At 44.5% G+C, this 232,085-nt stretch overlaps 1 protein-coding gene and 2 long non-coding RNA genes across 11 annotated transcripts; 2 read left to right on the top strand and 1 right to left on the bottom strand.

Moving 5' to 3' along the window:
* Positions 1-5,415: 5,415 nt before the first annotated feature.
* On the top strand, positions 5,416-12,452 carry LOC135312135 (uncharacterized). The gene is made up of 3 exons (XR_010371808.1): positions 5,416-5,659; positions 10,063-10,282; positions 10,393-12,452. It is a non-coding gene; the product is annotated as an uncharacterized LOC135312135 (long non-coding RNA).
* A 47,240-nt stretch (positions 12,453-59,692) lies between these two features.
* Positions 59,693-133,656, bottom strand: LOC135312134 (uncharacterized). 4 transcript variants are annotated; one of them, XR_010371807.1, is made up of 8 exons: positions 132,917-133,109; positions 131,213-131,317; positions 130,608-130,672; positions 112,104-112,323; positions 103,768-103,893; positions 90,770-90,924; positions 89,401-89,495; positions 59,693-60,193 (listed from the first exon to the last, which is right to left on the bottom strand). It is a non-coding gene; the product is annotated as an uncharacterized LOC135312134 (long non-coding RNA). The 4 variants fall into 4 exon arrangements; XR_010371805.1 differs by lacking the exons at positions 59,693-60,193; positions 89,401-89,495; positions 90,770-90,924; positions 132,917-133,109 and adding exons at positions 97,492-101,941; positions 133,357-133,656; XR_010371803.1 differs by lacking the exons at positions 59,693-60,193; positions 89,401-89,495; positions 90,770-90,924 and adding an exon at positions 97,492-101,941.
* A 332-nt stretch (positions 133,657-133,988) lies between these two features.
* Positions 133,989-218,933, top strand: CTDSPL (CTD small phosphatase like). Of its 6 annotated transcripts, none has more exons than XM_064445127.1 (9): positions 133,989-134,517; positions 181,710-181,864; positions 189,104-189,136; positions 192,608-192,661; positions 195,948-196,049; positions 201,217-201,273; positions 208,554-208,646; positions 210,276-210,461; positions 212,401-218,933. In XM_064445127.1, exons 1-9 carry the CDS (start codon positions 134,442-134,444, stop codon positions 212,524-212,526), a joined length of 882 nt encoding a protein of 293 aa, XP_064301197.1. In that variant the 5' UTR covers positions 133,989-134,441; the 3' UTR covers positions 212,527-218,933. The 6 variants fall into 6 exon arrangements, with proteins under 6 accessions (XP_064301197.1, XP_064301199.1, XP_064301201.1 ...); XM_064445126.1 differs by lacking the exon at positions 133,989-134,517 and adding an exon at positions 162,176-162,285; XM_064445129.1 differs by lacking the exon at positions 192,608-192,661 and having other exon boundaries at positions 133,992-134,517.
* Positions 218,934-232,085: the final 13,152 nt, after the last annotated feature.

Below are 232,085 nucleotides of genomic sequence, written 5' to 3'. Positions count from 1 at the left end.
CTGATTTATTTAGGGAGAAAGAAAAGCTTTTGTTTTCTGTTATTTTACAGGATGCCATTCTGACACAACCCTGATTCTTCTGGGATCTGTGCTACGTAAGCAGATCCTTGTTGTTCCAAAGGACATACCCCAGTCTCCCATTTTTAAGACACATTCCATTCTCCTGCCTTTAAGACAAGGTAGTAATTTTTTCCTGACCCACCAGAACAGAGAGGAAAACTTAATAAATGTTTGTGTCCATGTACAGCTAGAGCATCTGAATAGCCTGGCAGAATAAGGAAACCAGATCTCACCTGCTCTTTTCTCTTCAAGCTAGTGATAGACCATGTCAGGGCATCTTCTTTGATTTTCCATCTCTCAGCCTCCAACAGCACCTGTCAGCAGCCCATCTGCTGGAGCGAAACCCCATTTGGCTCTGCTTTGTAGTTACTTAAGGAAAGGGACCGCTAATGCTTACATCATTCAGGAGCCTGAGTCCCACGGGAAACCATCAGGTTTTAATTCGTAACTCACATCACAGACAAGTAAGTCACTGAGAACAAACCTGAGCATTACCTGGTGGTAATATGTTCCCATGGTCCCATGGCCATGCTTTTTTGCCAAATCCATGGAGTGTTCATGGCGACTGGCAGTCTGTCCATCTTACCGGCCATCGCAGCCAGCCCTGCCGCGTTCCCAGCACGCCGGGACAAGTGGGTGCTTCTGCATGGTGGAGAGGTTTGTGGAGGCAGTGCTTTGAGGACAGGGTGATGTTTCTAAGCAACTGCCTTAGCAAAAGCCTTGGAAAAAGCAATGACACAGGATGCCATTGCATTGCCAGGCATGGCACGGTCCCATTTTCACAGCTCCACTTCCCAGATGCCATCTTCAGCAGTGCCATATAGGAACAGTGACCCTAGAAGTGGCCTTTCCCCAGAAGACAGGGTGGTAGAGATAAACATTGAGTCTTTGTGCTGGGTATGGCTATCATGAACGGCAGATGGTGCAAGAGGAAGCAGAGCCGGCAGGATCAGCCAGCGTTTTTCCTAGACGATGATGAATCAAAGCCAGCAAGCTGCTGGCTCCTGCCTTGCATGGTGTCCAGTCCAGGAGACCAGAGGACTGGTGGCAAAGGGTTGGGCTGTGAATGTGGGAAGGTCTTTGGAGGAGGGAGAGCCTTGAAAGCAGGAAAGTGAAGCTCGGGGAGACATGCTGAACTCACTCTAGACTGGGTGGGGCAGAAGACCAAAACATGAATCAGCTACTAAGCACTGAAATGAGTCTAGCCTTGGTCATTTGGAGTTGGCTGCCACTGACTTGCCTCATTGCTAGTCAGTTCAACGCAAGCTGGACAGGATACGCCTGGCAAAGAGCCTGCTGAAGTTGATTAAATCACCATGCTGTTGCTGCCTGAAGCCCTTCCTATACCCCTTTCTGGTGTGGCTCATGAAGCAGTACATACACTAGCACCCTTAAGCTTCTCCCAGACGTCTTCACGTTCCTCCTGGGTAGCTGCAGGACAGCAATGGAGTGTGCACTTGGTTAGTGTAAAGGAAGATGGACCATTATATTTATTGTTGCTTCTGTACTGTGACCTTTTCTGTTTTGCCCTGCAGGATGTAAGAGCAAGAAGGACTGGAGGAATGAACTGTAGCTGAGGAGAACCAAAACCACCAAGGGCTTCTGTGGCTTCCTCACTGCTACATAAGAACCAGGAAGGATGAATCATGAGGCATGACAATCTGCTTGCTCATGGGTCTGTGGGATACCTGATACCTCTAAATAAAGCAATGTTCTAGGGAATCCCTGGCCATACTCTGGAGCAATACATCTAACCTAACATAGCGTTCAATAGACCTCTCTGTGGTAAGGACAGGGCACCCTACTGGTGCCAGCGTATCTCCCAGTGTCCTTGGCCTTCAGACAGATCAGTCATGACTATATGCTTCTCCAAGTCTCTAGGTCTGTCCTGGAGGACATGGGTAGAGGTGGAGCAGCAGCCTCTTGATCTTGCCTGCACCGGTGACCAGTGGAGAGGTGCCCAGGAGGGACAGCCAGCTATATCCACGCAAGCCAGGTAGCTCTGCCTGGCTCCTAAAGGGAACCTGGGGAACATCAAGGAACAAGATCTCCCTGCAAGTCCTGTCCTCCTGCTCCACAGGGGCTGGGCCAGGCCTCTTGCTCAGACTTACCAGCTCTGCCTCGTTTTCCTTTGTGTAGGGGAGTTGAGTTGCTCGAGAGTCCAAGTGTGTGGGATACTCTTCCAGTGAGTTTCATGGGAAGGAGCACAGGCAAGGGCAGTCCCGTCCAAATATGAGCAGAGACCTTTATCATGGCTGGTGGTTACAAAAAGTGGGGGAAATAAGTCAAGGGCAGAAAAGGGCAAACCCAAGCCAGTTTGCAGGGAATGACAGTTATCCAGAGACTTGGAGTATAGAGAGCAGAAAGATAGATGGAGGGCTTGGGGGAGATGAGTCTGGCTAGCTGCAGCATGTCCCAGCAGGGAGGTTAGGACAGCAGCAGAGAGACCTTGGGGTTGCAGGTGTTTCAAACGACTGAAAATCTTTCCAAACAAGAGAGCAGAGTCACTTTATACTGGGTTAAAGAACTGGTTCTTGTGGCCCTGGTGTGTAGACCTGGCCCTAAAACTCAGATTACTGCACTGCCTGATGACGATGGCTTTAGGTGCTTTGAAAATCTCATGTATATTCTACAGCATTATTGGTCTAAAGTATATTTTCCTTGTTCTTCTGGTGCCAGTGTCAGAGTCAGACCTCCTAGGTTTTGTAACCTGCTTGTTTACACTGCTTCAAGCGAGATCAGAGTCAGGACCCTGGATGTGGTGGTGCCTTTCACCACATCCTTCCTTTAGTCTTTTTTTCTGTCTTTTCCACCCCATCTCTGAGAGGGGAAGCACTGCTCTTTCCGTGCTCCTTGTTTCTGTTTGAAGCAGTCATAGGAAAAGTGACAATTAGGAAATAAAGAACCTACGGTATCTGCTTTGGCAGAGACAGCACACCCCACTGCTGAGCAGCACCGAGTCAAACCAGCGACTGCCTGCCTGGGTCAGAAAGAGGTATTGCTACCTTATATTCTTGGATCTGCCCAAGATAGTATGGTGCACTGCCACGCTGCAGAACAAGTAATAACCCATCATTAAAGTCGAGCGATACGCATTTACAGTAGTCCTGCAAGGAGCAGGGAGTTGGACTCAATGATCCTCATGGGTCCCTTCCAACTTGAGATATTCTATGATTCTATGATTTCAGGACACGCAATTGCAATTTGGAAAATAATGCTGATTAGAAGCAAATGGCAAGGCCAGATAACTTATTATTTGGGAGATCAAGTAACCATCTGGGGGAGGGTAACAGGTCTAAACTTTGGCCTTCACAGATTATTTTTCTCTGCCAAAAGGATTAAAGGTTGCTAAGCAGTGTCAGTGTATTTTCCCCAAATTGAAGGAGCATAACAAAAGTGAATGAGTACAGTGCAGTTGAACTGAACTTATATCAAGCCTAAAGATATATAATCATTGCTAATGATGATTTCTGTTCCTCAAAGCATGCCAGGCACCTGAAGGATTCTTTGTGTCATTTACAGTGTAGAAGTCTTCTGGATCAGCCCAGGTGGACCTGCAAACCCCTCTCCAGGTCTTGCCTGGCGGTTGTAATGCCCTGGTTCATTGTCCAGGGCTGTTGCTAAATGCTGCCTCAAGCTCCCTTTTCCTTCCCCGCCAAATTCAGGGGAAATGAAACCCAATCTCAGATAGTCCTGTGAGTTCGCTCCTCCACCCCAAAGGATAAAACAGAAAATCTTATCAAAGCACAACTTTATAAAAGGGAAGGCAGACAAAGAGAGTGGGAAGAAAGAGAAGATAACACGCTAAACCATGAAAAAAAACCCATTTTCCCAAGGATCCCACGTGATAACCTCTTTCTCCTTGTTTTTATGAGCCAGCAACCAGCCCTTTCCTGTCAGCCAATCACCTTCATGTTTTGGTGGCACCTCACCCCCTTTCCCTTTCCCAGGGGTGCTGGGTCTGAAGGTCCCCTGGGAGCTCCTGCTCTCTGCTAGTCCCTCCTGTCCCTGCTGGTCACCTCTCTCACCTCCACAAGACACTCCCTGGTGCCTCCAAATGATCACAAGCCTAGAGAGAACCCAAAAACCAGGATTTGCCTCGAAAGGAGGAATTTCTCAAAGAAGGTCTTGGGACTCTGGTAGAGTGACCAAAGGAGTCTGGGACTGCACATGGAGGTGACACGGCAAAACAGGGTTGTATTAGATGGCGGAGGGCTCAGGATAGTAGACATGGACCTGAAATTGTCTTGTCACCACTGGCAGGGTATGAAAAGGAGTCTGAGATGCACAGCAGAAAACTACCAGCGGCACAGGGACCATCAGCACTTGCTGGAGGTTCACCTGCCCCCTCCGGGTGAGGACCAGCCGGCAGTGGAGACGTTGAGTAACACGGGGCTGGTGCACAGTCCTCCGCTGCAGCCAGCTCCGTGCAGCTCATCTCTCCAGATTTCCTAGTATTTGTTCTCTTGTTCTGGGAAGAGAAGAGAGCTGCAAGAGGCCCATCTCTCAGGGATGTTTAGAGAAAGGAAAGTCCATTGTGTGAAAGAATTTGGTATTTCAGGGTTTGTTTTCCTTCTGACACAGAGCAAAACACCACCATGTCAAAACCCTCCATAAGGCAAAACAGAACAAAAAAAAAAACCCAACAAACTGTGGTGTTCAGTTTGGACATGTTCTGTGGAACCATTTCTCTTTGCTTTTTGGCTTTCGATCTCAGGATACCTACTACTGCAGCTATATCAGGAAAGACAAAAAAAAGGGGGTGTGTGTGGACAAAATCCAAAATCCAAAATCCATGCCAGAGCAGAGAAGGGGAGCCTTTCCCTGTGCCAGGGTCCAACCCCACCTCAGCAGGTTTTCTGTGTGGTGGCACCAGGATCAAAGTGGCTCCCGTCTTCCTGCCCCGGGTGCGAAGCAAAGCTGCAAAGGAGCCTCCAAGTCTTAAGTAGGAAAACCAGGGAACGGCCAGCGCAGAGACTCCGCAAGACATCAACAGAGTTATTTTGCACCAGCTTTCCTGAGCAGAAGGACTCCTGCAAAGCAGTCAAGAAATTTTAGAAAGGTTGGACATAAGGGTTGGCTCCCAGCAATGAAACTGGGGGGAAGCCACTGGTCTGTGCAGTGCTTTGGGTCAGACCCTGTGCATATTCTTCCCAGAGCTTTCCTAGCTTTTCCAGACTCCCTGATGGCCCTGGATGGGCTCGAGCCTCTCCTCATGCTTTCGGCCCCTGGGATGGTGATATTTTGTGGTTATTGGTGCTTGCATGAGTTTCCCCTATGGGACAATCCAGGGTGCTGGTGCCTTCAGCGGCAGCAGAGAGCAGCTCGCCACCACCTCTCTCCGTGAGTGTTTTCTGAGCGCTTGGCACGGCGCCCAGCCGCCTTTCACTGCTGCCTTTTCATTTGCATTAATTCACTGCGTTTCCTTTCTTGCTCCTTGCGAGGAACAGAGGGAGAGCTTGTTCCAGCAGACGGGCCCCATCCGTTCCACCCGGCTCTGCTGGAGCGAGGGCTGGAAAAGAGGGATGGAAGCGAAGGGGTATCTCCCACCCCTCCGGGGCCCCGCGTGCCGCCTGCGTGCTGCTTCCCAGCAAATACGGTAAGCGTTCAGCCTAAAAATGTAAGTCTGATCTCATGACACAGGGTGGCCCTGCATTCCTCACCTCTGACATAACCCGCTGGGAGTGTGCTCCGCAGAAAAACACAAACAAGATGTACTCGCGGGCTGGCGGCGGGGGCCAGGCGGCTGGCAGATGTGCTCCCGAGCCCCCACACAGCCCCCCGGGTGCCACAGCCCTGTTCCAGCACAGCCTGTCCCCTCCCAGGGAGCGCAAAACCGTGGCCCTTGCTGCAAGGACAGAGCCATCCATTGCCTTTTGCACCAGGCGATCCATGGGTGCGTGCCCCAGCCTCCCCCTCAAGCCCCACACCCAAAGAAGGGGGGCGGTGGGAAGGTAACTTGCTGTGGTTCAGCATTACCCAGGGACGCAGCTGAGCTCCCCTGGGATTTTGCTTGGCGAATGCCTGAGGGCGGTTTTAAGGACCTGTGGTACTTTTGCGGTTGGTTGGTGGTTGTTATTTTCTGCCTTGTTTTTGTTTCTTTCTGCACTGAGTCTCTCTGGGACAGGATCTGCTCTGGGTCTGCCACGGCCGTGCCTGGTACAACTGCTCTGGCACCAGCCTCCCGTCCCCATTAGCCTCCCACTCTTACCAGCAGCTCCGTAGTGATACCAGCAGCCCCATTTGCTCTGGGTGCATCATGCCCAGGTGCAAGCTGTGCCCCACAGAGCTTGGCACCAATGCCTTGGGTGTCACGGGGCGGTGATTCCTCCTTGTACCCAGACAGGGCACTGGTATTAAATGGTTTGCCAGGGATCACACGGAGAATCGGGGTAGGGTAACGATCCGAGTCCCACTGCCATAAACATGAGGCTGATTTTCCTCCCAGCCAAACCCTCCTGCAAGTACAGCCTTGTCCTGAGCAGGGGACAGATCCTGCTCGGTGCAGAGCTGACCTCCCATCTCACCCAACCACACAGCACCACTTGTTTACTTTCTTTTGCAAATGCCCTAAACCTTGACAACGACCTATTTTCCCTTCTGTTGCGCAAAGCTTCTTTCCTAGAAAGAGGCTTTGTAACGCACAGCCCAACCAGCCCAGCTCTCCGTGTATGTAAAAGCAAACTTTAAATGACTGGCAGGCTTAGCTTAGCTCAAACACACCCAAAACCCACATGCGGATGAGTTGAGAGACTTGGTCAAATGCTACCTGAAACTGTCCTGTGAGACTGCCAGTCCGGTTTGCATAGGGATCAGATAAGCAATAAGTCAGCTTTCAAGCCCACTCCTCAGACTTACTTTTTCTTATTAGTGCTTTTCATCCATCTGCCCCTGCCTCAGCATTCAACAAAGCTAGGAGAAAGCTTTTCTTTTCTCCAGACATTTTTCCCCTGTTTCTGTCCTCAGCTTGCACTGGCAGTGAAAACATCTGATTTTTTTTTTGTAATGTCACATTTCTAAAAAGGGATTTTTTTAAAAGATGTTTCTCCTCTTTTCTCCACAATACTTCCAAGTTTTCAGGACTGCTACTCCCCTGGCAGAGGATGGTTTGCAAGAGAAAACAAGAGAAACAATGGTACCAAGAAACAATGGTAACAAGAAACAATGGTAATAAGAGAAACAATGGTTTAAATTTGCTTCTTCAGATCACACAACGTTCAATCCCAGAGCAGAAGGAGAGCACCCTTGCTCATGGGTCCAAGTCTCTTTTCTGCCACCCCTTCACCTTCGGGCTTTCCATCCTTTCCTTTTTCTCCGGGAGGTGGCCTGGCCATGCCGAAACTGTCAGTTGCATGGGGTTGTCTTCTGCTCCTCACACTGGTGATCACATACAGCTCCTTCTGTGATTTCTTTTCATCTCTACTCTACAGCCCAGCTTTTTAAGTTAACCCAAAGTCAGTGCTGGTTTATTTTCATGTTCCAGGCTGTAACCTGAAGCTAGAGAAATAAATTCAGCCTAACAACTTCCCCTTGGCCAGCTAAGAGCACAGGTTAGAGATTAATCCAACAGCAGCAGATAGTCTCAGTTGAACGTTTGCTGCTTGTCCACGGCTCCTTCCCATCCCCTCAGTACCTGCAGCTGGGCTTGGCATCTAACCGTGCTCTCGCCTGGATGGATGAGCTGCTGTCTGCAAAAAAAAAATGCACAGCTTGAAGCTTGATGTGCTGGGGACAGGTTGTGGTTGTGAAACAGCTCATGCACCCATGGACGCCTAGATATGTGCACACACGTGTTTTCCAACAGTTGAAGTCACCAGACTTCAAATCGCTGCCAGTAACTCCTAGCATCAAAGTTATCTTGTCCTTGCAGGACAAGGATGCTGGTGAGGACCTGGTTTAATCCAGAGAGGCTCTTCAACCTAGACTCATAGAATCATAGAATGGTTTGGGTTGGAAGGAACCTTTAAAAGTCATCTAGTCCAACCCCCCTGCAGTGAGCAGGGACATTTTCGACTAGATCAGGTCGCTCAGAGCCCCGTCCAGCCTGACCTAAAATGTTTCCAGGGATGGGGCATCGACCACCTCTCTGGGCAGCCTGGGCCAGGGTTTCACCACCCTCACTGTAAAAAATTTCTTCTTTATATCTAGTCTGAATCTACCCTTACAGTTGATAACCATCACCCCTAGTCCTATTGCAATAGGCCCTACTAAAAAGTTTGTCCCCATCTTTCTTATAAGCCCCCTTTAAGCACTGGAAGGCCACAACAAGGTCTCCCCAGAGCCTTCTCTTCTCCAGGCTGAACAACCCCAACTGTCTCAGCCTGGCCTCACAGGAGAGGTGCTCCATCCATCTGATCATTTTTGTGGCCTCCTCGGGACCTGCTCCAACAGTTCCATGTCTGCCCTGTGCTGAGGGCTCCAGAGCTGGATGCAGTATGCTAGGTGGGATCTCAGCAGAGTGGAGTAAAGGGGCACAATCACCTCCCCTGACCTGCTGTCCATGCTGCTTTTGATGCATGGCCAGCTCTTGACTGTCTCTGTGATCAAGAAGATGCAATAGGCTCCTTGAATTTTTATGTAAAGACCCAGGGGAAAATGCCAGCATTCTGTCTGGGTCCTAGTGGCAGGACTCAAAGCTGCTTTCAGTGTCCACCAGTTTTGCTCTCTGAAACTCTTTCCTGAAAAAATAACATGATCCCTATGTTAAATAAATAAGCCGTGCCTGGAAAACCCAAGGAATAAAGGGTTCTCAACTGCAGCTATTCTTTGAGCTTCAGTAGCCCTGTGAATAACTTTCCCAGGTTTCCAGGCAAGTTTTGAACATGGCATTAGGCCGAGGTGATAGGAAACACAAGTGGTCTTCAAGAGAGTGTTATCCAGTCATGGTATTTTATTTTTTGCCTGCTTCTAAATGCACATTGAATGCAAACAAGTAAGGAACTGGCTGGTGGGCTGATGTCTGTGCTTGCTTATACAGGCGTTATTGGGCACATGGGATTTTCAGTGGCACAACACTGACAGGGATAACAGACGGCGACCGTCTTTGAGAATCTTGGCTGTGAGCAGAATCAAGCCCCTGAGCCCCTGGCAATGAACTGCTTCAGTGTCCCCATCACATGCTGAAACAAAACATCTCTACAGCCAGTCAGCTGTACTGCAGCAGTATCTATTTTTTGAGTCAATGTGCTGTATATGGTACTTTTGCCTATAACGATGAGCAGTCAGTCCCAGCAGTCCATCCTCAGAGACAGAAGCTAAAATCCAGGTGTTATCAACAGGCTGGGGCTGGGATGTCAGCAGGTACCTTTACCTCTGAGACAGCACTAATGTATTTCCAGTTTCATTAGTTTTCTCCATTTTAAAGCTTAAAATCTTGGAGTTAGCAAGTAGGGATCGCCAATGTTAGAAAAACCTTCTTTTGAGCATCCAAAAGGCACGGCAACCAGAGGGGGATAAACCCTGTCCCAGGGTTATTACTCTGCTGCAATTCCGTGCACAGCTACAGGATAAATAGCCTGTTCCTGGAAGTGCTCTTTCCATGGTTGCATCTGTGGGCTTAGATTTAAGGTCAGATTACCTGGTTTAACAAATTGAGGAGTATCAGCTGATCCACAGTAACTAACCAAGTTTATGCAGGAGTAATGCCGTGCCTCCTAACCTTCTGCCTCAGTTTCTGAAATCATCTCCCTTAAACCAGTAATTCTTCAACCCCAAAACCCCAATGCCTGGGCTTGTGATAAGGTGGTATAAGGAGCATCCTCAAAGACAGCCCCCAGAATATTCAGGCATAAGCTAAAATCCTACGCTTGGTCTCCATACAAAGCTTGACATTTCCTTTCACATTCACTTCAAGGGTGTGAGAGAGAAAACACAGCCCTGTCTACAGTTGCTGCTGGACTGAAAAGTCCCATTACTGCCTCCTCTATCAGGCAGGAAGGACCTTCAGATTGACACTGGAAGGTCACATATTTCATTGCTATTTTGTTTTCCGTGAAAGTGCAGCCCGCTGCTTCCCAAGGATGAGGACCCAGACCCTCTGGGCTCATGCAGGAGATGCCATGGACTGGCTGCCATCCACAGGCTTCTCTCATGAGGAGATGTCAACTGGCAAGCTGCTGGTCCTCGTACCGCTCCGGTTTTTTGAAATCTATTCAGCTTTACTAGAGAGCAGGAAACCAGTACAGCATTAGGTGCCCAGGACGAGAATAGTAGCACTGCAAAGGTCTGGCATTTTAAAATTTTCTCTCTGATTTCCTCTTTCTAAACCCAAAAGTGAAAATGATTGGGGTTTTTTCTGTTTTTTTCTGGTTTTTTCTCCCATCTTTTTTTCAGAGCAGTAGGCATGCAGCAGCATGTACAGGAATCAATGATGTTTGTGCTGTTAGTTGATCCAGGAAAGGACTGATGTTGATAGCAAGAAAATTTTCAAGATCTGCGAGGAGAATTGCATGGCCAGTATCATTGTATTCAAATAGTAATTTGGTTTCTAAGCCTCCTATAGAGTGCTAAAATACCACCCCGGCCATCAGAGAACCTGGGATGTATGGCACAGAGACCTGGAGCCAGCAATCCTGACACACCTTCAGCTCGGTTGTGCCAGATGCGATGTAGGAGGCTGGAAAACCTCAGGTAATTGCTTGGACCACATTCAAACCACTTCCTATGGGGTCTGATAAAGCCTTAAACATCAGCGGCACTGGGGGATGGGTGTGAGCGGTATCATCCAGAACAGCGACAGACCCAGCGCGCTCTGCAGCCCGTGAGGAGCTGCAGGACCCCGTTCAAACAACCCTTAGATGGTGCTTTTGTTTATTCCCGCTGATGGAGTACAGAACTAGGGGTCTGGCAGCCCTGGAAATGCAAAGTCCTGAAGTAACCGTGGTTTTCATGATAACAGTAGGTACCCAAGTCTGGAACAAGCTCCACAGCTGGCAGTTTGAGAAGAGCTCGTGGTTTTACAGTGCTGTATGTGGTGGGAAAATTTCTCCCAGCCCTACACCGTGACCAGTTCTCCCTGATGTTTCCAGCTGGAAAACCGCAGAGAAAAAAGCCTCATGGTGCAACATCCTAAGCCATTTGCTACAAAATAAAGCAATTAAGGACCGGAAACACTCCCAAACAAAGCGCTACAGAGACCTGACGCTGTTGTTCGTTTCGTCTGGACCTGAGCCAGGGCCTGTGACTAGACCTGTCGTATACCCACACCTTCAAAGCCAGAGCCTGGGCTGTGCTTATGTTCTCCTATCACAGAGTGAGAGCTTTCCTGGAGCCGCCGAAAGAGCCTGAACACTTTCTTCTGTAATCTGTCATGACTGTCAGAATGCCAAGAGACATGCCAGACCTAGACCCTGGGCCAAAATAACTATGTAGACATGCCCAGAAAGGAGAGCTGGCACAAGGTATTGTATAAAGTGAGATATGTGAAGCCGCAGGCGAATAGTTTGGTAATCACACGGGTAGGTTAGGCTTGGCAGAGGGCAAAGCACGTCTGCTCATCAAGAAAAGAAGAGGCAAAACTTTATCAGCTTGCAATAAGGTTGGAGTCCTTCTTAGTGAGAGCTCAGGAGAGCTTCAAGGGGTTAAACAAGAATAGTTACCCCGGAAAGGTTGAGGTGAAGGACTCCATGATATCCCAGTGAGGCCACAAACATCTTTCCAGAAGAGGTTATGTAGGGAAAAAAGATCACACTCCCCTTAATGAATCCCATTTCATGATAAGGTTCAGGAGTGACTGGAGGAAGGAGCATGCACCTTGCTCAGTGTTTGTGCAGGGGGATCCTTCATCTGTGTCTTCACCTCAGTATTGACGTGGAAAGTTAAACCTCAAAGGATGGGAGAGGGCAGTTCAGCTGTGGGTTACAATGGCACAGCAAGTCAGCGAGGCAGACCACAGACACACTGCTCAAAAGCATTGCACCTAATCAGCTCGGAGAAGATGGTGATATATTCCTGAAGAGGTTGTTACCGGTGCTCATGGCCATCCAGTCCCCTGCTGAACAGTTTTGATCAAAGTCTTTCCAAGCTGATCTATTTTCAGCCCAACCCACTCAATACCTTGATTGCTACACAGCTCTTTTAGCTGCTCTTAGGTAAACATGCTGTCGCTCCTTGGCATTTTGCCTCGCTAAGCCCAAAAATACAAGTGGCACAGAAAATAAGAGAAGCTGTTCTCCTTCGCCAGGAAAAATGATGCTATTTCTGAAATAAACTGTTTTTAATACACCTCACCGGCCATGCACGTATACATGTATTTATAAATATACTTGAACTGGAGATCCAGCTGTTGGCATCGTGTATGCCTATATGGAGACAGAAACAGAAAGGGAATTATGTGTGTACAAACCTGGACACACCTTCAGTCCAGCCTGTGTCTGAATGCAGAGTCTTGGTTATGCTGAGATATCAAAGTCTGACTCCCATTAAAAGAGGTTCACACGTGCTAGGCCGTGGTGAAGCCGGTGGGTTGTGTTCTGTTCTGGAGAGCTGCTTCTGCTGTGGCTGTCCTTTAGGGAGGTTGGCCACCATGATGTCCATGCTGGGATGTGCTTTGCACCCCACGGCAGAGTGGGGGCTACAGAACAGGTACTCTGAGGGCCCCTCTGAGCTAAACTAAAGGTCTATAACTTCACTGCTTGTGGTTGTGCATGCTAGATCAGCGTTGCCCATTCCTGGCACGCACCCTTGGTTCTCCATGGGCTGAGGTGGCTCCACGCGAGATGAAGAACTGCACAGGAAGCATTTCACGTGCCCTCCCTCAGTCAGCATCCCTGGGGCTGACCCAGAGCAGGCCTGAGCCAATCAAAATCAGAGCTCAATCCACAGCAGACTTTATTTTTGAGGAATGACAGTGACACTGGCCAGATCTTGAAGTCACGTTTTCAGTTTTCCCCTTAGTGAGTAAACACAGGGAAGTCAACAACAGATGGAGCATCACATGGAGTTATGCAGGTCAGCACAGACTTCAGAGACCCTGTGAGCCTGAAGAAGAAATAATTTGGAGGGGGGAGCAGCTGGGAGATTATTCTGAGAGGTTAAGAAAGCAAAACATACTGGCGTGAGCTACCTCCTCTGCGATACGCAGCTGAAAGTTTCAGTTTCGCAGAAGAAGACAAAGATGGGCAGATGATAACAAAGCAAGCCGACAGCTCCTGGGTAGGGAAGATTTTTGTTTTTTTTCTTTGGCTGGAGACTAGAGAATGCAAGCAAAAAGGTGTTAAACTGGTAACAAAATGGGCAGGAGTAAAGCAGGCAAATGCAAAACAAAACCAGATTTTGTGTGACAAGAGCAGATTGAAGCAATGCGACAGAGAAGAAGAGGAGCTTTTTCAGTGGTTTATATAGTACTGTGGGGAGGCTGGGGTGACAAATGAGGGATTCAGGCGAGTGGAGTGCTGCAGTAATGGGCTGTTACATGTGGAGGAAGACGGAAGGGAGGAAAGGGAGCAGAGGACACCTATTAATAAAAAAAACACATTCCATTTAAGATTTATTGATAGCTCAGAGCCAGAGAGTCTTTCATGCCTTTGCATCTTTAAGCTAACATTACCCAAGAGTGGGTAGTGGCAGGGATCCGTTATAAGCCATTGAATTGAAGTGGAGAAGAGCTCCAGCCTTTAATATGCAGAAATGAAAAGACTTCAGTTAATAGAGATTTCAGTCTGAGAAACCTGTGCTGTAATAGCAGAATAGCATTAGTGTTTCTAAAAACACAGCTGGTCATTTCTGAACACGCAATATCATGCATCAAAAATGAAATCGCTCACTTGAGGACCTCAGTATGGTGGCCATGGATGAATTCAACACTGGATAAAAAATTGCTGGTTGCCTTGGGGCTCGTGTTCACTAGCTAAAGACATTCAAAGAAAGCTCAGTCCCATCTGGCCATAGGGAGAGCAGTGAGGATGCAAAAAGAGAAAGTGATCACCGTGGACAGAGAGCAGGCCATGAACTCACCCCAAAGGAGGGTCAGAAAGGTTTCATCGTGGAGGTGGAGGGCTCAGTCAATATGAGAGGGATGCAGAGGTAAGCTTGCTTCTACGCAGGGTGTTAATGAAACAGGTACTGCGAGGTTCCCACTAAAAACAATGCTGGGAATTTGGGGGTGATGAGTCACCAAAATAATCTGAGCTGGAGGTAGTTATCACAGGGAGAGGGTTAACAAACACAACTAAAACTGGGAGTGGACTTGATTACATCTGAGGATTACCTCCAAGGGAGAGGATACAGGATACGGGGCTGCCTAATCTAGGGGAGAAAAATGTGACAATAGCGGAGAGCTGTAAAGCTGAGGTCCAGGTGAATTTGCATTAGAAAGGAGGCAGTATTTTTTTTAACAGGGATGGTGACAAATGATTAGGGCACACTTAAGGGGCAGCAGTATATGTTCTCCCACACCAAACCTTGTGTGCAGCTAGCAGATACCTTGGCAGGCCATGGAGAGAAGGAGGCAAAAGAGGCAGCTTGGAGGTACCATAACTCATCTGGTCCATTTTGGATTTCTGCTGGAAGATGAGACAAGTGTATCCTGGCCTCCATCAATTGCTCCATCAGGATTTCAAGAGATTTAGGTAGATAAATTTTGTACCTGATACTTTTCAATCAACACTGCTTACATGACAAATTGAGCCTTAAGAGAGAAGACAGGTCCCCCAGAGGGGTAACTGGGATCTTAGCCTATGAACCGTCAGAAGTTGGGATTTTCCTGGCTCCAGCCCATGCATCCCCACTCATGCTGTGTGAAACATGCTGGAGGTGATGCCAGGCAATTTACCTATTGACAGCTCTTTGTGCTGAGCAAATATTTGTCTTATCATGGTTTTAATGTGCCCATCTCAGTGATAGCTAAATGCCAACCACAAAATAAAGCAGCGCTGCCTGGGAAAGACCATGCTCTCTCCCACGTGTTGCTTGTGTAACTTGAGGTTTTATCAGTATGTCAGGTGCAAAGTCTGATAGTGAAGCAACATGAAAAAACCCTCTATTTCCAAAGGTGGTGTCTGAGGGGAATTTGGGGTGTTTGGGCTCATTGAGGCTGCTGTTGCAGCCCATGGAGGGTTAGTGTTGGGTATGCTGATAGATAATGATTACTGAGACCAAGCTCCCAGCTTTGCACCCCCTCTCCCTCTTGCTCCCGGTGGTTCTGTTGTTTCTGATGTGCTCTCTGGTGTTTGAAGCCAAGTTTCTCATCTGGTGATGGAGTGTCCCCCGGTCCGGAAGGGGCTGCTGCGGGGAGCCGCGGCTCCACGGTGACATTTGGAGTGACCGGGAGGTCGCTCAGCCGGAAGAAAACAAAGGCAGCGACCGTCCTGCAGTGCACGGCAGCCACAGAGCTGCCCCTGCAGAGGGGAAAACACAAGCGGTACATTTAAGACCTGCGTTTTGCTTCACACCACATTCCTTCTACTTTCTATAAGATTTTTTTTTTAATCTCTGGCAAATCTTTCCTTTTTCCTTTCCTTTTTCCTTTCCTTTTTCCTTTCCTTTTTCCTCTCCTCTCCTCTCCTCCTCTGTCCTTTCCTTTTCTTTCCTTGTCTCCTCTCCAGTCCTCTCCTTTCCTCTTTCTCTCTCCCAGATGAAAAATAAGGACTTTGAGGACGCTGCCTCCTGGACCCGGGTGTGTGCTGTGGTGGAGGGGCCGGGGCAGCAGCAGGGGGAAGCAGCTGCCAGCTCAGTTTGAAGGCAGTCAGTGTTTGTGTTACAGCAAGGCAGGGGCAGAGGCAGTTCTGGGAGAGGGCTGGGGAGGGGTGGGCAGTGAAGGAAGACAAAATGGCAAAGAGCTTGAGAGGAGTGCAACAGGGCTGAGATCCCTTGTGCATCTGCCTCTCTCTCAACTGGGGGTAAAGTCCCCATTTCTCAAGCCAGTTGTAACTCTCTGGGGAGAGGAGGGAAGGAGAATTCATGGAGACGATCTGGAACGTTCCCAAAATGAAGCCAAATTCTGCTGGGACTGTCTGTAAAAACCCAGCACTGTGAGGGGGACTGAGGCCCTGCTGTAGGATCCTTGGGGCTGTATTAAATATCTGTAGAAAGATATTCACCATGGACTGAATTAATTCCAACCTTTCCTTGCCACATCCTCTTCATCATCCTTACCGCGATACGTACAAGGACCGTGGTGAGCACATTGACATAGGTTCAGAGAATAAATCAAGTTGGAAGGGGGAGCTCAGGAGGTCACCTAGCCAAATCTTCTGCCCAGAGCAGGAAATCACCAGACACTTACTGTTAAGTAGGTTTCCTCCTCTCAGTTGGCAAGAACTGCTGTATGGGTGTTCATTTTGTTAACCGTTTGTATCTGCTGTTTCAGGCGTTACCGAGAGCTGTACAGACAGGCTCTGGCCCTGACACCTTGCGAGCTGCTGTAGCATTCTGCGCCCTTGGGTGACTCCAAGACAGGACTATATCATGACCCAGTTTTGTACTAGAGACTTGCCATATCCAGTGCCAGCCTGCTGAATTTGGTGGCTCTCCTGACCTCACTGCCTTTGCTTCTGCCTCCTTCCATGCTGTCCTGAAGCCCCCTCTCAGGGCTGATGTTCATTCACTCTCCCTGGACTCCTAACTCAAACTGCACATCTTTCCCCTCTGCCCTGGCCTACCTTCTCCTCAGCTTCTGGTTTGGTTTAAAAATGGTTTAAAAATATTTCCAATGTGTTTGCAACATCCCTTGAGTCAGAATATTGTTTGTTGTTGCAACCTCTCTCTACATGTTACCTTCCTCTTCCTTTGCCTCTTCTTACGCTTTCTCCCCGTGACATACTTTACCTTGGAAAGGGCTCTTCTTTGCAAGTACTCAAAATAAGGAGAGGGAAAAAAAGCTTTGGTAGGTTTTACTGCTGTTTTTTTTTTTTTCTCCAAAGTATTTGGAAAGGTTTGTGGTAGTTGTTGCCTTTTAAAACTTCAATGGCAAATTTCAATACTGGAGCTTTCCGTCCTGGTAATGGGGTTTTTGCCAGAAAAAGAAGGGGAACGGAAGCCTGAAGGAGCAGTGAAATTTTGTTTTCCAACTTCATTGCATAAAGAAACCCAGACAGCTTTTACCGACTTTTTCACTTGCAGAAAGACAATTTGTTAGTGATTTGTGGGGTCTGTTTTTACTTTAGATGAAGACGAATAAAAGTAAAGTCTTTTCTGCAGCACAATGTGCTTATATTTTCCACTAAAGGCCAGAGGACACAATCCAGCCCAGAGGAGAAGGAGCCACATGCAGACCTGCTTCTTAGCAGTGGAGCAAGGCATTGCTTTAACACCAACAGTACTCTGAATTCAGGTCTGTACTCCACATCTTCCTTCACTGGGTCTAGAGAAGGCTACAGGCTTCCAGGAAGGAAGAAAACAGAGTTCAGGTCTTCTAGCTCCAAACTTGTCAACCCAGAACCTCAGTCCTGGTTCTTGGGCTCGTGTGAGGATGCTCCTCCCATGTCTGATATATCCCTGTGATGTACATCAAAAGACTTCCACCACTCTCAGCAGACTCTGGATTAGCTCCATAGCACACTACCAGAAATACCCAGAGAGATGTGCTGCAGCTGGCACTGAAACCCTGCCAGCGGCTGCTGGGTGATTATGGACATTGCCGTGAGGGACACCAAGTTGACCATGGCTCCAGCTTTTGAAATCCTAACTGTGCTCTCGCTGGGAGGTTACTTAGACCGTGGTTTCACAGACATCTCGTGGAATCACAGAAAATGGTGCCTAAAGTGATACCAGTTATCTGTGAGAGGCAGTTGAACCTTACCACTGGCTGTGGGGTGGTAAAGCACTGGAGTCACCACAGGGAAGATCATGGATCTCCATCACCAGAGGTTTCTAAGGATAAGGAGAAGAAATGTCCATCAGGAGTGACACAGGCTGAGTCAATCTTGCACGAGGACAGAAACTGAGTCCTGCCCCTGCAGAGTCCAAAGGGCTGTACCTAAGCTCAGGGTCTGCCTTCCTATGATAGTCATGGGGAACCTTGGCAAGATTCGGGGGCTCATGCATAGGCATTGAGGTCTGTTGGAGGTGCCATCAGGAATCCTGCCATGACTCTAAACTGTACCCTTGTGGCCTCAGGGACACTTATCTCAGCCAGACAGGGTGACTATGCCAGTCAGCCCTTGGCTGTCAGGAGCTGTGGAGGAGCTTCCTGACCTGTGGCTCTTGGAGAGATAATCTGGACAAGATAACACACACCAACAGCAACCCAGTTGCTCCTGTCCAGAGGGAGATGGGAAACAGGAGGTGGCATAGGAAGAGCCCACGATAAAAGCCCACCCAAGAACGACAGGCGAGGGCACCCATAATAAACAGGGGAGTAGTTGGAGAAGCAGCACCCTTGGCTGTGGCAGTGCAGCTGTGGGTAATATCAAACCGCATCGTACAAGCCATGCGTGGCCTGACCCAAAGCCCTTTGGAGCAAATAAGGAAGAGCGCTGATTCCAGGAACAACCTGAATGGGGTGCAATCAGGGAGAAGGGCAAGAAAAGTTTTGTAACCATCTGCCAAACATTTGTCTGGGAGAAAATAAATGCCATGCGATGCTTGTTTCCACCCCTGTTCCCATCCCCTTCTCCAGGGAGACTGGCTCCAAAGGAAAAATCTGATAGTTTTGGACTGGGCCTTCTGGATGGAGGCTGGACTTTGTGGCAAGGCAGCCAGCCCTCTGCATGATGCCCGTGCTGGGGACACAGCACATAGCTAGGTTCAATTAAAATGTTTCACAGCAGTGAGACCGATGGGGATCAGAGACACAAGAAGCAGGCTGACCTATTCACAGACATATTAGTCTTATAAATAAAATTAATGTGTGCAGGACAAACAGTGAGCCTGTCAACTGAGCAAGCCATGTTGGAGCACTGGGAAATATTTTATTGGGAAATACAGTCTTAAATGCCATTCTCCATGCATGGATGGGGGCTGTGTGGCTTTTCATCAGCGAGCGCTTGCCTGCCCGCCCTCCCCGCTGCCTGCTCCTGCATATTGATTCATGGCTGAATGGGAACCTTCAATTCCCTTTGGTGGCTTTGGAGAGCATGATTGACACCCACAGGACAGGGTCTGACTTCAGCTCCTCCGACACCCAGAAACACCGAGAGCAGAGCTCAGGGCCATGGGGTCATCACCGACAGGAGTCATGTCCTTGCCAGGCCAGGCTGCAAGAGCCTTGGTGCTTCCTGTACCTTCATCACACCATCTTCTCACCACTAATGCCGTTAGCATGGGGTCAGAGGGGACAAACCCTTCCTAGACATGCTTTTCTCAGGACCATCCTCAGATCCTTCCCTCCTTGGCCAGAATCAGAAAAAAAAAAGCTGAGTTCCCATCTTTTTCCCATTGAGTTGATTCATCCTGCAACGGGCTCAGCCCCTCTCACCCTTTCAGAGGATGTGGGGACTTGGGGTGACCCTCAGGGTCAGCCCCAACCTCCTGAAACCCCAACATAGGCCAGATGGGTGTAAAAAATCTCTGCTAACGCCTCCAACCCCAGTAGACATTTAATGGTGCTTGTGCCAGTGCTAATTACATCTTAACGTTTTCCCTCTGTATTTTGGTATTTATTTTGGAAAAGCTCCTCCCTGGAGTAATTTTCTTCCTCAGCTTTAAAACAACAACAATAACACCACCGTGCTTGTTTTCCCTTGGCTGTTTCCCTCATTATTATAACTCTTCCATTCTGCTCCTGTACAGTCAGCAGAGGAGTTCAATCAGGCTGATGAGTAAAAGTGCATAATTTTATGGCTGCATATCAACTGCCTGTTATTAAACTAATCAATCAGCTTCAGTGCAGCTACCAGTACAGCACAGGAGAGGACAAGGCAGAGGAATTGCTATGCTGTTATTTTTCCAAAAGGACAAAAAAAAAATATTAAAAAATCCATTCTGGCCAACTAAATTCTTCAGCTTGCCCTTCTTTGCAGGAAGAAGTGTCTCCAGTGAGTTATGGAGTAGGTGACCTCCGGCAAGGTAGCAAGGGAGTTTGCACTGGCGTTTGCACTGCCTTTCTGCTTACCTACAGGGCTAAGCCATAACGCTCAGTAACTGCCGTGCTCCAAAGCCCAGGAAAGTCAGCAGGTGCTCTCTTATCACACCTCGCAGTGATCCACTATAGATGCCTCAGACTCCCTCTAGTAAAGCATTTAGGCATATGTTAAGTTAATCCCACTGAAGCCAGTAAGGTCATCACTTGTGCCTATTTTTGCTGCACAGCGCTCAGTTTTGGCCTTAGGGTCAGCAGCCATGGAAGCAGTAAGGGAGCTGATTTCCAGTGGCCTTACTCCCAGTAGTCATCTCCCCTGATGGCCCTAGTGAGGCTTACGGGTGACAGAAGGAAAAGATAGATGAAGCTCATTCCAGAAAGAAAGTAGATTCTTTCATGTATTCACTACCTGAAAATACAAAGTTGACTTCACCATCCCATTTGGGGCACAGCACAGGGGCCAAGGTCTGCTTCTGAAAGGCTGCTGAGGGGACCAAGGGACAGTCTGTTCTCCGTGTCCCTGAAGGGCAGGACAAGTAAGGGACATTGCACCAGGGCATTGCATCTAGGCTATGCATGAGGCAAAGCTTCCTGCTGGCGTGGGGTGAGCAATCACCAGGACACATTGCCAGGGGGTTGTGGAAGTCTCCTAGAGGAAGCACTAGATGTTGCTGCTTCTATAGCAACATCTGTTAGGGCTGATCCTGACAAGGTTCTGCTTGGAGGTGGATATGATGATCATGGAGGTCCCTTGCAGCTCTGAGTCTGTGGGACAGAACAATCCATTTTTCCTTGCCTTCCAAGAGGAGGAGGAGAAGATGTAACAGGGCTTTGAACCTCAGAGCCAGTCAGTGGGATCTTCTGTGCTAATAAACATGAGCAGTGGAAGGGAGGAAGGAAGGAAGGAAGGAAGGAAAGGAAGGAAGGAAGGAAGGAAGGAAGGAAGGAAGGAAGGAAGGAAGGAAGGAAGGAAGGAAGGAAGGAAGGAAGGAAGGAAGGAAGGAAGGAAGGAAGGAAGGAAGGAAGGAAGGAAGGAAGGAAGGAAGGAAGGAAGGAAGGAAGGAAGGAAGGAAGGAAGGAAGGAAGGAAGGAAGGACAAGGACAAACAGATCACTTGCCACTTTGTCCCTTTCCCACTGCAGCTGGCACACCTTGTGCTTCCCTCTCTCACCCATGCTCCCCTCATCTCCCACAGATAAACTGAAGAAGTCAAGTGGAGCAAAATGGAGCGGGCAAGGCTCTCTGCTGTATTCTCTAAATGCTGCAAGGATCTAGCCCAGGCGTGCATCCTCAGACCCACAGAGAAAAAGAAGGACGTCCTCAGCCAGCTGACCATCCAGGTACTCTATTCACTTATACAGATTAAATTGCACTGGCTCCTTCTTGGCTTATTATTTATCACTTGTTTTACTGTCACATCCACATGTGCAGACTGTTCTGTGCCGGACGCTGTGAAAGCATACAAATAAATATGGTCCCTGCGTTGGAGGTCGCAGGACTGGCTGACCGAGAGTAACTCCGTGTGGACCCAACCCAAAGGCTCTTCCTGGGCAGGGAAGGCAGCCCTGCAAGCCCCCATGCTGTCCCGCCGGCCGGGGCTTGGCAGCGGGGGCTGCGGGCTGACAGCTGACGTCCTCCCGAGCTCAGTTCCTCCGGCTGCTGCCAAGCCATTCGCAGAGCACTTCTCAAAATGAATTTTCTGGAAAACAAATTAAAGGAGGGGTTACATCACGCAGCAGACAGCCCAACCGGCGCTCGGCTGCACTGACAAATCCTGCCTGTATTTTGGGCTGCGCCACACACACCACATCGCTCGCAGCTGCTGCTGCTGCACTGGAATTTGCAGCTCGCCATCTAAATATACTGTAACAATAAACTGATCAAAGCAGCTAAATATTATTGTCTGCTCTCTGATGGGCGGCGCAGAGTATGGTCTCCCAGAAACCTCGGGTTACTTCATTTTTTCCCTGTGTAAAACCACAGACAAACAAAATCGGGGGGGAGTGGGGAGAGGGAACCAAAGGAGATTTCAGTGGGTGTTAAGGCAGCACAGTCAAGGTCTCAGGAGTCAGGAAATTCCAATCCCTGCAGGCTGCTGCTCGGAGCACATGGAAGGAAGGCGGCCGTGGGCAGGAGGGGACAGGACAAGCTGCCTGCTGGGAAAGGGTTTGGCATTAGGCTGGGACCTCGGTGATCTGGGCTCCTTCCCCAGCACTGCTACATCCTTCTCGTGCAGCCTTGGGCATATTTCATCAGGTTGTTTTGGTAGGAATCATTACCCCCTATCAGGACATGGAGCTGTTGGAGCGGGTCCCGAGGAGGCCACAAAAATGCTCCGAGGGCTGGAGCACCTCTGCTGTGAGGAAAGGCTGAGAGAGCTGGGGTTGTGCAGCCTGGAGAAGAGAAGGCTCTGGGGAGACCTTATTGCGGCCTCCCAGTGCTTAAAGGGGGGCTGTAGGAAGGGTGGGGGCAACCTCTTTAGCAAGGCCTATTGTGACAGGCCAAGGGGTGATGGGTTTTAAACTAAAGGAGGGTAGATTCAGACTGGATATAAGGAAAAATTTTTTTACAATGACAGTGGTGAAACCCTGGCCCAGGTTGCCCAGAGAGGTGGGAGATGCCCCATCCCTGGAAACATTCAAGGCCAGGTTGGACGGGGCTCTGAGCAACCTGATGTGGTTGCAGATGTCCCTGCTCACTGCAGGAGGGTTGGGCTGGATGGCCTCTAACGGTCCCTTCCAACCAACCATTCTATGATCAGGTGTGCCCATCCATCAAGAGCTTCCTTAGGAAACCCAGTTTACCCCCCAAACCCTTCTCCTCTGTGGCTACAAGTAAATAAAGCAAGCAAGGATGAATTCACTGTGCCAGCCAGCGCAGCACAGCCATGTGAAGGCATGGCAGGGTCAGGACTGGCACTGGGATGGGGATGGGGTCTCTGGTCAAGCAGGGTGCACCCAGTGCCCAATGCAAAGGGACCGTGCCAGCCTACACCTTTGCTTGTGCAAAAACTTCAGCCCTCCATTCTCCCCATTAAATCTTTATTCAGGTGAGCTCATCGGTGCTGCCATGGAAAACAAGCACTGCTGCAAATGAGTAGTCATGAATAATCATGCTGGCTATTTTGAAAAGCTTTTTACTCTTTGCTTAAGAGATACAGAGAAGTGCTGGTTTTAAACAGAAGACTACTCGTTTCAAATGTTTGGTTTGGTCTCCGATCACGAGACGATCTATAGCATCTCACCCCGGTGACAGCCGAGTCCTCTGCCGTGCACTGCTGCGGGGTCAGTCGGGGAAGAGGGAGGATGGTGCAGCAGTTGCAGCACCAACTTTTCATCACGCATCTCCCTGCCATCGGCTGTCTGTGCGATGTTGGGCTTAACCTACCCTGTCTCCGCTCTCCAGCTGTAATTGGGAAAAAGAGCAATGTGCATAGGTGTTATGATTTTATCCCCATTAAAAGATTATGAACTTCTCTGGTGCCATGCAGAAGCAGCTCTATAAATGGCTGAAACTGAGGAATAAAAATAACTTTTTTCATGAAGAAGACCCTAAACCCCAACCTCTACTTGTAGGTTTAACAAGGATCTGCTGAGAGGCTTCTTGTTACCTGTTTCCATTCAAGCTGGGTACACCCTGCCTATTATTTATATAGAGAATTTATTTTTTCCCCCTAGTTCCTCCTCTCACTGCCCAATAAACCCCAACCAGGAATTAAGGATACAAATACAAAACTTTCCCTTCGTCTTTAATTTCCTTCTTATGAGCACTCACTCCAGCTCTCAAACCTGCCTTTGAGTCAAACCTGGGGAAACCCCCCAAAAAAGGCCGGCTAGCTGAGAAAAGGAGAAAAAACAAAAATGAGAGAGTCCTCACCTTGCTGTAGTTAAGCCTGGTACACCAGGGAAAGCGTTATCAAAACAGTTACTGGACCATGGGAAAACTTTTTTGCGGAGAATAAGGGATTTTTGGAGAGCTACCTCCAATAGCTTTATGTACTTCTTCTGTTTAGAGGAATATTTTAATATTCTCATTTTCAATGCAGGAAAACCATCTCATTGGACCATGTGGTGCATGTCTGGCCTCTGCAGAGCAGAGACGTGCAGGGCATGTTCTCAGTGTGATCCTCTTTCATTATACCTCCCCTCGAACCCAAACATCTGCCGTCGTGTCCAGTGATTTGAGTCAAAGGAGCCACCTTTAGAAAATAAAATCAGACCCAACTGATGTTAGCGAAGAGGAGTAAAAGCACGGGTGGTGAAATGTAAGCTGAGAGAAAGTGGGAGGAAGAAAAATGCGACGAGCAAATAGCTGGAGAATGATCCAGTAACCACAAAGCAGCAGCCCCTCATTTGCGAATGGCAACAAAAAAAAAATAAATCCAGTGAGCTTGTAAAATTTGCAGACAGTGTGAAAATGAGCTTGGAGGTAAGCGGTAATGGGCACAGGCTGGTTGTGCAGGCAGGTGCTGATGGCTGAAGAGGAAACCACTGAACAACTTGTGTCAGTGTGGCCATGGGAGAAGTCAGATATTTTGGAGTAAGGTATGTGGGTCACACCTAGGAGATGGGGGCATAAGTCCTGGAAAGTGGTGACTCAGAACCGAACTGAATGGTGCTGGTAGACAATTGCTCGTCTATGAACTCCCAGCAACGCCTTGGCCAAGAAGGTTGGAGTAATCCTTGGCTGCGCAGCCGGCAAATATGAAGTGGGAGTGCTGAAGCGATGTTATCTCTGTAAACAGCGTTAGTGAGACCATTTCTGAAAAGTTATGTCTAGTCCTGATGTTCACATATCCAAAAAAAGATCTTAAGGAAACAGAAGAGATTTGGAGAAATTCTGCCAGAATGATTTTAGGCCTTGACAACCTGCTTTAGAGTGAAAAAAAAAAACAAACCATATCGAAGAAAAAAATGAAGAAGTGACTTTACTCCAGGTTACTAACACCTGTCCAGGCATAAATGCTGGAAATGACATCAAGAAAAGTTGTAATGAGATGGAGTCTGAGAAACTCAGATTATATCCAGGTGAGGAATCTTAACCAGTCATGCTGAGGTCAGGTTTCCCCCACCAGTCAAGATGACCACCCATCATCCCACATGGCTAAAGGTTGTCAGTTTTTTGATGCCAGCTGCTCCTCAAGGTGGCTAAGACCAAGTCTGATTGCCTTTGACTCCATAGTTTGCTGACCCTGTCTTTAGAGGAGTAAATAGGACTGGCTTTTGGTGCAAAAGCTTGAGGCTATGCTATTGGTATGATCCAGAGGTGTGGATGGACCTACTGCTAATGCTATAGGTCATTGTTTTTGGGAGATGTGGTGGAACTGGGTGAATCACAGCGCACAAAGTCACTTTGTGCGTTGAACAGAAGGCTGACTGAGGGAGACTTTTCTTGGATTACTCAGCCAAAAAGGTAGCAACCAAGGTAATTGGACACGAAAGCTCTTTTTGTGCTAACTGTTAAAAAACATGGAGTAAAACAGATGGATCAAAAGCTTGTTGACATTGATGGGGATCTTTCCAAGCGACTTCAGTGGGGTTTTGGCTTAGGTACATACGCTTTTAGATATCAGTAGGCTGATCTCAACAGCAAATGAAATGGCCCCTGGATGTCACTGCTGTGCTACAGTAGAGCAGCAGAAGAGTCTTATTCTATGGGATGTAAAGAAGATGGAGTTAAGACCCAGAGAAAAGGCCTGGATAACTTGAAGCATTGGCTCAGGCCTTTGGTCTGCCTCCAGCACAGATTGCAAATGACTGCAAGTTATCATCTGACAGATGCTCCGTCATGGCTCCAGTCCATTTCCTACTGCACAAGTCTATACATCACAACCTGCGCTGTCGTCAAGCCTGCATGGTCAAACAGGCCTTGGCTGCTGATTTTTTTGCAGTTTCTCCTCTTTCCTTTTTCAAACCCCTCCCTTCTCCAGGGAAAAAAAAACAAAACAAAACAAAACAAAAAACAACAAAATAATCCACTCTCCACCACAAATTTAATTTATTTCAGTATAAACTCTGAGCCTTATGGTCACATGGAAGATATAGGAAACCAATTCATTGATGTCTCCTTCAGTTCACAAATGTTAGCGTGAGTGATGCTGCTGTTCTTAGCAGGTAGATAACAATTAAACCTAATGATGACATTTAAACACATTATTTCTATCAACAGTTTTCCTGGGGTTCAATGTGATGACATTTAAACATGTCATTTTATCAACAATTTGCCTGGGGTTCAATTTGTTGGAAAACCTTCAGGTAAGTTGTTTGCTCCTGGGAAGGCACAGGACTTGATTGTTTGGGGTGGAGGAGAGATAAGAACCCAAATTCCTCCATTACCCCTACAGTAATTCTCATAAGGGAGATATGTGTAGTCAGCACAAGAACTTGTGGGAAGCACAAACTGTCAGGGTGGAATACAACAGTTTGGATTTAATCTCAGAATAAGCAAGACGAGGAAGAGTGGGCCGATTGCATCACTCATTTTCCTGTTGGCTGCACTAAAAACCTTTAATTTAGCTTAGAAATTTCTGCTGAATTCTTGTCCGCTGCACTAAAGTAAAACAGCCTTGCTTCAAAATTGACTTTGACTTTGCAAACAAGTCTGCAGGAATTTCTACCCAGCTGACCACTGTCATTTATTTAAGCAGCTCCGTACAGGATTAAGTAGCCCTGGAGCCTGGAACAGCCTTTTATTGTTAACAGTGACTGTTCCAGGTAAGAAACAGAGATGAAGCAGCGGGAGATGTGGGATTTCTCTCACCTGACTTCATATATCCACAATGCAGACATTTCCAGCAGAGCCAGTCACCCCAGGCTCTCTTTGTAGTCAGCAGAAACAGGCACTTTTAGGGCATGATTCATCTGCCCTATTTTCAACATCTGTGCCGGGTTGTGATAAACGCAACCAGGACTCCAGAGCCTGCACAATTAAAGGCCTCATCCAACTGTCCCCAAATATGCTGTACTTGGAGATGTCCTGGGTCCCCCCATCCTCCAGCTTCTGCTCCGAGGTGGCTCCTCCCCAGGCCCACCATCATCCCCACTGGGGGAACATCTCTGGTTCCTCAAGTGGTCTGAGAGGGCAGAAGATGCCTGCGAACCTGCATGGCTTATCATTTTTGCCTTATTAAAGTCATGACCCCTAAAGTCTCTGAGCTTTATCACCTAATACTGGTTATGAATTCTCTAAGGCAGTCAAGATTCAGCTCACGATTAATAGAGTGGGGTATTCAGCTGCTTGTCCCCACTATGTCTTAACTGTGTCCCTTTAGGTCAAGGGGAGGCTGTTGCTTAAGAGCCTTAGTGCTTTATCCTGCATTGAGACACCAGAAAAAGTTTAGGAATATGTGGGACGCTTTCAGGTTGACACTCGAATCAGGTCATTTGGAAGAAGGAGAGGAAGATGCATCACTCTGTGGGAGAATCTACAACATGATTAGTTTTTCTAAATGGAGCCAAATTCATCCAGGGAAAGTTCTGTGGGAATTAATAATTGCAAATCTACCCCAGTCTATTCTGTGGGCTTTGCTCAGCCAGCAGGTATCATCTTTTCTCAGGCTCAAGTACCTACTCCCTAATGAATCTGAAGCATACCCTGGCCCATCTCTGATGGGTTTTCAGTCACCTCCTCATATGTAGTCTCTGAGTGACCTGATCTAGCTGAAGATGTCTCTGTTCATTGCAGGAGGGTTGGACTGGATGACCTTTAAATGTCCCTTCCAACCCAAACCATTCTATGATTGTATGATATTCCTGTGGCTTTCCAGCCACATTGGAACTCAAACAAAAAAGAGAAACCACACACAACCACACATACTGTTTCTGAGCCTTTCTGCCCTAAATGTGGACTGCCTTCTTCATGGTGCTCCCTTAGCCTTTAGCACTGGCAGGAACAGTTGGCCTGTGGTCTACCCTACACTGGGCCACCTTCATCTACTCATTTTTCCAACCCTCTCCTGGGGGATCTCCCATGGCTCAGGTGTTCTCCTCCAGCAGTGGGTTCATGGGTGCTTCCAGCATCCTGTTGACTGATGCAGGGTTTTGGTACAGCTCGGGTGCTTCTGAGAACCCCATCATGCATCTTACACCCTGAGGTGGGTTTGTCCATCTGCTTGCTGCTGCCACATTTCACCTTCCCCTGCTCCGCCATCTGGGGATGGGGTATGCACACCAGAGAAGAAACAGAGGTAGGACAGGAGCTTTCTAAATGGCAAGCTTCCTCTGCGACAGAGCTGTAATTAGAGTGTAGTTATATTGCAGTTGCTATGCAAACAGCCGCTCATTTTGCTTTTCAATATGTAATTATCACTAAATCATCAAGGTGGAGGTTTAACTACCTAATTCGTTTACTTTCTTTGCCCCTTGGCGCTCTCGCTACATCAGCTGTTGGGACCCAACCGTCCAGAGGAGGCTGTATGCACAGTGCCACCGTGTGAGGGGTACCCCAGGTCTGCGAATAACCAGGTGTCAGAGGAGACAGCTACAATCAAATGACATTAATTGTGCTAACTTACAACTACCATGGCTCAAAATTAAAAATGCTGTTGCTTAAAAGCCCAGCCTACGTTTTCCCATTGCAAAAGCAATCAGTAACAGAGCTGGTGCACGCCCCAGCCCTCAGTCCTGCTAACAAAGCACGAAGGCAGCTTTTCATCTTAAGAAGAGGCTAAGGAGCGGTCAATGATCCACAGCAGTGGATGGACGGACAATAGAAGGTCAGATTCCCCCGGGGCTGCATTAGTTGTAAGAAAATGCTTCTCCAGAGGAGACAGGGTCATCCATCACCTGCATGTAGCTGCGCCCATCTGGGCTCTCTGTGGGGTTTGGACCTGCAACCCCCACACGCCTCTGCTCTGCATGTGTCCTGGTTTCAGCTGGGATAGAGTTAGTTTTCTTCCTAGTAGCTGGTACAGTGCTGTGTTTCAGATTGAGTATGAGAATAATGTTGATAACACTCTGATGTTTTAGTTGTTGCTAAGTAGGGCTTATACTAAATGAAGGACTTCTGAGCTTCCCATGCTCTGCCAGGTGGACAAGAATCTGAGAGGGAGCGTAGCCAGGACAGCTGACCCAAACTGGACAAAGAGGTATTCCATACCATATGACATCGCGCTCAGTATATAAACTGGGGGGAGTTGGCTGAGGGGTGGTGATTGCTGCTCGGGGACTGGCTGGATGTTGTTTGGCAAATGGTGAGCAGTTACATCACTTGTTTTTCCTGGGTTTTGTTCCACTCTCTCTTTTTTGTCATTTTCCTTTTCACTACAATAATAATTATATATATCTCTATTATATTGCAATTATTAAATCGTTCTTATCTCAACCCATGAGTTTTCTTACTTTTGCCCTTCCAATTCTCTCCCCCATCCCACCGGAGGCGGGGAGGGTGAGTGAGCAGCTGTGTGGTGCTTCATTGCTGGCTGGGGTTAAACCATGACAGCACATTAATAACAATGTCCCCTACCCTGGGGGTAAGACAGAGGAGCTAAATAATTAACTTCTGCAGTAAGCTGGATAGTGGACAATGACAAAGATCCCCTTAACCAAAGCCTTTTAGCCTGCATCTTCTCACTCTGGAAAGGCTTCAGGTTTGTCTGCATATAAACCCATTAACAAGGACATCCAAGCATCCACAGCAGTGTTCCTCAGCTACATGGGGCTGAGAAACCATCACCTCGTGCCCCGCACATGTCCTCTGGCAGCGCTTTAGCGTGGCGTCTACCATGGCAATTATTTCTGTGACACAGACACGTGTTGAGCTGGCACCAAACCACCAACTCGGAGCTGAATGAGCTCCAGAGCCATTAACAACCTCTGGAGTCACGCAGCCCCCCCGCTGGCTGCCTTTTACGATCCCTTAAATTGTCAGCTAATAAGATGGTGGGGATAACGTCAGTTTAATGATGCTCTCATCATTAGCAAGACCCAATTAGCAGGGAAGCCTAATGAATCCTCACATGCAAGCTTGCTAATTTAAATACAGATAATTCATGGCACCAGTTGAGTGCTTAAACAAAGATTTCAAAGGCCTTTCTTTGTGTCAATAATATGACACAAGCCTGATGGATCTTCATGAATGACAATGGATTGGACTCTTCAGCGTGTTTGTGAGAAATGTCACACAAATTTGTCTGCAGCAGCAAATCCTTCAATAAAGCTCCAGTTAAGAAACAGTCAAACTTTCACAACCATTTATCAGATTATCATGCAAGAGGAAGGAGAAAAAAAAAAAACAGAGAGAGGGAGAGGGACCTAAGAACAGCTGTAAAATTTATTATCTTTTTTACCCTGAAACAGTATTTCTTCTTCCTATTATGCATGTGACTAGGCTATTTTACCAACCAATTCCTGCATCTCAGAAGCACTCAGTATCACAAGGCAATGGGACTTGGATTCCAGGCTGTCAGCTGAACTCGGGAAGTTAATGGGCCAAGCAGCATGCGTTGGCGGGAAACATTCCTGGAGAAAACATCTTGATAAAAGAAAAAACATCCAAAGAGTGACAAATGGCCATATGAGGCCAGAGAGGGAGCAAAAACAAGACAGTGGAAAGAAAATAGCACTGGGAGGAAAAGAAAGGCACATAAAAGATAGGTATTTATATATACATATATTTGTCTAATAGAAAGCACGCAATAAAAACAGGCACCCAGGCATGAGGGATGCAGAAGCAGCTGTGGTCTTAGACAGATTTATCACAAAGTGGGGTTGGGCAGTTTGAAATTTGCAGGAGAAAAAAGAGAGAAGAAGAAGTTGATTTGATGAAATAATTATGAGCAGGAGAATGTGATGGAGAAGGAAAGAGAAGGCTTTACAGCTGGCAGGCAAATTAAAAGGCTGAGCAGATCCTCTTGAAAAGGATGGAGATTTTAGCTCCCTTTTTTCAGCTCTTCACATCTCTCATGGTCTGAGTGCTGCAGGGGGCTTTGCCTGCTCAGATTGGCATGCACGTCCCATCAAAGTGCTCCATACCTTAGGAGGACAGCAGCTGTATCAGACGTGCACATCCACTGGCTATTTTGGGTAAATTGGAGCTCTTTTGTCTCCGTGGTTAGCCCCGTCTGCTTTCCAGCACTGCCCTGGATGCCACACTCCGTCCCCCCTCAAACTGCCTTCCTGGCACCCATTGGAGGTTGCGCATGTGCTGAGGACATCCCCAAGCCCCTCCTGGAGAGCACAGGAGCATGAGGGTGCAGCTCATGAATTATGAGATGTGAGCACTTGGGATGAAGTGGCTGTTATCCACAGGAGACAGTCGACATTCAGCTCACAGAGCCCTGTCAGGGGCACTGCTGAGCTCTTGGTTTCCCTTCTCACATCTGACTGTCAAGGAAAGCCAGGCATGTCCTTCATTGCTCACATCCAGTGAATTATTGATCAAAGAGGCAAGATCTAGAGATTCCTTAGCTGTTCATACTCAGTCCTGAGAGGCTGGATGGGCATAGCAAGACACAGAATAGAGGATTGCCCCTACTAGCTGCAGGCAGAACGTCAAGAACAGGTTGACCCTGACATGGGAGTATGATTCAAGGCCTAAACACAAGCAGTCAATGTCTTTGAGAAGCTCTAGAGCATTCAGAACAGGGGGCTGACAAGTCTGGCATAGGGCCTGCAGAAGACCCATGACGTTCTGGCCCAGTTGGCAGCCAGATGGGACACCCTGAGCCACCTCAAATGGCACCAGACACCTTAGGGTGGGTTGCGACCCTATCTCAGATACAGGCATTTATATCATAGGCATACAGCTAGATGACAAGTGAACCAGCTGAACGCCACCTCACATCTCCTGACTATTAAAGCACTCCACAGAGAGCTTGAAAATTAACTTCCCTCAGCAGTTTTGCTGACCTTGAACAGACAAAAATCAAGGGCAAGTCCTCAGTCCCGTTCCGCCTCCTTCAGTAAAAAAAGGCTGAGATATTAAATTAGCAATTGCAACTTCTTATTAGCATCTATGCTTGCATATCCAGAAGTCACACTTAGAGCCTTTTAGCTGAAAATGGAAAGCTGTGATTCTCACATCCTCACAGGACTCCTATGGCTGGAGATTTGTAAAAACATTCAAGTAAAAAATGTGACCTTCATGAAAGTCAAAGGCAGAATCCCCCTTGCCTTCCAGGGGCCATCATTGACTTGCCACCACCACAGTAACATGAGGCTCCAGACAAAATAAGGAGAAATGGAAGAGCCAAGCTGCAACATCTTATCTAGCCTTGCCCCAGAACTCAGTTGAAAAAAGCTCTCTCTGAAGAGCCTTGGGGATCAAGAAAATTCCATATTTTCTCCTTCCAGAGAAAGGCACATTCACTTAGTTTTCACTGACTTTGTTGGTACTTTGTTGGTCCTGTTGGCAGGTGAAGCTTAGGGGTGTCTGAGTTGGATTTATTCTCTGCAGTAGCACAGGTCTGTAAAAAGGGTTTTCAGACTTTTGGGTGATCAGTTGAGCTGTTCCCACATGTGAAGGTCTCTCGTTTTCTCTAGAGACGTGCATTCTTACCCATTTGGAAAGCTTTTACTTGGTCAGAGGAGTAGGAAATAAGGTTTTACTAACACCACCAGTCCTGTGAGCAGTGATGTATTTTTACCACAAGACCATAATTTCTCAATGAAATAAGCTACTATTTTGTAAAGAAATGCTTCAGAGGGTGACCATTCGCAGCTGATACCAAGCCATGGGTAACCTCTTTGGAAAGGCTGGTTAAATGACAGAGCTGAACAGCATATTAATTAGCAATATCTTTATATGTACCTAATTTTAAAAACACTTGATAATCTAATTAAAATTAAACTCTGCTTTTGAGTAGCTGTACAGTCTTGGTCTGAAAGCAGAAAGCTGATGCTGAAATTTAGTATCCTGGCATGTGATTTATTGGTAGAGGTGCTCAAATATGGAAACTGGGACTTTGATCTTTTCATGAGAAATAGTTTTCCCATCTGTAATCCAGGGGCATTTCTATCAGCTACTTTATAACTATGTAATAGCTGTAAAATATGAAATGAGTCTGAATAACTATTAAGGAGGTGGGATTTTTCTCTAATCAATTAAGTTTTGAAAGCCTTCATCCTCCAGCAGCTCTTTTAGCGCCAGTCCACAAATGGGATTGCTCACGCAAAAAAAAAAAAAGTTAACACACAGGGTTTTTTCCACAAGCTTTGATATTGTGATTTTTAATTAATTTGAAAGAAACCATGTATTTATGTGTATGTGTTTGGCATCACCAGGACTAAGGACATTCCATCATTTTTTTCCTCTCGTGAGCTATGTTTAATAACATCAAGATAAATCTGCTTTTAGGGCAAACTGCTTGATGCAAGTGAAAGCAAAGCCTTTGATCCATGAACCTTCTGCCCCACAAGAATAGCTCCCCAAGCTTGCTTAGTCTACCAAAATGGGAGCTGAGATGGGATGCAGCTGCTGTCTGCACATTCATCTCAGGGGTAAACATGAAAGATCAAGCAGAGCAAAATTAAGGGCAAATGAACTGAAAGTGAGTCAATGAAACCTAGCAGTTACAAGAGAGTTTCTTACTACCAGAGCAGTGATGTTATGGGACAGCCTCTTGGGAAAGGAGAAGGCGCCAAGAAACCTTTGCTGATTTAATACAGAGCCTGGATGTCTCTGCAAGTCTTTTCCAGCTCCCCAGCCCTTTGTTCTTCCCTTGCTGGCTCATCCGGAGGATGGTAAATTAAGTGCAGCATCACTGTCCCCCCCTTGGGAGGACCTTGGGCCCTTGCAGAGGGAGCCATCTCCCTTGGCTGGCACCTGGGAGCAGATTTGTTTCTGCGGGTGTCTGAGCACTGAGCAGTTCGGTGCACAGGGAGCAGGAGGAGGCTTTCTTGCCAGCAGTTTATCTTGCCAGTTGGCCCTGTCTTCTCCTCTCCCATCCTTACTGCTTTCTGCACTGAGCAACGGCCTTGGCCACTGAATAATGGAAGAGGGAGGAAACCTCAGAGGAATCGAAGAGAGCAGACTGAAGAGATTAAAAGGGACAGCACAAATCATTGAGAGCCTTAGCATCCCCTAAGGGGGCAGGGGGTTGCAGGGCTGGCTGGCCGGCTGGCTGGCTGGGGCAGGGCTGGCTGTCACAGCACAGCTGGACAAGGAAGAACCTACTCGGGTGCAACAACCCAAAATACCGTGAGAGTCCCCCAGCAGCAGCAGTACACTTTCCCATTGGCACCCCACAGCTCTACACTTCTCCCCTCCCAACAGCCTCAGCACTTCTCTCCCCGAGTCCAGCATTGCCCCTCTATTCGGAGGGTGGTCCTGCAGCTTTCAGAGGCAAAGCTCCTCACGTCAGCAGCATCGCCTCGAAAGCTGAACCTGCCTGTGAAAGTGATCAGAGATGCTCTTTGAAGAATAGGCAGAATTTTTTCATTGCAGATTCCCAGCTGCATTTTCCTGCTAACCTTGCATTCCTGAGGATGCAAAGTGAGACGGGAATGTATGTATGGAGAATGTGTAACCCACCACACCGGCTACTCCCACAGCCAGGAAAATATTTCCTGTGAGTTTCCTCCTTTAAGAAGGCCAAAAATCAAACCAGTTTTTCCCCCTGATTTTTCCAAACACTCTCTGGGCTGTTCCTGACTGTGTAGAAAGCTCACATTTCATCCTACAGCTCACAAAGGGTCCAGCATGAATATATATCACAATAACATTGCCATCATCATCTCTACTGCAGTTACCATTATTTAATTCTTATTTATAGGACTTAACTCAGCAGGAACAGCTGGCATTAGCACACACACAGAGGAACTGTAAATGACTGGTGGTAACCAGCAAGTTAAAAGTCCCTGGCAAGAATCAGCACTCCTGTATTTGGGGGAAGAAACCAGCACCTTTTTATGTTCTTGCAGTGCCCAACACAAGGGGGACAGCAATGGATAAGGGTGGTTTTCCAGCTTTCGTTGTCAAGTTTCTCTAACCTCTACAGGGGGGAGCACAGAAGGTGTGTGTTTGGGCACGGTGAGGTTTGGGACAGAGGGAACCAGGCCCAAGCAGCGTAACAGGAGAAAGTGCAGGAGCCCTGGAAGACACCCCCTCTACTCCCCGTTGCCCCTAAGCTGTGATAATACATCCATGCTGTGCCCAAACCAGAAGCCCTCACCGGTCCACAGTCCTTGAAGGACCTCAGTGATGCCAACGTGACGAAGGCAGAGAAAGGCTGGATGCAGCGTCGGGAAGGTTTGCCTGGGAGGGTCCCCCAACCCACCTCGGGGACAGCCAGGACCGATCAGCTCCTGCGACTGTCCCCAGAGCATATTCCTAATCACAGTGGTGTCAGCGCTATTACTGCCTCTCAAAGTACAATCCATTGTTAATTATTGTTCATTAGCAATAATATTATCATTACTATTATTGTATGATCATATATATTAATTATTCACTTTCTTAATTAAATACTTAATTATACTAACGGTTTAAATCAGACCATTGATTCACAAGCACTTATAGCTAGCGTAAACTTCTACCACCACTGAAAGCAGTCCTCATCGCCACCAAAGCCTGTCCGTTTGCTTCTGATCCTACCTCGTGACTTGCGCCAGCCCAGGCATTTACGTAGCCACACCAGGAACAGAGTCACAGAAATTATTTGGGTTAAAACCAGTGTGCTTAGAGTCACCGCAACATCATCTCATCACTGAGGCCTCCGTCTGATGTGTGAACTCTCATGAACTGAAAAAAAAGGTGAGCTTGACAAATGTGTTGTGGGACACATGTTTACGGTGCACAGCTGGAGCTACTGCAGCATCTCCCGGCCTGCGCGCATCCGATGGGGAGTGAGCACACTCAGGCTCCCGCACAGCGCTGCTTCCCAAGGACACAGTTGACAGAGGAATTCACTCCATCGTCAAACCGACCGCCTGGCATGTAACGTGCACGTTTTTGCCCCACACCTGGGTAAGCCAGGACACGCTGTGTTAATAAGTTAGGCAGCAGATCCAAAGCAACCAGCAGTCACCAAAGTGGAGAGAAGACCCAAATCCTGCTCACTTCATCTGCTGCTCCCGTGCTAATCCTCTCGCCAGATTTAGGGACTTGTTTCTCCTGCTTAAGCATAGGGGGTGCAGTTGAGATGCCAGCAGGGATCTGCACCATCCATGTCAGCGCGATGCAAGAGCTACAGGACATCTCCAGCATCCTGGACTTGTGGTGGGAGGTCAGGAGAGATACGCCAGGGCATCACAGCAACAAGAGAGATATGTGTGTCCCATGCATGATCTCCAAATCTGGAGCTGAAACCTGACTTGAACATACTGTAATATGCAAAAGGGGCTAGAAGCAGGTGGGGATGTACCTGGCCATTTTGTCACTGTTTTCTTCAACCTCTCTGCACATTGCACAGGAGCTTGGTTCACTCGGGACAGAAGTCAATCATCCAGCACCTGCAGTTGAGAACTGACTCCGCAACGCATCTTTGTACCTCTTCAGCACTGGATTTCCATGCTGCCAGCATAAATCTGGGGATCACACCATCTATACTCTTGAGTGTTTGTGGTGTCTCCTGAGTCCCTGTCTTCCCGAGCTGCTCAGTATTGGTTTCTGTACTGACTGATTTCTGTAGCAATTTCTGTTCTGTGTATTACAAAACACCATGCCAAGCCATGGTGGCTGATAGGGCAAACGTGGCTAAAAACTGTGGGCTTTTTAAAAACAGTGGCATGAAAGGGAATGACCTGCTTGCTACCCTGTGCTGACAGATTTAACTCTCCAGCCTGCGCAGACCTCAGCACAGGGCTGAGGCTCACACAGCCGCACATGCAATAAAATGCCTTAATATCTCTGCATCTGCAACTTGTCTGCCTCTGTCAGATGGCACTGCTTTTTTATCATGGAGTGAATGGAGAAAGTTTACACGAGTTGACAACAGTGCTCAGCTAATTCATGGGAGATAAATCCCTGAAGGGCTATTAAATGCAGGAATAGTACTTCTGGAAGTCTGAGAGCCCAAAAGGAGACTAGGGACTAGTGTTCAAGGCAATACCACTGTATGTTTGCCCTGCTTTCATACTCTTCTCTGAGCTCTGATCCTTTGATCTTGATCCCCTGACTCCTGACCTCTTGACTCTTGGTCCCTCGGTGGAGACAGGACCTGAGCTAGATGGACCACGAGACCAATGTGTGTGGATGTTCTTTACCCTCCATTGATTTCAGTAAGTGTCCTTTCATGAAGTATCTTGGCTTGCACCAAACCATCTGATTCCTTTGAAGTCAATGTGACTTCAGGGTGCAAGAAGCAGCCTCAAGGTATGACTGATCTCCTCTTTCATGTATCGGTGCTATCTGGACTGTGCAAACCATGGTGTGGTGGAGACTGGGAAATGCACAGAGACAGAAAGTGCCATTGTATATGGGTTGGTGTCAATTAACTCTAAGATCATTCTGAATAAATTAAATTATGCTGCTATCTGAAGCAAAACTGATTCTTAATTAAAAGATAAGATATTTTTTAATCCTCAGATGATTTAAAGAAAAGAATAATAAAGTATGGGAATCTCAGTCACCCTCCTCAGTGGCTGAGCAGTTTCACGGTTAAGGTCCTGAACAGTGCGGTGTAACTTCAGAGTTGTCCACTGCTACAGTCCTGGTTTGAGCAGGGTTGGATAAGGTGACCTCCAGAGATCTCCAACCCAAATCGTTACATGAGTTTATGATACAGCTATATTACTCCTCGTATTGTGAACCCAGCTTTTGGATGTTGAAAGATAAGGATCTGGTTTGGAGACCTCAGTGATGAACAAGAGCAACAGTCAAGTGTGAAGAAGCAGGGTGTAATGTGTCAATAAAAAACGCTGAATATTTCCTTTTTTATTGGTAATGTTCATTCTGGAGAACAGTGTGTAGCACAGTCTAGTACCTGGAGAATGGCTTCCATGTACAGAGGAGTCCTGGTTCCCAGGACCAGGAGTTTCCACTCCTGTTTCCAGCTGAGCATGAGGACTTGGAACCCTGCATCCTACCAGCCCGCAATAAATTCCAGGAAATAAGGAGAAAACCTTTATTCCAGTCACTACAGACAAAAAAAATATATTTTCTACATCTCTCGAGTTCCTGATTTGTCTCATCACTTACCAGGGGATGCATCCTGCCTGGAGATCATGTAGCACAAAGGTGTAACTTATGGCTAAATAATGCACTGAGGTAAACATAAATCACTACAGAAAGCCGAGAAGGAAAGCCTTATACAGGCACAATCTAGCCCGTGGGAAGCAGTGTTTTTTGAGGCTGGGAGAAATGAAATCTCAGGCCTGATACTTTCTTACAATGAATTAGTCCCACTATCACCTCATTCACTTCACCTGAGCAACTCCCCCTTTTTGTCAGTTACGTGAGTGAAGAATAAGGCTGAATAGAGTCATTTTCCCTTGACAGCCCCAATACAGCCTGTCTTTTTGTTGACTCAAACTCAGATCTTTTTTCCCCATTATTAAAATGACTCTTTTCAGTCAAGGCCTTTTATAGGATGTTCTGCTGCAGTACAATAAAGCACATATTTTAAAACATTCCCACAAAGCCTAAAGCACCGCCACAGTTTTGGCTGGATCTGATCCTTTGCTCCTATGCACTGTGTGGAGGAAGCCCTAGCATCCTGGACATCAACAGGACTGCTCCTTATTTACGCTGGTGCAAATAAGAAAAGAAGCATGCCTGGAGCTTTGTGGGTCATCATCTTGAGCACCTCCAGGTTTTGTTGCTTCAACATGAGAATTAAGGCTTCTGCGGGACGTTGGCTCGGACTCTTGCCTTGGCTAAGGTCCTAAAAAAGGCTGTCTCCATAAATATGCTATAACAAACTGCCCCATCGTGTTTCACATATTTCTCTTTGCTGGAAGCTGCTGCGTCTCCTCCTGCAATGAACTACATTGTATTTCACAGGACTGAGTAACCCATCTCTGAAAAACCGGGGATAATAATTTTAAGACAACTTCCCTTGTAAATGGCAAGCTTTTATGTATTTCGTAATGGCTGTCCTATTATATCTTAAAACCATAATTATTTTTCAAAATTTTTTTCCTCTCAAGTCCATAATCTGTTGCGATAAACAAAATCCAGTGATTGAAGAGGCTGTATTCTTTCCTTCACTAAAAATTTTTTTCAGCTTTTTTATTTAAAGGCCTATCTTTCCCCAGCTGTAAGGATTTTATGGGTGTATTCATAGAGAGAATCAGGAAAGAATTAAAAGTTAAAGCTTTATCAGCTTACAAGAAAGTTTTTATTTTCAAGCTTCTACTCTGGAAATTGAAAGTCATACCATCTTCTCGCAGATACGGTTAAAAATTTCCTTTTCCTTTCAGTGTGTCAGAAATTCCAAAAGGAAAATTACAAAGCTGGCCCAAAAAGTCATAAGGAACGTATTTTATATACAGCTCTTTTACTTAGAATGCTGTAGATTTAGGGTAATTGCTTGTTCTTGCAGCTTTGTGGGTTAAAAAACCTGACTGCAGTAGTTTGTTTGCCTAATGGCCTAATGTTAAGGTCTTTGCATATTTGATTTTAACTGGAGTTTGGCCTGAGAAAAGGCTGAAGGATTAAGAGTTTAGCATCACTTAATCTCTTCAAATTATTTTAACAGGAGACTGTGTGGTTTGCAGACACTTTTTTTTTTTCTTTTGTGGTTTAAGCCTGGGGCTGGGAGCTGGAGCTGGGAGCCCAAATGCTGATCTTGTATCGCCACTTATTTCCTGGGTGGTCTTGGAGAAAAGAGTCTTGAATTTCTTGTCATGACGATTGTGTCCATCCCTCTGCTCGCAGACCTTCCCGCCCTGTGGGGCACTGAGCAGAGCAGCTAGCATTGGTAGTGTGGGAGCAGCCTGGGGGGCTCGGGGGGGCTCAGAGGGCTCAGGCTCTCGTAGCTTGACCAGGGCTGGAGTTACTATGAAATGACTCAGATGCACGGTATGGGTTAATTGGGAGGGTAAAGCTGGCACCTCCAAGCTCAAGAGGAGTTTATTACCAACTAACAATGGGTTGGATGATGCAGAAAAAGACATCCACCAAAGAGATGAATGGGTTGAAGGGTGCAGAAAAAGACACCCTCCAAAGAGATGGCAGGGTGGCTTGTGTATCACAGCTGTCTTTGGTGAGGCAGGCTGCTACACGGTGGGCTGGAGGTATGGTAGGTAGGAGCCTTGCAATGCACCTTAGCTGGCAAAGACTTCAGGATGATCACCAATGGGTGCTAATGGCAGGATTCATTTAACTTAATTTTACCTGCCTAAAAAACATGCTGGTGGGTCATTTAGGAGACACTCTATGAGTACCACGTATGCTAAGGGCTATTTTCTTACCTTTTTTTTTCACTCTATTTCCAGAAATGACAGCGTGGCTCTTGCCCTTACACCCAACCCACTGGATACACTCAATCACCCGCGTTTGGGATGTTCCTGCCCATGCTGGGCCCTGAGCCATGCCCAGGGTCTGTCTGGGAGATGCCAGTGATGCAGACCAGAGCCTCACCAGGGTCACGACTAAGACTATGGCTGACTGAATGTAGCTCCCAGGAACATTTCCTGGCACCATGTGCATGGCCTGGCTGACTGCCTGTGCTCCCCACTGCGGGTCAGCCGTGTCCTCTCTCCTTTGCTTGCAGCCACAACCTGGGAGTTATGCTTATTAATACATGCCCATAATGAGCAATTTGCAAGCATATGCTGATGTGCAAAGCCCACCAAGCTATCAAAGTGCCATTTTATTACTATTCAATTTGTCAATGGGCAATGTCTGCCCTTTGCTAGTTGTGGTGCTACCAAAATAATGTCCATTGCTGACCCACTCCAATTGCTTTTAAGGTGCAAAACCCCCTCTGAGCACAGTTCGCCTCACTTGGGTACGCCCCAAGGGTGACCTTGCCAGTTGTTTGTAGCTGTCCCATGTTATGGAGGATGGTGTCCCTGGCAATGACAACACTGTTCCTGGCGAATGCTGGGACTATGACCACAAGAGACAGGGGACCACGACAGCCTGGGAGAGCCTTGCAAGCTGATCACGGTGCCTTCCCTTCCCCCTCGCCTCCCCAAGCATTTTATATCCCTCAAGCCCTTCCTCTTCTAAGATAATTAAGGGCACAGGAGAAATTAAGCTAATTCTGTTGGGGCTGTTATGTCTCTCTTATCATCAGTTCTTACTCCCCTGCTTACTACACGTGTGTAATTAAATCAGGTTTGTCTGCAATAAGATGAAGCGCCTTGTTCTTCAAGATCAGTTTCGGTTACGGTGGTGCTTGGCCTGAGCTTTTGGTGCCTCTCGCTTACCCGCAGGAAACTCCTCCGAACCTCAGCCAAAATGCTCGACTTCCCTGTGGATGCAGGCAGCCATGAATCCCCCTCCCTGGTCACCCCCCATGACGTTCCTGCTGTAAAGGGCTGCCAACCTGTAACCGGTCGTGCCAGGTCACTGACTGACCTTCCCTGCAATCCCTACCCAGCTGGCATTAAATGACGGCCTGTGCCATTTTTAAATGCTGCCATCACAGTCACCGTGGCAACCTTAAAACAGACCCCGATGCCAAGCCGTATAGCTGCTACCGCCACGCTGAGCCCCGGAGACAGATTTAGTAGAAGCATAAAGCAAAACAGCACCAAAGGGCGCAAGGACAGCACAAGGCCTTTCCTTCCTCTGCAAGAGAGGGATGAGCCTTGTCAGATCCCCAGCACCTTTGTGCAAGAGCCTGATATGATAGGAAAAGGGAAAGGAGGGGGAGGGAAAGCCCTCTGCCTCCTCTGCCTGCAGGTAGCCTGAAAACAAGAGGCAGGTCTGTCAGGGAGCACAGAAATGCGCTGGCCACGGCCAAACAGTTACCATTACAAGTGCTCCAGGGAGCCAAAATGTTGGGTCACCGTGTTGAAGACCAGGAGGGACTTCATCTGGCTGAAGGTTTGCTGCAGGTCTTAGAAATGCACTTGCAAACTCCTCAACCAGCCCCTGCCATCTGGAAGGGCATCGACCATTGATGTACACCCTGCAAGTGACAGTAATCCATCCAAGAGCTGTGATTACCTGCTACACACCTTCTTGCCTTTCAGGGCTCTGCTTTCTTGCTGCATTTATGAGACTCCAAACAGGCAGTGCTTTATCAAACTTGGGCTTGGAACAGTGCCACTCTCCCTTCTATTTTACCCTGCCATCTCAGGTTCAAGGATACAATTATCACAGTGTGAAGAGTTACTCAGTACTAGCTAAGCCATTGTTACTATCTTTGTTAGTTCTAGGTGTTCCTCACAAATGCAAGGTAACATAGTCACTTGATTTTTTTTTCATTACAGCTACACTTGCCCATGCTTTTTATCTTTTACGCCCATATAAGCTTAAGGATGAAGACCAAAGTTAAGGGTCATGTGAAAGGTGGTTTCTCATCCTAATAGATGCGGTCACTAGTGCCTGTAGAAATAAAAGTTGCAACAATTGCATTGATACTAAATCCCAAACCTGTCCTAAAACCAGGATCACCCAAGTGCCCTATAAGTCAGCAGTTTGGAAAAAAGAAAACGTGTTCTCCTAAGTGGGTTTTTATTATTTGAAAATTCAGGTTCATCAGGAGTGCGTGCCTCTCCCAAAGATACTGTGTCAGGTTAGGCCAGGTCTGAATTTGTTCCTGCAGCTGACTTCCGTGACCACGCTCCCATAAATATGAGATGAGTAACAATTGCGGGGAATATTGTGGTTGCCTCTGCCAGCACCTTGGGGCCTTACTGCAAGTGGTTATTGATCCCAGTAGATAACAACCTTAGGAACATCCTTTAAAAACCAATAGTATCTCCCACAGTTTATTAGGCTGTAAGTGAATGATGATTATTTTCATAACTTTGGAGTTGGCTCTAGTTTATTGTCTTCTTTTCCTTTTTTTTTTAAGGAGAGAAATAATTATGGTTTATTTTCATCAGAGTGTTCTTAAGGCATTTCAGGGCTGAATTCAGAGTGAATTTCAGGGCTCATTTAAATGATGCATATCCTCAGGGTCTTTGCTGAACCAAAGCTTACTGCTCTCCCATCATGGGCTTTTTTTTCTTCCTCCCCCTGCCCCCCTTAAGTTTTAGTTACAAGGTCCTGAGGGCAGAGATTGCTTGATACAAGTTTTGGCTGTGAGGCTGGGGGTGTTGTGGTGCCAACAGGATACAGCCTTGTGATAAGGCACAGCCTATGTGATGCGATATGTGCTACCGGTGTTTGATGCATTTGATTCCGAACCATGCAAAACAAGAGGAACATTGCATTCCTTTTCCTTCTATTCACGTATTTCACCACAAGGGCTGTTATGGGGCCATTCGGCAGTAGGCGTGAAAGATTAACAACTACAGTAGCAGAGCCAAACCCTGACTGGAGATAATTATGTAGAAGGTATCTCATCATCTCTGGGGTCACTCTTCTACCAAGGGCTTTTACTCAACCTGCTGGTTTTGGGGGGAGATAAACTAGTTTGAACATGCCTGCCGAGTTGCAGAGCTGTTAATATTGAGTAGAACTGGCTGCTCATTTGCTCTTCTACCTGCTATCTGTTGTGCTTTTGACAATGAGCAGAAATACAAGCTTCATCCTTCTAAAACTGGAGCAAGGATGTGCCCATTGACTCATAACCTGAAAGCACAAGAGTGAAGAGAATCTCTGCCATTAAAGCATCGTTTGGAAAGTGAAGAGATGCGAAGTCCAGTCTCTGCTGTCTCCAGTATTTGTCAGTTGACTAGGACATCAAGGGAGTGATGATAAAGCCTAATGGCCTCTTCTTCAGGCTTGCCCCCTTCACACGGTCCATAGAGGGACCTAAAGTACATATTCAGATCCCTCCAAAAAAGGGTTGAGATTCATCTCACCTAATATTTTCACAGTAGTTATCTACAGCTATGCCCCAGGCTCCTGTTAGAGGCAGTGGTGAGAAAACAACAGTCCCCGAGGGGGATTCATCTGACTTATTTTAAACATCAGTTTTAGGATTAAATGACTCATGTTCCAGCAGTTCCTATTGCTCTCCACTGTTATAAGCAGAGTCCTGAACATCGCAGAGGCAGCAGCCCACCACCAGAGCCTACTCTGGGTGTTGTGGTCCCCTCTCAGTGAGATGCAGGCTGTGCTCATGGGTAGGCTTCTGGCATGTGAGGTGCAACAGGTGATGGGACTAGGCTGGGCAAAAGTAAGGATAATTTCTGTTCCCTTCACTGTTACTGAAGAACAAGGGAGGCAGCTAAGATCATCTGTTCTTCTGAGGATTTTTAGCTTTGTCTTTTAACTGCTTTATTAATTGATCAAACAAAGCAGCAGAAGTAGTCTTGGGTTGGGTGACTCTGCTGTCCCAGCTGGTGAGCTGGGCAGACCCAAAGCAGAACACAGGTCCTTCTCCTGCAAAGGACCTCCCTCAGACTGCCTAAAGCTGCGTTGATCAACTGTTTTGCATTAAGATTGGGCACAGTTTGCTCTGTTGCCTCTTTTACAGAGATGAGCAGCCTTCCTCCACAGTCTAGGCTGAAAAATCTGCTTTTTCTAGAAGTGGGCAGTAAAACAGAACATGGAAGTAGAAACCCAACCATTTTATTATTTCTTTTTAAATAGCAGATGAAAGACATATCATGCAACTTTCAGGAACTTGCTCAAACCTTGACATGCTCCAGTCACCAGAGGTGAAAATGGAAATGTAGAAACTGTGGTGTGAAATATTAGGACCCTGTTTGTTCTGCAGCCCGTGCCTGAAAAGTGCCTTAGCATATATCTGAAGTGCAGATTTGGCATAGCATCCTAGGAGAGCGCATTTCAGTTACTGCATTTCATTCATTTTTATGCCTTTCTAATGCAGATGCAGCTGAACTATACCATTGATTCATGTACACACCTCTTTTCCATATAGATGATGACTGCATCAAAGAAGCCAGTGCTCTGAAATAGCACACAGTGAAATACCACAGCAATTCTCATTTGAAGTCTATAGTGGGAGAGCAATTTCCAAAAATGAAGGGCAAAGTTCCTAATCCATAGCAGCTTTTTGCCAGAGAGATGTGGGAGAAAAGAAACAGGATGCATCCTGCATGAATCATCACTGTAACCACCCTGGATTTATTAACTGAAATTATGAGGAACACCAAAAATGATTAAAACCTCAAAATGCTTGGTGGAAGGCGTTGCCTCAAGGACTGGCTATTGTGAGATAGTGCCATAGTCTTCCTGCTGATTTTAAAGAATCGAGGGCTAAAAGCGTCAAGTTTTCAAGACCAAATAATTCATTTTTAAAAGTTATGTGACAGCCATTGTCACCACCCATCACAGAAAAGGGTAAAGGCATCCCCAGGGCTTGGGAACTTCCCTCCCTCCCCAAAACCAGGTGTCTTCAGCCCCTCTGCCTTTATCCTCACCCAGCTCATTGGTATTTGCACGACTGCTGCCTCCCAGTCCTATGCTAGAGATCCCAAATCCACCCCTCATTGCTATTGCCAACCTCTTTGGATTTGCCCTCACCAAGAAGTTGAACTGCATCCTTTTTATGACATGGAGAACGTATAGGCTTGGTGCCCAGGCTTCAGCAACAGCTGTAACAATATCTCCTTGGAGTTCTTCCTCCACATTTGCTTTATGACCCCAACCTAGTCTGCCTGGCTGGAGGGAGAGGGGCACAAGCCACCGCCATGCTGGAAGTGGCTCTGCTGTGCCCCACACCGAGCCCAGTCCTGCACACAGTGATCTGCCTAGCTGGTGCCTTTGGCCTTCTCCAAAAACAGCCCCTGTGATCCCAGTAGCTGGGAACACTGCGGGCTGGGAGGGTGTGAGGGACCCAAGTTTTTGTAGGGTGATTCAGTAGGCAGGAGCAGGACTTGTCCTTTAAGGCATATCACTTCCAGTGTCCTTGCTCCATATTTTACAAGCTTATTCTTACATTCAAATTCAGCTTAGTTGTGTCCTGGTTGTCCCGGACCCCAAATCAAAAAACCTGCTCTACCCAAAGGCCAGTCCTGGTTCTGTGGGGCTGTCCTTGGCAGCTGGCTCCTGCAGGCTCCTGGAGGGAAGCAATCTCCTAGGCTGCTGCTTTCTGTTGCTAATTATCTGTGAATATGTGCTGCAGACCCCACTTTTCTCCGTTTCTGTGCTGAGGCTCCTCTTTTCCCTGCCCTTGGACATCTTTGTCCATGGACCTGAGTGTTCCTCCTGCAGTGGTTCAGCCCCATGAGCTCCCTTTGGGGTCATGGTGTGCAGTCATTGTGTTGCCCTCCATTTACCACGTCACGGGCTTGGCTTCTGCCCACTCTCAGACCTGTCCAAATCTTCTGCGAGGGAGAGATTTGAGTTAAACAGTTCTCAACAGAGCTAGCGGCACCATGGTGACACTGGGTGAGAAATTCTGGGTAGTGGGAGCCCAGACCATCTCTTCAGTGCAGGAAACTGCCCTGGAACAAGCTGGAGGAAAACCTTCACTCGGTATCACATCAAGGACTCAACATGAAAGGTGAGGCATAAGTACAGTATATAGCCCTTGCCTCTGTCTGTGCTCGCTTAAGAGCTGTGTCTTCTCCCACACCATTTATTTTTTTTTGCCAGCTCTCCTCACCAGAAGAGCCAAGTGAGGAGAGAAGCAGAGATGAAAATGTGTCTCCCAGAGAGGTCTGTTTCTTCTTGGGCAGCCACTGGTATCTGGAGATACCAATAGGTTTCCCCCGCATTTTAGAGGCCGAGAGAGGCTCAGGCAGCAAAGCTCAAAACTAAATTACCAGCCAGGTTATATCCACTCCAAGCTGTCAGAGCTCAAGCAGAGGGAGGAGAAGGACCGTTTGTTGGTTTTTCCTTCCCAGCTCAACAGGCGCACTGACACTGCAGCAGCCTGGAAAACACATCAGATGCAGGTCACTATCCAGGAGCAAAACATCCTAAACCATAGCACTCTAAAGATAAGGGGTTGCAAAATCTGGAAGTGATGGGCATGAATTTACCAGGGAGAAAAAAACAGGATGAGGAGGCCCTAGAAACAAAGACTGGAAAGGATGTTGAGAGACCAGCTAGTCTCTCCACCTCCTGTGTAGTTCAGTCTGGGCTCTGCTCCGTTGCAGGCTCTCCCCATGTTCAGGGGTGATCATCTGGGGCAGCTGGATACCCACTCCTCACTATTTTAAAAGATGAATGTTAATAAGTTTAATTGCCAGTACTCTAGGAGCAGAGCCAGGGCTAAAAAGTATCTACTAAGAAACTGCCAAAAAACACTGTTAAACAGGATCTAGGAAAAAAGCCAGGCACAAAAATTCATGATCTTTATCTCTGCAATAATAACTTCACGGTGGTCAACTGAGGAGCAGAACAAAGGTCATCGGTTTCATATCAGCTGGAGTTTGTGAAATCCTTTGTTTCCTTTAGTATGAGCTTGCTCTGCAGGACTCATGCAGAAGACCCTACAAATGAATGCAAAAAACCTGGCAGGCCAAACTGACCCACTTGCCCCCGTTCTTTGCTCAGGACCAAAGAACCGTGCAATTCCACATCAGAAACCTCCCTAGCACTGGTCAAAGCCCAACCCAGATCCTCATCCAGGGAAGAAGCAGAAGTTTCACCTTGTTTAATAAATGATTTTTCCATAGAAATGGCCGGGTGAACTTCTGTGTTACTAAAACCACTTTGATTAACATCAACAGTCATGAGAGGCTACCTAAGAATTTTGTGTTTGCACAAATGCAAGAGCCAAGCTCATCTTCAGTTTCCTCCCCTCCAGCAGTATGGAGGACAAGAAAGGGACCCATGAAGACCTCAATAAATAAATTAAACGAGAAGAAGCTCTTTTTTATTGTTATTTCCTGGTTGTATAGTAGAAACAATTCTAGGAAAAATATACACAGTTTGCTTCTTGACACTGCTGCCAAAATTCCCAACTTTACAGCGAGGATCAGGTTTCAGAATATTTCCAAACCAGCCCCCACAAAATTAATTGACTATCCAAGAATCTTGGCTTTGGATGTTATTTATTTTTAAGGTAAAGTTCTGGTCCCAATAACTGCAGAGAAAAACCTTGAAAACATGATCTCTGTGAGCCCTAGTGACTCAGAGGGTGGGATTCAGTTGCCTACGCACAGGAGCCTGGTGCCATCTGAGATGCCCTTGTGTATCTGAGACATCCCACGGTGTTGGCAAAGTGACACGGAGCTGAGGGAAGACGAGCACTCCTCAGAAGCAAGAGCTGGAGTCTGGGGCTGGATACCCTATAGCATCTAACTTGGCTCTAGGAAGCTATGTTTAGACAGCTGAATCAAGCCCTGAAGCACACATATAAAATATATATAATCAAATCAATCAGCTGCTCAATCAATCACAGGAGATATTTCCAAATCTTCAGATTTCATGTCAGTTCTGGAGGCAATTTAAGCAGTATTTCAACGCTCGGGACTGTGTTAGAAACACACTATTTGCTTCACTGACACTTCCAAGCATACTGAAGCCTTCCTCTGGCCGGGGCTCTCTGCTCTCCACCCTTTCTGCTAACATCCTCTTCTTCTCCATCCTCTGTCCCTTCTGCAGCTCTACCGCAGCCATGGGAGACGTAGCTCCCTGCCTGATCCCCCGGCTGCAAGATAAACAGCAGAGGCTTTTTTTTCCTAAGGATAGGTATGCAAAATACAGGAGGCAAAGACTTTCCACCAGGTGAAGGGGAAAGAGCCATGACATGGTTTATGGAGCCCTGGGGGGTTGTAGAAGGGGCTGGCACATGAACCATCAGCAACTCTGGGGCAGCATTACCTCAGAAAGTCAGCACCTTCATGGAAAAGCAGGATATTTTTAGTTTACCCAGTGTATTTAAATTGTCTTGGAGTACATTAAAATTATAGTAATTATCCCACCTTCTCATGTGGGATTCTGGGAGGTGATGGATTGGTGGATCGTGTGCTGGTGGAGTCATCTTCAGCGAGGTCCTTCTGCAAAACAGAACTATTTTGTTTCCACATATTACAGCTGCAGCATTCCTGTCCCATTAATACTTGACAGTTGAATACTGGATCTGTTCACATCACACCCTGCTCTCTCCAGCAGCCGCCTCTCGCAGCACCCCAGAGCTGAGACAACGGCTGTGACACAAGCTCCTTCAACACAAAAACGCATTTACACACTCCTGGAGTTGTGAGCTTACACATGCGGGTGAGCCTGATGTTTTCTTCCCAGCAGTATTTAACCTCTGAATCGTTTCTGCTTTCCCCTGTACAGCTGCACCGTGGGGTAATGCAGGGAAACCCGCTGCCTCCCAGCTCCTGCTCTTGTCTCGCTGCCCCACCACTGCAGGCATGAGGAGGGGATTTATTCCACTGCAATAGCACCGTTGAAACAGAGCTGTTAAAAAAATACAACTTTTTACACAAAAAAAAGGCACATTGTATTTCAGATCAGAAGCATCATGTTCTGCTTAGAAAAAAAAAGGGGGGGGGGGGGAGCCTGAGCAGAGCAGTCTTTTTTTCTTAATGAAGAAGCCATTTCCCTTATAAATTAAGTCATCACCAAATTCTGTGTTATCTCTGTTTTTAACCTCACTTTTGAAAGACGGTGCTTCTGATCTCAAGATAAGGTCTCAGTCTCTTCCCCTGTCTTTGTTTCTTTTCATCAAAGTATTTTATCAACATCTGAAAAAAATCGTTCCCGGCTGTAGTTGATGCATCAAAGTCAGGGAGAAGTCCCCAGAATCCCTCCTGGTGAAGTGACACGTTTCTGACAAGCCTTGAACTATCCCCCAGCCCGGTGTCCCCTTGGAGGAGCCAAACAGCCATGACATCAGGTTCTTCGAAGCCCTGTGCGGTGCGATTCCTCCGCAGCGAGCCCAGGCAATCCAAACACTTGTGAAGAGAAATTAACAGGGATCCTTTGATGGAGGCAAGCAATTCCCATCCTGGCTGCCCACCCTTGGAGCATCAGCAAACCACTGGGAGGGAATCCAGGCTATTGCCTTGTCCCAAGACGGGATCCACGTGCAGACAGGCTGCAAACCTCCCCGCCCGCCTTCCAGGTCAGATGGAGAAGTCCCCATCAGCCCCCTCTGCATGTGGGAAACCTTGCCAGCATCTGGCCATTCCCCTGCCTCACACCCATGTTCTCTGGCCCCTTCCCAGCCCCTTCCAGCAGCATGTTCCTGATTATTTACTCTCTTTAAATGCTGCAGAAATAATGCTGCTTTTCCTGAATACTAAGTAAGGAAGAAAAAACAAAAGCACATTCCCTTCCTGGACTGTGTTTGTTCTCTGGTTTGAAGATCTCAGTTCCCACTGAAAGCTTTTGTGACCCTTAGAGATATTCAGTCCAGGTGACTTCTGATGTTTGGGGCACCAACAATCCCACACCAAGTTTGTTCTTGCACAGATCTTATATATTTATCCATCCATTTATCAATACATATAACCATCTTCCTCTTTCTCTCTCTCATTCCACTCCTATCTGATCAGTTCTTGGCTTTCCTTACACTTCTTTCATCGATTTAATATCTTTCCCCCAAGGATGTTTTCTCCCTCTCCCAGATTTTCGCTTTTTATACCCTGTCACTTCCCTTTCCATCTTGCCTTCCCCAGACCCACTCCCCTTCTTTCCAAGCTGCCAATTTACAGTTGCATTATGTATTCAGCATAACATATATATTTAAATGGGATGATTTCCACTAATGTAAACAGTCTGGCCCATTAATTTCAATAGTGGAGCTGACAGCTCAGGCCTGGAGTCTCATTGCCTGGTGACACATGAGTACAGCTGCTTGAACTTGACGGGTAACTGTTTCCAGCGCCTAGCTGCACATCTGCAGGAGGAAGGAAATACTTTCTGTAATACTGGAAAAAATAAAGCCGCCCAGATTTCCCTCCCCCACCCCACCCCCAGATGATAATATTCATCATTCAACTGTTTCAGCTGAGTGGGTGTTTAATTCAAAGTTTGGAGGGGGACATTTATGGTGTTTCTAGCTTTGCTGTTGATCCTTTGTTCCAACTGCTGCGGTGTTGTTTTTACTAAGGACTTCTCCTAAACCACTCAGAGGGCTGCCACATATCCAGCAACACTGGGTACCGTGATATCTTCAGAACCAGTTGCTGAATTAAAACCGAGAATGATGTCTCTCCTCAGCGAAAGAGGATTATAGCAGAGGCGAATGCACAGCGGGATTTCTTTGAGATGGGTCTAGCACAACCTTGAACAGACCATGCCGAGTATGGGCCAAGTCCTGACCTGAGACACCAACTTTGCTGATGGGACCCAGAAGACAAAGTTAATAAAGCTTCAGGAATTGACTCAAACTTTTCAGGGTTTCACTTCCAGTTGCTCCAGGAAGATGTGTGATTAACACCATAAACCCGTCCAGCTTTGCTTCCTCAAGGTAACTCGAGTATTCTCGCCCACCACATCATTAGCAACTACCCAGAAAGACTGAGATACCTGTAGGAAATGTTTTGTGCTGCGGTCGGTTGGCAAGCTGTCACCCTGCGTATGATCTCCGCTTGGTGGCTGGAGGGACCGAAGGGGCCATGAGTGCTACGCGTGGGGCACAGGCATGGTGGATAATCGCTAGCTCAAATCCGAGTGAGTGTGGAAGAAAAGGAAGAGTCGTGGAAGCAGGGCTGTTATATTCGGCAGGACAGCAAGACAAACCAAGTCTGCTGGACTACATGCTACTGTCCACCTGAGTATAAACCACAGCTTCCAATCTCTAATGCTGTTTTTTTCTCTTTCTGAGGAAAAAATCAGGTGCTGGGCATATCAATCTGTTGCTACTTATAGAATTCTTGCTGCAGCATGCACCAGCTTTGCCTGGAAATGGAGAATGAATACAGTCCTAAACATCTCAAAAACTGTCCTCCTGCCTCCATGACAATCTCCCAGCAGCCCTGTCCTTTGAGTGCTGGAATTTGTTCTTTGAAAACTTTTTCATTATCCTCTTGCAACTCACTGGGCATTGTGGTCCTTTCTGTATTAACTCCTAGAAACTTAAGGTGAGATACAGCGAGCTTTGGGCTGGTTTTGGAGGGTAATCAGCTACTTTAACATGGAGAAAAAGGAAATAGCTCCCACTGAAGTCTAAGTTATGGGGTTGGACCTCAGATGATACCTAGAGCACTAGTAAGGAAATCTATAGGGAAAATCCACCCAGTCTGCAGTACTGCCAAGATCTCCCTAGCAAAGGGCTTGGAAAGCGCAATTTTTACACAGTTCCTGCTAAAGGAGAGCAGACTCACTCACAGACCTTATTTCTGAACACAGGCTGAAGAAGTGTAAAGATATGAGCAACTGTTGAAGTTGGCCCTGCTTTGAGCAGGGGGGTGGATTGGATTATCTCCAGAGGTCCTTTCCAACCAATTTTTTTCTAAGGTTCTGTGGTTCTATGATATCATTTGCTGTATCTAGGTGGAAGCTGAATTTTGGAGCTGCTAAAATCGGAGATTTGACCTTTAGGTCTGAGATCCTGTGAGATACCTCATCAATCCATTATCCTGCCAGGCTCTGGTTCCCTCTCCTCAAAGGGCCTGATGAAGCTGGGATTCCATACAAAACAGGTTTGGCAGTACCATGTATCATAGGCTCTATGGGCTTTTTTCCCTAAAAAGAGACAAATCTGGTCTGGATTAGAAAAAACAAGACCTTCTTTCTGAAGTCTGTTGAAAAGGCAACAGCAACCAACATCGTTCTGTAACTGATTAACCAGCCTCAAAGAGCCATTCAACTGATCCAGAGTACATATTAGCATTCAATAATACGGTCATTTATTGCACCTTGTGACCTACTGAAACATGAAGAAGGCTTTTTCCTTCCCTGTATTTCACTGAGTTTCCTTTCAACACAATAGTCATCTCCAGGCCCAGAAGTTTGTCCTCATGACCCTGGATTTTCCTGAGGAAATTCCCTACCTATTTTGTGGCTTTCATTCTGTACCTTTTCCAGAGAAGTAAATTTCTTAGTCCAGGTGGTAAGTCAGAGGTGGGAGGGAAGGGGCTTTCTTCTCCTTAATATAGATAAGAAAATCTTAGGTTTTGTAAACATTGAAGCTGAGACGCCCTGGGGAGGTGATGGTCAATTTTACGTTAATATCAAGGCTGAGCCAAACTCTGCATTAACAGCTTTAAGGGTGTAGGTCCAAGCATTCCTTCCTTCTTGATTTGGTTCAGAGTAGGATATTAGAGGTTTTTTGTATGTGATCATGTTTCACGATTGGTTTGAGGCTGAAATGATGCAATACCAGCTGGTAGTGGTGATGAACCAAACCCACATTGGGAACCCTGTTGACTAATCTAGAGATCACAACATGTAGCTGACTGAATCCCAGGCCTAACCCCAGGAGGAGGAGACCAAGTGATGTAACAAAATTCTGCTCAGCCATGTTTTCAGGTTGCATATCCATTCCCACAACCTTTAAAAGCATCTTTAAAGATCTTTTTTTCTCGTTGGCTTCTTGCACCAGCTGGGTGTGCTGAAATATAATGCCTTTAAATCTGCAGTCTGCAGGGGTCCAATTCTGTGATCTGGTAACAAGCAGAAGCCTGTCCTCTACCCTGAGCCTCTTAGTCTCAGCCCACAAGTGCTTCCAGTCCATTTCCCTGCCTCAGCACTTCTCCCAGAAGATAGGGGATGATGCTTATCTGACTGTCTAAAATAGTTTAGACAAGATCAGATGACTCACGCTATAGAAATGACCCATCCTCTCCATAAAGGGAGCCTTCTGTGATCACTCCTTTAAGAGACACCCATGATGCGGACATCTAAAGGCTGGTGAGATGAACCCTAGTCCAAAAAATACAGAGAGACTACTCCTAGGATCTAGGAGATAAGAATGGCCACATTTTTTCCCATCTTCACTTTCAACTAATTTGAGCTTCTTTTCTTTTTGCAAAGCAATAAAATAAATGTATAGCTGCTCCCTTGCTTGTCTCTGACTTAGAATAGGGCTCTGAAAGACATAGCAGGAAAGGATTTGGGCTGCCTTAAAGCATGGACCACATGATAAAGTATTTATTTGCCTGTTTATATCCTGTAATAAAATATACACAAACAAAACCTTCATTCTTTCCCTATTAAAACGCTCAATTTATGTGCGTAGATAGTTCACACAATCTCCAGTTTGGTTTGTTTAGATCATACACAGTGTCTGAATAATTTGCAAGCACTCGGAGATCTTCAGTGGCACGGACAAGTACTGGTGCCCCTGTTACTTCAGAGAGGGAACTGAGGCATGTTAGGACCCAACCACTTGCCAAGGTCACAGCCAGAGCAGGTTTTCAGGTTCAGAGAAGTAAACTGGGGAAGATCTTCAGAGGATTTGAACTTTGGAGGGCCAAAGTCTAGGGGCCATGTCCTGCCTTGCATGTTGCTTGTTCCTCCATCTGATATACCCTCCTTTTGTCCAGACAGAGTCCTTGGGTCAGGAGAAGTTTCTCCTTACAAATTAGCACCCAGCACAGGATAATGGCCTCCTTCTCTTGAGTAATAGTCATCTTCACAGCTCCCTTCCTAACCTAAATGCTATGTCTGAGGGGAAGAAAAGGCAGCCATAGGTTTCCTGCACTTTGGCAGTCATTGTGAACTGAGATGCCCCAGTGAATGATAGTGACGTGTAGGGTGAGCTAAACTCCACCAGGCCAGAGTGGGTACTGAAAATGGGAATTGCCCATGAGTCTCCCAGGGCAGAATTTGCCTCAGAGTTAATATAGCTTGCAGACAGCATCTTGATCTAGAAAAGCAGGCTGGAAATTTTACTGGCAGAGGGATCCATGCATCAGATTTGTCTGCGCCATGAAGAACTGTTGCAACACAGCTTCTCTTTTAATCCCCTAATGAGAGCTATCAGGGTATCCAGCTGAGACTGAGAGCAGAGCTTCACGTGAGGAAGGACTGGAGTCAGCTTTCCAAGCTGAAAGGAGGATAAACCAATGTTTTCATGAGAGACCATATTAAAAAGCCGGTCGAAGACAGTCAGTCTGTTCATAGTCAACCTACTCATCTTGCTCAGAGTGCTTTCCAGAGCACCTGACAGTAGATGATGAGTTTGTCCTCACAACTGCCTATGGGGGTGTCTAAGGCAAGGAGCCAAGGCACAGTGACTGTCTTCCTCAGGTCTGCCCTCACCCATATTTCCCCAGCTCAAACCTGGCCCTTTCTTCCCCTTAAGTCAGCCATCTCTATACGCCTGCTGATTGCTGGGGGGACAGGATGCTGATTTGGGCAGTGCTGGTCCAGAATTACTAACTCCACCATTAAAATGATGATTCAAATCCCATGCACCCTCAAGAAATCTAGATGTTTACATTGATAAAAACCTTCTAAATCTTCAATGTTGACCATTTTCTTCATCATCATAGGAGCTTCAAACATACTTTCCTCCCAAAAAGTGAAAACTGAAAGGGCCTGGTAATTGCCTGACTCCAGGGAAATGCAAGAAGAGCAACAAACCTCATGGCTTTACTAAGGACAGCTGGGTGGTGTGTTTTCTTTTGTCTCTGATCAATGGTACCTAAAATGCCACATCCACTAGAGACATCTAATTCTTGATGAAATCTGAAGCAGAACTGACCTGAAGGTTGAATGTGCTGACCTTTACTTAGTCTGTTTAACTGTGCTTTCTTCCTGAGTAAAAAGAACTTTCTAATGATTTTCAGCGATGCACTTCTGCTTTCCATTTTCTTCTCATATAAAGGCTATTGTATGTTGACTTTAGTCACTATATATACAAGAAAATGAATACTACCTTGATATATCCATACTGATGCATTACAGCATTTCCAAGCAAGTCTCTGGAGAAATTGGGAAGGGTTGCTCAAGCTTGTTTCAAAACCTTACTGAATATAGAAAGTACTCTTAGCTTCCAGTAAGACCAGAAAGCAAACAGTGTAGCCTGTATTTACATATGACCTTCCAGTGCTGTGTTTTTGATAAACTAGCTAGCTCGATGGAGCTAAGTGCTCAGAAAACCTCAAAATGATGAGCTCTGGTTGACTGGGAACTAAGGACCTCAGTCTTCCACCAAGACCATTCCTGGAGTAACTAACTTCTTTCCATGAATGCCTATGAAGTTCAATCTCAACTTTAGGAGCCACCTCAGTGAAAAACCAGGCTTAAAGTTACCCAAAAAGCTTCAGTCGGTACCTGGCTCCTTCACACTGCAGAATTGTGCAACTGATCTTTCCAATTATTTGAGCTGTTTGTGTCCTTGCTCTGCATTGATGTCCAGTGCAATGGGCTTCAGCTCTTAGACAATGAGTCATTTAAAACTATGTTAACATTAAAAGCCATAGTAGTGTTAACGTCTGCTGTTAAAACTTTGCCAAGCTATAAAAACAAGAATGACAAAAAATTCAGGTCTGACGTGGTTGTCTGAAATTTTCTCTAAGGCCACCACAACCCTGCCAGACATTGCCACTTCTGTGCTTTGCTCCTTGGCTGCTGTTCATTCAACATGTCGTTGCAGGAGGGAGACGTTAGTGGACAGACTAACAGGAAAGCACAAGTAACCAGTGTGGTTACACCCGGGAGCAGAGCGCACGCCTTTGCTATGGGACAACGCAGTTATTACAAAACACCGTCACCAGGCTGAGAGGAGCAACCAAGAGCAGGGCGGCACTTTCTTTCTGAGCAGTATGGTGGCTTTGCCCAAGTGTGGTGGGGACCTGGGCTGAATTCAGCCTGTGAACTCCCAGTGTCACAAGGGAGCAATTTGCTTGCCTAAATATAGATGGCTTGTGCCATTTGAGATGTCCCAGAGTATCCAGGTCATCCATACGCACCTGGCAGACACCAGACCCAGATGGCACTAGGTTTACAGGTGACCTGTGCCTATCTGGAGCTGTAGCAAGAGGCCAAGTGTGACATCTTGTGACATCAAAAATGCCATCGTCTTTTATGTTAGGCAACTGAATCACACTTTAATGGCTGGTCGTCTGCATCACACCTAACCACTGCAAACTATCAACGTCATCTCCATTGACTGTCGTAGCTGCTGAGACAACTTGCTCACGTGGAGCAACCCACATGCAGAGACCTAAATTCAAGTGTTTAATTTGGTCATTGCATTGCAATCATGTCGTTATTTCTCAGTCTGCAAAGGGGGTGACTGTACCCAGGGAAGTGTGAGGCTCGTCATTAATATTTTTCATGGGAATCTCTGCTAAGAAGAGTCAAATCCTCTGGTCCAAAGTAGACCTTGCCGGTCTCATTACAGGAAACATTTTCACATGCCTGTGCTAGGAAGCATCTCATTTGGTTTATCTCCCTTGTAAGTGTCTACATCTAAGCTTGTCAGCCTGGGTGGTTTTTTTTTTCAATTCAGATCTATCTAAACAGTCTGGGCAGTAGAGACTAGCACGTAATTCATCCTAGAGTTGGCATCTAAAACCGAGCAGATGAATCATTCTTAAAAGTGCCTGTTTCTGTCCACTGACTGAAAGAGGAATCTGTGACAATGAGTTCAGAGACAGTCATTCGCGCTGGAGCCATCTAAAGCTAGGTGAGCTGGATGCCATCTCTGATTTCTGAACCATCCCCACTCTCAAGCATGCAAATGAATAAGACGGGGTTGCAAGCACAGCTTAAGAGGGATCTTCTCTACATTCACGCTGACAGGCACTGAAGCCCAGAAGACTACCGTGGGTGGGAGCGAGCCCATCTGAACAGCTTGCTGCCACCTGGAAGCCAGGCTGAGAACAAGAACCAGATGGTAAGATGTGAAACCTTGACTAATAAGAATATGAATGCCTGCTCTGTACAGCAGTCCTCTCATCAGCAGATCTCAGTGTGCCTTATGTGGCCATCGGTGTCTGAGAAGTTACCTGTGATCAATTCACAGCCGAACAAGTCTCCGGAGTCCCAAGTCCAAATTGGCAGCACATGTGTCTCCTGAGTATCCCAGAGTGCAATCAGCCTTCAAATGCATAATTTTGGAGTCAGATCTGGAAGTTGTCCGGATGCAAATTGAAAATCAGGTCTGGGATCAGACTGGGACATGACCGTTCACACAGGGATAGCCTGAAGCACAAGAGAGACACCAGGGGCTGCTTCATGCAGGGTTTCTCTCCCATGCCAAACTCCTGGACTTCGCCCTGCCTTCAGTGGCAGGACCTGTCCTGCCATTTCTCTGCCTGCTCTCCACCCTCCTTTCACTGCAATGCTGCCTGCAACGTTCGTTGCATGACTGGGGACTCAGGTTGGAGAGATGACATGTCTTCTTGGGGAACAGGCTCTCCTTGGGTTGGTCTGCTGTTTCTGAACTTCACCTTCTCACAGCAAGAGACATATAATTTTAGCACATCAGATGAAAAGACTCATTTAAAAACATTATGACCTGGGGGCCTCCACATATCCAAAGCAGCTCGAGAGCAGCTCTAGCCCAGCCTACCTTGTCACACGTGTTTCCCCTGTAGCCCAGTGTTTCAGACACGTTTCCAACAAGCACGCATCCGTGACTGCAACAGCAGATCTAAAGCGCTCTGCACAATTGCTGCAGCTGCACAGGCTGCCATGGCCAAGCACGCGTGCAAAGGTCCTGTTGCACACCCAGCGTGCAGCCGTGGAAGGCGCCCAGCAGCTCAGCTACGCAGCCAAGTGAGCCGTCCAAGCCTGCTGAAAACCTGGCACCGTGGATGCAATACAGCAAAATGCTTTTCTTCATCTGCTCCCTCATGCTTATCGATTGGAATATTAATAAAAACTTGTTCAAAGCTCCCTCGGCTTCCGAGATTACTTGGGAATACTCCAATGCTCCAGCCCCAGCCATGCTTGTAATGAGGGGACTGGGGGATCAAAAGCATTTTAAAATGGTCTTGCTAATCAGTCATCAACAATTGGGTAAATTAAGCCCTGCAGTCTTTCCTTTTGCGAGCGAGGGATCTGCCGGACGTGTCTTTAATGAGCAGATTCCTATCCCTTTAATATTCCTTAATACCTTTCTAGAGGAAATGAACCACAGGGAGACTTTGTTGGTGGAATGAGAGGAATGCAGATAACTGCTGGCCTCTGCTTTCTCACACGTAGGGCTGAGAAACCCCGTCCGGACAAGGGATGCTGGGTTTCACGGCAGGGCAATTTCCTTCCAAAGATCCTGATAACACTCCTGATAACTCCTTTCACCAGTGCCATTGCCAAAAGCAGGCATTTGTTTTCCTCCTTATTGCCAGACTAAGCCCTGTCCTTATTCATCTCCTCTGAGGATCATGTCTATCTATGCCTCTAAAGATCATGTCCATCTGTGGCGAAGGCTTGTTTTCTAAAGCCCATCAGGAAGATGTGCATGCTGCTCCCAAGGTAATGGCCCCAGAAGCAGATTCCTGTTAATTATTAACGTGCAAGAGGCAATGCAGATATCGCAGGAAGGCAAAGAAGCTTGGCTCATCCTGGGACTTTACTGGGACCGCGAAAGCTTTGTTACCTTCTTCCATAGTATGAGGCATGGCTCATTTTCTAGGTCCCTCTGTGATGCCTTTAATGAATCCCCTGAGGACTTGGGACATGGCCTCTGTGTGTCTTCCTCTCTTCCTGTGGCACGTTGTACTCATGGTCTTTTATTGTAGCTCTTAAGTGTGTTAGAAGGTCTTAGGAAGAGTTTTGTGGCCCGTAGTAAGACTTGGCTATGGCATAACAGGTTCTGCAGACCTTTTGTGCCCAGAGACATCTGTCACACCATTGTCTCCCACCCTAGAAATCAAGACACCAGCACTTCTTGGCAGGTTTCAGAATATGAGGAGCTTCTAAGCATGGAAATCGTACCAGTTTACAGGCGGTACCCATCTACAAAGGGGCAGGGCTTACGAGGAGACATACACGGCAGCTCTGCTGAATTCAGGTGGCTGAAGAAGTGAATCATTTGGATGCTTTGGGCACTCACTAGAAGATTTGCAAATCACATGATGGAAAACTATGTTGTTCCTACGTATTAGGCTTACACTGGTCTAAACACAGTGAAAAGAGAATCAGACCCAGCGATACGTTATGGAGATGCTGTCCAGCCGGATGGTGCACAGAGTAGGCAGAGGATTTCAGGGAGGTTTAATTTCTCCAAAGGGAGCCCAGCTTGACAGTGTTTTACCTCTGAAGTGCGATTGCACAGCAATTAGCACATCCAGCATTTAGCACCCTGCTTTCCCCTTGGGAGCGGGGGCGGGAAGGAGGAGCAAATCCGAGTTGAAATGAAGAGTCCAGGCACTGCCAGGATCACAACTGCACGGGGACCCACTCTGCTCGCCTTTCCTGAAGCCCCCGTGGCACATGTTCCTCTGGCACAGACACCTAAAATAAAAGGGAATTTATGAGAATTTGTCCACAGGCAGCAAAAGCTGCTATCGATTACTGCAAGGCTCTTAAATGAGAGTAATTCACAACCCTCTTCAGTTTTGAAGGCAAGCTCTAATTTAATATCATTATGTCTTCATGCCCCCACACATTCCACTGTCTCATTCACTGAGCTTTTATTGGGCTCTGGATAATTTATGGCTAGATATGCTGCCTTTTATCTGACCTATTTTTAGCTATTCTTGCTTTTTACATATTTTTTTTTCCTGCCATCACAACTGGCAATTAAAGTAAAAAGGTTTAAAAAAAAAATACGGTAAAGTTCCACCCAGCTTTAACCTTTATTTCTTCTCTTTTATGTGTGGTGGATGCATTTGCTATTGCCACAGCAGTCTGGGGACAGGAGTTTATGATAGAAGCACTTCCCCCAGAATTTATTCCTTTCCTTTTATCTTCATTTCAACAAAGTCCAAAGCATATGACTTTGCCCCAAAACCTCCACCAATGACACTGCTTGGGTTGCACAGCTGCTGAGTACTCCCAGCTCGCTCCAGTTTCCCTCTGTAACTGAGGTCCAGAAACTTTCAGGGCGATTTTCTACAAGGATTCAAATGTCCTCAGTCCTCAACAGCTTCAAAGGGTGCTGTTGATGGGCACCCCTCCAGTGTAGACCCCAAAGTTTTCAAAGCTCTTTAGTGTAGAGGGAAAAACAGCTTTTACCTGGAGAATATATGGTTTTTAATAAAGCATTTTTGTTTTCTAATAATGTAAATAATATTTTAATAATTTAATTCGATAAAAATAAAGTTAATAATTGAGTATATCCCATACATATTTTTGTTTATAGCTGAAGTGTTATTATTTAAGTTTCAGATATTTTAATATTTCCAACATTTGCATTATTTAACTGGGACAACTGAAAAAATTGAAGAAAGGTTTCAGGCTGGGAAGCCTGAAGAATTCCTTGTGCCCCTGAAACTTTGCTGACTTCTTCCAGTAATAACAGTTGATCTGCCTTTTTTAAAAAAAAAAAAATTAAACCACCCTAGGTAACTAGCTTTCATGCTGTTTGAGTTAGAAGTAAAGCCACATAATGGTGTAAATCAGTCCCACTGACTTCAAAGCTATTATTTCCTAAAGCTTTTCCTCCAAACAGTTTGGTCGATGAAATCTCTCCCAGGGGAAAGGTTTGGCCCTTCGCTCCTGGACCGTAAGGCTCGGGCTCTGCATCTCCATGAGATCACCTCTGCTCTCCAGGGAACAAGCCAGGCTTTTCTTGGGCTGGGATGCCCAGCCAGCAGCTAGCAAGGCTGGTAAATGGAGAGGAGCACCCTGGCATTGCTGTGGCACTGGGGGAACGGGCTCCACTGCTGCCCTGGAGAGCCCAAGAGGATCACCCAAGGATGGACACACAGAGGAGACAAGTTCAGCATCAGCCAATGGTACCATCTAACCGTCGCACTGAGAGACTTGCACACTATGGCTGGAGATGGATGTGGTTTGGAAACAAAATTTACCAGAGGACAGGGAGGTTTTGCTGGGATCCAAGCCATCTGCAAGCACTGGGCAATTTTAGCAGAACTTATTAATGAGAAACTTTCCAGTGTCTTGCCTTGATGCAGCTCTAGGCACTCAAAAACATTCTGTTCGGTTCAGGAATTTTAGATGGGTTCCTCACTGCTCCCTCCTTCAGCATTTCTTTCACTCCCCACCTCTGAAAACTGAGGCAAAAAACCCAAATTCTGGAACGTCTCACTTCAGGCCTCCCACATTAAGTTGCAAAAAGTTCTGCTCTTCTAATGTTTTCCTGCTATTTTTAAGAGGAATGTCATTATGTTGATATTTCCTCCATACAACAATTCGAGTTTCTTGACATATTTTTAGTCATATTTCGTTCACAACTATTAGATCACTGTCAGGTTTTTTCCCCTCTGCGTTTCTGGTAAATATAAAATTACCTTGTTCTATTTATAAATGCATACACACCACGGTGTAACACCATAAATATTACTTTTAATTAACTGTGATAGTGATATAAATATCACAGATGAATAGAAGAGCATTAATTAGATATACTTAACATATACAACTTCCAAAGTGTCAAAACCCATCGTTTGACTATCCCCAAAGTTTCCGTGAGCCATGGCTTGAGCCTGCCAGAGGTGGCCGCCCTGCGCCATGGCTCGACCCCCCCAGACGTGCCAAGTGCCCGCAGGGATTCCTCGTTCATCCCAGCCCTGCGGAGGAAGGCGGCGGACGCTGCATCGGTGTTTTGTATTAGAGCGGCGCAGATTCACCAGCTGCATTCCCACACGTAACGATCACAACAGTGCCACTAACGAGAAACAACAATCACGAGGCAGATTTCCCCTCTCCTCAGCCAACACGAAAAATCATAAGACTGGATTTGGAAAAAAACCGCAGGATTTTAAAAACCATGCGTGTTAGTTGTTTTCACAGATGAGTTTTGTTCAAGCAGCTTTCTCCAGTCACGAGGGAGACAAACTTTTTTTTTTTTTAAATTTAAGAAGAAAAAAAGTGTTTTATACTACTGAATAATCACTGGGCTCCAGGAGCTGAAGCTTTTGAGTAGACACTACAAGAGGGCATGGGTAGAAGGTAAGCTACGTAGGAGATACCATGTGATTAAGCAACACTGCAGGCCTCTAATCACTCTACACACAGAAGGTAATAACAAAAAAAAAGAATTCTAACATGAACACTCTAATCCCACAACAATAAAACATGAAGAGGAAAATATGTGGCAACAGTTTACTCTTGCGTCTTCGTGCTTATTGTGTTTGCCTGGTTGCGAGACACCCTACGCAGGCTATTGTATCAGGCCTGCGTGCTCAACCCTCAGGCAAAACCTTGCCTAGCTGGAATACAGAGCAAAAACAGCATAAATAAATTATGGGCTTTTTAAAAAAATACAACCTGAAACCATCTGATACCATCTGATTAGAACAGCCAATGCTGTATTTAAAGGAAAAGAAAAAAAAAGGCGTTTTGCCGCTGGTGGTAAGGGGGAGTTGCTTTGAGGTCTCGCTGGGAGAGGGAAGCTCCCAGCAGCGGCGGCGATCGCTGCAGTCTGCAGAAAGCTCACAGGTATATAAAAGGGAGTGAAAAAGTGGTGTTCACCTCGGGTCGTCAGAAGGGCTCTTTTAGGTTATATGGTGCTTGCCCGCTGGGTTATACAAGCTCTTTAAAGATACGTGGTGCTTGCCCGCTGGGTTATATGGGCTTTTTAAGGGTATATGGTGCTTGCCCGCTAGGTTATATGGGCTTTTTAAGGATATATGGTGCTTGCCCACTAGGTTATATGGGCTTTTTAAGGATATATGGTGCTTGCCCACTAGGTTATATGGAGGTGCAGAGGTGAGCAGAGCTGTTGCACTCCAGCATCGCCCAGAGATGGCGGTACCCCGAACAGTGAAATTACAGGTGTGGGTGGTACACCAGGTCCATGCACCACATTTTTGGGTGCTCCAGTGGGCAGGGCAGGCTGGCGGCAGGTGCTGGGGTGGGGAAAACGGAGCGGTTTGGGTTCGTGCCGCATGCAAGAGGGAGGCTCGCCCCCCGCCACGCGCAGCCGGGCTGGGAGACCTGTGAGCAGGGTTTTTCCTGGAAATCAGACCAGGTCAGACAACATCAGGGGAGGAGGAAGCTTAGGCTGTGCTCACCACCGTGATAACTGTGTGCGTGCTCAGCAGGGAGAGGATGTCTCCCCATTTGCGCCCTGTGCCAGCATCTCTCAGTGGGGTTCAATGCAGCCCATAAATTAACTGGATATTTTATCACTTTTTAATTAACAATGCATTTTTATACAATGTACTTGGATACCTATGAAGCAGTATAAATAATAAATGCAAACAGCAGCAATATATCAGTGCAGCAGGGTTACCTGGATCAGTATTGATCCCTTTTTATAACTACATATTCTTACAGGCAAAAGATAATATATTTCTTACTCACGGAGTGGTTAATTACTGCTTAAAATAAATCGATACTAACTGGCCAAGCAATATAACCCATTAGTTCTGTTTAAAATTAGTCAATGTGATTTTCTCAGACCTGATTATGGGGGGTTATTTACATTTCTAGGTGTTAGTAATTTGCATCAAAGAAATCTTTGGCACTGATAAGAAGCACTTCATTAACTGATTAAGCTTATAAAGCAGCTGAGTGACTGGTGTAGTTCATTGAAAGTTCAGACTTAAGCTGACCAGAAATGCAATTCTTTTAAAATTTGTAGTGAATCAATCAATTAATAGGGAAAAAAAGCTTGCTGAAGACAGCATTTGTTTCAGCTGGGAACTAAGGGGCATTTTTTTGACTTTAAGAGATTTTAAACACTTGTAAAAGATAAAATTGAGGCAATGTTAAAAACAAGAAACTATTTGTAAGTGAATTATTTTTTCTTGATTTTATAATCCTGAAATGAAAACCTCAGACTTTATTAAACATAATTCCTACAGGCTCTGGGTTTTTTATTATTTTTGGGCAATTCAACAAAAGCTGACGCAAATCTGCACAGCATTTCTGGATAGATGAATTCCCTTTTTTTTTTTTCCCTAAAAAAGAGGTTTAGCTAAAAAAACTAGTGCTGCAATTTAGATCTGTTTGAATAAGAGAGAGAACCTCATGTTCCTTCCTTCTAAAGTCTCTCCGTGCTTTGTGCTGAGCATATTAGGACATTGCTGTCCTACAGGAAAAATCCCAAACTGAGCTCGGGGCCTTACCGAGCCCCTTTGCAAAGGAAGACTTTCTTCAAAGCACCTGTAAAGCTCAGAAAAAGGGTTGAATTGAGGGGGAGGAGAGGACGAGACCCGTCTCACTGCAGAGCAGCGGCAGAGCCACGTGCTCCTGACACACGAGGTGCACCTCCCCTAACGTCAGATACCCGCAAGATGCCGTGTGTCTCAGACTTGTTCACCCCAGGCTCCCTTTATGATCAGCAAAGAAAAATAGACACTTTTAGGATGAGGTTTTTCTGCCCTGAATTGGGTGATAGATTTTGGAGGAGAAAAAACTCACCCTGGGCTTGTCGGCCGTGGAGGCAGCCCAGTTTTGGTGGACACACCGGCACTTGGCTGGGTGACCCCCGCTCATAGCACTAATATCTTTGGCCCTGTCCAAGTTTGCTCCTGAATAGAAACGCCTGCGCTCAGCTTTATCGGCGTGACTACTCCCACTGAGCTCAGTGGGGATCGCATCTGGAAATCACTCATTCAACCTGAGCGCTCCGTGGGAGTGAGATATGGTGCTCACCGCCTTCAGTGCCACCGCTTCTGCAGGTCAGGAGGTGCAGGTGGGCAGCACCCTGCTTGATCTTGTTGAGTTTCCTGGAAATTTATGCTACTGCAGTGTAAGAGCCCATTTCTGCTGTCCCTTGAGGTGCAAGGAATGACTCCATAGAGAAACCACAAGCCAGGCCCCGGTCTTCCAGAAAAACTTTATTATTTCACCCCAGGCAACATACAGAGCCCTGGGTAGGAGGAAAGGGATGGCAGTTCAACATCTCATGTTAGCACCAGGGAAGAGTTTGGGGATGGAAGAGGAAACCCATAGCCAAACTGCAGGTGAGGTTATGGTGTCTGGTCTGCTCTTCTCCGTGTTTGGGACCAGAAGTGGCAGATGTTGCTGCCGTTTGCAGCCCATCTCTTCTTCTCGCTCAAGCCTTTTATCTGGGAACACCTTCAACAGCTCATAACCTCTGGATGAGTTACAATCTATCAGATAGAAAAGCACCCAGACATGATTTAAAGGCCTTGTGCACAGGTCGTAAGGAAGCACTTTCACTGGTTAATCACTCATGCTGTTAAGAATTGTGCCTTATTTCTGCTTCCAATTTTTCTGGCACTATATCTCTCCCTCTGGTCACTGCCCCAGCAAGGCTACAGAGCTCCCTGTTCTCAAAAATCTGTTCCTTACACAGATACTGGCAGATATTAAATATTAAGATATTAAATAACTTTTAATATTCTGTTGGATAAGCCAAGTGGGCCAAACAACTTAATTCTTCGCTCCTATGATGGAGCAGATGGCTGCTCACCGTCTCAGCGGCTTGGTTTTGGTCCTCTCCCATGGCCTAGAGGCACATTTAGCACCCTTACAGGCTGCCAAATGGCTGAAGCCCTTGGGCCTTCTATGTCAATGAAAATCTTGAACCCCAGGTAGGATGAAGAACATATGCCTCGCTTTTCACAGCCACCCAGAAGCTTTTCATTTATAAGATTAGCAAAAGAAGATCCCGGGTTAGGAGCCATTTTCCAGCTTGTCCTTCTTAACTGGAAGATCCCAAGTACAGCAACCTTTGAGACCCACCATGATTTATGTTCTTCAGGTTTCACCACGCAACCTCAGGACTAGACCATCCAGAAACATCTTCTGTGGCACCATGACAACCTGTTGATCCAGCACTGCCTTGGTGGTGTGTCCTAGGAACCCCCAAAATGTGAGACAGCCCTTTCCATGGGGGTGTGGAAGTGAAATGCAAGATGGTGGTTTGCAACCACTGAGCTCTTGATGTGGTGTGAAAGCAAGAACTGACTTGTAAGAGCAGGCATGGAGTGAAACAGGTTGAAAACCCTGGCTTATCTTAACTCACCGTGGAGGCAGCCGTGTTTCTGTGCTGCACCACACCAAACTCTGTAGCAGATGGTTGAGAAGGCGCTGTCTGGCTGCCCTTGGTTTGAGCAACCTCCCAAAGTGCTTTCTGCTGTAATTCCCTGAATGGCTGCATAATCAGCACTGCCCTAGCAGGTGGTGCACTGGTAAACAGAGCACTTGGACATTGCCTAGTGATGCCCTGACTCATGCTCCAGAGTCCTGCTTTTTGTTCAAATATCTTGTTTTGCTCAAATTTCTAAAGAGAAAAGAAATACTTCAGCTTCTGTTTTGCAATAGCAGCTGAAGAGACACTCAGACCCTCCAGTCCACGGTTGCTTCTCTGGGTTTTGTGACCCTGCACAGTCCCTGGTAGTGTCTAGACAAGAAATTGCAGTGGTCTTGTAAATTAATTCTTGAAGTATGTGAGATAACGAGTGTCTTTGTGAACACAAATCCCAGACGTTCCTCAAACATTTGTTCCAGGGCACAAAGGTTGTGCTGCTTGGGCAGAGGAAACGCAAGTGGCCGTGTCTCTGTGTGCATTGCACTGGTTGGAAACTATATCACCTTGTCCTTTAAGAGCACCTGAGGTTGATGTAGGAGCCCAGGTAGGAGGGAATCTCCCCTCTGCACGGCAGGGGAGAAACCAAGCGCCAGGGAAATGGATAGGATCAAAGCAGTGGTGAGGGTCCCCCTGAGCACCCTCTCCTGTAGAGATGGTGCTACGGGGCTGACCCCACACACTGGAGCAAAACAGCCTGGCTGCATTTGAGAAGCAGCATCTCTGACCTGGCCAAAAAGGAACAAATGAATGAATAAGAGACTAGCCCAATCTGCATAGTCCTGGGACAGGCTCACATCCAAGGCTCATCTCTTCCCAGACTGGGGTGCAGACTGAGATACAGGGTTCTGGTCTGAGCTGCTCTCAAGCAGAGACGTCAGGCATTCTGGCTAAAGGCTTTCATTTTTTACTGCAATGCCACCGCCTGCCAAATCAGCTGAGCTGGGAAAACAATCTATAATTGACTACAGAGGCATGAGGTTATAATGATTTACCCTTTTTCTGAAGCATGCACATAACCTCTGCCAATTAGCCAAAAGTTAGAAAGGTTTTTAATGACAGTATGTCCAGAGGGAGGAGGCACTTGGGTGGGGCAGGGGGGAGCTGTGACTGCAAATTACCGTAGTCCAAGTTGCATGACGTAGGAGCTTGAGGTCTAGTGGTGCAAAGAGGAGAAGCTACAGTGAATAGACTTGCTCACAGCTGGGCACGTAACACATGGCTTCTGTTAGAAATTTAGAAATGGGAGGCAGCCTGGCACAGACTGGAGCGGGTAAGTGGGGTTTTGCTGCTGGCTTGTAGGCGTGGCGCTGCACCCCTCTTTCCTTACCATCACACAGCACCTACGCAGGACGCTGTAGTTCATGGCAAGCAGAAGTAGAGATAGTGGTGGGCATCTGTCTTCTCCCACGGGAAAGCATGGGGCTGGTGGCTGAGACTTGGGCCAGTGTCATGGTGAGTTCTGAGTTGGGACGAGACCAGCTGGCCCCAGGGAGCAGCTCCATCTCGGCAGCAGCCAAATGGAGCTTCTGCAGGGGATGAGTGAATAACTCTTCTCCACATAACCCAAAGAGGGAAGTAGCCTGGTGTGAGTATTCCCATGCTGAACACAGACACAGGCCCGAGGAAATAGGTTGCAAGTGCTAACCCACATGCAGTTTCCTGGGACCCAGGGAGGAGACAAAAGTCCTGCTCCTCCTCCCATCCCTCCCGCTTCCCTCCCCCTCACTCCCAGCTCTGCTGTCCTATCTATTTCCTTGTGGCTGCTGAACCCCACTGTGAGCGGCTTCAGAGAAAAAACTAACTTTGCCAGGAAAAAACACAGGAATAGTTTTCTTCCAACACCATGAGCTGAACTGGCTCAGCCAAACCTCAAAGAGTGGCAGTGCCATGAAGGAAGGAGCTGAGCTTCTCTGTGGGAACAGTGGCGGATGACCAGGTGCTCACAAAGCCCATGGAGATTCGCTGTTGGCATGATTTGGAAGGAAGAAGCCAGGTGTATGCCAGAGAGTACATGGGTTCACCTTATTGGAGTCTGGCTTGTGCTTCTTCCTTGGATGCTGTTCCTAAGAAGGCTGCAAAAAAGCACTTGGGGACCTTTGTTATAAAGGTCTGAACAGATCCCTGAGTCACTTCGCGTAGTAAGCGTGAGGGAGACCCTGTCTACTCCTCCAATGCCTCTCAGATCCCACTACGCTGAACAGCAATTTAAATCAATGGTCTTAGCTGGGTATTGATTTGGCCCACTGGGTGTAAATGTGACCTTGACCCTGATGGGTCATCGTTGTTAGGATTAATCCTAATGCATTACCCACAACTTCATCAACACAGAGGAGAGATTCAGAGGGCGGACCTTGGGGGCCTGGGTTCTCTACTTTTCAGATCCAGCTGTACTGAAAACATAAATCAGAGCTTTGCATTTTAGATGTTCATAGGCTGCATCTCTATATAGGTCCTAGGTAAAATATAAAACAAATATTGCAATGTATTCAAACTGGGGTGCATAAAAAGGGAGTGATTCCAGCTTCTGGCCCTTCCTGACCACCACATTTAAAAAGCCACAGAATAAGGATAGTTTAAATACAAGTGCATGATCCTGACAGCGTGCAAATTTGTGAGAGGAGTTTTGTGTGTTTGCTGAATGCACCACACTCCCCACTTGGCCGCAGCAGTCATTGCTGCCTCTGGCAGAGCCAATGCAGTCTTACAGAGCGGATGACACACTATGCAGATGAGGAAGAAGAAAACATCTGATGCCTTGTTCTGCTCGTGAAGTCAGTCCAAGCTTAAAAAAAAAATAAACCAAGACAGCTACTCAGCTTAAGATAGGGAGCCCCCTCTCAACTCTCTCAGCTCTGCATGTTTTTTACTCCACCTCTCGTGTTTACTATCATGTTGGGCACAAACATATTTGTTGCTAGGTGGAGTCCCAGGCAAGATTAGCTATCTAGAGAGCCAGAGCAGAGCAGGCTTGATGAAGAGATTGTTTCAACTAGAAATTTAGGGCTGATGGGTGTGAGGACTCAGCACCAGATCCATGTGGAGGAGTCAGGCTCTGAACAGCAACACCAAAATTGCAGTGTCAGTGAAGCCTGCAGCCCGTGTCCCTGCAGTTCCCATGCAACCCACGGTGATTCTTGGTCCCCTGATGCTAAGACTTGCAGGAGTCAAGTAGGTTTATCGAATGCTCCTTACTGGAGCCACAAGGGAACAACCACTGAACAGCCTTGGGGAACTTCCCAAAGGCCACATCTACAGGGCACAGCACAGAAATGCCTAGTCTGTGTTGAACGGCCTTGCTCTGTGAGTGGCATCAGCAGCAGTGGAGCAAACTGCCTTGCCGCAGCTGGTGTCCCTTGGGTGTCCATGCATTGAGCTAATTCCTCTCTGTTGGTACTGCCCTCCAGGCTTGCTCAGGGATCTTTGCATGGCGTGATGCTGTCAGTCCCGCCATGTGTCAGGCACATCTGGCTGCTCAGGCAGCCTGCCAGGGAATTAGGACTGCACAGCACTAGCTTTCATATGAGCACACGGGGGTTTGAAAGCCCTGTTTCACACAAGCCTGTACGTGGTCTCTTCGACCACTGGGCAAATGCTGTAGGGGTGATGCTCTGTGTGATGATGGCCAGATCCTATCCGTGCTGCTGTGGGAAGGATTGAGGACTCAGCTGGACAGAAATAATTCCCTTGACAGTAGGTTCAGGGGAAAAGCACACTGAAGGGAAAGTAGGTAGCATGTAGTGTCATGATCATCTCATGAAAGGAAATTTATATCATGCCCCAGTGGGGAGCTAATGCCATTCTGGAACCCATTTGCACAAGTCTGCACGGGCTTCCGGCTACATACAGAGCAATCTGGGCTCACAGGCATTGTACATCTGCTCTGCCGCGGCAGCTTGGTCTTAGTTTTTACAGGTGCCCGGCCGAATGGTGTAAGACAGTCCTCGCCTGGTATCGTGCTCCTCAGCTACAGAAACCTCCTCTGGATTTCAAAGGCTACAGAAATTCCAGTCTCTGTTCCAACTGTGTTTGTTTTCTTTGGGTTCCTCTCCCTAACTAATTAGCTGTTGTGTTTATTGGAAATAGGAGACACATTCCTGACAAACGTGGAAGCGCTGTGTTTAATGGAGCCCTTCAAGGCGGTTAGAGTGGGAGCATTTCTTGAACAAACAAGTCTCACACTGCACCATAATCTTCAAACTGAAATGAACCGCTGGCTCTTGATAGCGGTGGGGATTGTGACATGTGTAATTTGCATAAGACCTTCACTAAATAATTGTTAGGAGGCCAATGAATATAAAAGAGGCTTGGCTCTTATCAGGTTTGATCTCAGAAGCGCTCACAGGAAAAAATTGTTAAGCATCTACATGAGCAAAACTCTTTGTCTTCTTCAGTTCAATTGCTACTTTCATTTGTCTTTAATAATATGGTATTTGCTCACTCTTAGACAGCCGTTTGCAAGGCTGTTCAGATCCAAAGCTAATTTGCTCAGACACTTGGCTCTCCCAAAGTGATCACTAAAACTCCTGGTACACAGTGTACTTTTCTTGAATGTTAAAGCATTTAAAGCTTTATGGTTTTTTCTTGACCATGCCTTGAGTAAGTATTTACACCAAGTCAGAGGCAGCATAAAAATAAGCTAATGTTTCGACTGGGGAATGTTTTACACCTCGTTACGCAGGTGGAAATGGCACACGGGTAGAGCAGGGCCAGGCTATTTCCAGTAGGTCATTTTCTTGTTCCGGTCAGCCCTTAATTTAGGCCAGCCCTGCCCCACGGAGGTATGTGCAACCACACCACTGGCTCTTGCCTATTTCTGGGGGCTGCTTCTGAGTTTGCATCATGCAAAGCCTGGAGCTATTTTCGATACAGTTTTGACCACAGAGCAAAGGCAAGGGCTTTCCATGCACGGCCTCTTACAGGGGCACCAGCTTGGGAATCCCACCAGAGAAAGATATCACAGGTGGGTCAAAGGTCTTTCTGACCTGAGAGCGCCCACAGTCGCCAGATATTTGCTGGCTCTCAGCACACAAAGGAGAAAACCAGCCAGCGTCATGTCCCACCACATTTGACTCCCTGGGCACCAGTGCTTCAATCATCAGGGGATGGTCTGCAGCTGCAGATTAGACCTTGGTGGTCTTTTGCTCGAGGACACGAGGCTGCTTTTCAGTGGTAAATCTGTGTTTGGGGCTACCTAACAGCATGCATGTTTCTTCCTGCCTTGCTGTGAATGATGAGAAAGCCTCAAGCCAGGAGGGATGGTTGCGTTTTCTCCTTCAAGCTCCAGGGTACGGCAGACCACATCTGTTTGAGGCCCAGCACCCGGGAACTGATGGCAGCATCAGAAAATGATCTGCCTGGATCTGAGGAGATGGAGCGTGGTCCCCTCCCCGGAGCAGTTTATTATCTTCACAGCTAGGGGGAAAACACAAATCCTTTTTCCTGGCTGGAATTTGTCTGGCTTTGCCCTCCAGCACCGCTTCTTGCTATGCCTTGCTCTGATAGATTAAAGGCCCCTTTAGTACCTGGTATTATTTTCTTTTTTTTTCCAAGAGAAAGTACTTATGTGCTATAATGTCCTCTCAATCTTCTTTTCGATAAGCTAAACAGCTCAAGCTCTGTAAGTCTCTTGTAAGCCATTTCTTCCAGCCCTCGTATCATTTTTGTGGCTGTTTTTGGCACTTTCCTCAATTTTTCAACTTCCTTCTGAAAACGTGGGCATCAGAACAGTACTCCGTGTTCCAGCATTGGGCTCGTCAGCTCAGACGCTGTCTAATCAGCAGGACCATTTCCAGTGTCAGTGTCTCGGAGGAGGGAGAGGGGGAGGGAGGAGGAATCCCTGGCAGCAAGCTGCGTTTCGTCGAGGGCCCTCTGCTTTGGGATTCGTACTCTTTTCCCACTAAAAAACCAGCCTCTGTCAGAGCACATCTGTTTTCACAAGCTGTCTCCCAGAAGTGCAAGAAGACCTCATTTTGTACCCTCAAAGACTCCTGTTTGGGCTGCCCTAGGCTTCAGCTGGTTTTATGTTTGCTTCTGCATCATGCAAATATGCATACAGAAGGCTTGATGGTCACGTTTCATGAGCCTTAAAAATCAATGGTCTGGTCTAATCCAGCTCTCCTCTCCCTCCTGGCTTTGTAGGAGGTAAGCCTGAACAATCATGAGTCTCAGGATGCCGGCCTGAGGCACATCTCTGCCCATCTGCATGGGGGCTGCACAGCTTACAACCAAACAAGAAGTTATTTATAGCAATTCCCATGTCCTCAGCAGCTCTTTCTTTCGAGGATGGTGTCACCGTTGCTTTACTGCCCCTGTAACCACGCCAGGGCTGAGCTCTTACACCCTTTTGCAAGCCACCCGTGTGCAATCCAGGCAGCATGGGAACAGATGAGTGTTTGGTTGTTGGCATCCCTGTATCCAGCAGGGAAGCAGGGAGTGCAAAGGTGCTTTTGCAAGCCATATGCAGCGACAGCCTGTTTCTTAGTGCTCAAGCAGGGCTTCTTGTTGTAGATGGACAAAATCACAAGGTCCTGTGCTTTGCTTTTGGTTCTGCTGCACTTCTCCAGCATCTCCCAAACTCTTGCATTTGCACGCAGGAGCAAATCCCTCCGCCAGGAGTCCTGATAAAATATATGTCATCGATAAAGGCTCTTCCTCTTATTTCAAGGACCTAAGACTTCCAGGCTCCCATGCAGAAAAGGCGGCTCTCCACTGTGCTACATATTTAATCAGTGCATGAAAAGACAACCCATCCAGAAAGACAACCAGGGAATTCCTTCCAACACCATGCTAGTGGTTGCACGCACAGGCAAGACTGTATGGCTTTGCAAAGCAATAGATCACACCAGCAAAATGAGTGAAGTAACGTCTTATTACAAGAGACAGGCTTTTCTAGTGCTTTCCTAGAATGGAAAACACTTTCAAATTTAGCTTCATGAACACCACCCTATTCATTAGTAAAGTCATGGATTACCTTCTACTGCCCACCATCAGACAGCCACTTGTTGTTTTTTTTTCTTCACAGCGGTCTTATTCTTTCAGTGTAGAAATAAGGCCTAAAATAGCACGTTTCAGAATAAATTCTCTTCCTAATTACGTGAGTGTAAACTTTAGGTTTCTCCCCCTGGACGCCTTTGCTATTCAGTCTGCGTTTCCAATGGAGGAACCAAACCAAGTGGGGACTCTCAGCCCCAGGCCTGCATGAAATGAAAGCTGTTGCTGAGACCTGTCAAGAGAGTCACACTCTTCAGTGATTGCTAATCATGGAACAAATGAGGGAATACTTCAGATCCAGCCAGCTACTAGCGTGGTCACCAAAGGAAACATTGAAGGAATAGGCCAAAAACGGAAAAATCTTTGGGAACAAATCCAGATTTTGGTGCAGGTTTGATATACATAGTTGTAAGTGAAGGCTCTACCCATCGGAGCAATGTAAGATTTTATTTTTTCCTCCCATTTTCTCCATCTTTATGGAACTGAGGAAAGTGTCTCCAAGGCTTAGTACCCTCAGGTGCACTGGGAACAATAGCAGCCTGGGCTGAATTCAAGATATGCCCAGAAAAAACGTTACTTATTGCTGCTAGACATTTTTATGGACGTCCTCAATGTATCCCTCGAGTGTCTTACAAATATTAGCATACAAATCCTCAAGCTTCCTTCCTCTAAGAGGCTGTTATTGCCTAGAGTTTAAAAGTGAGGAAGCTAAGGCCGAGAGGTGAATAGACTGGCCAAGATTACATAGGAAATGTGTGATCTTTGTGGTCTGGACACTGCCGACCAACAAAACCCTAACCTGGCTTCTTGCCCATGGTGGATAAGAAGCGGAAAGGTTTGAGTCACGATTTTAAGGGAGAGTTTCCTCCATGTCGTGGAGGAGCCGCTTTACTGGCCCTGTACAGAGCAGCACGGGGCTGGTGTGTCACCATCCCTGTACATGGACCCCATGGGCACGTGGCAGGATGGGACCTGTCCCTGTGCAGGTGTCCCAAAGCAATTATCTTAGGAGTCTGGTGGAGACTTCTGCACTTTTATTTTTATTAGGACTGTTAGAAAGGCAGGTGCTTTTGTCCCTTCCTATCCAGCTGGATAAAATTCAAGGGCAACTTAATAAACCCCTCTGCATACTCTATGACGGCCTTGCCTTGTTTAAAACTGGCACTGGTTTAAAGTTCAATATCTCGGACTCTGCTCCAGCTTCTTCCCCGAGATGACAGTGAAAATGGCAGCACTTGGAGGAATTACTGGCTGGAGCACAAACTTGGGCTGTATGATTTTCATTAGCACTAACAAGCATCAAGCAGCTGACGTCCTGCTTAGGAAAATGACTGTATCTCTAAGTATTCATCCCAAATCAACGTACCAGCGGAACAACGGGCTCTGCAGCCCTGGCTTTCTCAGCTCTGCGGAGGGATTTAACTCTCCCAGGGTTTTCCTTTTTTTGGTCTGTTTTGGTGATGGTGACATTTGATAGCAAGCCTATGTACAATTTGGAGTCTGCTTTCCCAGCTCCCCCAGTCACGTCAGGAATCTATTTGGTTTTTTATTTAAATAAGCCCATGGCTCCTGGAGCTATAAACTGTATGCAAAATCTCTCTTTGGTTTTTAAGACGATTTTATGAGTCTCTCATCACTGCAAGGAACACTGAAAAAGTAAAAAACACTACACAGTCCAACCCTACGTAGTGAAGCCAGACAGGAAAAGTACCCCACGTATGTTTGTTTTTAAAAAAACCTTGATGGAGGTGTTTTTTTCCCCCTGTTAATCTCAAGGTGCTGTGGGGCCTGACTTACCATTTTTGGGTGGTTCAAAGCTTCTGGGAGAAGGAAGCCAGCAAGAGGCCTGTGAATTGGCTTCTAGTGAAGCTGGGGAGATGACAGAAGGATGCTTAAATTAAACACCCATCAGGGTAGGCAGGTCCCTGGTGCAGCAGCAGGAGCTGTTGCTCTGCCCTCCAGCCATGTCCATGTCTGTTCCTTCTGCCAGCAGAGGAAAGGCTGGGTGCCTGCCCTCACCCCACAGCTGAGATGAGGATGCTCTGCTGACCCTGCAGCTCTCAGCCATCTGCCATCTTCCTCCTGAACCAAAAAGCCTGTCCCTGCCCCACTGGGGTGCCCCATGGAGCAAAGTCCTCAGGGGAATCACTGCCTGCAACTTGGCTGACATTTGCCCCGTGGTAGATGGAGGTACCGAGGGGGATAATTGGAACAAGTGGGAGAGAAAAGGAGGGGGGTTCCTCTTCCCCTGTGGCCCCACTCTGACCACCACGCTTGGTCCACCAAGCTTGCACGCTCTGCTGCACACATTCAGGGTTTCCATAAGTTTGTTAATTGAGCTGAATTGAGTGAATTTATCACTGCACATCAGTGAAAGTCAAAGAACTGCTTGACAGATAGCCATGTGAGCTCTCACCCCACTTTGTTGTCAGCAGCCCTGGCAGAAGTTCCCTCTGGTGCTGCTGCCCATCCCGTCGTCACCGTCAGCCCTTGCCTCACCCTCAGGGTGAGGGGTGATTCATGGTCTCCACCACGCTCCATCACCACTGGATCTCCAGAGAAAACCTGCTGAGCTCTGCAGGTCTGGCATGGTTCGTGTTTGCAGCTCATCTCCACCAACGGCCACTGACGTTAGTTTTCACTGGCAGCCATAGCTCACACTGGAGTCCGGAGAAATGAGGCTATTGCACCTTTCAAAGCAGTGTGGTAACTGCGGGGACAGTTTTATTCTCTCTGTAGCCAAGAGAGCAAGAGGCAATAAATTACATCTCCATCCAGGGAGAAGGCAGACGTTATATGTAACGGGGGAATTCAGCCACGCTGGTGAGTAGGACTGGCTTCTGAGCAGAGACTGGAGAGATGAATAATAACATATATATCTTAGCTAAATGGCAGCCATGAGAGGCAGAACTTGAATCTATATGTTTTAAAAGAGCATATCCTAAGATTAAGAATATTTAGTGACAGGCCAAAGGGGACAGCAGTCAAGAAACTGATGGTTTTTCAGTCTGTCTTAGTAAGAAAAATGAAGTCCATGTAGATATACTGGAAGTGATAAACGCCAAGTAAGGAAATGCCTGAAGAGTCTGAACACAGACAAAGCAGCCAGGATGGAAACAGTAAGTTTGCCTTTGTGGTGAGCGGCAGGGGATGGCTTATCACAGGGCTTTAATCATGTTAAAGTAGTACCAAAGAAACAATCGAGACCACAGTGCAGAGATCTTCCCTGCACTAAAAATTGGTAGCTTAAGGTATCGAATGAAAGGTGAGGGATGGAAACAGGCAGCCACCGGGGCCTTACGAGGGAGGACCAGGCAGCTCTTGCACTGCAGCAGGCTGTGGGCTTTGCTGTGAAGCCCTGAGCAAGGAACTCATAGAGGGCAAAAATCATTCGCTTGGGCAGATCTCCTTCCTCCTAACAGTGAGAAAGAGCAGGGAGGATATTTGTGCGATGAAGCAAGAAGGAAGGACGGGCATGTCCATTGCGATTACACACCTCCACCATACCCTCTCCTTCCAGCGCTCTGCTCCTCCTCTTGCAGAGCTCAGTGAATGACATGGCGTGAGATGGCACCCATCTAGGCTGGGGGAGCAAGACCTACATCCCTAGTGTTGGGGCCATCCAGGCATGTCCCACTTCTCTGGACCCCTTCTTCCACATTCAGGACAGTCTTGGGAGCTTAGGGTAGGTTGAGAGGCCATATTTACAAGCAAGGAGTTATTTTAGGCAACAGTGATGGACCCAACCACATCAGATGAAAGTGCTGGTAGGAAAGATGGAGGGGAGAAGCCACGCAGGAGCTTGCAACTCTCTCAAAGAGAGAGAGGGAGAAAAGCAAAGAGAATCTGGCACCAGCCATGAACCCCCAAGAGGCAGAGGCCTGAAGAAAGAGACGGCATCTCCTACGATCGCAGTGAGCTGCACACTGTGCAGGCGTCCTGGGTGGATGCAGAGCAAACCTTTTTCCAGAGCTTCTTCACTTCCTCCTTGGTTCTTTCATCCACCTGCGATCTGCTTCATCGCAGGGGCTGGGAAAGAGCTTAGCACAGAGGTGTGCTCTCTTCCCATCTGCTGGCAGGGCCCACGGTGCAGAACAACACAACCAGCACATCCTGCTGTCCCCCAGACTTCCTCCCCAGGGAGCTCCTCTTGAGGTGCTGTTCCCTTGGGGATGTCCATGAGCCACCTAGCTCCAGTAAATCGATCCTGCACGGATCTGAAGGTGACACAGGCCAGGAAATCTTCCTTGGGATGTTAAAGCCCCAGGCAGCGTGCAGATGCTGACCTACCTCAGGTGCAGGTTGTGTCACCCCTTTGTGTTACCCACCCTATCTGGGAGAAGGAGAGGACACAGTCCTGCCTTGGGGATGTCCTCTAACTGCCACCAGCTGCTCTCCATGTCCCACACGCTCTCCCAGGCTCCTGTGTCTGTGAATTTCTGACCCACACATTCATTTGACAAAAATCAAGTCGGACACTGCTGTTTTGGTTGATGCACTAAAAGAATAGCTTCATCCTTAGAGATAAATACCTGCATCCCAAGTTCAGTTTGTGTTAGAGAGCAGAGTCCAAGGAGCCAGGGCAAAAATATCCCAATTTCCAGCCATGCTGCCAAATTGTTACATTCCCTTGGTTTATTCACTCAAATTCTTCTCCTCGTTTTCCCCATGTATAATGGGGGTTAAGGATGCTGCCTTCCCTGAAGAAACAGGGTCTATGCTGTGTGAAACACAGACTATATGGGGCAGTGCAAGCAGAAATGTTTCTCTGTCCTCCATACACACTGAAGCCTCACCTGGAAAGGAAAATCATGAAGCAGCAAGTATGGAAGAGAGAGGAATCTAATATAACACAATCTTTTAAGACAAGTATTTGACATCTAGAAGCCATCAGAGGATGTAAAATGACAGACTGAAGGTGTCTTCTGTCCCATGCTGATCAAAAAACCTGAAAAAGCTCTAACCAAATGCTTATGAGTGTTTTTTTCCTACTGTAAAAATGGAATTTAATTAAAAATGGAGATACAGAGACTCAGCTGACTCAGTGGGACTTTGGCCCCTGCCTCGCAGAGCACTTGGGGACATGTTTGAAGTCCCAGCTGACATCTCTGGGGTATCAGCTACTGTCTGGCTCCAGGGTGGATTACCCTCCATGTTTAAGGCCTGTGTTGTTGGGGGATGGATTTAAGCACATGCTTAATATTAAGCATGTGCCAAGCATCTTGCTAATAGAGGGCTTTTCTGAGAAGGTGGTGGTGTCATTGTTTCTCCTTGGAGCTTGTCCATGTGCACATGTGAGCAGACCCATCACAACAGTCTGGAAAAGCAAAGCATTTTTCAATGCTTTTCCAGACAGTAAATTCAGGACAAATTTATTTGGTTTGAATATTTTGGCACTTACGAATGTAAAATTCTCCCGTTTCCATTTTCCTCTGCTTTCCACTTCTTAGAACAATATCAATATCAAACTGCTCGTGGACTGAGCTCTCCAGTCTTTGGGTAAAGTAAGTCTATAAGTGGGCAATGGATTTTTTTGTCAAATGAGTGTGTGGTTCAGAAATTCACAGACACAGAAGCCTGGGAGAGTGTGTGGGACATGGAGAGCAGCTGGTGGCAGTCAGAGGACATCCCCAGGGCAGAGCTGGGCCCAGCACATCTTAACACAGCTGTATCTGCACTGCTTCTGGAGCCAGGAGGGGTCCAGATTGTTCCCAAGTATCCCAATTCACCAGCCCTGGGATAACAGGGGCTGATGGTAGAGGGTCCCATGTTAATCCTGCTGCTGGAATACCACTTCCCGGACTTTTAGTGCCTCATGCCTGCCAGAGAGTACCTCCAACTGCCAAGGAGGAGATAAATGGAATTAATAACTTGGACCAGCTGCATGGTCCTGCCAGAGAAGACCACTGGGAGCCTACAGCAGGACAGACAACCCGTGGGACAGATGGCGAAAGCTGCAAACAGCCTGCAGAGATTGCTCCCCCAGGTGATGGTACTGATGCCCAGAAGGATGCTTTAGTCCACTGTCTTGTCCTGGGGTGATTTCAAGCCAGCCCTTGTCTGTGTGCAGAAGATGTGCTTAAATCCCAGTTGAGGGCACCAGAATAGCAGATGGCCCGTGGCTCGGGGATGCAGGGTGGGATACCAGCCTGCATTTAAAGGGTCTAACTAGTAAATCAGACTGCCTCTCCCATGCTTTCTGGCTGCCCAGCCTGAAACTGTTCCCCTCAAGACCTGTGCTGCTGCCGAGCCCAACGCTCAGACCCAAAACACATCACCACTGCCTGTTTCTTGAGGGACACTGGAACAACCTGCCTGACAGGGAATGTCATAATTAACGCTGCCTATACGCTGCTGAAATGTTAATGCTTCTATTAACACACTTTATTGACTTGCTTTTAACACCACAGGTGGCTTTTCAAGAGCTCAGGCTTGATTTAAATCACATCCACTGCTTATTGCTTTAATTATGGAAATGGTCAGAGCAAGGGAGTAGATTTCTGGAGCCAGAAAAGCAGGAGGGAGGCAAAGCGGCACGGTTTTATTTTCTGAGCAGGTATACAGAGATCAGGAACAGGAATGGGTGTGGATGCCTATCCACAACCTAGCTCAGACTTTCCCCAAAGATTTAGTACGGGCATAAAGGGAATCCACAACTCAGCATTTTCTAACAGTGTTAAATTGTGTCTGTGGTGGAGCCGAGGTGAGAAATACAGGGACTCTAACCTCATCCTTTAGCTCAGAGCTGAGGGATGTGACCCAGATCTGGCCCCACTGCTGCTGACAAAACCTGGATCCCATCAGGCTGGAAAGCCACTGAGGCGTAGGACCACAGCTCCGGCCTCCGGACTCGAGCAGGAGCCTCCCCCAGGTCCGTCCGCAGGGAGACAACTGGTCCCAAGGCTTCACTGCTCTGCTCCTGGCTGGAAAGCCCAGCCAGGTGGAACCAAGTCCTCTGCCATGTCAACCCTCCCTCGTGTTACCTCTCACCTAAATATAGCGCTGGATCCTGCAGGGAAGACAGCTCAGCGCAGAGGAGCAGAGCAGGCAGGCACTCCCCCTCCCCGCTCCCCCCACCCTCCCTTCCCCAAAGGGCAAGGGAAAGGGGCACACCTTCACTCTACCTCTTAAAAACTCCTGAGATGAAGGAAGACGTAGGGGTCCCTCCCTGCCTTTACATGCACAGCATTCAGCTTTCCTGCAGGGTCCCTTCACTTTCCAGGGTCTGAGGCTGGAGCATGCAAGGCCAGCGCAAGCCCCAAGCAAAGCCCTCACTGTGCAGGACCTGTGTGCACAATTACAGGTGTGCCTGGGGTCAGTCTCAGCAGCCAGGGTCTGCACAGAGAGTGTGGAAGACGAGATAACCTTGCATGACCACCATCGCCTCTGACCCCATCATCCCAGTGCAAGAGGGTAGGATTTCCCTGCCGCTCTGTGCGTGCAGGGTTGCATCCAGCCCTTGGTTTCCATCGCATGGCCTCCAACATCGCTCATTCTTTGTATCTCCCACCGCCTGCTCCAGAGGCATTTCACAGCTTCTCCCAAGGCTGCCCCAAGCACGTTCCACTCCATCCCTCCTCCCCTTCAATCTTCCACCAGTGCTTGGACTTTGAGGGAAAGCCTTTCTCCCCTGTTATTATCTGCATACCATTCATCGCGCTCAGCCCTTGTGCTGTCATGCAAAACTGTGAGGAATGAACCAAATGATAAACCAGCCACAGCCAAAGCACGGAGGCTGTGAACCCCCCAGTTATATTTCGGAGCCATAAATTACACCCTTCAGCAATGGTCTAAGTAGGTCATTAAAAAGTGAAAACACTGGAAAAATGTTCAAAAAGCAGCATCCCTTCCTCTCGCTCCTCCCTCACTGCAAGGGACCTAAATCACAACCATGTTACCTGTTTGCTAGGATGCGGTTATTTATACCAGGTATTTTTGGCATTGCCTCTGCTCTGGCTGTATGTTTTTATTGCTCTGGCTGAGCTGACACCCAGCCAGAAAAGTGTGTTACGGGATAAACTGAGTTACGCTGGCGTGGGGATGTGGGGCGGGGGTGGGGGGAATGGCAGGGTCTGCGTGTGGCATATTGGCTCGAGCTGGAAAATATCTGTGTAGTCTCGGGTCCATTTCCATAGTTGCTGTCAAGCTAAGGGGCTGCTTGGCTCCATAAAGCACCATTCCCTGAGCACAAATGTGGGAGGAAAAGGTGAGGAGCAGGTCCTCAGAGCTAACACAGGTAAGGACCAGAAAAGACTGGTCCAAAGGTACAGCCTGGTACTTTCTAGTAAGTTAGAGCTTATAAATCATTTTGACAAAATAATTAAAGCATGTATGTGCTATGATTTATAATACTGCCTCTCGCCTGTAATACCCTAGACCATAGTGCCTCTGGATACAGTGATGTATAAAACCAAGGGAAAACCAGTCTGAGATACATTACCCTTGCAACGTGAAACCCCGAATCCAGAACGACTCCAGATCAAAGGTACTGCTCTGAATCAACGCTGCTGTAGGTTAGGTGACTCTGTTACAGCTGAGGTCTGCTGAGATCAGAGTCTCCATCATATGAGTCAAAGAGTGGGGATCGGTCACCTTGAGCGCATCCTCTGTGCTACTTGAGTGGAGCAGACAATAAAAATTGAAGACACAAATAGCCACGTTCTTAAAAACATACTGTATTAAACTAGCAGAAAATCCTGTTGCGGACACAATTACACAAATGCGCACATGGATTGAGAGCTAAGCCTGACCTCCAGCTTGCAGTGATGGGCAGATATCATTATTAAACTTCGCCAGACCAGACCCCATGCTGTGGAGGCCAGCTGAACCCATTGCAAAGATGTTGACTACTCAGCTTTGCTCGATACAGTCATAAAAGGGAGAAATAAAGTAACTTAGCATCAGACTTGTCCTTTGGGTGGAAGAAGAGCATTGGCCCTGTGTGTTTAACAAGGAGGTGACCCGGAGAGTTTGGACGGAAGGGAATGACCCCTTGTTAATGTGCAGTGATCAACCACATGGGTCTTTATAAGGTTTTGGTTTTATTGTGGCCCTTCTGAGGGCTAGTTCAAAAATTAATGATCCAAATTATTGTAGGAGACTCTTTTACTGGAGAAGAAAGAGGTATCCAGGATTCAGAAATACTGCCGGATCTCCTCTAAGAGAAAAGGATGCGATTTCTCGATGGCTTCATCTAGAGCACCCTTTGAGGACACACCACGGGTACCTTGAGATCCCGGCCCTCTGAACAGCCAAGCCAAGGATGGGAGGGATGCTTTGCTACTCCCACCTGGGCTGTGCCCCCGTCTCCCTTTCCAAGGAAGGCAGAAGGGAGCAGAAGCAGAGCGAAAGGGGGGCTCAGCCGCTGTGAACTCAGGACATGGCCAGGGGACAACCACCGCGTGCCAGATCAGCAATGCAGGCAGAACAGCTAAATAAATGAAGAACTGTTTAAGGAGGAAAATGAAACAATTTGTCTCTAAATTATTTGACTGACCCACATAGCGGCAGAAAGACTAGGTTGGGAGCTTGCTTTTAAAAGTTTCCCCTTTTTTGGGTCTTGACTTGATCAGTTCTGTAATATACACATTCATTTCCCTCTCCCCTTCCAATTCATCTGCCAGTGAGTGACATTTCAGTGGAGTGGCATCCTACTGGTATATAAATGAAGCTTTTATACATTCTTGGAAGAGGTAGCCGTCTTCTCAGATTCTTGGAATTCAAGTCAAAGATGAAAAAAAAATATTTTTTTTTAAAACCTGCAAAACTTTTTTTTTTCCTAACAGATGCTCTATGCAAATGTTGAAATAAGTATATTAATATCAAGCTCAGCCATCTGTTTAAATAATTTCTCAGGGTGAAAAAAAAAATGCAGCGAGCGTAACATGCAAAAGAAAGCAGGGCAGCAGGTTTCAACAGGGTATATCCCATCAGATTACATGGACTAATGAATGAGGCAGTTACTGCATGGAGCAGCCCCACGTTCAGCAAAACTGGTGATTTTCCAGCGACAGCGCTAAGCGCTGCACCTTGCACTTCTGTTCCTGCAAAAGCTCCTTCTATCTCATTAGTTTTAATTCCTGCAAGGCCAGGATGCTCAGTTTTCAAGAGTATAAAGGGCCTGATCCAGCATCCGAAGACAGTCAGCTCAGCTCTCCATCCCAGGCTCCCTTTGGAGCTGATGGAGAGACATAGGCACTTTTAGGATGTCGATCATCTGCCATGCTTTGGATGAGCTGAATCGTGCCCTGGGCTCTTGGGGCAGACATACAGGAAGGCTACAGGGCAAGGGAAGAACCTCCCAAATATCCTGACCTTGCTGCTAGGTGGGAGGGAGCGGGTCTGAGCTGGGAGGGCATTGTGCCGTGCCCTGGATGCTATGCAAATGTTGTGCAGGTCAAACCTTCTCCAAGAGCAAGGCTGGAGGGTGTGCTGCCTCCCTCCATTTCAGGACCCAGCATTCCCATAGGGGTCCTGTACACCTCCATCCCCAAGGGGGGTGCAGCAGTGATCACTCCATAACCTGCGTATTTGCTCCCCAAACCTGTTGGGTTCCCCCCACCAGCTCCCCAAACATGCCGAGCAACGCCGGGGAATGCAGGGTGAGGAAACCTGCCTGGTGGGATGAAGCTACGGTGCTGCCCACGCAATCAGTGTGAAACAAACCTCCAGCAAGGCGAAGGCTCATTAAAAATAATCAGCAGCCCTTTCAAGCTCCAGGAAGCGGTGCTGCTGAATGGAGCCACTCTGAATGCAGGCAGATGACGGGAGCAGCTGTGCAGAGTCGGTGAGAGTTGCAAGCGCGCCGGGGCTGCGCATCCCCGGGGCGGGTGCCCGCACCCCGCAGGGGACCTGCTTTACATCCCTACCTCTCCCACCAGCTGTGCCTGGACCTCCACCTCCCTGTCCGTAAGGCAGAGGTGGACTAAAGCATGCTGATGTCTCCCAATGGGAAGAGCTGCAGAAGAGGCAGCCATTAATGTGGCGTTGCATGCTCCAAGCTCCGCTCTCCCGTTCCCAGTGTGCCTCCCTCCGTGTCCCAGGGTTTAACATCAGGCCCAAGCACTTGTCTGAACTCCTCCTTGAAGTGAGGACAGGGAGAAATACAGCAGCCAAGGCAAGACAGGGAATTGAACTGACTTCCATAAATGCTGTTTCTCCAAACACAGAGAGAAGAAACAAACAAACATGGGGACTTTCCCCCCCATCTTCTTCAAAAATTGTCTCTTACAGAAGACTTTGCAGGCTGGGTGGTCACCATCAGCAGCACATGAGGTGGAGTGTCTCACGCAGTCTGAAAGACCAGTCTTCAGCCATGGAAGGGAATGGTGGGCACCCCTTGCCCGTAGCTGCCCAGCAGAGAGATGGCCATACTCTGCTCATCACTCCCACTCCATTGTCTCAACCCAACCTGGTCCAGTGCTTATTTGGGTCTTTATGACTGCTAAAAAAAGAGCTTAAAGCTCACTCACGAGGCGTGTGAGTGGAGCTCAGCACCAGTGACTTAGGACATCGGTGGTGGAGACAGGTCCCAATGCAAAGCCAGGCTTGGCAGCCAGGCCCCTGCCAGGAGTTTCATGGACGCCTCTTGGTCCAGAGGAGAAATTTTCCGCATGTTTCTGGGCAGACCGGACAAGGTGTTCAGGAGGCTAATGAGGCATTGAGGAACTCCAGGGGAGTTCCAGGGAGCCCACCAGGAGCTGGGCTTTGTTCCCAGTCTGTTCTAGCTTATTTTTGCCTTGGCTTATAGTTCCCCAAACATCCATCTACCCTCAAAGCCCAGGCAGGTCTGCAGGGGAACAGTGCCCTTGGCTCTCTTTGGGGAGGGCATTGCTTTCCCTCGTAGAGGTGAGCCTGCATCCTATGTCTGTACTCAAAAATAAAATGGGTCAGGGCCAGCTTTCTGCACGGCACAGCTCACATCCTCACCTTGCTATCCCAAACAGGGCTGCAGTGTCCTGCCTGTGTGTTGGGAATGATGCTGGGTACCACCTGCAGGAGAATTAATTGGTCTGGGACAACGCACATGCCATGGATCATGTTGTGGGTGATCACCGGAGCCCACTGTGGGTCACAGCTCTGGCCCTGGTCTTGTTTAGGTTAGCAGTCTGGACGTAGCTGATGTGCTTTTAAGACAGAGACAGAAGCCCTTAAAACCCAATATAAAAAGGCCCTTTCGGGACTCTCCTGCATATCATCATTTAAACTTAAGGCCTTGCATTAGGCTAGTGCAGTGTGCTACAGCATCATGCTCAGCAAAATTAAGCTGTAGCTGTTGACCAGTCTCTGCTCCACACTTCCCGGTGCCAAGGGGCAGAGCAGAGAGACCCACGGACCTTGCCAAGGCTAGAAGTGGATTTGCATTCACTCAGTCTAACTTCCAAGTGGCCACCATGCCAGAACTTCCGTCTGGTGCTCATGGCTTGCTTGAGGTACAACAACCTCTTTTGGAAGGATAACCTACCTTGATCAAAAGACCAGAAAAGCTGTCTAATTTTTACCTTCTTTCCTCATAAATGTACACTGAGGCTAAATCCGTAAGGTACCGATGACCCGTATTGGGGAAGACACATTTGAAGCTGCATGTAAGGTAGATAAACACAGTATTTTAGTTCAGAAGGATGGGAAACTGGCTCTTTCAGTTAACTGTCCTTAACTGATATGATAGATTCTCCCTTTGGAAAGCTGAAACATCTGCTTCATTTTTTGGACAACTTGTGCCGTGGCACCAACCTCAAAAAAGCAATTCCAGTGATGTCAGATATGAGTAAATGATATTTAGTTCTGGGGAAACAGCATTAGTGGGACCTCACATCATGTCCAGAGCAGTACGTCAGGAGAAATGAGGCCTGCAGATGAGAAATTCAGCTGACAGTGCAGTCAGTGCCATTTCGCCCCATGCTGTTGGGAGAAACTGGCCAGTGCCATTATTTATGTGTCATCCCGTTGCTCTAGATAGATGTCTTGCAGGTGGAAAGGAGATAGGGTACCTGCTACAGCCACCCCAGGGTTTCTCTTTGTCAGTGGCCACCCAGTGCTGGATCCAGCATGATGGTCCGTAGGTCTCATCAGCACCTTATGGCTGTCTCTAAACCCAGCCTCTAAAGCAGAGTCCCACGTGGGACCTACCCTCAGGTCACCACCCCATGGTGAATCCAAAAGGCAGCAAAGTCCTCCAGATATGGAATAACCATGAGTAGAAGCTGCTCCTAGCCATGAGAAAAAAAACATCTTGATCTTCTCAATGCCCTGCCTAGTTTGGTGTGTGAACCTATCCACTTTAATGACACTGCTTGAGTAAGGCCATTGCATCACCACAGAAGTCCCAAAGGAAGGCAATCAGAGCAATGCAGCAGACCTCATGTGATGCCCTGTGGGTGGGATTTTCAGAGGAGTTGGAAGACTTTCCCAGCTAAAATTCAGGAGAGCTGATTTGCCAGAGAGCGTGGCCAAAGCTTTGGGGCTCAGAGGAGCCGTGTTACCCCTGCCCCATATCTTCTGCTCTCTCAAGAAGTAAAACCTTTAATTACCAAAATATCAGGGCACAGTCCTACCCACACCTGGGTGACAGTCACCTCAGGGAGCCCAGGTAAGATCTCACCCCCCAGAGGGAGGTGCCAGTTCCTCTCTCCCAAAGAGAGAAAAAGCAGAGAGGGATGAGAGCCCCCCCCAGGGGCCCCAGTGACGTGCCTCCAGCCAGGGGGAGTGAGTCCAGCCGCTGCGATCCCACCCCAGCCACACGTACTGTCTGCCTTCCTGGGCTGCATCTGCCCTGCAGAAAGCCCCATCCCATCTTCTCTGCTTTTAGCTGCAGAACACAGCTCAAACCTCTGGTGTGAGACCGGGGCTGAGAAACACCAGAGATCAGAGAGGTGAGAGAAGCAGCAGGGAGCAGCTTTTATTTACTGCAAGCACAGGGAATGGGAAAAATTGAAGCTTTCCTGCCCAAGGAATTTCTTCTTTTTTTCTTTTTTTTTTTTGAGAGGTAAGACGGATGATTACAGAATTCCGCACCCTGTTTGCAAAGGAGATGAGCATTTATGTCCCAGCCTCTGGGCAAATCTCAACGCAGGCGATTGCAATTGCCATTCAAAACCATCCCTGGGGTTTCCCTTGCACCCAGAGCCCCTTCCCTCATCCCAGACTTTTGCCCATTTATGCCAGCATGGACGAGAGTGATTGCTCATGAGATAACAGCATAACCCAAGAGTCACAGCCTCTGTCTACAAATGCATGTAAGAAATTTTCCCTGCGTACTGCGGCTAAACTGAATCACTCTGGGCCGAGACAGAACTGGCTTTCATCAAATATTAAGTGAGCAAAGAGTATTCTTGTTTTTTTACTCATTCGGGGATTTCTCAATCTCTGGCCATACAGGTCTGTTCCTCTTCCATCAAGGTGGGGAAGAAGATGCCTAAAATCAGTGCAGAAAAAAGTCTCCTTCCAGGTGGGAAGTCCTGGAAAGGATTATTTCAGTGCCAAAGCTGCCACACGGGCTGTCACACCTGTCCCTGCTCCTCCCCAAGCTGCCTGCTGCTGATCACAGCCCCAGATCCTGACCGTGAAGCTGCTGGTGTTGCTCAATGTGTCACTAGAGCCTTTATCTCGTCATTCTATGAGTCATCTTGACTCCTTTTTTATAGACCAAAGGCAAGGACTGCCAGGCTGGAAGCAGGAGAGCACACACAGTAGTAACAAGACCAAACAACTCCTTTAACGTTAACAGCAGGTGATAGATTTTTGGTTGCTGCCTTGTTTTCCCTTTCCACATCACCCCTTTGCTACTGTTGCCTCCGGTGTCCTTTGCTTTATGTTTCATTATGTGTTGGGTTTTCTTAAAAGCAAAATATAAAAACATGTTTTACCCCATCCGCACAGGCAAAGATAGCAAAGGAAGCCTTGAACGGAAGCTGTATTATGTTTGGAGCGGGTTCCTCCTGCCAGGCATGACATGACACTCCTTTCCAAGTCTTGGCGTGTTCCAGAAAGGGTGCATCCTTCCTGCAGGTGCTCCGGACAGCCGGGCCAGAAACCCAACAGCTCCGCTCGCGGCTGCGCATGGTCCTGCGTGAGCCTTGCAGCAGGGCAGCCAGCCATGGCATGAATCACAAGCCCCGTTGGCTTTTGCAGGTTCAGGCTTCTGGTGGGATTGAGGCTATTTTTGTCCCCTCTTGGCTTATCCAAGAGAGGTGGGTTGTCTTACAGCCTCTGGTTTAGCCTCTTGAAGATAAATCCCTCTGTCCTAGGCTTCCAAAGCCTTTAGAGTTCAAAATGGGTGGGTTTGTTATCCCAGTAAAGGCTAGACAAAACCAGGCATGTTTCATTTCAGCCCCTTACAAGGAGGCGCCCATGGAGACCAGAAGCAGCATAAGATATTTACTACCTCGGGCTGACAGACCCTAAAGACCATGGGTGCCATGGGGTGTTACAATCTCTCTGGGACTGACCTTGGACACCTCTATCGAGCCACTGGGTGCTCAGTGGACAAAACCAGGTGCTTCTAGAGGTGTGATTCATCTGGCATATTTTTGACACCTACCTCTTGGCATTCACTAGTTCTCCGTGGCCTGCAAAGGGAGATGACATGATGAAATCCAGTGCCGGTGCTCACCCAGGGCATCCCGCCATCCGTGCCTGGGAGAAGCAAATGGAGGTGACAAGGAGACACCAAGACATCAGCTGGGGAGCTTGTTCCCATCCCCATGCAGGAGACCAGACCGACCCAGTGACAGCACCTACACAGAGCCCGGTGCAAGGGGAAAGGAGACCCAGGCAGCAAAATATCTCAGCAGAGCTCTGGACCTTTCAGCACATGAAGTATTAGGATATTCCCTAGCATTTGGGTGCACAAATATTAAATAAGCTGCAGCAAGGAGGAGAGAGATGTTGGTGCTGTTGGCACCCCGAGGCAGGGAGCAGGAACCAGGCCATTGCACACATCCCGGTACAGCCTTGTGCCAGGCACAAAACGACCCGCGGGCTTGGACAGCAGCACCAAACATCCCCCAGGGGATTTCTCCTTTCATACGGTAGCTCTTCAACAGAGGCTGGCCCTTAGGCTTCTTGCTTGTTGTCCGGACCGAAACACTTAGCAAATCCCATGTAGCCAATTACACTCCAGTTCAATGCCTCGTAGCCTCTGGTATGGTTTCTTATGTTAATTAACAGTACCCAGCAGGGGAGCATGTCTTGCTTTCCCCTCACCAAGTGTGAGAGATGAAGACGGCTGATGGGAGCTCTCCTCCATGTCCACAGAGATGGGAGTGGGGGACACGCTCCACCGCGCAGCAGGATTTGCTGCGGTCAACTTTTTTTGTGGTACCAGAAGCAACTGGGTCGGCGGGGTAGAAAATGTCCCTTGTCAGGCCTTTGCACACAGCAGGAAAACTCACGAGATGAGTTATGGTGGGGACAGCTCGTTGCAGAAGGAACATACTTCCCTTCCCCTTGGGCCAAAACTTCTGGCTATGTTCCTTATGGCCTTATCATGCTGCAGTATTTCCCTTGGGCTGAGCGGCTTGTAGCACCTTTGGGGATCTGTCTGTGCGTTAATTTAGTCTAGATCAGTCTTCTCCTGGACTTGTGAGGGCTTGCTCAGCTGGCAGCATCTGAAGCCCCTTGACAGCACGTGAAATCTAAGCAGCACTGATGCAGGCACAGGTGGGGGACAAGCAGCTACTGAGTTTGCTGCAAAACTATTACGTCTTGGTTTGGGAGGAGGAGACTGGAGGCAGATGATCTCCAGCTGGCATGATCCCAGCTGTTCCTTGGCACCAAGCACACAGCCGGTGGCATGGGGCATGTGGAGGGCTTGAATACAACTGCAGCTGTGAAACAGAGGTGCCTGAAGCCCTGATGGGCTGAAGAGCAAGCGGAGTGGGTGTGGGTCTCAGCTGCTGCAAGCTTACCTGCAGAGATGTCTCCAGGATGGTCAAAAGGCGTTGGACACACCCGTGGGGCACCTGCAGCCAACACACCTCTTCTTTCAGCCAGGAGATGGTCAGGCACTAGGGGTCAGACCCAGATCACTTGGTTGGTGGTCCCTCAGGCTGGAGCTCTGGTTCTGGAGGAGAGGACGCTGGCGGAAGCATGTGGCAGTGGTACTTAACCCCATAAAAGCACTAGAGGCCAGGGGGAGGCAGAGGGGACCTGCAGAGTGGCAGACTTGGGTGCATTGTTGCAATGAAAGCCGGAGAGCAGCAGAGCAGGGAGCATTGGTCCGGACCCGTCCTTTCCTTGGCAGCAGGAGGAGAGCATCCTCAACTCATGACTACCGGTTCTTCAGAAACATGTCCCCTAGGTAAGCACCTGCAGCAAAGGGGAAGCAGGGTCTTTCCCTCCAGACCCTTCCTCCCACAGAAGTCTGCAGGGACCTGACCATTTATACCAGCTAAAATCCAACAGAACAAAAAAAGAGCAAAATTTGAAATTTTTGACACATTTTCAAATTTGAAATTTGGATTTTCCACCCAAATTGGGGTTGAAATAGCTGCAGCTAGTTAAAACCCACTAACATCCACAGGCATCCACAGCATGGGGAGGCCCTGGGACACCCACCCACCAGTGAAGGTGCTGGGGTCCTGTCACGGCTCCCTCACCACCTTGCTCAGAAAACTGCAGTTGTTGCCTCTCTCTACCCCACCCCAACATATTTTTTATTTTCTCCTTGGATTAAACAAACCCTGCGGTGTTTCCAAGCATGACTAATTCCATAATGACAGCAATATCCCCTGCCTCCCGTACAGTCCAGGAAGGTGCCAACTGCCATTAACGTGCTGGTACACATTGCTATTGCATAATCAGCTGGATCTTCCTGGGGGAAAATAAGCTGAATTAGACAGTCTCCTTCACTGGAATAGCAGGGACCAATGGGGATTTCCACGAGAGAGGTGGTTGTAAAAGGAAAATCCATATGACGCCGTCAGAAACAGCCTTGAAAAACTGCTGTTGCCTGACAAATGCCAAAAAGGAGTCTGTATCTCTATCTAACATATATTTATGTGGATATGAAAGTGAAGGGGCTCTTTTCTTAAGTCCTCCCATGCTTCATATGCTGTTGCTCTCACACTGTGTGGTTCTGTTCATTTCTTCACTCCAGGACTGAACCTACAGCAAAGGGTGCAGTAGGGTTTATCCAACACCACTTGCATTGCATTGCAGTGCATTGGAATGTGCCCAGTGTATCCGTTCCTCACCCTGGGCTGCTAAAGAAAAGCCTGGACAGCCCTGGGACCACACCTGGAGAGGCTGAGCACAGCCCCCAGACTCCTGGTGAGTTCTCAGCACGATGCTTTGCCCCTCGGATACCCCACCTCTGCAAGGAGGGGTTGTGATGTGATGTGGTGTGTGACGTGTGGCTGTCACATACCGAAGAAAAGGACTGGCTTAGTCTCTGTCCCAATATCCCAGAGCAATTTTGGACAAGTAACTAGGTAAAGAGCTGAACTAATTATTGTGTTTTGGCAAGAAAGATGCTATGCATAAAGTCTCATTACTGATGCATTGCCACGGAAATGTATGGCAGGAGGGAGGAAATCTCACCTGCAATGCCTCTAACATAATTCCCTCCCTTGTGCCCGAAATTGAAAGCCAGCGACTGGAAATGCAGCCGAGAAAGTCCTTAACTTCCAGCAGTTAAGTGTTGAAAACTGACACACCTGATGATGGACAGCGAAGCATCTCTTTAATTTCATTACAGTTGCCAACGATAACAGCCTTTGTTGGCTCTGATTTCTGGGCTGGCTCTCCTGAATCAGGGGCAGGCCATTCCCCATCCCCTCCTCTGAGTCACGGCTCTGGGTACTGTCCTACGCCGACGTTCCCGTGTACCCCTTCAGTCCCTCTTTGCTCATCTGCTCAGTTTCCCTGACTTGGAAGCAGTAACCCATACGCAGGATGTATGAATGTTCCAGACGACTCTGTTTATTATTAATAAGTTTCTATACGTGTGTGAAAGTCCCTGCAGCTCCCTGCAAAATGAACCTCCAGATGCAGATTTTGTATTGCTTCCCTTGGCCAGCTTTCCCCTCTCTTGCAGATCACGATGCAAATGGGTTTCTAGCAGCACGTAGAGGCTAACAAGCAAAGAGGGATCAGATCAGCCTTTGGGATCCTTCTTTGCCTGCGACCTAAGGTGTTTTCTACGTGATGGCCGATCAGATAATTGAATTGTTTCCTGCCCACCACAGCTACCGTTTCATAGCCTGAAAAATGGTTTGCTCACATCAGGTTGGTTTGGGAGATGGATGTTGGTTAGGATGTCGTCCAAGTAAATCCAACACACACATTTAATAAAAGCATTCAGTGTTTGTCAAATGATTGTGGAAGAACTTTGCAATGTTTTTTGAGTATGATTATCCCCATCTTACAGAGAGTAGACAGTGAAAGGCAGAATACAAGTGGAACAAGCGCAGAGCTGGGACTAGCACTGAAATTACGACTCCCAGCACGGTGTCTTTCCCTCTGATTCATGCAGGAAACAGGAGGACAAGAAGGTTTTTATGTGGATCTTTTTCCTGGGGAAGCAACAGCCTTCCCAGGTTACCACCAAGACTTCTATTTTTTATTATTTTTCAGCTCATCCAGGCTGGATGAATTGTCCTCCAGTGTAAGCACCAGAGCTGCCCCTACTGCTGTGCTTTCACATAGCTTTGATCTACAGCACAGCAGTTGCCCAGGGCTTTTTGTTGGAGTAACTGCGCAGAGAGCTCTTAGTTCCCTCTCCCATAAAGAAGTTTTCCCCAGGCTTTGGTGTACACACATCCAGAGAGCCATCACCATGCGGGGCACACACACACACAAGCGCTGCCCCGTGTTCCTGACATCCACCTCCACAGCTCCAGTGCTCTGCTTGGCTTGCACTGGGGATGTAAAAGCCCTGTTGGGTGTGGGAGGACACTGGGCATGTTTTACACTCTTACCTGTTGAAAGAGGAGGGGATGGTTAATATGATGGTTGTCTGGGCAATGTCAGGTCATTCACACACACTCATACCCCCTCCTTCTCACAAGTGGCCTATTAAAGGAAATCAGATTGACCTCCACTTTATTTATTGTCACCATCTCTTGCTCTGCCTTGTCAGAAATGGATGACTGTTCCCAGTATTTGCCCTCCACAGACCTCAGTTAAGAAATACTATAAGGCCCTGCTGTCTTTTTGGAGAGATGCAATCACAGAGCTATAGGCAATCGGCCAAATTAATTCCTGATTACAGCACAGAATATATGGCCAGTGATTTCTCAAATCCCACAATCAGCTGGTTTAGGCAGCCATAAAAAATAATACTGCTTATATAATGACTGAAATCCATCTAAAACACCAGGAGGATTTAGCCCCTTCTCCTAGGGATGACTCTCCATTCCTCTGACCTTCCTCACAGATCTCTTCTGCATGCTCCTTCGGGTTGAAATCCCCCTCCTTGTGCCCAGGGGAGCTGCTTGCAGCATTCAGTATGAAATCTTCCAAGCTCTCAACAACATGATAGAAACACTCCCATGATTTTGAAATCCAGGGTAACTCCAGGTTTTCCTGGCCCATTTTTCTCCTGTCTCTTGCTCACTTGTAGGCTTGCTTAGATGAGGAATTAATTGGTTGATACAGAAGTGCCTGGGAAAAGTCAAGTGAGAAATGCCTTTCATAGAACATCAAGCTGGATTCAGTATTCGAAATCACAGGACAAGTGCTGTCACAGGACATATTTGCTTGGTAAGCCAAAGAAAAAAAAAGAGATGAAAGTACACACTTAAGTGGGCTGGTCTCTACTGGCCAGCTCTGATGATGGGACATCCTCACCAAAGCCCAAAATGCCAATTCTAAGGCTACCTCTGAAACCTGCTCCATGATGCCAGACCCCTCGGGGTCCTGACAGAGTTAAATGAAGCCCTAAAATGTCTCTCGGTGCCTCCTCCTAGGGGCTGCCTCTAGCAGGTAGACCTGCTCCCAAAGGATTTTCTCCCACATCTTCACCCCCTGCCCCAAGCAGTGCTCCTGACCCAGCAGCTCCACGGCACGGGAGCTGTTGTCACTCTGAGCAGCCCGTGGTCCTCTCACAGGAGGCACGGTCTCCCCAGACCATGGCTACCTGAAGCCCCTCTCCACGCGCCGGCGCTCTGCTTGCTCGCATACCCACACCGCAGCCATCTGGCAAGGTGGCACACTGCCCGCTTGCAAGCATCGTGCCAGAGTCCCCCGGCCGCCGCTGCCAGCCCACCCGCCGGGGGCCTGTAGCAGGGGGCTCCTCACCCGGCCACCGGCCCTTCCTGGGGGTCTGCATTCCCATGTGAGACCACGCGAGACCCATGCAGGTGGCTGTGAGAGGCTTTCTGAGGTCTCTCCTTCCCTCTCAGCCCTTCTCTCAGCACGAGGGATGCTCGCACAGAGAAGGAAACATATGTGTGGTTTTGCTAGAGAAGCGGCGTGCCGCATGGCACCGCTTTCGGCCATCTCCCTCGCTGGAGACCATTCCCATCCTGTAATTCCTTTACGTGGTGGAGAGCTAAACTGCTCTGCAAGCACGAGTTATTTTTAGAAGGCTGCACAGCCAGAGACACCCTTTCGCTAGCCAAAGTAAGAGGACACCAAATGGTCCTGACCTTTCCCTCCAAGGCCCCATGTTGGGCCTGTGCACTGAGCAGAGCGGAGCGTGGAAGGAGGGAAGGAAGGAATTTGTGTGTATTTGCTCGGCTGACTGCCCTTGCCCGGGGCTTGAGTTTATATAAAGAAGGTGAGGATTCCACAAGGGGATGAAGGTTTGTTGGCCATCACAGGGTTCGGAAGCTCAACTGACAAGGTCACAGGCTTGAAAACACTTTCAGAAACCTCCCCAACAGGTCTCTTAGAAATGCTTTCCTCACCTCACCCGGGTGCCAACCTGAATATGTGCAGTGGCTCTACCGAGAGACTCCAAATTTTTTCCTGTGTCCCTGACACCCCAGTACTGCAGCAGGAGCACCGAATCAGTTCTGCATGCATCCAAGCCATTATTTAAAAAAAATAATACAAAATAGCAAGGGCTTGATCCCTGCTTGCAGATAGGAGTCCTGAGAGGCAGATAAAAGGAGTCCCATATCTGCTCTGCCTTGTGCAGAGCCTCAGTTGTCCTCTTTATTTAAATCAAATCTCATCACATTGAGGTGCGGTGCTTGTTTCCTCACTATTTGATGTCACCGCTCCTGCAGTCGTATCCTGCTGTGACCAGCTCCAGCTGGAGAATGTCTCGGCTGCTCTTTGCAGGGTGGTGTTTAGCAGGCAGCCCAGCTCTGCCACGCCAGCCCACCTCCCTTCCCTCCCTACCCCTCAACAGGTGATTGCACAAGGCTGGGTGCCACAGCCAAGGTGGTAGGTCCAGACTTGAGCTATCCAGGTCTGGTCCCTGCTTTTCCAAGGGACTTTGGAAACAAATCGCTGCCATCCTCTCTCCCTCAGAATTACAGCTGTAAAACAGCACTGTTTCAGTTAAAATGATGCTCCCTGGGCATGGAGCAGGGTGCTGCAGTGTTCGCTGCTACACAAACATAAGAAAGGGAAACTCTGGCTCCAACAAACTTGCAAGATAATTTTAAGACAGGAGAGAGCACACCAATGCAGACGAACAGGGTAACAAGATACCTGCTGTGCCTTTTCCTCCAGCTTTATAACCTCCTCGCCCATCAAAGCGCAGCAGCAAACACAATGGACCACAGGCACAGCAAAGGACTCAAGTGCATACCACAATTCGCATAATTAATATCAACAGCGTCTCTGTCAGCCCCAGCCCTTGCTTGGATGTGAAAGCCACGCCAAGGAAGCCTTTAACATCCCTGGAGCTGCTGCAGACAATAGGGAGGCCAGATCCCCGGGAGGGCAGCAGGAGGAGAGGAGGAGTCGCAGCTCCGCATCCCGTCAGCTGTCCCAAGCATAAGGATGCCTTTGTTTGCTTCTCCTTCAGCTTCCCGTTACCCAGAGGGGGAGAGGCAGGAGGCAGAAGAAACCTGGGATTTCCAAACATTTTCTGAGTCAGATGCAGTAGGAGAGGAGGAGGATGGTTTCCTGCACCCAGCCAGGCTGAAATAAACAGGCTGGAGAGTGTGCAAAGCGTGCCTTGGCTGAGAGCAGAAATCTCGCCTGAAAAACACAAGTGCCCATGCAAACCCTTAGGGACCTGGGGGTCCACCTGGTTATCTCCCCCGAACCCATCGCAGGCAGCACCTTGCCTGGATGCAGCGTCACCCACGGCCTCATGTTAGCGACGGTATCACGATGGGGGCTGGAAGTTTTCCTCCTTGCAGCCAGGTATGTGCAAACCGGTTGGGCACAGTCTGCCCCCGAGCTGCCCCAAGCTGGGGGTCCCCCCTCCTCGTGCCCTTCCTTCCCCAGCTCCTGCCTCTGTCGGGGCTGGAGCAGACAGAAAAGTCTTCTGGCCCCAGGGTGTCTCTGAAATGGATCATCCCTGATAAGTTTATTCAGAGGTTTGTCAATTTGGGGATGTTTTTTTTTCCCCAGTTATTCTGGACAGAAGTTTTAAATTGCACCAAGTGTCTCCACCCTCCCTCCTCTTCCTCCTGTGCAATGGTTGTACGGGGCTGGAATTACCTGAATGTTGAGATTTCATCCGAACATCAGGACAAAGAAGGCAAAAATGTCATTAATTCTCTCCAACTGCTTTTATTTATCAGGTATAAAAGAGCAACTGGAAGCTAAACAGACCTGTGGGCAAATATGTTCAAAGGGGCTGCTATCATTTAATGGATGAAATGATACGGAGTTTTAGCATGAGGCTGAATTTAGGGTGATGCTGACAGAGAGCTCCAGGGCTCTTTCTCCAGGTTAGAAAGAAAAACTGAGGACAACTGTGCTGACTTTGGCTAAACTCAGTCAAATATTGCAATGGCTGTTCTCGTAGTCAGCTCAAAGACAGCAGAAGCAGCTCCAAACCTGAAGAAAAGGATTGCATGCCTGAAATCTTGCCTGATTTTTTCCAACTGTATCATCTAGTCTAATAAAAGACAATAACTCCTCCTCCCAACCTTGCCTTGCTCATAGCCTGAAAACACCAGAGCTTCAACAATGCTACTATAACAAAGGGAATGAGTCATTCATCAAAGCTAGCATTTGTGCTCGAGACCTTCAGAAAAAAAAATCTGCATATTCATTTATTCTTGTATTTAGCTAAAAAGATCTGTTTTACCTGTACCCAGAGATATTTAAAAAAATATAAAAAACAAACCCAAAAAACTGCGGCTTCTTGAAATTCAAAATCTGGGTCCAAATGGCTGAAAGATATATCTGGGCATGAATAACATAATTTCTCAGGCATAAGCAGAACAGTGGGAACAAAGGACTTGCTGAAGGATTACAGCTACAGCAAGCTCTGGGGAAATCATTTCAACAGATAGATGGATGCAAGGACACCCAAGCATCAGGAAATGGCACCTGAAAACTGCCAGCAGCCAGATCTCCCGAGCACAACGGGAAATGAGGGAGCTGCTGCAATTTCTTACCACAAATACTGATCCCCTGTGTAAAAAAAAAAAAAGCAAGCCACGTGGCTTGAGACCTTTCCTTGAGCGACAGAGATGTGGTGACCACAAGGTGGGCATGTTGTCAGCTGCAGAAGGTTAACAACGCTCCAAGACAAAAAAAATGGGTTCATACATATGGCCTCTAGTCTACAAGGCAAGCAGATGCTCTGGCTTCAGAGAAATAGCCCTGGATCTTCATAAAGCTTTTTTTTTTTTTTTTTAAAGTGGGATTCATGCTGGCTTCTGTCTCTAAACACTGGGGTATGCTTCCAGGACCAGCATGGCTGGGAATTGCAGCAGTACAGAAAGTCGCTCTGAGCTGAGGCTGCTGCTGTCTGAACAAGGTGTCTTTGCCCCAGCACCCGAAGAAGTAGTGGGTTTTGGTTGCTTCAGTGAATCTTAATTGCACCTGTCCAAAAGTAGTGACCTCAGCTCTGCTAACCATAAACCACTGCTCACTTCTTGGGCTTAATGGTGTGTGGCCTGCCAAGGAATCTTTTTTTCTCCCTTTCAGAGACAATCTGTGGGAATTTATTGGCTTTTTAAAGCTGTCTGATCTTTCAGTGAAGGAAACTAATAGAATATCAATGACACCAGGTATTTGTCACAAGTATCATTTATGCAGGAAATATGGGTCTGGCTCAGGAAAGCTCTCCTGCACATGGTTAACCAATTCCACGTGCAGGTCCAGGCAGCAGCTTGAATCAAACCCATGCTTCTCTGCGGCTGCAGGCTTATCAGTCGCTACCAAACACAGAAAAGCAAAAAGCATTCCTAATTGGGTTAACTAATTCAATTTAAAACCCCGATGAGGACAAGGCAGCTTGAATTTTCATGGGAGGTTGAATTTAGGACGACACCTATGCAGCTGGGAAGAAGAATCTTTGGTTGATTTTAAGCACCTTTTCAAAACAACAAGTTAAAAAATAATTTTAAAAAGATGAAAACATTAATTTTCGGGGTTTTTTTATTGGTGTCTCCACTTTTTTCAGGTTTAACTTTTCACTGAACTACACCTTATTTGGTGAAAGGGCTGCTTTTTCTTTGTCTCTTTATCTGACAAGTTAAGAGTTATCAAAAAAACCCACAACTATTTAAGAAGTGCCAGTCTAGGTGGGAGTCTTCAGTTTTAAAAAGAATAAAGCTTTATAAACACGCTACAAGCTTATGGGGCCATCTACCCCATGTGGAGGACTTGAGCCTGCTTTGCCAAGGCCTCACTCCACAGGGGATCATCAGAGCCGTGATCAGGTCCCCAGTGCTGAGATGTGCAAACATCCGACACTCAAACTCTGGGCTTTGGGACACAGATCTGCTTTCAGATTTTCTCACCAGCATTAAATCCACCTTGGTTTTTCAAGAGCCTGCTGAGGACCATGCCCAGCAGTGAGCCTTCCTGCAACCTGGTGGAGAAAACTGCACTTAAAAACATGAAATGTGTCAAAGAAATAAGTAACATAGGTCTTTCCTCTATTTTTGGGTTTGGTTTGGGGGTTTTTTTTGGGGGGGGAGGGACACACACAGTGTTTGATTAACACAGGGGGAGGAGGCAAAGGAAAAAAGGCCACTTTTGTGCTCAAAGACTGCAGAAATGTTTAAGCACCTGAAGCTTCATGTTAAATTAGTGCAAAACACGGTGATCTGCTGCAGGGTTTGGATTTCAGCAACTGCAGACCTCAGGGGAGAGGTGAAAGAGAAAGCATAGTCCTTATTTGGACCTGAGTCTGAAAACAGTGAATAAATTAAGCCTGGGATCCTCTAACCCCAGGAGTGTGTCAGGAGAAGCCTCCATACGAAGGCAGCGGGAATTTCCTGCAGAGCTTTGACAGCGCAATTATCAGCGGGGCTTGATCGGCCAGCCAACGAGAGCAGGAGCGAAAGTAGCTGGGAGGGGATTATTTGTTGGCCCGCGTGCTGCTGAGGTGCAAAAGCCTTACGTTCACTTAGACCTCACTTAAACCACGGTGCCCTGTCCCCCAAATTCAACCCCCGGTTTGGTGCATCACTGCCACCGCTTGCATCCAGCCACCAGCCCGCAGAAGTGCTCCTGTCTTGCTCGGCGAGCTCCTAGCACTTGCCTGCTTTCATGGGGAAACGGGGCTGTGATGGGAGCGGGGATGGCTCAACATCACAATCTCTTTAGTTTCCCTGTTCCTTCAAAGGCACCCAGAAATGAGCCGGAAACCCAAAGGATGGTGGAAAGAGGGTTGAAAATCTAAATTTTTTTCTGGGGTCAAATGCTGTGACTGTGTGTTCAGTGGGTTTTATGGACTGATCCTTAAATCAGAGCATGGCAGTGCTGCAGGATCACATCTGAGCTGCCTCTAGGTACATCAACATTAAATGCTGTCAGTTCCTGAAACAGAGAGCAAGAGAGAGAGGAAGGGGGAGAGCAAGCAGGAGGGAGACATGCTGCAGATCCTTGCACACTAGAACATCACATGAACGTGCTTAGTATTTTTCCAGTATTATCAGGGGAAAATATCATCCAAGAGGCATAATTATATCTTAGGTTCCCCTTTTTTCACAGGGCTTTTTAAGCAGTTGTTTTGTTTCGTTCTCCTTTTTCTATTTTTGAATTACAGTGTTTACAGAAACAGGAGGAGGATGACAGTTAACACAAGAGAAAAGCCATGGGTACTTGAAAGGGAGAGAGAGGGAGAGAGATGCTGCCGTTCCTCACCATTTTGGCAGAAACCAGCACGGTTCCAGCCCTGCCGCTCAGGTTTGCTTTGCACCAAGTGTCTTTCACTGCTGTCCAGACCCTCTAGTCCAAGCCAAAGGTCCAAGACCCATGATGCATTTACAGGCACCAGGTTCAGGCAGCTGAGTTCCTCCCGTAGATGGAGGCTTAGGCACCTGGCTCACATGAAGGCATCTACACCAAAGCACCAAAATTTAGGCCTTACTCTGCATGCTGACTCCCACCCATGGTAACTTGCAAAGAGATTCCCGCTTGATGATCTGTCAAAGGACAAGACCTTGGGAAGGGGGAACCTCTCTGAGTTCCTGCCATCCCAACATGTCTAGAGCTCCAATTTTCCTGGGAACACCCAAAAGAAATAGGTTAAAGCAACCCAGACAAGTTGGATATTTTGCAAACCTCCATCTTGACAGAGAAGACATCCACCCACTGTCACCGTCGGTCACCCAGGCCCAGGGGACTGCTCTCCCTTTTCCCTATCGTTGCTTGTATTAATTTTGTGCAGCTCCACTGGCTCAGCGTCGCAGCTGGAAGGCAGCAGCCCTCGCAGCTGATGCCATGGGAGCTGGGAACACAGCACGTTTCTATAAATTAAAGTTCCCAAAAGCACCTAACATTGCATGCTCTCTCCTTCTAGGCTGTCACCACAGTGACACGGGGCTTCCCAAAAATAATCAACAACACAATTACGAGCCGCTCACTTGTCATCTTGTAATTAGCAGCTACTCAACATTTTGGCTGAAAAATGGTACCAGCAGTCATTGATAGCGGATGTTTCAGAGGGGAGTTTTACACGATGCACCTTGTCGTTGGTCACCTGTGGGCATCTGTGGTGTGTGGAGGACAGATTCCTTCCCGGTGCCAGGATGCTTTCTGTCCTGAAGCATGAGATCTGATTAGAGCAGAGAACCATGAAAGCTATTATGGGTCATAAAGTCACTGAGGTATAAAAACCTCTATTTACCATTTGAGAACTCAGCTCTAGCCGTTGCTTCCTGTGGCACAGACAAACACCCTCCAAGGAGGAATTTCTCACTGTTTATTCTCAAGGCATGGAGGGGGTGATGTTTTCAGCAATGTTTTTATTCCTTGTTCCACTGACAGCCTCTGACAATGCTAACCTCTTCAGTGAAGATATGCACTCATCTACCAGTCTTAGAGGGATGTCATTGACTGAAATTAGCTTTGCACTTTAGGATTTGTCAAACTGCCATTTTACTAAATGCTTTACTGGTCACAAAGTGACAGTCCCGATGAAGCTAATGCCATGACCCATTGGCTTCGAAGCAGTGTGAGCAGACCCCTTGGTCCCTTCATCTACTCAGGATTTGCATCTACTGAGATATATGTCACAATAATTTTTTATTGGGGTTTGTTTCTTGTTTTGTTTTGTTTTTAACAGGATTCTTCTTTTTTATGTTTTCTGAGAATTTCAGAGCTGTGTCTGGATCATATTTTCAAAATGTATTCTGTATTTACAAGGCTCAGAAGCCCTTTTTTATGTCTGCACTTATTTACTTCACTGAGCATCAGAAGCAGCACTGATTTTGGAGGTGGGGAACACAAGGACCAGGTACTTCAAGTCTCACAATAAAAGCAGGTGAATCAGCAGCACAAATAAGCTGCAAGGCTGCAGCAAGGACAAGGATAAAGGACTTCTCATGCCCCTTTGTAGAGGGGAAAGAGCACAATGAGTGCAGTGTTTGGGGCCCAGACCTAGCTGGACCAAGAGCTGAAAGGGTAAGGTGCCAGTTTGTCCAGAAAAGATTTAGTAGTATTGGATCTCTTGGTCCTTCCTGTACAGACACCTTGTGCCATCACACAAAATGGTGCTCAGAGCTCAGAGGAGCCAAGAGAAAAAAAAAATCCATCTAATCTTAGCTCATAAGGTGTTTAGTCCTATTCATAAATCCACATGTCAGCATTAGGCACCGTAAATTGCCAGAGGATACCAGCCCAGATGCCCAGCAAAGAGATGCTGTTTTCTTGTATGATGACAGCCATTCTCAAGTGGCATCACTGGGACGTGACACCACTGAGGCACACCTGGCTGATGAGCATTTGTGATGAATTAAACTCCCACTGCCCTCCCGTTTTCTCTACAAATGTCCCATTAGGATCTAAGCAACAGTCAGAGTCGAGAATGCAAAGACAAGTATGCACTGAAATTTAAACAAACCATTAATTACCAAGATATTCTGGCAGATGATGGCTCCAACAACGCTCATTACAAGAGCCTTCAAGTTATCTGCTTTTTCATGTAAGCAGAGGTAACAATCTTAACTGAGTTGAGAAAAGTAATTAAAAAACATATAACAAGATGTTTTATTAATGACATGCACACCTCCATTGCTCTAAGAAAATTGGGCAATCTGTTCCTACACCACAGCTCTCCAACAAGGGTTTATATTTACCATCACTTTAATAATGACTTGTTAAAGTGCTATCTCATTCCCTTGGGTTGACTTGAAGGAGGAGGGGACAAAGGAAGCATTTCTTTATTAATGGCACCCATTGAGGAGCAGTTCTGTGGCACAAAGTGGGGTAAAAGAGGAATAGAAAAAAAAACATTGCAAAGAGGATCCCTGCCTAGCTCATAGGTCTGTTTTTAAAAAAGGGCCTCAGCAATGCAATAACGAAATACAAATTATTTGAAAAAAAAAAATCTCTAGGAAAAATACTTCCCCTCTCAAAAGAAACCTACCTTGGTTTTGCTTTACAAATCCATGTCTGTTCTCAGTTGAGCTAGTGTCAAGTGTTTTCACTGGGAGCAGGAGCAGACCCATCAGGGAATTTGCAAGGTACAGTGAAGCTGAGCTCAGCGATGGGACTGCAGAAACAGAAACAGATTGGGACATGAAACTTATTTTCATTGCTCTTCATAGAAAGCGTGAGGTTGATGTGTCTGAAAAATGAGGTTCTCTCTTGATCTCTGACCAAATCCTCAACAAGACAAGCTTTTCTAGACTGCTCCGTCAGTTCGCCTCGGTGCTGTCTCCAAGGACCGCACACAGGAGCATCCGCTCCTCCGGTCCTCAGGCTGGCACTGACAGTGGAGCCACCAAGCAGATGACTCACCAAGGTGCTGAGCACCTTCCCTGTTCCCACTGAACTCTAATTTACTTAATCACCACAGATTAAAGCGTGTCTAATTAAGGATAGGCGTTAGATCTGATGGGTACCCGGTTCTTGTTCTGTTCACACGCTATCTGGCTGGGCAAGTCCAATGTCCCTCACCTAGTTTCAGGCTTTCAAACTGAAATGTTTTCTTCCTTTTCCAACAGAAGTTCAAAGCGCAGATGTCACGTAAAAGGTGAGTGCATAGAAGAACCCAGTTTTTGGACCCCAAAAAATATTTTAGGGGAAACTTTCTCTCTGTCCAAGGTATTTATATGAATGTGCTGGGTCCCAGCAGTGATTCAATAACTGTGCTAATAAGTGAGCCAAAAAAGCAACAAAATATTGTTGTAGTTAATACAGAAGGAAGTTCACTCACCACAGGCTCACTGCCCAGCATGACCATAGCTCTGCATGGAGAACAGGAGGTTTCAGGACCCTCCCCTGTAAGGACTGCTTTGCTCTGCTAACCTGATCTTCACTGAAGGCACAGCCTCAAGCTATGTGGCACTGAAATCAGTCCCACCTCTTCCACATATTGCTACATAGCCTTGAGTGAGTCACTTAACCTGCCTTAGGTGCACATGCTAGGGAGGAATGGATACACCCTTTCTGCCACTGTTTGGCTGATGGGATTGTAACTTCTTTATGGTAGCATTCATCTACTGCCAGGTGTGGACACATTTCTGGCACTGGAATTAATAATAGCAATATTTGGCTTCTCTAAGGCACTTATCACAAGCAGATCTTGAAGTGCTTTCTAAAAGGTGTAAAATTTCATTATTCTTGATTGGTAAATGGGTCCTTAACCTTCTGGGAGTGTCTAGAGGCTACCACAGTGCCTTTCATCCACTGTTGTCTTTGAAATACAGTAAGCAACCGAATTGCCTCATAGGATCATCCAGGACTGAGAATGACCAGTGGTTCATGACTCTCATTCATCAGAGCATGTTCACAGACATGTCTCCCTGACCTCCAGGAGAGGAGCGCCCGCATAGTTTACAAACAAGCTTCAGAAGGCATCTGCTGCGCTGGCACACTGGAGAAGCTTGAGTTTCGCTTCCCAGAATGATGAAGCACTTGTTTAGCACTCTTTGGTTGGATGTACTGTGAAGTTATTTAATCCTGCCTAGGTTTCACTATAAGAAAAGACAAAATAGTTGAGGTCTAGTGTGATTGGGGATTTTTTTGGTATTGAAACATAAATAATTTCAACAGAAGCAGCACTTTCCTAATACTGAGATGAATCAGGGCATGTACAGGACTGTGCAACACAGCGAGCACCGCAGCTGCTCGCCCTGACACCGTCATTGTGTGGCCAACACAGCCCTGAAGACCTGCAAAGAGTTTCCCATAATAGGTCACAATACTGAAGGGCCAAGGGCTTCCCAAGGGTCTCACAGCTCCCTTCCAGCATGGGCTGGGTTTGTAGGATGCAGAGCAACCAGCAGTGCCAGCTTTCTGGTTAGAAGAAAAGAGACTGCTGCAGGTCAGGCTGGGAAAGCAGGGTGCTGCGAGCACCATCTGTGTTGCAAACACAGTGATACCGAGGGAGCGAGAACCAGTCTATGAGCCAGGAAAAATATGAGCCCAAGGCCAAAAGCAGGGATACCTGCCCAAGAAGAAGCAAGAAATCTTTCCCCCCGCAGACCCTGCAGCTCCTAGCCTCTAACAGCTGGCGATTCGGACGATGCAGACACCCGGTGCCAGCAGTGCCCGGAGCCGTACGCAGGGAGCCATGCACAGAGGTGGCCACCGCAGCAGCGGGGACATTCATACCTCCCCAAGGCCCACCAGCCCACATGTGCTGCGGCAAGGCCCCAGCTCTGCGGATGCCTCATTGGGATGCCAGGCGATGCTGAAACCGCATGCTTTCAAAGCAGAGAGGGAACAGCAGGGAGTACACGTCTGCTTGTGACCTGGGTGACACAAGCCTGCAGGCACAAATTACATACTTCACAAGTGACATTTGTTGTCATGGGGGGAGGTTGGTGTGAGGCTGTTTAAAATTCAGCTAAACTCTGCCTGGAAAGAGGATGGCATGTGTTCTTCTTTCCTTTTTCATTCCCCAGGGTAACACTGTGATGTTTCTAGCAAGGAAATCCCTCTCCTGCTCCCAGATTTGGCCGTGGGTTTTGCCCCACGGTTGGGATTCACATGTTGCATATGAATCTCTGGCTGCTTTGCAAGCTCCAGGCCAGAATCCCTGTCGGTAAGCACCATGGGAATTGATTTATGCCATCAGAGGATCAGAGTTAAACCAGCTAGAGTTACACAGCTCAGGAGACACTCAGTAGATTTGTCCTACCAGCTCCATGGTGCAGATGGAGAAACTGAGTCACAGTGACTCCACGTGCCTTTCCAGTGCACGCAGTCACAACAAGAGGTCATAACACTCATCTGCTCACCTTGTTCACATCATCTGGAACAGCGTCCCCTTTTGCACTACCTGCAGTGAGAGTGATGAAAGAAATGGTGGCCATGCACAGAGGCTCCGCCTGGGGTCAGAGGCACTAGGTGATAGTGAGTAGGGAGTGCCTTAGCACTCCTTTCTGGGTTGTCAGTCAAGTTTTTCTCTTGCTTGATGTGCAATACCCAGCATCAAGAGCCTCAGCCTCGAAACCTACTGACTACAAGCGTCCTATATGCCTGTCTTTTAGCATCTCTCCCATGGTATATGAGGCCAAGATCATGACCAGTGAAGTTCGTCATGGTGTCAGGGCCCATTCTGAAGGAGATGAGACCACCTGCTAGCTGCACCATTACATTCAGCCTTCCCTCCTCTGAAATTTTCCTATTGCTTCTCCTAAGCTGTTGTGCAGTTTCAAAGGGGGAGACAGAGAAAACCCAACATCCTGTTCCAAAATCTGGGATAAAAGAAGGTATTCTGAAGAAAGTAGTCAGAATGCTTCAAGAAAAGCATCTGTTCTGGGTTATGCTGAAGCAGTTGTCGAAATTCAGAGTTGCTTCCATCAGGAGAAATTATTGTAGGACCAAGATCTCCGCAGTGCAATCCTGTTCATTGAGAAAGTCTTTTTTTTTTTTTTTTCTAGAAATAGTGGAAAAGAACTGAAAGCTCTTTTTCCAGATAACTCAGGACATGAAAGTCAAATGTATTATTGCTCTCCTTCTCTCCATTTTCTCAGCAATTGCTAACAGCGTCTCTGTGACTGCGTCCATTGGATATTCTCTCTCCAGTTTTCTGGTGTTTCTGACTCTCCTTGGACATACACTGATATACAGTTAAACTCTCCCATTCATACGTGGCTTGCACATAGCTTTGCTTTGCCGTAGATGGCTGTATCGCAATGATGTTCAGTTACCTTGTAACACAGAATTACGTAATAATTTGCTCCATTTTTCCTCATTGATGGAAACAATGTGTTCAACCATGTGTTATCTCAGTTCTTAAGAATTTTAAGCAATCTTGCAAGGCCTTGAGTAGCTCTTTATTTTATCAATGGGATTATCAGAATATATGACTCACTGCAGTGCTAAAGGATCCTTCAATCTGCTGAAGAGAAGCAGGGCATAAACTGAAGCCAGAAGTTCAAATGAGGCAAATTCAGATGAGACAATTACCAGTCACAGGGAAAATCTATCAAAGGAAGATGGACTGCCTATCTCCTGATGATGCAATTCTTCTGATTAAATGACTGTATCTACAGGGAAAAGCTAATGCTGACTCCTAAGTTGCTACACACCTTTTAGACCCTGTAGAGGTCCAGTCTATGTGGTCAGGAGAACCAAAGTATTATTCTTGTCTTCCTAGAGAAGACATGTAAAACTGGGCAGATGAATCATGCCCTTGGACATTTCTTACCACTTACGGTAAAAGGAGGTGGGAGTGGCGACATTAGGTATAACTATCTATATTATGAATATCTAGTTAGGAGAGAAGAACTCCAATTCTGGTGCTCAGCTCAGTTTCCAGACAGACATGTCTAGTGCTCTTGGGCCATGTTAGGTATCTGCACACATATCTGCTGGCAGATATGATAAAAGAGACATGCACCTCTCTGGAATTTGATGCCATCCAGACCTGGGTCTCCTTCAAGTCCTTCGTCACGTCTGCCACTGCAGATGCCACAGGTATCCAAGGTATCAGCTGTCCGGGATAATCTGGAGCATCCCACATAGCAAAAGGTGCCAATGCTTAGAAAACTGAGTCCCTCTAATGCAGTCAACAGAGTTGTTCATCTGACCAAATGAATCGCTCTCTGGGGTCCATTGACGGGATGGACAAGACCTCCACTGACTGTAACTCAGACACTCAGTGCTCACGGGGACACCATTCTGCTGACACTTGAATTTAGCCTCCTCCATCTGTGAGCTGAACCCTACCCTTCATATCATGCAGGGAGCTCAACTCTGTGGAAAACACACAGATATCTCACACCTCTTGAGGGTCTTGGGGGTATCTTGTTCAACTTTCAGCAGCTCCAAGAGGGAGGGAGCCTGTAGGCCTACATAATTTCCTACCAGACCTGTATGGATGCCTCAGATTCCCACAGCATCTCAAAAAAATCCCATACACCTCCATTTAGGCAACTGAATAGGACACATTACTCAAGAATGCATTGCTGGACACAATGCAGAAATACGTGGGTGAATTTTTATGGTGTGTGTATATGAGTGCTCAGACTCAAACATCAAATGATGTTTCTGGCCATAAAGTTTCTAAATGCTCCTTACCTATCTTACAGGATGTTTGCTTTGCTCAGTTCATTGGGGTAGGCAAGACACTTTTACCGTGCTTTATCACAGGATCTCAAAGGGTAAATTATTTATATGAATACCGATGTTTATTCTATCAATGGGAACACTCAGTGAAGTTGAAATATAGTCAAACAAGATGCACCAGGACAGAAAACCACAAGCTGCATTTCATGCATGTCCATAAACAAGCTAAGCTTATCAGAAAAAACAGGTCCAAATGTGTAAGGGGGCCAATGCAAGGTCTTGATTACACAGCTTCGAGTCCATCACCAATGTGACTCTAAGACTCTTTTCAGATGAGCAAGTTATAATCCATGTTGGCATGTGTGAAATAAGGAATTTGCAGCACTCATTAAGAAAGAAAAGAAATGGGAAAACATGAAAAAGAAAGTAGCTTTACTAGTGTTTCCAGTGTTGAATCACTGGCATTCAGGGCTGTGGCCAGGCTAGGGTGAGAAGGCATTGAATTTGGGTGGCAACACTGACAAATCCTTCTAGGGAAAAACGCTAGCCCTCTTCCCCTGGAAACAGGGTAGGAAGGACTGGTAGAGCTCAGCTGCTGCAAGGGATTCCCTTTCTCCACCCTCTCCAGGAAAGCCATCCCCCTTTCAAGCTCCCCACTCCACCCTGGCCCAATCCCAGCACTCTCTTCCCATTCCCACAGGCTGTCTTCAGCTTTATCCATAAAGGCTGCTCCTAAGATGTTCAACCTCTCCTTTCCCCGTAGACAGGGAAGATCCTGGCTGTTTGGAAACCAATGGCAATATGCTCAGAGACTGTGGGGAAAGCATAAGAAGGCTTCAGCATTTTCCCCATCTTCTTATGTCTAAGCCCTTACTGGTGCAGACTGGGAGCAAACTCTGGTCCCTCTCACCAGCAGTGCTTTCCCTATAAAAATAGGAGTTTCCAACAGAACGAGTTTTCCCTAATTGTTCCTGGCAGGCGTTTCACAGTCAGCCTCTCCATAGACAAACCAGTTACTGATCCCTCCACTAAAACCACAGCAAACGAGGTCTGGAGAACAAAACTCGAGATGACAGGGAGAGCCTTAAATAAAAAGGAAGGAAGGAAGAAAAACAAAACCCACAGCAGACACATAATCCAGTGAACCAAAATGCTTGCCCACGCTACCAACAGCTGGGTGACAAATCTGCCCGGCCGTGGTGCGACAGGCAGAGCGAGTGGCTCAGCAAACCATCCAGGGACTGAAACTCAGCGCCCTACGATGAGTTGCTGGGGCCACGACTTGAGTTTGGGGTGACTAGGAGTGGAAAGGACAACCTAGCACTGTCTGCAGCACCTGCTCTCTCCGGGGAGATGCCTGTTGCCCGCCTGGTCCAGCACTAGAGGGTAACAGTGAGTCAGGCTGCTGGAGCCACGTGGCGAGGACAGGCCTTGCTGATGGAGATGGAGGGGTTGGAAGTGGAGATCCCAGAAAGGTAAGAGCAGGCAAGAACAAATGAAAGGGCAGGTTGCGCTCCCCACTCTGCCCTGGCTATGGGGAACTTGTGGGGTTGGGCTGCACCAAGAAGAGAGCAGGGGGTGTGCTGGGAGGGTGTCCCTGTGTGCTGGTGGGAGAAAAAATGACATGGCATCAGAAATGGGTCACTGAGCTTTGCAGGAATGCAGGGCTGCAGGGTGGGATCCCAGCGAAGGGGATGAGGAGACTCGTGGAAGGCGCTTTCTGCCCCATGCAAGATGATTTTGGGCAAAGAGCCAACTTACTGCTTTGCTCCTGCATGCAGAGCAGGACGTGCATCCACTGAACTCCACGTGTTATTCTCAAAGCCTGGGTTGCTTGTATTTAGCAGCTAAATTACATGCTTTTGAACACTGGGCAACAGAACAGCAACAGTGTAAGCTGTAAACTCACAGCTTGCTGCTTCTTCAGTTCAGGACCTCATCTTCTGGACGTGGACATGCAACGCCCTGCCAGCCACCTGAGCTGCCCACGATGGCAGGAGCCAGACCTGCTGCCTCTGTCAGTTGACGCTGATCTTATGCAGAGCATACAGCAGATCAGTTCTTCTTAAATAGTGCTTGTATTCCCAGAGCGGCTGTGCCTGGTCATGCCTCACTTGGTAAGGTTGTAGTGAATTATTTTTTCCTTTAAAGCTCCAATATTTTTTGAATCTTTAATCAAAATTGTAAAGCCTAAGAGCAGGTTCTCTAGCAATTGATGTTAGGTATCTAGTGGTTAGAAAGAACCAGCAGTCAGGACTCCTGGGTCCCATTTTCAAATCTCCCACTGACTCTTTGAGTGACCTTGAAGAAGTCAATTAATTTCTGTGTCATTTTCCAGACAGGTAAAAATGAGCAGATAATTCTTCCCCAGCTCGCTGGGGGATTGTGAGACTTAATTGTTTGCAGGGCACTTTGCTATCCTCAGATGAAAGGTAAGGGACTCTTACTATATCGTAGCTGGAGGAAGGCTGAAGCTTAGCACGGAGAGCCATGAATACTGCAGTGCTCAAAGGGCACATCTGTCTTTGCTGCAAGGAGGAGGAACCATCCAAAGCCCTATACATACGGATAGCAACTTTCCAGCAGAGAAACCCAGCAACGCCCTGCTCCTGGGGGTCCAGCTCTCCCCATCAGCTGCCCCAGGGCTGCCCTGCCCCAGGCTTTCATCAGCTCTGGAAGCTGATATCTCCTTGCAGTCATGCTATGGAGACAGAGGCAATGAGAAAGAACCAACTGCCTCCATCCAGATCCACTCACATTGATCCATCTCGCATCCCGCCAGGCTCCCAGCTTTGGCACGACTGCCGATCCTCACTGGTAATGAGTCGATACCTCACCAATGGGGATACATCACCAGCTGGCAGCCTCTCAGCATCCAGCCACAGCTATGAAGTCCCATCTGGGCTATCAGCTGTTTTGTGGAGCCTACCAAGAAACCCTTTAGGCCTTAGCTTTGCTGGAAAATGGAATATTTTCACATACAGAACGAGTTGATCCTTTTGCTGGGGCGCTCTGTTCAGGCCAGCAGGGCTGCGTCAGGCCACGCCAGCCTGCTCTGGGGTGTAACTGACTCCTGTAGGAAAGGATCTCTGAGTTTATATACATGTAAGTTTATTTTTGCCTTGAAGGGAAGCTCGTCACTGCCCTGTCTGCAGAGCTGATCACTGCACAGGTTTCCCCGGGCAGAAGAGAGGAAGAGGAGCTGCCACCAGGGAACCCCATCCAAATTAACCTACTTACCAGGAGGCTTTTCTATCTGCAGTAGGAGACTGGCTGTTTGTTTGCTTTAGGCCTTTTCTGCACGAGGAGTAACTAGAGATGAACAAAATTCAGAAAATTTATGATCCCACAGGAAATTTCAGTCTTTCAGAGGTTGGTTTGCATCCCAAATCAGGCCAGTTCAGCAAAATGAAATTCTGGTTGAACTCAGTCAAAAGAGTTGGAAGAGAAAAACTGGAATCTGGGGAAAGAAGAGGGGGGAGAAATGGGGGAGATTTTCTTTTACTTACAGGAAACTTTCCTTTTAGAGAAATTGTATTTTTCACTTGTTCCAGTCCCAAACTGCTCCAGAACTAATGCCAGGAATTCCCTCATCTATTTATACTCAGTTTTGCTGTCTGGGCCTTATTGTACCTGGCATTTGCTGTGACATATGACCGTGTTGCAAATAATACCGGGAACATTTACCTTCTGGAAGTACCGTGGAGGGAAGGTTTCCAACAGCCCTTTGTTAACCTGTTGTCACCAACCTGCAGGGACCGTCCCAGGTCCCTCCCACCCTGCCAGCAAGGGTCCAAAGCTCTGTGGCTTTTTGAATGCTGCAGCTGCAACAGCGTGGGCGTATTTTTGGGGGGCTAAATGCTCTTTCTGGTGAAAAAAAAAGCAGCAACACTGAATTTCTGTCAGTTTTGCCAAATGAATTCATTTAGAATTAAAAAACATAAGTTGCTTGAGACAGATTTCACTATGAAATGTCTCTTTGTTCAGAGATCTCCTTTCACTCTGTTTTTCTTCTTAATGTGAAAAATGCTTAAAAGCAAACTGAAATGTTTTCTCTGGGATTGAGTGAAACTTTTTTATTAGATCAGGAACAATATAGATGTGTGTAATTATCTTTCAGCATTGCCAGCAACCCAAAACATCTCTTACTCACCTCGTTGTAACTGAAAGCATCATGGGACACCCCGTTAAAACTGAAGCCGTTTGCAATTGGCTTGAATCCAAACAAATAACTCTTAACTGAAACTCTTGTTTCACACAAGGAGCCATGAAAACATTACCATAATGAATATCTGTCAGAGCGTACTTTGGGGGACAACGGCCAAATGGTGGTTCTGAATCTAATCTTATCAACACTGCTGTAATTGCAAGAAAAATCAGGTCAATGGATTGCTGTTTTCTTGGTATTAAGCTAATGTCAATGCGAGACGCACCAGATCCGGGATGAGGTTCATCTGATTGCATGTAAATGTCTATATTTGAGTTCCCTTTGCAGTCACAGAAATCTAGTTAGGACAGTCCATGGTGTCTAGGGAACAACTCACCTCCTCCTGAAACAGGTGACAGAAACAGTTTTGCTAAACCACACCTTAAGAATACTCATTTCTCTACGCCAACTGCAAAAACAGCCCAGCTCTGATGGAGACACTGAGGGTGGAGATGTGCAGGAAGGAATGCAGGTGCCTAAATACAGGCATCTCAAGCCCTTTGGGATGCCCTGATGTATCTCACCTGGCTTCTAGTTGCCACACAAGAAGGACACAGGTCTTGCACAGGTCCCATCTCCTATCTGCCAGCCTCGTGCAGATGTCTCTGATGACACAGGCCATCTAAAGTGGCATTTGATGCCTGATTTGTTCCCCTGAAGTTGCATGAGATGAAAATCATTCCCAGAGTCCTCAGGATGGCAGGACTTGGAAATGCACGATTTGGAAGTGCTCCCGATGGAACTGTGTTTCCAAAGATGGGTCACCAACAGCAGTCTGCAGCGTGACAGCCCTGCCCAGATTTTCGGGAGGCTACCCAGGCGAGTAAGTCAGTCTCTTACCTTGCATAAGACACACAGTGAGAGGAGGAATTGCATGGAAACTGTATGGTGCTTTCTTGGAATGTCCCTGCATTAACTTCCAACCTTTTATCAGCTTCCATATAATCGCTTCCGTGATTTTCCTGCTGACAAGTCACACCTCTTGCTTTGGGGGGGGCAGCAACATGCCAGACTGCCCTCCCTCTTTGCGATGGTGGAGCTTGCTTGCATCACACTAGGAAGCAGGAGATTTACACCAGTGGGATTGCACAATCGCCCCAGATAAGAGGAATGTAACATGTCAGCAGTGTCCATGTCTTTATCTCTGAAGAAACAACATATAGGAACGCGCAGATCTTTGTGGAGTCGATAGAAAAAAGTATCCTTTGTTTGTCTGAACGTGAGTGGGGTAGGGTGGGTAGCACCATCTGACCAACAGCACCCGTGCTGCTTATCTGCTAGTAGACCAGGGCTGGCACTGCTTTAAATCATGCATTTCCCTCTTGCTGTCATTTATAAACAATAGAGATATTTTATGTTTCTATAGCTTCTTTCATCCTAAGGCACGATCCAGACACAGCTCTCCTGTTCTGCAAGTAGATTGGCTCACGAGGACATCATGATGGGCTTTGTCCAGGGGAAGCCTGTCTGCACTTTCTGCCCTGTTGGCTTTTTTGCTTATGGGTGTTCTGGTCAGAGGTGGTTTCCCAAGTAGTAATGGAAAGAAGAACATCCATCCCATTCAGATTCCCTTGTTACAAAATACTTCCTAGAGGTTGGTTTGAAAGAGCTATGCCCTACGGCCAGAAACTCATGAAAGCATGATTTCTGTGAAGGGCCATATGTGCAGATATTTTAGGGACCAAAGTCACATTGTATCTTGGAAAGAGGTCAGATCTGTCTCCAGAGACGACTGGCTCAAGTGAAAATAGACTGAACAGAGGTTTGATTTTAAAACCCTGAGATCCAATGAAAACTGGACTGTAAATCTGAGGCGCTCTAATCAAATCTGGATGCCTCAGCTGTAGATGTCTACCTCTGAGCTTATTTGCTAGACCCGATTAAAGTCCATGAAGAAAACCAGGCTCTTTTAGGGCACAGCCCAATAGGACATGTCTTGCAAATGTCTACTTTAGGACGAGGTAAATTGCTGGACTGTAAAAGGGGGTCCAGGATGAATACTCAGAAGTAAATGTCCACATTGCAGATGTCTAAAGTTAAGAGAGATGAATCTTACAAGTGTGTACCTTGTAGCAGCACCTCTGAGCCCAAAACAGAGCAAGGGATCTAAACAGAAAACAAGAGTCCTGCTTTCATCTTGACCAACACCTTTGTGTCCCCTGTCCTGCACCTTTCAGAGCAGCAGAGGAGATCTGGCAAACAGCACTGGGCTCTTTGTTGCTTTAGATCCATATTACAAGCCAGTGAAACAGGCCTTGCCAGACAAACACTCTAAAAGTAGTCAAAAGGTTGCTTAGTTTAACTACCCAGGCCAGAAGGTGCTATAGAAATCAGCAAGTGCAGAATGACTGATTCACACATACCCAGAAATAACAATCTTGATATTTAGACCACTGAAATAAAATGAGTGGGCTGGAGATGGGATGAGAAACACTAATCTTTAAAACACGACACATTTTAATGTTTCTTTGGAGATTATAATGAGAATTGTGAAATTACAGGATGAGATGCAAGATTCTTATATAGCAAATTAAAGAGAGGTTTCTAGGCTTTCCAGGAGCTTCAGCAGCTTCAAAACAGAGTGAACCAAAACTAAACACCACCCAGACTAACCACAATCCCGGTCAGAAGAACAGATCTAAGAATACTCTCTCTGAGCACCTGATTCACAACTGATGGGAGTCTTTCCATGGACTTCTCTGGTTTTGGACACATGCAGAGCTTTTTCCTCTTAGACACAGATGATCTTAGACCCGTGCCTACAGCTGCTAACAGAGGCAGTGTTTGCCTGTCTGCATTCCAGGGCTAATGCACATTCCAGCCCGTGCAGAGGACTTTGCCTCACCTCCGATGCACAAGGTCACCTCACCTTTGATCGTCTGCATTGGTGGAAGGTTATCCGAGGAGGGCTTGTAATGACTCAGCAGATTGCTGCCTGCTATATTTCTCTCTTTAACTGGATTTTTTGCTCCAGTGAAGCCGTTCTCAGAATGGCTGAAGCTCACATGCCTGATCTTGAAGCCAACAAGAGTGCAATTATTCAGCAGGTGTAAAGCTGGCTAATGCCAGTACAGCACAGCTCAGGCATGCGTCAGGCAGGGTGATGTGTCAAATGGTTGTTGTTGTTGCCACAGGAATAACAACACAGGAGAACAGCATCACGTAACATCACGGCAAACTGTCACATGTCAGCAGGGCATCGACCTTCACCTGCTTCACCTCAGCTGGAGAAGAGGAATGTGATTTAGAAACACTGTACATTTGGGAGAAGTTTTCAGATTAACTCGATGAGCGCTATTTGTGCTGCTAAACCCCTGCATTGACTGATACTCTTGAGCTCATGAGACATGTACCAGAATCTTAAGATGGCCAAAAGCCACATGACAAGTGACCAATGGAAAGACAAATTGAGGGGAGGGCTTAAGAAGTAGCACATAGATCAAGGTATGTCAACTGCTTCTTAGCTTCCCACTGCCACTTGCAGGAAGGGTCTGGCCATCTGTGTTAGTCCCAGGATGGACTTATGATGTCATCCTGAGCAACCTTGCCACCTCCACTCTTTCCTCAACTGAAAGTCCAGATCACACAGCCGCCTCAATGCCAGCAAAGCCTGAGAGGCTTCCACATAACCTAGACCAGAAGGGGAGATGTACGTGGGCCAACACGCATCTCAACAGCTCTAGGTGGGCCATAGAAAACTTGCCTAGAATCTTCCCTAGTTTTCCTTCACTCCATTATCACCAGCATTCCTACAATCACTACCACTAGTAAAGTCCCACCAATCACTGGCCAACATACCACAACACACAGCTCTCTTCAAACACCTTTAGAAGGACGTGGCTCTGAAGACGCCACAGGTACCCCCAACACACTTGCTGAATCGGTTCTCCCTGAATTTCAACCATCATTAATGTACACTAATTAGCACTGTTGGGAGCTCTTGAGAAAAGCATAGACAAATACCGAGAAACTACTTCATGCCAAAAAGCCTAAAATATCTTGGCATTACCTAGTTTATACTGCATCATAGTATCCAACTTACAGCACAGGGCACAAAAATAGCTTCCAACGATATTATCACTTTCTTGTAATGGGCTAAATTCAGCCCTGAGGGGCTGTAGAAATTAACGGAGTTTGGCCCAACATGTGGTTAATGAGGATGGTCTATTTCAAGTCCATAAGGTACCACAGTTCTGCCACTACAGATTGGCTGGGAATAATTCACCTCTTCAGAGACACTGTATTCATTTCCAGCCCTGGCTATGTTTGCTCTAAATAGAGGCAGCAAAAATAGACATCAAAACCAAAAACATTTCTTTCAAACTCCAAATGCCTCTGGCTCTGATTTTGATCTCGCATGCAGTAGAAGCGCAAGTGAGTGGAGAGGTTTATTTCTCATTTGTGCCAGTAAAAATGAAATGGGCCCGCTATGTTTAACATTGCTTTAGAATGCAGAACATTTAAGACAGTATCTAAACACTTAGAAAATGTTAACCCTGATTAAACAAGGCTAACCTTTACTCTTTCAGATCTCTTCCCATGGATAATCTCTTTGCATCTTTTGATTTCTGTAGCCACATAGTTTCTCACTTCCCTGCCCATACAGCTAAATCCACCTCCCTAGAAGTCCCTTCTCAGGAACTTCAGAATCAAACTCATCCATCATCAGATCTTTAGGTCTCCATGACCCTGTCGTCATCTCTAGAAAGCATGTAAGCCCATGTTCACCTATTCAGACCTGTTCACCTGTAAGAAGAGGTGCATATGGATGCTTTCTTGGAGTCTGCACTGTTGCTCCCTCCTTTTACGTCTTAGTCTTAGCCTCCAGTTGGAACTTGGCCTTTACGTGTTTGCTGCTCTTTGTTTTGAAACAGGGCACAGTCACAGAGGCTCAAAAATATGCCCTTGAATCTTGTATCCAAATTCTCCATCGTGCCCTCTATTTTCTACAAACACTGAAAATCTCCAAAAAAGCAGAATGCTCCAGATTGTGTTAAACTGCAATTCAAGTAGTGTCAGATCTTCCAAACAGTCTTGCCATATTTTTATATGTGGATGATTTGTGTAAATGATCTCGTATAGTCCCTCTTCTCTTACAACTTATCTCAACTATTCTTAGCTGAAAAGGTAACTGTGGAAGGATCTCCCCTGAATGGCTGAATATAGCCTAACAAGTTACAGCTACACCTTTTCTAGTGGACTGAATTGTACCAGGGAGTATTTTATGTTCCAGAGGCCAGCTACCACAGCCTGGCTGTGTCCATACTATTGAAGTCCTTCAGCCTCCAGAAAAGGGCGACCTCATCCAAACTGCCTATAGGAAAAGGTCCCTTATCCATGTGAACTTCCAAACAGTGACCAGAGGCTGTTTGGGACAGCGGTGTCCTCAGCGAAAAACTGTGCCAGGGATCATTCTAATAACTGGAAAAAAACAGAAGGCAAATTTGAGGGGTCAACACTGTTTGTTTCTCTATTGTAGGTGTATCCTTTAAAAGCTTCCCATCATCACCAAAAAAACAGACTGGATCAATTTTTTCTGGACTACTTGCTCTTAGCTTACTGGTTGTCCTCCTTTTCCCAGAAGGAAAGAAAAACATTCACTGCTGGTAAAAGCTGTGCTGAAGCGGAGTGCATCCACGTCTTTCCTTTGGGATTAGCCTATGATTTCATTCCTATGGCTCATAACCTTAGCTCCCCAAACTTGTTAACTTTCAGCAAGATAGCCAAAGGTGGGACTTGGGACTGTAAGCGCGGACTCATGCAGACTTACAGCTATGTAGATTAGGACGTTCCAAGGACGCTAAAGAACGAAGTGCCCAGCTCTTTTCAAACCCAAGGGCTCTACCTGGTCTTCACTGATACAGACAGTACCCTCCAACAGCACCACTCTATGTTCCAGCAGAGATGAAGGGGAGGATAGCTGAGGTATTATGTTTGGTCTTTTACCACCTCCAAGCATACTCCATTAATTACTTGGATCACAATGAAATAAAGAGCAGATTTGAGATTCTCATCTACTTAGTCATTTGTTAACTCACGATAAAACTGAGCTTTGTCTTCTTATCTCTCTTTGCCAAACAAAGAGGCCAAGGCCAGCAAGTGAACCTCATCTTTCACACTCACCTGATTCAATCAGTCACGTATTGTAGTTGATCATTACATATTCTAGATAACTACTTGCCCTCTATTCTATGATGTAAAAAATGTTTGGTGCACTAACCAGCATTTAATGGGAAAGAGAAGAAAAGACAAAGCTCCACCGATATCACATCTTTGTTATCAGTTTCATTGGTGTAAAACTGGCAATAATTAAGCAATGTGTTTGGTCCATAATCAGCAGGAATAACTCGCCTCTCTAGAATTAAAACATAAACTTTACCCTCAATATACAGACATTTTACATCATTCTCCATGGACGATTGTAACACAAACTTTTCCCAATGAACAAACTTCACCATCTTATTTTTTATCATTATGCTTTCTGAATCCTCAAAATATGAACCAATCTTCCTTCAGGACGCTTTGATCCCCCTTACTCCATTATACAATTCAGGTTAAAAGCCTAGCCCTTACTCTTGGATGCTCTGTTTCTTGGGAACTACCTCTCAAATACAACCACTACCAGTTTTGCTTTTCTGGCTAACATATCTGCTCATATCTGTCAGGTGTCTCACTTGGAAGATATTGGGACTTCCTTGGGAACAGGCTGACATCTCTAGCCTACAGTCTTTAAAGTCACAGTTCCTAATTAGTCACTAAATTTAAGGGAAAATGGAAACTTTGAGAACTTTGAAAATCAATTTTAGAAACTTCACCACCAGTTTTGAAAATCTCAGCTTTGGACTGATGTCCTCATGGTGGAAAGAGGTCTGTATTCATTTGGTTGTAGTGATAACATTTTGCTCTCATTTATAACAGCGTAATTCTGGAAGCAGATTTAGTTGGTCCCTACAACTATTTCCACTGGCTAAGGGTAGATTTACACATATGTAACAGATTATGATCTTTCTCCCATCTACTCCAAAGCTTTGGCACCACGTGCATTTATAGCATTATGCATACAGTAAGCAACGACCCTGTAAAATAGGAAGGCAACTCCAGAGAGTAAGTCGTTGCCAATAGCAAAGAACTGGTTAGTTAAAAGGGTGGTTAATGTTCTGAAATACTGAGTGGTTCACAACACGTCAAGTGGCTGTTGAGAGAATGCTCATATTTACTCAGAGGTCAATTATTTACTCATAAATTTCTTGGTTTAATTCCCTTGTAGTCTATTTCCTCTATTACATATTCATAATCATCTCATAAGTTCTCCTCCTACAGCTACTAATTATTCTCTATGTTCACCACATACCCTTTTGTACCATATAGATGGTGAATATTAATTTCCGTAGAGCAGCGATTTTTTTTTAATTAAAGCAATGTTATTTAGAAATAAATGCAATAACCATCAATTAAATTTTACAAATATGGAAAAGTCGTTAAACAAGAATGCCAATCAAGATGCTGAGCTGAAATTCAAACGACATCAATCATACTTCTGTTGTTCCAAAAGGTTGATTTAATCAATACAGAGTCCACAGGGTTTCAGTAAGGGAACCATTCACACACATTACTTTTCATTTCTCCGGAAGATGCAGTTACTGGCTCTGTACCTGGAGCAACCAAACAGTGTCTCAGCTACACTGAAAAAACTGTGCAAAAGGTGTGCTCCACGCAATGGGCTTCTGAGAAATCAACAGAGAAGACATCTCAGACTTTGCATGGTGTCTTCGCTCCTCCACATGAACGAGATAAGGTACAATGAACTGAAGCATTTGAAATACATCACCGAAAAGCAGGGGCTCACATTCTCTGGGGACCCAGAACTATTTACTTCTGCAGGAGACAATCAGGTGTATTTCCTTTTTCAATGAGGATCTTCCAAAAAAAAGATGCATAAGCCTTTTAAGGTCTGCAAGGGAGTTTTTCTGCATGAACGCTTCCCTATTCTGTTTAATCAAAGTAGCTGAGAGGGAAGGACATGGTCACCAAGAAACCAGAACTAGATTAAGAAAAGTAGTCTGGTGGATCTTACAAAATTCAGTACTTTGGATCTTGGCTTCAAGGGAACGGGGTAAGAAACTTGCAGCTCTGGAACTGGATATCACCAAATATTTATTTCATACAGCTACACGTTACATAGGACTGAGCAGTTACACATGACATACTGTAGTTACACATGACAGCAACAAAAGCATACAATACTGTGCATCTTGCCAATTGTGTTTTAAATACCTATTTGGCCCTGAGCAAGAAAGAAATAGTAACTTCTGTTGTAGAGCTGTCTCTTAGTCCAGAAGTTGGATTGTGTCCTACAGCTCTTTCATAGATCTGCTTTCCAGAATTGCGGCCAGACACACACAACTCCCATTAAAGTAACTGATTGCTCTGTGAGCTTAATACTTCAATATCCCAGGATCTATAGATTACAATACAATACGCTATATCATAATATATAGCAAATAGCACTGAAGTCTGTTGGCACCGGCTAAGTAAAGACCAAACAGAAGATGGATATTAGAGTCCAGAAAGAGGCACAGGGGATATGTTAGAAGCCAGTAGCCAGCTGTGCAGAGTTTAACCTGTCTGATATTTCTGTGAGGGCTGCAAGCAGAAAATCCCATCCCATTATCTCCAGAGAAGGAAGAAGGATCGTGAAGAGAGAAGGGTGAATTATTAAAGGATAGGCCAAGTATGACTGAGAGCTTATTAAAAAGGGAGGAGGATGGGTAAGGGGAGAAACATCTTGCTAGGCTGGTTCTATTAAAATCTAAGGCCAGATCCTCTGTGCAAACCAGGATAGCTCCATTGGCTCGGGTTGACTGGTTGACTTCTCTGGCTTTATGGCAGTTTACCAGCTGACATTTTAGCCCATTAACTTGAAGCATTGCATGTTTTCCTGTGAGCTTGGTCTTTGTTTGTTCTGCCCCCCACTCTTTTTTTTCTGCCAGAACTGACAAAATTCTTCAGCTGAAACATCTGAGGAACGACATCTCATCAAAGATGGACGTTTCCATGGAAATATCTGTTTCAGATGAAATTTTCTGAGTCTTTCACAGATAAAATATAAATAACTCGTTGGACAAGTTTTCAATAAATCAAAATAGAAACTTTGCTGGAGAAGCTGAAATGTTGTTTGGGTTGCATTTTTCCTCTCTTTTCTCTAATAAAGAACATACAATGCCTGAAGAAATGACCAAAATAAAAATTAGCTGAAAACTTCCAAGAGGAGACAAAACCGTATATCGGGTTATTCACCCACAGATGCCCACGTTTATAGCTCTGAGGGCAGAAAGAGATGATGAAGAGCTGGTGGCAGTGCATGCAAGGTAGAGGAGGGAGAGGGAGAGATAAGCACTCCTGGCTTCTCTCTAGATGAGGGCCTTTTCATTTTTCTCCCTCTTTTCCCTGCTCCTCCCTTCCCACTCATTGCAGCTAGTGCCTCAGACTGTAATCTGCTGGAAAAAAAACCCAGAGCAAGCTGTGCCTCCCCTGCACCAGCCATTGCTGATAGAGAGATCCTCTGACAGGAATCTAGAGGGTTTTTTTCTTCCTCATTTTGAGCACCGATTTACACATACAAATGGACTGACATTTAATCATGTGGGGAAATGCATTCCAGGGGTGAAACTGCTGTAACTGCTTCTGAAAATATGATCCCAAGGAAGAAGAACTGGTTATGGAAGACTATGCACTGCGGATTATTTTACGAATGAATATGTAAAAGAAAATGCAGAGTTTTGTTCAGACACAGAGAGGAGTCTGACCACAATGGAAGTCGGTAGCTACATCCCTGAGAGCCTCCATTGGGGGTCTCAGCCCAAGAATACTAGAGGAAGTAGGAATGCATCCAGGATCCTGCTCATATCCTACCACCTCCACATCTGCTAATAGTCCCATGCCCCAAAATAGTGCTGGGGAACCACTCTTGGGGGTCTTACCCAACATGTGTAATGACAGCCAAGACTGTGCTTTACAATGCAAAGATAGTATTGAAGATAAAAGATTCTGTTGGGTATTTCCAGGGCTTTGCCTTACCACCACTACCCAAAAAAATCTCCATAAATGAAATGTTCCAACTTAATCCCTGCTTCTGGAAACGCAGCACCAGCTCCCTTGGCACAGTTCAGAATAGCAAAAAATGTAAGAAGCCTCCTACGACTGGGGAAGAGAGCTGGAGCTACCAGCTGCTTTGAACATTTGTAGAGGAATACTTGGGGACTGGGTTGCAAATACACCAATATATTCCACTTTCCAGGAGCCTGAAGTATGTTTGGCAATATACAGGAAAGAACTGCTGTTGGTGTGAAGCCTCAGCTGGGAGGTTGACTAGAACAGTGCATAATCCTACACAGGGATGAATATGGTCATGCTATTTTATTGCTGTGCATAAGGTCACAGAAAGAATGTGTCACTTGATTTACTTTGCCCACACAAAGAACAAAAGATACGTTTAAATCATTGCTTAGCTTTAGGCAGCACTTAGTTGCTGACCAGTGTGGATATTCCATCTGATGGACCTAAGGAAAAGACATGCAGATTTGTCATCACTGCCAAAGTGGTTTTGTACAGCAAATGCTAATGCAGAACGAGACAAGAGCTACTTATTTTGGTGGAGGCTCCAGCATTTCCCGTGAGCTGGTTAAGAGATGTCAGCCAGATTAAAAAAAGTAGTTTGTTAAACTATAAATGCAATTAAAAGCAAAGAGGCTGTGCTGGGGTTAGGTGATATTCAGTGTGTGTAAGGGGGTGCCAGAATCTGGGTCTGAATAGTTTTGATTAACAAACCTGAGTCTGAATTGTTAGAGAACTGTTCATTTCGTTAAGCCATTATTCATGGCCTGTGACTGGTCATAAGTAATGTTCTGCATCCTGATGAGAGGATTGAAGTTTACACTGGAATGATGAATGCCTGACAGCAGATAATGAATAGTGTACTTCCCTCACAATTCACAAATGCTCTCGGGTTTCTGAATTGTAAACTACCAGGCCAACTCACTGAACATGTACATTGAAATAACATTCCCAAAAGCAGCAGGATTTCAGCTTTTTCTCTATGGGGTAGAGTTTAATTTCCCTAAATCAAAGCAGTACAGGTCAAGCAGGTGTCCTAGAGCTGCTTGTTGGTACAACCCAACCCCTCAGCCACAAATTCCTCTTTAGGGAGAAAGCTGTGGGGTTCCCGGTGAGGTCAAAACCCAACTCTCCCAAAAAGAACTATCACTCCACGACCCAGGCACTTCCACTTGTAGTTGGAGCTGCATGAATACTTGCAAATAATAACCCAGGCAGTCACATAAATAGCAGCCATTGGAGACCAAGTAATTCATTTATCAATATATTGGCCAACAGACTGCCTTAATTATTTAACACTTCTGGTAAAAGCTAATGCATAAAGAACTTAAATGGTGCACAGATCTTGTACAGGGCCTTCGGCCAAGGGGAATTTTCACACAAAACGCCAGGCGGTTCAAAGTCTTCTCTGCATGCAAATGGAACAGAGTACGCTTCTGCTACACGGAGCTGCGGGATGACTAGCCAGGGGCAAAGCACTGTAAATGATGCTTGGACCAACAGATTGTGATACTGTTTTCCAGTTTTATCGTGGTCTCTAAACACCAGTTTGGCTTGTACCCAGGCATATATATATCTCAGCAACTGAACGTAATGCAAGTATGCAAGGAAAACGTTTCATTTACTGACCCAAGGGAAAGTGAAATGCAGAATAGCTGTCAAGTGACGCTTGGAAAAAATCACCTGAGAATATCAAGATGCACGTGTCACAGCTGAACATTTGATAGACAATCACACGCAGAACACTTTATCCACAGCGGACAAGGGAAAAAATTGTTTGGCTTGAGATATTTGTACCTGATTGATCAACCTGTACTTGGTTGATCTTTCCACCAAGCTGAAGAACCAATTAATTGAGTTAACATGGCACATCAGTCGCCGGAGCACTCAACACTTTGCAACTGTGGGAAGCCTGTTGCTGTGGCTGCCTACGCATCTTCAGCTAATAGCGCTACAATCTATTTGCTTCCATTTACAGCCATGTCTCTGTTGGCTGTAAATGACAGCAATGGCACTCATTAACTTGGTGGCTTGGGACAGGCTTCAAATTGGGAATGGCTTCTGTGAGAATCTCAGTTCAGCGGTATCCTGCTGGGATGGCGGCTCCGAAAATAAACAAGCGGAAGCTTCCCACTGACCCACTGACACAGCACCCGTTACATTTTTACACTTGACACCTTTTTGACTAATGATTGCACTGCGGTGGCATGAGGCTCTGTGAGTCCTTTGGGTGTGCTCACAGGGCTGAGCTCCTGCATCCCAGTGGGCCACCCAGTGTTTCTGTTTCTGACGGGTGGGTGATAGGACCAGGAATCATGGACGTTGCCTGTCTGCCAGGGGTGGTACACAACTTATCCCACTATATTCCTTCCCGTGTCTTTACTGGGTGATTTTCAAGATCTCAGACTGGAGAGGTAGCAGACTGGGTAGTCCCAACCCTGTCAGAAATTGCCTACATAATCTCAGTTGAATTGCACTTTCTATGCTTCAGTTTTCCACATGAAATTATATTTCCCTTTACACTTAAACTGTAAATCTTTAGGCTGTGGGTCACCTTCTACTACTTTTTGTACAGAATCCAGCACAATGGGACTCATTTTGACAAGATTACTGAGTTATCTTGATCTCACCATCAAACATTTTAATTAACCTCAATTTCATCCTACATAAGTGCATCTTCCTCATGATTAGACCCTTCTGTTACTTGTAGTTATTTATCAGGGAACCTGTTTCACAGCCCTTTTACTAGAAGACAAATTCTATAGTGAAAAGTGTGGGATATTACTCCAAACTCTTTGCAGATGGCCAGTGCCTCCTGCTTTGGGAGTCACCAGGAACCAGTCCAGCAGCACCACCTCCATAGCTCTGCATATTCAGGAAAGCAAAGTTATGTGGAGCTCCTGGTGACTATCCTTTTCATTACACAGGTGGCAGAAGGAACAACTGGAGAAGAGAACAATACTATTCCCAAGAAGCCACAGAACTTTAAATTACCTCTGCGTTTCCGATATCTAGAGCTCCTTTCCCCAACAAATGCTGCCAAGTTTCTTTGCAGCTCTCCAGCAACCCGGTGCTGAAGACCACCCCACATTTGAAATGCCACTAGGGTCTCAGTAGGCTGAGGGTTGTTAGGAGCTTTTCTTTGAGGATTTCCTATTTCATAGCTTTTCTATGGTTCATTTTCCTTTCCTCTGCCTTACCACTTTATCTACCCTTCACCCTCACAGCTTGCGTACAGAACTCATACATGGCTACGGCTCCCTTTCGTTATATCTGCAGATGTTCTCTCCTCCTTTCTTCACATAAGCCTACCCACTTTGACTCTGATTTCTCTACTTCCAGCCACACGGACCACCCCACCACATGAGAAATGCTCTTTCACATTCTTGACACTCTCATGTTCCGCTAGCAGCCGTGTGAACAAAATTTCAATCAACAAATGGTCAGAGTGGCAAATAAGCATAGCTCCAAAGACTTCAAAGAGAGTTTGTGGGTTTCATGCTAGCATTTTTTGTGGTAGTCATTCACTGCTAGTTAGGTCTAGTATCAGCCTTAGCCAATCAAGCCACTTCACTTTCCAAAGCTAGCCCGTAATTAAAAAAGGCGGCCAATAGACTCTCGATGATGCAATGATGTGTTCTCAGGTGCTCTTCTAGGCATGAGGCCAAAAGCAAAGTTATCATTTATGCAATTTGAAATGAACAGCATAAAAGTAGGCACTGACTAGAATTTCTTATTGCCATTCTTAATCATTTTGACTCTATTTTTCCAACAGTCAGCAGTTTTTTCTTCTGAGAATTCCTCTTAAAATCAGATGGCTACTTATTCTGAGTATCAGTTGACTCAGATGACAGGACATTGCATTTACAAGACCTTTCGTGTTCCTCTCTCCTCCTTTTCTGTCTCTCAATTAGGCCAAATTCTACTGCCTTTATTCATAGTATTGCTTTATTTCACAGCTCACACTGATGATTCCAGTAGTGACTCCTAGAATAAATTACCACTTCGGTGTGCCAAGATGACCTGAAGTCCTTGCTGAGGGCTGTTTCAGGCCTTTGTCATGCCTGCCTTATCCCGTTGCATCATCCACAAAGCCAGTACTTTCTCACAGTTCATCAGCTGGTTCCCCCAGAACTGGAAGACAAATACCTTCCCATGTTTACTGCGCTTAATGGGAAAGCATAACTGCATCACTAACGTGGCATGCATCTACCGTCGCTCTTATTAATTTAGCAATCCACTATGTATTGATCAGTAAGAACGGTATTTGTTGTCCTGTTTCAAGGAGGCAAGTTTTATATGTGACGATGGTCATGTTGGTCAATGCCTCCCTGAATCAGGTATTACACTAATATTTACCACATTTGGGGTGATAAAATACACATTTTTAAGAATGGGTATTGAAATAAGAATTCAGAACCTTTAGAAACATTTCACAGAATCACAGAATCATTAAGGTTGGAAAAGACCTCTAGGATCATCAAGTCCAAGCATCTACCCAACGTTACCATGCTTCTTCCCTAGAATCTTAGAAAATTTAAAAGATTAAAAGATTTAAAAGTCTGAACCTCCAAGAGTTCTCAAAACATCGTGTACTTATCCTACTTCCCTCCAGTGAAAGTCCAGCCAGTTCAGCAGATCACTTTTATGTGCTGTGAAGATACCGTCCTGAGCTGGTGCTCAAGGAGCTTAGTTATGGAGCCTCTTCTTGGAAACCAGCTGGGACATTTGCAAGTGTAAATCATGGAATAAAATCAATTGCTTACCAGTGATGTCTCAGAAAGAATACCAAGAGCGCAAAGTCAAATCCCTGAAAGATAGGGAATGCCAGAATTAAGATGATTATGACCTAGTCTGGAAAGCATAGGCTGATATACTTGATGCTACATAGCCTCAGGGGAATGTGCAGTAACTGGTTACCCCAGTGCTCTATAAAATCTACTCCCAGGCTTTCCACAGTTGCTATTAATAGGAGCTATAAACAGCCATGGAACCATAACATGAGATCAGCTGTTATTATATCTGTTTCACAGATAAACTGTCTGACAACCAGTAAAACTGAAATGGAAACCAAGCCTCTACAACCATATCAGTAGGAAAGGTACAGCAGGATGCTGGGGAACAGAGTGCTCACAGCACGTAACCAGACAAAAGCAAGGCCAAGTTTTATCCTATTCCGCTGCTGTGCTTAAGTGAAACAGAAGTACAGTCAAAAGTGAAGCCCTGCTGCTGTTGTCATGTCTCCATTGTGGCCCTTTGATGACGTCGAATTCCCACCTCTCGCCTCTGACCAACGACAAAAAGTTCTAGTGCGGGTATGGTCTAAGGCTGCAGACAGACAAGCAATTCCACTACCTGAAGTTGCTCTTGCCTCCTACATGGTTGTTTCTGGCCCTGTGGTATTGCTTCTGCAGTTTGAAAGATTCAGAGTAAACCCTAATGTGGTTTAGGTCAAATTATTTAGGCTAAAGAATTTAAAACAGTTGCTTTGAGTGGGCTGTTTTGACTAAGCAGGAGCTTTGTTACAAAAGTCTCTGTTAGCTGAATGAGGTGGCAGCTCACCTCCACCTCTAAGATGTTGATGAGCACCTTAGGGCAGTAGGAGGCTGATTAAACTTGACCATATAAAGCAGAAGATGCAACCAACACACCTAGTGAATGGGAGACTTCGCTAGCCTTCAAAAAGGCTAGAACATGATTTGGTTGCTTGCTGAAAAAAGCAGGCTCTGTCACAAAGGTGTGTCATTTGCGATTAGAGAGGACTGGGTAAGTCAGTTGTAGGTCGCCAGGTGATGAGCTCTGCAGAGCATTCCACCTGTTGGTCACCAGCTGAATTCAACCCAGCACCAAAATTATGGCCAGGCATTTTAATTATATATTCGCTTCACACTGGGCCGGGCGCTTTTCAGGCATCGTTCCTCATGTGGCTGTCTTAGCATCTGGCACAATTAGGCCTCATCTTAGTTGGGTTACTTAATCAAAGTTTCTGTATTAGAAGTCTATAGGAACTTGGGGTTGAACATAAATTGATGATGTTAGTGAAAAAAACATTTGTCTTATTTTCAGCACTGATTTAACCCAAGCTAGAGACCCATATTTTCTGCTATCATATGCACAGTGAAAAGTCAAGGAGAAAAAAAAAACCTGAGAAGCCAAATCTGCTGTTATTTTTCCCTGAAAAAAAACTTTTATTGGGGAGTTAGAAGGGAGATAATTTGTGTTACAGTTATTGAAAGCGGGTTTCATGAATCTTTCTCAGCTTGACAGTAATACTGATTCCTCCCAAACAACTCAGCCTGAAACAGACAACTCATAATGTTAAAGTTAGGTATAGTTACAGTTGCCTGAAAAAGGGACTTAGAATGGAAATTGTTATGCAACTGCTACTTTATGAATTGCTGCCAGATCTGAAGATAATACTAAAAGCAGCCATTTTCTTCTGATTGATTTAGTAGTCTTTCATCCTTCTGTGGAATGACACTAGTAACCTCTAAATGATAGTATTGCTTCGAGTTTTCTCATTTCTTTTTTTCACAGACAAAAAGAAATAAATACATTGCATTCAAAGGCACAAAATCTTTGGTAATCACAGCATTTGGTGAAACCGAAAGTGATCAAGTAAGTACAAGTTTAATCAATTCTGATGTGCACATATATTCCAATGGGGAATATGCTATGTTTTACTTTTGTGACAACGGAGTCCCAGCACACTTAATGCTCTACTGTTTTCTCATCAAGATCTCTCATGCCATATCAAATAGGTCACTGTGCTGAAATCACAGCTACGTTTTAAATAGATTGTGTTAACTTTATGAATGCATCATAAAAAGGGAACTCTATAACTTTGTATCGACACTGTTTTACTGTTGCAATTTACCATTTTAATGGCACTATTTAGGAAACAATGAATAAACTGCAATGAGATAATTAAGGGATAATCTCCATTACTTTGAAGTATACAAAGAAATAAACAGCTGCCAAAACTGATTAATAGCTGAAGTGAAGTTAAGACATTTAATCAATCTAATAAACCATTTATTGCAAGAATATAGTGGCTTACACTAACTACGAAGCATTTATCTTATTGATACAAACTGCAGTATTTTCCTTTCTTTGGGATGTAATACCATGAGACCTTGATTGTTCTTCCATTAAAGTCAAGGATAAAACTCCCACTGTGGGCCCAGGGTCAAGCCTTCACTGCGCTGATATCAATGAAAATAAATGCTTCTTTTTAATGGATCACAGTTCTGCTAAAAAACATTTTCCCCCCCCTATTATAAAACATCCTATGGCATTGAAAGGGGGAGACGTTTTAGTGGCAAGGACAAATGTCGGGAGTCATGATGAAAATCTGGATCTCCTACTAGCTTGTACTGCAATTTCCTGCAAAGTATTGTTTTGTGTATGTCTCCACCTCCTACCTGCAACATGGAGATGAATCCACTCACGTGTTCCATGGGATTATTTGGGATTTAGCTCATGCAGCCTATAAAGAAACACAGACAGAAGATGCTGCACTCCTCAGATTGTCTCTAAAGTAAAAGCAGAAAGGAAACAACATGGATTGCTCTTTCTTCTGTTACACCTATCTCGCAACCGGTACAGGAATGGGAGCGGGCGGGATGGGAGAGGCTGAAGCACGTGCTCAGAGGAAGGGACCTATTTCCTTTCTCGCAGCAGTGATGTCAGTACAAGTACAGCTGAGCTTCCTAAACTTCCATTCTGCTTTGCATTGCCCTGCAAGGGTATGGACTTTCTGCAGCTCCTAGTGTGCTGTCAGCACCCTGCTTTTCTCCTCTCCACTTTGGACTGCAGGGGCGAGGGAGCAGGCATGACAGTAGCAAAGGGACAAGCACAGGGAGAGATATCCCCTCCCAGCACGTTCTCTCGCCCTACTTCCACTTTATATACCACCATAAATAGCAGTTCCCCCTCTAAACTGAAGTAAGTACCAAATTCCTTTGTAAGATGGACAGCTAGCTGTTCAACTGGAGTTTTACAGCGTAAGTTGCAAAAACAATCTTACCAACACTTAAAACATCTATAACACGTCGGCTCAAGGTGAACATCACATTTGTCAAGCCTCACAAAACATGCTTTCGTCAGACAAGATGTTTGTATCTCCTCACCCCTGCAGAGAAAAGAAGTATTAGAGCACATGTTCTCCGATCACATGTTATAATTGCCCTTTCCCTGCAAAGTGGAAGATGTTTTTAGTGCTGGGTGACTCTTGAATTTCCTCTGAAGCAACCCCTTTGTCTTAATGCTAGTAGGAAGCTACTCTGGTTTTATCCACATATAAATATTGATACAGAAACTCATACCAAATAACAACAGAGGTATGAATTTATTGTTTCAGCAAAAGCTTCCACGCAAATTAACCCTCAGATAATTAAAAATGCCTCCGGTGCCTGGGCAGGTAAAAGATCAAGCACTTGCTGGATTACAACATAACTAGTGCTGTGATAAAGCTTCATAATAGCTTTGGAGCAGGAGCTCTCAACCTTCACAGGTAGCAGGACTAATTCCATCAGCCAACATGTACTAACTCCTATTCATCTGTGCCCGATCTGACCTGTAAGGGACTGTCTGCAACTACAAGACTCTGGTCTTGAGAAGCCAAAGCTAAACAGCAGGTCGGAACTTGCACAATGGGATGCAGCGCAAGCAGTGGCATTGCACTCATTCCCTGTGCAAGTGTTTGTCATAAGACTAGGACGGGCAAACCTAAAATACAAGTCCCAGAAACCTGCAATACTGGTATCTCTGCATGTACTGCTGTTTAGGGAGTGTTAGCTTTGTGAGAGAAAGCACAGCTAGATTTTGAATGACTTTTTCTACATCAAACAAGTGCAGTGATTTGAAGACCCACAGCAAAATGTTTAAATGCACTGAGTGTAGACACACACTCACTGAGAATGAAACAAGGCCCCAGAGCTTTGAGGAATTTTCCCCAGAAACTAGACGTGGCACTATGGCAGATTATAAATTCCTCGAGGCTAGGCCCGTAGTTTCCCTTTACGGTAAAGCCCTGCAATGAGAACAGCTGCTTGCTGCTGCTGGAATTAAATGCAGTGGTCATTTTTGCAACCTGGCTTGGCAGTTGAGATGCCACATTTTTGCTAATGCTAAGTAAAACAGTTCAGAGCTGCATACATATTTTTTATATATATAAGGATACACACTGTGGCTTTCTCTTTTAGGGTCAAAGAGATAGTCATAACCAATATTACTAAAATTCACATTGCCCGTGTCTGTGCCAGTTACAGAAAGATTTTTCCCCACTTGGTTAATGAAATTTAAAATTATATCTACCCTTTCTGTAGCAAGGCTGCAATAGAAGCTTATACACATATTAGATTTTTTTCCTCCAGGAGAAAAAAAAGAGGTTGCAATACCTTAGTTATATTAAGTACAACCAACACACTTTCTTAAAGGTTTTCTCTTTCAGTTTTACACTCTGCCAGCCCCACAGAAGAGCCATTATCCTGGGCGGGCTCCCCCCCACCTTCCCCACCATCATGCCTGAGACCCTGGCTAACAGCAGGTACCCGAGGAGAGTCGGAGGAGCGGCGCCCACACACCCGAGCCCATCTCCTGGCGCACCCCCCGGCCACCAGCAGCCCTGGCGAATTCCTGGAGAGTCAGACATGTGATTTTATGATGCTCTAAGAAAAAAAGTCTTTTCAGTATTTTCTCTGAGAGAAGCTGCCAAGACCACTCTTGGTACCTTCAAGTCACACACTCGCCTCTGAAAAACACTTCACGGCCATCTGTAAAAATGCATCATCCCCCTGACGGCTCCTCCTCCGGCCGCTGATGCCCGTTCCCGAGGGGAACCAGCCCCCGCTCAGAGCCGGGACAGCCCTGAGGAGGGAAACGCGCCGCAAACCCCTTTTCCCGCCTCCCGGCAGCCTCACAGCTCCCCGGGCCCCCTCAGATAAGCGCTGGCCCCGCCCCGCGGCCCCGCCCCGCGGCCCCGCCCCTCCTCGCGGCGAAGAGAAAAGCCTTTTGTACGCAATAACAATAGCCGCCCCCCCTCCCCCCCCGCCCCGCCGCCAGCGCGCCATCTCTGCTGGCGCCTGGCCACGCCCCCGCCCCGCTGAGGCCACGCCCCCGCCCCGCTGAGGCCACGCCCCCGCCCCGCTGAGGCCACGCCCACTTGTTTACCGCGCAGCGGGGCCCGGGCGCTGCCCGCTCCCCGCCTCCATGTTGGAGCGTCCCGCCGCGCGGGGGCGGGGCGGGGCGGGGCGCGGGCCGCGCCGGGCGGGCTGACAGGCTGCGAGCGCGGCGGCGGCGGGCTGTGGCGCAGCGCGGGGAGCGCGGCCCGGCCCGGCTCGGTTTGGCTAAGCTCGGCTCGGCTCGGCTCGGCTCGGCTAAGCGCTGCTCAGCCCCTTTCCCCTCCCTTTCCTCCCCTCGCAGCGCGCTTCCCTCCTCGCCCGCGCACGGCGGCGGCCCGTGACCCGGGAAGGGGGGGAGGAGGAGGAGGAGGAGGAGGAGGAGGAGGAGGAGGAGGAGGAGGAGGAGGAGGAGGAGGAGGAGGGGGCGGCCCGACGTCGCTGCACCGAGCCCGCAGCGCTGCCGGCGGGAAGGGGGGTGGGGGGGAGGGAGGGAGGGAGGGCCGGGGCGGAGGTGTGAGGGGGGCCAGGGCTGGGGGGGGCGCGGGGATGAGATAAGCGCGGAGGAGGAGGGCGGCGGCGGCGGCGGCGGGAGGGGGGTATGTAGGGATCGGGGGGCTGTGCCGGGGGACGCGCTCGGGGGAGGCCCCGCGGGGCGGCTCAGGTGGATGCGGGGGGCGGCCTGAGGCGGGGGCTCGCCGCGGGGGGAGGCGAGGCGCGGAGGGCCGGGGGCACTTCCCCGCCTCGGGAGGCGGCTCCGGCGGGGTCCCGGGGGCAGCGCTGCGGAGGGCTTCCCGGAAGGGGGAATTGGATTAATTATTGTAGTTTTTAAGGGGGGGGTTGATTCGCCTCCCCCCCCCCCCCCCGTGGAGAATTGGCGCCTGGAGGAGGCGGCGGTGGCAGCGCTACCGGAGGGGCCCCTGTGCGCGGTGCTCCCCCTTCCCCCCCCACCCCAGCTTGGCTTCGCTCCTGGAGGAGTTGTTCGGGGCTTTTTTTTGTTTGTTTTGTTTTTGTTGTTTTTTTTTTTAAATACAAATCTGCATATTGATTTTTAAACAAACAAACAAATCCCCCCACACCCGCACACAAGCCTGCCTCTGGGAGGGAAATAGCCAGGTGAAATCTCACTCTGTTTCCATGGACAACCCGTCCATTATCACCCAGGTGACTAACCCCAAAGAGGAGGAGATCCTGTCCTGCACTCAGGATAAAGGTGAGCTGCCTTCTCTTTTTCTCCGTTTCTTTTTTTTTTCCTGAAAAATCTGCTTTAAAATGCACGTAGTAACAACTTGCATTCTTCAGTGAGCGTATAATCCTCTCTCTGCGCTGCTGGGAATAGAGGAGGGCTTGTTGGGTTTGCTTTTTTTTTTTTAATGTGGAACGAAGATATGTGCATGAAGGTCTCTGAAACTGCTTGCTGGGTACAGCTGAGAACTTGTTACAGTGTTTAAATACTGAGTTTAATCAGCAGTTATTTAAATAAAATACTCTTGTTCCTTTTGGGTCGGCGAGGTAACTTCGTGCGGTTGTCACTTTGCAGTTAGTGTCCTGCTTCAGGGAAAGGATACCTGTGCTGGATGTGCTGGAGGGTTTTGAAATCTCAGCTGTAAGGATTTTAATTGTTTTCCTCCCATTTCTTGGAAAATGAAAAAAACCCAGGGATTCCTGATTTCTCTCTGCTTTCCTCTATTTCTCCCTGCCTCAAATTTAAGAATCTGTATAGCTTTCAGGTTTGTTGTTGGAGGATACTTGTGCGTCTCCAAAAGAAACATGGACCGCTTTTAAGAGCGGGCTCTATTTACTGTGTAGATAGTTGTTGCTTGCGTAAGCCATGGCACCTAGGTTGTGTTTTACTCCAAAATGAGATGAATCAAGCCTGGCCAAAGGAACTGCTTCTCTTCAAAAGTCTAGATGTTGACGACTGACCTTAACCTTGTTTCCTTTTGGAAGCTCGGAGGGGTGTTGGGCTGTAAGTGGTTGTGTCCTTGCAGCTGGCGACGAGAGAGGTACGAGTAAGCAGTAGGGTTCAAGTTCTGGGGAGTTGTGTGTGATTGTGCACAGATTTTGGAAGTTATTTGGATGTTGAATTTATGCTTTGTTACAGGGAGTGCTGGTAAAAAGGGGGGAAATGGCAGAAATTAGACATAAGAGTGTGTGGCGATGTACCCTAGTAGGTATGGTAATAGACCTCTGCGTGGTCCTCTGAAAAGGGTAGGTTGATAGATCTCCCCCTAAAGTCGATGCTTTTAGTATCCAGAAAGCTTCCATTTTTGCATGGCTCGTCTTGTAAACAGTGAGAGGTCCTGCATCGTTGGGAGAAGTTGCTCCCTGTTACTTTCGAATTGAAGGCTGTAGGTGAAATCCCTGTCTTTCACCTCACCAGTGCTGACTGCAGAAGGTAGATTTTAAAAAGAAAAAAGTGGGGGGTCTTTTTTGTTAATTTTTTGTTCAGTCTAGGAGTGCTCACATTACTCTAATTCATATTGCTTGTGAAGTGATGCTTCCACCATGAGGCCTTGTTTGTATCAAGAGATTTCTGATGTTTTAATCCTTTTTGGCAATGTTGAGTGTGTGATACCTACAGTAAATAAGGTGCTGGTGCTCTGCCTATGATGTCTCCGAAGACCTGGTTTGGAGTAGACTTACGTGATACCATGATCAGATGTTGCTGTGGTCTTAACGGCATATATTATGGTATGTACTGGAAGTGCTTCACTAAGATTGTCAGCAGCTGGTTGAAATTTTAGTGTAAAAAAGCCAGTTGAGATGAGTAGTGGAAAACTTGACAGCTCAAAATAAGAGTGAGCATCCACATCAAACAAGTGTCTTCAGAGCCCTCAGTACAGTGAGCTACGCTGCTTAGCGAAAATATGCATATAACTTGCATAACTATGCAGTAACTTGCATAATATGCATTGTGTTCTTGCTATTGGTTTGTCTTTGGCAGAAAATCATGATGGTCTTCGTTGTGTAGCGGGGGCTTTTCAGGCTGCGTGTTGGCAAGGGTGGGCTGGGGGAGGGTGGAAGGAGGGTGGTTGGAGTTTGAGACAAGAGGAAACTTCAGCATGAATTAATGCAGGAGGCGGATTAATGTTTTTTCTCTTTGCCTTTTTTTTTTTTAATTCAAATGTGGTTAAAGTGCATGCTTTGGATTGATTATGTGCGCTGTGGTGAGATTCTCAAATCACACCAGAGCAACTTTTGCAGAAAGAGAACTGCAGGTCTGCCCGTCCTGGGCTCTGGGAGTCGAGCGTTGCTTGCTCTTACCTCATCCACTACAGATTTTCCCACTGCTGGAGGTACGGAGCTTGTGAAAACCCGTTGTGCTACCTGCCTTCCTTGTGTGGTTGCATATCGCGTCACCCAATTTTCTGTTCGATTTCTTAACAGTTTTAGGTCCTGTGAGCTACGAGAGACCTGAAGCTGAGATGGTGAATGCAGATAGGTTCTTAGTGGGAGGCTGATGTTTAAAGTGAGTCTGCACTGCTAATTCAGATTGAGCTGAATGTATTGGTACAAAATGGCTAGCAAATATGTTAAGGCATAATGAATTAACTCTTTCTTTAACAAATACAAGAACCACCTGAGCCGATCTTCTGCAATTTTGCAATACAGTGAATTACAACAGCACCCTACTGTGTGAGCAAAGGCTGCCCAGTTTAATAAAAACCTGATTTTTTCCTCCGAGTTTAGTGTTTGGCTGCAGAAATATGTTTCAGGGCACTAAGTGGTATGTAGTGGCTTTGGGAGTCAGGGTTTTCATAGGGTTTTTGGGACCTTCTGTTGGTGTTTCCTGTGGAAAAAAAAAATCAAATTTTTTTTCTTGTTAAGCTGGAGAGAAGGAGTTTTACAGTAGCTGAACAACTGCTCAATAATGCATGCGTGTACCTTCAAGTGTTTGATTTTTTCCAAGATTTTTTTAAGCTTTTAATCGGCTATGAATCCAGCATTTAGCTTGATTTCTTTGTGTGGGTTTTTTTTTTTTTTTTTTTTTGTAAAATGTGGTAATGTTTTAAAAGGAGCTTGATGTGCTTATGATGCTTATGCCCAGTTTCTCCTGTGCAGGGAGCACAACTGGCAAGAACCAGAGCTGGTCTCTTGTGGTGGGGCAGTTATGTTTTTAGGTAAATATTGTGCTTTACAAACAAAAATGCCCAAATATTTTCTTTATAATCCAGACATATTAAAAATTAGCTTTTCAGATAAGTGAAGCTATGACAACTTGTTAAAAAGGAGCTTATTAATACTAAGATGGAATTTGTAACATATATTTTTAATAAATAGTGAAAAATTTTGAAAGTAGAAAAACAGATCTTGGTACAAGAACCATTCCTTAGTATGTTGCCACATGGTGGTGCACTGTATTTAGTTGTCTGTCAAAATGAAAACTGAGCATGGAAAGTTGCTACAATCATATTTTATTATTATTATTGTAATGTTTGCTCTGAAATGCCTGTGGTGTTTGTGCTCCTGGAGGATTTTGGTCCCTATCTGTGTCATGAAATTAGTTCTGGGAAATAGAAACTTACATTCTCCCAGTTGGAAATGAGATGTAGGTGACTGAGCACTAAATTAATGGAAAATTTGGTTCCCTGTTAGTTTTTAAAGTAATAAAAATAGTAGTTCTTCACAGAAATATTTTATGTTGTGGTCATTTGGCACTTCTGGAAATTGGAAACATTAAGAAGGCTTGTAACTTGAAATTAAAATGGAGACTTAAGTATGTGAAAAGGGGTTTGTTATAGCAGCGACAAATGTGTGCGACTAATAAAAAAAGTGAAGAAAAACTAGTAAGGAAAACTGAAAATCTGAATCTCGGTATAATCGATTCTACATATAAAAGCAATGGTTTATTTTGTAATTAAAGTATTCCTATTAATTAATTGAACAGTGGCTTCTAATGTACAATCTGTACAGCTGAACCTATAGAAAAGGAGTGCGATGCTGATGAGTCTTTGCACTGAGCGTAACGTAGGGGGTGTGATCATGGATGGGCAACAGGCATTCGGTCCATAGAAGTGAATTTCCCTTTTTTACCTACAGGGTTTAACTTGATCCTCATAACTGATGCAAATTCTTGGATGTTTCCATGTGCCAGGTTAAGTAGTAGCATAATAATAGTCCAGTCCTCCTTCAGGTACCAAATCCTTCAGGCTGTGGTGGTCTGTTTTCTCTCTTCAGATGCATTTTTCCAGACTTCTATAAAAGTTGTCTGTCAGCTGTGCGTCTATTTTCGGTTATTTAGTGTAACTGAATGTTCTAGCATCCCTACAGAAGTGTATTTTCTGCAATAAATGATTTGGAAAAGGTTCAGGGTGGAACCTAAACCATTATAATTTTTTTTAACGGAGAGTGTAATTCGCCCGGGGATGTTTTTGCAAAGAGGCAAACTTTCTTGCCTTCCTTTCTTTCAAATAATATTGGAAAAAACAGCAATGAGACCAGCATTCATTATCATCTAAAGCAAAAAGTTCTTAAGATCTCAAGATAAAAGCCAGAATAAGTGTCTTTAATTGTGTCTTCAATAAAATGTGTTTGGAAAATATAGGACAATATTTAGAATATTCTTTTTTTTTTTTTTGCCATTGCGTCATCAGGATTCTGAGTACTCAAACATTTGAAGATATGTTGATGTTTCTGAGACATTGTCTCAACAAATTTTTATGTTATCAACTTCACAATTTTAACTTTCAAGTAGCGTTTAATAAAAAATGGACGCGGAAACCACTCCAGCACTACATTGGAATGTGAGTTGCTCGCAGAGGGTAAAATTTTAAATCATTAACTAATGACATAGTTGTTACATGAAACCGGAGTGGCCATACAGTAGGTTTTATGTTCCAGGGAGACTGTAGTAACCCAAGATTTGATTTTGGGTAGCGTTTAACAAGCTGAAGTGTACTGGCAGTAACACAAATGATAATTTGCATGAATATCTAGCATTCAGCCCCAGTCTGTAAGCTGCAGCATTATCATTTCTTTGTAGTGCATGTCATCTTGAATTCGTATATGTTTCAATGCAGTGATTTAACTAAAGTGATCAGAAGTTTAACATGCCTTTAAAAAACACCAAAGTTGACCTACATTTTGTCAATTCAGTATTCAGAAATGCAAATAGCATTTTCTGAGATAATCAGTAAAACGCGGTGTGATCGATGCTACACTTCATCTTTCAGAATTTAATCTGAACATTACAAATAAGCCTCCGGGTAGTGGGTCCGTGTTTGTTTCTTTAAAGTGATACAAAACTAAAGGAATGAAACTCACTTATTTGGTCAGTGTTGGTGAAAAATGTTGTTTCCGTTTGCCTGGTAGGTAGGTTTGATTGTGGGAGGCTTATTTTTCTGTCACAGAGCACTTAATTTATGAGTTTTACTATCTTGTAAAAGTCATTATTCATACATTAGGATAGTTGCAAATTAATTCTGGCCAGCAATTTTTATATATGTCCAATCTTTAACTATTCACTCTGTAAGCAAGTGCACCTCTGTTTCCCCCTAAATTTTGGCGTGGGAGAGTTGTTGGCAACGACCACCATGGTTGGTGCTCGGTATTACGTTTTCCATTAAAAATCCAGTTTCAGGCAATCGTGGATATGGAAATGTTAACTTGGGGAGTGAATTTGTGCATTACGCAACCCTACCCGGCGAAGAATTTCAGACAGATTCCTGAGAAATATATTTGAAGTGTTTCCATCCCCGAGATTTAATGTTTTCCTTTTTTGTAAACAAATAGGGAAAGCAAGGATTGGTCTCTCTCTACGTTCTTCCTTAGGGTTTTACCCACTGTGTGGGTCAGTAGGGGAAGATGTGGCTCATCCCTCCTTTTCCTCCCTGCCTGGGGGATATGCCTCACTGGGAGAGAAGCTGAGCATGTGGATGTATACAGCACTAGGAAGGAGGAGAGAGCTGCCAAAGAGCTCCAGCCTGTTTGAGGGACAGAGCAGAGCGTGTGAGCTCCTGGCTTCTGAGGGCTGCTGAGCCCATCTGGGGTCAGATGGTGGGTTAGGGAGTAGGTTTCGTGTCTGCTACAGGCTCCTGACCTGCTCCAACCCCATCCATCCTCATACCACTACTGGGCAGTGGGTGCTCTCACAGTGATGTTAACGGGTCTGTGTGCACCCAGTTGGGTGGTTGTGTCTGTTCCCTTATCCCAGTTCGTAGGTATATCCAGAAAGAGGCAGGAATCTTCCAAGCTGAAATAAGAGAGCGACTGATAGAGCGAATGAGCAAGCCTAGTCAGATGTTTGAAGACCACATCTGGATTGCGAGTAAGGATTGTGTACCGTTTGGTTCTTCTCAGCAGTGGAGACCTGGCTGGAAAACCTCACGAAAAAGCTCAGAAGCATCTCTGGAGTCTTCCTGTGCGTATTCTGTTGAATGATGCTGATACAAGCTGTGTTTTCAGCGCTCATCTTCCTGGTCAGGAGGCTCAAATAGGATAACGTGGCATCAGTGGGTTTAAACGCTTTGCTGAACTTCCAGAGCTTTTTGTAACAGGCTCCAGGCAGGCACAGAGGAGGGATGCTTCTGTGCTGTAATGTAGCCAGAGGCGTTTTTAAGAGTTTCAGCTGGAAATGTTAATAATCTATAAATTCTACTTCTGCTGGAGTTTGACTGGAGCTCGCTTTATTTTTACTTGTAGAGGTTGAGGCGTAAAGTGGACATAGATGTGACAAATACAGAAGGCGTAAGTAGTATCTAAATAGATCAGAGTAAAAATATGTTCCATGTGGTCTACTGTGGCATAATTCTGGCCTCTCTTGTATTTCTAGCATGTTTGCTACAAGACAAAAAAAATCAAAGTGAGTCCTGTACAGTAGAGTCCTCTCAGTACCAGTCACTACTGTGTAATATGGATACCAGTGGTAAAAATACCAGCTTTACACAAACAAGCAGAGAAAGTTCTGTGCATGGTCTTGGGCTTACATAAAGTTTATAGGCTTTATTCAGTGTGTTATCAAAATGATCACTTACATAAAAGTGCCACTGCTTGTTTTCTTTATACAAGATAATAAAGTATGGTTATAAAAAAAGAAAACCCCATTATTAAAGTGATTGGCTGTACTAGAAACTGGAATCCTATTATCTGGAAAATTTATTGTGAGTTAAATCTGAATAAATGCATGGTAGACTTGGATTCTAAGGATGCCAGGGTTTTTAAATGAGATTTTTTTTTTCCTCCTATATTTCATTTTGCAAGGAAGATCTGAACCTTTATTAGTATACTTCAAGCTTGACAGACAAGGCCAAATAAGATACCGCAGGATGTATTTTGTACAGAAGAGCAACCCCAAATGAAGGATGCCCGCTCTGTCGAAACCCACTGCGTATGTAACTTTTAAAAATAAAATTCAGGAAAATTTTGTGGGAAGGAAATATTTCTTGAATGTCAACCTGAAGTTAGATTTTGTATATTGATGGTTTTATTTAAAGTCAAGTCATCTCTTGTGGGTAACTGGTCAGCCAGTTCTGTCAGTTGTTTTCTGCTGCTGTTGCAGGGCCTCCGTATTTTCTTGGTAGAAAGTGATATATTGATTTTTATCCACTACCAGGCGCTCACCCCCGCAGTTCTCTTGCTTCCTGAGCTGTCCTGCAGGATTCCCAGCAGAATTAGCAGTAAAACTAATCTTGCTGTTTCCTTGTCTGCCCTAATCAGCAGTAAAATTTTAAACTTTATGTTTATTTGATGATTTGCAAAGCTTGGTCATCTCCTTGGTGTCCAGCACTCCTCTCCTGGCCTCTGGGAGTCAGAGGGAGAGATGTGTCTCCAGCACTTGGGGATGAACTCCTAGCCTCAGCGAACTTTCAGGGGGAGGTGGATAAGCTTCCATCGTCATAGCTGTCAGAAAGAAATTCTGCCACAACGAATGCCACTGCAGTGGACACACGTAGAAGAATTCAGGCATGTTTCTTTGAAGTACTGTTAGTAAAAGAATTTTTTTAAAGGTATGAGTTTTGTACAAAGTTGTTCCGAGCATGCATTTAACAATTTGCATGCATGTATTTAACAATTTGCGTGCAGTGCTTCTTTTTTTTCTTGTCCACAAAAGCTGTTTTATATATACATGCCTGAATAATTACATACTTGCAGTGGTTACCCCTGAATGCACGTACGTGTGGTTACTGGGGACCTAATGATGAGAAAGCTTTGGTAAAGTTCAAAATGGTGGGACTAGGTTTTGAAGTTGTTTTGCAGTCTAAGGTTTGCTTGAACTGTGAAGTTGGCAGTTCTTCCCAGTGAAGTTCAGATAGAAGAATTCTGCAAAGGAGTGGTCAATAGTGACACATTCCTAGAAGATACTTAATCATTTTTACTTGCTTCAGCCAAGCCTGTTGAAAGATCTAATAGTTACCACCTGGAGAGAAAGGAACTTTTAAGATTATACAGGATCTCAATAAACCTTCACAAAAGCCTTACAAATTTTAAAAAATCAGCTTATGGGACTTCTTGTAAACTAAACTTAAAATTGGTTAAAGTATACATTAACAATTTGATGAATGAATGCACTGTAAAGCAAAGCATTTCGGGAAAATCTGTTTAAAGATGTATTTTGTAGGCATTTTTGGACTGAAGCTTTGACGTTTGTGGTTTTTTTCATTCTCTCCCTTGCTGTATTTTGCTTTCTTGCGTTTTTCTCTTCCCATCATAATTTCTGGATTGAAACAGCTGCCTCTGTGCTCTGATGATGCTGATGTTTAAGGGGCTCAGAGGTGTTTGGCACTGATGGCTGTGTCCAGGGATAAATCTGGAATGAGAAGCTATAGTAGATGTTTGGGGAGCGAGATGGTGCAGTGATGAGGAACCGTGGACCATACCGCATGGACAGATCATTGGACCCTGGCAAGTTGGCCAAAGTGGTGTAGGAGTTCTCCATTTTTCTTAACTCCTTGTTAAAACTTAGTACGATGAAGGTCTTGATCTCGTGTCTGATGCAGGATCACCGCCGCTGTATGGCAGCTTTGGTTCTTAAAACAAAACCATGAATTTCTTCTTTGTAACAATTGGTTAAAAACCTTGAGTGAATGTTGTGATGTATTTAAAGGGAGGAGGTGCATGAAAAATAACTAATAAAATGGAGGTAAGTATGCCACAGTATGGCACGGCTTCAGTATTAAAGGCAGAGTATACCATTTGGGTAATAGGAAGCATTTGCTCATGCATTGTACGGGTGACCTGTGTAATCCTTGAGAAGATATGGTTGCCAAAAGAGTTTGTCTGGGAATTCCTAAATAGGATTAACCGACAGCAATTTGCATTTCTTATGATAAAAGTAATCTTATGAAGGTACTGAAAAATAATTTTATAAAGGTACTGATCGTATTTCAGCATATGAATCACTCAGTAGGGGAAAGAAGGGAAAAATACCTTTCCATAGTGACCAGCTGAACATGTCAAGTATTTGAAATGGTATTTATTGTGAACTCTCACCAACAGTTTTCCTGTGATGGGCTATGTGTGCTGGAGGATGATTCCCTTTGCCAAATCACTTGCTGGCCTGCTGCCAGTTCTCATGGCTTTATGATATGAAGCTGGTTTTGTTGAGAATCAGTAAGTTGAAAATGACTTGAGAGTTTTGGAAGTGTGTGTGTGGGTTATGTTAGTTGAGGAATTAAAAAAAAAAAGAGAAGGAAAAGAGTACTGAATGCAATCTACAGTGCAATTCATTTGCTAATTACACATTGACATAAATTGAAAAGTCCCAGAAGGAGGGGGGTTTACAACATAACTAAAACAATTTGCATCTGTGTAGAGGTCTGTGCTTATCCACAAAGGAATGAGATTTTAAGTGGATTTGTTTAATCGGGTTTATCGTGAGTACATAGTTGTGGGACTCCTTTTTTCCTCGTGTTTCAAAATCTCATGTCTTTCTGGAAGATTCCCTCTTGTGTTGAGATTAAAGATGTCAAGGAAGCAAGTACGGTGAAGTTTAATGGAGAATGAGAGTGAAACCTAAAAAACCCAAGAAACATCCTTAATTTTGGAGTGGATTGAGTACTTGTATGTTTCTGACTCCAGATTATCATGATAAAACTGTTAGTTTAATGCAAACTGTGCCCTGAAATTCAAATTCTTTTTTTTTCCTGCCCCATAAGAAATTTGAAACACTCCAGCAAATTCTTGCTGTCTGTATCGGAAAGGATGATAACAACTTAGACACACTAACTAGTATTACTACAAAGAGCTTTCGCTGTTAGTATTATGATAGTTTGCTTTGGTTTTGGTTTTTTTCTATAAGCCTTTCAGACTTGTAGGTGCCTGACAAGTTACCCAACTTCTTCTTTTGTAAATATGTCATGACAGGAACAAGGATAAAAATTTGAACAAAACTGGAAATCGAGCTTGGCAATTTTGAAATGGGAATCTGTTCAAGCCTCATTCCTGTGTTTACTCGTACTACTACTGCTGCGCTTTATAAATTACTTGTTTAGCATCGTTCTGGCAGGCAAGCGAGCTCTGAGAGCAGTGTGTTTTTAAAAATGTCACTACCTCAGTTGTTTTGGTAGTGATTGATTCTTTTCAATGCCTTTAAATCACACAGTTGTTTATTTTAAACATAATAACTAAATACTGTTACTATCTCATGTTATAAAGCTGTAATATTATTAAAAGGAGAAAAATGAGCTTTCAGATGAAACCTGCCCCAGATGCAAGGAACAACTTCAATAGATTCCTGAGGACCAGGTGCCCCCAGCTCCAGCAGTGCCATTTCCATTAGATGCAGAGTAGCCCTCAGTAACTACGGTACTGCATCTCGAGCAAAGATGAGATCAGAAGGAGGTTTCACTTCATAATTTCTGTTCAAAGTGCCCTTTCAGGAAATGTCCTACATAGAGAAAATGAAACTATGCCATTTCATTTTGCAATGCGTAATATGCTGGATTAAGCCCTGAAGTGCAAAACTTAATGCTGACCTTGTGCTATTGTGGTTCTGTTCAAATACAGTTTGCACAGTGGCTGGGAATTCCTGTTGCACCAGGCGGTTCTAATTCTTCCCCCCATGACCTGAAACTATTTCTTTCACCAAACTCTGTTCAAGTAACACTTGCAATCTTCCTAAATGGTATATCTAAAAATATGTATTGGAGCCCTGCAACATTAAAAATGTTGCATAAAAAAAGAAAACAAAAAGCCAACACCCCTACCCCCCCCCCCCCCCCCCCCCCAAAAAAAAAAGCCAAACAAACCAAAACCAGGCAAACAAACAAATAAATCCCAGTAGTATTAGCAGGGATGTAAGCTGTGTAAAGGAAACTAATAATGAAGATCTCAGAAGGCAACCTTGGGCATAGCAGTATAACTTAGCGAGGTAACCTGGCACTCAGTCTGTACAAACCACACTCCAGCCCCTTGAGAAAGTGAGATATTAGCGTACAAGCATACGCGTTTGTTTGGGTAGTGTTTGTACTAAAACACAGAAGTAACATGAGTTTTGTTTTGGAAATGTCTTCAGTGGGTACTAAAGAAAGATTAGAGTAAAATAGGGCTGGGCTGACTCATTGCAGAATATGCTGAGATAGTCCTAAATTCAACAAAGTAAGGCAAATATCTGTTCAGTTTAGGCTTTATTTATCTTTAATGCTGTGCATGGTGGGGTGTTGGAATTCACTTTGAATAATTTTTTAAGTCTGTAGGTAAAAAATCATCATTTTTGCAGCAAACAGTAATGCTTGGAGTTTTTTTTCCCTTTACTAGTCGTGCAGGGTTGAAGTAAAATGTTTCTAATGGCCCCTTTAAATTGCCAGTTGGAGTCAAGGTGGGAAAACAAAAGCAAAAATTTATGGGTTTGTTTTTAAACTATAAACTGTTTTTAAACTATAACAATGAAAAAACAAACCCAACAACAACAAAAACCAAGCTGCAATTTTCTTATTGTGAAAATGATTTCTTAAGTCCCACTGTAGGTGGTCTTTGTACGATAGCCTTCAAGTGACAAATGGCTCTATCTTCTCTTCTACTAATAAGGTCAGTAAAGATTTACTGGTTTGGATAATAATGACACAGTTTTGAATGGATAATAATTTTGGCTGGAGAACCGGTTCACAGGTTTCACCTTCTTAATAGCTGATTAGGTGACAGTCAGCTAGCTGGCTGTTAGGAAGTATTTACAGGAGTAAACAGGCTTTCTTACTTTAATTAAGACCATATGTGTACAGCAACTGTGATTGTCTGGGAATCGTCTCCTGTATTTTGAGTTAAACAGCTGATAAAATGTTGCAGTTGTGGAAATAACTACCAAGTCCAGTAGGCAGATGTCTCTAAAAGCAGTTTTGCTTTTGCTTTCTATATCATCATACAAAGCAATCAACCAGTTATTGAGCTTTCATGGTCTTGTGCTGTAATAAAATAAACACTGAGTATTTTTCTATACCTGATAAGGTTACTCTTTGGACCCGGTATTCCGAAATACTTTTTTTTTAATCTCAGGTTTACTAAGTGGCAAAACACCTATAAATTCTTGTGTTTTCTATGTGAAGGTGTGGGTTAACTTCTCTGTAAACAGTTGCCTTGCATGTTAAGTAATAGTAAAAATGTATTGAGCAAGAGAGTTGGATAGGAACATGTTAAATTCTTGATTTGTATTCCAGTGAAAGGGAGTAGCCAGTATTTACTAGAGAAGTCACTTTTTAAATTCTTCTAGAAAAAACCAAAACATGTCAGCTGAATGGAGGACTCGGGTGCTTAACCTGAAGGTACTTCTTTGGCAATGTTTGGGTAACACTGACCACTAGCACCCTTCCCTCTGGAAAACATCACATCTATTCATATCACTTCCCAGAGGTTAAATGCAGCCCTCGGAACAGTCACAGGAAATAATACCCATGTGCTTCTAAACCATGGCCCGCCTTTTGGCCAAATGTGCCACTTTTCTTGATTACTGGGAGGACCACATATAATTATTCTTGCCCTGTGTGGAGCAGGGAGGTGCCAGGAGATGTCCCAGGGCCCCTGCACTTGCTGCCTGCTGATGATTCCCCTCCCTGCTGGCTGTTTTTTTTTGGTTTCTTTTTTCTTTCTTCTTTTTTTGCCATGAACACCACCTGTAGATTGATTTCAGCATTTCAGTCCTTTTAGAGGAAAAGCTGAGCCAGGCACTCTGTTGTCCCTCAGCTGGGGATGCGTCACTGAAAGAGACGCTCGCTTGGAGGAGTCCTAGGTAATGTGATACTTAAATATCTGGAAGAACATTTTCAGCCCAATACTCGAGCTGTTGCTAGCAATGCTGGAAATGGTTTTGTGTCTTAAAATTGGAAATGTTGCTGTGCCCTACAGTGTGGTCAGGAACGGGACAATTTTCCTTGCTTTGGCTGATGAAGTTAGAGGTCAGGGCATCTTCCATTTTATTCAATGTGTTTCAGTATTTTTCCATTTTCTTTTTTTTTTTCTTGTTTGTGAAATAACCTTTGATATTCAGTAAAAGTGAACATGCGGCTTTGTCATGTGTGCCTGTAAATAAGGTGGGTTTGTTTTAATAACTGGTGGAGGAATTGCAGGCATTTGTAGGATGCGTTTGATTGCACCATTGTATTTGTCTGCTTTAGGATGATATGAATCGTGTCCTGGAGACTCCAGTAACAGCAATGGAAGCGTGCACAGTTTTTTCACTGACCTCCATGCTTGGCTGTGTGCAAAGATAGGTGGAACGGAGTACAAAATCCTAATCTGACAATTTTGCCATCAGCTCAGCACGCGGTGCAGGGCACACTGGCGTTGGGCTGCACCGAAATGTAACCAGGGATGCAGAGTTGCAAAGTCCCACTGCTTATCTTTAGCTTTTCTTTAGAGGAGGAGGAGAAGAAGAGGGAAAACTTGGCAAAAAAAATCTCAGGCGGTTGTTGGTGTTCTGCTTCTCTAAGTTTAGCAGCGTTGGGGGTGGTTGTTAAAATGGGCTTTCAGATTTTGAAACCCTCTGTTCTGAGCAGCGTTAGGTAACGTGGTGCTTCAGTGTGCTGGAAGTCTGTCTATGCTGCAGCTTCCAAAGCCAAAGTACCTAGCTGAAATTAATCAGTAATTTAGTAAAAATGGAAGAGATATAAAACTTTCCCCCTTGCAGACAAGAATTGCATAGTTAGCTCACCAGTAAACTTCAGGCAGCATATTTAAATAGTGATTTGTGGAAGTTTCATGTCACACTGAAGTCATATTGCCTTACTCCATAGAGGCAAACCTGATCTCGGCATCAGCAGGGGCTTGTTGTTTTGCCACTGTAGAGAAACTTCTCCTTCTGTCTGTTACGCAGCCAGGAGAACAATATAGAGGGTTATGGAAAGGCTGCATTATTCCAGGGGCCTTTCTGACAGTTTTTGCAGTTTCTATAGGATGTGAACAAATTCCCTGCAAAAAGCTGCAACTGATTTTGAAAAAGTATTACCTCCTCTAATTTCTTCTCTGATGGATTTTGTCAGCTGGCTTCCTGAGTGAGTACCACCAACATGTCTACATGCTTACCTTTCAGCATTTGCACAAAATATGTTTTATTTGCCTGCTTCTGAATTAAATAAGTATACTTGCAAGGTTAGGATCCTTTGCATAGTTATTTATGAGAAATCTTTTAGTTTCCGGCTCTTCTGAAGTCTGCAGCATCAAAGGGAAGTCAGTACTCAAGTGAAGGGGGTTCATCTGGCACGATTGCTCATGCTGGCTATAGAAGGAAATGGGATGCTGTTGTGGAAGGAAGGGGAGAGATCACACCTACATGAGTATTTTAAGTAGTATTCTGACTGGATTCATCTCATACTTGTTGATAGTCCAGGGTACTCCTAAGGGGGGGAAAAAAAAAAGAAGTCCAAAGTGTTCATCTCATTAAAAGAATTGATACACTTCTCTTTTCACATTTATAATCAGGAAGCATAAATTTATTGCACTCACAGCAAAATTAAATTTTCATAGCTCTTTAGAGCTAAGACTAGGGTTTTTGTGGTGTTGTTTGTGGTTTGGGTGGGTTTTGGTTTTTTTTTTTTATTATAAATTTCATTTGACTTTCAGTGATTGGGTCTTGGCTTCAGGTTGCTCTTACCAGTGGAGGGAGAGATGATAGCGATAGTGAAGCCTTCGTAGAGCTGTGTGGCCATGCCTGGGATTGAGGGAGGTCTGACCAGTACTCTGCTTGTAGCACTTCTGTCCTCCTAGTACCCATCTTCCTCTTTTTGTGAACTTAAGGCTGTAATAGTTGGAATCTTGTCTCATCCCGCAGGTATGCATGGCTTGGCACCTGTAGGGGACTTTATGTGAGTTTAAGCTCTAGTTCAAGGGGAGTCATTTTAATGCAGGTGCTTGTTGTGCATTTTGGGTTGTAGGGGGTGAATTTACAGCCAACTTTAAACTTCTGTTCTGAAATTCTGCTTTAGGACAGATTAAACCATTCCGTAAGCTCAGCTGTATCCTCAGGTACGATTTTCATAGTGCTGGTCTGTGATAATAAGGATAGAATTTAGCTCACTGCTGGAGCTTGACACAGTAAGATTCATGGTGAAAGTTTGCAATTTAGTAAGTGTTTCCATGTCGTAAGATGCTAACACCTTTTCTGTGATCAATGATCAGTAAGGTGGTATTTTATTTCTACTGGCAGGCTGTGATATTGCTTGCTCTACCTCTACAATTAATGTCCCAGGAAATAATTTAAGGAGTTACTATTTGGGTTTGTTTTGGGTTTTTTTGTAAAGGAAGGAATGAAAAATCAAGGAAGGAATGAGGATGCCTAAATAGTAAGGATTTGGAAAAAGAAGATAGGCTGATATTTCTGGGGTAGATGGAAAACTGAGAAAAAGGAGAATAAGGTAGCTAACAAAGGTGCTCAAAGCAGGGCTGAGGATGCTCTGAGCGTTGTCCAGTCAAGTCTTGAGTACCTCCAAGGATGGGGATTTCACAACCTGTCTGGGGCCCTCTTCTAGTGTTTGATCACTATAATCCCTAATATTTAGGAGGAACTTACCCTGTTGCCACTTGGATCCATTGCCTTTTGTGCTATTCCTGCGTACCTCCAAGAGTCTCACTCCATCTTCTCTGTAACCTCCCCTTAGGTAGCTGCATCTGCTTAAAATGTTCATCTGAATAGCCAAAGGAATAAAAATATGCTTGTTTGTCTGATGTTTCCCTCTTCCTCAAGCAGTTCTCTGTTCACTTGAATGTAAGCAATCTGCAAAGAGTTTCTTCATCCATTATGTTTGTAGTGATTTTCAGTTTAAAACCCCAGTGCTTCAATTCTATTCTCCCGCTTGCCTTGGTCATATTTTCTCCTGAGGGTGGGAAGATACTGTAGCTACAGGTTCCTCACTTCGTGGAATAATACAATTTTGTCATGTTCTCATATACTCATCTAAGCCATTTTTTTTGTTTGGCATTGATCACCTGTTGATGGTACTTATCCTACTGTGCATGTGCAGCTTTTAAAATCTTCTAGAATAAACAAAATCCCACAAAGTCATGCTGTGTGTCAAAAACCCCTCAAAATCATTAAGTCACTCATGAAAGTGGAAGCTGAGCACACTTTGAAATAGATGCTCCTCTTTCCCAGCACTCTTTTGTTAAGGATTTGACATGCTGGTTCGTGAGACGCTGGACCCAAGTTATTAAGTATTTTAGTAAATACACAGTATTAATCCATGAACTTTTTTTAATTGCCCGGAAAAATTATTTGGATAAGGGTGAAGAGAAAGGCAGAATCAGGCTGACAAACACTAGTGCTTTTATGCCCATGTGTCGTACAGTGTTTTGTGTCTGAGCTATAATTAACCTTCTCGCCCCCCCTTTTAATTGGGTTAATTTTCTCACAAGAGAGGAGAAGGGAATGTATGGTCAGTGGAGAAGAGTTCTACCAGTTTTAGAAGGTTGCGTAATTGTGGTTTTATGTCTTGACCATGTTAGGGTAGGGACTGTTGTGAGTTAGAGTGATAGCTACAGTATAAAAGTAAGTAAATAGGAAGCATGCTTTTACAGTGTTACAGTGCTTATATCTGTTACAGGAAAAGCCAAAACTGTTAGAAAGCATAGTCCCTCTGGAAAACTGGGAACAGGTAAGCTCAAGAGGTACTGTTAATAAATATGTTGCATTGGTTCCTATTTCAAATAGAGCAACAGCATGTGCTTTCTTCAAAAACAAATAAAACTCCTCAAAAATGAAGAAGGGAAAAGGAGTGAGGTGAAAAAAAAACCACAACACTTAAACAAAACATTTATGGCTTTTTTTAATCCCCTTTTGCTTGAGGTCATCCTGCAGAGATGCTTAGCTATGGTTGCAGGCAAACTCTTTTTTTCTGAGTATATATTTATGCAAAGGTAATAGTGCTGTCAGCTCATCCTTTCAGAGATGGAAAGGGGAATAATGAGATGATGGTGATGATATTTTTAAATTGTATGTGTTTTTCACTCCTGACAGAGGTGGTCCTAACTACATAGTGGTCTCACTCCTGAGTAGTTTGCTGTTGTTACGCTGTGTATATTCATACTCAATTTTGAAAACAACTTAAGCTTGTGTGGATTTAAAATTTAGATGAGCTCCTTTGCCTTTGAAATTCAACTTTCTCTGCCTTAAAACTTGGCAATTCATAATGTCCTGCAGCAATTTTGCATGGCAGTTTGATACATCTTCTGTAAAACACACACAGTATGAGCCTATATAATCTCGGTGAGTAGTAGTTATGAACATGGCTCTTGTATAATATGATTATGAGGAAACTTTGGTACTAGTGTCACTGCTCTATGGAAAATTAGACTGAGGACTTTAAAGGTACCAGGTAGTTATGGTCTTCCTCCAGAAATGGCGTGATGGTCCATAAACAGCTCAGAGTCCCTGAACAAGAAGCTTAAATAATGGGTTACTTTTAAATGAATTGCCATCTGACAGCTTTTTACATTTTTTTTTCTGTTAGTTATTTTTTTCCCAAATGCGTCATTTAAAATAGAATTTGAGATTATGGCGTAAGGTGATGTATGTGTGGCCCTCATGTAGAGAAGGAGGAGGTTGGGTTTTGAGAGAACAGCAAAACACAGAAGACCTTGGTCATCTGAGGTGGTTTTTCAGCCTTCTTTCATTCTGCCTGTTCTTTTCTGTACCAATTGCATCTTACCTCACCAGAAAGTTTTGCAGGTCACAGAGAAATGTGAATCTCAGGCTGGAGTTTGTATCCTTCAGAATACTCATCTTCACTCCAGTAAACTGTTGCTAGTATTTGCAGCTGACAGAAGTCCTCTCTCTTCAGTACTGTGCTTCCCTGATCCTCCTCACCTGCGAAAATGAGCTGCTGACACTTGTACCTGCACAAAGGTGCAGGAAGGGCAGGGGTTAAAGATTGCGACAGGGAACAACTTACCCCTTGCAAAACACTCTTCTGAGGTTACAGAAAACAACTGATAAGACTAAGTAGGGCTTTTTTTTTTTTTTTGTGATATTAGTGCTGGGGTTCTTTGTATTTCTATTTTTTTAAAACTGTTGTGGGGTAGGATAATCTTTCTCTGCTGCTTGAGTTTAACTTTCCCAGGACACGTAGGACAACAGCATTTTAGGTACTACTTTTTGCCCTAACTCCTTATTTTAGCACAGAACCTGCAGAGGTGAAATAGTTCAGTGCTTTGTGTATCCCGCTGTTCACACAGCGTCAGGAAGAATGTATATACTTTTTTTTTTTTTAATTATTACCATCCTACCATTTTGTCAGAATACCATGAACGTTAATTTTCAGTACAGAAGAGTCAAAAAAACTTACAAGGTAGATATTCTTGTAGAAGATCCTGTGTATTTCATTAAAAAATCCCTCTGGATTTTATCTTCAAAGAAAAATATAAAATTCCTTTTGTATCTCCCACTAAAATTCTGTCATATCATTTCTTTAGCTTCATCTTTACCTTTTGCAGTGTCCTTTGTTTTCTTGCCATAAAACCCCAACTAGTCTATAAGAAGCAAACTCTTTCCCTTCTTTAAACTGCCTCGTGGTAGCGGGTCACTTACATTCTGTTAATTTTGTCAAATAAAACAACTTGTGTAAATTACTGCTCTGGTTGCTCACATTATTTGGGCATACGGCTCTGTTACACCCAATAGCACATTTCCAATGGTTTCTTAGTTTGTTTTGGTGACAGTGTTTCACCTCAGTGCTTTAAAATTAACATGTCATTAAGCTGCGTAATAAGATACAGTCTTTATTCTCAAACAGTCAAGTGGCAGGGGAAGGCAGGGCATAGTTTTGCAGTTTATTCAAGAGAAGTAAGAACCAAAAAAATAAAATCTCTGAAAGTGGATTAGCCAGTTACGTGGTGCTCTCTGTTACAGGATAGCGAGGCCAAAACTGAAGCATTTACAGTAAAACTCATGTTCACGGAGGTGGATTATTTTTCCTGCTTTGCCAAATGTTGCAAAATGCTGAGTGTTAGTACCAAAATAATCCATGCAGCCAGTTCTGGCGGAATCTGGGGACAAGTCTTCTTTGAGTTACCAGCAGCATTTGGTATACTTTTATAAATATTGTGCGGTGTGTCTCCAGTATGGATAATTAGAGGTATTTTTAATAACTGCAGTTCAGTAGATTAAGAGTTAAAAGAGTGCCTTTGTTTTTGGAGGCAAGATGTTAATCTTTGACAGCACATTTTTGACATGTTACTGAAAATAATTTTGTACACTGGCTTTGATACTATTTTCAGTGTTTGTTGTGAGGTTCTTTTGAGCAAAACTGCTGTCAATGAGAGCCCCATGGAAGCAAAAATAGCAGCTAATCAATGTCTGTTTTATCCATGGAGTTAAGTGCTTAACTTAAATGGAAAATAGACTTATTAAAAAAAATAATCTTCCCAATGCGAGGTAACAAGCTGCTGCAGCCTCGTCTCCTCCATTCCTTCGTGTGCGTTTGGCCTCAGTTCTGGGTTTGAGTTTAAAGAGGGGTTGTGTTAGGTGGAAGAAAGGTTGTGGAGGTTTTTTGGTATGGGTTTTTTTTTTTCTTCATGCTTCCTAGGCCTTTGCCTTTGAAGTGTGATTCTATGTGGAATAGATCGTGTTTGTTTCTCTTCTGGCCTTTCATCAATGGTGTATCCTCTTCAATTGCTATCTCGACTAGTACCCGAAAAATGTAGGGCACTAGGCTAAATACTAGCAGTGCTCTGCACAAAGCTTAGCGTAAAAGCGTTTGGAAATCCTGTACTCTGAAGTATTTCAGAAAAGTTCCTTCAAAAGTTCTTGAAACAAACATATGGGGCCTCTTGGCACAGAGGCCTGGGATGTGGTCCCGGAGTTGTGCATCCTGGTCTGCCACTGATAATTGATTGGCTTCTCATTTCCTGAAACAAATGGTATGTTTGGAGTGTGGTTGGTATTTATTTCTTACATTGCTCTGCATAAAATACTGTGTTCTTAATGCGCATCTACTTTTTATTAGATCAGGGTTACAGCCCTATTCCTTAAAAGGATGGGATCATCAGGTGACTTCTTGGAAGCGTATCGAGTCTGAACTCTTATCGTCACCGTCATAAATGATACTGGTTTTCCTTACGATTCATCCTTTTCTTCCCACCGTCATTTTGACTTCATGAGCTACCTGGAGAGAGAAATGTGCCAAACAGATTGTTAATTGTTGCGGTTGCTTTTACTGGAGTCTATAATAAGACATCTCATGATGGAAAGGTGGTTGTACATGTTGAAAACCTGATAGATGAACATGTCACCGTTGACATGAAACATTACAAATGTGCCTGTAGTCATTTCATTCATCACTACAAATGCGATTCTCTTCATCTGCTTGGCATGCATATATACGCAGAACGGCTGAACAGATTTGAGCATGCCTGTGTGTCAAGCGATAGCCTAGGTTGAGCATGGTGGTAGAAACATTTGTTCTCTACGTGAGATTGTTTTAAGTTCGGGGACCTCCTCTGCTAGCTCCACTGCATGGTGACGGTGGTTATTGCTTGAAACATGATGGGAACCTGGTGGTGTCAGTCCGAGCTGTAAGCATTGTTGGTCTTGAACGCCCTGTTTCATCTTTTGTTTGGACTCCTTGAATTCTGCAGTTTGTTTTGTTTTTTTTTTTCTTTAACGTTTAAGCTTCCTGTTAACATTTGGACATACAATGCTTTTCAGAGGTAGTGTGTTCATTTAAAAAAAATCAGCCTGGGACAACCACAAAATACTTTTAATCTGTTCTTGTAAGGATGCTTAATACTGATTAAAGTGTTGGGGATCAGTTTATATTCTACTTATAAGGAAAGCCTAAGGAAATGCAAAGGTGTTTTACTGACTGCTGAGCCTGTGGACCTGTGTTTCTTACCAATACTCCACACTGTCTTCAAAGATGAATTAAGAAACAGTACAAAATTACACAAAGTTTTTTGTTTGTTTTTTTTTTTTTTTTAAATCCTGTCTCCCAGGCCTTTGAGTTCAGAACTAATTCAGAAAAAAGCTGCAAACAAACAAAAAAGGACGGGGAAAAAAAACCCACCAAACAAAAATACTTCTATTTCAGTGTGGTTAGTCACAGAGTGGAAACTTTGGTCTTGGTGACAGCTTTCTTAAAGGGAGCTGGGCAGCTTTGCAGCTCAGGCAGAAAAGGTTGTAGACAGGTCAGGCCTCTTTTGATCAAAAGGGGAAACATGCCCTGTTGAGAGGTGCTTATATGGGGATCTGAGCAGCATTACAGCTCACTTTCGTGCGCTACAGCCTCTCTGGCTTTTCTTTAAAATTGTCTTGCTAAGAAAGCAAGATTCATCCATTAAGGATTAATATGCACCTCTCTCAAAATGGCTTTCATATTTCATCTAGACATGAAGACTTGTTCCAGCAATTATGTTTTAAGAAGATCTGAGGCGAGTTGTGCGTTTGTGAAAAAGGATCGGCGTGACCCGAATGTTGCGGCAGATGTCGTAAAAGCTGCGGTTTTGGAAGGAGGGGATCTGCAAAGGGCTGGAAAGTGCAGGGTCTGTCACAGGAGAGAATTTCAGTTTGGGCAGAGTCCTTCACCTGCCACAGATGACACCTCTTTAAGCCAAACATGAACTTCGGAGGTGCTGGACTTGTCTTTTGTGCAGGAAGAGCCAGCTTGCAGTCTGAGTTCACACGGCGCATTTTGTAGGATGGACTAGGATGTGCTTTGTAGGAACAGGAACACTGACAGTGATACAGAGCACATAAAGTTTGGACTTGCCGTTTGAAGACCGCTGCACTCGACTATGGTACATCATAACAACGTACCTTCAGTGCTGTCCTTGCTCAGTAGCCACGTGGCAATATAGTGTCTGCTTCGGGCACGCTCGCTGTTAGGCGGTGAAGCACCCAACAGCTTTGTGACAGGCTTTTAGGACATAGTAACTGAGTAGTTGAACTTCATTTGTGGAGTTATGTAAGAAAGAAAGACCTAGATGAAATGTTAGAAATAATAAAACTTACTGTAAAATGGTAGCACCAGAAAGCTTCTGTAGTGGCCGCGTTCCATGAAGACACGTCTCTTCTTAGGCTGTAAAAGTGAGCACTGCTGAGGATGTCAGTACAGTCACATTGGGGTAGGAAGTTTTTCTTGGCCATCTTTGTATCCTTACCATGCTTTCACTCGAGTACCTGATAGTATCTTGCAGTTAGCACGTGCCTTATGTGCTCTATAAGACTCGCAGAGTGATTGAAACCACAGATGATGGGGTGAAGTTATTTTTTGCAACTAGACGCTTGGGGAAGGAGTTACAGGCAGGGCATGTTGTGCAGCACATCCTCCTAGTGTCCAAACAGGCTTTGATGTAGGAAGGGCGGCTGTGAGAGAGCCTTAGAGGTGCATTGCCGAGCTCTGGGTAGGGAGGCACCAAGAGCACAGAAGTGGAAGGTGGTTTGGAAGGGGAGACTGTGAAATGGTGGCATTCATCAGGGGATTCAAGGAGGGAAGGGAGAGAAAGAGAGCAACAACACTAAAATCAGTGAGCTACAAGATTGCAAACCTCAATAAACTCTGAGAAGAGGGAGATGTGACTCAGAGTTCTTACAGATGCAAACCTGAAAGAGGACTTCAGATGAGGTGGCAGCTTAGCAGAATTTTTTGTTATGGAGGCAAGCACAAACTGTCCCAGTTCAAATGAGGGATAGAAAATATAGTAACTCACTGACTTGATAAGTTTCTCCAGGACAGGGAAGGAAGGAAGGAAGAACGCCTGACCTAGTTTCCAGTAGAGAAGATTTCAGCAGGAATAAGTAGAAAAGAATATTCTTGCTTCTCTGATATTTGTTGTTGGTTTTTAATTTTTTTGAATTAATTTTTTTATGTTCTGTGACTTGTGCTCGCCAGAACATGCACCTAGCTGTGGTTGCAGGGAATATGAAGAATCAGCAAGTATTTTAGCAATAAAAGGAAGACAAAGGATTTGGTCTGCTGCTCAGCAGGAAGAGGAAGTTACCAACTTCTGACACAAAAATATTTTATTGAAATGGGGGAAGGGAAGCTTGTATCAGTCTTTGGCTAAGACTTTAATTGAGAGCAGATGGCAAATTAAATCACTGGATGCTTAGTGGCTGGTGTGAAACTATACAACTTCAGAGCTGCGAGCTGTTACCTCTGACACCTTGGGAAGAGTAAATAAGCTTCTAAAAAAAACCAGAAGAATGAGCATAATACTTAGACTGTCTTATTCATAATTTCTAATTTCAGTTTTTAGAAAGGAACATGGAAACATAAGAAAATTGCAAGAAACCAAGGAAACCGGCAATATCCAGCAGATTTTTCTTTTCAAAAATAAACCATGTCAGAGAAACTGAACTTATTTCTGTAACTTGGTAACACGGAAAGGAAAAACTAGTAGATTACCCTGAGGTGAAGTGAAGCTTTTTAAGGCTCTAAACTAGAAAAATGTGGTCTGCATATAAACTGCTCTAAATGGGTGCAGAAGTCTTTGCATAATGTGTCAATAGCTCAGGGCCTTCGAAGGGATGAGGCAGGTGGGACTGTGCAGCGGTCTGTCCTGGGTCTGGCGCCGGACGGTCATTAATGACCTGGATGATGCAATGGAGAAGATACTGAATCTGCAGGTACTGAAATAAAAGACATTCTGGGTGTTTCCACTAAAAATAGAAAGGAACTGGATGAGCTAAATGTACATCCTGTGTTTTTCATGTTACTTCATCAGACTATTTCAGGATTTTGTGGAATAATCCACTGCAAAACGGGAGAGGAAAGGACAACTGGTTGTGTTGCTAGCCCATAGAAAATCCTGAGATATTTGTAGTAGTTGGATTCGACACGCAGCAGTAAAAAAAAAGATATATGCCTGTTTACGCATTCCAATGTGACAGCTGATTTGTAAGAGCGGTGAAGTCGCCCTGCTGTACCCTGTTTTGGAAAGGCTTCTGAACTGCTGTGTAAAGCTTTGAGCACTAGATTTGGATTTGAGAGCTTTCCAAGGAGCAGGGAGAAAGAAATGAGACTAGAGAAGCTGACCTGCAGTGAAAGGCTGAACAAATTGGGAACTTTTTTTTTATCCTGGTGGGGGTGGGAATTCTGATTTTTATTTATTTATGTATCTGCCCGTGCTTTCTGTGCCTGATGGGACCACAACATTTCAAGGTTAGTTTGCCAACAGGAATCACAATAGTGCTAGTATTGGCAGACAATATAGAAAAGGTGTGCTGATGTGGTTAATTCTGCATGTAGCTAATCCATCTATAGCTACTTCTTTTCCTTTCTTCCCACCTCTTCTTGCTATTACATTATTAAACATTACGTATCAATGGCTATGGGATCTCCGTAGTTGAAGATGAGATAAAGGATGAGCGTTTAAAAGCGTCGGGTTCATTCATATCACTGGAAGCACCTTGAATCAGCAGGTCAAACAACCTAAAAGAAATCAATTCAGCTGTCATACTTCAAGCAGTAGCCCTTCTTCCATCCCTTTTGAGAAGGTACCTTTTCTCTTAGCCATATCAAATGCTTTTTGCAGAACACCTCGAGGGACTGATGGTAGGGAGGGTGCTCTAATACAGCCTCGTTTTGTGGTGCCCTTCGCACAACCTGCGGTACTTCTGGTGAGTAGCTGCAGTTATTCAGCAGACCACAGGTGTTAGAAGATACATCAAGCTCCTTTTGATGAGGCTTTCGACACAACAGTTGGTGCTTAAGTCAACAGTAATTTGCTGCTGTGCTGTCTACATCTTAGAAGCTATAAAATTATTTAGAGTAAATCCAGTAAAAACTGTAGTGGAGTTAGCTGGTGATCTTAGGCAGCAACTGAAGGAATGGTGAGTCTGGGATCGGGGCAATCCTACCCTTCTTAAGTGCCAGGTACACAATTAAGCAAATTCCAGATGTCTTTTATGCATAGTACAGTAGTTTTACCTGGAGTCAATAATTGAGGAAGTGCCAAAATAATTTGAAAGGATGATAGGAAGGGTTTTTTACTCTATTTTAGGCCATAAAGTTCAGGAAGAAGGAACTGAGGAAGCTGCTCGGGGAGAGGGTTTTGTGGGGATCTCTCTCTCACACACGCACACAAAAATAACATATCAGAATGCTACATTTCAAGATACAGAAATTTGGTTCTTGGTTGGTTGTTTTTTTCCCCACCCCAGAACATACTGGGGTGATCCTGGTGGTGGTGTAATGGCCAAGAGAGAGAAAAAGGAGGTGCACCCTCTTAGGCTGAGAAAGAAACAAGCTGTTCTGAGGATGAAAGGGGCTGATGGTAGAGTCCAGAGACTGGCACGGAGTGAGCAGGCAGAGCAGTAGAGGAGATAGATGCCTTAGTGAAGAGAAACTCAACTGCTTTCAGAGTAGAAGAGGAGACATTAGAGTTATAGACTCCTCCGTCCTCCCATTACCCCCTTGATCTGCTGCGTTGGATTCCCAGGCTGCTGTAGCCAAGCTTCTCTGCTTGCAACCACATCTTCCCCATCTTCCCACCCATCGCACGCAAATCTGCTGTTGCTGCCGTGTCCCCAACCCGCACAAAAGCCAGTGAGAGTGCTCGAGTGCAAAGTGACTGAAGCGTAATGCCAAAACATGTGAATAAAGATATTAGGACATTCGTGGTTATCTGGTTGTAGTGGTGTTGTAAGGTTTGTACCTATAGATGTGGATTATCTGCTGTCTGTCTTGACAAATAATGTTTAGTAGGTTTGTTGAGCCGCAGGAATTTGTTAATATGTCTTTCCTTCAGTTTTCTCTAAGAAATAGGGAGAAATAATCTCACCATGGATAAGTTTAGCGAAGATTTGATTGCGAGAGCTTTCGGTGCGGCTTTTTTCGCTGGGAGAATATGTTTGTAGTGGTAGCTGGAAGAGAAGAGAACTGAATGTGCAGGATTAAGCTTGAGGCCCCAGCTTCCTGTATAAGGGGAGAGGAGCTCACGAACCCGAGACGCCAGCCAAAAGGAAAAAGGGTAAAGGACAAACATAGACCGTGCGGTTTGCTGCGCTGCGTGCCAGCTGCTGCTGGGTGGACTTCCTGCTGTGGGACACGAGTGACATTTGGGGCAGTCACTGTGCAAAGCTGCCCTCTCGCTGTGCCGAGCGCAGGACGTGGATGAGGGCAGCTCAGCAGATGGGCAGTTTCTCGTGGTTTTAACGGTTCAGAAAGCAATAGGGTTTTCTTTCTGGGAGGGTTTAGGTAAAAGACCTCCTCTCATGAATTTTATTATTTAAGATTAAAGCAAATGTTGAGAAGTAGGAAAATAGAAGTTCTCAGGAAAAAAATAACATGAGGAATCCACGTGATCTAGTCAAAGAGCTCCAGGTTTGTAGGAGGCTTGAACACTGCAAAACCAAGTGACTCAGTAGTGCTGATTCCAAAGCCTTGCTGGGACCTCACTTCCCTTTGAAAGCTCAGTTAAAGACATTATTTTGACAGGATTTACACCTCGCTTCCACAATCTCTGATTTGGGAACCGACGATCAAATGACGTTTACAAGCCTAGTTGTCTGCAAACCAGGCACTACAGAGTCTCTCTTTCTCATGTCTTGCACCTTTGATATGTCTTTTTGTAGGGAACGTGAAGAGCCATGTGAAAATCCAACCCAGAATTATATCTTGGAGTGCTAATAAATTAATAATAATTGAAAAAGCATTTGTAGTAAATTAGGTAAAGGAGGAAACTTTCCTTTTCTTACTTTCTTGCTGTGATAATAAGCAGAGTATCCCAGCTCTTGTGGAATGCAGTACCTTACAGAAGAGAAATTAAAAGATCTCTTTAAAGAATAACTGGGCTGAAAGTTGACTTAAACCTGTAGTTGCAGCCGGGCAGTCGAGTCTGTAACAAATTTCTTCCAGTCACCTTAATAAAAATGACTTTTCTGTCCTCAATCTCCCTTCCTTATTCTACTAATCCTTCCAGCAGAGACAACACATAGAAATGAAGACAAAGTCTGTGTTTGTTATATTTGTCCTTTATTCTGCAGATTGTAGTGCATGTGCTCCTTTCTCAAAGGACACCTTGTCCAGTTCCTTAAGTGTCCTTAACTTGCTGGTGGCTTCCTGGAAAAGATACTTGAAGGCTCCAGGGAACTGAACTCAGTGATACTGCCTTCTAACGCAGTCTTGCCAGACACAAACACTTAAAAATACTTCTGTAGTAGAGTATAATTGGAATCTTGCTTTCTGATTTCTGAAACATCTGGGTTCATATTCTGCAGTTTGTTTATTTTTATACAAATCTAGGAAGGAATAAGAAGCCTGAGGCCGTAGCGGAGCCATCAGACTGTGGAGTCAAGGCTTAGACAAGATCGATGCGGCTGCCGTTCTTAGAAGGACTCTTCTCTTCCTAGAAGTTTTCATCCTTTTAACAGGCAGTTATTTTGCTCCCTCTGCTCTCCTACATAATTTTTTGCTGCTGTAAATGGTTTTGCTTGTGGAATTTTGTTTTATTTACATATTATATTAGTAATGTGGCCTACAGATGCCTACTCGAAATCAGGATTCTCTTGTCTCCTTTGTGTAAACAAACCGGTTTTCATGAATGGCTGAGAAAATCTGTTCTACTTCAGATTATAACACTGAGTTATGGACCAAAAAGCATTACATTCCTTATTGTGGATACGGTAAGTGATTATCTTTTGTGATGGCAGTTACAAAGCTATACAGTGTTGTTTTAGAATTGGTCTGATAAACGGTGAAATATTTTGTTAGAGCTTAATTATGGAAAACAGGAGCTTATGGTTTATACCTATTTAAATGTGTACACGAATCTTTTCAAAGTAATAGGGCTAATATAGTACTGCTTCTGGAGGCTTGAAAAGAAGATTTGTTCTCTAATATTAAATTTCTAATGTATTATTCATGAGGAAAGCAAAGCTGAAAGCTTTTTTTTCTCCCCTCAGTAGAAATGAGCTTGAAGAATACATTACCTGTACAGGAAAAAAAAATAGTGTAAAGGACTCTAACTCTTGCTAATCCTGGAGTGGTGCATGCAAGTACTATTGGAATTTCCTCAGGGAAGAGGAACCAGAATTGTGTTGAAAATAAGCTGATAGGATCATTGAATAATTCGTACAATATTACTGCAATGCAATTCCTTAAAAAAAAAAAAATGTCAGGGTAATTCTAGTTAGAATGTGCTTTTTAGAGTGACAGAGTGGCTGTTCACTGAAGCTGTTTTAAAGTCCGTGTCTAAGAATTATTACCTCTCTGGTTTGGATACAGGGCTGGGCTACATGTTTTTGTTACTTGTACCACTTTCAAGCTAGCTTTTCCAGATGTGTGCGTATGGATGTAACGTATTCACGCATATACGTATGTACTGTTGGTTTATTAAGGCAGGCAAAATGTGCGTGAGCTTTTCTATCTATGGCATGGAAATGGAATTTGGAAAAACATTTAAAGCTCTTTAGCATTATGTAATATAATAAATTCTTTCAATATGGAATATTTTCAACCTGGTGCAAACTTATGTTTGTGATTACATTTTCTGCTGTCCTATCACTATAAACAAGAAGTATAAGCCAAGTGACATCATCTTTAGTGATCTCTTTGATTTGTACTTTTCAGTGTACTTTCTCATTCCTAGATCATGCTTGGTTTAGTTGCCTGAAATGACTTAAGAAAAAGGAACACCAAGTTGCATGTTCAGACAAGAGCTCTCAAGATACTTTTTTCCATTGCTTTACTCAAATCTTAAGGAACAATTAGTTTATTAATAGGAAAAATATTTGTAATTAGTAATAACTATGCACCCAACGCCACAATTATTTTGTGGAAGCCCTAACTTAAATTGTTACTGCTAGGTGAGGTCCTTAATATTTAAGTATTTCTTACATGCAGTTAATGTTGCTTCTAGAATACGTTGGATAAAACAGCGCATGATAGCACTGCAGGAATTTGCAGGAATTTATAGTACCTGTGATATGGGAATAAAGTTAGGATGTTACAAGCTAAGTACTCCTTTAGACCTTACCATTCAATTATATGAGCACTTCTGAATTTTTAATATATATTCAGCCCCAAGCTCCTAGTGAAAGGCTCTGTGTGTGCCTTACCTAAGCATGAAAGTGAAGCAGGGAATATTTTGATGGTGTTTTTCAGCCTGGGTTTAAAAAGTTGTTCTATAGACAAGGAACTGTTGCGCAAAACATATGAAGCCACTTGCCCAAAAGAACAGAAGGTCGGAGTGGAGCAGAAAAGTGAACCAGGTTCTCTTTAGACTTTGCTGGTTGTCTTAATTGGTGGGGTCGACCTTTTTGTCTGTGCAGTGCATACATCCTATCAAGAAGTACAATATAGTATTGTCTTTTGTCACTTCATCCGAAGGTTTAAGGAAGCCTCAATTCAGTGTCCCCAGTTGTTCCTTGGATCAGTTAGTACCTTCTGGCATTACTTGGATTTTTGTGTTGTCTTTCCTTTTAAGGGAAGCACCCAAAACTTGCGGTTGCAAGGGAAACTACGTATTTCTAGCTCTTTTTTTTACGTATTCGTTTCCAGCCACATTCCTTAACGATTGCTGTGATTTTTCCAATGACATAAAACACAAGCAGATACAGATGTTTGTACCATAAGCAGAAGAGCAGGAGGAATGTCGCAGATATCTAGAACTTGCATTTTTTTAACGTTATTTGTGAAGATACACCTATCCTTGGGATTGAAATGGAGACTTAAGATAGCGGTGGGAAACTGAAAACCTGTGGCCAGAAAGCAGGCACAAACATTACGCAAGCGCTGTAATTACCTCACATTGTTATCGGATGGCGGTGAAACGTGTTTTAACGTGTGGCTTGTCAAAAGTATTTGGAAACTGTGCTCATCCTTCATTAAAGGAAGGGATGAAACAGCCTCTACAACGCTGGCGCTCACCTATAAATGTGCGCAACCTGATTGAACAAGATCTTCAAACAATTGAGTTTTCTCAAATGAGGAAGGAAAAAAAAAACCAAACCCAAAACAAAACAAGTTTTGTGGATAATGTGCTTGCTTAAGTCCTGCGAAACTCAGTGTCCAAGGCATCCTCTGGATGAAAAAATTTTCCACTTTCACCCTTGGCAAAAGGAGGGAGGAAGAGTGGAGAAAAAGCAGCTGTGAAAAGCCATCCAGCAGCTCTGCCCCGTTTGTGTAAGCTCTTTCCCTTGCGAATTGTGTTGTGGTCTTTGAGCTGGTACACGTGGTATTTTGGGCGAATTATGTTCCATGAAATGATCTGTCATCAGACTTTCTGTACTGTGGCATTTTTCTTGCAGCATTCCCTGGGGAACTCTCTGGAGTCCCCAGGCACGCTGCAAGCTGGGGTACGCTCAGCAGCTCATTGGGGGTGTAGGAGGCCACATTTGATGTCCAGTGTTCCTGGTTCAACCTTGTTGAGGAACCTCATGTTAAGCCTGTGTTTTGTTTTGGTTTTCGTATGAACAGCATTTTCCATTTGTATTTTGGATATGCAGATTGAGAGTCTGGGAGTCAGGAGCAGTTAGGAAATAGTATTGGTATGGGTAGAGGAGCAGTAGGATTAAATGAAGGGGTTATTTTGCAGCATTTTTAGGATAAGCAAGCCTGATGGATGGTTTTTGGTCTTGGCCAACTCTGCTGACTTACAGGAAAGTCTAAAGAAGTGATGCGGGGGATGGTGATCTTTCCCCTAACTGCAAGTGTTTGCAACATAAACAGCTGAGCTATTCAGCAGCAGCTCTCAGCGGAGGGAAATAAAAAAAATATTGGCATTTTTAGGGTGGGTTCTAGTGTAGACAAATCGGATTGTGCCCTACAAGTGCTTCTCAGCTTGGCTTTGTGAACACTGCCTGTGGCCAGCTGGGCTGGTGACTGAACTGCCAGGAGGCTGAGGAGAATATCCATAGAAGTTACTTTGGAGCTATAATGATAGAATTAAATAACAATATTATTATTATTGTTGTTGTTGTTATTATTATTATTTCTGTTTAATGTGGAGGCGCATTACCACTCAGAAACTTCCCCCCCACTAGCTTTCTGGGTCTTGGCAGGAGATATTTGGCAATGTGTGCCTTAAACACACCAGACCTTACTTTGTTTATTTTGTAGGGCTGGAGTTCCTTGCTTGTGTTGGGACCATGGGAGGGGACTCGCGCCTTTGCTCATGCACACGTATTACTGGAGAGGAGTTCTTCAGCAGAAAGGAGGATGTCTCCGTAGCCGTACAAGAGTTAGCTCCAGATTTGTACTGTTAAATTTTGGTCTGAGAAAATCGTGTTTGGTTGTGCATTTCTCTTGTCACGTTTTCCTATGTCCCCAAGAAAAACATGATTGTGGAAGAAAGGCAGTAATGAAGCAAGCCGATACGCAACTATTTGTCCTTCTCATTTTGGTTATGTGGGAGTGGGAGAGATGCCAGATATTTGTCTTGTTTTGCAGCAGGCATGCAATCGCATACAATGCTTTTCTGCTTTAGCTTTATATAGCTTTGGGAGATTAATTCAAATGCAGAAGCCTGTTTAGATTTTAGTAATTCACTGAATATGCTGGGGCTGGGCAGAAGGAGCTAAATGGATAGGGAGAGGCTCTGCCCAAACTAATAGCACTCAGCCAGTAGCCAGAAGAAAGCTTTTAAAATAGCTTATGCCGTTTTATAGTACAGGACATAATACTTATTATTTGGGCCAAAAGGGATTTTTAAAGCTATTAGGATAAACAGCACATGCAGCTGTGGCAGGTGTGACCGTCTTAGGCAACGCTTTTCTCAGTGCAAGTTCTGCCGTACGCAGCCGGGTCTCCCAGAGGCACCCGTACAGTTTTCAGTTAGAAATTGTTGTTGCCGTCCCCCTCTTCCGTCTCAGTTTGAGTTACGACCCACATTGCGGAGGGGTTTGTTGTGTGAACACCTGCTTGCAGAGCCGGTACGGGCATCTCAACTGCAAACTGGCAAAGTCCGAGTCAGTTAGAGCTGCGCAGAGAGCGTGAAATAACTGAAGAGGAGCGATGCTGAGTGTCGGTGCTGGCTGGGGTTCCGTAAGGTTAGAGCTTATTGTCCTGGGGAGAGGAGAAGGGCCAGATCCTAAAGATGGCCTACTAAGTGCTGGAGTATATATGTAGGTATAGACTTCATATGATTTAACATTTATGGGTCTGTATGCCTGGGATTTTCCATCTGAGCTAAGTGCAATAAATGTACTGGATCAGCCATCTGGTTTGGGCTCCTGCATGAGATCATCAGCTGCTTCTCTCCCCGGAGCCTACTTGGGACCTCTGCTTTTAGAAGTGCTGGTGATTAGACAAGGATCCTACCTCCCTAAGAGATGAAGAGTAAGTGCTCTGCAAGACCTGGCTTTCTTTAGCGCCAAAAACAACAGGGCAGTAAGATCTGTTGAATGTAAATAGTAAAAGTCTGGCTCTTTTATCCCAAGTGAGAAAAGGATGCAAAGCGGCGGGGGTAGTATTGTGTCATTATGTACTAAATAAACCGCTCACCCTCACCACTCCATCAGTGATGAAGGAAACAGGCTTTTTTTGCCAGATTGTGATCTGGAAGTGTTCTACATAAACAGCCTGAGCAAGAATAGAGGTTGAGAGAGGCTGGGACCTGGGCGAGCTGTAAAATTAGAGTAATTTCTGTTGCATCATGCCTTGGTTATCTCTTACAATTAGCACAAAGGCACATCCTGAAGAAGTAAGCTAGGAAGGAGTTTTAATTTTGTTAATGGGCGCAGGTGCTATTTTTACCTTCCTTTATTCTACCTTAGATAAGATCAATATGTGGCCTTTGTTTGGGGATAACAGGAGTGGATTTTGTAGGATGTATCCACATAATTACAAATGTCATTGCTCTTGCTCCAGTAAACAACAGAAAGTTACTGTACTGTTTTGGGTTTGGTTTGGTTTCTCTTCTCTTTTTTTTTTTCCTGGTAGAATTAAGGAAACAGTTTATTTTTAACTTTTCCAAACCTGTAGTCCTGAAGACACTGGTTATTCAACATCTTCAGTTATTACACAGCGGTCAGTTATTCAAGCCTTCTTAAGACTTACATGTAAAATAGCAAGTGGCTACCTTTCTGCTTTACAGGATTGTTAGAAGTTAAAGCATGGCTATTAAATTGTGTGCATTCCTTCTAGTACAAAGCTGAGGATAATTCAAATAGGTCAAAAGTACTTGGTGTTCTGGGTATTTGGAGAAACAATTAAACATGTCTGCAGCTGTTTCAACCTGCAGCTGAACTGTCAGTTTGGTCGAGGCATCTAAGTACTTGTTTAAGGCACCAAAACGCTTTTTAAAAAAATCCCCTTCTGTTAAGCTTAATGGAATAAGAAAAAATTAATTTATTTTCATTTTTTATTATCTGAATTTCTAAACAGGCAATGAAATGTGGCTTTGTTCTTGAAAGGAATTGCTGGAAGTTGGGCAAGTTTTGCTGCTTTTTCTGTTAAAACTGCAGTAACTTTATCATACAAAGCTTGCAGTTTCCTGTATCTTTTGTTTCAGTCTTAATCTAGTTTTAGCTTTCTGAATATCATATTTCCAGGGGGTGATGTGCTGCTTTTAATGGTCGTGGAATGCTGAATGGGTAAAATAATCTTAAATCCAAAGTACAAAGTTTGAAGGGCTAGGAATGAGTATTTTCAACTTATTCCTTGAGATCAGCTGAAAATACACTTAATGTTAAGCAGTTCCCGCAGTCCATGCTGCTACAGTAGATGCTGGCATTGGTTGAATTACCTTATAGGCTGTTGATAGTTATCACTTCAGGCTTTTTAATTCTTAAGGTGAAATTCCTCATTTAGCAAGTCCATAATTTATATATAGAAAAAGATAAATGTAAGTCGAAGGTTTTTTAAAGGTGAATTTGATATTTGGTTCAGCTTTGTGTTTTGGTACAATGTACGCACACAGCCAGTAAGGAAATAAAGTCTCTCTGTATCAGACCGCTGGACATTTTGAAATAATGTCAGATCTATGTTGGTTTTGCCTGTTCCTTCCATGGCAGTCAGCTGTGGGGCTTTTTGGTTTGTTTTTGGTACTTGATTAGGATTCAGAATAGACATTTAGATGTTTTAAATTTAATATGAGTACATTACATTTGTCTTTCAAAAATGAGAGCATGTATGCTGCTGGCCTTTTTAAACACACCCCAGGGGAGGGGAGTTTGAAAGCCAGGGAGAGAGGGCTCGTGCTTCACCAGGGCAGTGCTAGGTATTTTAGCAAATTATTGATGACAATTTGTAATACGCTTTTGTGGGTTTGGTTTTTTTTACTTAGCTTTTTACTTAGGAGTATAACAATAGCTGCTCTGTTACAGAGAGATGAACTACAGCTTAAACTTTTCCTCAGAGATACCTGGCACTGCTGCTGTTCTGCAGATGACAATTCCATGGAACTGAAACACTGCAATGGTTGATGTTCATAAATGTTGCAAATATTTGGAAAAAATGAATTCATGAAGGGTAACGTAAGGTTGGGTAAAACCTACTCCATGGAAGCTAAAGCTGGAGGAGAAACGACTTTGGCAACAACTCCTCTTAAGTGGGATTCTGTCTGAGCAGATACACTGAAGTGTCTTACAGACTGCTCCTTGAGAAATCCCTGCGACTAAACATGCAAGAATTAAGTTTATAATAAAAATCTGATGTTTTAATTTTGCTCCAAAAACCCCTGAATTCAAACAACCTGCCAAAGTGGTACTAGCTGTATGCTGGCTGTAACTTGATTGCGAGAGCGGTTTTAGGTTTTGGATCATACTAATAACCAAAGCATAGGTCCTAGCGTGATTTAGAGAAAGTTCCTTCTTCCAAATGAGCGGGGTTCCTCTTGCTTTCTTTGCTTCTGGGTTTCACAGTCTAGAGAAATTTGTGGGGGGGAAGAGGGGGAATGGAGAAAAACATTAATTGGTCCAAATAACTACATCTCTATTAAAGTCAATGTCTCTTTGAACTTATACAACTTCTGTTTTTCTTCCAAAGAAAGATCTTTCATAGCCAAGCATGTTCCTTACTCGGTTAAGACAGAGTCTTTTCCAGAAGTTACGTTATTAAAATGCCCTTGGTTCTATAAAACATGTTACCAGAAACAGCATCATTTTAAACGTGTACTTTCTTGCAGAGTGGGTGTTTTATGAGAACTGCACTCGATATCCACAGAATAGCAATGGATTGGGAGAAATGAGTGGTAGTTGGAAATAGGCATCAAAGGAGCTACAAAAAAACCAAAAAGGCACCCTAGTTTGATTTTTACTATTAGGGATGTATCTTTTGGGGAGCAAATTTTGGATAAGTGATTTCCCTGGCAGGAATGAGGATTGTAGCCTTTCCCAAAATATCCCCAGGGAATGAACAAAAAAAAATCATAAGGTAAAATAGAGAAACAAAACTTTTCCTTGCAAGGGAGCGCTCTTTAACAGCGTTTTTGCGAGATGAATCCATTGGAGAAGAGCCGTTCCTAGGAAAGAGATGAGGAAGCTTGCAAAAATGGACTAATACTTTAGATTTTATGTCTTACTGAAGTGTTTGCTGCAAAAAGTACAGTTGGGAATGTCACTGTCTCTATGGGAACATCTTAACAGCTATATTTAGGAAAAGTAAATTAAGCTTATTCTCCTCAGATGAGCAAGGTTTTGGTAAGGCTTTGGTTGGAGCTGTAGTAGTGTATTTGAGGGGAAGGAGTAGAAGATTTTCTTCTACGTTTGGTTTTGGTGAATCACTTGCCTGACACTTTTCAAGTCAAAAAGAAGAGTGCCGAAACCTGTCACCTGTGTTTGAGTCACCCTTTTCGCAGCAGGAGGCAGAAAGAAACTCAGCTTAATTTTTGGAGTCAAACCTCAGGTTGTGAATTTGGTCAATAGGGGGAAAAGAACTCCCAAACATCTATTTATTAAGCTGAACAAACTTGATAAGGAAATGAGCTGATCAGGGGTACGGTGCCCGGCAGTGTTCTGTAAGTTGGGTTATGCTTTGACTTGAAAAATTAGTTGATTGGATGTAACCTGGGCGGCAGGTGGACGGCTTGGTGTTCCACGCGCTGCGCAGTGCCTGTGGAGCACGGAAAAGGGGACTTCTACAGCTCTCCAGTAACTTGATGGAACAACTTCTTAAGGAAAACGTGGCCCGAGGTTGCAGAGGCTGTGCGTGTCTGTACCATGGGCGAGTATCCGTCTGTCTGTCCATACATTCATACCACGTGTAGTAAGGAAACATGCTCTGCAAAGTGCTTTTCTTTAGCTTGTTTTTCGCTTCTTTTTGTTTGATCAGCATTGGTTCAAAGTCTATTTTTTTCTATTATATTAGCTTTTAATTAATGTTTGGGGAAAACTGTGAACTGCGTTGGTTGCGTGATGCCTTCAGATGCCTGTTGCTCACTTGTATCTGCTTTTCCTGTGTTTTAGCTTCTCAGCATTAGGCGAGTTGTTCTCCTCTGCCTTTCCCACCATGTTACATGTAAGCACAATCCGAGGCAGAGCAGATTGGATACCGCACATATTTTTGCTCCATAAACACATACTTGTTTACATTTGCTTTGTTGCCTTTTTGACTCTTAATACTCTTCCTATCAGCTGTGACTACAAATTCTGTGATACTGCCATTCTGACCCCGTGTGCTGCTCATGTTTCCATTTGTTTGTTTCTCCTTTGCCTTCCCTCCCAAGTATTTAACAAATTATTAACAAATATCTTCCAAGGTTAATGAGGCTGACCTGGGAGCAATTCAAAAGAGTCAAGATACACAAACGCATGTTCTGGTTACTAATTCTGTTTGTTACTCTACGGCTGAAGACCAACATCAGTGCTGAGTCCTTGTTCTTCAGTGCTGCACACAAAATGGAAATAAAACAAATCCCCTTCTTTGCACATAGGTCTTTTCTGCTGTACAAAATTCAGTTCTGATCCACTGTTGCAGCTTGATTGTAAGCTGCTACTAATATTTGGCAAAACCTTCTTAAAAAAAAACCCTCTTGACATATGTGCAATTACTGCTCGCTTACAGCACCCTGCAGAAGCTCAGCGCTGCAGATTTTGCATCTTTAAACTTCCAGGTCTTTGCTGGTCCAGCTTCACAAAACCATGACATTACACCAACATTGCAAATGCGTCGAATTCTTTCTATCGGCAGAAGAGGCCGGTTTGGATTCACAGACCGCATCTGCTGGTGAACTTTGTGCAGTCTGCTTTTTTTTTTTCCCCCTCTCTCTCTCTCCCCTCTTTTACTAGAAGAAAGGTTTGTTTGTTGGCCGCCCGCTCGGGGCGGGACAGGAATGTAATGCATGCACAGACTGTGCAGTATTTCCTGTTCAACTGCCGCTCCAAACCTCGGCACTGGGAAAATCTCCAGATGGAGCAGCTCGGTCTTTGCTCAAACAACGAAGAAACACTGCAGCTTCTAAAATGCTTAGATTTTTTTTTTTTTTTTGCAGAAAATATATTTTTCTAAAGTGAATCTTTGTGGTGTGCTACTGCTTTAAATGTGTCATGTTCTATGGATATTGCTTCTGCACTACTCAGATTACCGTGGCTGAGACAAAGCATTAAACTTAGTGAAGCACTATAGGTACAGAGAAATGGCTCCACAATGTCACTACAAAAAGTTATGTTTATTTTGTAGCATAAGACCTTTCTATTATGTTGCCCGTGTGGTTTAGTTAGCTTTGTTTTCCGTCCAGTTACGAAAGGTAGTAATCTGGTAGAACTGGAGCTATTTCTGCATTATTTGCTGTATTTTATTTTGCCCTTAAGCTGTTTTGAGGCATTGCTTTTGCATTGCACTTCAGAAGTGAAATATCTTGTTTCAGAAAAAGGAAAAAAAAAAACAACAACCTTTTGAGTTTGATCACTTCTGCCAGCGAACACTGAACTCCAGTGCTGCCACCTTGCCTTCTGTGTAGTGTGAAAGTGAGATGAGGGGGTTTATTTCTTTTAGATTTTTTTATCTTTTCTTTTCAAGTGGTTCTGGTCCTTTGTGCATGTGGCAGCTCCGTTACCATTTCAGACTACCTGCTGATGGAAGGGTGATGTTGTGGGGTGTGGTTAGTTATTTATTTACTAATTTTATTTGTTTCTTTTAAGAAGATGTGTATTTTGAGAATTTATATTCATAGGCTCCTCTGGAAGATATGTAGTGCTGTGGCTTTTCTCAAAAAAGGCAAATACTAGGAAAAGGGTCTACTGTGAACTGTATATATATGCATACACGCATTAAAAAAAAATGTTATGTATCCCTGTAGCACGTTTTTTAGTGTGTTCAGCAGCTACTTAGTCCTATGTGAAAAGGAAGGGAGCACGCACAGGGTCCACCTTGAAGACCGGGACACCCCGTTACGGGCCCTTGGTCCTTGTTGCTCTCTCACAGGATGCTACGTGCTGACCAGGTGGATGGATGCTAACGCAGGACAGGTACCGAGCACAGGTCAGGCTCTTCTCTAGCTTGGAGGAGAATCCAAAGAAGGCTGGATGGGCACATTCAGCTCCTGTTTAAATACTGTCCAGCTGTTTATGTAGAAGGCGAAGGTACAGCAGCTGCCTGGCTCACCTTGCTGGAGGTGGACATCTGTCCTCTCTTTTGTATTATCATCCATCTTCTGTCCCTGGCTGTTCCAGTGGCAAGCAAGACAGGCCCAAAAATGAAAGCGCTAACTGTTAATTAGTTCCTTCCTGGATCACAAGGAGACCTACTTTTCAGTCCTTTGGAGATACAGATCTACATATGCTGCTACTTGAAATTGGAAGTGGTCTCAGTGTAGCCCTGTTAGCTTATCAAGCACTGGAGCAGGAAAGGAGGCAGCCAAAATCTGCGCTCTTTAATTTGAACTTGAAGGTGTTTCACTCAGAACATAGTTCAGCGGGTTAATTAGGTTGTTAAAACATTTTTAACTTTTCAGCTTCGTTATGAAATGTGGATACGCCTGAAGCAGTGGATCTGCTTTCAGTCTGGGAGCTGAATAAATGCAAGGAGTTGGGCTCCGACAGATGGATTTCTTTTAACATAGTGTCTCCTAGTAGCAACCCTCCTAATTTTTTGAACACTGCAACACACCACAGGTGTTTAAATCATGGCTTATATGAGAGCCTGACATGTCTGGTATGAAGGTTATACCGTCACACATGTGTTTGTCCAACCAAACCTCAGTGTGCCGGCTGAAGTGTACCAACAGTTTTATGGGTTTGGAATTTGCCTTGGGATCTGTCGGGTTTCTGTCCTGTTTTGAGGCTTTTCATGGTTTCTTATCCCTCCTTGTCAGTTAAGAGGCTTCTGTGTACAGCTGCTGTTTTTAAACATTTACTGGCTGTATCTCATGATGCATCACAGCCTTGTACAGAGGGAGCAGTGCTGAGCACTCAGTCGTGTACTAAAAAAGTGCTTCAGAATTTTACCACTCCTGATCCTTAGAAAACAGGCATCCAATAACCAACGGCAGGTATTTAATCCACCCAGATTTGAGAACCCTAATTAATGTACAGCAAAATAATTTTTTTACTTTAAGCTGCCACAACAAAAATGGTGCCAAAGTTTTGTTTGGTTAGGTAGACGTCTTTTTTCTTCATACAGCTTGAGCTGTCTTGAATTAACATTTGTCCCGATGATTTATCTCCTTTTGTCCTAGGTACTGCGTGAAGGTGTATTTTTATAGGACTTTTGCAGGTACGGAAAGCAAACTTAAGTGTTCTGATATCCGCTAGGTAACGTCTCTTTGAATGAGATAAGCTGCTCTTGCATAACCGTTTGATCTTAGCGTACAGGTGCAACTTCTGAGCTTGTTTTCCGAAACATCATGGAATGGGTTAATAAGAATAATGGCCACTTTCTGTTAAAATGCCTAAAAGTTCATAAATTATATTGGCATTTGTTTCAGATCCAAGTACAGTGACCTACTTTAGGTGGATTAAAGTGAGATAAAGAAGAGATTATCTCAAAAGTAAAAATCAGCTACTTGGTTATTTTTCCTCCATGTCCCCACCTGTTTTACATGTTTAGGCTTTTATTCCTTGGCCCCAGCCATGCGATCAGCTCCATCCAGAGCAGACTCACTGCAGTGTATGGGAAATGGGAAAGGGTTTGGGGTGGGGAATGGTAGTAAAATGTTTTGGGAAGATTTTTCTTTCACTAAACTAGTCTGAGATCCCTCCCTTCAGACAAATAATTTCAATGGAAAAAACAAACCTTAAGTTTTATTTAATTATGTTTTTTGGGGGGAAAGAGGTTGCCAGCTTCAGTTGAAGATAATTCTGGGGTATATCATGCTGAATATAAACAGAGCAATTTTCTTGGGTTATACATATTTGAAGGCTAAAGCAGTAGTGGGCGGTTGTTTCAGGTATGTGACAGTGCTGTTCTTGCTATATTTTCTGCAAAGCTCACATGGAAGGTTAAACATTTCACTGGTAAACTGCGAATGGCATTTAAAAGCAAAGTTATGTGGGCATCACGTGCGGATTTGGCATCAAGTATTGCAAAATAATTTCTATCCTGGTCAATACATCACAAAAAAAGGAGCTCTGAAAGCAAAGTTGCCGGTTTTCTGCTACTTCCCTGTTTCTAGCTTGAGTCATGTAGGATATAAAATCCTATTTTTCTAATAAGATCAAATGCAGCCTTTTTGGAAGACTGAGAAAGTATGCAGCTCTAATCATGTATAAATTTTGAAACGGCTTCCTTTTGAAGAAAGGCTCTGTTTAATACCACTTTATTCTGACTTACATCTTTCCATTTTGTATTATAAACAAACTTGTTAGCAGAGAGCTCACGATACACAGATGTTCATTTTATTGCATTTAGCAAGTTCATCTGTAAGTGCATGGAAAGTCTCTTCATTACCCAGTTTATATTATTTGAGAGGACTGGCTATTGCATTCATTTAATTAGGAAAAATTTGGCAGTAATTAGCTCACTCATGCACCACGGAGGGATGGGCTGGATTAGGAGCCCTCCAGTCGTCCCACGGTGGCTTTCCGGAGCAACAAGGGCTTTCCTGTGCGACGGCTGCACAGCAATCTGCTTTTGTGATTTCGTGCAACTACAGCAAAATCTGATGGGAGAAGCCCTGAAATGAACTTTTTTAGAATGCAGTGCATGAAGGAAAAGCTTTTTCTTCACTGTGTAGCTTGTGCTGCTGTTGGAACTGTCCTGGTGGGAGAGCAGCAGCGCAACGCTTCTGCCTCTAAAGGATGGTTAGAATGAAAGGAGGTTTGAGAAGATGCTGTAGGTCCCTTCTATTAGCATGCTCTTGTATTAATTTCTATTATAACATCTGTCTGTAATGTTTGGTTTTTTTTTTTTCTTCCTGTTCTCTTTTTGTAACCACCCAGTTTGGTATCTTCTATTTAAGTTTACGTGATTGCAGTAGGTTATCTTAAAACTTGCCTTTATCTTTCCTTGAACCGCTCCCCAGGCTTACTAATGCTGTGGGTTCGTCAGGACTTGCCAGAAGACCTTAATAAGCACAGTTTTGTGGACCATCTTTGACTTCCAGAAACTTGCAGGCGATTCAAGAATTAACTTACTCGCAAGCAGCGGGTAGCACGCAGGTTATGAGCAGCGAGGCTGGCCGTAAGAAAGAGTGCAGGAGAGCATCTGGAAACGATAGGTGTGACTTTGCACTTTCAGATCAGGGGAAATCTGGACCAAAGGGACTTCCCTTCTGGCAGAGAGCGTTGTGTTCCTGTTCCTGTTCCTGACCCTGCCTGTAAATAATCTTTTAGAAATTCAGATAATTTGACAGTGTGCTTTGCTGAAGGCTCCTGCAGGCCTCCGTGAGATCCCTGGGGAAGAAGTAGTTACGCAGGGATCTGTGCAGTCTGCTCTTTGGTGTAGTATTAAGCTATATGGAAAAGGGAATAAGGAAATAAGGTGACAAAAATTATAAGGGAAAGGGTGTGTATTTGTTTGTGCACGTACATGAATGCGTGCATATATGTGCATCTGTATGTTGATTTAGAACTTAACTGTGAAGAGTTGTAGGAAGGCAACATGATTTTGAATGGCTGGCCTCTAAAATCTTAGACTGAAATTAAGTGTAGATACACGTGACATTTTCTGCATGGGAAGAGATGTCTTGACTTGTATTTGCAGTGACGCCTGAAATAACTACTAGTGAAGAGATCTCGGTGTTATAATAAGATCTTCTGAAAAGGCACATTAGCCCAATGGTCACTTGTTGTAAAACACAAATAAGAGATTAGGAATTACTAAAAAAGTAAGAGGCCAAAGCACCGTGTGGGTGCATAAGCTCATGGTGCTCTCTCCTTTCATTGTCGATCTTGAGTGTGGTTCTGGTCCCCCTGCTCCTGTTCAAATAAGTGAATTAGAGAAGGTACAAAGATAAGAAACAAGGAGGGTCAGAGTTCGGACACAGCTGAACTGTTGACTGAGCTGTGGACCTTCTTGCCCCAGGACACTTTTGACACTAAAAGTTGGGGTAGGTTCAAAGCTTCATTGGGCAAAGTCCCGAAAGAGGATTTAGTTGAGGACTGTAACATACGCCGTTGATGTCTTTGGGTAAGGAAGTCGTTAAACTGCAGTTATAGTGCACCTGGGATGTGTTAAGGGAAAGCATCGCTCCAGTCTTGCATTGTTGCTTTCTTCAACTTTTCTGCAGATATCTGCTGGTTACAGTCTTCCCGGCTTTCACAGATAACATGCTTTCATATTGTGAAGTTATTTTGCCTGGGGTTTTTTGGTATGCAGTGCTTAAGTGCTTGGTATGCAGTGTTTAAGATTGTAAAAGGTCACTTCAAGTTGTCTTCAGCATCCAGCGGTGATAGAGGTAATGAGTATAGTACTTCTGTGGATGCCGTAGGAAATCAGTTCCAGAAATCAAGGTTGTAACTCCCAAAAGATGGAGTGGAAAAAAAGAAAAAGTGCTCTGAATTCCATACGCTGGATGCTGCTCAGGCGTGGAGTTGAGATAATTCAGCTTACCACTCCGGTGTCATCACTGCTGGGTCTTTTAAGGAACTGGGCTTTTAAGGAACACCAGGTTTTGTCCTCTGCGCTTGTTTTTTTTCTCCTCAAAATTTGCTGGCATCAAGAATACCTAAACTTATGGTAGTGATTCAATATTAATGCTTCTTTACATCTTCTGGGTTACAGTTGTTACCTATATGTACTGTCAGCGCTTCCAAGAAAAGCAAATGAAGCAAACAGCACGCCTGTCGCATTTGGTGCAGTGGAACTAAGGAAGGAGAAACTATTTTCTGTGATGCCCAGCACTGTCATAGTTGCTCAAAACAAGATATGGTGCAAGTCTTTCCTACCTATGCAGTACCTGTGCGTGTTAATACTGCGTGGCACGTAAAGCCACTTGAGAGCTTCTGGTCCTTAATGCATCCAAAATTATAATTTATTAAGTCACAGTAGAGCCTCTGTAACTTATTAAAAAAAACCCCAGATATCTTTAAAATAATACCTAAATCAGTGGAAAGACCTATTTGAAACACCAACATATTATGAATTGCAAAATTGCCACGATGAAAAACAATACGAAGGAATATTTTTCGTAGAACAAGTGTTTCACTGAGCGAATGTGAGTGGCCATTTGAAATGTATAATTGGATCAAGGAAAACAAGAATTCTTAAATGATTCGGACAAATCAGCAGCTTTTGTCTGAGGTTTTAAAATATTTAGACTGTTTACTCTGTTTACTGCCTCTTTCAGACCTCTTTGTAGAAAAAAATAGCAATGTTAGTTCCTGAGTGGTTATGCTGTTCCTGCTGTGCAGCTGAGGCAGTTATGAATTTATTCATTTAAAAATGCTGCGGTAATTCTTACCTGATTGCAAGGCTTGCTACAAACAGCAGCTCAGAGCAGCAAGATACAAACAGGCCGGAGGAGTCACTAGAGGTGAGGAGTTCAAGCATCTCTCAGACACATATGTCTTCAGAAGCTGTAGCCATCGGAGGCCACGCAGCATCCCTGCTTTCACCCCTCCCCATTAAACGCTGTAGTTGTTGGACTTTGTCCTGGAATCTGTTAATACGGCTCTTCGCGTCTCCGGACCATCCATGGTCTGATCTTAGTGTTATGAAGTTTGGGACCAACATGATGTGGTTTAGGTAAATTTTGGCCTTGCGTGCTGTTTGTATTCAAGAACCTCCCAAAGACTAAGCTCAGAAGTACTCTGCAACACTTCTTCTGCAAATATTTGGTAATTAGTTTTTCTTGCTAAACACGCTCACTTTTTATTAACTTCACAGAAATGGATCATGAGTTGAAGACCTACTTCAGTCCCAGCCTACAATGTAAGCTGGACTTTATTAAAAAATGCAGTCTTGGCTTTGGGAGGACTATTTCATGCATAAAAATGGTTTGCAGAATGAAGTTTAATGTTACATTCTTGTATCTTACGAAGTCCAGGAAAAACCAAAGCTTATGATAAACGCTGTGTAAGAGCATTTCTATTTTAAGCATTCAAATTTGATTATTTGCCATCATATTTTTAAGTAGAGGCTGAAAACAAGATACAGCTTATTAGGAAGGTTTCTGTGGCACTAGCTGTAGGGAACAGGACACAGAACATTGTGCTTGCCATTTGAATTCCTGCACGTTTCAGTGTTTAAGGTCAGAAAGGAGTTCTCCTTTGCCTGGATGATGCTGCGACAAACTTGCTTGTGCCTGAGTGCTGCTGAAAAAGTCCCTCATAGCTGCACAGGCATTCTTTGGGGATTTCTGAGAACTTGTTTCTGCAAATTTGTTGCAAACAGAATGTGACATTTTGAGAATAAGCCTTTTACTGTAACATACACTTCCAATGGCTAGAGTTTTGCATATGTTTTCTGTTTAACTGGAGTATTGAAAAGCAGTGATTAGATTGGTTTCAGTTTACAAGTGTTCTTAAAGTAATGAAACACTTCCTTAAGCACACAGACACACACGAATTTGTGCACAATCCTGACTTTATTCTGTTATCTGAGCACTTTTTAAATAGTGGAAGTTTATAAAAACCATTTAGTTTTCTATGCCAGTACATTTTCCTCCTAATAGCAATTAATAACTGAACCTGAGCATTGCTCACTCCCTTCAGGCAGAAAAATATTTTCGCAAATATGGAAACGCTACTGTGGAGAACAGAATCTAACTGTTGGAGCTGTTAAGACACTTCACAAGTGCTTTGAGAGGAGAAAATACTGATGTCTAGGTTATGCTAACTCTTCAGAAGCGGAAGATTTTGTTTCTACTTTCCGAGAGTACTTGGAAGTTCAAATCTGCGCCATGAGGCTTTCTTGTCAAGGCACACGTGTGTACTGGCACTCCTGCCTTCAGAGCGCGATGGTAACCCTTAATTTGTCTACAGGAGATTCGTTCAATTTCATACAAAACTCTTCTCCCACTGCAAATTTATTTTTGTGTTAGTAAAGATATTGTTTGTGTTGCGAGTTGCCTTGATTGCCCATGACACATTTGAGACTTCAGGAGGCAGGGAGATGTATGTGGCAGTTCCTTAATAATTTGAGAGAGGAGGAAAGGTGGGGAGTTACATATTGATGTGTGTGATGGGACTTGCTAAGAATTTCACTTACCCTCTAACGTTGGGTTGGGGGACTGTTTTGTTCCTCCTAATGCAGAATGTAAATAAACGATGCGGTGCGTGGACGGCTGTTAAACTGCTGGGTGCTACCACTTTCATAGCATCCTTTTCTCGTGGTGTAATCCACCTTTGAAATTAAGTTTGCTACTTCAAGATGCGCTGCTGCATAGCTGTGAATAAAGAATGAAAAATAGCTTGTTTGGGCTTGTTCGCGTGTATTTTCAATGAAATCATTTGTTGACTCTGAAAAGGAAGCCATTAATCTTTGTAGTCTAAGATATTCCTCTGCTTAATGGAGAGGGCAGGTTGGTCCTGGCGAAGGTAAGGCAGTACAGCAGAGGGGAGTGCCTGTCTCTGGCATGCCGTGCCTCACGTTCGGTTTTGCACAGTAGTCACGGTAATAGTTGTGGCAAAGCAGTTATTTACAAGATGCACATGACATGGTTGTCTCTCATTGTGTTGCCGTGTGATGTTAACAAGTCGAGTATCGATAGCATTCAGTGCCACATGTTGCAGTGGTATAGATAAACATCAAAGGAAAAGCAAAAGGCACACGATGAAAAGGGTGCACCTGCCTGTCCCTGCCCTGCAAGGGTGCCGAATCTCTTGGGTGTTGCACTCCGACGCAGGAAACAAATACTTCTCGCTAACAATAGAACATTAAATATTTGGTGATCAAACTGAGTATTACTTAAAAGATTCTAAAGCTTTTTTCCCAACTCATTTTATTTTATTATTTTAATATGTGTTCGAGATTTAATTTTCGGGAGTTTGAGTCCTGGGGAGATCATTAGATGTCTTATGTGCATTTCTTCTCTCCAAACTGTTGCTTTTATCTACAGGTTTTAGTCTTTAAAAATGCTAGACTTGCTTTCATTGAGCTGTATGTAATTATTTACTAGTTGGGGTTTTTAATCCTGGTAGACCAATAAGCAAGTTGAAAAGAAAGGCCAGGACTCCTGTTTGCTTAGTTACAGGCTCTCCAGGCTCGTTCCTGCAGCCAGGGTTGCAGCTCACAGTGCTGCCTCTGTGTTGCGTCCTTTGTCTTGCAGCAACGCTGTCAAACAGTAACAGAGGAAACTCAGAAACATCTCAGATTTGTTTTGGACCTTTGCAGGAGTTTAAATGTTCCACACATGATTGTGTGTTTGGCTAGAAAATATGCCCAGGCATCCATAGGCATTTATTGCGTCTCTTCTGTTTTAAATCAGTCCTATTTGCTTCCTTAGTCCAGAGACATATTTTAGCAGCAAGTTACTTCATGTAATCTCCAGTATCTCCTTTGGATGTTTCTAGGAAAGCTCTCAAGTATGGCAAGACCTTTGATTGTGCAGAGATCCAGGTTGGTTAGGGATAGGCTAACGTCACCATGTGAGTTTGACAAGGGAAAAATGTGCTGAAATGGAAGGAAGGGGGTCTCAGTGTGATGGAAAATCTCTGTGAGGTTATCTTAAGACTTGAAAGGGCTTCTGAGGTGGTAACCATGCATCCTAAATTCAGTCATTGTGGTCTGGAAAATGAGGTCTGTGTGCTACATGAATTTAATTTTCTGCTGTTTGTTTTTCTTTTCCTAGTGTCCCAATGTAATATCAGCTTGAAGAAGCAGAGGAGTCGAAGTATCTTTAGCACCTTATTCTGCTGCTTTCGTGACTACAATGTCGAACCACCATCTACCAATAGCACCAGTGCTCTTCCTCCTTTGGTGGAGGAGAATGGAGGACTTCAGAAGGTCAGGCTTTTCTCTTACTCTGCTGTCGTATGGGTCTTTTGTAACCAAGGTTTAACTCTGTGCTTCTGAAGGTTTGTCTTAATAGGTTTCCCTCATGGGGAACATGTTTTGAGTTACAGAAAAAATGACTGTTTTGATGGTGGATAGCTAATATGATCTCTTCAGCTGCAATTTAAAATTAACTTTACTGTGAAAGGTATTGGCACTATACATTTTATAAGCAAACAACATTTAAAACCTGAGTAAGACACTAAAAAAATGTGGACTTCTCGTAAAACTTCAGATGCTGAGTTGCCTCTAGCTTTGGTTCTCTTTGCCAACTACAGGAAGGGTAAAATGTGTCCTCTGGAGCGTAGTGGAACTTCTTTGACTGGCAGTTGAAAGGGTTTTCAGTGACATAAAAACAGTTCAAAAAGAGGGAGAACCATAATTGTTTGGACCTGTTTTTTTTAACCTGTTCACCTGTATTTAATGCACACTGAGTCCAGAGGTATCAGCTTTTGGCCACTTTTCCAGGTTATTAAGCTTTATTTACCTGATAAGTCAAATTAATTGATACAAACTTTCAGTACTTCAAAGCCTTGAAGAGCAGCATTATGTTCATTGAGTTCTAGTAATTATATTGCTTTGCCATATTCATAAAACCACAACACAAATTATTTTATGTGTTCTTTTTAAATCTGATAACGTTACGAGCATTTGCATTATGAACTGAAGAACTGCAGTTCAATACATCAAACATAGGGATATCAGCTTTTCCATACCGTGGTGTTGTTCAGCACCCTCAAGACTCCACTGTCGCTGCACTCTTAATTGAAACACCATTCCCCTCGCACTTTTCCAGGGCTTTAAGAGATTGTATCCATGATGGGGAATAATAGCAGAAATGGAGACTTCTCCATCTTTCCACCCTTCTGCACTTCGCACTAATTTTTCATATTTGATGCAGCTGATTTCTTACCTACCTTGTCCAGTCCCTTTATTTTGTTTTGAGTTTTGCTTGTTACGTGTGAATTCTGAAAAGCTCAGGAGAAAGCAGAGGAATGTTTGGTGGGAGAGAGGAAAGGAAATGAAAGCCATGGAGACTAAGAGTGTGTGTGGAGGTAAAGCTGAACTGCAGCAGTTCGTGCTGAAACTGCTCACACAGAGGTAAAGTACACTGAAAATTTCTCTGCCAAGAGGAGGAATTGTATGTGTATTTTTAGACTTCTTTTGCTAGCCAAGGTACGTTCTGACTGAAATGAGGGGAGATCCAGCCTGGATGTGCTGAAGGGAAAGCTGAGTAGTGTGTAGCATGTATGCACACGTTCACCTGAAAAGCAAAAGGAATGGGAAACTAGTAAAATTTCCCTTTCCATTATCCTAGGGAATGGAAAGGAGGCAGAGGTGGGGCTCCCCGCAAAGTTCCAAATGAGAGAAAATGAGAGTTTATTAGAAAGAAATAAGTAAAGAAAAAAAAAGTTTGGTTTTTTTTCCTATAGTAAACGTGAGTTAAAATGGTCTCAGTCAGTAGCTTTCAGATTGCGTTTTGTAAAATTATTATTAATTACTTTCTAAATATATCTTATGCCTTGAGCAAGTGATTGCACGTATGTGCACACAAGTTTCCGTCCTCGCTCTGTGCTACCTTTGAGAACAGTTTTGAAGTTGTGCAATACTTGTACACGAGCCCATGACACAAATCACAGAATTCATGGCATTACCAGACTACAGCTTAATTGAGTAAAAAGTTCAAGGCATATTGTAAAACAAACGCACTCCAGTGACTACAGATCCTTGTAGAAGAAATCAAGTATGGCTAAGCTTTTGGGTAGTTCTTAAGTGAGTGCAAATAAGGCTGTAACATTTCTATTTTAAATGCAGGATTGAAGACTAATAAGCTATGTTATGTGGGTTTTTATGCTGTATATAAATATATTTTATATCTATAAATACATATTTTCAGTGCTAACACAGTGTAAGTAGGAAATTCTTTTAAAGAAAGAAAAACAGCGTTTAAGACTCAGATCTATTTGAACATCGTTACACTGTGAGGTTAGTGCTTTTTACCAGGAAAGCTGTGTTTTAGAACTGTGCAGGCTGGTTGGATTTAACCAAGTTACACTGAGCGTCTTGTCTAGATTCAGAAGTGATAAGTAATTTGGGGGAACATGCATGCAGCAGTGGGCCTCAGTTTCTAAACTGGTGAAATTAAATGTCCAGGAATTACAAAGTTACCTGTTTTAGGAAAGAAAAGAAAGCCTGACAACACACTGCTTAAACTCCTCTGCTTTTAATTAAAGCTCTTGTTGCGTTAATCTGCCTGCCAGGTTAAGAATAGGTTAAATTCTGTTGAGCTGCTCTTCAAATGGTCACTTGGTTATATCTGCCGTCTCTCTTGTACGTTGTATTAATAATTTATCACATCACAGGTGACCTCTGACCATGGCCCAGTCAGTTCACGTGTTGCGACCCTTTCCTTCAAAAATGAAAAAAAGAAAATTGCACAATAGTGTTAAATAGTTACTCTTGGAAACTAGTATAAAATGGCTTGGGCATACTTTCCTTGTGTCTTTACTGTTCATAGAGTTGTTACATGAAAACTGGTGATAAAGACTTCAGAGGAGGGAAAGGAACAGAGAAAGCTTTTTCTGGTTTCACAGGAGTTCAGTGTTTATTCTGTGTGGCTTCTGGTGTATTCTTGAATTTGATGTGACAAGATAACTCCCTTCTAATTAGGAGCCTCGAGCCTTTCAGTGTTAACCTGTTGTAAAGGAGGGAAAGCAGGGAAAAGTATTTCATGAAGTAATTGAAAACACAATTCTGAAATTTTGTTCTGAGTAATTGCATTGTGCTATTTCATTTTTTAAAATATTATTTTGCTGTAATAGCAAAAATGAAATCAGTGCTTCAGATTAAATCAGTGCTTCATTTAGTATTTTACCAAACTCTGTGACCTGATTATACTTGGCAAGTCAAGTGTCAAGTCACTTCTGGATAGGATTGGAGGAAACACCAGACTGAGCACGGTTTTGAACAAACGGGGTTTTTCAGCACTGACTTCTATTCCACTAGGGGGAAAAGCCCAACAACTTCTTTAAAGTGTTGAGTTCACTTTTAAACCTTCTACTCACAGAGCAGCTGCTTGTCCAAGTGTGATTCTAATACTGGTAATGAACAATCTATTCTGTATCTAAAGATTCAATACAATATTTTTCAATAATAACTTGTATTTACTGAAACTATTGTATATTTGTTTTTCTCAAAACGTGACAGCTTTCTAGTGCAACACAAAGATGTATTCCAAGACGTAATGTCTATTACAGTGGGTATATCAGCCTGGCTACAGTTTGGATGCCGAGCCAGATGTGCCATTGAGAGCGCACAATGTTCAGCCTCATGAAATCCTTGCAAATTTTTTTCTGCCTCCTCAGCAGCAGGCAGCTCACCAAGACCTTCCAGCCAGTTTTTTTTAGGGTCCAGAGTGTTGGGAGAGGGAAATGGTTTTTTTGTTCTTTTCTGAGTAAATTCAAGTCTCAATTTCTGTTCTTAAGTTAGCAACTTGACTCAGTTCGTGTATTTTCTGGGCATGCTTCTCGGTGTAAGTTCTTTTTTTTCTTCCTGGGTAAGTTTGTTACCTGAGTTTTGAAGTGTTTGCAGGTACAGATTTCATCTGCCGGCTTCAAGGAGGGATCTAGATAGAGAAAGGTGAGAAAAGCTACATGCAAGCTGGCTCTCTCTTCCCTTCGCCTTGAGTCGTGGTGGGTGAGGAAGTTCTGACAAGTCTATCAGCACTTTGCCATTTCACTTACAACCCACTTCCACCGGAGTCATCTCTGCTTTTGCTTCGCAGTTAGATCCAAATCGGGCAGATGGCTCGTGTTCAACAAGATGAAACATGAATGAGGAAAGGGGTTTTTTTATACTTCTTGGATTAGAAGAGAAGGTCTTGATCCACACTTAGCAGGGAAGAAGACAGAATTAGAAGAAGGTTTATTCCAGGAGCAGCAGCTGCCCCCACTGCTTTCCCTGTAACAGGAATGAAGCCAGAAAGGTCAAGTCCTTGAATTTCCACCTCACCCATCCTAACCACAAAAGAGTTAGGGTCTCCTCCCCACTGCTTGTTGCCGCATGGTGCTGCCATCTCCAAGGTGATTCTGGAAAGCCGTTTTGATGAGCTACTGTCATGTCCCTAATGGTCCTGTCTGCTTCAGGGATCTCTATGTATAACACACTTGAAAGTGCAGGGGAAGGGATCTTCTCTATCCAGCATGAATATGGTTCACCAGAGTGAGAAAAACGGCCTGTAGGGAGCACGTTCTTGAGGTCAAAAGCAGTATCTCCTTCGTGGAAGAGACCTAGAGGAGCCACATGAGCATGCACTCTTTGATGGGGAGTCTATTAGTAGCGTGCTTTCTGAGCAGACGTGGAAACCAGTCTCACCCCTCATTGCGGAGAAAGATAAGTGAGATTAATGTAAGTAATAGTACTCTTCCTCCTGCTTAACCTTTGCTGATCAGAGCAAGAAGATTCCTCATGTTTGGTTCTATTGGTCACCATCAGCATGCGTTACATAGGCCTGTTTAGAAAAAAAACCCTCTGCACGGTTATGTTTGGTTACTCTGACTCCGTCTACTCCTTCTGACCTTCTTTGCCTCTCCAAAAAGTCTTCTGTATTAAGAGACAAAGCTCGACAGTCCAAGTCAATGAAAGAGTCAAATAGCTACTGTATTACTGTTTTTAAAGAACCTATCATGGTCTAGTATAAGCTTTGTGTTAAAGAAACAAATATGATAAATCTGTTCTCTTGATCAGCTGCTTCTTTTAAGGGGCTATTCTTTAAAATGAAACGGCTCCTTATCTTTGAATACAAACTGTTTTGAAAGAAGCAGAATGGTGTGGTCTGTCACTTCTGATGCTCATTGATGCCGTACACAACCACAGACAGGCAGCGTTAATGAGCAGATGCAGTACTGAAAATGTTGTGTGTCTCACACTAAAATTCTTTGGCTAAGGGACAAGGTAGGATTTACAGTTCAGCTGTATATATCATACCATTAAAAAGACCCCACCTAAACGTGATTTCAGTGGCTGGACAAATCAGTTCCTGGGTTATCTTAGTGATACAACAGGGAAATTTTGGCATTCTAGGAACAGCTTTGTCCTGTTACCAGCATTAGGAGCTCGTGGAAAGACTTCAACAAATGCAGTCATCTGTCATCTATTTCAAACGATAGTGTTATGACCTACTTCCCTTCCTGTTCCAAAGCATCAGGAAATGAGGCAGGACACTTTTAAAAAGTTTCCCATAGCAGGCTTGCTTTTAAAAAGCATTTCCCTGTTCATGAACGCTTTACGCTTTACCAGCAGACTCTTGCATTTATCTTCCTGCTTGTTTTTCCAGTAGTCGTCATTACCGTTTTGATTTTTGCATAGGTACTTTTAGGGTTCCTCTTAGGAAATTTTCTTATTTTCCTTGTGTTTTGATTTAAGAAATTCTGCAAGAAAAACAAAGCCAACAGTAATGCAAGTCCTTTAGCAACCTAGGTTCTGAATTCCCATGAAAGTCAGGCTTAACAGTAATACTGTGGGGTGCAGCTCTTGCTTCAAGAGATTGCCAAAATAGAAAGCAAGTTACACCACAGTGAGTGCCTCTTGAAGTCTGCGGGAAAACCTGGTGTGATACACAGCTATATTTGTGTCCAAGAGTAAGATAATCTTGTACCGTAACTGTGGATATGCCTCTCGTATACTGTTTTCGTCCGTTGACAGAAGAGGAGCTCCAGTTGTATTTTCTTCTCTCTACCAGTGAATGCAAAAAATGCCTTTAAAAACAAAACAAGACACGAGTTTGCAATCTGCTCTGCCTGCGTAACCATATCCTTGATAACAGTTTGATCGTGGGCCAGCTAATCTGGCTGGCACCTACTCAAATTCACTCCTTTCTCAAATGGCCCACAAACTTTAGATGATATTGCACTAACAGGACATTAACGGGCTGAATTATATTTCTTTTCTTTTTTTGCCATTATCACGAGGAAAACTTGGATTCTTGCCAGTTTTTGTGCGCGCGTGTGTTTTTATAGGTATCAGATGCTTTTTACTAAAGCAGGCTCCTTGATAGTTCACAGTAGTTGCTGCTCTCTAGCTGCTTCATCAGCTTCTCTGGATTTTGGTCAAACTTCAGTAAAAATTTCTGCTGTTGTAGCAATAAAAAGAGGACTTAAAAAATAATGTTGAATTACTTTTGTTTGTCAGTGATGTGTCAACACTATGTTAGACTCCAAAACAAGTGAGCACAAGACTTCTACAGCTGGAAGAGGGTGTTCTAATGTTAAAAACAGCTCTTTCAATAGATAGTTAGTCTGCTGTTAGCCAGAGCCTATGTTGTCCAAGTAATTAAAGAATAAAATAATCTACCTAAGCAACATCTGTTCTTGAAAGGTCAGCTTCCTTTTTGGTTTTTTTTTTTTTTGTGCAGTGTCAACCAGAAAACAAATACTTGTTTTTGACAGATTAGAAAGATTAGAAAATGCAGTTTCTACTTCCCAAAATATTTTACATATTGAGGTGGTGACCCTGTGACCAGCCTATCTCCATTTAGAGGCTGTAGGTGGAAGTGCCTTTGTCTCCGTGTGTCGGGTCCAAGGGTGAGCAGAGAGGTCAAGTTGGCCGAAGATTGTCTTCTCTTCTCCCAAGTGCAACACAAAGTGAGGCCGGGGAAGACCACTGATACTGTTGTCTCTATCTGGGTGAAGAAAGTGGGAGTCCTTGGATTGGTTTGTCATCATCACGTCTGTCTTGGGCATTTGGCTGTGGCCTAAGTGAAAATGCTGGCTTTTCTGAGGCAGTTGTCTCAAGCGAAGTTAACTTCAAGGAGTGGGCTTCTGCCCTGCTACCAAGGTCTGGCTGAGCCTCTTGTTGCTGCAGTGAAAATAAATAAATATACCCATTAGTAGATCTTAAAGCTGAGAAAGTTACAGTAAATACAGGTACTTTCTTATTATCATCTCTTATTAATCATGGCATGGGTTTTACCAGTGCAGTCACCTAAAAATCATAAATGCCAATATACTAACCAATCATTTCAGCGACTAAAATGCAAGATCCTGTTTTCATTTATTTTTTTTTACCCTGGTTTCTTGAGTACTTTGAACTTTTGGTTTAAAAATGTTTGAGTGCTACATTTACTGCTTCAGACCTTTGTTCTACCCTTAAAAAGCCATTACCCTTACAGTGATTTTTTTTCTTTTTCCCCAGGGTGACCAGATGCAGGTCATGCCTATACCAAGTGTATGTATTTTTATCCCTTTTTCTTTTAATAATTTTCATAACTTTTGCTTTGATTCATCTTATGTTGCAGCCTAACAGGTCTGGTTTGTGTTGCATGTTAACAGAAGGATTTTATGTTGTGTCTGCAGTGTTGTGTACTCAGAGATGAATTGAACTGCACGTGTTGTACTGGGACTAAAAGAAGAGTTTGGGTTTTACATGGTTTTCATCTTGCATCTCAGTTAAATTCATTTCTGAACTTCTATCATTTTGAAAATGCGTGATGTAGTCTCAAAGTTGAAGTTACTTATTTTAATAGAGACAAAAGGTGACTCATCACTATGTGGGACACAGTTACAAAAAGCTTTTCCTCTCATTTTTCCCTATATTCCAGTTTGAAAAGAAGAGTTAGAAACTAAAGAATTTGTTTGAAACAAGCCACTTGAGGAAAACAAGAGAGTACACTGACCATAGCTGCATTACTGCACTCGTTCGAGATGATGGTGCTGTTTTACGGGCCTTAATATTTCTGCTTATCTTCCCTGGATTAAACTTGGAATGCCATTTGGCATCTGAATTATTTCTCAAAACTAAATAAAAGGAAGGGAAAAAAGTTGTTCGAAGTAAAGCTTTGAATTTAATTAGGTTTAACCTTTTTTGGTCAAAAAGCTGCTCTTTTTCTACTTGTTTTTTTTTTTTATGTGGATGAAGACTTAGACTTTTTAAATCTGGAAATAACTTTTTTTTTTTTTTGAGCTCCTTTGCTGTTTATAATACTTCATTACTGCAGTTTTCCAGGAAATAGTAGTGCTGATGTGTGGTGTTGCTGGCACAGCCCTCTTTCTTGAGGGATTTGGTAGCCCTGAATATTTCCCAAGACATCATATTTTTTCCTCTTTCCTTTCCTTCTCACGTAGCCCAGCGTTACAAGACCTGCTCTAAGAACCCTGTCCGTGCTGCAGTGCAGTAGTGTCAGATCACTGTAACTGTGCAGATCACTTCCCCCCTTCCCCACTTTTTCTTGGATTTCAGAACTGTTAGAAATTACTCTTTGTTGCTTACCTTTTATTTCTAATACAAAATTACTTCTAATATGGCTCATGCATATGTTCACGTGCATGTGTGTATGTATGTATACACATGCATGTTATTTGTATAAATGCAAGTCTGGGAATAGAAGACTTTGGATGTTCAGATATACTGATTTCTAATTTACTTTTCCTTTTCCATAGCTGCCAGATTCTGTTTGGTGGCTGTAGTTGCTCTCCTACTAGTTATTTGAATGTAAAACAAGTTCTGGCTGACCTGGAATAAAATTTTGCCTAAGAGTGAGTGTAGGTATTAATGACATAAGAATTCAAAGAGAACAAAAATTTGAAATGACAGATGTGTACAGCTTTGTCAGAGGCAAACATGAAATGAGATACTTTGCTAGAACACCATCTTCCTGATGTTAAGGCAGTGCTCCGTTAGATTTTGGTAGTGGTAGGAAAATTAAATGATTCAAGCAGGGTTTTCTTGTTTGTTTTTTTTCTCTTTCCCTGATAGCTCAACTGTAATTTTGCTGGCACCTATATTCCCAGCACTTTAATGAGGCAGTAAAATTAACTTTGCGGTCATGACGTCGAGTTCTCAGTGAGCAGGTGACTCAAACACATTTGTTTCTCTTCTCCGGTGCCACCTGATGCCTTCTTCCAGCAGGACATGCAGGTGTTGTCAAGCAACCATCACCCGCAGGCAGTTGCGTGACATTTACTCTCCTGAGTATCAGAGTGCTTCTCGTTGTCAAACAGAAGCCAGCGAGCATTAGTACGTAATAGTCTAAATAAAGCCAGAAGTGAACTGCGTATGGAGAAGGTGGTAGGAATGAAGATGCAAAGCCAACATGATATTTGCAAAATGCCTAAAATTAAAGCCCTCCTTTTTGCCAGTCTTACAAGGGCTGTTTGTCCCGAGCACTGCAGCCCAGAGGTTCACTCTGAGGCAACTCTTAACCGTGTGATTAAGACCCATTAAGGCAGAAATTCTTGGTGCTTTGCTACATAGGGTCATGGATGACAAATAGGCTGTTTGAATGGTATGTATTGTACATACCAGGAGAAAAAATCTTCTAAACAGACGCAGAGTAAGCTTGGTCATACTTAAGTTGGACATTTACTTTTTATAAGGGTCATTGCAAATATAATCACTTCAGGTGTTCTTTAGAGACGCTGAAAAGAGCACTTCTGGCTCCCTGCTCGTTAAATGTTCAAGTTGAAGCCTCCAGTCAAAATATGGGGACTTCTGGAGCTTTAACACGCATGTATAAATCTGTTAGTCTGCTGAGGTCACCTGTTTGCAAACTTCCATTGCTTTACATACATATGTGCCATACCAGTGAAGTGTGTCTTCTGCTGAATCAGATTTTTCCTGTATTAATTGCACTTAATATAAAAACTTGAATTAATACGAATTTTTACTTAGCTGTTGGTAGAGATAACTGCTAAGCAAGAAACATTGCAGCTCCAAGTTAGGCCCTTCAGAAAATAGAGAGAGTGCAACTTTGGGGTTTTTTTAAAGATGAAATGTATCCTGTTTGTATTTCATATTCTGAAACCGTTTCAGATAAGACATAGATTAAACAGCAGCATAATTGATTTTTTCCTAATACTGCAAAAGTATTTATTTTTAGGGCTGAAATGAACGCACACAAAATTAGAGAGAACGGTAGCAGCTGACACTTTGTGATAGACCTGACTTAAAAATATATTAAGTGTAGCTCAGGATGCCTGTGCTTTCATGGATTTTTCTGAGCTTTGTTTGGAAAGGAGTATGGTAGAGAAATCAAAGTCGGCCCATAGCAACTTCAGCACTTGTTTTCATTCTTCTGAATGAAAAGTAGATGGAAATGCAAAGCCATACTCATGCGCCCGCTTAATATGGGTTGGAGTGTCCCATTTCTTTTGTTGAATTTAAAATCCCGGTATTAAGGAGTAGTACCAAAAGCAGTCCTCAGAATCCCTGCAGAAGTTAAATCTTAGCATCGGGATACTGTTTTTTCAGCTGTCCTCACCTACATTGAGACAATTTCTTGTTACAGCTTTTTCTAGAAGAAATTTTGCTAACTGCCTGTTTCATAACAGGGGCTAGTGGCTTTTGGAAGCTGTGTTTTAAATGGTAATAATTTCTCTTCTATTAGAGTACTTCTATGCGTAACTGCTGGGAGAAGCTGTTAGTTATGTAGAGTGCAACCAAAAGTGTGAACTGAAGGGAACATGAACAGCAAATTAATGTGCTGCACTTAAGCTAGACAACATTTCCAATATACAAAGGAAGGGCTTATTAACTCTGATACTTGTCTCTGTGGGAAATATGGGCCTACAGGGAAGAAAGGTTATGATTGCTTTATACAGTAAATTTCTGAAAGGTTTGTGTTGACCCGCTGTTTATGCTTCAACCAAAAGTCCTGTTTTCTTGCCACCACCACCCCCCTTTTTTTTTTTTCTTCCTTAGGGAATATACTATTTCCACGGGACTGAAGCAGTGCAGCAGTCGTTTCACTACAAGGTCTGTTAAGCTGATCAGCCATGAGACCTGGCTGGAATGCATAAAACCCAAACAGTGACTAGTTTAAAAGCTTTAACATGTATACAATTTATGTCTTGTTGGAATTGAAGACCAAGCTAGGACTTAGAGTACTGAGATACCACATGTTATTTTTCTGCTGAGTTCTGTGGAAGTCTGCAGTCTTTCGGAGAGTATTGCGTAGTAAATATGAGTTGCTGTTAGCCACAATGAAATACTCTTAATCTTCTTAGATACCTGTAAAGCTACTATGTTTAAAAAAACTCATTATCAAAGATCCATAACTATTTGCTATTAACTATGATGAAAATCTGGTAATTACAACTCTTCTTGGATATGTCTCCATTAGCGAGGAAATTAAAATACAATATTGAGTAATGCTTGTTTCTGCCTAAAAGCTTTGCTACTCTTGGCATGTGGAAATGGCTTTAGATCAGAAAGCTCTAACGGCAAAACAAATGGACCAATATCCTACGTACAAATCCTTTAAGTTCCTAAAGCCTCAAAAATGTCATCCTTACTCCAGAGCCCTACGCTAGATGTTTAGCAGTCTCTCAACTTAGAGCGCCTTCAGCGTCAGAATAGTTTCCGTGACCCTGTTAGGTTATCAGGTGGCAAATGTGTTTTCGCAGTTGAGGGCAACAGAGATACAAGTTTTGAAACGGAAAATTTATTTCTTCTGATCCTCAAGTGTGCAAATGGTTGACCAGGTGTCTTTGAAGGCAGGATCAGATTGAATTCAAGAGCCAAAGCTTGTGGAAAGGTTGGTGTGCCCTAGTGGGAGACTCTCCCTTGGACAAACCTTGAAGTGTAGTCTTGTTAGGTAGAGTGAGGTCAATAATTACACATTATCTCCTAAGGCAGTACTGAAAAGGGAGAGAAACTCTAGCAGTAACCAGCATCTCTGTGTAGATACCCCAGGTAAGCTTGTTCCTCTCCCAGCCGATGCTTTTGAGAAAGCAGAGCTGCAGGTGGATGAGGAAGACAGGAACAGGCTGTCTCTCACCATGCAGTCAGGAATTCGGGTTCTCAGAGTTGAAGGTTCTTCCATTTTGTAGTCCTTGGTGTATCTCCATCCTTCTCCAGATGATAGAATGGACAGGTGTATCAGGTGTGTTAGGTCCACCATACTGCTATGACAGGCATAGTAGTTTCCGTATAAAAACCAAAGATATCTGCGATACGACAGTGCTCATATTTTTCATATAAACATTTTTATATGAAAGAAGATATATTTCTATATATTTTCCATACATACATTTTCAGTTTGAAAAAGAAGTCACACAGCAGAAGAAATTGCTGGCTTTGAACTGCCAGTGCAGACTACGTAGTCAAAAATTCGAATTAAATACTAACAGTCTTGAGAGTACAAAAATTAACTGAATTATTCTGTAAAAAAAAAAAAGTACGCTTAAGGTTTCTTGAGATGTTCCTACCTTTTTCTTTTCTTCAAAGACGAGAAATCAGTATCAGAACATAGGTTCTGAAGTTTACTCTCTTTCAGTGGGTCTGATTTTTCTTTCAGTAAGCTTTTAGTCTATTCAGGTTGCAAGTCTAGATCCTTCTTACTATGAAAAATTGAGGTGGGGTGCCTAAATAACTCTTAGGTTTTGAAATACGAGGGGAAAACCTGAATTCCTTAGATCTGGTCCTACTTGTAAACCAGCAAAGGTGGAACTCAAGCAGTTGTGGAATTAGTGTAATCTGGAAGGAGTAGCCTATAAATTGTGGTCTGGTTAGGTTACTGAGATAGACACATTCTTTACAGGCATTAAGCAGCAGTTGTTTTTTCTTGAAGGTCATTGTTAGATGTATGCTGAGAGAAAATGCATTGAGGCAAGTGGCTTGTAAGCAAGGCAGCTTCCATTTTGGTAGCTGAAGAATTTATTGACATTAATCATAAGGAACTAAATCAATTTCAGTGAAATCCCCCAATAACTTACACTTTAGCTAAAGACACTTTCATTTAAGTCCAGAACTTCATTTGTTAGTTACTTCATTTAAACAAGAACGTAGGAGGTCGGTATCTATCAGCTTGAGCCGACGCCTGAGATCAGTCAGTGGTTAATAATCTGTACTTGGTGGGGTAGGGTGTTAGAGGGCACCTGACTCATCTGTTTGTCACCCGCTGTCTGCAAAGGGCTGCCCTCGGATCTCTGCAAGCACCTCTACAAAAGGCTATTGAAAAGAACAAAAAACACGATAGATGCATCCTTGCCAGAGCAACGTTGTCTGGACAGATAAAATGATAGTAAAAGAATGAAGTTAGAGTTCTGTATCCAATTCTTAATTACTTTCATTTCCTCTCAGTCTTGAGCCTCTCCCTACTGATACTTTTCTATAAAGCTAGTCCTTTTCCTTCATTAAAAAAAACCTCTTGAAGCAAGTGGCAGCAGCGTTTCAGCTTCATATGGAAGCGTTCTCCCCCGTTTCTGATATTTCAGGAAGTATCCAGTGCCAAAGGCTAAAATACCGTAACTGTATTGCAGATTGGGATGTTAAAGTGGGGAATGAGCGATCGGAAGACTATGTGACGGTCTGCATTGCTTTCAGAAAAATTGGCAATTAATGTAATTGGTACCATTCTTTAGTCAGGGCAACGTACTACAGAAGAGCCTGGTTTAAGAGAGCTTTCTTTACTGTAATTTTAATACCTTGATTGGGAAAGTAATCCACATGAAAGCTTGGGGTCAGCACCCTCACAAGTGGTGGAAATAAGAGTGGAGACATGTCCTGGAAGATAAAATTAGTAATGCTGGCTTTCTTCAGGATTGATTTCTCCACTTTAGCATCTTTCATGGCAAACAGAAGTGACGATTTCTGTAAATGTCCATCAGTGTGATAAGGCTGGAAATGGCATTGACTGTGAATAGGAGAAGAACAGCATCCAAAGTGAAGGCATTAGGAAGAGGGTCACTGGAAAATATATCAAATGTCCCATTTTTCACTGTTGGGTTTTTTTTTTAGCTAGTGGTGTGTTTTACCATTTTCATTGCCAGTGCCTTGGAGGTCATTCTAAACAAGTCTCTCATTTAAAAAAATAAAATAAAATAAAAAAAAAACCCGCAGAAGTCTGTATGGGTATTGCATGAGCCATTAATTTCCATACATGTACTTGAGATGAGCCCTGAAAAACATTCAACTTCGAGTCATGTATTTCAGTTCCCAGTAACTACTAGAATAGTAATGTTGGCAGAAGAGTACCCCTTCAATAGAGGTTTTACTTTTTTTTGTTGTTGTTTTCTTCCTTTCTTCTTTTTGTTTTTAGCCACCAGCTAAATACCTCCTGCCAGAACTGACAGCATCAGACTATGGGAAGAAGTGTGTGGTCATTGATTTAGATGAAACTTTAGTGCACAGTTCATTTAAGGTAAGTAAATTCAAAAGCGAATTTTTTTGCGACTTGAATCTCTCAGTGAATGTTGCAGGAACTGTTAAGCTTCTTAACACGTTAACTGGTCTTACAGGCTCCCCCAGGATGCCTGGTAGTTCTCATCATTACTCCTATGATTATTCAGCCTAATTTAGCTGTAAGGGGAGTAACAGAGACATTGCTATTTTTTTTTGATTCTGAGAAAGTCACACCGACTGCAGTAAGGCCTTGAATGGTTGTTGACTTTATGGCTTTAAATGGTAACTATTCCAGCAAGGACCCGTATTTTAATGGGTACAAAACTCGTTGCACTGAAAATACGGTTTCGTTTTTGATGTTTAAATGATGCCATAGTTAGTCTAGGAGAATGGAAATTCAGCACAGCTTTATGCTAGGTTAGATGTACCTTAAAGCAGTAGATGTTGGGCACCAGTGATTGCTGTACTCTTGCTGGAGAAGATAGCTTTCCATGTCAGGCTGCTGTACCGATTGCAGTAAGGTTTGTTGTTTGTTCGGTTTTTTGTTGGGTTTTTTTTTTTGGTTTGGTTTTTTTTAAGTATTTAGCTTTCACAACAGGAAAGGAAATAGCATGTAGCTGTTGCTGTTGAGTCAGACATCTTGTAGAAGCAACTTTTATAACCGTTCAGATTTCAGCATGTGGTGGAAGCAGTGGTATTTTTCTATTGTTTAAATAGGGCTAAAGTTAGAATAGGAGAATTCAGAAATACAAAGAACCTAAATCGGCTCAGAGTACTGGTTGCATTTCTGATTTGCAAATGTCAGGCAAGGTGAAGCATGCACTGGTTATATACTTCGCTACTGGAGAATTTTTAAGAATCAGTGGTAGGTTTCCTTATTAGTAGCAGGCTAGAGTTACCACCAGCTTTATAGCCTTCTTGGTTGCACTCCATTTTTCACTGCTAGCATAAACTCAGCATTTTAATCCTGCAATATTTAGTTGCCAGCATTTAAATATGCAAACCATAATTGATGTTGTGGTTAGAATTTGGCAACAGCCTGTCTTTGTTGACTTACAAGAAGAACTTATATGGAGATACTAGAACAAATATTCCTCTGCCTCAAACTGAAACTAAGATTCTTCTCTGTCTTTATTGTGCCTAATGATATATAACAATTTGTGGTGGCGTACAGGAACCTCTTAACCTCGGTGCCAGATCCTTGTCTTCCATACCCAGACCGAACTTGCACTTGAGAATTTTTCAGGGAGATTAGAAACACAGCTCGATTGGGAAGGGGGGACCATGCCTTCCTAATTCAACAAGAGTCAAAAATAGGAAGGGAAAGCTGAATTTAAAAGTCTAGATTTACATGAAAATAATGAAGTATTAGGCTTAGTGTTATCGGAAATGTTAAAAGTAAAGTTTGTTTTCTGAATGCTGTGGTGGGTAAGTTTGTACTGTGATTTTCCTGGGTTTTGAAACAAAATGGGATTCAGTTTAGGTGTGTTTTTTTTTTTAAACCATTTTAAAGAAATACATATTTAATGGTTGATATAGTGTAAATCCTTTCTTGTAGGATTGAGGTTTGTCTTTATTGCAGAGTGTTTTCTTAGTGGGTTCATTTTAATCATCCCATTTATCCAAATGATATTTAATGGGCATTTAAATGATGTTAAACAGCTATTTAAGAAAAATCAAAAGATTATTCTACTTAGTCTTGAACACTGAATAATGTTTTGTGTTAGGAGAAGAAAACTGGTCCTTTTTTGTGTGAAGTAAATAGTGTTAGGCAAACGTTGCAGTTTCCACAGTATTAGAGTCTTAGGGCTACGATGGCATTATCTCGATGTGAAGCCCTGTGATGGGAGTGTGTAAGAGAAAAGCAAGTGTTGGAGGAAACGGCTGTAGTTGGTCAGTGTCTGGCACCGTCAGCGGTGCTGCGTGGATCTTCTCTCATTAAGGGAGATACTTCAGCTGAAGCAAGGCCATTGCGGTCATCAAAAATAGCGATGGATTTCCATAAGAGCAGGAGGTTTAACACCTATATGCACACTGCTCTGCTGCTCTGCCTGAATAATCAAGTTACTTTTGCAGTTTCTTTTAGTTGGGGTTTTGGTTTTGGTTTTGGTCTGCGTGTCCTCCGTTCCCCCCCCCGTCCCATCCCATCCAGTCCCCCCCCAAAAAAAAACGTCTGCTCTACCCAGGCATGTTCCCACTTAAAAGCTGTAAAAGCATACATCAATTTGTGATTTTTAGTACAAAAGGCTTCATTTAAAACACATTTTAGAATTCATAATTCTGTTATGAAATAGGCTTCATATTTCAAATGCAGGTAATTTTTTTTGAACACTACCAGCGAGGCAGAATATTTAAAGTGCTCTTTTATGAAAGCAGCAACATCTGAAGGAGGGTAATTCTTGTATTTTTATGCCCCTGCATATTTGTGAAGCTTTAAGGAGGTACTAGTCTTTCATGTTAAGTGCATATTAAAGGAATAAAGTTTGGGGTGCTTTGGCAAGAGTAAAAAAGGAATAGATAGACATTATAGTTATCATTCCCATCATGAAACAATAATAGAAGCAGAAATCATAAATTATTAAATCAAGGAGATGTAAACACGGTTTTGTATAAAATGAATTAAACCACATGCAAGTCTGGAATGTAGTCATACTCAAAACTGTCTGTGAAACACTTTCAGAACATTTAAAACTCTGAAGCTTTTTATTAAATAGAAACAGTTCTACCTAAAGTCAAGGTTTTCAATGGAAAGACGTCTTCCTTCACGCCCTGTCCCTGTGGCTCCCACTCAAGACATGTACGTGCTTCGCGTGTGCAACCCCAGAAACCTTTACCCAGCAAACTGCTGCAGACTTTTCTCCTGTCTTCCCATCATGATGAAGCGCAGAACCTCAGTCCACGCTCTCTTCCTCATCGCTTGTGCCGACCAGAAAGCTACGTAGTACCTGAAGTATAAGTGGAGGAAGCAAATATGTAGTTGAGTGGTTTACTTAGTGCTACAAAGTCTAAGGATGAGTTTTAGTTGTTAGCAAAACTTAGGTAGTCTAAACAGATGTGGTTTTTCTGTGACATCTGGTTGCTGCTGCTCCTGTTAAGAAAGTTTAGTAATAGCTGTATTTTTATCAGTGGGCTTCAAAACCTTTGCAACTTGCAGTGACCTATTCTTTTTCTGCTGGTACAGAATATTTATCTCGCTTAAGGGCGTCATGCATAAATTCTTCAAGTGTGTGCAAGCCTTTTCAAAGTACGCACAGAGCTGGCACCCACTTGAAAACTTCGGTGGCTGAGTCTTATTGATAGTTCATTTGGGCTTCTTTTAAAGTGAAGCTTCAGCATGTTTTTGTGTGCCTGTTCTCTGGCTATTGGAGACGCTGCAGAGTATCTTCTCTGTCTGAGGGGCTTCATGCAGGTAGCAGATGGGAGCTTCCCCTCTTTTGTTTTTCAGAGGCAGAAAATGTGGATTCTATCTTGAAAATTGCTTGACCTCAGCTAAACAAAAATCTAGGTTGTATCTGTATTTGAGTTATTGATGGTATTTGAGGAATTCTTCAGGTCATACTAGCACAGCAGTCACAACAGAATGGAGTTTTCCAGCACCAGCTGCTCTGGAGGTTTGGTTGCCGGTACTGGTTGGTTAGGATGAGGAGATTCAGCGTAGCTTCTCATTTGCCCTCTGATGCAGCACTTGCACGTCAGAGCAAAACATCTTCCTCGTTGCTTTGCTACTGAGGGAAGGTGTTGCCCTCCATATAAATTCTTACGGTCCTCCTGCTCTCCCCACAGGGAGGTCATTTAACAGTGGAATTAGAATCTTGTTTTTCCAGGGAACAGGATCAAAGTGATGCTGTCAGGTTAATACTGCAGGATTCTTTTTTCCCTACCATTTTTCACAGAGCACCTGCTTAGGCTCACCAGTTTGTGATCTGCTTCTCAGTCTCTTTACGTTGGCTGTTCCTCTGCTTTCTTGGCACCCCTCACCCCCCTAAATGGGTTTGAAGGCCGTTTCTCGTGTCTCAGATTCTTCAGGAACGTGCTTTTTGGTGGTACTTAAGATCAGTCTATTGGCTGATGCAGAAAACCAGGTGGGAAAGTCTGTGCAAATCTGATAGAGCTGAGCAAAGATGCTTTCTAGCCTTAGTAATACCATACCAGTTACCAGCCAGACTACTCCCAGCCTTTGTTTTAGGCTGTTATCCATGAAGCCTAATGTCTGTTAATCAGTCCTGTTAAAACTATATTTGGCAGCTCTGTATCTCAGCCGTTTACAAGCTGCGGATCATGGAGTGAGTTACAAACTTCAGCCAGGCTTGTTTACGTGATTTTTTATTTTTTTTTTTTTAAATCACGGACATAACGTAGCGCCTGAGCCATACGAAAGGATTGCGCCAAGTTTGATGTCCATTTGAACCAGTAAACATTCTTAGCTGTGGATCCCCTGACTACCACTACTATCTAGCCAAGATTAGACTGTGTGCTCTTAAACTGTCTACAAGGACATTTTTCAGCTTTCCAAAGTAAATTTACTTGACCAGCAGTTTTTCCACAGTAAGTCTTAATAAATAAGTTGTATTGAACAGGCTAGAAAAATGGAGTCAAGGACTTGGGCAGAGTGCGCCTGCTCGTCCCTTTTGAATAAAAATGCAGCTTTACATGATTGATTTCGTTGGTATAGTATGTTCTCGAGGTGTTGCATCTTCAGAATCATTTAACTAAACGACTTAAGTCTTGTTGCAGCTTGTTGCTGCTCGTGATCCAAATATAACCATTAGGTATTACTTTTAACACTGTCTTTATTTTTAATTAATTACTAATTGATGACCCAGAGTAGAATGTGTGAAGCACATAGCTGAATTTGTCATCATCCACACAGACTAGATGAAAGAGTTATCCAAATAGATACTTAACCTGGTGAACACACTCAGCGGTAGTGGGAGTTATTCAAGCGTAAAGCGTATTACGTTGTATGAAACTTAAAAATACAAGAGAGGAGCGAAGTGGTGAATACAGCCGTGTAAGGCTTCTGACTTGTGTGTGTAAAGGGGCACACACAGAGTGGACCTGTAGAGTCAAGAACGCTTATTAACTTGTTCCTGAGAAGTAATTACTCTTCTCTTTCACACCTCTAACATTTGCCTTCTAATGATTTTATTTTTAATGTTGATTTATTTCCTTGTTATTGTTTCTAGCCAATTAGCAATGCTGATTTCATCGTTCCTGTTGAAATTGATGGAACCATACATCAGGTAAGCACTGTTGTTCCTCCAGCGTTGATCTAGTAGCGGAACTGTCCTCAATGTCCCAGAACGTTATGTTTCTTCATTTGCTTCTTTACTTGTCCTTTTGCAAAATACAAAAGCTGTGTACTCTGGAATGTATCGTCCAAACAGGTATCCCTGTTCGATCAGGTAAGTAGTTTCAAACTATTACATCTCGATTTTAGCTTTTCGGTTCTCCAGAATCTATCTCTCTCAAGACTTCAATACTTGTCTCTTTCTCAATTTTAAAACAATTTCAAACAGCAAATTATCTAAGGGTGGGTTTTCAAACATTGCTAGGCCCAGAAAAAACTACTCGAATACTGCATTTCTCATTCCCTCCGCAGACAAACAGGACATTAGTTGGCTTTTAGTTCATACGGACAAAGCTTTGTAAAAGTATTAAACTGAAGAAATGTCTGTTCTTCCTTTTGTGGCAATCTATGTGAAGTTCTCTGCCCTTTTCTTCATGTCAGTAACTTAAGTTCCTCTGATCGGACTTTATATACATTCCAGCATCTCTAAAAGGTCCAGACAAAATTGCAAGGAGGCTAATTTTTATGTCTTTAAGAACTTCACTTAAGACTCTGTGAAATGGTTTTCAGTAAATGTAGAACACCCATAATGTGAAAATCAGTCGCCTTCGTCTGTCTTAGCTTGGTGGCTTTAATCAGTAGTCATTTCTGAAAACATTGAATGAAATAAATTACAGTGCTGTAAATTTTCCTCTTCAGACAGACATTAAAGTTGTTGCTGGAGATGGGTTTTACTGGTTAATGTGGAGTTGAGCCTTTCTGATATATGAATCTGAAAATTGTTTGAAACATCCTGTGTTGGTTGGTGTAGGTTAAAGATAATGCGGTTATTGAGTTGCAAATCTTCCCTGGATGTGATTCAGTGGAGATTTCAAATACTTTAATTTTTGAAATGTTGCCTTTTATGTAGATTATTTTTATATGTTGGTATTTTGATCTTGGAATAATTGATAGATCTTAAAGTTAGTTCATAGTTTTGTTTGATTTCCTGTTGTGAAAACCATCCATGTAATTGTCACTCTTAAAATAATTATCAAGTATCAGTCAGTGGACTGAAACGTGTTTTAAAGTGATAGTTGCTTTGACAGTTTTTACACTGTGCCTGTTTTATGCAGAAATTCAATATCTAGGGTACTTAAACCTGTAAGGTTCACCAGAGCTGAATACTTAAAATACATAAGTGATGTTTTGGGAGATTTGTATTGTGATACTGTCTGTCCTCACTTGATGGGGGCTTTAATTTGTTTGGTGCTGTAATGCAGACATTTTCTCTCCTAAAACGCTCTAGAATGCTTTTGAAAGGGAATAAAATAGGTTGCCTAACAGTTTTGAATGCCCTAGGATTGTGATCACTTAGCTTGTCAAGATTATATATTTACGTTTTGAAACAGAACCCAGTAAAAGCCTGTTTGGGCTTTACAGTCAAGCACTTCAAAAGCCCGTTGCTTTTCCGTTCTCCACTGCAAGCTTTCGAATTCTTCACCAAACGTAGTGCAGTTAGGCATTCCAGATGTGCCAGACGGGACCAAAACCAACTGGTTAAAGGGAGTGGATCTGTCCGTAGCCTAAAAGTGAACGGGGGAAGGCTGCTCTTGACAGAGAAGGTCAAATGAAGTCAGTCTCTGGCTGCACTTTGCTGGAGACTTCCTGCATAATTTTCAAGGAAATTGCTTAATCCTTTTGTATTTCAAGTTCTTAATCTCTAAAATAGGTAAAGTTCTCAGTCATAGATGGGTGGTTGATGTGAAGTTAATTGTAAGGAATTTGTGGTCCTTGAAGTAAAGGTAATTTATACAGATGCAGAACAGGCAGAGTCTTGGGTTCCCATGTTTGTAATACCTCTGCAGGCAAAGTAATGTACTATCATCCAGCAGTCTTTTTTATTGAACTGTGGTAATCTGAAGGGCAAAAGCCGATGTTCTGGCTTAGTCTGAGCGTTAACACAGGCTGTAGAGCTTTGACAACCATTTCCTGCTTCAAACCTGTAACTTTTTATTCACTTAGATCATAAACTGAACAGATATCAATGATTTTTGTTATCCATTTGAATTTGTCATCTGTATAATGCTTGTCCACTTTCTTAAGCAGTTTATATACCCAAAGATCAATCATTGGCATTGAGAAATACTTCCACCTGTTTAAAGTATTACAGGATATATGAAATGCTGTGGAATCATACTGTGCATAGTGCCTATCCCTACCTGCTTTACCAGTAAGCCAGCTATCTTATTGAGCAGGAGATTGTCCGACAGAGTATTGTTTCTTGCACTTGAACTCTGCCTTAGACAGAACCCCACAGAAAACAACTGGAGAATACCATTTCAGAAGTGCCTGTTCGGAGAGAAGTTTGAAATTATACTAGATTCTTCAGATCTCATATAACAAAAATATAAGCTCTGGCAAATTCAATTGCTGTACACTTGAAAGAGTTTTGAGACTGACTTATCTAACAAGTTTTGTTCATGGTAAATGTACTTTTTTGTTGCGCAACAGAGGTATTCAAAAAAGGCCATCTTTAGTTCGGAGAGTTTATTTTCCCTTATGTTGTTTATAATCCAAAGGTCAGAGAGTCTGTTGTTCTTCTATAGGGAGGACAGTTCAAATCATCATCGACTTAAAGGGTACTTGGGTAAACCAGCTTCTGTAGATTAAAAAACAGCTTTTCTGAACGCCCCTTGTCCGTCTCCCACCTTCCTTTCTCTAGCCTAACTTACCTTGTCTTTAGAAAGGATTTGTCATTTTATTTTACAAGGAAATAACTCATATGTGGAGGTACCTTTCGTTCCTTCTGTTACGGGTCTTTAGATGCCTGCAGAGACTGTTCCCGTCTACAGGGCAGCTAAAGTTACAGGAGATGAATCCCATGCTTTGTGTTGGAAATGATGGCATGGATACAAAAGGGCAGTTCTGATGCAAGCTGACACTCTTCTGGCCAGTTCTCTCATTTCTCTCTGGTTCTCTGAATAAAAGGAAATTAGAGCTGGTCCCCTGCTTTACCAAATTATAAGTGAGAAACTGTGGGAAGTCCGGTGAAATGCATTGCAACTGAGAACGCTCTTTAGAGGAAGTTTACTGAGGATGAAAGTAGTGGCTAGAGAAAAGATGTTCAACCTGTTTGGTACCCTTGACGTAACTTCTGCAAGAACTCATCCTCTCCTCTGGAGCGTGCTTCCCATTTAATGAGCGCAGGGTGATCACAACCCCCAGATTAGAAACCGTCTGTTAAATAGAGCTTTAATCCCCAATGAGTAAAGATTTTTAGGGTATGGTGGTCCTTTGTCTTTTATCCAAATTGACTCGCAATGCCTTCGTGCCTTGCTCTCGGTGTCAAAGAGTAAAGAGGGCAGCCAGGAAGAGTTTGGTTTGGTGTTACTTGGATTTTCATTCTTGAATGTAATTTGTTTATTAACTGAGAAAAACTAGTTTTTAAGGGGTTTTTATATTCAATTAGGAGTTGCTTATTTTTAGTTGCTGAAAGGTAAAAAAATACTTGGTGTTATACTTTGAATGTAATGTACAAAATGGTTTTTATTGGTGGGGGGGAAATGCTGTTCGAATAATAAACTTTCTTTCTATAAAGGACAAAATTCATTCATTTCCTCACAGAAGGCTGTGGCCTGGTTCAAGTAATCCAGGATAGGCTGTATCCATTCTTGCTGGCCTATTCTTGGTTACTTGCACTGGGAGGCAACCGCAACTGTGTGAACCAGAAAGACGCGGCTCAAGGACGCATGTTATTTTCTGCTCGCTGTTAAGAAGATGCATCCAGCCCACGAAACAGGACATTACAGGAGCTTGAGTTGTCATGGGCAGATTTCTTTGTCACGACTTGAAGATTTTGTTACCGTGAAGCTGGTTTTGAAAGGCCATTCTTTGTGTCCTATTTAATTGATTAAAATGGAGCTGGGCTTCTCTTTTGGGTTACAAATACCGAGTCTTTTTAGGTTAAGACTGCTTTGAGGTATAGAAAATGTATGTGGAAATACCAAATACTTAAAAATAATTAAAGATAATTACTCGTGTTCTGCCATTAGCAGCTGTAAGTACAAAATCCTGTGAAAACATGCCTAGTGCCTGACCTGTGCCTTAATATTTTAAGAGTAAGGTTCATTTTAAATAAGATTCTTTTCCTCTAAATTCTTACTGTGATAAGGGAGAAATTAGTGAGTGTAGAACACAGAAAAACTGGAGGTTTTGGGGGTTTTTTTAATGCCCCGAAGACAGGATATAAATCTCAGAAAAATGCCAGGAGCCAGTTAGTCTAGAGACTTAAACTGAAGACATCAGGCAACGGAGGGAAAAGCCAAGCCACAAATAACCATGCGGCATTGAGATGCAAGTCCAGCTGCTAACAAAGTAAAGGGGAAAAAATTCCAAATGAGGAGGAAGAGGAGAAAAGAGCTGCACTGTCAGCTGAAGAAAGCTTATTATGTGAAGTAAACCAAAGAGATTTGGTAGCCCAGGATACCAGTACGCTTGCAGTTGCTTCCAGTTCTAAGTAGGACTTCTCAAAAAAAAACTTCAAGGGGAATAACCATCCAGAGTATTAATATGTGCTGTTCTGGAAAAAATACCAGTGTTTTTAAAACAAAAAAAAAAAAGGGGGGGGGGGGTGGTGAAGGAGTGAGGGCTTTCTAGAAAAAGAGAGAATTAAGGGAAGAGTTTGGTGAGACCTTGTCCTAAGAGATCATATTTATTATTAATAAAGCATTTAAAATGAGGAGCAATTCTGTTGGCCGGAGCCCAATAGGTAAGATTTAAAGCGAAACAGCAAGAGAAACTCAAGTAGAGGAGGTTGAGGGCGCTCTGTGGTGGATCAGGAGATCTGAACTGCAGAGTGGAGACAATACAACTTTAAAATGCCGTGTATTTACAGCTAATACTGTCTGGTTGCAGTAGTAGGAGAGCTACAAATTGCCAAAAGAGCGCATATTACAAATACTTGCTTTTATAAGGCCACTCCTGTCCACAAGCCTGTGGTTAAGGAGCTCTCAGTCTGTAGCTACGGGGCTGATTTACTGTATGCTGCCTTTATGGAGGAGGTGGGTTACGTTGCAAGCAGCCAAATTCATATCCTTGGCTTGGAGTTTGTAATTACATTCCAAGTGGAAATAGTTCACTGACACAAGCATAGATAGGGACTGAGAGCGAAGACGAGACTTCTTTTGCCGTGGCTTTTGAAAACGCTAGGTTTTAAAAGGGAATTTAATACTGAATTCCAGAGTTTACTATCCAAGAATGATTTTAAGACTCTGTGGTAGCCCTTTTGTGCCCTCAAAAATAGTGTAGGAATATAGTTTAAGGCTAAAGAATTAAGAACTTCATAATGAACTGTAGAGTTAAGGAGTAACTTGTACCCTGCTATCTTTCCTCTTATAACTGGCAAGTCGGATAGTCTCTTTCCGGGTACCCAGATGCAGAGGGACTGCGGCTGTCTTTTTGCCTGTGCCTTTAAAGATTTAAAGATATAATTTGGAAAGGAAATACTACAGAACAACTTTGTGTAGTAAAATTTAAGTGGAAAATTAATTGCATTGTTATAGGAGAGGAAATTACTTGGTTTATGCCTAGTGAAATACAGGAAACTGCTGTAATTATCTGCGAAGAGAGCGGTGTTGAAGTACGGCTGTTAACTGTCTAATTCATAAAATGTCACACTTAATTAATTATTTAAATGCTGCTGTGTTTTTTTTTAAAAACAAAAATTAAATCTGGGGTTTAAATTCCTATCTGTAGCAAAGTGTGCATGTATTGCTTGAATTTGAAGGGCCAGAAATAGTTTAGTTAAACTTATTAAAGCAGATCAAGTCTTCATGCTATCAGCTATATGTTACAGAAAGTGGAAAAGTAATTAACATTTCTGCTTTAGTCATTAAGGTACAGCTCCATCATACATGTTTTTAATAAAACTTTGCGTTCAGATTTAGTTTTTCAATTTCAAGTCCCTGTTACGCAACTTTTTTTTCTTCTTTTGCTAAAGGCTTTAATTGTTACACTTCAGCTCAGGTTGGCATTTCCATAATTTTCTCCTTCAGGCTTTTTCTCTGGGTGCCGTATGTTTTTTACCTCTTTATTAATATGACTAGTAAAAGACATGCAATTACTCTAGTTCTACATATCAAAGAAAGAAATTCCCGAAATTGCATCAGTCCTGCAATTCTTCCTGAATTCAGTTATATGCCAGACTTCACTTGAAATTTCCAGTATTAAGGATTATTTGCCAAACAAAGAAGATAAAATGCTGCCAGTGTTTCCTCTCAACTTCTAATCTAAGTGCAAACAAGATAGATAAATATTTTTCAAGCAGACTCCCCTCTTCGGCCTCCCAGTGTATTGTGAACTACTTGTAAGCTTTCTGAGCAGCAGTTATCTTATCTTGGTATTTTCTGTGAACGCAAGTCATCTTGCCTGCCCTGAAGAGAGAGGCGAGGAGGCTCTCTCATATTCATTAATCAGGTTGTTGACAGGAGGCAGCCAAGCTGTGCCTGTATGGTTGTCAGTGCAAAAAGGCAAGATAACGTTGCTGAAACCAAGCTGCTCAAGAGGGGAGAGATCCGGAGCATTTACCGTCTTTATGGCAAGGTCACGGTAGAAGATGCTGTAGACCTTGCCACCAGATTTTGAAAGCAGCGTTTGCTAGACATTCTGCCTGGTGCCATGAAGGCTTTTTTTTTTTGGTGAAAGCTGTCCACAGAGCCCGATGACTGGGAACTGTCCGTACCAAGATATGGTACTCAGCGTCTGGAATTTAAAACACGAAAGAATTAGCCACAAGAATAAAACAGTTCCCTATTGTGCAATTGCTGTCATTACAGAGGTTTCGTCAGATTTATTTCTTCTGTAAAGCATTTCAGGACTGAAGACACCAGCACCAAAATCGTTTCGGTTGAGAGATCCGAATCCTTGCTTCTTGAGAAGCCCTCTTGTCTCTCTTTGCCTCTAATGAGGTTTTTCAAGAAGCATCCCTCCAGATGATGCACAGTATTTGCAACTGCATAATCAGCATGGGTCTTGGCAACCCATGCATTCAAATTTCTCGTTATTGGATGTCTGCTTTTATCTTGTGTACTTACGGGGCTTTTTCTTGCAGCGTTTCATTTGAACTGCTTCCATGCTAACTTTTGTGTCTTCAAGTGTTAGGATTACAGGAGTGTTTAGGGTTTGGGTTTGGGTTTTTTTTTTTTCTCTTTTACCTTAAATGCCATTTGACCTAAATAGTCATTGTCGTTCCAGGTTTATGTATTGAAACGACCACATGTGGATGAGTTTCTTCAGAGGATGGGAGAGCTCTTTGAATGTGTACTCTTCACAGCCAGTCTAGCCAAGGTATGTTCCTTTCTTCATCTCATTATGGTGCTGGTTAGTGGACTTTTGGTTGGGTTTTCTATGGAAAATCATTTCCACAGTTGGTACTATCTTAATTTTTCCCCTTCTTTTCTGCTGCTTTGTCTGACAGTGTGTACTTTGTCTGCTAGTGTGTGGGTAAGTGTTTCCATGGTAACACCATCACATATGGGCTTGTCTCATAATGTAGCCTCCATGCATTGCTCATAATGCCAATATGAAAGGCTTACAAGTTACCATGGTTATAGTGAGAAATTAGAAGGAATAGCATGCGAGTAAAGCAGTATATTAAAGCTGGGCATGAAATAAAATACTCTGTATTTAATGCTATCTACATGATCAATCAGTGATTCAGAAATTTACCGTGTCTGAAAATTGGGAACACGTTTTTGTTCTACCAAGGTGCAGTTGGAATCTGGAGTTTAAAAAAAAAAAAAAAAAAAAGACATTTTGTAAAGCTTGAAACCTCAACGGGAATATTTTGTGCCCTCTGGTCTCCAGTAGCAGTAGTACGTCGTAGGTAGTTTTGTGGTAGACATTACGGTAGTAGACATCTTGAATTCTTCACTTCTTTCAGTGTATTGTATTTGTGGTGTCTTGTTTGTAAAATTATATTGATTATTTCTAAATAATGTTCTAGCATAGTAAGCTTTTGCTCCAGCCTAGTGTAGAGATGGTGGAAGGGGACAGGACCCTGTCTGATCTGCTATAGTGCCACATTATCAGAGGACTCTTCTCTGCGCTCTGCCTACCCTGTTCTGTTCAGTCACATTGTGAAAATCCTAAATAATGGAACAATTTCATACGAAGGTAGATGCCTAGCAGTTTTCATAGGCAAAAGACAATTGATTTCAACATCAGTTTTGTTTCTTAGTTTAAAATATAGGAAAATGGTAACTCCTGTCCTGCAAAAAAAAAAGTTGTATCTATTTTCCAGTACATGGATATTTCGTGTTCTGGTTTATTTGGATAGTTTTGCTTGGACAGTTTATATCTACTGTTGGATTCTAAGCTGTGCCTCACTTAAAGTATCATCTTCCATATAAAATGAGAATTTCCCAGTATGTACGAGGGTATTTCCCCTAATAACATCTTTCTTTGATCTTTTATGGCCCAATTATGCAGTTTGGTAATCTTAAGATTCTTACTAACCCAGTCACTCCAAGGGCATCGTTGGAAAAAGCTACATCAAGCCCAGATGCGTTCATTGCAGTTTCTCTTCAGAGGCACGTGGAAATGAATCAGCTGTGGAAATGGCTTCATATAGATTTTCTGTTAGCACTGGCTGGTTTTATGGTAATCTTAGGTGAGATCTCTGGATCCATCAACTTCTAGGTAACTCCTAGGGTAACTAAGAATAAAACCTAACCGATAAATCATAGAAAACATTAGAGTACAAGTTAGCCTTCTGTAGAAAAATAACTGTCCTACTTTTGCATTATCTGTCTATTAATCACTTCAGGTTTGCAGGCATGTAAGTTAATTAACAAGGAGCAGGGAAGAAAATGAAGGGCTTTTTATCTGAAATTATTTTGTGTCTCTTTGTGTAGTTTTGTGAATTAGCCTTACCTGCATATTGCTAACTTCATGTTTCTAACTTCTATTTTTAAGTATGCAGACCCAGTAGCCGACTTACTGGATCGCTGGGGTGTGTTCAGGGCAAGGCTCTTTAGAGAATCCTGTGTTTTCCACCGAGGAAATTATGTGAAGGATCTCAGTCGACTGGGACGTGAGCTGAGTAAAGTTATTATAGTAGATAATTCTCCTGCATCTTACATCTTCCATCCTGAAAATGCAGTAAGTATTGTTAGTATTCAGAGTACTCAAGCATACCTTTATCTTTCTGGTCCTTGCCCAAACTTTCTGATTCAGAAAAGAGCCTTTCAGAACGCTAACTTCTATTAGTTTCTCTATTTTCTTAAACTGCAGGTAGGTTCTAGTATTCACTGCTGAATGGTGAAGGACTAGGGCAAACTGATCTTGACAGTGTGTCATAGCCATGGCTGTTCATCTGCTTTCAGTTTGAGCTTTTGGCACGAAGTCCACCAGTTTTGAGAAACACCAAGCAGTGTAGAACCTGAATAACCTAGCTCTAAAAAGCAAAGCTGCCCTCCAGCATAGTTTGTGTTCTTTGGAGTGGTGATTACAGAAAGGATGGATTACTTGAACTGCCTTTGGTACTCCCGTCTTTTTTTACTGTGTGAATGCAAATACTTTATTAGACAAGGCAATTAATGCTTTACTGGTTACTCTCTGAGTTCTGTATTCGTAGCTAAGGGGAAGAAAAAAAAATATCCTATTGCGTTGTTATGCCTCTCCTTTTAAGTATTTTTGTGATAACTCGCTTCACAGTTAGAATTGTTAGTCGACAAGTTCATCAAGTTTTAGGAATAAGGATGAAAGGCAGGCAACAGTACTTCAAGGGAGAATGACTGCGAGCGTGCGCATTTTCACTGTGTGTTTCGTATCAGCTCCAGAAACTGATGGAACGGTCTGGCACTTGCGCCATCCATTGCTGCAATCGGTACAGATGGTAACATCAATTTTGTAGCTGCCAGGGCAGCAAGCTGGAACTCGCCTTCGATCTACTGACTTTGAACAACCAGGCTGTGCAATGTTTTCTTTGATGTTTTTAGCCTGCCTTTTCTGTGAACTGTTAAAACTCTAACGTAGGAAATTTTTATCGGGAACCCTGTTTTGCATAGTCCTGCCTCTCCAGAATAGCATTTTTTTTTTTTTACATGAGCTATTTATCTTGCAGCAATCAGCTTTTAAATTCGGATCCTGATACTGTGATGCCCTAAACGATTGGGTGAAAACATTTTTCTGGTTGATGCCACACATGGTTTAAAGTTGCTATTTATAATAACCAGGAGCTGTAGCTCTAATTTATGTTCATGGTTAAAATTAAAAACCTGATCCAGATCGTCATTTGGTGTCTCGGAATTCAGTGCCAAGAAAATAATGAGCTGTAGAAATTTGGAAGATGAAATCAAGGGCCTTGTCAGAGTGCTTTAATCATGTATAGAAAAGTGCTGTTAGCTAACTGATATGCGAGTCTCTGCAGAAACCAGAGCTCGTAACAAGGGCCAAGATAGTCTTTAAAAGACCTCAGTATACTTCCATAGTGAAGGTACACAGAACTCCTTCCCCAGATCCAGCCCATATATTTAAGAAGTGTTATTGTATGCATTATATTCTGAACCTGCTCTCAAGGTCTTCTATTTTAATCGGAGAACTGTTCTGTACTCGCTGTTTAAATATTTCCTCTGCAGCCTCATGCCAGAAGGGGTTGTTGCTGCGTGCCTATGTTTAGTGACTCACCCTGATAATACTTAAAGGGGAAGAAAAAAGACTCACCCGTAAATAAAGTGTCAGTACAGCTTCATAGCCTGTATCTTCTTTCCATTCTATTCTGAATATCAAGGCAGCAGAGCAACTGAGCTGCCCAGTGTCGGGTCATTTAGGTTACCTGGATACGTAGGAGGGGGTCAGCTGCGTGTCAGCTGTTTTACAGTTCGCTTTGGCCGGTCAGCTGTTGTACAGCTGGGTTTGGGGTTGATGTTGCATACCAGAAAAATGTGGGCTTGACCCTGGTACTCCACTGGAATGCTAATGACTTGCAGTTTGCCTTTCTGTGATGGCAGTCGGTATTACGGGACAGCTACGTAGGCAGAACTCACGTGTTCTTCACATCACAAAGTCATCTCAGTATTTATTGGTTGCTCTGTTTCAGGTGCCTGTGCAGTCCTGGTTTGATGACATGACAGACACAGAGCTGCTAGATCTTATTCCTTTCTTTGAAGGACTAAGCAAAGAGGAAGAAGTTTACAGTATGCTTCATAAACTCTGCAACAGGTAGCCCTTAACTTTGACTGACTTCTGCTACTAGATTGCAGTTGCTAGAGGCTGTCTCCATCTTTTTCAGCTCTTTCAAATGTAAGCTTTGGGGAGGTCACCCCTGTCAGAAGTGCTACTCTTGATCTTCCTGTTACGTTGGACACGAAGGACAATCATGAGTGATGCTCTTAAGCCTTCAGAAACCTGACTCCTAAGGTCATGTGTTCAGACTACTTTTTTAAAGGAAAAAAAAAAAAAGCTATTTTAAATGGGACTCTTTTAACGAATTTCATAAACGGACATCTTTTACTGGATCAGCTTTTCTTAAAACATGCCAAAAAAGAAGCTTGTATTTCAGCAGTTGAATTTCTCTCCCTTTCTTCCCCTCCCACTATGCAGACAATTTTACCCCCCTGCTTAGAGCAGTTGACCTGACTCTGAATTTTTTCTTACAGAATGAAGTGCCTTTTTGAATGTTATTTTAAGATAAAAATTCATTTTTGTATAAGACGTATTTCCAGACATCTTTTAGTCTTGTATTGTCTAAATGCTTTAAAAGGAAAAAGGAAAAAATTTTATAGAGCACTGTAATATATAACAAAGGAAAAAGTGGAAACAAAGATGCTGGGTTCCTGTCTCCACAATGACATTGTGTTACATTTTGTCATGCTCAGAAGGTTTAAGCGTTTCTGGGAGGGGTGATTTGGGTTGATTACATGGTTGTTTCACTGATACGATTTTGGGCACAGTTTTGAACATATCTGCAGTTGTTTGAGCATTAGGGAATGATGGAATGGAGAAGAAGGTGGCTAATAGATCTAAAGCGCCTTTTCTTCTAGACGAAGTTCTGTTGTCTCTGCTTACGCACAACTGCCATGCCTCTCGTTTTTTGGAAAACCATTATCTTGGGAGAATGGGGAGGAGGTCTATTTATTAGTTTAAGATTCTTTTCTTTAAAAAACCCATCTGGGTAAGCTGGATCTGTATTGAGCTGTTTGGAGTACTTTTTTCTTTTAATTGCTGCTACTGTATACTCACCAAATGGAGTTGACCATCGGCTGTTATACTGTTTTTGCCACTGTGCCTGTGCTATGAAACATTTTCTGTAAGCTGCAGACTTGGGCAATAAATAAAATGCAGGCTTCGTAACCCACCCCTATGTATTAATCCTACAGTATCTGATATACCAGAGAACTCAGTTAAAGGTGACCTGCAAAGGATTTTTTTTTTTTTTATATATATAGATATATAATCTTTTTTTTTTCAATTGGGATGAAGCCCACTCATTTTTTTGGTACATAAAAATGCAAAAAGTATTTTTCCCACATCTCTGATTTGTATTTCTTCCTCAAGGTGTAAGGTACAGATCGGGAGCTTTCTCAAGTCTTACTAGAAGGGCAGAAGTTACTAGCCTAGACTAAATGTGGTTGTATGGCTTTGGAGTTGAGCAAGTTCTATCTCTGAATCTGAGAACCTGCTTAGCATCTTCTCTAGTGTCACAGGTACCCTTCCAAAAGAATAACTTTTAAATATTGTAAGCCTTTGAAGAACAAGGCACGCCTTTTTTTTTTTCTCCTTTCCAGCGTCACCTTTTAATTATTTTCCGCACCAGAAATCTACAAACATAAAAATTACGGCTGTGTTTGGCTGTCGTCCGAGAAAGCCAAATGGAGTAGTTGGTGCTTCTAATTAGCCTTGTGCTAAATTCTGAATAGTAGATCCCTTTGCCTTTGCTATTTTTCTTGAAAAGTCTTGACGACTTGGAAGAAACCTTTTGCGACGGACTTGGATTGCCATCCTTGTCCAAAACATTGGTGAAGCAGCTTAACAAATTCATTCATAGAGGGGCAGGCCAGCCTACGCAGGTCAGTGAGCAGATTGTCGTAGGTGCAGTATAAGACTGAAAGATGACTTGCCCCCGTGCAGCGCAGCTGTGCGCCAGCCGCTCGCTCTTCCCGTAGCGAGGGACGTTAGAGGCAGTCCCGTGACACTCGTGAGTCTGTACGGCATCACCGTTTTGTTTTCTTACCAGCTGGCATTACCTTAGTACTGTATAATTCTGTGCCACAACAAAACACAAAACTGTCAAATTTTAAAACCTACATTGTTTTAAAAAAATGAAAATTAAAAAAAAAAGGACGTATGGATTCTGGTTAGTCCATTAACGTTTACTTTCGGTTTGAGAGAGTTTAATTTTGTATTTGACTTCAGAGTAATGAAACTGTAAGCTGCCAAAAAAGTTGTTCTCTGAGCAGTATTTTCAACTGTGTCTGTAGCTTCTAGGCTTCAAATACAGTTTGCAGGGAAGTATTCAGGTTGTAGTTAGTTGTGCAGGTATGATAGGAATGGCTGAAAAAATTCAAAGACTTTCTCGCTAGCATTAGACCAAACAATCTTCCAATTAGACAATAAATAACCCCACAGAGACATTACCATTTAATGGTTGTGACCTGTTGTATGTGAGACGAACCATGTCATTAGTTTGCATTTAAGAAAGCAGCGATTTCATGAACCAGTTGCCTTAAGTCTGTGAATGAATGTTGATTATTAAAGTGTCTTGCATTGTTTTAAAATCCACATATAATGGACAACTGAACTTCTGCACCAGCTTCTGGAAGAACGGTTCTGATGATGTTCTGTACAGCCATACTTGTTCTGTTTTGTTTATTTTGGCTCTTGAAATCCACAAATTTTAAAAAAAAAAAAAAAGAAACAGCAACAACTTATTTTAACTTAGTATAGCATTAAAATGACACTTGGTGACAAAACAAAGGTGAAGAACTTAGCAACAGCTTTGATCTCTGCTGGTATCTCAAGAATATTTTCTATAACTTCTGGTGAAATTTTGGGGGTTTTTAACTCATTCCCGTTGAAATAAACCTTGGAGTGCTCTGCAGTCAGGTGTGGCCTGCCCTGGGTATGCAGATTTGGCCAGAGGGATCAAACCGGCGTAGTCGTTTATTTTGACACTGTCGTCATACTTGAAATTTCAAGTTTTAAGTTTGCGTGAATACACATACGCTATATACTTAGAGTTTCTAGATTTTAACAAAGCAATATAGGTCTGTCCATAAAGTCAGATAACGAGTGGAATGTGTGTAAAATCTGCAATACGGGTATTTGATTGTATTTTAAATACAAGATTTTAAAAATTAAAATAGAAAAAAAAGAACTTGTTTCCTAAATCTCTTGCATATTTTGAAGCGCAGTTAATGCCTGCAGGTCACCAGGGCTGTGACAGACCCTGGGTGTCAGTTCTATTTCCAGATACTACAGAAGTCTTTTAAGAGGTCTTTTCCAGTTGGTCTTTCTGTTCAGCTAAAGAAATGCTCCCTGGCCTGAGGTTCTGTTGTCCTTTTTATGTCGGGTTAAAAAAGGTTTTTTGCCTGTATAGGTATTTTTAAATTAAGCTGTAAGGCAGAATGCCTTAGATTCTTGAAATTCAACTGAAGTGTTACGATTAAATTGCCATTTGTAAACTAGGGCTGTGCGCAGAGTACTTGTGAACCACCAGGAAGCGTGGCAGGTTTTGGATGGAAGATGGTAGCAGATGTACGATATTGCTGTGTTCATTTAGGTAGCTTCGGAAGAATAATTTGTCTATTTGTTTTGCCCTTTAATCTTTTTTTAAACAGCAAAGTTATACATGGAAGAAACTCAACACCTGAAGAGATTTGGTTATCAGTGTATGCAATCACTTTATCACAGCATGATTTTGATTAGACTGGTTGGGGACAATAAAGTATCTAAATGACACTGGTGTGTACTGATGTTGGAGCTTTTGAAATGTCAGTGTAAAAAAGAAAAATAAGAAAAAATCTGTAGCTATATAATTTACAAACACGTAATCCTATGTTTTACAGATTCTTTTTAAACTAATAAAACACAGTGCCGCACAGCCCTATTTGTAAAACAAAACCAAGTTTGTGCCTCTGATTTCCAAGGTGCTGTGATGTTACGCCTTTGTGGGGCGAGGAGGGCAGGTGAGGCTTGCGTGGGGCGATGGCTTAGAGATCTCTGGGCTAACTATGCAAAACCAGCTGTCAGTTTTCTGTTTTCACGTGATATTGTAAAAAATCCAGCTGACTTTTTTTCTTTCTTGTTAAAGATCTATCGGGAAGTTCTTAGCAGAGGAGTAAGCAATGGAAATGTTTCTTTTTTCTTTTTTTTTTTTCCTAATAATGGAGCTGTTTACACTTTAATGCAATGAACAATCCAGCGATACTTGAGAAACACTACAGATACCATATGAGTGTTTTCAGGAGAGAGGAGTGTTGTCAATCAGGTATTGAATGGTTTCTTTACTGTCACAAATAAAAAATTTTAACAATATAGTTACTTGTGCATGTAATACTTCTCTGGGAAAAAAGAATTTCTGCACTTCCCCTTCAGTAATAGTCACTGCCCTAATTTGACAGGGACTTTATTCCTGCTAATGCACATCCGTGTTAGGTAGTCACCTCACCCATCTCTCTTCCACTCTCCTCCCCCTCTCCTCTTTAAGTCATGTATAGGACTCCTTATTGACTGCCCTGGCACCTGCTTGTGCAAACAGAGCTGATGAACTACTGATGAACTCTGCGAAATAAATTGGTGGTGACTCTGGCAGATGTTCCAGCTATTTAGATCTCTTGGATGAGATCATACAATAATTTGTTCAAGTCTCAAAGCTGTGTGACTTCTTTTGAAGGGCTTACTTCAGCTACTTGAATAGCTGTTCTTAACATCACTGCCATATCCAAATGAATATCTGAATAAAACACTTTATTGGGTTGGAAAGTCTATTTCAGGACTTTTTATCTGACACACTAAGACTTAGGCAGAGCCTTCCTTTCTAGGAAAAGGCACATATTATCAGCGCTTTATGAGCAGAAAACCTCAGGCCTGTTAGAATAAGCAGCTGGCTCAAGGTAGCACATTAGTTGAATTAAAAATATTTTTTAGTTATTCCTGTGGTCGGTTGGAACGACCTCGACTGCCTTTCCTTTGTACTGGTGGGTGGAGTTTTTGATTTATTTCTTTTTTTAAGGTTTTTGGGGTTCGGGGTTTTTTTTATTCTTTATTTTTACCAATCTCTTTAGCTGCTACTTAGGATAAAGATGCCTTTCTTTCACTCAGCAAAACAAGCATTTCAAAATTCATAAAAACAGCTCATTTATAGTGGTGAGAAAGATACTGTTGTTCTACCCTGGCTGATTGAAAGTAAGTGTTTGCTAAATCGAATGCACCATAGTCTATAAATGCACCTCTGTGCATATGCCTTCCGATTTTTTTTTCTTTCCCTTTTTTATCGCGTTCTGACTCAGAAGGCAAGCCAACCGCTCCGAAATTCCCTGCAAGATGGGATGGGGCTCTCCCAGGTGGGCTGCAGCTCCGGGGGGCCCCACAGCCTCCCGCAGTGTTGCTGGCACGCGACCTCGGCCAGCCAGAGTTCCTCCGGCGCAGCCGTGCTGGCAGCAGGAGGCCAGGCGAAGTTCTCCTGGATTCCTGTTGGTTCTGCTGGAGCTCCTGGAAAAAAATAAATGACCTTTGGGGAATATATTGCTTTTGACAGGTTGGCAAACTCAAACTTGAAAAGCTTCCAGGCGTGTTTTGTTCAAAGCCTTCTGCGGTGCCGTTTCAAAGGGAGCTGCGCTGAGGAGCAGGTTGTCCTGTAATTGCTTAACGCCACGTTAATCAGCATTTCTGAAGCACAGGACATACACTAACGTCTTGGACTTAACAGAGATTGATTTGACTCGGTGAAGTAGGTCTGCGTCTGCAATTACGCACCTTCCCAAACAGCTGTTTTAAAAGGTTAGATTTGGGCATCGCTTAAATCGGCAACAGGCTGCATTTTTGAGGCGGGGGCTGTGTTCGCTTAGCTGCGTCCCCCGGGCCTCGGCGGAGCCTGTGCTGCAGCCGTACCTCCCGCCGCTCCGCTCTCCGCGACCGGCATCGTTCCGTTTTGCAACCGCCTTTCCATTCGGTGACGTCGGCGCGTTCCACCAGGACGTAAATTGCAGGAAAACGCTGGACAAAGAAACGAAACGCAGCTGGCCCCCGTCGGCCGTAGCCACCGTCTCGGGCTGGACTCAGCGAGGGCAAGGCTGTTGCTACTTGAAGGCGAACGGAGGAGTCACCGTTCAGGCAGAAACGTGTCACCCCCTCCGAGAACCGCTGCTCTTCCTGGTAACGGGGGTTGATCGTTTTGGTCATACAAAGGCAAGGTTACCCCACCTAGGAGCTGCCAGCACTTCAATAAACGTTGCGCTCGAAGAGTCTGAGGGGCGTTGGAGGAGCTGCTGGCTTGACGACGGGTTGTTTTCTTTGTCAGATTTTAATGAGCTTTTGTGATAAAAACCAAATTTCTTTACAGTGTAACTTTGTGATTTTTTTTTTCATGCTTTGATTCAGTTTGACAATAAACAATCTGTGTTATTTTTTTCATCCTCTTCATGTCTGATAATGCATATAGTTGAGAAATCCCCCTCTCCCCTACATATGCTGTTATCCTTGGGGGAAGCAAAGACTGATTCTAGAAAGTTCTCATCATTCCAGTCCTGTCCCAACTATGCACTTGCTGGCCTTTAAAGATTAAAGCCTCGACTGCTAAGCATCGAGGGCTTCGTCCTTTGGCAGCAAATGCAGGTGCGTTCACTTCCCATTTTTTTTTAACCTGCTGAGATTTGGATTAAACAATCTTGCTGCTTCCAAAGCCACCGAAGCTTGTACGTGAGCTGGAGCTGAAGGAAGCAGGACCCTGGGTTCTGGGAGTGGAGGGGACGAGGTGCTGGAGAGAGCGGGTGCTGCAGACTGCTGGGGTTTCCCGCGCGAGCCGGGTTTAGTCCCCACGCGCAGCGTCCCTCGTCTCGCGTTCGAGGGCAGACGGTCGATTCCTCGCCTGGCTGCCCTTGGTTTGCGCGGGTGAGGGGCGCCGGGTGCAGATCAGGAGGCAGCTCGCTGCGTTTTCTTCCAGGCTCGGTGTCTGCAGCACCTGGGAATGTGAGGACATCCATCGATGGTGGTTCTGAGCAGGTGACCTGATGCTGGTCTCGCATTCACCAGTGATGACCACTCTATAGGCAGACAGCGTTTCTACCCTAAGCAAACTGGAGGGAACCGGGGGAGCTGCCTCTTACTTGAGTTGAATTGGTTCAAGGTGACCATGTGAAGCTGCTTTTCATCTGGCACATGTCTCCGAGGTCGGTCTTCAGACCGTAGCGTGTAAGTAAATATCGTGCTGATGAAGTTTGGTGTAAATTAAGCACGCGCCAGCAGGTGAAGCCACAGAAATACGAAAGTCTGCCATATTTTCCTGTGTGTTTTTAGTAGGAAAATATAAATGTTTTTAGAATTTTTTTCTAATCTCCACCTAAAGACCTGGTTACTACGTGCCATACCATGAGAGGTTGAGAACCATAAATACACGTAAAATCTATGTGTGTTTTTAAGCACCTGAAATTTTTGGGTGTAACACCTGGTGTCTTGGGCCATTTTGTTCCCTCATGAGCAAATGCATTTATGAGAAGAAGAGAGGAAGATTTTTGTTGAGACCTGAGCCCGTTTCTAGCTTAGTGGGGCCACGGGCTGCGTAAGAGTAGGGCTGAGACTGAGCTTTTGAGGTCCTGCCCTTGGCTCTATGTCAGAGGGCTGCGTGGCTCTGTGACCCCTCAACTTTTAATAGTTAATAACGAGCAGAGCTTTGATCTCATCTGAATCCTCTGTAACACATCTTAGTAATTCAGTTAAGGCAGGTTCAGATGAATAGTAGTTCACTGGCCTGATCTCAAATCTGCTGAATAGATCTCGAAATAACAACCGGAGGGACGGGAACAAACATTTGGGATGATGGCGGTTGCGGTTGGAAAACGGTTGGGCTATTGCGTCGGGCGAGGAGGGGGAGCGGGCGGACGGGACGGGGGTGCGGGAGCTCTGGGGTGCCTTTGCGGCGCTGGTCTGCGGTGGGCCGAGCTGCGGCATGGCCTGGCGGTGGGAACGCTTGGCTTTTATGCGTCTGTGATCAAAGTCATACGAAAACGAAGAGGGTTTTAAAGGCTTGGGCCATGCAGGGCTTGGTCGCACCACGAGGTGGTGCAGCTGTGCAGCGTTGGCTTTAAAGGCGCCGTGAAGGAAATTTAAAAGACTTTATCTCAAGTAAAAGCGTCACCGCAACTTTGGTATCAGAATCTCCTGCCAGGGTTTTACTCCACAGGTCTACAGATAACGTTTTCCTTCAGTTAAAAATCTCTCCTAGTATTTCAGAGGCAATTTCTTCAGGTGCCCAATGAATGCTGCATTTCCTTTACAAAAGGCACAGGTTTCACAGCTGAGTCCGGGGCAGGTACGTCTTCATGATAATTTTAGTTAATGATTTTTTTTTTCTTCCACGAAAATGCAGAATCATACGATCAGCGCACGAAGAACAGAGAAGGCGGTACTCCTCAAATAGCTGAGTTGTTACACCTTCCCTAGTGTGGTAAAACCTTTTTACCTCCAAAAGCTTTACCGTTAACCTTTTTTTTAAAAAAAAATTTATTTTAAAAAGCAACATTTTAAATTGTTTGGGATTTGGCTGAAGTACATCACGAGAACCGTGGACAAATGTTAAGTCTCCAGGAGGTGGGGGATAAAAAAGAAGCAAGAAACCCGGTGCCAAGCTGGCAGGTGTGTAACAAGGCATCGCTCCCTGCGCCTCTTCCGCTTCCCCGCCGGCACGCGTGCGCTGAGCCGTGCGCGGCGCCCGCGGCGCGGCCGAGACCCGAGCCAGCGTGCGGGGGCGAGGGGAGGGTTTGAGGCCAGGCCAGAAAGGCAGACCACACTTGCAGGGCCGCGTCCGCCCCGTTAGTGCATCGTCTGGTTTCATGTGCCCAACACGCTCTCTGCTGAGAGAAGGGGTTTTTGCAACCCGAAAGCCCCCCTGGCAGCCCATCTCCCTGGCTTTCACGGTGGTTTCAGGTGTGTGCTCCTTCCCACCAGGAAGAAACTGCCCTATGAGGAAAGTCTGAAGGAGTTCGGTCTCCTGTGCCTGGAGAAGGTTCAGGGTGGACCTCACCACACCATTACAGTACTGAAAAGGTGGCTACAAAGAGTACGGAGGCTGTCTCTTCTCAAGGAGTCATGGAGAAGACAAGAGGCAAGGGGTACAAGTTGTGCCGGGAGAGGTTTTATCTCGACATAAAGAAATTTTTTAGCGAGAGCAGTCAGTCACAGGAACGACCTCCCCAGGGACGTGGTGGAGTCCCCATCGCTGGAGGTTTTCAAGGTGCAACTGGACAGGGTGCGAAAGGTTGGACCAGATGATCTTTCAAGGTCCCTTCCAACCTGGGCTGTTCTTTTATTCTACGATTCCCATGTGTCTTCTTCCACCTCCTGCTGGCTGTCGTGGGAATGGGGAGGCCACCTGTCCTGGTGAAGGCAAAGGGCTGTCTGGCTCCAGCAGCTGATGAGGATTTATCCAACCAGGGTATCACCCCCAGCTCTGCTACGAACCCTCCAGCTTACCTTGGACACGCTATTTGTTTCTGGCTCGGTTGTTTCCCCCTCTTTTACCTCTTCTTTTAGAGGAATGAACAGATTTCCCTGAGCATTCCTTGTTTTACTTCTCCAAGTGCAAAACATCTGGATCGGAGGTCACGCTAAACCCCTTGCAATCCTGCTCCTTGTTAATTCTGGGGAGCGAAACCGCTCTTCTCATTCAGTCAGAATATTTTTATTTTGCACTTATTGCCATTTGATTCCAGAAACAGCATCGCCAGAAGGGAAGATGAGGGTTCACTGATGAGACAACATAGGGCCAAGAGATGCTGATGGGTGTTTCCAGACGTGTGTGGGAGAATGAAGCCCAATCTGGCTTCACTGGGGAACACGATGCACCATGGGGTAAATCACTCATGTTTAACCTTCAGGTTAATTCATCCTCTTACAGCCAGCTGAATATTTCGACAGGACACAGCCCTAGCCTCCAATCTGTGTGTTTATTGATACAAACCACCCTTGCAAAGAGTGAAAATGGTCGTTCTTGTGGATTTAAACAAGCACCGCAAGTTTTCCTGCCTTCCCATGGTGAGGGGGAGGCTGCCCTGAGACTTAAATCCCAGGCTGGGATTCTGTGCCTGGGCCAAATTCCTGTTTTTTCCAGGTGATGTCCTTGCCCACCACGGGCAGCCTCCGGCCGCACGGGGCCCTGGGGCTCGGGGGGTAAGGGAGCGCTGCTGCAAGTAACGCCTGCATCTCTGTTAGCAAAACAAAGACGTTCTCTGTGCTCCAAAAATCAGATTAGCTGCGAATACATGTTCCCCATGAGATGCAGAATGACGGTGCAAATCGATTAACGTAACCCAGCCAATATGGAGAATTTGAATTAAAAGGAGAAAAATTCCTTGAGAGATGTCTCCCAACCTTTACGGCGATGTACCGTGTGCCAGGGAAAAAGTCGGGCTCCAGTTAAGGGCTCGTTAAATGTGGCTCTGATCTCTCCAAGATCCTGTTTCACCTTGAATCATTCCAGTTGCTTGGATGCTGTTGGGGCACAGTCGCTTCTCACCTTCACTCCAGTAGAAAGGAAGGAAATTATCTGAGTTCCCATTCTCTGAGGGGTAAGAAAAAAAATCCATGAATAATATGTTTTCCTACATTTTCTGTGAAGGCTGCAGCCTTGTCTCATTTGATTCCGTATCACCCTGGCTCTCCTGAAAATCCATGCTTTGGGAACTGGGGGATAAATGCTTTTCATCTGCCTGCAGTGAGTCAGCTACAGGCAGCAAAGGGAACCAGTTTTTCTGGCTGCTTTAGATTTTCATTTCAACTTTACAGAAAATCAAGTTCTTCTTTTAACTCCTTCTTTGTAACCAGGTTGTCAGCTCTGATGGTTTTTTGGTATATTTTAAAAATAATGAATCTGATGTGCTCTCTGACAGGCTGGATTGCACAGGCACCGGTTTTCTATGCTGTCACCCATTTTTAAGGATCTCTCACCAAAATGGGTATCAGCTCCATCCTGGAGACAGAAGTGTTGAAGAAGAGCAACTAATTAGTCACAATAATGGGTTCCCTTCCCTAATATCTTTTTCAGCTTTAGAGCAGACATCCCCCGAGAACTACTGCGTGATATCAGTGAAGCAGGAAGTGGATCATTACGAACCTCTGTAATTAAAGAGAATGGCAGCTCATCCTCCAGCAAGAGGAGCGGTTTGAAAAATGTGTAGAAATGCTCCGGCCAATGATGAGTGACATATGTTCAAAGTAACATATGTTCAGGATCTGATGTAAACTTTCACCCAGAGGGAAATGAAACACAGGTTAGCACCGAGCCAGTTGGCAGGACGAGAAATCAAATGGCTTATAGACCTCTCTGCCTTCAGAGCGGAAGAAAGTGGTCACCGTTTCATGTTCCCCAGCTCCACTGAGAAGCAACGTACCCATTTTTCAGATGGGAACTGGAGGTGTAGGATAGACAAGAGGCCATCCCAGATCACGTAGGTGACCTATGGCCTGGCTTAGACTTGGGCTCCGTGGTCCACAACATTGTCCCCTCCAGTACCTCGTGAGCCCTCATGGCCTCCCACCAGGTACTCACAGCTGCACAGGCTGTTGGTGATAAAATGCTGTCAGTCTTTACTGGACTGAGGCACATTTGATTTCCAGGTCTCTAGGGGCTTGCAGCCCAAACCACCTAACCCTGGCTGGGGGAGGAAGGGCACCTCCATCCGTAGGCAACCCTTCTCCAGCTCCGTAGGAGAGCATCACCCTCTTGGCCCTGTGGCACACGTCTCCATCCCCCATGATGTTTGCTGTGGTGTGAAGCCAGACTGGCTGCAAGAAACCACATCCAGTGCAGGGCCCTATGCCTTGGTAAAGCTGGAGGACTTAAGAGGAAAGAGTACTCTTAAAAGCCTCATCTTGCTTCAGTCTCTAAATCCTACTATTGCATCAGCTTTGGTTTGGATCTGAGTTACCCAGGCTGTGCTCATATAGCAGCCAAGTGCTAGAACAACTTGGGTTCACTGAGCAAAAGAAATTCTTTCCATCCTGGTATAAAACCACAAACCATCTCCTGTCTCTGCTTTCCCACAGGTATTGATGCCAGACGCAGCACATCACCTGGAGGTGGCCCATCTGCCAGGCTTTACAAACCTCCCACCTCTTGCCTCATGGTATGGGCTTGCTTTTGATTAATTGTATTCAGCAGAAGCTTGAAATCTGGAGCAGCAGCGCAATGTCTGGAGTAAACCCAGGTCATGACTGAGCCTCAGCTAGAGCTTATAAAATGGTCTTGATGCAATACCATAGTTAAGGTGAAAATTGCTGTAGGGAAGCATCTCTCCTGCAAGAGGAGAGGACTAACAAGTGCAAAGTGAGCTCTAGTGGGTCATCTCGGTGGAGGGGTTTGCTCCTGGAAACTTCTAGTTTTGGTCTGGGATGTCAGATGTTTCACTGCAGGAGAAGAGATCCTGCCTGCCGTGGCACTGCTGAGAAAACCCTGCCAGGAAAGGCGTGACACGGAGCAGGATTTTCTGTGCTGTGACCTCCCACCGCTGTACTCCATGCTCTGGAGAGCTGGTTCTTCTGTAATGACAGCAATTAGAGCTGGGTGAAAGTGCTCTGAGTTGCTTTTTTAAATGCCAATCTTTTATCAAAACAAACCGTGAAGTTGTGAATTCCTATGAACTTTCTACTCACCCGTCCTGTTTCGTGGCCAGCTATAGAGCAAAGAAAAAATTATTATTTTTTTTACTAGCGTTTTCTAAGTTCAAAACAGTTCCGTGATTATTATTGCCCATTTTTTCCTTAAATGAGCAGAAACTGTAGCCTAATGACTTTTATCTGCTAACAGCCTTGAGAGCTGCTCTAAGGGCTGTTATAAATGAGCTGCACTCCTGTCATGAAAGAAACACAGATATGGGAAAACAAAGGCTGCTCCAGCACCGGTGAGCTCTGTTTGGCCTCTGAACATTCAATTTTAAGTTGCAGCTGGCCTAAACCACTATTCAAAGAAAAGAAGTGGAGAGAGATGCTGATTTCTAAGTGGTCTCAATCCAAGCCTATAAATTGTGTGAAGGCACATTCTTGTTTTCCTCAATGTCTGTTCAGAGCTCCTCCTGATGCTCTATTTAAAAAGGCACAGTGGCAAGGTAGGAGGGGAGAACTTTGTCAGGCTAACATAGGTGGGAGGATGGGTACCGGCGCTGCCTTCAGATCTACAACAGAGGCAGCGACTTCAAAGCACTTCAACAAAGCGTTCGCTGTCTGAGTTGAAAATCATGCAAGATCAGGAAGAATAACGTCAGGTTCTTTTTGCTGGGAGAAACTGTTGTGGGAGAAGTCTACCTCAAGGCGGGTCAGCCCAAGTCATTGGGTGGCAATGGCCAAAACGTCATTTCCTCTCGAGGTCGGTGTTTTCCCTGCTGTTATCTGCTCCAGGCAGTTCTTGTCTGCATTAGTTGCCTGTCCAGAGGTACGTAATGTGGCTTTGCTCATCCTTCAGCTCCATCAGCCTGATCCAAAGCTCATTGCTTACAGGAAATCAGAGCAGAAATTGCTTTATTCATGCCCAAAACCCCGTGGAAAGAAATAAACCCTCCTGTCTCAAAGTCATCTACTTAAGCTTGGTGGGCTTGGTGGAGCTTTCCAAAGATCATTTCATAATGCAGTTTTCCCCTGGGAGGACCCTTTCCCACATGGTTTTGGCTGCCGCCTTGAGTCAATCGAATTATCAGGCTAGAGGAAGATAAAAGAGAGGCACTATTTTTAAAACTGCTGTTATTTTAGGGAAGCTCCATGCAAAGTTACGCTGCTGTCGGTGGGGCTGTGGATAGAGTCACACCTGACTGATGGTCTCCCAGCCAAACCAGGGAAGCTGTGTAGGTGATAGGTCTCCAAAGCCATGGAGAAGAGATTTACAGTTCAAACACCTTGAGGAGTAGGAGTGAGTTTTCCCAGTGATGATTAAAATTAGAGACGTGAGCAGGGAGATCACATTTGTCTCTCCTGCAGGAGAAGTCCAAGCCTTTCAAATATACAAATAGAAATGGGGAAACTGTGTTGTAGGGAGCAGAAAGAGAGCGGGGAGATGTGGTGGATGACAGAGTCTGGATACCTTACACCGTCCTTCTGAAGAAAAAACAACCACAAGTTTAAAAAAACCAAAATATTCCCAAAAAAAGAAAAAAAAAGGTCTCATTTGAGGAATATATTCAAAAGGAGAGTTATGTAAAATCTGCAAAATAATTGCTGCTGCTCTACTGGAGGCCAGAGAGACTTTGACCAGAGCCAGCACGCTCTAAGGCAGAAATTATAGATAAAGTGGGCTGGCAGAGCCGCAGAAGGGAGCGTGCGGAAAGCATGGCCCATAACAAGGCAGCACATGGCGAGGTTCTTCAAAAGGAGAGAGGAGGTCAGTTGGCAGGATAAATGCCTGGTTTTCAGCATTTGTGTCATGTCTAGAAGACAGCTTCTTTTTCAACAAAGAAAAGAATTCAGCAATGTATTAGGACTACCATGCAGCTACGTCCTAGCCATTAGGGTGCACGATGCAGTTGGTCATTGTACGATGATCGTTGTAGGGCCCTTCCAACTGAAATGTCTTGTCTTTTCTCTTTTCTTTTCTTTTCTTTTCTTTTCTTTTCTTTTCTTTTCTTTTCTTTTCTTTTCTTTTCTTTTCTTTTCTTTTCTTTTCTTTTCTTTTCTTTTCTTTTCTTTTCTTTTCTTTTCTTTTCTTTTCTTTTCTTTTCTTTTCTTTTCTTTTCTCTTCTCTTCTCTTCTCTTCTCTTCTCTTCTCTTCTCTTTTCTTCTCTTTTTTTTCTTTTCTTTTCTTTTCTTCTCTTCTCTTCCCTTTTCTTCCCTTTTCTTCCCTTTTCTTCCCTTTTCTTCCCTTTTCTTCCCTTTTCTTCCCTTTTCTTCCCTTTTCTTCCCTTTTCTTCCCTTCCCTTCCCTTCCCTTTCCTTCTCTTTCCTTCTCTTTCCTTCTCTTTCCTTTCCTTCTCTTTCCTTTCCTTCTCTTTTCTTTCCTTCTCTTCTCTCTTTCCTTCTCTTCTCTTTTCTTCTCTTTTCTTTTCTTAATATGAATGCTGAGGCAGGATACCTGGAGGAGCTGTGAACTCCATATAGGGGAGGAACTGAAGAACAAATCCAGCCACCAGACTCTGGCACCATATGAGTGCAGACTCCAAATGTGGCCAGGCACGAGCTGTGTGGCCTCTTCAGGATCTTTCACACTTCCTATTTCCCTGGTGTAAGTGAGGACACCCCTTATTTGGGCAAACATAGCATGCACCCCACCACCATCACCGTGCTGCAGGTGATGCTTCTTTCCCTTGCTCACCCCAGAGTCTCTGGGACCACAAGGCACCGTGCATTTCTGTAGGTACACGTCTGCAGCTGGGATTTTCTGGCATGAATGCATCTGGACTCATCTTCAAAAGCAATTATTGTGAAAGCTCTCAGTGACCGGACAGGATGCTTATGTGCTGCTGCTTTGCTTTCAGGAAGCAGGAGGTGCAAAGCACCCCGGTGAAGCAGCGTTAGAGGAGCCTTTGGGAAGCGTAATCCAGCTGGGAAGGCTGGTTTAGGAAAGGAGAATGGGGGTGTAAGGAAATAGCTTCAAGCCTGCATCATTGGAGATTTGAAGTATTTTGAAATTTGGCTGTGATGGCCAAGAGCTGGGGTGTGAGTTTTTATTGAATAATCACCACTTTCTGGGTAAAGTGGAAAATGTTTGTGAGAAATCTCTAATTTGTCAGTCATTCATACAAAAAAGCAACTCTGGATCATGTACTTCCTACATGTAAAGTGCGGTCCTTTATAAATGGCAGGTCCTTTCCTCCCTGGGCAGGTTATCCAAGCAGCAATCCCCACGCTGCACGCAGCCTCCTGCCAAGGAAGCAAAGGCTGCAGCTGTCACAACCGGCAGAGATGTGCAAACACGCACATTGCTCGGCGCGAACTGCTCTCCTTCGGCTTCACTCGAATCCCCTGGAACTTGGAAACCAGTCCATCCTGTTCAAATCCCCTCCCTCAACCGGCTCCTGGCATTCAGTGCATTAGAGATGGGCTTTTCCCTTGTGGGACTGGAAAATGATTCATCCACCAGCCCAGGAATGCAACCCTGGAGGCATCGTTTGCGGTCCTCTCCCGAAAGGCTCTTCTGGAGCTGGATTTCTGTGCAGAAGGAATGTGGTCTGGAAAAGTCCTCCTCAGTAAATCTTTGAGCAAAAAAGAATTGAGTCCCGGTCTCATCCAGATCCTTGCCGGGGGGAGAGAAAACACCCTAAAACCAAAGGCGGGTGCAGCAGATCTGCCCCGAAGGCCAGGGCTCGCTTCCTGCTTGGGGCGTGAGTGCCCTGCCCTTTCCTCCTCCTGAGCCTGGTAAGCCTCAGTATCACCCTCCTCCTCCCCGTTTGCAAAGGGAGCGATGCTTCTCACTGCAGGTGTGGCAAAACCTGTGCAAACACGGCCAGAAAGCCCATGTGTGAGTGCCTGTTGATGCCATCACATGCAGAGTGATGTCCCTGGCATCATTTTATCATCTGTCCCCAAGCAGTTTTGGTAAGAAGTTAAACTGCCCGTTGCATTGTGCAGCTGCCTACAGGCAGAGCTGGTGTCCCTTCCTTCTGCTAGGTAATACGTTGAACCCAAATAACCCAAGCCCTGGGCATAAGGGAGGCAGTTCTGTGACTTCTGACGCTTTCCCTTTGTGCAAAAAATTGCTAAGATAATACTGCCCTTTGGAGGATGGGCTATTCATGTGGGCTGTTGCTCAGGAAAACCAGGAAACATAAGAAGGAGAAACACTGAACTGGCTGCTTTCTGTTGGGGAGTAGCACAAGGCTGTCCCAAGCACAACCTCTCACTTGGATTAGAAAGAGTCGTGTCCCACACAGAAGTAACACGGGTTTCTTGTTTGGTTTCCAAACACAGTAACCAGAACTGCCCGGGAAAAGGCTCTCGGCTCACGTGAGCTCCTCGCAGTGTCATTGCTCCGACCTGTTAATGGCAGGTGGCTTCGGTGTTTGCACTAACCATCAAAAGACTCTTGCAAGGAATTGGGTGTATCAGTCTCAGGGTGAGGTTTTTGCTGAAAATGAGAGGGTTTCAGGGGCTGCCATCATTCCTCAACAGCCTCTTATACAGAGCTTGATGGTGGCTGGGGGACACCGTTGCTTGTTGGCACCCAAACTTGTAGACAGCTTTTGAGGTCCTAATGCAACATGGTAGGATGTATGGCCCAGTGAGTAGTACAGGAGATACAAGAGACCTGGGTTTCAGCTCAAGCTTTGACTTTCTGAAGATCATTTCTGACAAGGCAACTTAACTCTCTAGACTGATGTTGCCTTTTTAATATGGCTGCATTAATTCAATCATTGAAACACCTGTAATAACAAAATCCAAGTTGTTGCCCTCAAATAGCCCTTCATCTTCCATTCTCAGAGAAGCACTATGGGCCCTAGTTAACCCAACCCCATCCAGCCCACCCTACATGAGATCTCCTACATGTGATCCTTGGGCTGGTCTACAAGAAGTAGGCCGAGATGATATGCCGGCCATAGGCCACACAGAGAGGTGCGTACAGCACCCAACAAAGTGCCTGATCTTCATTCATCAGCTAAACGAAGACTGCGATGATTATCAGTGCCTTTCTCATGCTTGCAGCAGCCGTTTTAAAGCTTTTTCCAGCAGCGTGATGTGACCAGCCTCTGGTGTGTGGGTGTAATGAAGCAAGGACCCACGTCAGGCGTAGATGGTGCTCTGCACCCTTTTGGCCCCATGAAAAACAGGGAGGGGCAATATTTAAGCAGGATAACAATTTCTCAGCCTTTAGGGTGATTGATTTTGCTTGCTCTTCCTGGTTGGCACAGGCAGGGCTGCATTCCTGCAAACAATAGCTCACCGCTGGGCCAGCCCCAGCCCCAGCTACCTGCAGTACCTGTAGGCATGATTTTGGCTCTGCCTGCAGGTGCTGGGGCTCAGCAGCTTCCATGATTTGTCCACGCACCCCTTCTTCACCTCCCAAGATTTGAAATTCATTAGCCTGTTTAGCATGTGTGGACAACAGGAGTTGGTAAATGCAGCTCAGCTACCAGACTACCTGTCCTGGGGAAATTTTTACTGTGTTTCAGGAAAGACTTGGGGAACAAACCCAAAAGTCCCTGAGAAAAATCCAGCTCCTCTCCCAGGCCACAGTTCCCAGCTGACGTGGTACGTGGACGTCCCCCACACACTCCATGTCTGGGCACCACAGACTGGCAGCTGCTCTGACACTGATTTCATGGGGAAGGTTAGTGTGAGGTGGCAGCAGGGCAGGGCTTCAGGATTTCACCCCCCACCCCAGCCCTTAGCAGAGACTTCATGTAGTCACGCGTGCAGCCAGGTCACTGAAATGAGATGGGTTAAAAATTAAGTTTGCAGGGGAGGATAGAGTTATTTTGTGGGCACTCGGGTATGGTCACCAACGCGAGCAATCAGGTTTCTCACAGCTGTGAAAACTTCTAGTCTGCCTGATTGCTAAATATAAATAAATAGTGAGGGTGAGAGCTCCAGCAGCCTTTGCCACTAAAGCCAACGTGTCCTGCAACTACACCTTCCAGCATCCAGTGATCCTAACTCTCATTAATACCATTGGGACCAGTTGGTTTCACCAGGTGCTAAGGGACCAGCTTGTACCCCACAGGAGAGAGACCTGGTCACATCCCCTGCAGGGTGGGGGTGAGCTGTTGGGGACTGGAGCCGACTTTCTGGTTCTTGTGTGGAATTCCCATGCAGCCTTGTCCAAAAAAGCATAAATAACCTCTGTTCGCTTGAGCTCCCGCATGAAAACAAGACATTAATCCCTCATCTCACTTTGCTTGTGGTGTGATTCCCATGAAAGCACAGTCCCAAGGGGGTGTCACTACCATGGCACGATCGAGTTACTCCTCCACCACCCAAGGGCTGCCGTGGGATAACCTTTGCCAGGCTCACACACCCATTAACCAGTGCCGGCGTAGCTCAGCCTCCCCTCCCTGTGCAGTCTTTGCTGCGAAATGTCTCCTTTCTGCCGGATTCAGCTGACGCTGGAAATTGCAGAGGCTCTGCTTGATGACCCTGACCAAAGCGTGCTGGAATTTGCTGGGTTTCATAAGGTTTTCATTAGTGCTGAGAGAGAGCCCCTGAGGTTTTGTGAAACTCCTAAACTATCCATACAGCAATTTGCAAAACTGCCCCGTTTGTAGGGATGTTTGATTTTGCTGATCCTCTCTGCGTTTTGTTTTCCTCTCCTCATTGTCTTCCTCTTCAAGGTAGCCGTGCTGGTCTACCTAGGGGAAACATCTGCCCCATATCATGGCTGAGGACTGAGGGCCGGGTGGTGACAGGATGCTCAGGAGGAGGTTGGTCTTTGTTACCGCGTTGCCCGGCTGGTGCTTGGGTGATCTGGGCTTGTTCTTGTCTTTACTACCAAGTTCCTGCAGTGAAATTGGTTAGGAAACCTTATCCACCTCCCTGGTACCATGGCTATAACAGCGACCGATAAGCCCTGCTACCTTTTTAAGATAAACATGAGACAGGTAAACATCTCATTGCAAGGCTCCCACGATGCCTTATCCTGGGATTAAGTCTGTAAGTCATC

The sequence above is a fragment of the Phalacrocorax carbo genome, chromosome 2, assembly GCF_963921805.1.
Source record: "Phalacrocorax carbo chromosome 2, bPhaCar2.1, whole genome shotgun sequence".
Classification (NCBI taxonomy): domain Eukaryota; kingdom Metazoa; phylum Chordata; class Aves; order Suliformes; family Phalacrocoracidae; genus Phalacrocorax; species Phalacrocorax carbo.
The sequence above is the reverse complement of the archived record's forward strand: the minus strand, read 5'-3'. Positions and strand labels throughout refer to the sequence as shown.

Bases quoted from the DNA above. Each gene is read 5' to 3' on its own strand.
- CTDSPL (XM_064445126.1), top strand. From the start codon at position 162,204: ATGGCTGAGAAAATCTGTTCTACTTCAGATTATAACACTGAGTTATGG. The intron at 208,647-210,275 runs GTATGTTCCTTT...TCTATTTTTAAG, and splicing joins TCACAGCCAGTCTAGCCAAG to TATGCAGACCCAGTAGCCGA. The intron at 210,462-212,400 runs GTAAGTATTGTT...GCTCTGTTTCAG, and splicing joins TCTTCCATCCTGAAAATGCA to GTGCCTGTGCAGTCCTGGTT.